The 243,793-nt window shown below is 37.0% G+C and overlaps 2 protein-coding genes and 1 non-coding gene across 3 annotated transcripts; 1 reads left to right on the top strand and 2 right to left on the bottom strand.

Annotated features, from left to right (window-relative positions):
- The first annotated feature begins 4,139 nt into the window (after positions 1-4,139).
- Positions 4,140-167,529, top strand: Tshr (thyroid stimulating hormone receptor). The gene is made up of 11 exons (XM_074066959.1): positions 4,140-4,755; positions 84,745-84,816; positions 90,672-90,730; positions 92,254-92,464; positions 111,070-111,144; positions 118,869-118,943; positions 120,374-120,451; positions 123,495-123,563; positions 130,730-130,807; positions 164,604-164,792; positions 166,125-167,529. Exons 1-11 carry the CDS (start codon positions 4,586-4,588, stop codon positions 167,527-167,529), a joined length of 2,481 nt encoding a protein of 826 aa, XP_073923060.1. The 5' UTR covers positions 4,140-4,585.
- A 34,037-nt stretch (positions 167,530-201,566) lies between these two features.
- Positions 201,567-235,247, bottom strand: Gtf2a1 (general transcription factor IIA subunit 1). The gene is made up of 9 exons (XM_020160128.2): positions 234,816-235,247; positions 230,701-230,802; positions 223,427-223,631; positions 221,416-221,480; positions 217,411-217,486; positions 216,095-216,228; positions 212,094-212,414; positions 208,830-208,919; positions 201,567-205,629 (listed from the first exon to the last, which is right to left on the bottom strand). The coding sequence occupies exons 1-9, from the start codon at positions 234,843-234,845 to the stop codon at positions 205,522-205,524; spliced, it is 1,131 nt and encodes a 376-aa protein (XP_020015717.1). The 5' UTR covers positions 234,846-235,247; the 3' UTR covers positions 201,567-205,521.
- On the bottom strand, positions 222,009-222,152 carry LOC141421818 (small nucleolar RNA SNORA79). Its single transcript, XR_012446508.1, has one exon. It is a non-coding gene; the product is annotated as a small nucleolar RNA SNORA79 (small nucleolar RNA).
- Positions 235,248-243,793: the final 8,546 nt, after the last annotated feature.

The raw sequence follows: 243,793 nt of genomic DNA, 5'->3' as shown, positions 1-243,793 counted from the left end.
AGGAAAAAATATATGGAGAAACAATGGCTGAAATTTTCCAAATTTGATGAAAACCATACACACAGAGATCCAAGTCCCTAAATTCCATATGCACAAAAAATTAAGAAAGTTCATCAAGACAGCATATTTTCAAATTTATTTAACCAGTGTTAAAGAAAGTCTTAAAAGCAGTCTAGATTAAAGCATATTGCAAAGGAATTATAACAGATGATTTGTCTTTGGAAATAATACAAGACAATGGAAAAATGTTTTTAAAGAAAAATTCCATCCATCTATAATTGTTTCCTTTAAAAAGAAAGCAAATTTAACACTTGAAAGTTTAGGCAGGAGATGAGAAATGGAAGTATACATTTTTCATGTCTTTAAAGAAATGTATATGTAAACACATTATAAGCATTATTTTTTAAGACAGAGCCCTAGAAATGGATTTTTTTTTTTTTTTGTGGTATGGGGATTGAACTCAAGGCCTGCACCTTGAGCCACTTCACCAGCTCTTTTTTGTGATTTTTTTTTTCAAGATAGGGTCTATTTGCCCTGAAAGGCTTCAGACTGTGATCCTCCTGATCTCTGCTTCCTGAGTAGCTAGGAAGTAGCAGGAGTGAGCCACCTACACCTGGCAAATTCTTGTTTTTCAAAATGCATGTACATCATTCTTTTTTTAAAAAATTTCTTATTAGCATATATTAATTATACAAAATAATGGGTTTCATTTTGTAGTGTTCATTTAAATCATGCATAAGGTGGTGTAATATCAGCTGAAAGTATACTATGATAACTTCAATATTAAAAAAACCCTAAAGCAACCACTATAATAACCAAACAGTTATAGCTCAGAGTCAGCAGAGATAGAGTGGAATCATAAAAATTCCTAATATAGCAAAAAGCATTTAAAAACTGGAAAGGGGGATCAAAAAAGTGGGAAAAATAGAAAATTAACAGCAAGCTTATGAACTTAAACTTAATATCAATAATAATATCAGATGTAAATGATCTATACCACCCAAATAAAAGGCAGAGCTTGGCAGATTGAAAGCCAGACTCAACTCTATGCTATTTATAACAAACTTATTTCAAATAGAAAGACACAAAGAGGTTAAGCTATAGAAAAAGCAAACCATGACAACACTTAGCAAAAGAAAGCTGAATCAGTTCTAACAATAACAGAAAAAGTAGATCAAGAGCAAAAGTATCACACATTATAATGAATGTCATTTAATAATGATGAAGAGATCAAGAAAACATAATTTGTAATTATTTATATACCTAAAAACAGAACTTCAAAATACAAAAAGCAAAACCTGGTAGAAATGCAATAGGAAAAAAAGATACAGCCCCAATTGCTAAAAAGAAAGAAAATCAGTGCTGAATAGAAATATCAGCAAAAAACCAAAGCTATCTTAAACAACACTATCCATAATTTGACCTAATGATATATGTAAAACACACCACTCAACAAAAGATGAATGCACATTTTTCAAGTACACATTGAAGATTTACCAAACAGACCATATTCTCAGTCAAAAACACAAGTCTCACTAAATTTAAAAGGTTTCAAAAACCAGGTGGTGGTCCATGCCTGTAATCCCAGCACTAGGGAGGCAGAGGCAGGAACATAGAGAGTTTGAGGTCAACCTGAGCTACATAGTGAGAACCTGTCTCAAAATAATTTTTCAAGTCATACAAGCTGAGTTTTCTCTCTAAAGTGGATTTAATTTAGAAATTGATAGCAGAACAACATGGAAAATCTCCAAGTATTTGGAAATGAAATCTCACACTTCTAAATGCCCCATGAATCAAGGAAGAAATCAAAAAGGGAAATTAAAAAGTATTTTAAGCAAAACGAAAATCAAATGATAACATATGAAAACCTGTGAGATGTCTCTAAAGTACTATTTTATGATACTGTGCACCAAAAAGGAAAAAAGGTCTTAAATCAATGACTTCAGCCTTAAGAAACCTCTCCTTAAGAACTTTTTAAAAAACAATTAAGCTCAAAGTAAGCAAGAAAAACAAATAATAAAGATCAGAGCACATAACAATGAAATAGAACATGGAATAAAATAGTGAATGTATGAAACAAAAAATGCTTCAAAAATATTAATGAAATTGCTAAACCTCTAAGTATACTAATCAGAAAATAAAGAATGAAGACACAGATTACCAATGTAAGGTTAGAGAGAGTTGACATTAGGACATAGGCTGCAGATAAAAAGAGAATAAGAGAATATTGTGAATAAATTTACAGCAATAAATTCAACAATTTAGATGAAATGAACAAACTACCAAAGCTACTCAAGAGGAATGAGGCACCATGGATAGCACTATATTTACTTTTTAGAAATTAAATTTGTAACTGAAAACTTTCAACAAGGGGAATTCAAGATCCAGATAGGTTCACTGGTAAGTTCCACCAAATAATTAAGAAAAAAAATCCAAATCTACACAAACTCATATCAAAATTAGAACACATCTCATTCTGTGATGGAAGAATTAATTACTCAGATGTCAATACTAGACCAAGGAATATGGAGAAGAATAACAGACTACCATCCCTTGGGAGCATCTATGCAAAACTTCTAAACAGTTTCAGCAAATTTTATCCAAGAATATATGTCTTTAAAAAATGGTAGACACATCACGATCAAGTGGAGTTTATCCCTGGAATTTGAAGTGAATTTAAGTTTCAAAACTCAGCCATTGTGACTCACCACATTTACAAACTGCCACAGAATCACCGTAAGTAAGATTGAGAGAAGTGTCACCGCCCAGAAAGTTCTGTGAACCTCACTTCTTTGCAGCTACTGATTTGTTTCCTATCCTTACAGTTTCACTTTTTTAGGATGCCATATAAAAGTCATTTGTATAAATAGTCATATGTGAATACATACTCCTTTCTAATTCGACTTCTTTCACTTAGCATTATGCATGTGTATGAAGCCTGGGCACCATAGCTTAAGCCTGTAATCCTAGCTACTGCGAGAGAGAGGGAATCCGGAGGATTTCAGTTGGAGGTCATCCCAAGCAAAAAGTTCATCAGACCCCATCTCAACTAATGACTGGGAGCAGTAGTGCCCGCCTATCATCCCAACTATGTGGGGAAATACAAATAGGAGGACCTGGTCCAGGTCCGGGACAGCTCAGGCATAAAGCAAGACCCTGTTTCAAAAATAAGCGAAGCAAAAAATGGGGTGGGGGTTGGGACGGGGGCTGGTGGTGTGGCTCAAGAGGTATAATGCCTGCCTAGCAATTGAGAGGCCCTGAGTTTAACCCCCAATGCCACCAAAAACAAAAACAAAAAAAGATTTGCGTATGTTGTGTGAAACTGCAGTTAATTCGTTTTTATTGTGGAATAGTATTTCGCATGGTATAGCCGCATCACTTTTGAGTCACTTCCAGTTCCGGATAATTATTAATAAAGGCCCTGTAAATATTTCGGTGCACATATTTGAAGTGTACAGATCAATGAATATTAATAAAGATTTACATCCACTTAACCTCCAGCTTAATCAAGATAGAACACCCCTATGTGTTCCTTCCTGCTTTTTTGTAATCAGAAGCCGCGTTCTGATTTCCATTCTCTTCTACACTTTCATATAAAAGAAATCACGTAGTATATAAGTAGTTGATATTCCTTGTGCCCCAAGAAGAAGAATAAGCAATTAGACTGGTAATTAATCTTTGCTCTAGTGTATGTGAAAGGATGAGTGTTCTTTTTCTTCTTATCTTCGGGCTTGGAGTTAAGTCAAATATCCTTAGGCAGATCAGAATTTCCCCAGTTCTAGGCCAGCCTCAAATGGGAATCTCTTAACTGGACTGAGATTCTTGGGGACCAGGAGCTGCTTGTGCGGTTCTCGGTTCCGAGCGGCAGATGGCCCCAGAGCCCAGCTCCTGAGTCGCCAGGTGGCGCGGGTCGCGTTGGTCCGGGTCCTGCGCTGGCCGCGCGGCGGGCGCGGAGTGGCCCCGCTGGGCGCTCCAGTTCAGCAGCTGCCGCCATCCGCCAGGACTGTGTCACGCTGGCCTCGGCTGCACCCGGGCTGGCCCCGGCTGGGTCCCCGCCTCCGACTGCCAGCACAGGTGTCTTTGGCCCGAAGTCCAAGTTCTGCCCTGGGACAATCCACACCGCGGTGACTTTCTCTGGAGAGAGTGCGTGCCGATGGGTCCCTGGCAGGGAAGGTGCCCACGGGAATATGTGGCTTTTTGGAGTTTAGAGAAAAGAAAAGGAGGAGGACATCGAAAAGGGACATTAGAGAGAACTTATGGAAGGAAGCCGAGGGGGCGGGTTGCAGAACAGGGGACAGCGGGGTTGGGTGTCTGGGAACAGACGGAGCAGGCTGCGAGGCTCAGGCCAAGAGTGAAACAAGCAAGTAGGCTTGTTTGGGCGGAGAGTTGCCCAGGGAAGCGGAGCACTTAAGAGCCTCTTGTTCCCACTCTCCAGCCTTCTCTCCGGTGGTGAGGTCACAGCCCCTCCGAGCCCTCCCTCCTCTCCTTTCCTTGCTCCCCTGTCTCCTTCAATCTTGGGGAATCCGATGTGCAGCGGGCCGGGAATGAGGCACAGGATGAAGTAGCCCCTTGGAACCCCTGGAAAATGAGGCTGGAGTCCCTGCTGCAGCTGGTGCTGCTGCTAGCCCTGCCCAGGAATCTAGGGGGCAAAGGGTGTCTGTCTCCATCCTGCGAGTGCCACCAGGAGGACGACTTCAAAGTCACCTGCAAGGATATCCATCGCGTCCCTAGCCTACCGCCCAGTACACAGACTCTGTGAGTACCCGGGAGAGGAGAGGGGAGGACCCAGAGGCCAAGGCATCCTGAAAGGTAGACGAGGTGCACAGAGTAGTTTGAGAACAGTGCGTGTGTGGGCAGTCTATGATTAAAATGTCATTGCTGACACCCTCGTGATTTGTAACACAGGAAAAGATAACAAAACTTTAATACAAGATGACAATGAGAGTGGTTCTTTCTAAATACACTTCGCCTATTCCCAACCCTGGATGAATCTTGGTTTCATTTCAGATATAAGTAAGATTAAAAGCAATTGAAGAAATAATTTTTTAAAATATTATCTTGGGTAATAAAAGTGCAAAGAAATTCTCTCAGTCTTTCCAGATAAGAAATTATTTTAGCAGTTCTACTGACTCATCAAACAGTTGTAAAAATATTAATCATGGGCCCATTTAAAAATGCACCTTCATTTAATGTGTATGGTTACTTAACTGTGAATTGTGCACCCATAGAATGCATCCAGAACTCTCCTTTGTAATAGAGATGGCAAAGATATAAAGAGATGAAATTTCATAAAGCACATTTTTATCTGCATGTTGAATGTTACCAAATTAGAAACTTGGTATAAAATTACACACACACACAAAATCTCTTTTCCAAACAGAAATTTAAATCAACAATCATTGAAAGGATAGCTGTAGACAAGACCAAAATGGGGGAAAAAAAGAAAAAAGGCTTTCTTGTTTAGTTAAAATGGAACAAAAAGAAAGGCTTGTGAAACAATTGAGGCTGGTTAAGATAAGAAAATGCAGACTATCTAAGAAAATGTAGATAGATTAAAGCAATTATACTTAAAGATTTTCTTAAAAATTTAGCTCACAGGGACACTCCCTAGACAGTGAATATTTCAGCAAAGGTATAGATTTCTGTGCTCCGAGAGACCCTAGTTTCTTAGCTCACCTAGATTAGCTAATGCAACAACCTCTAAGCACTGTTTTCATTCTCCATGCTACCGCCACAGAATAAAATATGTCCCCACCCTCTTCTTCTGGATGAAACCTCTTCATTAGTTCCATATGGCCTCCAGAATAAAATTCTTTCCTACAACCTTCAAGATCCATCAAGACTTGGCTCAGTCTGTCAGCCTCATTGCTTTTAATCTGACTGCCCACTCCCATTGAACAGAACTTCTGGCAAGTCTTTCAAAGTTCCCTGCTCTCCCAAGTGCCCTTGCCCTCCCTCCCCCTACTGTCCCCTGCCTGAAGCATGTTTTCCCCTTTCTTCCTCTAACTAATGCTTATTCCAAGATCCAGATTTTGGGTCAGTTTCTTCAGGAAGCCTTCCGTGGTCCATGACTTCTCAGGTGGATGAGCTGTCCTACTTCCCGATCTTTTGTGTATGAACAGGACGCTACTCTTACACACTATGTGCTTTCCTAAGACTTATTATTTATTTATTTGTGTGTGCCTACCCAAGCAGCTATGAGTGCCTCTAATGCAGGGACCCTGACACTCCACCCTATATAACCCAGCACAAGACCTGGAACTACTTAGATACTCAAGAAAAAAACTTAAATGAATGAATGAAGAAATGTATATGCTGTTCTCAGATTGTCCACTGTGTGGTGAGAAAGAAGCCCAAAGACATCCCTTCTTCAGAAAGTTGTCAGTGGCCAAATTCTAAGGGTCCTTGAAGAGGGATGTGTCTCTGAGAGTGCAAAAGAAATCAGAGTCATCTTGTTTAAAATTTGATGAAATGTTGAGAAAGGAGAATGTGGGGGAAATGGTCAATGGAATAAAAGTCAGGAAACCAGCCTTCTCTTCATGACTCTCTAACTGTGAAATTGGGTGAGATCATTTCTTCAGAAGAACTCAGTTTTTCTTATGGATAAAAGAGGGTTCAACTAGATGCTGTCTGATGTCTGAATGCTAATGAGGATAGTTTGAGAGAAATCACCAAGTCACAGAGTGATTGGATAAATACAGTAGTGAGGAGAATCTGGCCTGCAGAATAATGGGGTCAGATACTATGTTCTGAAGAATGAAATTATTCTGAAATGGGAAAGAGAAACTTGGTTTTTTAAAGAAGTATGGGTAAAATTTATGATGTGCTCATTTAAACAATGACTACACTTTAGAGATGTTCTCTCACAAGCCTTATATTATTTAGAGTGTCCCTTTTTAAAGTTTTTGAACAATGTTCACTGGTTTTTGTGCTCTTGCAGAGTTGTTTACCTTATTTCTGCAACCTTCATGAAGATGCAGTATAATCACTACCTAACTGTTTTACAAATTATTATGGTGCTGAGAATAATTCTTCCTTAACCATATCTTCCACCCATATATTATGGTGCTGAAACACAAGCAGGTACCCTCTTTCTACACTACCTGTACATACAGATGCCTCATGGTCTTATGGATGGGAGGGAGACGGTTATACAATTTGTGACTCTCAAAGAAGAGGTGGTTCTGAATCTTTTTCCGGCCTTGCCCCCCTCCACAGGAGCATGATACACTTCCCTTACAGCAGTGGCTTTAAACAGGTGGGAGCAGAGGGTATCCCTATTCACCAGTGGAACAGTCAACAATCTTTGATATGCAGGAAGTTTTAAAAAATTAGTCTCTTCAATTGAGAGTTACTGATTTAAGGGAACTTTAATGACACAAAATAATAAAATTAATGTTTTAAATTTAAATAGATCATATTACCCCTAACCCAAGCTTAGCGAGATCGACCCATCACTCATTCAGAACAGTTGCCATTTGTTGCCTGTGTATGTAAGAGGACCATCCCTTCTCTAAATGAGGAAGTGGGTGGATTTCAGTAGCCATTCTGTATTTCCTCAAGGAAATGCTGATTTAATTTGCCTTGGCCTTTTGACCTATCTACTTTCAGTTTCATGATGGTAACAATTGCTACCTCTACCCCACCTAACCTCCATTGCTGTGTAGGGTCCTGGGCCTCAATGCAGTAGACGGTTTGTCCACCACACACTGTGTGCCTTCAGAAATGAGTCTGAAGGCGTTGCTGTTGTGGTTTTCAGACACTGGTTTTAGTCATTTGCTTTCTCCATCTGCAGCTCTAATTGGTGGGATATCTCAGTGTTTTCTAAACTAGATAATCATTTACCATCTTTGGGATTTTTGCCCTGTGTTCCATCTTGCTGTCCTTTAGTCAGTATGTTTAAGTAGACTCACTTTTTTTAACAGGAAGAAACTGATTTAGGAAAGCTATAATGCTACTACAAATGGAAAATTAGCATTTTACATTTTTCTATTAATTAGGAGGCAACCAGAAGACTAAATAGAGCAAAAAGAAAAAATGGTGAAATTCTGTGAACAGACTATTGTCTGTGAATGTTCTGAGTCCAAGACTGCATCTCTTTGCTGAAAAGAAGGAGTAATTAGTTTTGAGAGGAATTAAACAGATACTAACCCAACACTGTTGACCTTGATAGGATCAGGGCTGAGAGACAAAGGAAAAGGGAGGCACTTGCCCACTGTGAAACTGAATCTTATGTATCTTCAAATCATACCTGTTCCCCATACTTCACTTCGGTTTTAGTTACGATCAGTGCTTATAACCTAAGTAACAAGTGGTTTCTAAGCTAAGGGGAAGTCCTCTCTTTTAGAACCCACACACTGCCCAAACACAGCCCAATACTTTGTGTCTTATAAAGGTGACTTCATTTCATGCTTCCAAACTTAAGGCTTCATTCTCTTTCATTAAAGTAATAAGTATAAGAACTAGTTCTCTCCTGAGCTGAGAGGGAATAAATACTAGAACTCTTAATGGATGTCTGAAACTCCATATATGCTGTTTTTCTGTACAACATACTTAAGATAAAGTCTTATTTATGAATTAGGCAAGCTAAGAGATTAACTGTAATAACTAGTAACAAAATTATATATTTATAACAATGTATACTATAATACAATGTGTTGTAATATATTAGAACAGTGTATTGTAATAAAAGTTTTGTGACTATGGTCTCTCTTGATAAATTAAAACAAGTAGTAATATTTTTGAACCACAGTTGACTGCTGGTAACTGAAGCCACAGAACGTGAAACTGCAGATAAACAAGGACTACTGTATTATTTTATTTGTGAATATAATTAATTATAGCCATTGCCTTAAGGAGTGTTCTATTCTTTAATAATACTTCAATAAATTATTTAATATATAACTGAACAAAATAAATAGTTTAAATGAATGCAAATATGTTTTTTAAGTATCTAGATGTTTGACGAAACTTTCCCAATACTTAGAAAATTTATCACTTTCTTTATAGTACTGGGGTTTGAACTCAGGGCCTTGCACTTGCTAGGCAGGTACTCTATTGCTTAAGTCACACCCCCAGCCCTTCTAGTGAATCTATTAAATGTAACCTAAAAAGAATAAGAATCAAGTTTTTATATATCCCAGTGCTATTTGCAGGGGCAGGAGAAGAGAAGTTCAAAGCATACTTTTGAAGTGAGACCATCTGGTGCCACAAACTGGGTACCCTAAAGCAACCGAAATTCATTCTGTCATTGTTCAAGGTGTTGTCAGGGTCTGGCTTTTTCTGAAGGCTTTTTCTGTAGGGAAGACTCCTTGGCTCTTCCTAGCTTCTGGTAGCTATCAGCAATCTTTGGTGCTCTTCGGCTTGTAGCTGCATTACTGCAATCACTCGATTTAGAGCCCATTCTAATCCAGTGTGACCTCGATTTAAGTAATTGCATATACAAAGACACTATTTCTAAATAAGGTCACACTCCGTGGTTCCAAGAGATGTAAATATTAGGGGCACCATTTAATTCACTGTAATGAGGAAATTGGTAAGTTATTACAACTAGTTTAAAGGAGAATCCAGAAAAAGGGCATGTTTATAGATCAGGAATATTGTCACCTTCTAATATCCATCATAATTTGCTTATTTTTATGTTTTTTATTTATGCCGTTCTCTATATGCAAAAAGCCCTAATTTTTTATTTGGTTTCATTGTCACTCGTTTTGTTCAGTTATGGATCCCAAGTGCCCAGAAAGAGCTTGGTATTTGATAAGTCATCAGTATTTGTTTAATAGAAGAATGAATGAGTACATGAATGAATGAATGGCTCTGGAGGTATTTTAATGCCATTCTTTTGGGTCCTTCACACCCCTTTTTGATTCTTTGATTTTGTTGCCCTGTTGGAGTAGATAGAATTCTACCCTTAGTTCATATTTTATAGAATTTTTACCCTTATTTCATATTTTTCCTGGTTTTCTGAGGCAGTAATATTTTAGGTAGTAAAATGACATCTCTCACTGCTTGTCTGGCCCTATATGAACATTAACTTTAACCATGTTATAGATACTACTTTGAACAACTATGTTCAAGAAGTTTTTGTTTGTTTGTTTTGCTTTATTTTTGATGGGACTGGGGTTTGAATTCATGCTTGCAAAGCAGGTACTCTACCACTTGAGCCACATCTCCAATCCGTTTTGTTCTGGTTATTTTGCAGATGGGGTTTCTTTATCTGTTTTGCTCTGGCTGGCCTATAACTGTAATCCTTTAGATCTCAACCTCCCAAGTAGATAGGATTACAGGTATCAGCCCCCAGTGCTCAGCTTCCAAAAAATATTAACTTCACCAGTGCTTCCAAACCTTTTAAATGTAGTACCCTTAAGTAAGAGGAAAAGAGAATAGACTCCCAGGATGTCTACAATTCTCAGAAGCAATCAAAGCAACCAGGACATTCTTTTGCTATCTCTGGTTTTATTTATTTATTTATTTTATTCTATTCCATCACATAACTATTGCGTGGCTTCATACATCCCTTCGTGGAGTAGTTCCCTGCACATTCATGGTAATGTAAGTCTATTTGTGTAACCCAGTAACTCAACTCAGAGTTAACTTGAATGCCCAGAATGGCAGGCTCTATAGGAGGCCACTGAAATCCTATTGTGTTTTCTTAAGAACCCAGCCAGCCTCAGCAATCAGACCATCTCCGCTGAGGCCACACCCATTTATTCATGACCTCAGAGGCCTAGTGATATGTCTAATTATTTCTGTCTGTGTGAACAAACCCTGGCTAGCCTGGGGTGTATATCTATTTTCTTATATCACCTCTGATAAAGCAGAAAACTAGTTTGCAATGCTGAAAACATATTGTTAAATAAATTAATCTTGTCTGAATATATTAGTCAATTTATCAAACTAGATTTTTTTCAGTCCAAAGCTGAGAAATTGTTTTCTTAACATAAACTATTTATTATAAAGTTTTCTGGTTGTATAGTTATGTTGGTTACACTATAAAGTTTATTGCTTAGAGGTTCAAGAGCATCCTAGATGTCCATGATCAGCTGCTGGGTTTCACATAATCTGTGATTATGTGAAAATTTGTATGCACATACCAGTGCATTTCTTAGATTTTTTTTTTTTAGAGGTATTCTTGACTCCCTGAAAAAGTTTAAAAATTTTTGCTTTGGTATAATTTGGCATTTTTGTGTGGCTGTAAGTGTACATTTGGAATTCACTATGGCAATCTGTTTTATTACAAACAGCATACAACACATATTTAAAAAATAAATAAAAACTGTCTGACATTTGAATATGATGGTATTCCTTCCCAATGTATTATTTAGATGATTTCTTTCTTCATACTGCACACTTAACCTGTCTCTTGAGACTTTTCACACAACATTTACTAAATGTAGCCTTTAAGTCAATAGTTCAAAAACACATTTCACAAATGTCTTATGTGTCATATCTGACATTATGTCCTTAACACTATTTCTATCTTTACTGAAATAAAACATACTTAATTACTCTTTGCCTTTCATTACTGCTATTAAAAGATAGCAGTAAAAATTTTAAACATGGACAAAACAGTCCCATTTGTTCAAAATTACAGATTGGATTTTAAAGTGTTCCATTTAGATGTCAAACTCAGCTTACTTTGCATCATTTCTGTATGAATTCCTAAGAACGTTTAGGGCATTCCAGAAATTTTCAAAACAAATTTCTTTTTTAGTTACAAAGCAGGCACTTGTAATTTTTAAGACTTCTGTAATATTGTCCCTTTATGTGTGATGACATTTATAAATGCCCTAGTGTTGTCTAGTATGGTTCTTTTGAAATTATTTTGCCATTAGAATATTCCAGAAATTCAAATATTTCATCATCATCTTAAAGTAAATTTCTCACATTGCTTTTACACCTGGAAAGAGCTCACGTGTGCCCCAATTTTTCTTTCAGGAAATATGATCTATCTACTTAAACAATAATTAAGTTTGTGGCTTACATTTTATAGACATTAGCTTAATTTTATCATAATTACTCAACTCCAGAGAGGGGAGTGAAATTGTCTCTTCTTATTGCCAGGTACAGTCACTTTATATTTTGCTATTTCAATCTTTTTATGAGCTGAGAAATTAGAAAGCTAGCTTTGGGGAAAGGATCTGCAGAAAGGATCTAAGGACAGGTATAATGAGGGACCATCTTGTGAGCAAGTCTTTACTGGGCTTCATGACTACAGTGTTTTCATCTCAAAACCCTTTTTAGGCATTTCTGGATTTATGGACATGGTCCAGAGGTTCAAAATGTACAGAAATTCTACCTCTAGATTAATATTCTATTGTAGTTAGTTTTCCTTCCTTTCTTCTTAATTTTGTTCAATAACTATTTATTGACAATTTATCACATGCTAGTACTATTCTAAGAATTAAAAATATAAACCATATGACCTCACTGAACTTATATTCTAGCAGGAGAATAGTCCCCTGACTCCGAGAGAGAGAGAGAGAGAGAGAGAGAGAGAGAGAGAGAGAGAGAGACAGAAAGACAGAGAGAATGAGAATGCTAGAAGTTGCATTTTAAATGCTCAGACACTGTTTGATGTCTACTTCTTAATTTGCAAATGGCCATCTTGTATTCTCACATGGTGGATACCAAAGTTCATTCTTTAGCATCTTTTTTTAAAATTTTATTTGATCATTTTTACATTTACTTACATGTGTATGCATTATTTGCTCCCTGCCTACCCTCCCTCCAGGTAAAACTTGTTTCACCCTCTTGTTCTCTGATTTTGTTGATGAGCAAACATAAAAGATAATAAGAGAAATAATGTTTTTGCTAGTTTGAGATAAAGATAACTATACAAAGAGATTCCTAGCATTGTTTCCATGCACATGTGTATTTCAACCCAAATTGGTTCATTTCTACCAGACCTCTTCACTACTTCCTAGTCCTCTTCCCATAGTGGCCTCTGCCAATTTAAGACTACTACAGTCACTTCTATACAGTGAATCAACCACATTCAAGTTTTAGGTTCTTCTCTTTCCCTGTTTATCCCATGTGTGGTCTCCCCTTCATGTGTGACCCATGTCTAATAATACTGCATTTATTTCAGATCTATAGTCCCCATATGAGGGAGAACATCTGATTTTTGGCTTTCTGAGCCTAAAATCAATTTACCTGGGAATGACAAAATTTCATTCTTCTTTGTGGCAGAGTAAAATACCACTGTGTATAAATACCACATTTTCTTAATCCATTCATCAGTAGTGGGATATCTTGGCTGTTCCCATAATTTGGCTATTGTGAATAGTGCTGCAATAAACATAGGTGTGCAGGTGCCTTTGTAGTAACCTGAGTCACATTCCTTCTGATATATCCCTGGGAGTGGTATTGCTGGATCATATGGCAGATCTAGCTTTAGTTTTTAAAGAAGCCTCCATATTGTTTTCTATAGTGATTGTACTAGCTTACATTCCCACCAGCAGTGTGTGGGGGTTCCATTTTCCCCACATCCTCACCAACATTTGTTGGTGGTGGTGTTCTTGATGGTAGCAATTCTAACAGATGTAAGGTGGAATGTCAGTGTGGTTTTGATTTGCATCGCCTTTATGGCCCAGGATGGTGAGCATTTTTTCATGTGTTTTTTTTTGCCATTTGGACTTCTTCCTTTGAAAAATGTTCTGTTTAGTTCAGTTGCCCACTTCTTTAATAGTTCATTAATTTTTAGGGAGTTTAGTTTTTTGAGCTCTCTGTATATTCTGGTTATCAATCCCTGTCTGATGTATGGCTAGCAAAGTTTGCTCCCATTCTGTGGGTGGTCTTTTCAATTTAGAGACCATTTCTTTTGTTGTACAGAGGCTTTTAAATTTCATGTAGTCCCATTTGTCAATCCTTTCTCTTAGTTGCTGAGCCACTTGAGTTCTTTAGCTTCTTATTATAAAGGCACTAACTCCACCACAAAAATTCCACCCTTATGATTTAATTATCTCCCAAAAACTCTATTTCTTAAAAACATTACGTTGGGGGTTAGGATTATAACATGAATTTTTTGTGGTCGTGGGGGGGTGGGGAATGCAGCTATTCAGTCCATAATGGAAGATCTCACTGAGAAGTTAACATTCAAATAAACACCTGAAAGCCATTAAAAAGTAAGACAGGCTGATATCTGGAGGAAGAAAATTGTGAATAAATGCAAAGGTCCAGAGGCAGGAATGACTCATTATGCAAGAAATGTGCATAGTATATTTTAAGAAGCAACAAGGAAGGAAATGTGGCTGAGGCAGAACAGTAGGGAGTAAAGTCAAAGCAGTTATAGGGAAGAGATCATGTTGCACCTTGTAGATCACACACACACACACACACACACACACACACATAAACACATATGTGTGTATAGTATAGAATAGTATATATACATACTTGCTTTCTGAATGAGATAAGAAGCTCTTAAAGATGAACCTCCCTCCCCCAAATGCAAGATCTGACTTACATTTTATGAGGGTCACCCAGGTTATTATTTTTGTTAATTAGGTAAGAGATGATAATGGCTTGAACCAGCTTAATGGCAGGAAAGGTGATGAGAAATAGTTAAATCCCAGATTTATTTTGAATGTAAACACAATAGGATTGCTTTCTTAAGACTGCTTGGGATCTAAGCAAAAGACAGGAAGAAGTTAGTGATTCCTTAACTTGGGTTCTCTTGAAAGCAGAGCCTGTATGAGCATTCCTTCTTTTTTTTTTTTTTTAAGCAGTGGTACTGGGGTTTGAACTCAGGGCTTCATGCTCACTAGGCAGGGGCTTTACCACTTAAGCCACTCTGCCAGCCCTGAAAATTCTTATTGGAGAGCTTGATTCCAAAGAGCAGAGGGTGGAGAGGGGGGATGGGGAAGTGAAGCAGGGAGGGAGGAATAATCTGCAGCTTCTAGAAACAAATAGTTGCTGGATCCTCTGAGACCACTTGAGAATTGAGGTAATAAGCATCTCAGGATTCTGGCTAGACATAGGATGATGATAGGGAAACACATATCTTCCATAGAACACATGTCCCCTATAGGACAAGGTATTGACTCCACCAATCTTCCAGTTGTCTTGTGCATGAATGCTGAGATAACTCCCCTGGTATTAACAGAAAAGCTGCAGGGTGGAAGCTGAGAGGTGTATGGTGCAGAACTGAGGTACAGTACCATGAGGTGGTAACTGTGTGAAGGTACCAGAATTCACACAGAGCTGGCTCTATTGAATGGCTAGAATGAGAGAGGGGTAAGACTGAGAGGACCTAACATGTTATATGAGGTTTTAAATGTAGTTCAGCTTTACACAACTCCATTCTGCCCAAGTGTTCCACTATATCTGGCTCTCAAACTAAAATGTAGGGCCTCCACTTTTGTAAGAATGAAATGTCCTTACCTCTTTCCTATGAGAGAGGGTCATATCAATCCAATCTGCTACAAAGCTCCCTTTACAGTGCCATTTTTGCAAAGACATAATATGAGAGGATTTGTAAAATGCATTAAGGATTCCTGTGTTGTAGCTGATTCCAAGGCTATAATCAATAGTTACCTGTTTTTGACTCCAGTTCTAGATTTCTCTCATCTTGCCCAGCATTTTGGTTGAGGTATTGCCTGATAGAAGGATCAGACTTGAACTCCAAGGATTCTGAACCCTTATTGTCTTGTTCTTGTCATCTGTAGTTACTATTTGCCCCTATAGCATTACTACTAGGGGGCAGGAAAAGCAAGGGATGCCTCAGTGTAATCTCTATCTTCTAGGCATCCCACTTGCCACTGCTAATGTGTAGCAGCTGCTCTGGCTTCTCATGGTAAAGAGAGTCCAATGTTCCTATCAATAGAGAAACTCTTTTATTTGCCTGTTCATTCATTGGCATGAAAAGCCCAAATGATTAGGTGGCCATTGTAGTATCAGGCCCCTGTATTTTACTTGGCAGAAGTAACCATTCTATCTAAGAACTAGGACCTTTAAGCTGGCAGGAATAGAGTTAAGAAGCTCAAATTCTGAAAGTTAAGTCACTGGGCTGATGATTAGAAGGGTCAATCCTACAATGCCTCTAGGTCCTCAGACCCACGTATTCTGGCTATATGGAATACAGCATACATTAGCTATTAGTTTGGTTTTTATACTTAATAAGGTCAAATCCCCAACCACACAGAGCTTTGTCCACAAACTGGCATTCTAGCTGAGCCATAATGGGTTAGCCCACAGTTCTGTTAGGTAGTATGCTTCTGCATGAGATGGTACATGGGAAGATTATTGGCACTAATATCTGAGATTTATTATGGAATTTAGGGCTTAATATCAGCTCAAACCTGTATCCAATCATTGTCAAGAAGGCTGGGATTTCTTTTTACCAGTTGACAGTTACTTTGTCAGATGGCCACATGCCCTTTTTGGGAGTGATCAGGGGACAATTTACATATTTGATAGATATGCTTGAGGTGTCATTGTAGACACTGCCTCAGGGGAATGCTCCACAACACCTGCCTTTTTTTCTCAGTTGTTTTCAGACAGACTGTCACTCTATATTCCAGGCTGTCCTTGAGTTCCCTATGTAGCCCCACACTGGTTTTGAGCTTGCAAACCTTCTGCCTTGGTCTTCTGAGTACTAGGGTTATAGGCAAGGACCACCATGCCTGGATCAGCCCCCTTTTCAATGAACTCTTGCTTTCTGAAATATTTAAGTTTTTAAAAATATGTATATCTTAAATTGATGAACTATGGTAACTTTTGATGTAGTGCAAGCATAGTACTAGAGTGAAGACTTTGCCAGAACATTAAATTTTAGGTTTAAATTAATGCCTCAAAATCAGAAAAAAAATATAAACTATAATTATGAAAACATTTAGTTCTTCAGTGTTTGCATTCCTAAAAATTGCCATGCTGTTTATTTATTATGAATTAGTAATCCAAGTCACTTTTGTTACATTTTAACAATTTTTAGCTATAACATGAACAAAACATCTTTTTTATTACCTTTAAAAACCTACTACTATTACTTTGTTTTCTTTTGTTCAATTATATTTGTTGTGTCAACTCTGTTCCCCAACCCATACTATATGGGTACCCACAGCAGCCTGCCTCTCATTTAAATGACAAAACTGAGACACAGAAATGTCACTTCTCTTCTTTTATGTAAGACAAGACAGTAAGAGTCAGAATTCCAACACAGATCTACTAATTCTAAATCTAAGATGCTTTCTACTTTTCCATAGCTATTTTCCTAAATATGGTATATTCTCTGTCTATCTGTCTGTCTGTCTCTCTCGCTCCATCTTTCTTCCATTCTCTCCTTCTCTTTCTGCCTGTCTCTTCCCTCCCTTCTCCTCTCCTTCCTCTCAGTTGTAAATTTCACACAACATAGTTATCACTCTGAAATTTACTATTTAATGGCAGTTGTTCCATTCACAATATTATACAACCATCACCTCTATCTAGCTTCAAATATTTTCAGCATCTCAGAAGGTGAACCTATGCCAATTAAATAGGCATTCCCCCATTCCCTACTCCTCTTAGCCCCTGGCAACTACTATCTGTTTTCTGTCTCTATGGTTTTGCTTATTCAAGACATTTTATTAACACGAATCGTACAATATGTGACCTTTTGGGTCTTGCTTCTTTCACTGAGCATAACATTTTCAAGTATCATCTCATTGTAAAAATAGAATGTGAGCGATCAGGCAAGTGGCCTGATGCAAACAGGCCAAACCAAAGCTTTTCAGGCAGTTTCACTTTTAATACATCAATGTAGAGAGCAGCCTTGCTCTGTGTCTGAATATCTTTCACCTTAGATAAAAAACATAAACACTGAAAATGCCCATACTTATTCTATTTTCCCATGAAACCTCTTTCCCATGCCAAAAAGTTTTAAGAGTACCCAAATTGTGAAGGGGAGAGTTTTAAAACAGTTAGCTGAGGAATATCATGCATCTATGTCTTTTGAATCTCTTGGCTATCAGGCAACACATCTAAAAAGAGATAAAGAGTAAACCATTGTCTGTGACTCTTTTATGAGTCAATACTCAAGCAAGGAACTCTGTCATAGGGAAATTTAAGAATAACTCAAATAGTATCGCATTTCTATTGAGTTTTTCACATAATATTTTATTGTGAAATACCTCGTTTTATATATCTATTAAAAATTTAGCTAATATGCCAAGAAAGAAAATTTGTTAAGAATTTTTAAAAGTTTAAATAACAGAGATTATTCATCCCCTTATCTTTATCAGTGCTTTCATCTTGGCTTTTTCTCCCTTAGTCCACTTTAATCTTAGAGGCAGAAGATGTGTGGTCACCTTCTTATCTCCTACAGACTGCCTATATTTACTCGACTCAAAGGACAGACAAACTAGTAAGATCTATGAGATCTACCAAACCATCAGGTGGTTCTAAGGAGCTCAATACTGGTAGCAAGTATGTGAAATACTTGGTAACTCAGAAAGTGCCTTGTTTACCAGTTAACTATTACTACAAATGCAGTGATAAGGTGGAGAAGAGAGTGTGAGATCAAGCCTCAGTTAATCCTGGGAATGGATATCATGTGGATTTGTAGAGGGCAAACTTCCATGCAGAGACCATTCAGCAGCTATGTGGCATTAGGGCTGTATAGCTTTATTAAAAAGAGCAAATGCTTGGCCACTGTGCACAGATACATTTAAAAAGATTTATAAGTGTTCCTTTCCTCTTCCAGAAATAATCACCCCTGGAGACTTTCTGTTAGTAGGATAAAGTGAGTGCAATTCTAATGGGAAGGTCTCTAGTTCCTAAATCTGCAAGAATTTATCTGTTCTATGTCAGAGTTTGGCTAACAAGCATGTTAGCATTTCCAAATTCTCCAGATGCCCGTATTTAACGCTTGGCTAGCCTTCTTATGTAGCATAACCAAATTGCCATTTCACAACCATCCTCAATCCTTGGAATCTAAAACAACAAATCCAGAAGCTCTGAAATGTGGTCCACGAGGCATGAACGAATCCACTAAGGCTTTGGTTCAGTTCTGTGTGATAATAGGAGGTCTGATGCATTTGTGAAGGGTTCCGAACTTTTACTCATAAAAAAAAACTTGGCACTTTAGAGAAAGTATAAATCTCATGACCAAAAAAGGAAAAGAAAATATGATTTGGAGGGGCTATATTTTCTTTGTGTATTGTATCTAATATCTTCATTGTCAATAGCAACAAAATAGAGAGGGAAAATATCTCACATAATTTTCCTACCTCATAGGAAAATTATTCTATGATTATAGGAAAGGACTATTTACATAGAAAGAGTGGTAAGCAGCAATGGAGAACTCTAATAAGACATGAACATAAATTAAATCATGAACATTTTAGCAAGGCACTTAGACATTCTGTACCTTATTTTTTGTATCTGTTAAATGGAAAACAGAATGCCTCTATCCTAATTCTGAGAACTTTTGGAAAGACCAAGCAAGTCATTGTTGAAGCTTTCAGGGAGCATTTCATTATTCATTTAACAGAGTAAGAATATGGAAGATTAATGTATCAAATATTTGGAGGAACACAGATTTATCAAAGAAGGATTTAGAGTAAATTAGACTATGAAAACAAACAAACAAAAAAACCTATATACTTAATTTCAAAGCTTCTACACTCATTCTTTCTTCCCTACTCTTGTATAATGCAAGAGGAGTCTTCTATTTGCATCCATGTTGTTTGTTCTGGTCTCTTTATCCTATTTGAATGTTTTCCTGGTTTCTCCTCACCCGATCTTTTCCACTGTTATCTAAACACATTCAAATGTCTTTCCTCTAAAATTTTTGTCTTCATAATTTTCATATCTGAGTCCACCTGCCACTTTGACTTCCCTTTTCCCCTTTCCCTTTACAGCTAAATGTTCCTAAGTTTTCATGAATTACACTCTTGATATTTTTACTTCTCATTCACCCTTCTGCTCAGTGCAATATTGCTTTTGCCTGCATTATACAATGGAAAAAGCTCTTACCCAAGTCACTGGCAATATTTCTTACAAAACCCAATGGACATTTTTAGATCCTTTCCTCAGTTGGTTGCCTGGTATCTTTTCTCCCTACTGATTGCTTCCCTTGGCTTTCTCCACATTATAACTCCTTGACTTTCTCGTGCTTCAGTGTGGGTCTTCTGATGAGCAGAGTAGACAAGGCCACTGTTGCGCAATGAGAAAGCTACTGAATTGTCTAAGTGTGCTCACTTCAGTCCCTGCAGCTTAATAGCAAGTGCATTCTTGAATGGAACTCTCACTTTCACAACCTCTACAGTTACCTGTAGCATCATGTAGAACTAGTTCTTCATATATACTTGAGACAGAATTCTCAGGATTCCAATGGGTCTCTTCCTTAGGGGAAACTTAGAAAAGTGAAATTAGGGGGATGAGCTCTAGTCCATATCGCCACAGTCTTAAGACCACAATCTTTTTTCCACCATTCGTTCTAAATTCCCTTCTGCTTTCACCTCTGCTGTTTTGAAAACTTATCTAGACATATGGTCAAATCTCTCATTCTTGAGGACTCTGAAGCCATTGTTACCATAGTATTCTTAGACTGAGGTTATTGAACTTGTCCATTTATAGTCAGCTATCATGACATGCCCAAATGAATCATCTGACTTTCACATATATTCCATTCTGTCCTTATTGTCTAACACAGCCCCATCTTAACAAAAAAATTGACTCCTCCTTTAGTATTCTGGTCTCTATATACAAGAAGTCCAGAATGCTCAAGGAATAGTCATGACCTGTAGTTCCCAGAGCCTAGAACTGTAAGAACAGGAAGCACAGAGTCCTCCAGTGAGTCATTGGAATATAATGGTAGGTGATTATTCCTACTTGGACCCCTTGATTCCCAGTCATATAGTCTTCTTAATAGGAAATACAACATCAATAGAGGCTTGTGATTCAGTGTGTAGCCTGCATGATGATACCCTGTCGTGGTGCAGCATTGCTTATAAACTGGCACTTTGGTTGTACCTTTGGTAGGCTATCCTAATGTTCTTTAAAGCTAACTGTTTCTGGATTGTATGGTACTTGATATGACCAGAGGATCCATGGTCCTCATATCACTCTTCTACTTCCTCTGCCTTTCTGAAATCTTCTAGTTTTTTTGTTCTAAGACCCTGACCAGCTGACCAATCCATTTACTCATTGGTCCCCATATATTCTTAACTTGGGCCACTTTTGCCTGAAATCCATTCATTGGGAAGGTTTTCTTTTGGCATTGCCTGTCAAGGCTACTTCTATGGGCAACTGATGCCCATTTTTGGTGGATATACTGAATCAATAACCACATACCAAAATAACTGATATGTTAACCAAGCTCTGATTTTCCTCTTCCTTCAGCTGCTCATGTGGGACATACCTCATCTATCTATAGGTGTGACCCAACAGAGAAGCATGTGTGTCATTTTAGTAGATGACTTGGGGAAGTGTAGATTACCTGCTTTATAGTCCTATTGAGACTTGATTCCCAATGTATCATTTTCCATTTAACAAATTGCTTCTGAGCCTGCCTGACAGTGTGACTTACGGTATCATACAGAAATCAGTTCATGATAAGATGTTTTGGATTCATGGCCATTTGCTTTCCAGGGTCGAGTTTTCAGTCTCAACCAAGACCTAGTAGCCATTGAATGCAGTTTTTATGTACTACAGATGGTGTGGCCTCATTCCAGAATTCTAGAGTATTGCATTTTGATTCTGTCCAAATTATGGTTTGCCATAAACTCTGCATCAAAGCACTGACATGATAGGATCTACCAGTTCATATGCCTCAAGTGATATAGCTGCTTATACCACAGCCTGATGCTGCAGAGTCCTACCTAAGCCCTTCTGTGAGCTGGCAGGCTTCCATGTTAACTGACACATGGGCAGAGCAATCTTTATACAGTATTCCATTGAATGAATAAATCAGTTCGTTTGCCCATTTTCTACTGAGATATAACTCTTAACTAAAAGTCCTGAGTTTAGTCTTCAGCTTTTCTGATTTCCTATTGGACTAGATACAGGACTTCTTATTTACCATTCAGTTGTGTATTAATTGCTCTCAACTTCATCTCGCCATCATCTGTCTATAGTAGCTTCAGTGCAATTTATCAAAATCCAGCTGATCCCTTCACCCTCCTGTGTGTTGCTTTCCTTCAGCTATCTCACCCCCCTCCTTAGCTCACCCCACATGTGCTGTCTTCTAAACTGAGTTCTTGCACAGGACAGGAAAGTTCCCTGTACAGAACATTCTTTCAAGCCATCATTGATGAAAGTTTTAGTGGGCTCACACTTTGTTCCAGAGACTGTCCCACATACTGCCAAGAGTGGGATTCTCATTACCAGCTGACAGGAAGTGGTAATCTGTTTCCCAAATGCCATTTACCTCCCATTTTCTCAGAACACTTCCAGTAGTAACTGTATGGGATGGGTTATTCTAGGAAGTAGATGCTAAGAGTTGGGTGTGTAAGTGGTTCACTGAAGGGTAACATCTGTGAAAGATAGACTAGGAAACAGAATTTGGCAAGGAATACCCCAGCCTGTGCTGCAGGTCTAACAAAGTCTCAGTGGCCAACCCAGTGGGGAACTCTGGAGCAAAGATGGCCTTCCAGAGAAACTCCACACTGAGCATAAGGTTCAGGCTCTAGTGTCCTTGTCCTGCTCAGTCACTGGCTGTGGGCTTCCTGGGAAAAGCAAGGCCTTGGTTAAAACACTGACACAGATCCTGAATGTGCTGCAGATAAAGGCTGGCAGCTAACTGCCTTCTGACAGCTGACCAGAAAGCTGTTTCTTGGAGGAGTAATTGAGTGGCATGTCTCCCATAGATGCTATACTTATTTTTCTTTTTCATGTTCCCTATTTACACCTTGCCAAAGTTTAGATTTGGTTTGTCTTCCAAACATTGATATGCTGAAATCTTGGTCTCCAGTTGTGGTGGTGTTGAGGTAGTGGAACCTTTAGAAGATGGAACCTAGTGGAAGGTACTTAGGTCACTGAGGATCCACTCTTAGGAATGGATTAATGCTTTCTCATGAGAGTGGATAAGGTCTGATAGGAGAAAATTAGTTCCCATTCACATATATAATAAGATTCTAATGAATTAGAATGTGTTAGTCAGCTTTCCATCACTGTGACAAAATACCTGAGACAACCAACTTATAAGGAGAGAAGATTTATTTTGGGTATGGTTTGAGAGGTTTGTTCATGGTTGGTTGACGTCATTACATTGGACCTGTGGCAAGGCAGTAAATCATGTCAGGGGGTTCATGGCAGAGCAAAGCTGATCATCTCATAATAGTTGGGAGGGAGAGAGAGAGAGAGACAACCCAGGGTTGCAATATCTCCTTTAAGGACAAACCCCAAGTGGCCTCACTTCCTTCCATGAGGTACCACCTCCTAAAGGTTTTACTCACCCCCATAGTACCACATGGCTATTAGGGAACATTTCAAATCCAAAACAACAAATTCTAGTTTCAGATGTCTTGGCTGGGTTTCTTTTCTGAGAACTAAATTTATATCATCTAACTGCTCATTTAAATATCTTACAGAATCTTAATTATTTAGCATGTCCAAAAGTAACCTCCTTGCCTTCTTAGCCAAAACTACCTTTCTGTATACTTGTCTCAATGAATTGATCGACCATTTACCCAGATGCTCAAAACAGACAGCATAGAATTATCCTTGATAAGTTTTTTCCCATTCCTCCCTAATGTAAAATCCATTATCAGTCATTGCCAGTCTAAATATCCCTTGATTCCATCTCCATTTCAATTCACTGCCATCCAAGTTCACACTACCATCATTTTTCCCCACTCCACTATAAATGGAGTTTCCTTTGTCCTTGCTAAACACAGCAGTCAGAGTGGTCAGTCTGAAATGTACTACAGATGAGATGCAATTCCCTGGGCAAAATACATTATTGGCTTCCATTGCTTTCAGACTTTTCAAATGGCTTATGAAACCCCCACAATCTGGCCCTAACTCTCTTTTCAGTAACTTCTTTTACCAGTTTCCTTCCAATTTAGTCACTTCTATTATTTCATACACTTTGAACTATTTTTATATTCCAGAATGTGCAATCCACTCCACTGCTCTTATGTGTTTGCATAGCCCGTTCCATTTTACTGGAATGTTCTTTATCACTACTCCTTTTATAGCTAGTTAACTCTTACTCTTCCTTTACTTTTTGAGATTACAAAGCATATAAAAATACAAAACGTAGACATCCAGAGAGTTTTATACTTCCATCAAAATTAACCAGAAGTTAACATTTTGCCTTCTTTGACTCAAATCCTTTATTTATTTATTTTTTAATAAATGAAATGTTACAGAAATTGCTAAAGCTCTACTATCATCCTCTGTTTTCATTCCATCCCACCCAGGGGGCAAGACACAGTTTCAACTTTTGCCTTCTGTTACTGCTTTTAAGAAATCTGCCCACAGTCTGATAGTCATTCTTTTGTCTTTGACTTATATTTATTTTTAAGTCTCTTTGTTGTTGATGCTCAACAGTTTCGTTATTATGTGTATAGGTATTGATGAATTTTCCTGTCTTGCTTTGAACTCATTGAACTATTTTGAACAAGATGTCCTCAACCATTATTTCTTTAATGTTGTCTCTTCTGATTTTCTCTCTTCTTTTCTTCTGTAAGTCCTATTAGATGTATGTTGGATCATTCACTTTTCATTCTTGCCTTTAACTTATCTTTTATATTTTCTACTATGACATCTGTCTGTGCTACATCTTGTCTGATTTTCTTAGCTTTACCTTCCATCTCACGGTTCTTCAGCTAACTATTCTCCTGTTTAAATCATCCAGTGTTACTGCATGCATTTTCACTTCTACTATATTTCAGTTTTTTTTCTTTTTGTGGTTTTGATTGTGCCTTTTATCTTTTGAATTATTTTAAACAAACAGAGTCACTGTGAAAGTATTCTATACTCTATAATTTTTCAGGGTTTCCATTTTCTAATTATCAGGTCAGCTGACTAATGATGAATTGTTACATTCTTATTTTATAACTTTGGATTATAAAGTCATTTTCAGAAGGGCAATATCTGTGTAATCCTGAGCTGAGAGCATGTCTCATCAGGAGTTTTATATTTGTTCATGATTCCAGATCCTCAAGAATATTTTTAATACAGGATATACAAAAGAGCTACACAAACTTTGTTCAATGGGCATAACTGTTTTGACTTAGTGTGTAGTCATTTGACGTTTTTTAAAAAATAGCTTTTATTATATTTTTGAATTAGCATACATTAATAATAGGAGGAGGTTTCATTGGGATAATTCCATACTTGTGTACAGTGTACTTTGAGCAAGTTCACTCCCTCCATTATAGTCTCATTCTTTCCTTTTTTGGAACAGTGCTTGATGGGTTTCATTATGTTGTCTTCATATGTAGTGTGCCTCAATCTTCTTCCCGCCTGAATATCCTTTCCCTCCCCTTCTCTCTCAGTTGGTCCTCTCTCCCTGCAGACTGTCCCCTTTCACATTCATGTCTCATTATTATTATTATTATTAAAATTATCATCACTGTCATTTTAGGTCTGAGTTTCACAAATGAGCAAGAACATGTGATTTGGCTTTTTGAACTTGGCTTATCACACTCAAAGTAAAACATTTTAATTACATTTCATACTTTTAATTGCCGGTACTGTTTATCAGGGATTCTTCCATCAAATGGCTCAGTCCTAGAAATTCTCTCTTGTCCCCTCCTGGCAGTTATTTTAATTGCAGTGGTCATGTTACTGCTTGGTTGCTCTTCAGGTTCTAGTAACCTGTACTCCTGGAAACAAGGGCCTCTTTTAAGTCCTCTGGATGATTTCTGTTATTTGAAATCACCCTTCCGTTTCTATTTACCTATAATACATTTATCCTAAGAACTGGAAGTTCTATTAGAAGTCATCTGCTAAGGGCTTCCAAATTTGTCTCCAGGTTAAGATTTCCAAGAGAATTTATTAGAAATATAAAATTTAAACAATCAATACTAATGGGAAAATGCTAAAGAGTAAGTCATTCTTTACCCTTCCCCATAGGTTTCCCAAAGTCCTTCCCCTAAGGCAACCACTACTAAGTTTCTTGAGGATCCATTCAGACACAAAGTCCATGTTTCCAGTGACTGTGGTGAATCTGGTCCATCAAGCTTGGAGTGCCTCTCATTTGATTCTCCCTCCTCATCATATTTTCTTCCTTCCTTACTTCCTTCCTTTCTTCCTTCCTATCTCCTCCCTCCTATTTCTCTTTATTCTTCTTGATGATTAATTTTCTTCTTGATGATACTGGGATTCAAACTCAGGACTCAAACTCAGGACTTTATCGCTTGATCCATGCCTCCAGGCCTTTTTGCTTTAGTTATTTTTTAAATAGAATCTCAAGTTCATGCCCAGGCCAGCCTGGACTACAGTCCTATTTCACACTCTTGCTGACATAGCTGAGACAACAGGTATGTATCACCATGCCCAGCTTTTTTCCACTGAGATATACCTGTGCTAGCCTAGAACAATGATCCTTCTGATCTCAGCCTCCCAAGTAACTAGGATTAGAGATGCCAGCCACCACACCTGGCTTTTCTTTCTTAAGCTTCTTTCTTCCCTTGACATCCTTTATTATAGTTGCCCAATGTCACTAATGAGCCTGATTCTTTCTTCTTAGTTTATGCTTCTTTCTTTCAACTCATAACTGAGTCTCTTGCTACAACATCTCAACCTAGCAACAGGCCATTTTTTCTACTTGTAAGACATTTCTGCCTGGTTGTCCGGGAGCACCTCAAATTCAACATCCTAAACAAACTCAGCTTCCTACAGAAAAAAAAAGCCTGCTCCTTTATCTCTTTCCTATTATCCTTTCAGTCTCCCAATCACCATCAACTCTTCCTTTGCCCTCTGACCCTTTAATGTTACTGTACCTCTGGAATGTCCCACTTTCATCTCTCCACTCTAGTTTTTACTCATTAAAATTTCCCACATGAGTTTCACTCAATTTGCCCACTCCCCTGCCCACTATTCATAAGCTCCATGGGGGTCCCTTGAAGGTAGCAACTAAATCATTTTTATTTTGATGTTCTAAGCACTTCACTTACTCTCTGATAAATAGTACGAGTTCTACATTTAGGTTCAGTCATTGAATAATGAGCACAAGTTAAAGTTCAGATTTTTTAACAAGGTGATGAAGATCTTTCATTTCTACCTTACCAACCACTTTAATTTAGGTAACTCCATTTACCCCTTGCTTCAACCAAACTGAAATATTCACTACTCTGCTGAGTGTACATTATACTTTTCCTTTTGTGTTGCTTTCTATGTTTTTCTTCCTACTTGAAATGCTCACTGGCCCCATAGTTGTCATTAAATACTATAAATCCTTCAAGTCTCAGCACCAATGTCTCATTCTTCACAAAGGCTTTACCAAATTCCTAAGACTCTGGGATCCCACACCTTTGGATAGAAGTTCTCATAGAACTGTTTAAATTTTACTTCTGTGAGTCTAAATTTATAGAGTTTTGTTGTGGTTATCCAAAACAACTCTGTACCCTACAGGTAAGGGTACTGATGCCCAGAGAGTCCATGCCTTGCTCAAGATCAAATGTCTCCCAGACCTAAAGAATCCAATTTTCTTGAATCCTTTTCCACAGCATATTTCATGTGCTGGTAAATTGATATTTTTAACAAATTGCAGCTCAGATTTCCTGGAAAATGGTATACGAGAGTGAACAGAAAGCAGTAAGGCAGGAAGGGCAATGTATTGGCTGCTACTTCCCAGGATCCCACCAAAGACCCGCAGGCGAGGTGAGTGAATGCATCGCCACAGCCATGTGAGTTAGCCATGCACAAGTTTTATAGGAAAGTCATACCTTGGGTGACTCACAGGTTACCCACTTCTCAAAGGTCCCCACCTATCAAAGTTACACCCCTGTACTTCCAATTCTGTCATCTTTCAGTTCTTCCGTGGCTCCTTAGAAAACAAAAGTCCGTGCCCTGTGGGGAAGTTTCTCATTTGAGTCAGCAATAGAAGAAGCTGTACCTAAGTTATGTCTGATCCCAAGCCTAAGCCTATCACTTAAAATAAGCCATAACCCTGTAGGATTGTTAGTTCTGCCAGAGTTGCTGAAATATGGAAGTGCTGATGTTGGCAACATAAAACTGGTGGCAACTTTTTTAAAGAGATAAGCCTGAAAAGGAGTAAAATGGCAGGGAAGAACCATTTTAGGATATAATACATTATATTCATGGAAATGTCAATGAAACTCTCTATAAAGATATCTTAAACAAACAAAAATGTCTTTTTTTCCCAGAAACAGAGGACAGGATGGTAAATCAGTTCTTGTCTGGGGGTTGGTACCAGTGAGAAGGGGGAGGATATAAGGCAAATATGTAGGAGGGTGAATGTGGTGGAGATATTATGTACTTATATATGAAAATGGAAAAATGAGACCCGTTGAAACTGTTCTAAGAATGGGGGAAGGGAGATAAAGGAGAATGATGGAGGGAGTGAATTTTGCTAAGATATATTGTAAGCCCTTTTGTAAATGTCACAATGTACCCCCAGTAGAACAATAATATAATAAAAAATTTTTAATTAAAAATTTAAAAACCAAAAACATATATAAAGGACTGAAACAGATAATTTTTAAATATTTTATACAAGTAAAAAATGAAATTCATTAATAAAATTGAAATATAGATTGACTTTTTCTCTTAATTATAGTTTTCAAATCTATATGACTTTTAAAAATCATCAAATATCAGTGTTTTCTCATGTCACATTATGATTGTACATTAAAAGACCAATAGATCTCTCTTCTTATTAATTACTCAATATAATGCATCCTTTTAACCTGTGACACTCTATCTTCATATGTAATTCATATCCTTAGGGAAAGTTGTTCACCAGTGCACATGACAAACACTTAAGTGAGGGGGAAATTTTTTTTAAACAAGTATTTTACCTACTTACAAAAAAAAAAAAAAGAGCTTAAGAACTTGAACACACTTTAAGAGTCTCTGAATATTTTTCTTTAGCATAAATCCCATTTCAGATGTTTAATAACCAGGTTTGCTAAGAAAAAGGAAATAAGGAAACAAACTTCATAAAGAAAGGCCAAAGTTTGAAAGCAATTAATAGTGACAGGTCCAAGGATTATGTTTCATTTTATTGTTAACACTATCACTCTTTCCAGATTTTATTGTCAGATGTTGGAAAAGAGAGGGAAAAAGAAAAGTCTGGGAATTAAAGATAAAATTCAACTTGAAGGAGATATTATAAAGCTGAATTAAGAGTAGAGGAAGAGCAATTAAAGGGTAAATTGACTTCCAGAAGACTGTCAAGCTAGTAGATAATAACAAATAACAAACAGGAAACCAGAGGAATTTTTTTTCATAGAGTTCAAACTTTGAAAGGAGCACTGCAGACCAATACCAGATGACATGGGGGCAGAGAATTTGTTCTAAATGAATTCACACAAATAAACCTGGAGAGATTACACCCCTCAATTCACAAATCTGTAAGGGTAATATGTAGAATTTCTGGGCCATCTCAGAAAATGTGCGAGACCAGAAAAATAGGATCACCTTGTTCTAGTTTTCTAAAATAGGTAAATTACTATTTAGAAAGACTGAATCATGTAAGTGTTTTAAGTCTCCAGTTCTTTTCTAAGTTGGGGACTATTTTACTAGCTTCATTTATCCATCAGAATTATTTAAAATTTTTTTTCATTTATTGTTGTGCTGGGTGGGGTACATTGTGCAATTTACAAAGGTTCTTACAATGTATTAATTATATCATATATGAATTTACCCCCTCCACCACTCTTCTTTATCCGCCCCTCCTTTGATTCCTGAAATGGTTTCAACAGATACCATTTTGCATTTACATACATATACACACATTTTTTGCAACATATTCACTTTCCTACCCTCTTTTCCTGCCACCTCATCCCTCCCACTGGTGCCAACCCTCTATTCTGGGCAGGACCTGTTCTGCCTTCCTGTTCTCCAATTTTGTAGAAGAGAAATGATAAAAAGAAAAACATGACATTTTTGCTTGTTTGAGATAAAGGTAGCTACAAATAAGATATGTAAAGTAATTATCAATTCTTAATATACAAATGGTACAGATTTTTTAAATCTCTTCCTTTTCATTGCGCTTACACATACATCCACTAAAGATTTTCACATGCTGCATGATGTGGAAGTTTATGTCCGCTTCTCAATGTTTACGTCCAAATGCACAAGAAAATAGATGATAACTTATTTTTCCATATGATCTTGCAATCCAGAAGACTAATTAGCATTTAATGGGTGCTTAATGAATAGTTTATGAATGAGGCAAGATTAAATAATACTCTCACCAGGCTGTGTTGTAACTCAAAACATGCAAGAAAATATTTAATAAAATAAATATGAACTTCACATTTGATTCTCAACAAATGATGAAGTCCTGCTCCAAAGTTCAGAAGAAAAACATCTGGGAGTTGTAATTAAGTGTAAGAGCTAGGAAATAGATGAGATTTCTAAAAAAAAATGTTAAGTATATTAGTAGTGGCATGGCATCATGACGAGAGATGGGAACCAGCATGAGTAAAATCACATTTTAAAAATTGACAAATTAGAGTAAATTCAACTGGAGGCATGGCTCAAGTAGTAGAGCATCTGCCTAGCAAGTGCAAAGCTCTGAGTTCAAACTCCAGAACCACCACTACCAAAAAAAAGAAAGTATCACTAAAGTAAATTCAGGTCATTCAAGAGGGTAGACAGTAACCTGTCTATATAATAAGAAGAGTTGAAAGAGCCTTGGTAAGAAAAAAAACAAAAGATAGACTTTAATCTCTTCAGATATTTAAAGGTTATCTAATACTACCCTCTGGGCAACACTTAGACCAATAAAAATTGCATGGTCACATGTGAGATGTCCAAAGATCACAGCTGTTCAACAATGGAGGATTCCTCCAGAAGGTGAAAGGATTGTGTCACACAATGTCCGTGGCTTAGACATTTCTTATAGTCCTGTCTGTGCCTAGCATAGCTCTGGGCACACAATTCATTTTCATTAAATATTTTTCACAAATGGATGCCAGGGAAAACAATCATATTTAACAATGAATATAGACTTACCCTGACCAGTGTAATGTTCAGAATTGAGCCAGTCTGCTGCTTTAGTGATCTCCAGATTTAAATCATTGTATACTCCTATCAGTGAAGGTTTGGGACATACACTCCTAAAATAATGTTTATTTATAATTTCCATGCTATCCTACTGTATTAATCAGCACATCATATATGTTTGTAAAACATGCAGCTAATGTAAAGGCAATGGTAGGAGATAAAGAAAAAAGAAATACTAGTGTGTTTTCTTTCTGTATATCAGTGGATCCTCATAGCCACCTTGCTTGGCCAAGCACTAATTTACAACTAAGGAGATTAACATATGTCTCTCTCAAATACCAGGATATTTTGGAACCTTTTTGTCCTGAATGATCTACATATGAATCATAACTTTTCCTTTCCCTAAGTTGACAAAAAAGAGGATTTTATTTTTCCAAAAGAAACTTTAAGTGATTTCCTGGAGTTTTTGTGCCTTTTGCAAGTCTTTTTTTAAACTAATGTAGAAAGTCAGTTTTTTGTTGACAGCATAGTTTTGATCCAACTTTCCTATCTTGCTTCTCAAAAAACAGATGTTGTTCCCTTATAAATGCAAAATATTTTACAAAATCACAATTGTACCATGTTCTGTTGAAAGAATACATTTAAATGAGTGCATCAACAGGAACAAATCAATAATTCTTACACCTTTCTGTCAAACTTCTAATTAAATCCCAAAGTCCCATCACAGCCTTGAGTAATAATGCTCTTTGTTTCTCTAATGTCTTAAATTTGAGTTATTTTTAAATGAACTAATTAGACCATATGATACCACACATCCCATAATTCTTCTTCATGATTAGTTTTTTCTTTATGATCTAGTAACTATGATTTGTTTATTGTAAAACTTTCTAAATCACTTTGCTCTGTTGTAGTTAACTTTTAGCTAACCAGCAGAGGGAGCACCAAGGGACAAACTAGTTTCTTCTCAATGTACTTCCAGTTGCTAAGGGAACAAATCCAGACCTGGTTCTCAGCAAGAGAAGCATTGTCCCAGTCATCAGAAAACCAGGACTTTCATCAATGGCACTACTGGAAATCCAATCTCTTTCCGAAGATTTCTTGGGATTCCTATAGAAGTAGAGGAGGGGAAATCACTTTAGTATGAGTTTCTCTTTGGACTTCCAGTGCCTCCTGTTTTCTCAAATTCTAAGCAAATAGACCCTGGGTATGCCATGTGAAGGTGGGATGAAGAGAAAAAGAAAAAACAAAAATTCTCACCAAATATGTTTCTCCAGAAGAAAGTGCAAGACAACACTGCTTTATGAAGTCTCAAATCATTTAACTTCTGAATCTGTTTATTCTGCTGTTCTACTGCTACCACTATTGCCACCTATTTTGAAACTTCTGTTTTATGTGTTTAATCTCACTTAATCCTCACATCAATCTACCATAAGAGGCAGGTTTTATTGTTCTCATTTCATTGATGAGGAAACTGAAGATTAGAGATGTGGAAGAACTCAATCATGGCCACACAGCTAGAAAGGAAACTTGAATGAAGTCTCTCTGGCTCCAACACACCATGCTCTCACTTATGTTGGGTTCTTGGGTTTGTTTGCTTGTTTTTTTGAGACATAGTCTCAATGTATAGCCCAGGCTGGCCTTGAACTCCTGATCCTCCTGCTTCAGTTTCCTGAGTGTGCTGGAATTATAGATGTGTATCATTACACCTAGCTATCTCCTATGTTGGGAATAATGAAACCAGAGTTTTGGACCCCAGGCCCAACGTCCTGGGTTTACACATGTCGGGTCCAGTTGAAGCAGGTAAAAATTAGAGAAAGTTTGGGACTCTTAGAACATACATATCTTAATATTTTATTTCAGGTTGACCATTCCTCTCTTTCTCTGAGCCTTCTTTTCAATTGCAAATGTGTGTAGGTTATTCACACCCTAGCTCAGGGGCAAATCAAACCACCCTCACCTACAGACCACCCGTGTCCCTCCCCACTCATCAATTATTGGTTGGGAATCTCCAAGTCCTTCCCTTCCCAGAGGTTAGCACAAGTTTTAAAAGCACCTGAAAAAGAGAACGTCTCTCTGCTTCCAGCTTCCACCTCGTCCTGCCATCCCCCCCTTTTGTAATTCCCCTCTCTAACTTTTAATAAACTCCATTACACCCACGTGTCCTGCCATGGCTTCTTCCATGTGGGACACAAAGAATTTGGAAAACTTCTGATCACAGATTACAACACTGCAGTTAACACAGTCACTCACCCGGGTATGCTAAATGAAAAGACATGGTAAGTGCAGAGAAAGGAGGTTTATTACATGGCCCAGGCACGTGTGGGAAGAGGCAGAGTAAGCACTCACTCATCTTTAGCCATCTTCAGGGTACAGACATGAGCTATAGGTTTAAGTAGACAAAAGAACTGGGGGCAGAGGGAGAGAGGTATATGTAGTTAAACAGTCCCAGTCTTGGGTATGGCCTTATTCTTCTGGAGAAGTTGTTATCCAGAGTCATTGTCACCTGACAGGTGATCTGTCCTGAGGAGGCTCTATTGTTAGGGACAGTTTCCATCTCTTGTCATGGAGATGTTATCAGCTCTGTTCTGTCTTTCCTGGAATCCAAGGTGACTGCCAAGAGAATGATGTAGAACAATGACAAATACAAAATGAAGGCAGAGATGCTCCTGCTTTTAGTTAATTGTGGGCCTGAGTAAGGAGTTGGTGCTTTTTCAGCAAAAGCAGTTTAAGCACCTCTTACAACTAGAAGAATATTATCATTTCACAATTATACCTTACAAAGCACTTTATTTTCCCCACCTCAGAATAATTCTATAAAAATTATTATAGTGTAGACAAATATATATACATGTACATTTACATATATATGTATATATATATATATATAGAGAGAGAGAGAGAGAGAGACATAAACAAATAGTAACATCCACCTCTCCAAACTCCTCTTTAACTCCTATTTAAAAAAAAAAAAATTCATTGGGATTGAAGGGGCATTTCATTTGTCCTTCCCTATACCATGATGCCTTGCCACCTACAGGGAAAGACACTCAGCTTTGCCTCTAGCACCTTAATCCTAACATGGTCTTTAAACGCTTGTAGTTTTTGGATATGCAAAATAAATGGAAATAATGATAATAATTGACACCTGTTTAAGATAACTTCCTCACAGAGTTACTTTTAAAAGTTCAGATGAAGTAATATATGGAGTTGTTTATGGGATAATCCCAGGCAGGCCTTTGTCCTGCCTCCCAGAGAGGAATGTTGCCTGAAAAGGCATTAAAAAGTGTTTAAGAGGCAGGAGATTGCCCTTAAAATGTTGAGGAGTCTGCTTGTCTTGACTGTCCTATGAATCGGTGTTCACCTACATGGCAACCCTACACCTACAGCTCACTCACAGGTATGAAACTTGGAAGCAGTGTGCTTGTGCTGTGGAGTGGCAGCTCAAAAATCAGGAGAGTTGTCATGACTGGTGTTTGTCGGCTAACACTGGGTTCACGCCTAACACGTTCATCGCAAACTGAAAATACTGTAATTGGAAAATGTACCTGGTAAACCTAACCTGCACAACATCATAGCTTAGCAACAAAACACGCTGTGGAGTATTGGTTATTGCCCATCCTGACTGCATGTCTGCCCAGGCACTACTACACTGCTGCTGTCCAGCATCATGAGAAAGGATCACACACCACATATCATCAGCATGGGAAAAGATAGAAATTTAAAATTGAAAGTACAGTTTCTACTAAATGTGTGCTGCTTTGGCACCAACATAAAGTTGAAAAACTAAAAGTCCAACCGTCATTAGATTGAGGAATCTCTGTATAGCACTATGAACTGTCCTAAGGTCCATTTGATACAGTTAAGAATAAGAATTAGTTTTTAAAAGAACAAATAGAATCTTTGCATTGATCCAGAATAAAGCACATGGAAATAGTGCTTTCTTTCTGCAACTTGCAAAATAAAAGGTAGACTGCTTCCATCCTTTTAAGAAACAGTCCCCCAAAAAAGTACGTGTGTTGTGGTGTGGGAGATATAAAGAGCATTGGAGGGAACAGACAATATTTCCTTGCTACATTCATTCATTCATTTCAATACTGTTTGAGCACTAACAGTGGTTTAGAGACTGGAAACAGAATGTTAAACAAGACAGTTAGGTTGTTCAGACATTCATGGAATTTGCATTCCAGACAGCCAACTCTGATGAAATAATTATAAGCTTCGTGGATGTTATAATGGAGAAAAACAGACTTCCACTATTATTTTATGTATAGAAGCACACTGTTACTTCTCAAAGTTATTATTATAAAGATCAGGAAGCTACTTCTGCATACTAGAGAGTGCCAAATGAGTTACAACAATGAAAACTTCAATTTCTTAACTAGTAACTATTTATAAAAAGAAACCAGAATGACTAATCTTAGCTCTCTGTCACTCCAAAGCCAGTAAAAAGGAAATGAGAGATACACAACATTATCCTGACTTCACTGACCACTAGATAGCCCAAGAATCAGTGCATGTGATAGAGTAGAAGGGAAGAATCAAAGGGTATGTTTTATAAGGATAATGAATTCTGCTGACTTTTCCTCTTCTGGACGATAATAATTTTTGCTTCTTTTGTAATGATACCCTGTTGGAAAGCCACATGGCTTGGACTGATTTTTGCCTACTACAGACTTTGGTTTCCAAAAGTACATCTCCATGACTAAGGAAATGGGCAGCCTCAGGTTGTTTGGCTCCATCAAAAACACTTAAAATTTGATTGCATAATTACGCAACCAACTGGGGTCTTAGCATCAATTTGAATTTTCTCATTGGCACCCACTTTTGGAGGTATCATATTGCTTGGAGAAGAAAAGGGAGTAGTTATAATTTCATGGACTTATAGAGCTTTAGTATTGGAAGAGGGACTTAGACATCATCTACTTTAACCTCTTCCCCATGTAAGAATTTCCTGTATCCACTGTGTGATATTCATCCTTTGAATACATGAATACATATGGTGAAGAGAGCTTACATTCTCCTTTTTGAAGAATTCTGTTATCCTTTCTTTCACTGAAAAAAATCTACTAACAATGGTCTTAGGTGTGTTCACTAGAGCCCTCACAAATGAAATCAAAAGGAATTTAATTTCTGCTTAATGACTTTTCCTCCTCCCCACTACCAACAAACCCCTATTCAATGCTACACATTCCAATATTTTTCCACTGTTCTATACGCAACATAATTCTCTAAATTGCTAATAGTTTGCATGGTGGAGACTGAGGATGTGAAAAGAGATGAAGATGTTTGTGTCTGTTTCCTAACAGATTTGTTATTTCAATTTGGTAACATCATCAGTTTTGATCAGCCTATCATCTGATTTCTCTATTCATATTGTCAGATGGAGTAGCTTGACAACTTATTCTTGTTAGATTTAGAAAGTGCCCAAAAAATAATCTTGAGTCTAAAATTAATCTATGGGTTTGAAGACGTTGCCATGTTTGTGAGTCACAGAAATATATTATTATTTTGATTTCCATTATGCCAATATTTTAGTAACTTTGGTAAATGAAATATAAAAACAGACAATCCTCAACTTATAGGGTTGTCTTCCAGAAGTCAATTGTTTGGAATATATTTTCCATGAGTTTTAAATATTCAGATCAGCTTACCAAAGACTTTCTAACTCCTAAAATACTGACTTATAGTACCATAATAAAAAAAAATCAGCTGCAAAACAAAATGTTATCTCAGGGTTTTTGTTTTGTTTTGTTTTGTTTCTATTTTTTTCCTTAATATGTACTTTACATACTTCTGGAAATATTCTAGTATTCAGCACCCTATTTAACAATGTTTTCTGAACTAGTATGACCAGGGTCACTGCAAGGAACACCAGGAACAAAAGAAACCTGGGCTCCCTGAGACCTGAGCCTTGCTAGGAATGTGAGAGCCATGACGGATGTTAGAGACCTGGACAGAAGCTGGCCATCAAAGTGTACATTAGTTCCACTCAGACTCAGTCTTTCTTTCTATATCAACTTGACTCATAGTCTTCATATCTGGGCTCTCTCTCCTTTCATCCTCTTCCTGAAGATCACAATGGAGTCTTTCAGTTTTGCTTCACTTATCTCATAAACACTTTCCAAGGGTTTAACAATTTCTAAGTCCCCCACCCCCACCTCCGCCTTGGGTAGTTACATAAGTAAATAATTTAAAAGGGAATCTTGCTAGTCACAAAAGGGAGATGGAGCCCTTTCTGGAGAGATAAAGGATCTCTCCAGAAGCACCCTCTGTCCCACCTTCTCGCTCCCCATTCTCTGTCTCACACCTGTTGCAGGAGGGCTTAGACAGAGACTGAGAGGGCACCAAAGTTTTCAGGAAGCAGGTTTGTTAAGCAGGCAGGCAGTAACTTAGGGGCCTTCCTTACATACCATATTGAGCAGGTTATGGAAATGGGAGGAGATAGCTTGTTCCATGCATAATCACATGTTATTTCATTGGCTGATTTAACCTCTGGGGCGAGGTGACCCTATTCTGGTCTCCAGGTAACATTCCCCAAATCCAGTTTTTCTTTGCTTCACTGTAGCACTTATTATGTCCCTTCCACCTTCATGCCTTCCTGCCACACACCTGGCAGAGAGAGGCAGACTCACCTGTGGGTACTATTGGTGGGTCAAATAAAATACATTGACTTTTCATAGGAACAGCAAGAACAGGCTGGTTCTGGACCTTAATGAAAAGTAAACTCGGCATAGAATACAACCTTTGATAAGAAAGCAGAATGGAGCCCTTCATTTGTGTTGGGAATGAGAAGCGGGGCCTAAGCTTTTTGATTTTGCTTCGCTTCTCTCTCCACAAAGGGTGTTCTCAAGACCAACCTTATCATCCACCCTCCCTCCTTCTCTTTCTGAGAATGGTTTGGCTATTGTTCATAGTTTAAAAGTAGTATGTGCTTTGGGCATGGACAATTTTGAGTCAAGTCACATTTCAGCAGAACTTGACCCAAACTGACAAAGGTTATATATTATCTTGTTTTACTTACACATTTACTACAAAATTATTATTTATTGTTGTGACTGTTTCAAGATCCTGATTGTGTGTAATAAAACATCTATATATTACTGTCCTAAAGTCTGAACATCACTATTTGTATGTGTGGACTTATGGCTATTTATTCTCTATTTTCCTGCATCTTCCTTTTTCCAGCACAGTGGAGATGTTAAGAGCATCAACTCTGATGCCCTGAGGTGGATTCAAATCCTGTCTCTTATTCCAGTTGTCTGTGACCTTGTTCAGTTTACTTAACCTCTCTGTGTCTGTTTCCTCATTTGTAAAATACCACAGGTGTTATAACTTCAAAGCCCCCCAAGGACAGCCTTTGGCATTACAGACATTTTCAAAGTTCCCAATGTTACTGAATTGGACTGCTCTCATAATTCATTCCCCCTGCTTCGATGACGTTCAATTCATCTTTTGCACCAGTCCCTAAGCTGACCATTCTTAGTGATAACTGATGCTCATTTTCATCATTATCAGTCTTTGTTGGACTTTGGTTCACAACCCAAAAGATAGTCATGGGACTCATGTCCATGTCCATTGATCTTCCATAGGTTGTGGCATGAACTTAGATGGGGCAGAAGGCCACAGGAGATATTTGACTACTGGTCTAGATAACAGATGGATAAGATGGAATCACACCATCGTAATGACTCTTTATTGCCAATTAAAAGTCACTGTTTAGTTTTGTGCTTGGTATTTCTGCCACATATGATATGTCTGTGATAAATGTACTCTCAGTTCTCCTACCTTGTCTCCATTCTATTGCTCCCATGATCTTTCTGAGGATCTTTCATCCTTTGTCCTTTTAGAATACTACTCTGGCTCTTTAGAAAATATCATCCAATTTGACATACCAGTTATCAACTGGTTTATCATTAAACTTGAACTCTTCCATGTGCTTTAGACTACATTTCCTATTGTCTCCTGGACATCTCCACTTGGATGACCTGTAGGAATCTCAAATTGAGCATATCCCAAGCAAATTCACTTATATTTTTCCCATTATTCCCCCCTCCAGAAGGATGTACAGCATGTGTACTTGCTCATTCTTAATTTCAGTTTTAATGGCTTTGCTTGTCACCTACTGGCTTGATCTGGAAAACTTAAGTCATCATCCTTCTCTAACTTCTACTTTCAATTAGCCACTAAGTTCTGCCAATTGTTTTTTAGTATGGACACCAGACCCTACCTACTACTTTAGTCAGGGCTTCCATCAGCTATCATGTAGACCTTCACATTTTTGACAGTGATTCATAGTATAAAATATATATTACATCATGCCCCAGGATAGATACATACTTATGTATATGTGGTTGACTTTATTGCATTTTTCTAAAAGATGGTCATGATACCCTAAATTGATACTACTATCTACCAAATGAGTTACCACTTGAAGGATGGAAACACTACGCTAGAATAATGATACTCTCTCCCATATCACTCTAACAGTGCCTCAATACGTGAACATTTCAAGAGTGTATATCAGAACTCCCAAGGGTAAGAGCTGTAATTTGAAAAGAAAATATTCCCCCGAAAGGTCATTCTGAAATCTGCTATATGTTCTACTCAGATTATCAAAAGAATGATGAATATTTATGAAACATCTATTATATATAATGTATATAGCAGTGGCTCAAATAAGCAAGGCTTACTGATTTGGCGTTTACATTTGTAATTACTCAGAGTTATCATAAGTCCATTAACACTTCATGTATTTTTATACCTCCATACCTTTGCACATATTAGGTTCCTTGTTTGTAAGGTCCTCTGTACTCCTTACCACCAAGCAAATTTCTATATTAGCATCTATATAAAAGCCTATTGCTTTACGAAAGATAACTCAGTAGCAGTGGGGCAGTAGTGGTACTGAGCCCAGTTACTCTTCATCTACTCTGTTTCCTGGTTACAGTGGTCCTAGCAACAGACCAAACTATTCCTGCCAACTCATCCCATAAAGCTCTGTCATAAAGGCCTGAGCCTCCATTTTCTCCAATTGCTCTGACTCCTAGGTACTGGAAGTCATGTTCAAGGTTTGTTGAAAAAGAAGAAACACCTATCTGAGCTGGGTAGCAACAGGTTTTACAAGCACATGCCCTTCTGATTAACAAAGTTTCCATCCTGGGGAATTCAAGAGTTTTCTCCTCAATTCTCTCCTGCCATGAGATAGGTACTACAATGATTGTCCTCTTGAGGATGGAGCAGAGCGAGATTAAGTTTGTGTAAGGTGCAATAAGTAGAACAGCCCCATAATTGGAAAATGTCCCTAGATATAAAAATATGCTACTTATCTCTGTTCTTGTATTAAGAATAAGCATCCAACTTGTGGACAACTTGTGATTATCTATCCAATGTTCCTATTTCTCCTTCTTTTTAATGAAGTTGTCTCTTAACTTTTCTAATGCTTGCTCCCAAGCACCAGTCTAAAATATATTTGCCACCTGAAGTATATGTATCCATATATGCATGTCTTAGGTACACATATTACTGTACCTGGTAAATTATAAAACAAACACACAAAAACATAAATTCAGAGAGGATTTCAAAAATTATCAGCAAGAGTTCTAATATTTTCTCTGTACCTCAGAGTATTGCTTACACACTGTACTTTGCAGAACAGTTAGAAAGTATCCTATTAGTAGAAAAAAATTTTTCCTTCAGATACAGAAATATTAATCCACAACCGAGACTGTTCACAGAGTTTTCAAGATGTGACCTTGGCTTGCATATCACATCTCCCAGTACTTCATTAAAGAGAAGCATGTAGTTTTGAGATGGCTATCCCTCACTAGGAAAGCAGACTTCTATCACAGATTATATGACTCCTATGTCTTCAGAACCTCTTGGATGCAGAAGTTGTTGGTTATGGGGTCAGTAAGGAGTGACAGAAGGACTGGTTTAAAAGATGATAGCTCTAAATCATTTGACCACTGCCTCAAATAGTTACAGGCTTCGGACAAAACATTTAATGGTAATAGATTCATTGATTAAATTGCTCTTGCGTGAATTAAAACCACTGAAATCATACTAATCCTGTAAAATAAATAGGGCAGACACTACCATCTTCATCTTACAAATGAGCAGAAGCTTAGAGGGTAAATGCCCATATAGTCAGAGATGCAACTAGGCTTCCCCATGGTACTTTTGGCTCATGTACTACCTTCTTTAACCCGTTTGGATTTTGTTTCTTAAACATAAACTTTCTCCTGGGTGCCAGTGGCTCACACCTGTAATCCTAGCTACGCAGGAAGATCACAGTTTGAAGCCAGCTCAGGCAAATAGTTCTGCAAGGCCCTATCTCAAAAAACCCTGCACAAAACTAGGGCTGGTGGAGTGGCTCAAGATGAAGGCCCTGAGTTCAAGCCCCAACACTGCAACAAATAAACTTTCTGTTTTAGTTTGGTTTTGGATTTAGCAGAAAAATTGGGAAGGTCCAGGTATGGTGGCCCATACTCGTCTGGGACATTTTATTGTATTTTATCATTGTTCTGGACTGAATTTCGTGCACTCCTCAAATTCATATGTTAAAGTCCCAACCCTGATGTGATGATATTTGGAGATGGGTGCTTGAGGAATTAATTAGATTTACATGAGGTCACAGAGTAAGACTGCCCATAATGAGTTTAGTATCCTTTCAAGAAGAAGAGGAAGAGAGGACAGAACCAAACTCTCTCCATCGGTAGCTGTCTACAAGCCATGAAGAGGACACCCAGTGAGAACCAACTATGTGGGCAACTTGATCTTGGACTTTCTAGCTTTTGGAACTATATGAAATAAATGTTTATTGCTTAAATCACCCAGTCTATGGTGTTTTGTTATGGCAGCTTGAGTAAACTAATATAGTCACAATGTGTACCTGAACTCCACCACACTCAAGACAGTCTCAACTGTCTTGTTTTTCAGGATCTTGATAGTTTTGAGGAGTACTGGTCAGTTATTTTGTAAAATGTCCCTCACTTGGGATGTATCTGGTTTTTCTCATTAGGCTGAGGTTATGGTTTTTTGGGACAAAGAACATAGGTAACTACCATTCTCATCACATCATATCAATTTACATATGATCAACATGCTTTATTGCTCTTAATATTACCTTCATTTCCTTGCTGAGTTAAGGTTTATCAAGTTTCTTACTTTCTCCCATAAAGTTATACTCTCTCCCCACTTTCTATTCTGTACTCTTTGGTGAGAAGCTATTATTTGCAGCCCACAGTTCAGGAGTGGAGAATTGTGCAGAACTCACATTTATTATCTGTGAAATAGTAGGTCTGGACTAGTTGATTTCTAAATTGTATCTAGTTCTTCCTTGTAATCAACGAGAAGTACTGGCCTGATTGAAAACGAAGCTGAATTCATAGAACAAAGAGAGAAGAATCGTTTAGTTTCAAACCTGTCGTTTTAAGCTTCTTAGCAATCACTCTTAGAGGGATTATAAAAAACTTATGCGTATAGCAACATTATGGTCCACCTTCTTGCAAACTAGCACTTAAGCCCTGTGTTGAGACTCAATTCTGAAATTTTGAGGGAAGAGATGTGTGTCTATTCTTCACACTGATGACACCGTTGTTGATCATAAATCAGTGCTCATGTGGATTGTTGATTAGTTACACCTGACAAACACAAGACCATTTTGTAAACTAAAAGGTGAGCTTTACTAGAACTTTTACCTTGCACACAAACCCTGTGTAATTTACATTCTTCTTCCAATGTGTGATACATACACTGAGATTCTACTAAGATGTGTACCTAAAATAAGGCAAAACAAATGACTGCTAAATGGAAACTAAGGTCTTTTATCTTAATCATAGGTGAATTATTCATAAAATGTGAAAAATTTCTAGTTGTTTCACATCTAACTTATTTCTCGCATTGGCTTTAAACATACCCTCATTAAGAAATTCTTCAGAGCTCCAATTACTCTGGGAATAAAGAATTTTTTTTTCTTTAAAATAGGCAGGACACTAATTTGTCCTTTAAGGGATTTCCTTTTGTAATTATTGTAAAAGCATATCTGCCCATGACATACAGCAATGTACCCACATAATATGGAATTGTGTTTTACCCACCAACAGTCCCCAATCAGAACACATAATTTTCTTTCTTATAAACCAGCTAGTACCAAACTTAAGCTCAGATGAAACACGACTACTTAGGCAAAATATCTACATTTTTAAAAGCAAAGCGAGTCCTACATTACTTATTCAGAGACAGTGATACTTTATAAATAATAGCTTCCATAGTCTCAGACTTTTCAAACAATGCCAATGTAATCATGCTTTTATGTCCTCGTCATTTGTGAGAAAGGGAGGAAATAACTTTGTCTTCTGTATAAGAAAAAAAAATTGGGAGGTGTACTAGACTTTGAATTCAGGGGCTTGCAGTTGCTAGACAAGTGCTCTACCACTTGAGCCACAGCTCCAGCCTTCAAAACCTTTAAATATCTGTCAATCTGACAAATATTCTTCTTGCACTCATTTTCCTGACTACTTCCAACCCTAAGACTTAACTAATATATCCTACAATGGATTTCCACCAAAAATATAGTAAATTCATATTTAATAGGGAAACTTTAGGAACACCTCTGTAAAGTCAAGATGATGGAATGTTACTACTCAACATTGTATTGGAGTTCCTAATCAATGCAAGAAGATGAGAAAAATCAGAAGTTAATGCTGGAAAGGAAGAAACAAAATTGTTATTTTTATGTATTTTTCTGTAGGGAAAATCAAGAGAGTCCATCAAAGTTGCTGCATGCAAGGTTAGCACACAGTCATCTGTCAGTTTCATATGTATTTTGAACATTTTCACATGCATATTGAGCATTTTTCATATACATTGGTCACTTTGCCTTCTTTTGCTATAAATTATTTATTGCTGTATGTGTTTATTGCTTCATAGGAGTCCTTTATGTATCTTAGGTATTAAGGCTTTTGTTTATAATAGCTATACACCTTTCCCCAGTCCATCACTTATTTTTCTATATTGGGTAGGAAGTTAGATTCTACTCTTTAACATTTTATGCAATCTTTTTTTATATAGAAGACTTAAATTTAGTTATATCCATAAATGTGTTTATTATACATACATAATTTTATTTTGTCTTTCAATTAAATTTAATAATTTTCACAATTGAGGTCTTATATGGCTTCTATTCATTTTTAACTATCTTGTAGTTTGGAGGTTTTTTTAATAAGTTTTTTAAAATTACATTTTCCAAATGATTTTTGCTGGTGCATATGAAATCGACTGGTTCTATCATGTTCTTATTGCTATGGCTACCAGAAAACTTCTCAGCTTTTCTTATTGTTGTTGTTGCTGTGCTGGGGTACACTGTGGCATTTACAAAAGTTCTTACAGTATAACAAATACATCATACTTGAATTCATCCTCTCCACATTCTTCTTTATCCCTCCTCCCCCCATTCCTGGAATAGTTTCAGTAGGTCTTATTTTTCTATTTACATACACATGTACACAGTATTTGCACCATATTCACCTTCCTACACTTTTCCCCACATCCTCCCCCGTCCCACTGATACCAACCCCCAGACAGGACCTGTTCTGCCCCCTTGTTCTTCAGTTTTGTAAAAGCAAAAAAATTACTTTTTGTTTGTTTAAGATAGCTACACAGAAAGTTTCCTTGTGACACACACACACACATATATGTATATATACATATATATGTATGTATGTAAGTATTATAACCTGAATTTCTTGATCGCCTCTATTTTTCTCATTTCTGCCTTAGTCCCCTTCTTATGGTGATTTCAGCATGTTTAAAATTTTTGTATTCATTCTTGTATAGGAAGTATAACAGCCATATTCACTTTAACTTCCTTCTTTTACAAAGAACCAAAAGCCCAAATGAGACCATTCAATTAACTGGGTCTAAGAACTGAAAATGATTGTTTTGGGCTTTTCCTTTCTTCAACTATACAGGTCCAATTTTGCTTTCAAGATTGTAATAGCTTCATACATTAGTTGGTGTTCCTTCCTACCTTCCTTTCTTCCTTCCTTTTCCTCCTTCCTTCTTTCCTCTGTCTCTTTCTCTCTCTCTTTCTTCCTTCCCTTCCTTTTAACTCCCTTCATTTCCTTCTTCTATTTTTTCTAGAATGGTTTACATAAGAAAGAGACTATCAGTTTCTTGAAGGTTGGGTAAATCATAAAACAATAGTGGCCAGTGCCCTTTTAGGGATGAAAGAAAGGAAGGGGGGGAGGGATATTTAATGATTACTTTTCTACTAGATCATTTTTTCTAGACAGAACAACTTTTATTTTTAAATTTTGCAAGGTTAGACTTATTCATTGTATTTTTTTAAAGATGTAACTATGTATTGCACCATATTACTGATCCATTTTGATGGATGTTTGTCTATTTTTAGTTTTTTCAAGAAACCAAGTTTGTAGTACTTTATCAAGTCTTAAAAATTATTGCATAATATATGACTTAAAACAAATAGCAATTGTAGTTTTTGTTCACATATAAAAAGTTTATTTCTATGTTTCAATGACATTAAAAAGTCCACTGGAGCCAGGCACTGGTGACTCATGTCTATTATCTTAGCTACTTCGGAGGCTGAGATCAGTAGGATACTGGTACGAGTTCAGCCCTGGCAAATAGTTTGCAAGACCCTCATCTCCAAAATAACAAGAGCAAAATGGACTGAAGGCATGGATCAAGCAGTAGAGCACCTGTATTACGAGTACAGAGCCCTGAGTTCAAACTCCAGTCCTATAAATAAATAAATAGAAAAAAAGAAAAGTCCCTTGGAGAATGTGCTTTAACATTTTTTCCCCTGTAGACTTTGCTAATGAATCTTAACAGATTTACATGATTGTACAGACATACAAGTGCTTTTTCATATAAACAATGTTTATATGAAATTTATTAGGTAAGAGCCATTGTGATAAACATTGTTCCTGCAAAGAAAAATGTACTTGCTGTAAGAGTTTTCAAGCCCAATAGAAGTTTATGTCCACTCTTTATAGCCTGTTATCCTCTGCTATCCTCATAGTCTTTATGAACCAAGTTCTCCTGACATTGGGTTTTTGGGAGACTGGGTAACTTATAGATCCCACAGCCAGTGAGCATCAGAGCTTGTATTCCATCCTTCAAAGCTCCCTCTTCATACCAGACCACCACACATGTGCCCAAGAAGGGATATTTACTCTGTTCTTTAATAAGGGTCTGAAGAAAAATCATTTTGTGGTCTGGCACCATTTGTATTTACTTGGCTTGATTTCAATAGCATGTACTCTAGTCCTTACTGAAAAGACTTTGATGAGTTAATCTTACGGAATTATTTCTACCCTTAAAGTGACGCATGAGAAAAAATGGGTACTAATCCTTAATTTAGGATTAAAACAGGTATACCTTATTTATAGGGGTCTATAAACATCATCATAATTTGAGAAAGGAAAAATAAGGACTTCTATATCTTGCTGACTCAGTTATTTTAGTTCAAAAGCTAAGCAGAGATCTGTTCTATATCAAGGGTCCCTTGCCTCTTGGGAGAAAGAGCTGTTTCTGATTTGCTTTCAATCTTGAGCAGTGAAAACAATGTAAGGGATAGCTTCCATGGAGCTCTACAGGGTCTGACTTTAAGGAAGTGTTTATTTTCCTAAGGGAAAACAATGATTAGACTCAGGGTCTGATTAGAGAGAGTGACTGAAAATCATAACTTCACAGGTGTCCTGGCTGATTGACATGATGCCAAATAACAATTTGTTGGATGTCAGAATGCAGGATGGTGGGTGTTTGTGTCTAGGGGATATAAAGGAAAATAAATGAGGTAATGTAAGTAAAAAGCTGATAGAGTACCTAAAAAAAATAGTCTTCAGTAGATTCCTTCTCCACTTTCTCCTCCTCTCCATCTTGTCTTTGGCAATCCTCTGAACTTGTCTGTAAAAACCCCAAGGGTTTCATTGAACAGTGCACCATACAGTCAATGCTACTAGGTTTTTCAATATGCTCCAATCACCACAATTTCACTGGATAGGAGCAAAGTGATAACCAAACTGAGATGACTTTGTCCTAAAATTCCCACACCAAGCAGGAGGCATAAAATAAGTTGGAGATCTGTCATAGTTCCTACAGCTATTAGTCATGGTATTTTAGTGGAACACAGTTGCAAAAAGTTATTTCCTAAATGTTTTCCAAAGACTGACTTCTTTACACAGGCAGTTTTGGCCAATGTGATGATAGTAAGAAACTAAAAAGTATCAAAAAGAATAGAATTTATGCCTTATGTTTAATTTTGTTTTGGATTGACTCTTCCTGAAAAATAAATCTGCACCTGATCCTAATTTTTATTTCAGCTCCATTGGACTAGTGATCTGAGAGTTGGGAATAGAGTTCTTCAAATCTGTTTACATGATATGAACACAGAAAGGCTCTGGTTCTGAATGTTGGGATCATGATCAGGGTTTTCTTACAAACTCAAGACCTCTGTAAGTGATGTGTGACTTTTTGAAGCATAGAAATTGGACTTTGCAAGCAACTAAACCGTTTTGTCTGAGAAACTTTGAATAAGCATTGAATTTTGTTACCATGAAATCCAGTGCTGTATCTATAAAGATTCTTTTGAAAAATAGTTTGGAAAACCTAAGGCCACCAAAGAAGTTGGCTAGTTGAAAGGGAAAATGATATCAAATTCAGTTTTTTGGTAAGGGGACCAAAAAAAGAGGACAGAAAGAATTGTTGCCAATTTTACCTAAACATAGCTATAATGTTAGACATGTCTTCAAAATAAAGCATGTGAATGTCACCTCTTGAAAAAATGTAATGAAAACTGAAAAAATTGTGTGTATTTATGTACAACATGGTGTCTTAAAATATGGATACATTGTGGGATGTCTATATTGAGTTAATTAACATATCCCTTATCTCACACACTTATCATGTTTTGTGATGAGAATGCTTAAAATCTATCAGCAATTTTCAAGTATATATGTTATTAACTATAGTCACCAAGAATAATTGATCCCTTGAACTTAACTTCTATTTAACTGAAATTTTGTATCCTTTTGACCAACATTCCCCTTGCCCTCCATGTCTTCCCCAGCCACTAGTAGCCACCATTTCATTTCCTGTTTTATGAGTTCTACTATTTTAGATTTCACATATAAGTGAGATAATGCAGGATTTGTCTGTCGTCACTTGGCTTATTTTATTTAACCTAATGTCCTTCAGGTTCATCCATGTTGACACAAATGACAGAGTTTCATTTTTAAAAGCTGAATAAGATTCCCTTGTATGCCTATAACACAACTACTTTACCCATTCATCTGTTGATAGATACTTGGGTTGTTTCTATGTCTTGCCTATTATGAATATTGCTGCAGTGAACATGGGAGTGAGGGTATCTCTATGAGGTACTGATTTCATTCCTTTTGGGTATATACACAGAAAAGGGATTGATGGGTCATATGGTATTTCTGTATTTAATTTTTTTGAGAAACCTCTGCAGCATTTTCTATAACAGTTCTATCAATTTATATTCCTATCAACAGTGTGTAAACAAGTGTCCTATCACCACTTGTTGTCTCTTGTCTTTTTGCTAACAGCCATACTGGCAATTTTTTACACATCCTTGATCATTAGTGATGTTGAACTTTTTTCACATACTTCTTGACATTTATCTTCTTTAGACAAATGTCTATTCTTGTCCTTTGCCCATTTTTAATAGGATTATTTGTTTTCTTGCTGTTGAGTTTTTGTGTTCCTTATATATTTGGGATAGTAATCCTGTATCAGATAGATGGCTAGCAAATATTTTCTTCCAATTCATATGTTCTTTGTCATTTTGTTGATCATTTCCTTTGTTATGCAGAAGCTTGTTAGTTTAATGTAGTTTCACTTTTTTTTCTTTTAAAAAACCATTGCCACGACCATAAACGTACCCCCTACATTTTTTTCTAGGAGTTTTACAGTTTCAGATCTTAGGCTTAAATTTTTAATCCCTTCTGAGTTGGTTTTTGTGTTTGTTGTAAGATTAAGATGTCTGATATCATTCTTTTGTATATGGATATTCAGTTTTCCTAGTACAACTTATTGAAAAGAGTATTTGTTTATTGAAGAGAAGTTGTAGTATGCTTTATGTAAACATAGTCACAATGTTTAGATATATATTAGAAATACAGCATGAGATTGTCACCTCAAGCTGGTGACACATTTAAATAGCTGAGAGAGTTTGAATAGCAAAGGGTTAAGGAAAAAAACACAGCATAGACTTTACCTGTCAGTGAACATGAAGGGTACTTGGGGTTACAGAGTGATGTTAGATAAGAAGAGAATCAAATTTGGGCAACACCTCACTTTACTCATATGATAAGTTTCAGCCAGCTCTAATGTACTGCTAGCAGTATGTTTGGATGGTGGAAGAAAGGTACTGACTACTAGGATGGTGGCCAAAGGGACCCCTATAGAGTTCCACATAACCCAAGGGCACAGGAGCAGATAGGAAGGAAAGAGATTGCACAAAGAAAAAACCTGACTCACTCTACATTTGAACCTAAAGTCAACCCTGCAGTGTTATTTCTCAAAACAGGGCTACAGGACAACTCGCATCCAAATTCCTGTGGGTACCTTGGGATACTCTAAATCAGTGGAACAGAGTACTGGGAACAGAGCCTGAGTAGATGCATTTTAAACAAATAGCCCAGGCCATAATCAGGTGCTCTTATGTTTGAATCTGCATAAGTGTAAGTCAAAAGTATGAAGGGGGGTGTATATTTAAAAATAACTTACAAACACCATACATAAAGATGGATGCTGTTTAGGTCCACCTGCTCAGGTCAAGATCCCCTCTACAATTGCCTATGGAGTCATTGGGAAAAGCTTGAATGCAGAATTTTTGGAGAATTTCTGTTTAGAAATAAAGGAAGGGAGGAATTATGAAATGCCAGAAAGTGGACAGCATGCCACTTATTGGGACAAATTTGTCCCACGGCTGGGTTTTATGTTTAGGTTTTTAATGTATTCTGAGTAGTTTTTTGTGTTTGGTGTAAAATAAGGATTCAGTATTATGCTTTTGTGAATGTATATCCAGTTTTTCCAGTACTACTTATTGATGACTCTCTGTTCATTGAAGTTGTGGTGTGTTTCATGGCTCTCTGCTCCCCTTCTTGAAAACTGTAGTTTGGCCATATTGAGCTAACTGCTTTTCCCCAAAGGGACCATGTCTTTGGGGTATGTCCTGCATCCATGTCCTTGGACTTGCTTTATCACTGCCAAGGATGCTCTTCTGAGTACCCAAAATTGCATAGTGTATAAATCTTTACAGTACTACTTTACTGAATTTTTACTTGTCTTTCTCATTAGCCTTTGAATTTTTCAGGGTCATTTATTCATTTTATTCTGTTTGTGGTGCTGGCGATTGAACCCCGAGCCTTGCACATGCCAAGCAAGCACTGTAATACAGAGTCACATCCCCCAGCCATTGGGCCATTTGTTTATCTTCTCTACTTAACAGAGCTTAGTTATGACAGCTGATCAACAAAGTTTCCTTAAATTAATAAATGATTTAATGTATTGCTGTCCCAAAATATATTTCTCAATCTGCCTAAATAATTTCACTTCACCTTGCCTAAAATTCCATTTGGTGTAACTTAAAATGTTAGCTTAAAATATGAAATCAGTTGATTATTTAATAGTGTGAATAATTCCCACCTTTAGTATTCCACAGATGGAAGAACAACTATACACAGAGAATAAGGAAGTGACAGGAGAAATTTATACACACAGAATTTTAGTGTTAAATTGGTTCCAGGTGGAGCACACAATGAATGAGCAAAGGCTGTATAAGGACACTGGGCCCCAGGGGATTTGGAGAGAAGGCCACAGATAGATGTGAGAGGTGTTTAGGAATATGGGGGGATATAAATTGCTTCTTTAAAAAATTTGCCTAGAAATGAACCTGCATGAATGAATGTCTCTATGGGTAGCTCCTATGTGACAGGTGCCCTATTGGTAATTGCAGATAGTCCTGTCTAAGATAAATCTGGCATTTGATCTTGTTGAGATTACAGTCTAGTGGGAGGATAAGCCATTTAAAGTTTTGAATGCTAGAAAAAGAAATACCAGTTGCTATTGGAATACACAGCATATGGACTTAAGTCAAAGGTCACATAAAATATCTCTATAGAAGGTAGGAAAGCGAAAAGGCAGGGACACAGCTGCAGTGAAGGGCTTCACAACACTGGGCACACCATTCACCTGTGAGGTGGTGATGTAGGGGAATAGGATACATGGCATATCTTTTTGCAATGGTATATGCAAAAGCCTAGAATACAGGGGAAGTATAGAAAATTCAGTGAAAGAACACCAGTCTGGAGAGCCATGGGAAAAATCAGGATGAGACTGGAAGAAATTTATAAGGAGGACCTCTGAGACCAGGTTAAAAATGTGGACTTCATCCCAACAGAAAGAAAGCCATGCACAGTTTTGAGATTTGTGGTTTGAAAAGAAAACCATCATTTCTACTAGTTTGAAAGTGAAAAATGTTTTGGAGGGTGGCAAGAGTGCATGCAGGGAGGCCACACAGAGGTCTGGCAGAGGAATACAGTAGCCTGGACCGTGGTGATGACAAAGACACACCAGCATGTGAAATAGTCAATGGGCTGATTGCTTGGGTTTAGAGATTAAGAAAAAGAGAAAAGTCAAGTCTGTAGAGTAAGAAACACCAAAAAGAAAAAGAGAGGAAAAAGAAACACATCCTAGGTGTGAGTCCCTGCTTTCCTGCGGCCCCTTTCCCCTCCTTCACAACCTGAGAATGTGTAATGAAGTCTGGTATCTACCCAGAGCAAAACTCTGTGGGAGGCTCCTGGAATCCCAGACCATAGCTTAAAGTGCCCAAGTTTTACTACTGTCCATGCACAGGTTGCTGTTCACAGAGGTTGTTACCAAAGCTGGAGGCCTCAGTGCTGTGGACAGAGCCTCCCAGATACATACAGCATATATTTTACTACAGCACTAACAGGCAGTGAGGTGAATACTCTACTCTAGGGTTCAAAAGCTTTCAACCTTTGTCTTGCTTGAGGAACTCCTCTTCACCCTCTTTGTACTTGAAAGGTACCTGCCTTTTGCCCTTTCACTTAAGGAATATTAGATATAATCCTTTCAAGTATTGTTTAAGGGTTTCATAACAGGTCAATGAATTTGGTTGGGCAAAAGAACTTACATCTTTACTTTCACAGACACCTAAATGAAATTTAGCGCTTCCTTTACTTACAAACGTGCACCACAAACCAATTGTTTTAGCAATATTTGCAAATTTTTTGACAACAGAAATTACAGATATTTTTCTACTCCATTATTGTTGTAGGTATCTCAAAAAGGGTTTAGTATATCACTTCTTAGATATTGTTTTTAATATGTTAATGAAGAAGGCTTCATACTTTCAATGATAAATTCGTCTTAATATTTTGGTTACTGAATTTCCTTTATTATCCTATGTATTTTATTTTATGCATTCAAAAGCAATATTTGAATTGCTCAAGAGTGGTGATGCATATCTGTAATCCCAGCAGTCAAGAGGCTGAGGCAGGAAGACTGACTGTGAGTTCGAGATCGGCCTGGGCTACACAGCAAGACCTTGTCTCAAAACAAAATAAAACAACAAAAGCACTAGCATTGTGCCAGAGATGTCTTCCAAGTTTCTTGGGGCTGTTTACTAAGATAAGGAAAACTGGAGAAAAGGTAGGTTTCGCCCTGGGTTGGATAGGTAGAAATAATATGAGTTTAGAACATTTTGTGATATAATTAAGCTCAGTTCACCTATGAACATAGTAAATTATACTGAGTTACAGTTTTATGTCATTAAACTAAAAGCTAGGGTTTTATGACTAAAACATTCAGCATTAGCAGTGAAAATTCTTAGTATTTAGGGCAGTGTTTATTTTAAAAACCATTTATAAAGGTAAATATTTTTTTCTCTGAATTGGAAATGATTGTCTAATGGAACTATTTTTCTGTTTGTCAACTTTGTGTCAATTTAATGTCTCACGAGTATGGAAATCATTTAAAATACATGGTCATTATGTTTCAAAATAAGTCTGTACAATAATTCAGCTAAGTAATTCAGTAAGTGCACTGATAATTTTAACTGTGCAAGCTCTTTGAAAATCTACTTAGGGTCAAATCAACTTCTTTTATTCTCCAGATGCATGCACAGATACAGTGCTCACACAAGCCTTCCCAATCTTTTTATCAGGTTGAATTATATGGAATTGCCATTATTCCTGGTCAGAAATGGTCAAATACCAACTATTTCATATGGGTCTCATAATTTAATTTAAAATTAAAGTTGAGATCTGATGAAATAAAAATTAAAGATTTTTGAAACTCGTCATGAACACAACTCAAGACCAATTCAGAATAGTCAGATCAATGCATAGCTATTTTACTTTCATTTCACTGGAAGATAAATGTTAAATCTGGGGAAAATATGTGTTTACTTTTACCTTCAATCATTTCAAATTTCCTAGAAAAATTGTAAGATCTGGAAACAACATCAGATACCCACTCAGTGAGTTTAAGTAGGTGGTCAAGTCATTATATGTGTGAATTTATTAATGGTTGTTAAAGGCATGTTCTTTAAGATCAAAGAGCTCTTGCTTTATCTATTTATTTAGCAAATCCTATTTGAGATCTCACCATTAAGCCAGATACTAATAGAAGCCACACTTAAGAGGGTAAAAAAAACTACCTACTAGGATTCTTCTTGTGGGCCTCAGTTTTCTCAGCTATGATGGTAGAGAGAAGATAAACATACACCTCAGAGAGCTGTCATGAAGATTAAATGAAATTAATGTTTGGAAGGTGTGTAGCAAACAGTAAAATTTCAGCATGTAGTAGCTATGAATGTTTCTGTGAACCAACCACTCATTTTAAAGCCAAAATAAGTTGTATCATCCAGACATTCTCACTCTACTTGCCCTTCCCCATCTTTTACTTCTCAGTTTTTATTCTCAAACAGACTTTCCAATATGATAGCAAGGTTGGACCCTGGAAACTCTAGGCTTATGTTGTCCTCAAAGATAATGAGCAGATGGTGCTTTTACACAGAGAGCAGTGGGGGAGGAGAGAAATGGATGGATATGAGAAAGAATGTTTCTATTACTTGAAAACAAACATGAAGGAAAAACAGATGAGGACCATAAATACCAGAATGGGATGTAGTTCAGTGATAGAGTACTTGCATAGCATACACAAGGCCCCAAGTTTGATCTTCAGCACTGCAAAAACAAATAAACAAACAAACATGAAAATAAAAAAAAACATAGCTACTATAGTTGACTTTTGAGAAGTAATGGGGAAAGAAATATGTGCATGTGTTGTGGTGGTGGTGGTAGCAGAGTATGTGTGTGTGTGTGTGTGTGTGTGTGTGTGTGTGTGTGTGTGTGTGTTTGTGCATACTATGACCATGACTTAGATAGAGTTTGAAGCAATGAAACAGAAACCACAAAAATGATCAGTTCTTAAAGAAAAAAACCAAACTACTGACATTCAAAAGAAATAATATTTTCATTCATATTCCTTCATTTGATACAATTTTGCATAATTCCTTATTATTTAATAGGGTGTGATAGACTACATCAGTGTAGGTTGAGTATTCATATTAGGATTCCTTATTTGCAATTATGAGAAACTGAATTCAAATTAACATTTCATAAAGCTAGGACTTGAAGGTAGGTTTGGGCTAATGTAGAGATCACAAGGCCAAACTGGATTTATATATCAGTTAAGAGTAGATAATTGAAACTGCCTGTATTTGCAAAGACAAAGGCAAATGAAAATCTCCCTGGGAAAGATAATTGTAGGCATCAAAAGACTTCAACATGTTTCGTATACAATATTTTGTTATGATAGAAAGTAACCAGAAGAAATGAGAAGAAAATATGGTACAGTAAATTAAGAGAAACAACAGCAACAGAAATGAATATACAGGTCAGACAGTCAGGTAATGAATTATCAGACAACAACTTAAAAATTCTTAGTAGAGATTTTTGTAAACAATTCAAATTTGGTTCTTTGAAAAGTCTAATAAAACTGATAAGCCCCTGTTGAGGTTAAACAATAAAAAAGATCAGAATTGCAAAAATGGTACATTAATACAGACTGCAGATATTTTGTTTTAAAAACTAAAATAGTGCTTAAAATATTTTTAAAACCTTCATTTTCCCATAATTTGAAAATTTAGATAAATGGACAAATTCCTGGAAAAAATACAACTTACCAAAATGGACACAAGAAAAAATAGAAAATACAAATCATTCTGTAATGTTTAAAGTAATTAAAAGCTATAACAAAAGCCATTGTGTTTTCCCCAAAGTTAACCAACTCACTTTTCTCCCTCAAAACTTGTTTTTGTATCTTTGAGATAGCATTCCTTACTTTGGTTATAGAAATCTTTGGGGAAATAAAAAAAGAAACCACAGGTAGCTATTTGCCCTCCATGTTTTTTAACTCAATGTTATAAAATTCCATCGTTTACTTGAGGAGTATGTACATATGTAATATATAAATATATATAATATACTATATTACATTTCTATATTTCAGTTATAGTTCTTTTCTTGTTTTGTTTTGTTTATCGTTGTGCTGGGTGGGGGTAGATTGTGACATTTACAAAAGTTCTCACAATGTACCAAATATATCATACTTGAATCAAACCAGGAGGGAAGATCATATGGTATAACTATGAAGGTAGAAAGAAAGAAAGAAGGGAGACAGAGAAGGAGGAAGAAACAAGAAAACTATTTTGATTTGGATTGTTACAGTTCTGCAGCCACATTCTCTGCAGTGTATTAGTAGCCTTTTGACATGTAGTAGTCATGAATAGTCATGAGTTTTATGAAACATAATATATTTTCAGAGAGACAGTGTAAAAAAGTGGTTAAGATGTGTGTGTGTATGTAGTCTATAGTTCTTGAGCAAGGTCCTTGGACAAATTTCTTAACCTTTCTAATTTTCAATTTTGTAATATCTAAGGTAAAGATCGCCATAATACTTCATAGTGTCATTGTGAAAATTAAATGAGAAAAACATGTTACATTATTAGCATAGAGCCTGAGACATATAAAAGCATTTCATGAAAAGTAGCTCTTATTTATGATTATTATGGAGAGAAAAATAAATAAAAATATTTGTAAATTGATTTCTTTTTTTGGATGGAACTGGGGTTTGAACTCAGGACGCTATGCCTGCAAAGCAGGCACTCTACCATTTGAGTCACACCTCCCAGTATATTTTGTTCTGGTTATTCTGGAGATGTGGTCTTGTAAACTATTTGCCCAGGCTGGCCTCAAACCGTGATCCTCCTGATCTCAGCCTCCCAAGTAGCTAGAATGACAGGTGTGAGTCTGTAACTTAATTTCAGGTTTCATAATGTAATGATGAGGAAGATCTAAAATCATTCTAAGTCCCTCTATTCACATTTATGGTAATAAAAATTTTCTGTACTATGTGGTAGAAATGAGTATGAGTCATTCTTAAATTCGGAAAGTGTTCTTAAATTAGGCTACCTGGTGAACTATGGCTTGTTCAAAAGATTTAACATTTTTCTAAAGAAAAGAGAACAAAATAATAACTTGGCCTTTCTTATTAAAATGTACTTAGGGACTCCACGTCCTTGCCAGTTGTCTGTTACAACGTTTATTGAGACTGCTCAGCATTGCCTGGAATTTTCAAATCTTGGCTCTATAAAACTAATTCACTAGAAATACCTCCAAATAATTTCATATTGTATAATTACTTATCATTGCACTTTGGGCTACAATATAGAGCACATGTGCTGGGAATTACATTGGGTTCCGTGAGAGTCCTGCTCAAAGGCTGTGTTGTATGAAAAGTGCAGCCCCTAGATGTTTAAGGAGTGGTGTTGACTGGTCTTAGAAACTTAGTACCTATGAGTACTGGAACACATTTATTGGAGCAGAGGGAGTTGAGGGTGGCTGAAAGAAACAACTTTGGTAAAAGCAAGGTCGCTGACATTCCAGTGTGAACCCTCAAGAGCCCTTGAGGGAAAAAAAAAAAAAGAAAGAAAGAAAGAAATCGCCTTCACAGGGAGCTTTCAATTGCCAGCTCTCTGACGCCTGAACAGACCAGACCCTGTTCGATTTTTTTCCTTATTTCATGGCTGAAAGACCACAGAAAACTGATCCTTCACCTAATTTCAAGAAAAAAAATTGTATTGTTTTTGGTTAAGTCCATTAATTTACCTCAAGGATTGAAATCAAGGGTATCACATTAAAATATATTTTCTGTTGAAAATCTGAAATTTTTTTGCTTTGGATTTTATTGAAAGTAAATTCTGCTTGAATTATGAGTTGAAATAGTTTGGCAATTTTTTCTTTGTCTTTCTCAATGAATTAAGACAATTAAGCCCCATTTAAAAATCATACAAAGAGATAAATGTTAATTAAATTCACTTTACTGATGATTTTCCATTTTCTGGAAACAGATTTTCTAAGTCCAATTAGATCACTCAAAGAGGAACTTTAAAAGAGTGTTTAAATGATTCTGAATGGAAATTAGAAATACCTAGAGAGAGATGTGTTTAGACATTCATTCACTTACACTATTTTATTCTAAATGGAAAAGTATGTGGTATCATTTTTATTATTTTTTGGGAGGATTATCAGGAGGAAATGTGCATGTGATTTTATTGGGTTTTTTTGTTGTTGTTGTTTTAATCAAGAAGATAATCAGTAGACAGTATGTTCCAGATGTAGTTCACAGAGCAAATAAGTGCATTTTTGCTCATGGCATTTTTCCCACCATAACATTGGAGTTTTTCAGGGGTGCACACCATGTTTTACTGCCTTTTTCATAAAAAAATTGTAGCATCATATACCTTTAGACCTTTCTGTGAAACTGAAGTTTGTTGGGAATGGGGAAGCTCTAAATGGTTGCCTTGATGAATAAAACAATCAGAAAATCTCTCAGGCTTCCTTCTACAGATTTGAGGATCTTGGTTCTGCATAAGCCTGGATCTTACAAGTCTGTCCACACTCTCTCACCTGTGAGATGCAAAGCCACCTGCAGAGTGTGGGTCCCCTTTGCCATAAAGCAAACTCTATCATCAAATACAAATACAGTTTGTGATCCTAGTCACAACACACACAAGAGACCTAGTGGGAATAGGCTCTCACTAGGCTTTCTTTACATATTGATAAAGAAGCTTACTGAAAAATATTTTTAATTCAATAATAATTTAAGTTGTGATGAAAATATCAAGGATACTTTCTAGAAATTTCTAATTTATTATTTTAGGAAAATTAGTAGGCTTCAACTTGAAGAACTAAATCTATTTTAAGGGCAATTCATCCCACCTTGTTCTTAATTTATTTACACTTTGCTACTATTGAACACTATTAGGATATCCTATTTCAGACTTTAAAAGTAGGTAATTTTTTTTTGAAATTGTGATTGCCTCATTCTTTCCCATTTTTTCATTTGTCTTTCAAATATTTCAGGCAACTTCCTAAAATAATCTTTTGATATTCTATTGGAAAAATGACTCTTAAAAATGACTCTTCTAGAACTATAGAGCTTACCCATTCTTAGAAATAATATTGATCCAGCATTGTTTCACCTATCCACACTTGAAAGTGGTTAAGAACATTTCTTTCATTACAAATCAAAATACATGGTTTTGTAGAAAATTAAAAGTACAGGTTGCAAAAAGAAAGTTTTGAATGCCTTTAATTAATCTCTGAGAACTTCCACTGACATTTTGTTGTACACTTTGAAAGTTTTCTTGTGTAAGTCACAGGTTTATATCAAGCAGTTCTGTAAGGTATGTAGTTTTTTGTCTTTGAACATTTCAGTTATCCTTTTTTTCCCACCCCTCTTGCCCCAATCCCTGCTATCAGGAATAAGCCTCAGTTTGTTATGCTTGTGTTCACAGTTAGAGAGCATGGAAAATATTTTACAGGTCACACAAAGAATAGGGAAACTGTCTGCAAATTGCAGCCAACTAAATAACTGTTATTTGGCTAACTATTACTAAATGCTTTCAAATGTTTAATTTAGCATGCATAAAAGATCCACACAAAAAATCAGAAAAACTCTACACATGTCTGAATATTGAATATGTTTTAAATACTTTTCAGGTTAATGAAAGAAAACAGTAACAACTATAGTCTCTTCCTTTTTTTCCAAGTGAGTAGTCAGAAAGAAAGTGGGTAAATGCAATATCTTCTGTTATAATTTGTTTTTCTCTTCATCACCATTACTTCAGTGAAAAATATAAATCCAAACCAATGCTACATTTTCTGAATAGTTAAGTAGGCTCAAAACCTAAAGGGTAATTTCATGAATACAAAGTATCTACCTAAATACTATTGGATATATAGCAGATATTTGTGTTATCTTTTACCACATAAAAATTTACTCTGAAATGTAGAGGTTTAAAACAACAACCATTTTATTATATTTAGTGATGCCATATGTCGAGAGTGGAGTAGCTCATGCATCATCAGATTCATTCAGCGGTGTTCATAAGGCAAATGGGCTTGGCTGGAAAGCCCTAGCTGGCTTTGTTCACACATCTACTGTCTTGGTAAGATTGTTTGAATGTTGGTCTCAGGGGCACTCTGACTGAAGCACTTCCATTGGTCTCCCTGCATTGTATTCTTGGGGTAGCTGCACTAACTGGGCAGAACAGAGCCCTCACCAAAGGTGCTCCAAGGGACTTAGGCAGAAGCAGCAAGGCTTCCTCTAATTTAAACTTAAAATCTCAGAATGTCACTTCTGCCACATTTTTGGTCAACCAAGATCAACCCAGATTTAGGAAGAGGGAAATTTGTGTCCATATGTTTTTTGTCACAATGGACCTCAGTAAATTTTTTTTCTCACTTTAATGACAGTTTTCACATTATTTCTCTAAGCAATAGGAATAAAAAGGGGCAAGAAAATATCCATAACAAAAAGAAGAAGCTAATAGCAACAGACAGAGATGATGGAATTAAAAAAGCAATGGCATTAAAGCATTAGTCATCTAAACATCAGGGGAAAAAACATGACCATAGTTAGGAGAGAATTGGAAGCTATCAAAAAAAGACTCATAGGAAAAGTCTAAAGTTCATAATATGATATAGAAAATGAAAAATAAATTATATAAGATGAAGAGCATTATACACTACGGAAGGAAGAAATCAGAAGTTAGAAACCTAGGAATATAAACTATCTAAAATTAAGTGCAGAAAGGAAAAAGGGTAGGAAAAAAATTGAGTGTATCAGTGACTTGTGTGACAACATCAAATGATCTAACATGCACACAATTGGAGCTCCAAAAAAAGATGAGAAATAAAAAGAACAGAACAAAACTTTAGAGCAATAATGACCAAAAACTTCCTAAATTTGAAAGTTCTAAGCCCACAAATCCAAAAAGTTCTCCATTAAACACACACACAAAAAAATGTAAGGAAACCTGTATTGGGACACATCATAATCAAATTGCTGTAAATTGATAATGAAAATATCTTAAAAGTAGCCAGAGAAAAGTCATATACATTACCTGCAAAGAAGTGAATATGAGAATGAAGACAGACATGTTGTCAGAAACTACAAAGCCTGGATGGCAACAGAATGACATCTTGCCCCACTACTAATGAATGGATCAAGAAAATGTGGTATTTATACACAATGGAATTTTACTCAGCCATGAAGAAGAATGACATATTATCATTCACAAGTAAATGGATGGAACTGGAGAACATCATTCTAAGCAAGGTTAGCCAGGCTCAGAAGACCAAAAATCATATGTTCTCCCTCATATGAGGTCTTTAGATCTAGTGCAAATACAGCAATGTTGTAGGACTTGGGCTACATGACAAGGGGAGAACATATACAGGAGGTATTGCGTTAAATAGAAAACCAAAAACATGAAAGCGTTTGATGTCCCCACTCTAGAGGAACCTTAAATGGACAGAGGTCAACATGAGAAGGGTATCAGGAACCAGTGTAAAGATCAGTTACAGATGAATCAACCTGGGTCATAACACATTTGTACATGAAAGCAATGCTAGGAATCTCTCTGTGTAGCTGTCCTTATCTCAACTAGCAAAAACACTATGTCTTTCTTATTATTGCTTATTTCTACTCTTCAATGGAACTGGAGAAAAGCACAGAACAGGTTCTGCCTGGAAATGAGGGGGGAGGTGGAGAGAGGGGCAGGGGACAGGGGGGAGAAATGACCCAAACAATGTATGCACATGTGAATAAATGAATAATTAAAAGAAAAATAAAGTGTTGAAAGAAAATAAACCTGCCTATCTATAATGTTATATACTCAATAAAAATATCTTTCCATATTGAAAACTAAAGAAACTTTTCAATAAGTAACAATTGAGGAAAGTCATTACCAGCAAACCTGCAGTAAAGAAAATAAAAGGAGGGCACCCTCTCTTGGGACCCCTCCCAGCTCTGGAAGCTCTACTGTTTGCTACTTTTCTATCTCAATAAACTCTCCCACTTTACTCAGGAAAGGAAGGAAGGAAGGAAGGAAGGAAGGAAGGGAGGGAGGAAGGAAGGAAGGAAAGAAAGAAGGAAAAAAGGAAAGAGAGGGAAGAATTGAAGGAAGTTCTTCAAGCAGAAAGAAAATAGAAATTTTGACTTACACAAATGAATGAAGAGGTAGCAGCAGAAAAGGTAGGTCACATACCTGTCATTCCAGCATTCACTTGGGAAGCAGAGGCAGGAGGAACATAAGTTTGAAGCCAGTAGTAAAACCCTGCCTCAAAAAACCAAAGAGGTGATTCCAAGATGGCAGCTAAAGGGAGGAAGCAGAAAGCATGCTTCCTAAAGTAAAATCTTGGAGAGACGCTGGAGATATACCTTACAGGAAAAACCACCGAGAAGAGGCAAAACTTTGACTCCTCCACACCTCCAGCCTGTGCAGAACATCTCCACTTCACGTTAAATGGAGAAACCAGGAGGGCCCCTGCACCACCACCAGATGGAAGCACCCAGACAGCTTGGGAAGATGCAGACCACAAGGTGAGCTAAGTGGTATGCGGTACTCCCACAGACAACCCTGGGCCAGATCAGCATAGCCCCCTGGACAGACTGACCCCCACTAAGAAAAAAAAGAAAGAAAAAACCTGAACAATAAGCAAGAACAACAAAAAAGACACGTAGCAAAGAGGGCAGGGCATCTTGAGTGCTGAAGAGCAGGAGAGGGGAAATCCCTCACACAACAAGCCGGCTGGAGAAGGCAGGAGCAGTGGCACACAACCAGCAACCAGGAGCAGGAAAGCATGTAAAAGTGGCGGTGGGAGGAAAACTCCACAGGAGAGGGGGGAAGACCCACTTCCCAGGTGAACTGTAAATAAACACACTGGCCTGAGAAAGCTGGTGCAGTGTCAACTCCCCCAGTATGCTTGGAAAAGGGAAAGCTTGTAGCAGTGGCTCACGCCCAGGAGAACTCTAAGTAAACAAAGCCTGAGGGGCTAGGTGAGTGTTAAGCTCACTCCTGAGATCTGCATAAATAAAGCCTCCAGCAACAGCAGGCTGACAGCAGCAGGCAGGTGAGCCACAGCCACAGATACCATTCACAGAACTGTCTACATACTCTTTTTTTTCTCTCTTCTTTGATGAGACAACAACTGAACTACACCTTCATGCTGAAAAACTTACTGAAACTGTATTGCATTTGAACTTGGGACACTTTGTGGTTTTTTTTTTTGTTTTGTTTTGTGTTTTTTTTTTTTTTTTTTTAGTTTTTTTCACCTTTGATGAGACAATGACATAACTACTTCTGAGACACCATCTCCAGGACTGGAGGCTGTGGGACTAACACCAAAATTATAAAGACTGAAAGTTTATTGCATTTGAACTTGTATTTTTTTTCATTTATTTATTTTTTATTTATTTTTTCAATCATCTCTCTGTCTCTCTAATGCCTGTTCAGCTTACTGTTGATTATTACACTATCTCCCCTGTTTATATCTTTGAAACTTTTTTGTTTGTTTGTTTTGTTTTTTATTTATTTGTTTTTCCCTTTTTCTTTAACTTCTTTGTTTTCCATACCCTCTCACCCTTCCATTCTAAATATCACTATTGTTATTATTACAAGCTAGAAAATACTTAATTGCACACAGTACAGGGACAATAACAGCACCAAGGGCAATGATGGGAAGACAGAAAAAACAGGGAAACCAGTTTCCCCACAGCAAAAAATTAGTACAGGAACCAGAGGGAAATGAAGAAAACAGATACTCAGATCCAGACTCCAACAAAATGAAGATAAACTATGCCAAAGAACCCAATGAAACCCACAAGAACAATCTAAAAGAAGACATACTACAGGTAATCAATGAGAATTTTATAGGGATGATACTGGATATGGTCAACCAAAATGTACAGGAGACACTCAAGAAATTCCAAGACAACAAAAATAGAGAATTTGAAAAAGCACAAGAAGAAATAAAAGAAAGCATAGAAGCACTGTATAAACACCAAAGTGAAACAAAGAACAAGATTAATAAAGAGATAAATGAACTCAGGACAAAAATAGACAACATTAAAAAGGAAGAAATTCAGGATATGGAAAACCTCAGAAAAAAAAAATGAAACAGAATTGCAAAACAAAACAGAAGGCCAATCCAGCAGAATAGAACAAGCAGAAGACAGAATCTTAGAACTCAAAGATGAAATGGTAATTGAAGAAAAAAACCAAAGAACTATTAGTTAAACAACTCAAGATCTGTGAAAAGAAAATGCAAGAACTTACTGACTCCATCAAAAGACCAAACATGAGAATCATGGGCATCAAAGAAGGAGAAGAGGTGCAAGCAAAGGAAATGCACAATATATTCAACAAAATAATAACAGAAAATTTCCCAAATCTAGAGAAATCTATTCCCATACAGATGCAAGAGGCCTTCAGAACACCAAACACACCAGAACAAAATAGAACTACCCCATGGCATATAATCATTAAAACAACAAGTACAGAAACTAGAGGAAGAATATTGAAGGCTGTAAGAGAGAAAAAACAACATACAAAGGTAAACCCATCAAAATCTCAGCAGACTTCTCAACAGAAACATTAAAAGCAAGAAAAGCGGGGGGTGAGATCTTCTGGGCACTGAATGAAAATAACTTCAGCCCAGGATACTCTACCCAGCAAATCTATCATTCAAAATAGATGGAGAAATAAAAGTCTTCCATGATAAGCAGAAACTAAAACAATATGTGACCACAAATCCACCACTACAAAAGATTCTTCAAGGGATTCTGCACACAGAAAGTGAAACCCAATATAACCATGAAAGGGCAGGCATCACCAAACTACAGGAAAAGAAAAAGCAAGAAAGTAGAGCGTTACCTCAACTTAGGTACACACAATCAAACCTTCAAACAACTAAGACAACTAAATGACAGGAATCACCACATATCTATCAGTACTAACACTTAATGTTAATAGACTTAATTCCCCTATCAAAAGGCACTGTTTGCTTACAGGAGACCCATCTCACTGACAGAAATAAGAATAGACTTAGGATGAAACTCTGGAAGATGTACCAAGCCAATGGCCCCCGAAAACAGGCAGGAGTAGCAATACTTATCTCTAACAAAGTAGACTTCAAACCTACATTGATCGAACAAGATAAAGGACACTCCATACTAATAAAAGGGGAAATAGACCAAAAGGAAATAACAATTATCAACCTATATGCACCCAATGTCAACACACCCAATTTCATCAAACATACCCTGAAGACCAGAAACCATATATTAGCCCCAACACAGTGGTCGTTGGAGACTTTAACATGCCATTATCATCAATAGATAGGTCATCCAAACAACAACTCAATAAAGGAATCTTAGATCTAAAATATACCATACATCAAATGAACCTAGTTGATGTCTAGAGAACATTCCATCCAACTTCTACACAATATACATTCTTCTCAGCAGTCCACAGAACCTTCTCCAAAATAGATCATATCCTAGGGCACAAAGCAAGCCTCAGCAAATATAAGAAAATGGAAATTATACCATGCATTCTATCTGATCACAATGCAATAAAACTAAAACTCAACAACAAAAGTAAAGACAAAAAAACATGCAAACAGCTGGAAACTGAATAACTCATTACTTAATAAACAATGGGTCATTGATGAAAGACTGAAAGATCTCAAATGACCTAATGATACATCTCAAACTCCTAGAAAAACAAGAACAAGCAAATCCCAAAACAAGTAGGAGAGAAATAATAAAAATAAGAGCTGAAATCAATGAAATAGAAACCAAAAAAACCAACAAAGAATTAATGAAACAAAAAGGTGGTTCTTTGAAAAAATAAACAAAACTGATAGACCCCTGGCAAAACTGACTAAAATGAGGAGAGGAAAAAACCCAAATTAGTAGAATCAGGAATGCAAAAGGAGAGATAACAACAAACACCATCGAAGTCCAGGAAATCAACAGCGACTACTTTGAGAACCTATATTCAAATAAATTCAAAAATCTTAAAGAAATGGACAGATTTCTAGATACATTTGATCATCCAAACCTGAATCAAGAGGATATTAATCACCTGAATAGATCTATAACACAAAATGAAATTGAAGCAGCAATCAAGAGTCTCCCCAAAAAGAAAAGTCCAGGACCTGATGGATTCTCTGCTGAATTTTATCAGACCTTTAAAGAAACTGACACCAACCCTTCTTAAACTGTTCCACAAAATAGAAAGGGAAGGAAAACTGCCTAACACATTTTATGAAGCCAGTATTACACTTCTCCCAAAACCAGGCAAAGACACCTCCAAAAAGGAGAACTATAGGTCAATCTCCTTAATGAACATTTATGCAAAAATCCTCAACAAAATAATGACAAACTGAATTCAACAACACATGAAAAAGATTATTCACCACAACCAAGTAACCTTTATCCCAGGAATGCAGGCGTGGTTCAACATATGAAAATCAATAAATGTAATAAACCACATTAACAGAAGCAAAGACAAAAAACACATGATCATCTCAACAGATGCAGAAAAAGCCTTTGATAAGATCCAACATCATTTCATGATAAAAGCGCTAAGAAAACTAGGAATATAAGGAAAGTACCTCAACATTATAAAAGCTATATATGACAAACCTACAGCCAGCATTATACTTAACAGAGAAAAACTGAAACCATTCTCTCTAAAATCAGGAACTAGACAAGGATGCCCACTATCTCCACTCCTATTCAACATAGTACTGGAATTCCTAGCCAGGCAATTAGGCAAGAAGAAGAAATAAAAGGAATACAATTAGGTAAAGAAACTGCCAAAATATCCCTATTTGCAGATGACATGATCCTATACCTTAAAGACCCAAAAAACTCTACTCGGAAGCTCCTAGACACCATCAATAGCTACAGCAAGGTAGCAGGATATAAAATCAACATAGAAAAATCATTAGCATTTCTATACACTAATAATGAATAAACTAAGAAAGAATATATGAAAACAATTCCATTTACAATAGCCTCAAAACAAAATCAAATACCTAGGTGTAAACCTAACAAAAGATGTGAATGACCGCTACAAGGAAAACTATAAACTTCTGAAGAAAGAGATTGAGGAAGACTATAGAAAGTGCAGAGATCTCCCATGCTCATGGATTGGTAGAATCAACATAGTAAAAATGTCGATACTCCAAAAGTAATCTACATGTTTAATGCAATTCCCATCAAAATTCCAATGACATTCATTAAAGAGATTGAAAAATCTACCATTACATTTATATGGAAACACAAGAGGCCACGAATAGCCAAGGCAATACTCAGTCAAAAGAACAATGCTGGAGGTATCACGATACCTGACTTTAAACTACATTACAAAGCAGTAACAATAAAAACAGCATTGTACTGGCACAAAAACAGACATGAAGACCAGTGGAACAGAGTAGAGGACCCAGATATGAAGCCACACAACTATAACCAACTTGTCTTTGACAAAGGCGCTAAAAATATATGATGGAGAAAAGACAGCTTCTTCAACAAAAACTGCTGGGAAAACTGGTTAGCAGTCTGCAAAAAACTGAACTTTCTCAATGGAACCCCAGCATCACAGCAACTAAGAGATAGCATAGATAAATGGGACTTCATAAAACTAAAAACTTCTGCTCAACAAAAGAAATGGTCTCTAAACTGGAGAGAACACCCACAGAGTCGGAGAAAATATTTGCCAGCTACACATCAGACATATATAGGGAACTTAAAAACCTAAATTCTCCCAAAATTAATGAACCAATAAAAAAATGGGCAAGTGAACTAAACAGAACTTTCTCAAAAGAAGAAATTCAAATGGCCAAAAAACACATGAGAAAATGCTCACCATCTCTAGCAATAAAGGAAATGCAAATTAAAAGCACACTAAGATTCCAGCTCACCCCTCTTAGAATAGCCATCATTAACAACACCACTAACAACAAGTTTTGTAAGGATGCGGGGAAAAAGAAACTCTCTTACACTGCTGGTGGGAATGTAAACTAGTACAACCACTCTGGAAAAAAATTTGGAGGCTACTCGAAAAGCTAAACATTGATCTACCATATGGTCCAGCAATACCACTCTTGGAGATATACCCAAAAGACTGTGACACAGGTATTCCAGAGGCACCTGAACATTCATGTTTATTGCAGCACTATTCACAATAGCCAAGTTATGGAAACAGTCAAGATGCCCCACTACTGACGAATGGACTAAGAAAATGTGGTATTTATACACAATGGAATTTTATGCAGCCATGAAGAAGAACGAAATGTTATCATTTGCTGGTAAATCGATGGAATTGGAGAACATCATTCTGAGTGAGGTTAGCCTGGCCCAAAAGACCAAAAATCATATGTTCTCCCTCATATGCGGACATTAGATCAAGGGCAAACACAACAAGGGGATTGGACATTGATCACATGATAAAAGCGAGAGCACACAAGGGAGGGGTGAGGATAGGTAAGACACCTAAAAAAGTAGATAGCATTTGTTGCCCTCAATGCAGAGAAACTAAAGCAGATACTTGAAAGCAACTGAGGCCAATATGAGAAGGGGACCAGGAACTAGAGGAAAGTTTAGATCAAGAAGAATTAACCTAGAAGATAACACACATACACAGGAAATCAATGCGAGTCAACTCCCTGTATAGCTATCCTTATCTCAACTAGCAAAAACCCTTGTTCCTTCCTATTATTGCTTATATTCTCTTCAACAAAATTAAAGACAAGGGTAAAATAGTTTCTGCCAGGTAGCAAGGGGATGGGGGGTTTAGGGAGGGGGTGGGGGAAGGAGGGTGAAATGACCCAAACATTGTATGCACATATGAATAATAATAAAAAAAAAACAAAGAAAGAAATAGTGGGGAGGATGAATGTGGCTTGAAATCAATGTGTAAAAGCTGAAATACAAGTGAAGAAAGGAAAACTAATTCATGGAGAAGTGTTTATACTTGAAATGCAAATTAAGAATGGGAAGAACTTGCTTCTTGGTCATTTTCAAATTCTTCTCCCAAACGACAACAGTAACCAACAACACACACACACACACACACACACACATACACACACACTCTCTCTCTCTCTCTCTCTTTCTCTCTCTTTCTCTCTCTCTCTCTCTCTCTCTCTCTCTCTCTCTCTCTCTCTCTCCTCCATTCATTTGCCTCTGGTTCCCATATTTCTGAATAGAATATATATACAACAAATACATGCTTGCTCTCTCTTGGCTGTCTTGCTCATCATCCCAATGGGTTTGAAAGCTCCCTGAGCCAAAAAGGTCTTGTCTCCCTGATTATAACTTGCTGGCAATACTCTTAGGTTTTAATGAGAGATGGTGAACCTCTGAACTACCAAAAGAAATGTGAGAAGCATGGGAAAAACCATGACCCTTTGCCTGAGCCCACACTGCCATCTGTAATGAAAGCTCCTTTCAAAACACTGCACAGATGATGTGTTCATCCAGCTGCTTTTATCTACAAGAAAATGGAATACCAGTTATGTTTATGGACATTATCTTAGATAAGATCCAAGGCATTATAACTGATAACATTCATTCAGGACTTTGCAATACAAAATTCACTTTCATATCTACTTTGTCTTCTTCTCATGGAATCTAAGTGAGGAGCATAGATAATATTATAATATTTTTTCTGGTGAGGTTCAGAAAACCTTAATCCTGAATTCATCACCCTATTTCCTTCACTACTACTTTTAGATCCTTCAGACCCTGCCATAAATAGAAGTCTGATCTCACCTGAAATCAATTCCTCAGAGAAGACTCATATATGCTCATTAGTCTTGAACTCTTGCTCACAGCACTAACACAATGATAGCAATGGAAATTTCAACTAATTAACATATACTTTCTTTGTGGATGGAATATTTTAAATCTTCCCAATTCTGATTTGTATTTCATTGTTAACAATAGTCACCATGCTCTGTAATAGACTGCCAGAACTTTTTCTTCCTGTCTAACTGAAACTCTATATCCTTTAACCAACATTTTCCCTTTCCCCATTCCCCCCAAAGTATCAAAACTTAACTACCATTTTACTCTCTATCTCTATGAGTTTGACTATTTTAGATTCCATAGATAAGTGAGGTCATGAAGTTTTTGGTTTTGCCTGGCTTATTTCACTTATTATAGTATCCTTTAAATCTATCTATGTTGTTGCAAATGACAAATTTTCCTTTTGTGTGTGTGTATCTATCTTATTCCATTGGGTAATGTATCTGTTTGGGGGCCAGAACCATGCTGTTTTGATTAATGTAGCTTTATAATAGATTTTGAAGTCAGGTAGTGTGATGCTTTCAGCTTTGTTCTTTTGCTCAATATTGCTTGTTTATTGGGGATCTTTTGACGTTCCATATGAATTTATTTTTTCTGTTTCTATGATGTATGACATTGGAAATTTGAGAGAGATTGCATTGAATCTGAAGGTTACTTTAGGCAGTATGGACATTTTAGCCATATTCTTCCATTCCATGAGTACAGGGTATCTTTCCATTTCTTTGTATCATCTTTAATTTCTTTCATCAATTTTTTATAGTTTTCAGTAAACTGGAAACTGTTCTACATATCTTTTACTTCTTTGGTTAAATTTACTCTTAAGGTTTTTTTTTTATAGCTATTGAAAATGGTACTGTTTTTTTAATTTCTTTTTCAGATAGTTCATAGTTAAAGAGCAAAATGAGTATATGAAATGTATAATTTCATTACCTACAACTTTTACTGAATTCGTTTGTTGGTTTTAACAAGTTTGTGGTGGAGTCTTTAGTTTTTTACCTTTATATAAGATGATTTCATCAGCAAAAAGATATTTTTAACTTCTTTCTTTCTAATTGGATATTTTTTCTTTTTCTTGCCCAATTGCTCTGGCTAGGACTTCTATGTAAAAGTGGTAAGAGTAGTCATCCTTGCATCCCATTCCTAGTGATTTATCCAATAGCAATGATATATATTGCTATTGCCCATAAAAAGATTTGTGTGTAGATAGCAATAGCAGCTTTTTTCATAATAGCCTCAAACTGGAAGCATCTATCAACTGGAGAATTAATAAACAAACTATATGAAGTTTTGGGTTTCCTACCTTTCCCTATTCCTCCTGTATGTGTTCATCCCTTAGCATGTGACTCATGTCTAATAATATTACTGCATTTGTTTTAGGTCTAAAGTCTGCATATTAGGGAGAACGTAAGACTTTTGGCCTTCTGAGCCTGGCTACTTCATAAGATCATGCTCTCCAGTTTCATCCATTTACTTGCAACTGACAAGATTTCATTCTTCTTCATGGCTGAGTAAAATTCCATTGTGTATAAATACCACATTTTCTTAATCCATTCATCAGTAGTGGAGCATCTTGGCTGTTTCCATAACTTGACTATTGTGAATAGTGCTGCAATAAACATGGGTGTGCAGGTGTCTATGGAGTAATTCAAAGGAATCACATTCCTTTGAGTATAGCCTGAGGAATGGGATTTCTGGATCACATGGCAGATCTATGTTTAGTTTTTTAAGAAGCCTCCATATTGTTTCCAGAATGGTTGTACTAGCTTCCATTCCTACCAGCAGTGTATGAGGGTTCCCTTTTCCCCTGCATCCTCGCCAACATTTGCTGCTGGTGGTGTTTTTGATGGTAGCTATTCTAACAGAGGTGAGGTAGAATCTTAGTGTGGTTTTGATTTGCATTTCATTTATGGCCAGAGATGGTAAGCATTTTTTCATGTGTTTTCTGGCCATTTGATTTCTTCTTTTGAAAGAGTTCTGTTTAGTTCATTTGCCCATTTCTTTATTGGTTCATTGATTTTGGGGGGGTTTAGTTTTTTAAGCTCCCTGTATATTCTGATTATTAGTCCTTTCTCTGATGTATAACTAGCAAATATTTTCTCCCACTCTGTGGGATCTTTGTACATTGATATTGTATCCTGCCATGTTGCTGAAGCTTTTTATGGTGTCTAGGAGTGTTTGGGTAGAGTTTTTTAGGTCTTTGAGGTATAGGATCATGTTGTCTGCAAATAGGGATATTTTGACATTTTCTTTACCTATTTGTATTCCTTTTATTTCTTCTTCTTGCCTTATTGCTCTGGCTAGGAATTCCAGGACTATGTTGAATAGGAGTGGAGAGAGTGGGCACCCTTGCCTCATTCCTAATTTTAGGGGAAATGGTTTCAGTTTTTCTCCATTAAGTATAATGTTGGCTATAGGTTTGTCATATCTAGCCTTTATCATGTTGAGGTACATTTCTTCTATTCCTAGTTTTCTTAGAGCTTTTATCATGAAGTGGTGCTGAATCTTATCAAAGGCTTTTTCTGCATCTATTGAGATGATCGAGTGGTTTTTCTCTTTACTTCTATTAATGTGCTGTATTACATTTATAGATTTGCATATGTTGAAACCCCCTGCCCCCGCATCCCTGGGATGAAGCCGACTTGGTTGTGGTGAATGATCTTTCTGATAATGCTGTTGGATTCAGTTTGTTCATTTCTTCAAGATTTTCAAATTTATTGGAATGTAGGTTCTCAAAGTAGTCTCTGACAATGCCCTGGATTTCCTTGCTGTTTGTTGTTATCTCTCCTTTTGCATTTCTGATTATACTGATTTGGGTTTTTTTTCTCATCATTTTAGTCAGATTTGCCAGGTGCTCTGTCAATCTTGCTTATTTTTTCAAAGAACCAGCTTTTTGTTTCATTGATTCTTTGTATGGTTTTTTGTTTCTATTTCAATGATTTCAACACTTATTTTTATTATTTCTCTCCTTCTGCTTGTTTTGGGTTTTGCTTGTTCTTGTTTTTCTAGGAGTTTGAGATGTAGCTTTAGGTCACTGATTTGATATCTTTCTGTCCTTTTAATATATGCACTCATGGCTATAAACTTTCTTTTAGGACTGCCTTTGCTGTGTCCCATAGGTTCTGGTAGGTCATGTTTTCATTTTCCTTAGCTTCCAGGAACCTTTTAACTTCCTCTTTTATTTCACCAATGACTCACTGATCATTGAGAAATGTGTTGTTCAGGTTCCAATTGTTTGCATATTTTCTGCTGTTGTTTTTGCTGTTGATTTCTAGTTTTAATGCACTGTGATCAGATAGAATGCAGGGGATTATTGTTATTTTCTTATATTTGCTGAGGCTTGTTTTGTGCCCTAAGGTATGATCAATTTTGGAGGAAGTTCCATGGGCTGCTGAGAAGAATGTATATTGTGTGGATGTTGGATGAAATATTCTGTAGACATCAGCTAGGTCCATTTGCTCTATTGTATATTTTAGATCTTGGATTTCTTTATCGATTTTTTTGTTTGGATGACCTATCTATTGATGATAATGGGGTGTTAAAGTCTCCCACAACCACTGTGTTGGCATTAATATATGCTTTTAGGTCTTTCAGGGTATGTTTGATGAAATTGGGTGCGTTGACATTGGGTGCCTACAGGTTAATGATTATTTCCTTTTGGTCTATTTCCCCTCTTATTAGTATGGAATGTCCTTCTTTATCTCATTTGATCAATGTAGGTTTGAAGTCTACTTTGTCCGAGATAAGTATTGCTACTTCTGCCTGGTTTTGGGGGCCATTGGCTTGGTAAATCTTCTTCTAGCCTTTCACCCAAAGCCAGTGTTTGTTTCTATCAATGAGCTGGGTCTTGTATAAACAATAGATTGTTGGGATCTTCTTTTTTAATCCAGTTTGCCAAATGGTGTCTTTTGATGGGAGAGTTGAGCCCATTGACTTTCAGTGTTAATAGTGATAGGTATGTGGCAATTACAGTCATTGAGTTGTTTTTATTGTTTAAGAGTTTGATTGTGTGCAGCTGAATCAATATTAATCTCTGATTCCATGTCTTTTCTTCTCCTGTGGTTTTATACTGCCTGTACTCTTGTGGTTTTGTTTGCTTTCATTTTCTGTGTGCAGAATTCCTTGGAGAATCTCTTGTAGTGGTGGTTTGGTGGTCATATATGGTTTCAGTTTCTGCTTATTGTTGAAGACTTTTATTTTGAATGATAGTTTTGCTGGGTAGAGTATCCTAGGGCTGAAGTTATTTTCATTCAGTGCCTGGAATACCTCACTCCATGCCCTTCTTGCTTTTAAGGTTTCCCTTGAGAAATCTACTGTGATTTTGATGGGTTTACCTTTATGTGTTACTTGTTTTTTCTCCTCTACAGTTTTCAATATTCTTTGTTCTCTGCACTTGTTGTTTTAATGATGATATGTTGTGGGGTAGTTCTATTTTGGTCAGGTGTGTTTGGTGTCCTGGAGGCTTACTGTACCTGAATGGGCATAGTTTTCTCTAGATTTGGGAAATTTTCTGTTATTATTTTGTTGAATATATTACAAGTTCCTTTTGCTTGCACCTCTTCTCCTTCTTCGATGCCCATGATTCTCAGGTTTAGTCTTTTGATGGAGTAGGTGAGTTCTTGCATATTCCTTTCACAGGACTTTATTTGTCTAATAGTTCTTCAGTTTTTCCTTTAATGACCATTTCATTTTCAGGTTCCGAGATTCTGTCTTCTGTTTGTTCTAGTCTGCTGAAATGGCCTTCCATTTTGTTTTGTATTTCTGTTTCATTCTTTTTTCTGAGGTTTTCCATATCATGGGTCACTTTCTCCTTAATATTGTCAATTTTCAACCTTAATTCATTTATCTCTCTATTTATAGTGTTCTCTGTTTCACTTATGAGTTCATTTATTTGTTTCTATGTCTTCTCATATTCCTTATTTTTGTTGTCTTGAAATTTTTTGAGTGCATCTTGCACATTTTGGTTAACCATATGTAGTATCATCTCCATGAAATTCTCAGTGATTACTTGCAGGATTTCTTCTTTGACTATGTTTTTGTGGACATTGTTGGGTTCCTTGGTGTCATTTATCTTTGTTTTGTTGGAGTCTGGAACTGGGTATCCATTTTCTTCATTTCCCTCTGAATCCTACATTAAATTATTTTTGGAGGGAGAATGGTTTCCATCCCTTTTTCTTCTTCCCATCACTCCACTCAGTACTGTGCAACTATGTTCTTGATAGGCTAGTTTGTGGTATAAGTTACATGTTTTCTTTCCCTTGATTTAATTTTTGTTTTTGGCTGTCTTGGGTTTTTAGCTAGGTTGGTGTACTATTTTTGTTCCTGGTCTGGGTGTAATTTAGTAATAACTAACTCACAGGTTTAATACCCAACCAGTAGTTTATATGTTATATAGAAGAACCCTTGTTGGTAATATCTATAAGCAGTGGGAGTTGGTGGGTTAACATTTGTAAGGCTAGCTATAGAAATTTGGGGAGTTGGATAAGGTGGCTCTAACAGGAGATGTAGGAAGTGGGATGTGTGAGTGGGGGAAGCAGTGTGGTGGCTGCTGGTTTTTGTGGTCCTTGTGTATTTTGGGGTGTATTTCTGTTGTAGTAGAGCATGCTTGTGTCAGGGATTGCAGGGTGTTGGGGTTGTGTAAAGTTGCTATCGTAGGTTGGTCAGCAGGTGATGAGTGTGTAGGAGGGAGAGGTAATCTGGTGACAGGTTAGTGGAGAATGGGAGGGGAAGGTGAGGGCTGGGGGAAGAGAGTGGATGAGAAGGTGCACAAAAAGTTGTTGGGGAGGTGAGCAATGGATTTTAGCACAGGTGAAGGAGGGAGAGTGAAGGGGATGAGAGTAGGGATGAGAAGATGATGATGGTAAAATTGATAGTATGGAAAGAAAAAAATAAAAAAAGAAGATAATAGGAATAAAACTAAAAATAGAAAACCCACCATAACAAAACAACCAAACAAGCAAAACAAAGAAATCAGTGGGAAACAAACAAACAAGCAAAAAACCAAAATCAAACAAACAAAGAAACAAACAAAAAAAAACATTAGGTTCAGAAAAAATAGAATTTCAGTCTTAGTTTAAGTTCTGGATTTACTCTTCCAGCATCCAGTCCTGGTATTGGTGTATAAGCAGAAACTCTTATATGGTCTCGCCAGGTGGTTGGCTTGTGAATAGTGTTTTGTTCTTCTGTCTACCAGTTAAATTGAAATTGTGTGGTGAGGTAGCTTTGCCAGATCATGCAGGGTGGTCAGAAATACTGATTTCCTCAGCTGATGGCTGTGTTACGCTTCAGCTGCAGCTGCTTGATTAGCTCCTTCCCCAGTAGGTGTGGCAGTTTTAGTTTGAATGGTGCCTCAGTTCAGGAGATCAGCTCTGTAGTTGTCCTGCTTTGGAGGGGATTTCTGCACTGGGGGTTTATTTCCTTGCCCCACCCCCTTTCTCTGGGGCAGGGTCAGTGTTCTGTCAGCCCTCCCTACTGTCAATGTGTTATGACTGTTCGGTGTTTGTTTTTCAGTCTTGTGGAGCAGTTTGACTTTGGGTGCTGCTCACTGGCACAGGAGATGATCTGTGATCCACTACCTGCCCTGCTTTGGGGAGTGGCTTATCACTCACCCAGTCTTAGCATTCTTGCCTTTCCAGTGTTTGTTTACTGATAGTTTGCACTGAGATTGGCTCCTTGCCTCTCCTGCTTTCTCTGGTGCACTTTCAGCATTCCCATCCCCTCTGCTGTTGTGCTATAGTTCCCTGTTTGTTCAGTTTTTTTTTGGGGGGGGTCAGTCTGCCCAGGGGCTGTGTTGGTTTATTCTGGGGTGGGAGGGGGTTGGGGGGACGAGGGGGTTGGGGGGATTCCACATGATGCATGATGCTCACCCGTATGGTCTGTCATGTCTTGGAGGCAGGTTTGGAGCCAGTGGTTGCAGCTGTAGTGGTGGTGACAGCCTTCAAATTTTCTCAGTGTAACACGTTGGGGAAGCTTTCCATGAGCTAAGGGTTCAGGGTGTCATAGATTTGATTCTGGTTGGTGTTTTATTTCCACCAAGTGTTGCTTCAGCATCTCAGGAAGGTTTTGGAGTCACAGAACTCATGCTATCTGCTTCCATACCCTAGTCACCATCTTGGATCCTCCTGTTTGAGTTTCTAAGGCTCAGATCACACACATACAAAAAAAAAGTTAAACCCCAAATGGAAACTCTATCTATTGCAACATGGTAACTCATATGTGCACTTCAATTATGAGTGTTATGTATTTTAGTTTCATTGTTATGGCTTGCATTGTAAACATCACTTGATATTTTTGTATTATTGCCAATAATTTAGCAGCAGCAACATGAAAAGTCTACTCTCCTACCAAAAACAGAAAGCACAACAGAGTACAGATTAAAAATTCTTTCTTATTTAAAAGTAGTCTATATGCAAATAGTTCCAAGTGTTTGAGTGCATGGTCCTTCTGGGTGTGCATTCCTGATTTTAAATTCTGTGCATACTGCATTCTCTTACAACTTGCCACAGAGTCTGAAATTACACGATATTAAAACAAATTCACCAATAAAAATTTCTTCTCATAAATTAATACCATCAGACAAATCATAAATGTCACATTAAAATTATATTAATATTGTATAATTTATAAAACATGAATGCACAATGTACAAAAATATCTCAATATTTTATCAATTTCCCCTTTTTCTACCACCAATACTTTCTATGCCCACATAATTCAGTAAAAATACACTTGGCACATCACAATAAAATATTGGTTGATTGATCAGCATAGGTATTAATTTAAAAAACACAAAAAAGGAGGCTCTTGGGATGCAGATGACTTTGACTCTAAACAAATCAAGTCAATATAGAGTCACAGAGTAGTCTCAGTCTGTTTGCCAGAAGATGAAAATATGACACACAAATAAAACTTAGATATTTCTGAACCACATAAGGCTTAGCCATGGTAAAGACCAACCAGTCTTCTCAAACTCAGTCATGCTCATTCATTCATATTCTACATTCTTTATCAAGTAGAGGCTGTTGAGGGATACATGCAGTTTGGTTAGTGTCAATCACTGACATGTGCACATAGACACACAAACTATGTATTTAAGGTTCTAGGAACTTTTGTGGGACCACAGAACATGCCATCCTCAAATATGTTTCTTTGGCTTAGTTTGAGATGGCTATTTAGAGAAACTACACACACAGGATCAGCACTGAAGGCCTGAACTTCTGTAAAAGAAATTTACATCTATGTACATTAGTGGCATAAAGCAGATGCAAGTAGATGCTTGTTCCAGAGAACCCCCTTAGCTGTGCAGGAAATCATATGAAGAAAGACTAGAGATCACACCTGGTCCAGGTAGAGATTATTACCTGCTATCAGGTATTCCCTGGTCTTCTAGTTGAGATTTCATCTACATAACAAGACAACTTTTTCTCACTTCCCCTTAGCCTTCCATAAACTCTGGCCATCTCCCTGCTGGAGTTCCAGAACTATGTAGCCCTCTTTTGAGTCTTCTACCTATGGCTCCTGTGTTTCTGTATGTTACTAAATCTCTATGCTTCTTCTCCCCTGTTAATCTTCCTACTGCCCATTTATTTCATAGACTGAAATCATTGAAACTTTAGAGAAAAGAAATATGTTGGTGCTTCCCTACTCTGTGTAAAACAAAAGATGTTGAAATGTTTGTTTTATTTGCATGTTGATGAAATTTCAGTGAGATGAGCCTGTTATTATGCAAGATTACTGTGAAAATTTTGACTACACAGACTGTTCTTGTTGGGGCAGAGAAAAATGTCTGCTCTCTTTACTAGCAGTAACTTTTCCTCCCTTATTGCTATTGCAGATATAAAAAGACTGTACTTAAAACTGAATCCTGGTCTGCAAAATTTGCAAGTTAATCAGTGATGCAAAGGCATGCATTTCTATTTCAGGATTGTTATCTTCTAGGTGTAGACATTGGAGAAATACAAATCTTACCTCAGTGTTGGTCAATCTAAACTCAGAAGCTGTAGTAGGCACTTAAAACTGCTCTTGCTGAAAAGCACTGATGCCTCTCTTGTGCCCAAAGGTAACTAAAAACTCGGATAAAATGTGGTATCCCTGCCTAAAGGTTCCATCTATCTCCTTTGTCTTAAAAGGAGGGTCAGAATCCTCCTTAACTGCTAATGTTGACATGTTAATCACTTGAAGAGTTTATTTAAAAACTAGTGACACCTACCTCGCCTATCTCATCCCCCTTCAAGACTGAAGGCACAGAAATAAGAGTAACTGAGTGATCTTACTGTCAGCTTTTACAGTGCTCTGTCCAGATGCGCCCCCCTCACACACACACACAAAAAAAGGTGACCAAAAGTCTCCAGTCATTGTCCTCAACCTGCAAGATATTATTTGGGGTCTTAAGAATTATAATTTAGGAGAAGGAGGTTCAGCTGTCTCTGTATCAGTGTTCCTAGGAAGGCAGGGAAAGTAGGAACTTAAAAGGGTTATTGAATGCTGAGGAGGAACAGACCAATAGAAAATAAATAAGCTGAACATAGTAGCTCATACCTGTAATATCAGCTATGTGGGATGCATAGGTAGGAGGATTGTGGTCCAAAGTCAGCCTGGGCAAAAAAGCACGAGACTCTATCTGAAAAAATAAAGTAAAAAGATCTGGAGATATAGCTCAAGTCATATACTGCTTGCCTAGCAAGCACAAGGCACTGAGTTCAATTCTCAGTAGTGCCAAAAAAAAAAAAAAGAAGAAAAGAAAAGAAAAATAAACATATTGGAAATATTCATAAAACAATACTCCCAGTTGACATCTAGATTTCAGCCTCAATAGAGATCCTAAAACAAGACTTCATTCAGCTAAACAGCATCTAATTTTTCATCCTCAGAAATAATGTTTTTTAATGTCTCATAACCTCTTTATATGCATCTTGAGCCTCTGAGGACAACATAATAGTAGTTCTAGTTATTGAAACTACAAATGCCCATGACAAAAGGGTGGAGGAGACCAATGTTTACACTTCAGGCAACAGCTAGACTGGTGCATCAGTCCTTCTCTCTAGATGGCCTCTTGATTTTGTGAAAAGCTTTTATAATATTGTTTTCATCATAATATTGATTTTCACATCAACAAGGCTCAAAAGAGACATTTCACTCTAAATCCTATCCTCAATGATTATTCTTGGTTAAATAAATCATAGAAAATGAATTTAAAAGCATCAGCAACTTATATTTATTCTCATGTATGATTTCTTTATCTTAAGGCCAACTTGTTTGACTTATGAAATGCACATAATCCACCCAAGATATGAAACTATAACTGTGAAGTTTTTCCCAATGAGTTACATGTGATGCTAACATTCAAACATTAATAATAAATAATTGTAGCATTAACATGAGGTAAGTTTTTTAATTTCTATTTCAGAGAGAATAATCATTATCTTTTTATTTTGAATCATCAAGGGAAATTAAAAGCAAAGTTTCTTAAACACCTTGCATACCTCCATCAAAAACAAATTCTATTTTGATGTTAATTCTTTGGCTAATAGTAAAATATCTTAAACCTTTTCCAATATGTACTTTGATCAATATGTATATAAAGTACTCTGATAATATTCATCCTCCTTATCATTCTCTCCTTTTGCCCACCCTTTCCAACTGATTCCCACCACAAACATTTTACACTAGTGTCATTAACTTATTTGAGGTCTAGGTTCCACATATGAGAAAGAACATGCAATATTTATCTGTCTCATCAAGGCTTATTTGGCTTAACATGATGATCACAAACTCCATCTAGTCCAGTTTCTAGGGAGGTTCTTTATTTCTGCTTCAATGTCATTGCTTGTTGTAGAAATTTTAGTTGGATTATATCTTCTTGGTTCAATTGTGGTAGTACATGTGCATCTAATAATTTATCACTTTCTTTCAGTGTATTAGAATATAGATTTTCTAAATATTCACTCATGATACTCTGATTTCATTGGAATTTGTTGGAATAGTCCCTTTGTCATCTCTAATTTGTTAATTTGTGTTTCTTCCTTCAAATTTGTTTTTTTTAGTTTCCATTTTGTTAATTCTGCCCCAAACTTCATTATTTCTTTCTGGTTCACTGCTTTGGGGCTTGGCTTGTTCTTGTTTTTTAAGAGCTTGAGGTGCATCATTAATTAGGTTATTTATTTGAAAGCTCTCTAATTTTTTAATGTAGTTACTCATAGCTCTAAACTTTCCTATTAGTACTAATGTTCTGATAAGGTATTTTTTCATTTTCACTTCATTCTAGGAATTTTTAAAAAGTTCCTCCTTTATTCCTTTGATGACCCACTGATCATTGAAAAGTGAATTATTTGGTCTTCATATATTTGGATATTTTCTGTGATTTCTTATGGTACTGACTTCTAGTTTTATCCCATCATGATAAAAGACAGGAAGTTATTTTGATTTCATTGTACTTCTTAAGTCTTGCATTACATCCTAAAGTATGGTCTGTAGTGAATAATGTTCCTCAGGCTGCTGAGAAGAATATGTTTTCTATAGCTATTGGCTAGCATATTCTGTAGATGTCTAATAAGTCCAATTGTTCAAAAGTTTCATTTAATTCTGAAGTCTCCTCATTAATTGTATTCCTGACATTTTAACTATAATATGCCCTGGAGAGGTTCTTTTGTGGTATTTTCTGTTTGGAGTCCTAACAGCTTCCTGGACCTGAATGACCATCTATTTCTTAAGATTTGGGAAGTTTTCTGCTATTATTTATTGAATATGCTTTCTATGTCTTAGCTTACACTTCCTTCTCCTTCTTCTATGCCCATGATTCGTAAGTTTGGTCTTTTAATGGTGTCCCAGAGGTCTGCATGTTCTGTTCATACTTTCTTATTTTTTTTTAATCTTCATCTAAATGTTCTAATACATCAACCTTGTCTTCAAGTCCTGATATTTCAATTTGATCAGTCTATTGATGAGGCTTTCTACTGGGTTTTTTAAAATTTGACTTCTTGAGCTTCTCACTCCAGAATTTCAATTTGATTTTTTTAAAAGATTTGTATATGTTTTGTTGAATTCCTCTTTCATATCTTGCATTGTTTTCCTTATTTTACTTACCTCTTTATTTTTATTCTCTTAGAATTCATTCAGCTGTCCTCCCTAACTTTGTTGATTATTCTCATAATTATTCTTTTGAGTTTTTTTTTTATTCCTATGTGCATACAATGTTTGGGTCATTTTTCCCCCCTTCCCCCACCACTTCCCTAACCCCCCTCCCCCTCCCTTCCCCCCATCCCCTCACTACCCAGCAGGAACTATTTTGCCCTTATCTCTAATTTTGTTGAAGAGAGAGTATAAGCAATAATAGGAAGGACCAAAGGTTTTTGCTAGTTGAGATAAGGATCGCTATACAGGGAGTTGACTCGCATTGATTTCCTGTGCATGTGTGTTACCTTCTAGGTTAATTCTTCTTGATCTAACCTTTTCTCTAGTCCCTGGTCCCCTTCTCCTATTGGCCTCAGTTGCTTTAAAGTATCTGCTTTAGTTTCTCTGTCTTTTGAGTTCTTTGTCTGGGACTTTTTCCCTTCACTATCATTAGTGTCCATTAGGGGTGGAGTTGTTGACTTTTGGAGGAGTCGTGTTGTCTTGTTTTTTCATATTTGTTGTTTCTGTATTGGGATTTGCATATCTAAGGCCAACCTATGGTTTCGAAGGTTTGGTTTTTTGTTTTGTTTTTGGTGCTTTTATTTTTGTTGCTTTGTTTGTTTTGTTTTTGTGGTACTGGAGTTTGAACTCAGGACCTCACACTTGCTAGACATCCATGTCTCCTGATCCTTTTTTTACTTTAATTATTTTTCAGATAAGGTTTTATACTTTTTGCCCTGGCCATCCTTGGACCATGATCCTCCTATCAGACCTGTGCCACCATGCCCAGCTTATTCTTTGAGATAGGGTCTCACTAACTTTTTCCTAGGCTGGCCTAAAATGTGGTCTTCCTGCTTCTACCTCCTAAATAGCTGGGATTACAAGCATGAGACATTATGTCCAGATTGTTGAAAGTTTCAATCACCTGTATTCTTTCAGTTGAAATGTTCTCAATATTTAGGCAGGATGGTGCAATGGCAGGGTTGAGGTGATATTTCTTATCACTGGACTGGGCATATGGTTCAAAAGCCAAGCACTTGCCTATATTCTCAGGGGTCTGGGCCTGATCCTAGCACTGCTCAGATTGAAGAAAGTTAGCTGAAAGTCACTTGTTTGCTTCTGGGCTGTTTCTCTTCCTTGAGTACTGGAAGCCTCCTCTAGCTGCAAGGAGTTTTATAACCTGTGGTTCCCATTTGCTTCATAAGCCTCCAGTTTGTGTCTCAGGGTCAGCAAGCATCCAAGCCAAGCCTAGAAGTATCCCCTGAAAGATCTGGAGAGTTAGGGACTACAAACAGAACTGAGTTCTGCATTAGTAAGGTGAGAAATGAGGGATTGAGTAGCTCTGCCTGCTGGTGTCAGTTCTTTTAGATCCTACCCAGGAGTTCACTTCCCTACTGTGAAAATTACATGATTCAGGGGGCCTAGACTCAGGGTTTTTGACTGGGAAGCCAACACACATAGCCATGAGGCAGGTCTTACAGATCAAATGCTATACCAGCCATGGACTTGATGTTCCCTTTCCATAGTGACCTTCAGGCATTAGCACTCCCTCCTTGCCTAAGAAAGTGGGGCCTCCACCAACCATGCCCTTCACTGCCCTAGTTCCCTCCTGCTTATGTAAGACCATTATAGATTCTCTCCTTCTCCATGACCTTCTGTCATGACTGTCTCCCACCCAACCCCTGTGGCTGGATGTCCCAAGTGTCTCTGAACTATAAATGCTCAAGTCCTCAGAGTAGCTCATTTTCAATAGGCCCTCTTTCAAGATGGCAGCTTGCTATAGCTCTCTGAGAAGGGGATCACCAAAATGTCTTCCTTCACCAAAGCTAGCCTTACACACTGAAGCAGTGATTGTTTTACCAAATTCCACACTGGGTTTAAGGCTTCTGGTAAGTATGGGCTTATCTTGCACTGGAATTACCAGTCCACTGCCAGGGCCATTTGACTTACCTTCAGAATATAGTCTCTTTATTGTTACCTGACTCTTAATTCATGGAGTCAAAATGGAAAACACTTTTAATCTATCAGATTGCTTGGATCAATAAGCTTTTAATCAACCCAGTTTAGGGAATATGAGCAACAAACATTTGTAGGAAGACAGGTGATTTATGGGACCTGAATTTCTTAAACAATATTGGCCTTCATGATGAAAAAACAGGGTTTGTGAAGAGCTAAAAATCTATCCATTGTCATTCATGGCACACTTTCATACACATAGGTCCTTTTATAAACTAATTTAATCTGCTGATGTTTTGAATAGACAAGTTACATTTCAAGCAATGTCAAAGTGAGTAGTCCAAGGAAAGCATAGATCAAAGAAACAGATTGTTGAGAAATAACCTTGAAGCCTAGAAAGGAAAATACACAATGTTAGTCTATTATCTATAAATAAGGTAGTAAGGGGTTGATGTGTGATTATACCAGTGTTTAAATGAAAAATATAAAAACTAAAAAAAGATAATTATTGTAGTGAATCATTGCCTTTTTGCAAAGTGAGTCAGGATACTAGGCACACCTTTATCCATACAGGATTCTATTTGAAATCCTACATATAGTTCTTTATATAGTCACTATATAAGGAAGGGAACTTAAAAAATGGAACACCTATGTGAAGAGGCATACTGGAATGCTTGAAGATACTTCCTTATATATAAGGAAGCATTCTTGGCTTTCTGAAGACCATCCAAAAAAATCAATCTTGAGGCAAATCTACACTTTCAAGTTACACATCCCACAAAGATGTCTTAAGGTTCTGAGGAAGAATTAGTAAAGTCAGTTATTTCCAAACTTCAGTAACTAAATGCTAACATTAAGGTAATGGTTGAAGAGACCTTGGTTTGGGAAAAATAATGTTAACTATATCGCTATCTTTAATAAAAATAAACATGTTAAATTCCTCTTAAAATGTACTTAATATATGTACTGGTGGCATTTTAACTCATTTGTACGGACAAATGTGTGATATGAATTCAATATCTTGATATACTTATGAATATATTATGTTCCCCTCAGTTAAGAAATGGAATGTGATGTTGGACAAGAATACTAGCTTATAGCTAAACCAAAGATGAAGTTTGAAGATATATTTTGGAGAAAAAAAATCATATATTTGTTTTTCACTGAGTATTATTTTTGTTGATTATGAATGGTGTAATATAGTTTGTAAGGATTGCCATGCTTCTAATATGTCTTTATAATTACAGTGAGTTATTAGAAAAGACCAATTGTGGAAACTAATTGTGTAACTTATTTTCATAGGAAGCTCATAGAGACTCATCTGAAAACCATTCCCAGTCATGCATTTTCAAATCTGCCCAATATTTCCAGAATGTAAGTCACTTTTTAATATAAGGGGAAGTTTTCAGCCATGATATGTTGCTTTCTAAGTGTGTTTTGTCAAAAAAAATGCTTATCATTGTACTTGCATAAGTCAACAGCACCTATATTTTTAATGTATTTGAAAATTTTATGAACATAATGTCTATCTTATTTTGCTACACCTCCACTTCCTAATTCCTAGTTGATTTTTTTAAACCTAAAGCAAATTTAAATTCATTTGGTCTTGACAAGTTCATCATCCTTGATATATTTTAATATATCTTGAGATATGGCAAAACCTTAGCTGGAAATCTCTCCCATGAAAAAATTTATATGTCTATCTCTAATCCACCCATCCTAGTTACCAACTAATTCACTTTTCACCACTAATATAAATGTTTACATTTGGCAAAAATGTATCCAATGGTTTCAGACTCCTCTTGCTTCAAAAAAAAAAGAGAGAATTAAAAATTAAAAATAACGCTAAGTCTTAAAAACTGAATTTCTATATGTTCAGAGCAAGGAAAAAACTTCTATTTTGGGTTAACAAATAGTATACCTGTATATGAAACAAATCAATACTTTATTTCATTTAATTGATTCTGACAGGCAATCTAGGTAATTCAGACACACCAGATAATATCACAGGATCAACCTGTACATTTACTGGCTAAACTTATTCATTTAATGACCATCTATTGAGTGTTCATTGTACCTTTTCAGTAAGTACTCAACCAGAGGCAATTCTGACATTTGATGTTTTGGGTTGTAAAAACTGGAGAGAGTGGCTGTACTAGTATCTAGCGGGTAGAGGTAAAGGATCTGGCCAAATATCCTATGGTGCACAGGACAGTTCCCACAATAAAGAATTACCTAGTACAAGCCAGGCACAGTGGCTCACACCTGCTATCATAGCTATTTTGAGAACATGAGATCAGGAGGATGATGGTTTGATGCTAGCCTGGGTAAAGAAGTTTGTAAGACTCCATCTCAAGAGAAAAAGTTGGATGTTGTGGCACATACCTGTGATCCTAGCTATGTGGGAAGCTTAAATAGGAGGATTGTGGCCCAAGCTGATCTGGGTATAAACATGAGACTATTTGAGAAAATATCTAAAGCAAAAAGGGCTGCAGACATTGCTCAAATGATAGGGTGCCTACCTAGCAAGCAGAAGATCTGTTTTCAATCCCAGTACCACCAAAAAAAAAAAAAACTATCTAGTATAAAATGCCAACAATGCTGAGGCTGACAGACTATCCTAACTAAACAGTTTTTGATGTTACTAGCCAGCCCTTCCTTTTTAAAATTCTTGCTTTTTTTGGTTTCCTCAATATACCTCTTGCTCTTCTCAGCATCTCACCCTGACTCCTCCTCCTCAGTCTCCTTTTCTCACTTCCCATTTTGCTTTATTTTTGCCAGTTCTTTAAACATCAGTTCTTTCCTTGTGTTTTGTGTCATAATACATCCATACTCTACTTTCCTTGAGTCAATACTTCAATTCCTTTGGCTTCACTGTTGTCTGATACAGCATATACCTAAACAAATATTTATTAGTCCTGATTCTGCCCCCCTTGCCTGCATTTAAAACTGACCTCCAAATATTGCCACTTTGATGCCCCACAAGCACTTCAATTTCAGCATACCCAAAATAAATGCCCATCTTCCTCCCAAACTGTCCCTTCTCTACTTCTTTCAATAGCGCCACCATTTAGCATCTGTGAACTATAAACCTTCAATTTCCCTTTACTTGTTCATTTTCATACACCTTCCTTAAACAACTGTCTACTGTTGTCTCTACCTGAATGTCCCAATAGTTTGGCTATTACTTCATTCACTCATTCAACAAGTATTTATTGAGTCCAACTTTGTTCCTGGATCTTTGGAAGATGTTCTAAATATAACAGTGGACCATAGTTATAAATCCTCCAGTTTCATTGCTAAGAGACTGATGGATGCCATGATGGGGTCACTTATTGCACACTGTCAGAACTCAAACACAGGTATATTACCTGAATGGGAGTGGAGGAGAGTTGGGGAAGATTTTCTGGAAGAAAGGAGACATGCCTACATGGTCTATGTTACCTAGCAAAAAGTAGGGGTGAAACTTACCTCCAAACAGAAGGTGAAACTCTTGATTTTTCTGAAGAATAGAAATAGTTTGTTGGGGCTGGAGGTTAGGCTAGGATGGAGGCTTATACTATAGAAAATAAATGGATAGAAAATTGGAAAGAATTTAAAAATAAAACTAGAGGTAGGCAAAAGCAGGGTCTTTTGAATCCTATGCAGGAGTTTTAAATCTTCCCAATGGATCAAGTCACTAAATGGTTTTAAGCAGACAAGTGAAATGATCAGATTTTGACTTTAGAAACATTCCATTGGCTGTGCTGTAGAGAAGAGTGGAGTGGATCAGGGCTGCAGAAAGAAGCTTGTGAAGCTTCCTTTGCCCCTGTGCCTGGGAGAGAGGGATGTCAAATCAAATAATGATGAGTGAATGGGATAAAGAAAAAGGAGAGATTTGAAAAATAAATATGGGAGAATTTACAAACTTTAAAGTTTATTGATTTACAGGTAGAAGGAGATAGAGAAAAATTGCATCCAAATTTCTCATTAGGGCATCTGTGTGGTTGAGCACATTCATAGGGGAGAAATTGTGTGTGTGTGTGTGTGTGTGTGTGTGTGTTTTGCTATGGAGGAGCAAGGGGTAACCTAGGAATTCAGTTTGGGGCATATAGAATATGAAGTATAGGTATATTCAGTACACATGACATAGACATAATTTTTCATTAATTAAACAAATATTTACTCAGCCTCTATTATGTGCCAACTACTGTTCTAAAGCTAGGTACATATCAAGGAACAAATGGAAAATGATTCATGCTCCCATGGAGGGTATATATTCAAATGGGATGAAATAAACAGTAAGACAAAAACATAGTAAAAAAGTAAATAACTAATGTAAGAAGGAATAATATACTTGGGAAAAAGAAAAATTAGAGTAAGAGCACTGGAATTTGGGGGTATGTGGGGGCACTTGGGAGAGATGAGGGAGAAGACTGAGATTTGAAAGTAATAAGCAGGTGTAACTTTGACTAAGGGAAGGTATTAGTAGAAAGGGAGAAGCTAAAGAGTGAAGAAACATTAATCTTTAACTCGTGTTTCTTGGGGAAGCAGGAAGTAATGAGATCTAAATAGAAGGACTAACTTTCTATATGAAGATAGTCACCTTTTGCATTATCATAAGAAAGTTATAATAATACAGCAAACGCAGGTATATTGATAGATTTATTGTTGAAACCATCTCACGGTTTCAATCTTTTCTAGAAATTATTGAAAGGTAATTTACTAAAATTGGGGGTGGAGCTGGCAGAATTAGAAATATCCCTATACAGCTTGAAATAAAAGTGTGGGTAAAAAAAAGGAGGGTAAAGAAAAAAAAAAAAAAAAGGAGGGTAGAATGAGATTTATAGGACATCCAGGGAGACTTGAAGGCCCCATCGAGTCTTCCAGGAAGACTGCACTTGATTTTTCAGTCTGGGTTAGGTGTACTCTGTACTATTAAGAGCATTTAATACTTTCTATGTTACTCCCATTTGCTAATCAGCATCTACCACTATTGTGAGTTCCCTGAAGCTAAAGGACTAAGTCTGTTTTATCAATGTCCAAAAAGATGTTTGACATGCCGTAAATGTTCAATAGGTATTTGTTAAATGCAAACAAATGCATACACACGAATAATAAAGATATAGTGTATCTCAGGGGTGGTGGGAAGAGATTATCAGTATGACTCTAGGTTTGTCTCATAGATTGTAAATTTCCACCTGTTATTCTAGCATAATTATTAATAGCACATAAATATCCCAGTTTGCATGATATAGTCATGGTAGTAATTACAAAAAATGTACACACTAAGAAGAAATTTGAAGAAGAGGTGGGATCTCATTTTTTTAATAAAAATGGAAAGAAGTAAGCAGAGAAGCACTATTTTAGTCCCACTGAATAAATAATTCCTACATGTTGCCTCTACAACCAAGCTAGAATAGAAAGGAGATGTCCTCAGTTTAGAGAACTAGAATTTCAGTCCAATGATGTGGACTGAATGACTATCCTTCTGAAACCTTGAGAAAGTCTTATACTTCTTTATTTAGAAGTAAGAGATAATAATTTCTTTTTGTGATGCTAGGAATCAAGCCTAGGGCCTCGTAGTGCTTGCACGTACTCTACCATTGAGCTGTATCCTCAGTCCTATTTTTTTTTTTTTGAAGACTGTGGTACTGGAGTTTGAACTCAGGGCCTCATGCTCATTTGGCAGGCTCTCTACCACTTGAGCCACTCTACCAGCCTAGGAGTAGGGATATGATGCCAGTTTTAGGAAGCAAGTTGGCAGTCTTCAAAATGAATCTCACTCTTTTGGATGGCTCATTTTCATCCATGATGAGTCCTCTGCAATCTGTAAACAGTAAGTTGATCTTTTTTAAAATGTTCCATTCTTTCTTCTATAGTAGAAATATGATAGTTGGGTCAAAGTAATTTATGTAATGTTGCTAGTCACAAGGGGTTAGTAACAACTGTCCTGATAAATCAAAGGATAGTTGTTTAGAGAATAGGTAATTCCAAAATAAAAAAAGTCCAGGACGATTAGAATACTCACAATAACCATGATTTAAAAAAAAAAGATCAGAATGGATCAATTAGGGCTTTTTAAATTAACATTGTGTCAATTAAAATATTTTACTGGCAGATTCAGTTCAAGGTGGTTCTCAAACCTACCCGCACATTATAATCACCTAGGAAGCTTTTGAAAAATTAAAGTGCTTGATCCATTCCTTGTAAGTTCTGAATTAATTATCTTAAGCTGGGGCTTGAACATCTGTGTCTTTAAAAAGCCCTTAGAAGTTTAATTGTATGTCCAGGGCTGAGAATCTCTACTATGGCTAGGGCTAGATACCATCTGTGAATCATTAATTTTCTCAAATGTTATAGAAATGCCTCTCAATAGAAAATGGTCATTGAATTGTGTGCATTAGTCATTTCATTACAAGATGGAATTTGAGGAAACTATTTGAAACACTATTGTTCATGTATTTAAGAGTTTCTCTTTTATCCTCTCTTACTACTTAAAACTTTTGAATTATCTTTTCTTACAAAGTTCAAGACAAATTATAAATTTTCAGCCTTATTTAAAGTGAAGAAGAGAGGTCTTGAGAGAATATGTAGTCATCAAATTCTCCACTAGAGAATTGTGATTTTTTCTTCATTCTCTTTGAAAGCACCATGCTGTTATATACTCAATTAAAAATTCTTATTCATTCTGATGCTTTGTTCTGATGTTTTTATTTTTACTACTTTGAGGTATGCATCTACTCATTCATTCATTTGTGCATTCACTTAACACATTCATCAAGAGTCTACTGTATATCAAGAATTACAAAAGGCACTCAAGATTCAAGAGTCAAAACCAGACACAATCTTCCATTTCAGAGAACTTACAGTGGAATGAGATAATATAAATATCATCCAACCAATTGGAAAGTGGCACTGTGATAATTAGTGAAAGGAGAATTTCCTGCTGCAAGGAAAAATCACCATGGGAATTTTAACCTCATCAGGAAGTTGAGAGAAAGCTTCTGAAGGAAGTGACCATTGAAAGCTTAGATGAACAGGACATAAGGAGTTGGGAAAGGTTAGGTATCATGGGATCTGAAAAAAAAAGTAGTAATTAATTTTAGCATAGTTAGGAAGGATGCCTGTGGGTTGTGCATGTTGCATGATTTGGGAAGCCCCTGACAAAGAAGTTATATCAAAAATAATCTGTTTGGAGTTCACAACCCTTAACATCCTACTTTGTCTTATCTTTTTGTGACATTCAGCTACTTATCTATAGACGCAACTCTGCAGCAGCTGGAATCACATTCCTTCTACAATTTGAGTAAAATGACTCACATGTAAGTACAAGGAAAAGTGTGGCACAGACCCAAACCACAGCCATCCTTGATGGATAATTTCAGGACTCTAGATGGCAGTGAGAGCTGTTTTTAGGTCATTGGTCAAAACTTCTGTATATGATTAAGTTCTTAACTTGTTCTCACTCTCAGTTTATGTTAACATGTCCTAATTACTTATCACTCCCATGGCTGGGAAGTTGAAGACAACATTCGAAGTCCTGTTTTTCAATTGCTATTCATTTTATTACTACTGTGTCAGAAGATTTTATTGGTGTGGATGCTGGTGAGTTATTAAGTATATCCTGAGACTACTTGATTCCAGAGCCGGTGCAAGATTCTGAAAAACTGATATCTTTCCCTTAATTAGGAAAGAGAATTATTGTTTAGTAAAATTAGACTGGAAGGGAGCTACTTGGTCCTAGGGTTTCAAGGCTTCGTGTCTCCTAGGCAGTTGCTCTACCACTTGAGCCACAGACCAAGCTCTTTTTGTGTTTAGTTATTTTCTAGATAAGGTCTTACATTTTTGCCTGGGTCCATCAGACTGGGATCCTCCTACAAATGCCTCCTATATAGCTGGACTAACAGGTATGTACCACCCTGCCCAGCTTTTTGATTGAGAATGGGAGTTTTGCTAACTTTTTGCCCAGGCTGGCCTTGAACTATAGTCCTTCCAATCTTCTCCTCCCAGGTAGCCTGGATTACAGGCTTGTACCACCATGCCTGGTTCAATTTCTTTAAAATGTCTCATGGGTTTGTTATTGAGACACACACAGGTAACATAACTGTATGCTTTATTGTTTGTGAATGAACTGAGTTACAATTGTTGAAGACAGTTACTATTTAGATTTAACTAAACGATAATAGTGTTACCAATCAGTTGAAGGAGGTTCTTTTTGCTCTATCCAGATAAGAATCAATGGTTCCATTGCTGGCAGTTCCTTTAGTGCCAAGTTCTAGGGGCTGAACTGGTATACAAAGAGGCTTACAGCTCCAGACTCTGAAAGCTAAAGATCTGTTGCTCCAGGATTTAGAAGCCAGAAACATATTGCTCTTGGCACTCAGGTTGAAAGCCTATTGCTCCAGGCTTTAACCACCAGTGACCCTGGCACATGGCTACTATAAACATTGGATTCCAGTCATAGTGGGCTACAGGAGCAGACAGAAGTAAGCAGCAAGAGATAGAACATTCTGGTGTTATAGCTCTCCTACAAGTTTTGGGTGCTGGGACCCTCATCTCTACAACTGCAAGTGTTACAGCTTTCAGACCTAGGGTTTGGGAATTCCCAGCCCTTGACAGTAATAAGTATTACACCAATTTGGCCTAGGGTATTGTGATCCTCAGCCCTTTATAGCAGTGAGTATTATAACTAGGGTGTCTGAGACCTTGGCCCTTAAGACTTGGCAACTCTTTAGAACTCCTCCAGTGACCAGGGCCCTCAGTTTCTCATCTTTAGCTTTTTCTGCTCTTGTGTCTGTCACCTCTGTTCTCTGCCACTGCTGCTCTCAGAACCCATAAGCTCTCACATTGCTACTGCCACTGTTGCGGCTGCCATTGCCAGAGTGGCAGCTGCTGCTGCTTCCACTGACAGTGCCACCTCTGCTATTGCTGCCACTTCTGTTGATGCCACAACTTTGCACCACTATAAATCCCCACTACTTCTGCAGTGCTCTCTTCATGTTACTAGCTCAGCCTGCGTTACTAATAATAAAGATCAAAAGTAGGCCAAGAAAAGACCACCCAAGAGAAGCCCCTTTTCAGGCCTAATGTTGCAACACCAGAAGTCAGCACAGGAGGTTATCTCTTGGCTGACTCACAAAGTGAGCCTATAAGCCTGCTTATATAGCCAGAAAGGGGTGTGGTAAGAGTGTCCTTGAAGGATTGTGTTTACACCAGTCACATGTCTTTTGCTGGGCCACCAGAAAAAGTGCTCTCCCTTTGGCCTGGGTGGAAATGGCTGCATCTAGAGTTCAGTGAGGCTTGTGATGGCAAAAAATCCAGCACAAGCTGTTTGAAACAGAGGTGGCTGGGACACTGTCTTTAGGAATCAGACTTGTGCTTTGTCAACAAGTAGCTGTGATTGCCATGTGACTTCCTCAAGGCATCTGTGGAGTTTTCAAAGAAGCCTGTGCTGGCAATTAACCTGAGATCAGCTTTGCCGATGTACTATCACTGAAGGCAGACAGGAAATTATGGAAATTCCTAAAAGCTGTCAATTAGAGAATTACATTGCCCTGGCCTCCAACATATTAGCTTACTTAAAGGAAAAAGGAGGGGCAAGATGATAGATTAGAAGTGTCTACTATTTTGACTCTATGAATGAGGAAAATCAAGTAATTCAAGAGATACTATATTCTGAAGAGATGAAGAGCTTTGGGAATCATGAAAGAGATGGAAGGACAGAAAAGCATGGAGAAACTAAAGCAACAGAGAAAAGCAGCAAACAGTTCCAAGCCCTATCCCTGACTCCCTGGGAGAGGTAGGGAAAATGAAGACATAATCAGAAAGTAAGCCAGATGGCTCTGGTAACAGACTGGGAATCTAGCTGCAAGATAAGCCCATACCTCCTACAAGTTTAAACCCAGTGTAGGGATTTGGTGAGTAAGTGACTGCTCCAGCATGAAGGCTAGCCTCCATGAAGAAAGTCCTTCACTCCTTTTACTTCAGAGGGCTATAGCAAGACATCATCTTGAGAGAGAGCCTATTGTTTGTCACTGAGCTACTGTTGGGGCTTGAACGCAAGAAACAGTTATGGCTCAGAGTCTTGGAACACTCTGACAAAGTGTTTGGATGGGAGATCACCACAAGAGGGGAGTAAAGAGAAGGAGAGGGTATGGCATGATTCCACAAAGAAGTAAAAGTAGTGGGGAGTTGTGGCAGTGAAGGGTGTGGTGGTCAGAGGTCTTTCCCTCCATGGCAAGGATAAGAGTCCCATTACCTGAGAGCTACAGAGGAAACAAAGCACTGAGCCTGTGGCTGGTGTAGTATTTGGCCTCCAAATCCTGCCTCATGACTATGTGTGTTGGCTGTTAGATGGGTCAGAGGGCTCTTAGCCCACACCCACCAAATCATGTGACTTTAATAGATTCTTTCTTTTCCCTGCTTGGAAGAGTCTGAAAGCTCTAAGCACACCACCAGGAACTGACTACTGGTGTGTGTGTTAATAGTCTGAGGGCCCTATGGCCCTGATCTCAAACGTCCTAAATTGTAAGCATTCCTTGGCCTCCTCCCTCACAGAGGGAGGTGAAATGCTAGAAGGGGCCTAAAACACTAAGACTGCTCTCTGGGAACAACATCCCAGAATATGCTTGTTTCTAGACAGGACTGAAGGTCCCAAGTTCAGACCTTCTGAAGCATGAGACTTTCACAGCCACCTTCTCCCCACAAGGAAGTGAACTGCTGGATGGAGTCTATAAGCATTAAGACCAGCATTCAAAGTAACTAGATCCCTTAGTTCTCCCACAGTCAGTGCATAACTCAGTACTCTGTTTGCTTACACCAGTTTGATGCATTCAGGGGCACACTGAGACATGGATGCTTACTACCCCTGGGGACACAAACTAGGGGGCTTAGGGAGCAAACAAGAAACTGCCCAGGTGGATCCAAGATGGCGACTAGGGCACAGAAGCAGACTGCATGAGCTCTGAGACTCCAAAACATAGCTGAAACACTGGAGCCACACTTGGCAGAAATAAAGAAGCAAGGAGAATCAAAACTTCGACATCCAGAACCCCTAGCCTGTGGAAAGCTTCTCCATGCCACATTACACTGAGAAAACAGGATGGCTGCCACACCACCAGATGCTGGCTCCAAACCTGCTTGGGAGACATTCTGCAGACCAATAGGTAAGCACCAAGCATCATGCAGTTTTCCCCCAGGCACCTCTAGGATAAACTAGCATAGCCCCCTGCCCTCCCTGCAAAAGAAAAACAAAACTGAACAATAAACAAGGACCTGAAAACTAACACACAGCAGAGGGACAGAGTTGCTGAAAGTGCACTGGAAAAGGGGAGAGAAGCAAGGAGCTGAGCTCCAGAAGAGCTTTCAGTAAACAAAGGCTGGAAAGGCAGAAGGGCCAACAGTGGGTGGGTGATAAGCTGCTGCCTGAAATAGGGCAGGTAGCAGTCCACAAAGCTCATCTCCTGAGCCAGTGAGCAACATCCAAAGTCAATTGACACTGCAAAATTGAATAATAATCAGCAAACCATCACAACATGCTGACAGCAGGGGGCTGACTGATGGATCACTGAGCTTACCCCAGAGAAAGGGGCAAGGCAAAGAAACAAGCCCCCAGCAACCAAGCACAGTGAAAACCCAACTCCAAAGCAGGACAGCTGGTGGGCTACAGAGCTGATTCCAGAACCTGAGGACAACATACAAACTTAAACGGCCACACACCACTGAGGGAGGAGCCAACCAAGCAGCTGCCTCTGAAAGACAGAAGAAAGAAAAAAAAAAACCCAAACACTACCCAACCACCTGGTGAAACTACGACAGAGTTTCTGCTTAAATACCAACATCAGGATTGAATGCTGGAGGAGTAACACCAGAACTCAAACTAAGACTGAAATTCTATTGTTCCTGAACCTGGAATTTTTTGTTTGTTTATTTGTTTGTTCTGTTTCTTGTTTGTTCATCTTTCCATGTTGATTTCTTTGGGGTTTTTTGCTGTTGTTGTAGTTAGTTTTACTATTGTGAATTAGCAAATACTAAATTACACCCCAGACCAGGGACAGAAATAACACACACAGACTTAGCTACAAACCCAATACAGCCACAAAACAAAATTAAACCAAGGGAAAGAAAACAGGTGACTGAAATCACCAACTATCCTGTCAAGAACATAGTGGCACAGTACCAAGTGGAGCAATGGGAAGATGAAAAAGGAATAGAAACCTTTCTTCCCCCAAAAATAATTTAATACAGGATTCATAGGGAAATGAAGAAAATGGATACTCAGTTCTGGACTCCCAAGAAAACAAAGATAAACAATGCCAAGGAACCCAACGATGGCCACAAGAACAACCTCAAAGAAGAAATCCTGCAAGTAATCACTGAGGATTTCATGGAGATGATACTACACATGGTTAACCAAAAAGTACAAGAGGCATTCAAGAAATTTCAAGACACCAAAAATAAAGAATATGAGAAGACACAGAAACAAATAAATGAACTCATAGGAGCCCTAAATAAACACCAAAGTGAAACAAAGAATACTATAAAAAGATAAGTGAAAAAGATTAAAATATTAAAGAGGAAGAGATCCATGATATGGAAAACCTCAGAAAAAAGAATGAAACAGAAATACAAAACACAATGGAAGGCCACTCCAGCAGACTAGAACAAGCAGAAGACAGAATCTCAGAACTTGAAGATAAAATGGAAATTACAGGAAAAAATGAAGAGCTATTAGTCAAACAACTCAAGACTTGTGAAAGGAATATGCAAGAACTCACCAACTCCATCAAAAGTCCAAACCTGAGAATCATGGGCATTAAGAAGGAGAAGAGATGGAAGCAAAAGGGATTCATAATATGTTCAACAAAATAATATCACAAAATTTCCCAAACCTAGAGAAAGCTATGCCCATTCAGGTACAGGAAACCTCCAAGATACCAAACAGACTTGAACAAAATAGAACTCCCCCATGACACATTATCATCAAAACAACAAGCACAGAGAATAGAGAAAGAATATTGAAGGTTGTAAGAGAGAAAAAATAAATAATATACAAAGGTAAACCCATCAAAATCACAGCAGATTTCTCAACAGAAACATTAAAAGCAAGAAGAGTATGGAGTGAGGTATTGCAGGCACTAAATGAAAACAATTTCAACCCTAGGATATCCTACCCAGCAAAACCATCATTCAAAAAAGATGGAACAATAAGAGTCATCCACAATAAACAGAAACTAAAACAATATACAAGCACCAAGCCACCACTACAAGACTCTTCAAAGAATTCTGCACACAGAAAATGAAAGCAACCAAAACCACATGAGGACAGGGAACACCAAACCACAGGAGAAGAAAAGACAAGGAATCAGAGATTAACATTAATTCAACTGCACACAATCAAACCCTTAAACAACAAAAACAACTCAATGACAAGAATCACCACATACCTATCAATATTAACACTGAATGTCAATGGACTCAACTCTCCCATCAAAAGACACCATTTGGCAAACTGTATTAAAAAGGAAGATCCAACAATCTGTTGTTTACAGGAGACCCACCTCATTGATAGAAACAAACACTGGCTTAGGGTGAAAGGCTGGAAGAAAATTTACCAAGACAATCGTCCCTGAAACCAGGCAGAAGTAGCAATACTTACCTTGGCCAAAGTAGATTTCAAACTTGCATTGATCAAATGAGATAAATAAGGACACTCCATACTAATAAAAGGGAAAATACACTGAAAGGAAATAACAATTATTAACCTATATGACCCAACATCAGCATACCCAATTTCATCAAACATACTTTAAAGAACTTAAAATCATACATAGACTTCAACACAGTGGTAGTGGGAGACTTTAATACCCCCCTATCATCAATTGATACATTATCAAAACAAAAAATCATCAAAGAGATTCTAGAACTAAATCACACCATAGATCAAATGGACCTAGCTGTTGTCTACAGACTATTTCACCCAACTTCTGCAAAATATACATTCTTCTCAGCAGCCCATGGAACTTTCTCCAAAATTGATCATATCTTAGGGCACAAAGCAAGCCTCAGTAAATATAAGAAAATAGAAAAAATCCCATGCATTCTATCTGATCACAATGCATTAAAACTAGAACTCAACAACAAAAACAACAGTAGAAAACATGCAAACATTTGGAAGCTGAACAACACATTGCTCAATGATCAGTGGGTCATATAAAGCTCCCTATACCCAGGAGAGGCTTTCAGTACATAAGGAAGGGAAGCTTCTAGAGTGAAAGTATCACAGAAGTGACAACTGACCCCTTTACAAGAGATTCCAGCTAGTCTACTTCAATCTGAAAAGTACTAAGGATCAGGCCTGGTGCCCTAAACATGTGGGTGAATGCTTGGCTACTGAGCCATACCTCCAGTCCAGTGGTGAGAAAAAGCACTTCTCCCTGGCTACTACACTGTCCTGCCTAAGCACTGAGAATATTTCAACTGAAAGGCAGGTGATTAAAGCATCCAAACAATAACATGGCCTCAGATATGCAAATCCCAATGCAAAAACAAAGGAGTATGGTAAAACAAGGCAACATGACTCCTCCAAAATGCAACAATGGCACAGTAACAAATGCTAGTGACAGGGAACTGGATGAATCTCAAAGAATTTTTTTAAAAGATTATCAGAATAACTAGTGAAATTAAAGAGGACATGAATAAATGTCTCAATGAATTATAATAAAACTCAAAGATCTAAATGAAATAAAGAAGTTATTATAGGAATGAAAGAAATTTAATAAAGACATAGAAATTCCTAAAAAAATCAAATTGAAATTCTGAAAATGAAAAACTCAATATGACAAATTAAAAACAAAAACTCAGTTGAAAATATCTACATTAGACTGGATGAAATTGAAGACAGATTATGAAGGCTTGAAGACAAAATAGGTGTATTAGAACATAATGATAAAGGTATAGTAAAAAACTACAGAAGTAAAAACAGAACATGCAAAACCTCTGGGATTGTATAAAAAAATTAAACCTATGAATCATTGGGCATAGAAAACATATTCAATAAAACAATAGCAGAAAACTTCCCAAATCTTGAGAAACAGATGGTCATCCAGGTACAGGTCTATTAGGACTCCAAATAAACAAGACCAGAAAAGAACCTCCCCACATTATATTATACTTAAAATATTAGGATGTGGAACAATGAAAACTGAAAGAAAGAAACACCATGTCACCTAAAAGGCAAACTCACCAGAATAACAGCAGATTTCTCAATAGAAACTTTAAAATCAAGAAGGGCATGAAATGATGTATTTCAAATTCTCAAAGAAAATAACTGCCAACCTAAGTTTAGAATACTGTATCCAGCAAAAGTATCCTTCATAATTGAAGGAGAGATAAAAACTTTCCATGATAAAGAAAGCTAAAACAATTCATCACCATTAAACCAGCACTAGAGAGGATACTTAAAAGAATCTTACACACAGAAGAGGAAGATAAATGCAACCATGATAATATGGAAAAGAATAAATCTCACTGAATGAATAAGTAAACAAGGAGTGAGGAATAATCAACACTACAAAACTAATCAAATGTCAGGAATTACTATAGACCTTTCAATAATAACTCTTAATGTTAATGTGTCTCAATTTATAAAGACATAGACTACCAGATTGGGTTAAAAAAAACCAGACCCAATTATTTCTTGCCTACAAGAGATGTACCTCATGGGCAAAGACAAACATAGGCTTATATGAAAGGATGGAAAAAAATTTCCAAGCAAATGGAGCCCAAAAGCAAGAATGAGTAGCTTTACTGATAACTGACAAAGCAGATGTCAAACCAAAACTAGTCAGAAGGAACAAAGAAGGTCAATTCATATTGCCAAAGGGAAAAATCCAGCAAGAGGAGATGACATATTTATAGACATCTATACACAGAATGTTAGCACATAATTTCATAAAACAAACACTACTGGACATAAAAGCACAAACAAATCCCAACATAATAATAGTTTGTGACTTGAATTTCCCACTATCACCAATAGACACATCCAGACAAAAAATCAACAAGGGAACTCCAGGATTAAATGGCTCTTTAGATCAAAAGGACTTAACAAACATCTATAAAATATCCCACCTAACAGCTGCGGAGTACACACTCTTCTCAGTAGTCATGGAACATTCTCCAAAACAGATCTCTTAGGACATAAAGCAAGTCTTTAAAAAAATACAAGAAAATTGAAACAACCTTCTGTATTTTATCAGACCACAATGGAACAAAACTAGAAATCAGTAACAAGAGAAACTACAGAAAATATCCAAAGACATGGAGACTGAATAATTCACTTTTGAATGATCGGTGGATCACTGAAGAATCAAGGGGGGAAATAAAATATTCCTAAAATCAAATGAAATTGCAAACACAATTTACCAGAACATTTGGGACACAGCAAAGGCAGTGCTAAGAAGAAAGTTTATAGTATGAGTGTCTTCATTAAAAAATCAGAGATATCGCAAGTACAAACCATTCCATAAAAAAGAAGAGGAAGAAAGGACACCAAACTCGTTCTATAAAGCCACTATTACCCCGATACCTAGACAGGATAAGAATGCTACAAAACAAGAAAAATTACAAATTAATTTTCTTGATGAACATAGATGCAAACAATCTCAATAAAATACTTGAAAACCAAACTCAACAACACATTCAAAAGAGTATACACCATGATCAAGTTGGTCTCGTTCCAGGGATGCAAGAATGATTCAACAGATGCAATTAATTAAAAGTAATTCAGTGCATAAACAGAATCCAGGAAAAATATCACATGATCCTCTCAATAGATACAGCAAAAGTCTTTGACAAAATTAAACATCCCTTCATGATAAAAGTCCTGAAGACACCAGGAATAGGAACAATGTACCTCAACATAATAAAGACTACATATAATTTAAAAAAATTAACTTCATGCTGCTCACAAGAGATGCATTTTAAATGTAATATACAATGACTGAAGTGAAGGATAAGTGGTAGAGTGCCTGTCCTCACATGTGTAATGCCCTTGGTTTGATCCTAAGCAATGCAAAAACAAAGTGAAAAGGTAAAAATATACAGTATACAAACAGTTACCTGGAGAAAATTGATGTAAATATAGCAAAATGTATATAAAGCATGAAACTACACTGTATATAAAAGGGGTACTTCATAATGATACAAATGGTTCCTATGCCAAAAAATTCTAAATTTAATGTTTATAAGACCATATCTTCCTATACCATTTCTTGCTATATACTCAAAGATACCACAGTCAGCATACAACAGAGATATCAGTACATGTTTAACATGGCACTATTCATAATATTCAACTTATAGAATCAGCCTAGGTGCCCATCAAAAGATGAATAGATATAGAAAATGCAGTATGTATACAAAATGGAGTATTACAGAGCTGTAAAGAACAAAATCCTGTCATTTACAAGAAAATGCATAGAACTGGAAATCATAATGATGAGCATAATAAGCCAGATTCAGAAAGAAAAGTGTCACATACTTTCATCCATGGAAGCTAAAAAAGTAATAATAAAAGATGAAATTAAAATAGAAGCGGAACTATTAGAGAAGTGAGAAGTGGAAGGGGGAAGGCAGTGGAGTGTGAAGGAATGTAACAGGAAGGATGAATAGGATAAAAGTATACTATTATGCATGTCTGAAAATATCACATTGAAACCCATTATTCTGTATAAATAATATGCCCTAATAAAAAAGCAGAAAAGTAATCAAAAGTTAAAAAAAAAAAGAGCATAGCTTCAAACCAGATAAAGCAGAGACTGGCAGAACTAAAAAGAAAAATAAATGAATCCACAATTATAGTTGGAGCTTATTTTAATATAGTTTATCAATATCTGATTGAACATGTATACCAAAGTAAAAAATTATATTGAAAAAATTAAGTAGATTTGAACAACATAATATACTAATTTGACCTTGGTTTATAAAAATATTACATCCAACAATTCCAAGTCCTTTTGAAGGACAAATATAATGTTTGCTAAAATTGAACATATGTGGGGGTCACAAAAGCAAGTCTGAAATGCTTACAGAAAACTGAAATTAAGCATGTTTTCTAATGGATAAATAACCTGACTTCTAAATAATCAACACTGAATAGCCATCAGTCAAGAAAGAAATCACAATAGGCTTAGAAAAAATTTAGCTAAGTGATAATAAAAATGACAAGTCAGAGCCTGTGGCATATGATTCAAGTCATGCCTAGAAGACAATGTAAATACTTAAAAACACATATAAGAAAAACTAAGTCATTTATGTGTTTTTTGCAAGAAATTTACATAAAAACAGTACACTGAAAGCAAAGAAAATAGGGCTCTTGAGCTACAGATGCTGTTCTTAAGCCACCACATTCAGAGCCCACTTCTCTCCATTTCCTTGGGGAGTCTACTTTTCTACTTTCACTTACTCACTCTCACTCTCGATAAAACTCTGCTGTTGCTTTGCAAAAAAACAAAACAAAACAAAAAGAAAGAAGGATAATGCTGAAGTCCAAGAAGAGACAAGAGACTCTAGCACAGTAAAGACAGTCAATAAAACTCAAAAATCAAATCTTCTGACTCCAAATGTAGTTTTCATTCATCAAGCCTTTCTCTGCCTCTCTCATCAAAAATATTACAAGCTACTAATTTGTATTGAAAAACTCTGTTGTTCTTAAAAGAAATTGTCTTGTTTTCATCATGTTTTTTCTCATGAAGATTTCAGTTCTCTATAAGTATTGATTCCCCCTGAGAAAACATGTTAAATTCCCAGAGCAAAAGAAACTTAAATACAATAATTAAAGAGTATAAGTTTACAAATTAATATGTTAGAGATACTGACTTTATATACTTAAGGTATAGAGAACTTAGTATCTTAGAATATAAAATGATGAATTTTGCATTCTTCAAGTTTCCTATTATCTGACATTATTATGTGCAGATAGATTGATTGGTCAGCATAAAAGATAAGTGAAGATTTTTTTGGATATAGGCCACCCAAATGTTTAATGCATTTATTTTGTAATTATTAAGCAGTGACTAGAAACAAAGCACTGTGCTATTTCCATGAGAGAAAAAGTACTGAAAAGTCACTTTCTCTCAAGGAATTGATAATGATTTTGTAGCAATAAGGTGCGAAGTCAAATATCAATACAAAATCATTTGTTTAATCTATAGACCACATAGTGCTGTCAACCAAACTTTCCTGAATTTCCTGAATATAAAAATATACTTTGAGATTGGGGATGTGACTCAGGGGAAGAGCACTTGCCTAACATAAACAAGGCCCTAGGCTTGATCCTCAGCATGGTAAAAATAAAGAAATAAGTTAAAATAAAATCATACTGAAAGTTTAAAAATATTCTTACTTATTTAAAACAAAAAGTGGGTGTGGTAGCATACACCTATAATCTTAGCATTCAGGAGGTGGGGGTAGGGGGATTATGAGTTTGAGGTCAGCCTGGGCTACATAGTGTAAAGAAAAGAAGAAAGAAATAAAGAAAAAATTGGGAGAAAAAGATTGAAGCAAGCCTGGACAAAAAGTTCACAAGACCCTATCTCAATCAATGTCTGAGTATGGTGGCATGCACCTGTCATTCCCACTACGCAAGAAACATAAACGGGAGATTTGTGGTCCAGGCCTGCCTGGGCATTAACACAAGATTCTATTTGAAAATCAACTAAAGCAAAAAGGTCTGGGGGTGTGGTTCAAGTGGTAGAGCCCCTGCCTAGCAAGTACAAGGCCATGAGTTCAAACCCTACCACCACCAAAAAAAAAGAAAGAAAGAAAAGAAAGTCTTCATCATGCTGAATTTTCTCCAAGGGTAGATACTAAACTAAGAATGCAGATTTCAAATGTCATTGCATTTTGCCAGCATTTATTTGAAAGCCTTGATAAGGAGAATATCTGCAATAAAAGAACAAAATGTCATGCTGTTTCATAAGTGTCTTTTCTTCCTTACCCTCAGCTGCCCTCCCTTTAACTATATATTTTTTCTTTTTGCTTATGTGGCTTGGTACATAGAAGACTGAAATAGGGAAGCAAAGAAACTTGTAATTCACCATCCCCATTATTAATCACCTGTGCCAATGCCTGTTCACATTCAGTTATTCTGTCATATGGAGTTGGTAGGCCATAAGTGTTAAAATTGTTTGGTTTTTTTCTTTTATTTATATGTGCATATAATGTTTGAGTCACTTAATTGTTTGTTATTGACCGAGGGCTAGTACTCAAAAATAAAAAGCTGCCCATTCATTCAGTCAATGCAGTATGCACTGTGTTTCAACACAGTATACACTGTGTTTTAACACAGTATGCAATGTGTTGAACCTGTGACCCTTGCACCTTATAAAGGTAGAGGAAGGATTCTATTCTTATCTAAACTCAACCCCTAGGTCTCTGTGTTACCACATCCTGGTTGTTCTACTATGCTGGTCCTTCTCACTATACTTTGCTGGCTTCTTCTTCTTCCTCACTTCTAGTTATTGGTGTTACAAATGGTCAAATACTGTGTTCGCTTCTGTTTTCACTCTGTATTCTCTCTGTGTGTGATTTTGTCCAGCAGCAGTTCTTAAATTGATATATCTAGATCAGTTTTGTCTTAGTGTTGGGCCACACACAGATTGGTCTACTTGACATCTCCTCTTGTATGTCTCACATAGACTATTTATTTATTGATTATTCATTCATTCATTCATTGGCAATCCTGGGTATCATATATCTCACATCTTAAATATCCCAAAGTGAAATCTTGGTGGTACTCCTGAAATCTACTATTCCTTTAGAGTCTACTAAGCCAGAAGGTGGCACTCCTACTCATCTTGATATAAATCCCAGATATTGGAAAGGTCTCCCTGTGCCTTCTTTCCTTATCATATACTTCTACAATCTATGGACAGCTGGCTTTGTTCAAATTTGGAAATTTTTGTCCAATATTTCAAAAGAGTGTTTTAGAAGTGGCACCATGTTAGTTCTAGGTGCATTCTTTAAGAGAAATGGCACCTTTCACTTCAGACTTTTGGAGCTCTGAATTACTACGTAAGAATAGCAATTAAGATGGTCGAGAGACTGTGTGGAGAGATCCTGAAATCACGTGGAGACAGAAAATAGCCCAGCTGAACCTAACCTGCTAGCAATCTGCATTAGTCTGGTACAGAAGCCACTTTCTTGGACAGTCCAGGTTAGTCTATACCCCAGTTGAATACTACTTAGTGATCCTAGTGGATGCTATATGGAGCAAAAGAGTCACTCACTTTAGCACTTCCTGAAATCTTCATCCACAAAAATATTGAGCTATTTTAGCCATTTATTTGGGGTAATTTATTACATAACAATAAATATCTAGAAAAGATGGTATAAATATATCAGATAACAATGGGTAAAGGGCATTGGAGCTTGTAAGAGGAAACCAAAGGAATAGTAGACTTCTTTGTAAGTTATTTAGGGTCTAAGATGACACAAAGCAATCCTCCTAGGATTTGGGATGTACTTCAGCTGGATGCAGCTTGGACCCTAACATGTGCATTTGATAAAGATTTGTACCTGTAAAATGCTCAAAAACTGGAAACTTCCATTTTCTATTTCATTTCCTCTGAAATGAAGCCCATACAATATAGGTTACTGTTTATTATTACTTCTATTAATAATAGCTACCAACTTCTGGATGCCATTTATGGGTCAGTGTTCTGCTAAAAATGCTTCACATACTGTTCTGCTTACTCTAAGCCTCATTTTTCTCTATGTCACCTAAAGATGGTAATGCACACCTTACAAGGCTCTAGCTCAACTATGCTCAGCTAAGAAATTTCAGTTAGTATTTGAATCCAAGAGTGCCTGCCTCTGAAACCCATGCAATATCATAATATCTTTCTAATTTCATGTTGGAATAATTAAACAAAATGCCACTTCAAAAGGATGTTTTTACTTTTGTGTGGGTTTTTTTTTAAATCATAGGTAAATGAAAATTGTACAACCAAGTGAGCAAAGTATGTGATTCATGGTGGAGAGTGTGATGAGACTTAATTTCACTGACTCACTAAAGTGAATCAAGTGGACTCACTGGAAATTTCATGATCATCAGTCTTAGCACAAATATTAAATAATCCTGAAAGTAAATGCCAGGTAATTTATGTTCTCCTTCAAAGGGAAAATCTACTGATAAATTTAAGTTTTCTTCGATCTGCTTCAAAAATCGGAGTGCTTACAAATTCTCCTTCAATTAATATCTATTACTTTAATCTCTGTTATTTTTTGAATTCCTCAATAAATTAAAAGATGCATTAAATCATGATTGCCCCCTTTTTGTATAGAATTTCCCCTAGCTATATAATAGAATGTAGTGGTAAATGATTCATTGATAAATACCAAAGTATAATAATTAAGACTTCCCTCTTGAAAAACCTTCATAATATAAGAAATAATTTAATCTGTGAATTTATAGACTACTATGAAAGTAAAAGATAGTTTAAACATCAGGATTTCAGAAGCTAAGGATGTAATATATACTAAGAGTTTCAACAGGCTTACTTTTGACCTAGTAATTCCACTTTAAATTTTCTCTAAGAAACTAAACAGTGAGAAAAAGTTAACAGAAAAAAGCATGTTTTAGGCTGGGGTGTAACTTAGTGACAGAGTGCTTGCCTAGTATATGTGAGACCCTGGGTTTGATCCCCAGCACAGAAAAAGAAAGAAAAGAAAGAAAAAGAAGGAAGGGAGGGAGGAAAGGAAAGAAGGAAGGAAGGAAGGAGGGAAGGAGGGAAGGAAGGAAGGAAGGAAAAGTTTTTTCCATGTACCTGTTGGCCATTTGTATATCTTTTGAGAAATGTCTACTGCCCATTTGCTTAATCAGATTACATGCTTTTTTTTCTTTTGCCTTTGAGTTGTTTGTATTCTTACACATTCTAGATATTGACACCTTGTCATGTATAGTTTGTGAATACTTTACCACTCTGTAGGTTTTCTCTTCATTCTGGCAGTGATTTCCTTTGCTGTGCAGATGCTTTTAATATATGCAATCCAATTTGTCTATTTTTACTTTTGTTTTGGGGGCCTTGGGGGGTCTTATCCAAAAAATATTTGTCCATTACAAGTCCTAAAGCAGTTCCCTTTTGTTTTCTTTTAGTTGTTTCATAGTTTTAGGTCTTACATTTAAGTCTTTGATTCATTTTGAGTTGATTTTTTTTATGATGAGACATTCTTCTTGATGTGAATATTCAAGTTTCCAGCAATGTTTATTGAAGAGACTGTCATTTCCCCAGTGTGTGTTCTTAGCATCTTTGTGTAGCTCAGTTCACTGTGGATTCATAAGTTTACTTCTAGGCTCTCTATTACGCTCCATTGATCTATGTGTCTACTTTTATTCCAAAACCATGCTGTTTGGATTACTATAGCTTGGTAGTAATGCCTCCTGTTTTGTTCTTTTGCATGAAATGTCACTTAACAAAACAAGATTTACTTACCCAGAAGGAAAAATCTGTTTTTATGAATCATGAAATTGTGGGAGATTTCATTTTTTTTAATGTGAATTTGTTTAAAAGTTTTTATAATGAATATGTTACATTTATAGTCAAATGAAATAAAATTTTTAAAAATTAAAAATTCCTCCAATATACATTAAACTTGAAATTAATAACTGATATTAAAATACATTGCTGATTTATTATGTGATAGAACCTTATTGTAAAATGTTATTTTAAAATATCCTTAATTACTAGTCCCACTTTTCACCTTTATACCATGCAGCATTAACAGAATTTAAAATAACAAAATTATGACTTTGACCATATATGCACATCTTTTTTGTAAAGAAGTTAATTACCGAATACTTCCTCATCCCTCCCAGACTACAAAGCAAAGCTGCATATAACAGATGTTCAATAACTGTTCCTTTCTACTCACCAGGCCAAGAAGATCTAGTCAAAGTTACCTGCTTCCCATATTTTTGAACTATAAGCACCTAAAATCAGACTATAAAAAATTAAAAATAAAATTGAAGCAGGAATTGAAGCTGGTGACTCTGCTCATGGTTCTTACTGAGATTTAACAAATGTTTCTCAGAAGAAAAAAACCAAGAACCTAAACACATGATTACGTGAACCTAATGTACACTAAATCACTGATCTACAAATTTGTGATCACACTGCACACTGGACTACAATGTTACACTTTCGCCTAAATGTCCATTTTATTTGAAATTTGATGGAGAAATAAGCAATAATTTTTTATTTAAGTATCTTTTTGTTCCGGTGGATGATCTCCTTAAAACACCATTCAAAAAAAAGACTGGATTTGAAGCTAGAAGCCCTAGGTTAAGGTCCATTTTTGCCTCTAATTTTGTACCAGACAAATTTAATCTTTCTAATCTAATCTAATCTTTCTAATCTAAGCCACCTAATCTTTCTAAATGGGTCTCCATTGTTTACCTACAAAATGAGGATATCTTTACCTGTTCCACATAAGGCAGTTCTTTCAGTATCTCATTGGTAGAACCATCCAGTTCATAAGAAACACACTCAGTCTCTCTTTACCTTTTAATTCAGGGCTGAACTTTTCTAGTCAATAAGCTTTAAAGTCTTCAAATCTTTCCCCAGCTCAGGTAAATAGCCCAATTCCATAGAAAAGCATACTTCAGCAGCCTTCTAGCACTGCATATTGTAAAGATGTTTTAAAACATGGAATATATTGTTTTGCTTTTAAAGTTTGGGAATTTTTTTGCATGCCTTTTATTATACTTTTTCCTTCTTTAGGGCAAAATAAAATAAAAATTAAAAATTAAAAATTCCTTGCTCTGAACCCATGTACCAGAAATGACCACTATGAACAGTGTGCTCAATATTTGAAGAATTTTATCCATGCTTATTGTATTAGTTTGGGCAGGTGAATTACTGTGAGAAATGGACAAAAATAAAAGCACATTACAGCTCTAAGGCAAGTGAGGTTTATTTCTTGCTAATGGAACAGTACTGGATGGTGAGCAGGAGGCCAAGGCAGAACTCTGTGCAGTCACTCAGGCACCAGGCTGCTGGAGGCACTGCCTTTTGCTCAATTCCAAATTCACAGTGAAGTGCATTTCCATTCCACCCTGTTGAGCTGCACATATACAATGTCTCAGCTTTCTTAAAGCATAACTAATTTCCTGCATACTTGTGTCATAATTGCTTAACTCAAAATTGTCTTGATTCAAATTCACCTTCCCAGGTGTACTTGGAGCTCATTCAAATTTGGACTCTAGTTAGAGGTTCTGTGGTACTTTCTTTCTGTCTTTGAAAGGCTTATGCTAGCTGAATTTGCTTTTTATGTCATCTCTCTCTAACAACTCCTGACAATCTATGAGCTCTCCACTCCTATGCTTCAGGGGAGATTTTTGAAAAATCACTTATGATCATTGTTGAGCTCACTGTCTTCTTTCCTCAGAAAGCAGCTTCTTTTTCCCTGCTTGTGGTATCTCTTGTTCATCTTTCTTTTTTGCCTCTTACACACACCTCCCACCCCCCAAAATCCTTCTTCTCTTTTGTGTTTTCCCCCTCACTACTAAGAAGGCAGAAGATCAGGAGGATGAAGGTTCCAGGCCTTCCCAAGCAAAAAGATACTGAGATCCCCATCTCAATGAAAAAACTTGGAAGTTCCTAAAAAATAAAGTTATTTGCCTAGGCAAGAGTCCCCTGGGTTAGTGTAGTTTAATGAATAAAACAGACCAGGAAGGTTATGTTTCTAACATAACCTAACATAACACTAAGCTATGTGTGCAGGAAGGAAGATGAGTTGATAAATGGTTTCTATTCTCACAGCTAATTTCACCTTCTCTTTTCTAAGGTCTGTTTCATAGGCAATGTCCTTACTTGAAATATCTAACCTAGCAAGGTTTTAAAAATTATTTTATGGAAACATTTCAACACCTTCAACCCCAAGTCCTTGATGTCTAGCTTTCATGGTACTTGTGAGAAAAGCAATAATAAAACCATTGTTTGTAGGGAGCTTTCAACTGTAGGAAGGCTATATATCACATCCCTTGTGCATTATTTAGTCCTCACAAGAGCCTCTTGAGGGAACAGGTATTGTTATTGTCCCTATTACACAGAGCAGGTAAACTAGGGATGAGGAAGCTATGACTCAAGAGACCAAGGATCTTCTCCAAAATCATGTAGCCAAAAGTGGCAAAGTCAAAATTCTATTTCAGCTTCATCTGACTCTTTAGCAGTGAAAAAAGGAGCAAGCTTCTAATATGTGCTACAACATGGATGAATTCCACAGACATTAAAGTAAATGAAAGAAAAAAACCAGAAAGCCCACCTATTATATGATCACATTTATAGAAATGTCCAGCTAAAGTAAACTTATAGAGATGGAAAATAAGGGCTGGGGGTATGAGTCACTAGTACAGTGCTTTCCTAGAATGCACAAGGCCCTGGGTCTGAACCCCAGCACTGAAAAAGAAAAGGATAGCAAGAAAAGAAAAGAAAAGAAATTAAAATAAATAATTAAAGAAATAAATAATTAAGAAAATAAATTAAAATAAATAATTAAAATAAATTAGTGATTTCCAGGCATGAGAGAGAATAGGAATTAACTGCAAATAGACATATAGTTGCTTTTGTCATTGAAAAAAAATGTTCTAAAACTGGATTGTGATGATGCTTGCACAATTGGGTAAATCTGCTAAAAATTATTAGGCTGTACAATACATGAACTTTGTGGAATGTAAGTTCTTCTTCAATAAAATGGTTTTTAAAATTACAGAGGTCAGATTCTAAGCTTTCTGATTGGTTCCATCAGACTGGACCCAAGTCCCCATAGGAATCAAGTCTCAGGAGACTTCTCTGAGGAAAAAGGCTTCAGGTCTTACTAGGTTCTTTATATACTTTTCCTATAAGGAGTCCCTTTAAGTTCTTTTAGCCAATCTACATATGTTAACCATGTTAACTTTATCAGTGACAGCCATTTCTAACAGCTGCTTATCTCCCTAATGCTAATTATGCATTCTTAAGCATAATAAGATATAAACCTAAGGATGTAAGTTTCAGGCACATAGGATATCACAACATATATGCTGAAGAGTCTTAAATTATTGACATTGCAATGTAAACTCAAGGGAACTATTAAGACTTCACTATCCTCTCTACATCTGAAACAGCAATTGACAGACCTCACTGCTGTTTTTAGCAATGCTGTCAGCCATTATATGATTCTCTCAACCTCCCACTCCAGTGTTCATTATCTTGGCCAGACTGCTGGCTTTTGTTGATAATAAAGATAATTGTCCCCAACTGCTCTTCAAGTAATTGGAGAGCATGTTTTTCTTTTCTATCTAAATCTAAAAGGGGCAAAAACAACCAAACAACCTCTGAAACTACAAGTGAGACAAAGGCAGTCCATACCTTCAAATGGACTGAGACCAAGTCAGTGAAGAGAGACAGCCATTGTGTCCCTATGAGGAGCCAGGACTGGTCTGTTGTTGACAGCACTGAGTTCTGGCAGCAACAGTCCCTGCAACACCACATAAATGCATATTCTTCTGATAAACATTTGTTAAACCTGATTTATGTTGTGTTATCTTTGGCAAAAACAGATATGGATATATTATGATGGTTGTGCTCCTCATAATTTTCACAGAGAAATCCGGAATACCAGAAGCTTAATTTACATAAACCCTGATGCCCTAGAAGAACTCCCCCTCCTTAAGTTCCTGTAAGTATTAACTTCTTCTCATCCCACTTTCTGTTTTTTGAGAATTTCAATGCTATTGTCTTTCAGGAAACTCCCTATGATGATGTCATCCAGGGTCATTTTTAAAATGTCAAATCACTTCTGTGACTTCCTTCCCACCCCCTCCCATTGGGTAAGGTATCAGGTGAAATGATTCACATATTAAAAACTTACCCAAAAGTCAGCACAAAGTGTGAGAGACCTGCTCCAAGAAACATAACACCATTTTGTATATACAGCCTTTGTATATACAGGACAAAACAAAATCCTGAGAGCATAACTGGACAGCAATGAAGATTTATGGGACAATTCTTTTATGGAGTTTGAGTGCCAAATCAATCAATAATCAGGTAATTAGAGGAGACATCAAAAGAATTTGGTTTTTGAAAAGTAAAGAGGTCAGGATTCAAGTCTCTTTAATTTGGCATTTCTAGCCTTTTACTATCTGGCCTGCATGTGACTCTTTAACATTTTTATTTCTTCCTACTCTTTTATGTGAACCTTAATTGCACTTCAACTAGTTGGTTTACTGTTTTTCAAATACACTTCATGGAATATTGCTTCTCTCCTTTGTTATATGGAATGTACCACTGGCTCATTTTGATGTCTCTGGCTCCTGTTGCCTCCTCAAATCCTGTGCTTTCCATTCTAGAAGGAGACAAGTCTGAACTGCTTTGGAAGGTACATCAAGGAACTGAAGATTTCTTTGTACTAGACCTTCTCTAAAGATCTACTGGGTAGTGTTTAAGTCTTACCTCCTTGCCATGCCAAGCCTCTCAAAAAGTTTTCTGTTTCCACTAGCCACATTCTAGTAACTGATAGAACAATAATGTCACCATTTATAAATCAGCAGCAGCCATTTTACCCTCAGACCTCACTTGAGAAATTTCCAAGGACAGCCCACCCTTAAAGAGAAAATCCCGCTCTCTAAGACAGCCCCACCCCGACCAGAGACTATTACACATGCGCTAACTTCCTTAACCTCCCCCTTCTATAAAAGCCACGCCTGGCTCAGAATCACTGTTGTGCCATCTTTTCCCCGGCCAGTCTGGTAGTTTGGGCCTGCCATTAAGCTTTGCTCTATGGATGTGAGACTTTTCTCATGATCTTTCTTTGTGAGTGGCGTTTTTTCTAATATTTGGTGCTGTGACTCAGATCGGGGAGCACTCCCGGCCTCCCCCACCCCTCACTCCCAGCACTGACCTTGCTCTCTCGGCCTCCCCTACCCCATCCCCCCCCCCTCAACTTCCATTCCCTCCCTCTGGGATCTGAGCTGCTTTACCAGGACCCCCGATCCTAGAAAGCACTGCTCCCTCTTTAGCTCACAGGGAATTTCTTCCGCCCCAGCGCACCTCTAATTGCCATCCACCACCAGCCAATCTTCCCTCAAGGTCCTCTCTCTTGGTGAGTCCTCCTCACATGGAGAGCTGTGATCTCTTTCTCATTTCCTTGAAATCCTAGCACTAGGTCTCAGCTTGCTCCTGTTCCTGGGAACCGTGTTCCCCACTAGGGACTGTGGACCCCCGTGGTGAAGACACTCCCTCTGGGTGCTCCACATCTCTCTCTTTCTCTCCTGAGGACCTGATATTTCAGGGATGCCCATCATATCTCTCCTCAGGTCAGGCCTCACCATGGGAGTTGGACCATCCAAAATTCCTTCAGACTCCCCATTGGGATGTCTCCTGGCCAATCTTGGGCCCCTCCGCCTAATGCCTGATCTTAAGCCACAAAAGCTCATTTTTCTCTGTAATCAGGCCTGGCCCCAATACCCATTAGACAATGCCTCCAAATGGCCACATAATGGCACTTTCAATCCCAATATTTTAAGGGATTTATAGAATTTCTGTAAGTGTGCTGGTAAATGGAAGGATTTCCCTATATCCAATCCTTTCCCTATCTCCACACCAAACCCTCCCCCTGTACTTCCTGTTCCCCTGCGCAGATCCTATTGCCTCTAAACCAGCTTCTAAACAAGGCAAATCCTCTCTCAAACCTCCTCCTTCCCCATGTAAGCAGACTTTTTGCGCTGCTCAGGCTGCCTGTCTTTTCCTATCTCCTAAAGGACTTTTCTGTCATGGTGCCATGCCAGCCACTCCTTGCCAACTCTGGCCTCACAGCAATTCTGGCTCTGGGGAGCTCATGCTCCCTCCCTTTGGGCTGAAACCAAGCCTGGGGTTTATTCAGTGACTGGAGAATGGAGGTTTCATATTGCTGAAAGTGTTCCAGTACCAGTCAATGGGAGTGACCTAGAGACACAGGTGATGGGCTAGTCCTTCAGGTATATGTCATGCCTCCAGGCTCTGCCTTCCCCTCCCTTACCTAAGATGTCAGGACACCTTTTCTGCTCCCTCCATGGTCTCACCATGTGTCCTTTGTCTCTGTCTGCCTTCCCCTCCCTGGGCTTACTGGGACCCTGCATCCCATGAAAACCCTGTAGCATGGCACCTTATGACTTAAGTTATTCCAACTAGTTTGCCAGGCCTCTCAGTCTAAAGTAACTTTAAATCAGCTGCTTTACAAAAAGCATTTACAAAAAACTGCGGCTGCCATGCTTTCGCCCTAACTCCGCCCCCACAAAGAGAGGAGGGAAAGCAAACAGGCACGCTTGTGCACAGGGATGCTGGCTCCTGAACACAACAAAAATGCCTGCCATAGCTAAGATAATCCATACAGAGGACCCAGCACATCCTGGGCCACCAGCCACACATGGCGATGGCTGTGGCCCGCCGCCACTTCCCCTAGAATAAACGCGCACAGAGTACCTGGGAGGGGGGAGGGGTGATGGGCCTCAGGATCAGGCCTAGGCAGTCAGGTCACTTCTCCCAGGTGTGTGTGGAGGGAGTGGCGCCTTGCACAAGCCCTGCTCCTAACCCCACCTCACACCTCGGGGGGCCAGACCCAGCCCTTGTAAGCCAATTGTTAACTCAAGGTTATAGTCCCAGAAATAACACATTACTGTGGTCTCTAAACTTCTCATTTAAAATTTTCTATACTTTCGGCCTCAACATAATTTTTTCCCTGCAAATATTAACACTAGTTGTCCCATATAGTACTATTATTGGCCCAAAATGCCCTCTAAATGCCCTTCTCTAACTTTACAGATTTATTCCTTTATTAAAAAGGTAGCCTTTATTAAAGAGGCTGCCTGATGTTGACTAAAAGACAGGATCCTAACGTTTTGTTCTTTCTAGATGGGATCTGCACCTTCCAGTCTTCTGGTTTGTAGATGTTAAAAGCTTTGTATTAAGGCCTGGCCTCAATAAGTCTTGGGTGACCAAGAGAAGTGGCCTTCATAGGGTTCCTTAAATTACAATACCAAACTCCAATTAGACCTTTTCTATAAAAGTAAAAAAAGTAAACCGAAGTCCCCTATACAAATTTCTACCTTCTAAGCCACCCCAATACTCAGAACCTCCTTATGGGTGATTCTCCCTTCAATAGGTAATGTAGAAAGAGGGCAAATCTATGTCTCTTTCCAGCTATCAGATCTAAGGGAAATTAAAAAACATCTAAACAGCTGTACTAATGCCCAAATACATTCAAGCCTTTATCTCTGTGATCCAAACCTTTCAATTAACATAAAAGGATATTATGCTTCTACTAGACCAGACTCTTTCCTCATTAGAAAAGCAATGGGTTCTGGCCCAGGCTGCTCAGGTTGAAAATGATTACCATTTACAATAAGCCCCAATACTAGTGACACCTGGAAATAAGGGAATAAATGCACTTACCTACAGGGGCACAAATAGTCTCCTTGACAGATCCACACCAAAAGGGGATAATGATATTGCTCAAGCAGTAGAGTGCTGCTTTGCAGGCATAAAGTCCTGTGTTCAATCCCAGTACAGCCAAAGGAAAAAAAATTATATATATAATATATATATGTATATATATATATATATTTGGAGATAAAAACATAGCTCAGTGAGAGAGTGTCTGCCCAGCATGTGCAAAGTCCTGGGTTCAATTCCCCAACATTACTAAATCAAAAAAAAAATGATAAAGAAGATAAATGGTGTTAATGTCACTTCAGCCATCTCATAGTGGAAAAAAAGTAATTTAACCTAGACCAGATCCCTCATTCTTCAAGTGAGGAAACTGAGACCCAGAACAGTTTAGAGACCTGCTCTCCAGAGTGTCAGGTGTCAATGTAAAATAACAACTTTGCTTTACAACAATGCCCTAAAAAAAATCCCCTTACCTTTCTACAACATCCTAAAGAGGCTATCAGAAAACATACCATGATGAACCCAGAGTCACAGGTGAGAGAGAGTCTCCTCAAAGATAAATTTCTGATACTCAGCCCCAAATATTTGTAAAAAACTCAGTTTGTGGCTTAAGGAGAAAAGTCACTGAATCAGCTAATACAACTAGCCAAATCTGTGTATTATAACCGGGACATTACTAACAGAGAGAAAGACAAGAGACATGACCTCATTGCTGCCCCCACCCAACTGGGGCCTACATCTCAAGTTTGCTACCATGGTGGACAGGAGGGACATTTCTGCAGAGAATGCTCAAAGGGGACAGACCAGGAGACAGCCCCACCCCCAACCAGGACCCTGCCCTCTCTGCAAAGGTAACCACTGGAGGTCTAAGTGCCCCCACCTCCAGATGGAAGGCGAGGTGCCACCTCCTATGGATTGATGGGTCCTGGCCCCCTGTCCACACTCCACTTCATGGCATCAATGTTGAGGAGCCTCATGGTAGCCATTATGACAAAAAAACAAAACATCATTTTCTGGCTAGACAGTGGAGCTCATTTCTCTATTTTACCTTTCTCTCCAGGTCCCCAGTCCAGTGACAAAAGTTATCATTTGGAGCATATCTGGCTAGCCCCTAGAGCACTATTTTACCTGGCCTCTGGTCTGCTCTTTGGGAAACCTCCTCTTCTGTCACTCTTTCCTCATAGTACCTAAAACTCCAATGTCCCTGCTGGGACAGGATTTACTTTCTCAACTAAAAACTCAAATTCTCCTCCCCCCAGGCAGCTATTTCTACTGCCCCCTCCTTCAGGAATAGATTCCACAGTGTGGACTGATGAGATGAGTATAGGGCAAGCCAAGGTGGCCCTCCTTATTCAAATAAAACTCAAAAATCCCTCACAATTTCCACACCCAAAACAATATCCCCTCAAGCCCCTTTGAGGAATGATAAGGCCTTATGCCTATCATAAATTCCTTAAAACACCAAAGGCTACTAATTAGTTGCCCCAGCCCATATAATAAATTCAAAATTCTTATAAAAGTTAATTTTAAAATACAAGTTACAAAGTAAACAACTAAAAAGGATATAGATAGGTAATAAATGTATTTTTTGAGAAGTTAAAGGAAAAAAGAATGTTTTTAGATAAAAAAGGATTTTATAAAGAAGGGTTTGTCCTAAAGATTGTTTCAAACAGGAGGGATAAAGACAAGCCATCAAAGGGCTTAATATGTTATATAAAGGTCTGAGTAAGTTTTAAAAGTGTATAATAAAAAATTTTGATGTGTAATAAAATTAGAATTGAATATAATCTAAGAGTTGCTTAAAAGATTTTTAGGGTCATGTCAAACTAAAATCAAATTTTCTATGTCTATAAAATAACAAGGTTATCTTAATATTGTTCTGCTCTGAGTAACATCTACAAAAAACCATTACAGAGAAAGATTTTATCAAAGAAATTATTTGTGTTTTCTGCTGATCTTGTCAAGCTTTAAGTATACTAAATCAGAGTTCATTTATATATTTGCTTATGTGTCTTAAATAACCACCTTATAACAATGTTTTGTCTATACTTTATCTAAATATGGTACAAAGATTTACAAAGTTATATACAAAATGAGCTAAAACTCTCTTTTATCCAAAAGTGTTACATTTAACCTAAATCCTGATAGCCCCTGCCTCCCACAGGTCACCTACCTAGGTGTGGCCTTAAAGGGACAGACTCACTCCCTGAGTCATGAGTGCATCAACCCAATCCTCCATTTCCCTCCCCCCATACCATAAGACAGCTTAGAGCTTTCTTAGGAGTTACAGGATTTTACAAAATTTAGATCCCTAGGTATGCAGTCCCTTAGCAGACACCTTTTTTATGCTCCTCCTAATATTCCTATTTAGGTATTAAATAATGTATGGCCACCCATTTCTCTTAAAAAACTTGCCTCCAACAGACTCTGCTCCTCTGGCTGACTATCTGCCTTACCTTAACCTTCTCAGGGAACTTCTCAGAAAACATACAGACCAGATCCTGCCGCACCCTATAACAATTTCTGTTAAACCAGGGGATCTTGTTTTGTAAAGGATCTTCTACCCTCTCCATTGGGACTTCAATGGACCAGCCCTCATCTAGTCATTCTCATGACACCCACTACTATCAAGCTCAATGGGATCCCCCAGTGGCGACACCTCTCAAGGAACAGTTAGAAAAACAGAAAAGGGAATTGGAGGACTCTTGGAGTTGTCTAGGGAACAACATTTCACAGTGGTTCTCCTGGCCAATGCCCATCCTAGTGCCTATGTTTCTTGCTCTCCTATTCTTAAGCTTCCTCCCTTGTATCATACTGCATGTCTGTTATTGATAATCAACAGTTCAACCAGGTGTACCTCCAGGGATACCAACCCACCAGGACGCCACAGGAGTCTGAGGATCGTGCCCCATACAGCGCCCCCTGTCAGCAGGAAGCAGCTAAGAGACTGACGCTTCACTCCAATTCCCAATCCTCAGCCCCTACCCTCATCAGTACTAAAGAAAAAATGGGGGAATGATAGAACAATAATGCCACCATTTATAAATCAGCAGCCATTTTATCCTCAGACCTCACTTGAGAAACTTCCAAGGACAGCCCCACCCTTAAAGAGAAAATCCCGCTCTCTAAGACAGCCCCACCCCTACCAGAGACTATTACACATGCGCTAACTTCCTTAACCTCCCCCTTGATAAAAGCCACGTGTGGCCCAGATTTGCTGCTGTGCCATCTTTTCCCCGGCCAGCCTAGCAGTTTGGGCCTGCCATTAAACTTTGCTATATGGACGTGAGATTTTCTCGTGAGCTTTCTTTGTGAGTGGCATTTTTCCTAACAGTAACTACAACAAATGTTAACTAAATCTGGGTGGCACCAGGTGCTCGAGAGTTTTTGTGTTCATGCTGTTTTATGCACATCTTTTAATCCTGACATTTTTTGCCTAAATGACACAAACTTTGGAAGAGGGAATGACATCATATTTGAATTTTTCCTTCCTTTTCTGAACATGTTTTAAAATAGTTCTGCTACAATGATAGTCCCAGGTCACTGGTATAAGAAAGTCATTGTTAGCAAAATAGAGTACAATAACATGTAGAGTCTGAAAAAGGAAAGCTTCCTTGGAATTGGTAATCGTGTGTTCCTCCTCCAACACCCCCTCCTGCATGCATGTGCACGCACACGTGCATGCAAACATGCACGCACACATAGAAAGAAACCAGAATTCCTATTTCTAAGACTCCAACTGAGTTCAAACAATCCCCAAAATATTATAAGCAGAGTAAATGTATTGACGTTGGTGGACTGGATTAAATTACTGTGCCTTCAGAGAAAAGCATCTTATCCCAGAGCTGGAAATTGCCCATAATCACTGAGATACTAAGTAGAGAAATTAGAATTTAACTCCAGAATGACTTCTACTTCTTATGTATTAATTTTCTTTCCTAAAACTTTTCCTTTTTCTTCTTTTTTCATGCAACTTAGTGGCATTTTCAACACTGGACTTAGAATATTCCCTGATCTGACCAAAGTGTATTCCACTGATGTATTCTTTATACTGTAAGTATGCACAACATGCAGTGTTTGACACTATTTTGTTACTGACAAGAACTAGGGTATAGCCATGGGGATTGGCCAAAAACAAGTAAAACAATTGTTCTATGGAGGAAACAGTGATCAGTGTGACAACCCTGATGAAGAAAGTGAAGCAGGACTGAAAAATGGCCATTGAATTTAGTAAGGTGGGCCACTGGTGATTCTAACAAGAATAGTTCCAGTGGATTGGTGGGGGTGGGGATATAGGGTTGGGAGGGGCTGAACAGAGAATTGGAGGGGAAGAATTAGAAAACCAACTCTTATGAGAAGTTTTACTATTAAAAGGGAGCAGAAAATGTCTCAATAGTTGGAGGATATCGGGAGAACAGGTTTGGTTTGTTCTTTTCGTTTAGGGTCTCACAAATACTAAAAAGTGCTTCTATAATGAGCCTCATCCCCAACCCTGTTCTTATTTTAATCATTTTTTTCAGTACTGGGAATTGAACACAGGACCTTGCATTTATTAGGCATGCACTTGATCTATGCCCCCAGCCCCCTTGCTTTATTTTAAATGAAAGAAATTATAGAATATTTGCTGATGGGAATGATTGAATATAGGAAAAAATTAATGAGGATGATAGCTTATTTTCCATATTTTAAATAGCTTTTTAAACACTTTCCCATGCATCACATTTGCTACACTGAACACCTTATAGGCATAAAAGCAAGTTATTATTTTCTATTCAATGAACCAGAAAAATGAGAAGTGGAAAATCTAAGTGATTTTGTCTGAGCACAGTCCAATAGGGCAGTCAAGAGTCATTCTCAAACTACTTCCTGTGGCTTTTGATTAGTGGCCTTGTATTGTTTTCCAAAGACTGTGACACAAATCAATTGTCTTGCCTAATTGTACAGAAGAAAGACATATGAAGAGAGAATTGCACAGGTTGAGTTTATACTACAGAGTCAGCAAAATATGGAGCAATAAGCCCCAAACTCTTCAGTTCCTTCTAGAAAAAAAGCACAGTCTTGCTTCTTTGCTACAGAGAAGTTCAGTTAAAAACATAAGCAATATTCCAGGAGCAAGTCTGGTTCTCTGAGAGCATCCACCTGACAGTCTCACAAATAGAGGACATTTGAATACTGCTTGTGAAATGAAATCCATTGACTTTCCTATTCACAGAGAAAACACTAGTAGCTATGGTTGAAGTGTTTCAGATTCAGAAGTCTCTGAGAACCATCTGCTTCCCTTGAAATGAGGGATACCCACACCTAAACCTTGCTCGCTTCCTGCACACTGGGGACTCTGAATGCACATCTATCTAAGACAGCTCTCACCACCTCATGTGACCACCATTGTTACCAAAGGATAAATTAAAGTGCATTTGTACATCAAGAGCCCATTTCCAGAAAGAAAGCATTTGTGTGTGTGTTTTTGTCTTTCTCTCTTGCAGTGAAATCACAGACAACCCTTACATGACCTCAGTCCCTGTAAATGCATTTCAGGGACTGTGCAATGAAACCTTGACACTGTAAGTATTGCCGGTTTCATTCCTGCCAACAAGCAAATTTTGTTTTGGGTCATTGTCATATTTTTACAGACTAAGAACCCCTATGCCTTATAGTATGTACTCTGTAGTCTGCAGAGTTTCATGTAATTAAGTAAGAATATTGCCTTGTGGTGTGGTACTCTGTAGACCACAAACAGGTGGAGGTAACAAGACAGGCATATCCCCTTATTGCAATGGTTGGTGGATTTTTTCTGGGAAGGACCAGTTATGCTTTAAAGATCATACAGCAACTGCTCTTCTCTGCTTTTGTGAAAAAAAAGCAGCCACAAACACATACAAAAACTATTGGGCATATCTGTGGCCCTCTATATTTTGTTTACAGAAACATGTAGTCAATGAGATGTGGCCTGCAGGCCTTGTGGCATAATACTCTGTATTTAAGTATTCCCATGATAAAGAGGAAGAACCTGTGAAGAAAATTTAGGGAACTTTCACAAGGTCACTGAGTTAGAGAGTGGTGTCATTAGGGCTTTTCATACTCCCGTCATGCTGTCACTCAACAATCATAAATGATCACTAGGATGCTGTAAGTGGGTGTTAAACAGAGAACATAATGCTGCTTTGGATGGGTCCTTCTCTTTAGATATTTGAAAGAAAATGCTTTATCAGGGATAGTCACAAAATGTTCTAATAGAGAAGATCTAACAGAAATATAAAAGATAAGTTAATTCTCCAAGATGGTCACAAAGGAAAGTGGTGGCCACCTCTGTAGACCCCTTCTCTCTACTTTCAGTACCAGTACTCATGATCAGGCCTGGTGGGGTTTTTGCCTGGATTGTTGTGCATGCTCCCTGTCTCTGATCACACAACAATCTGGAGTTCCTGATCAGATGCAAACCTGACTCAGTTACTCCACAGCAAAAGGTCTCCACACAACTTTTCCAAAGGCTCTTTTTCAAGTCACTCAGAGTCTACCAGTTTGGGCCCTATGAACTATTGCAACTATTGGGAGTCTACCAACAGCTGAAGAGATTCAGCAATTTCTTCTCCTCACAACAAAGGAGAATTCTCATGAAAACACTGGAGATTTCTTCTCAGCCACCATTCCCTTTGACAGCGTTAAGAAGACCTGGGCTCTTAGCCAGCTCAGCTCCGAACTTCAAGGCCACATGCCTCCTGTGAAAAGGATTTCATTGTGCCATTTAACTCTCCTCATAAGAAAATCCCCACATTCTCAACTTCTTTACAGAGCATTACCTTCCCTGTAGGAAACCTCTTCTCTAAGGACCTCATATTCCAAGCAGATCTTCTAATGAAAGCTGCTCAGTAGGCATCTTAGAAATATCCAAGTGAAGGGACTTCATATTCCAGAGCCTAGAAGTGGGAATGGCATGGATTGACCATTATCTTTTCAGTTGATTATTTCTATATTCTTTCAAAAGTCCTTTGTTTGAAGCTCATGCTCAAACAAACAAAAGAGAAAAAGTTTAAACCTGAAAGGATAGGTGTTTAACAGCAGAGTCTGTGCCTATATTCCTGGTAGGGCAGTTTCAATCACAGTTTGCAGTCCTTTTTCTTTCTTTGCTATTTTATTTTTTCAATGCCTACTTGTCCATGAAGTTTTATTTCATCTCTAAAATGAAACTCAAACAAAGAACATTTTTAGTGTCCAGGAAGTTCAATAAACTTTAGGGTAATAAAAGAGCATAATTTTTACATCTTTGTAAAAGAGCTGCAGTTCAGAAAAAATAAACTTATCCATTAGCACTTTCTCAGACTTTGTGCCTGGGTCGCTGGAAAATACATTGCAATCTTCATCCAGGATACTTAGTAGCTACAATTAAACTCATTAGTTAATTATTTTAAAAAAACACATAAGCAACAACAATAAAGCCATGAGATTATTTCTCAGTTCTTTACAGTTATGTAGAATAAATTCAAGTTTTAGGACACTTCATTTAACAGGATCATCTCTTAAGTGTCCTTCATTATATTAGATATATAGTGATTTGATTTTCTCAGCAACCTTCTAGTTATGCATTATTATATTTTTACAGATAAATGAACAGTAGAAGAGGGGATGTGAAATTCTCAGGATTATCTAGCTATTAAGTGGAATTCTCCCACACACTCCTTAACGAGTTACCAGAGTTCACATCTGGCAGATTACAGTTGTCTTCAAAGTTTCTCTACAGTTGTCATTAGGAGTTCCCAGAACTGTACCTAATTGTGGTCATGGCTGTCTTCTCTTCATGCCAACAGCCACAAGTAAACCTTTTCTATTCCCATATAACCCAGAGTTCCCAGGCCAGTGGTCCTTCCTCTGCAGAAGGGATGTGTGCTTTAGGTGGTTAGAAAGAATTGTATTTGAGATCAAGGATCCTGATTTCCAACATTTCTATACCAATGTGTTTTTGGCAAGTCACCTCTATGTCTCAATAACGTCACTAGAAAAGAGGTGGTAGCATTTCAGACTGGCCCCCAGGAGTCGATGAATTAATTAATGGCAGAAACATAGCAACAAGTTACAACATTAAAACTTTCACAAAAAATATTGCTCTGTTTTCTTAGACTCGCTATGAAATTCAATTTAATTCAACCACAACTGTTAAACAGTCAATCTGTAATAGACTGTGAGAAAATAAGATTTATTTAAATGTGAAATAACATTTTAGATAGAAAATCTGTGCATTCAGATGAATGTCTTTAAAAATGTTCATTTTAAGAAACTGCAGCTACATGTCCACTATTGACATTGGGTTATCTATTACTCTGAAACTCCATTTTCTTGGAGTATGTGCACAATAAAAAAAAATCAGTTGGAAAATCTTTGTTCTTCAAAGTAAATCTACTTCTGAGAAAAGGTTTACTTTCTAGCACCTAAATCTGAAGAATGGGTGTTGAAACTGAGAAATATTTCCTGATGTCCTAAGCAAGTTTTCTTTAGGGTAAATTGGTAGACCTAGGAAACTTTATACTGAAGAGATGAAGTCCAACCATTCAAAACGGTGTCAGCACCACCTCTCACAGGCCATTGATTTTTTTTTCTCTCTATTGATTGTAGGAAACTGTACAACAATGGCTTTACTTCAATCCAAGGACATGCCTTCAATGGGACTAAGCTGGATGCTGTGTAAGTCAAGGGTAGCATAGAAACTGCTACCTTTCCCCACCCTCACCCCCATCCCCACCTGTAAAAGGACCATCCAGTGGGTCAGAATTCTACTGAGAGATACAAACCACCTGGGGATCCTGTTAAAATACAAATTTCAATTCAATAGATTTGATGGCTTTCCTAGTTTCAGTCTCAATATAGATACTTTACCTCTGATTACCAAAATGTGAGGGAATTTTTCTCCACCAACAGCCAAACTTTTTGCAACAGACACCAAACTACATGTTCTAACACTATGTACTGGAAGATGCACAGATCCCACAGGTCAAGGGCGCAGACTCATAGGTTAACCCCACTTCACATGCCAATTCTAAGCCCCAAGTTATAACTTGTGGTTCTGATCATTATAATTTAGGGTTTCTGACCCTCTGTTTCATTCAATTAATTTTCTAGAGCAACTCACATAACTCAGGGAAACATTTCACTTACATTAAAATATATCAAAAGGAAATTCAGATGGAGGGAAATATGAATGTGAAACAGGGCATGGAGTTTTCATACACTATCTGGGAGCACCACTCTCATGAACCTCCATGTGTTCAGCTATCTGGAAGCTCATCTGAACCCTGTCCTTCTGGGTTTTTGTGGTGAATTCATTACATAGGCATGACTGATTACTTCATTAACCATGGGTGATCAAATCAACCCTCAAACCCTTTCCCATCTTGGGAGGTTGGGAGTGGAGTTGAAAATCTCTATTCTATAATGATGCCATGGTCTTTCTGGCAACCAGCCCCCATCCTGAAGTCATCTAGGAACTGCCTGTCACCAGTCATCTGGTGAACTCAAAAGATACTCTTACCTCTCAGGAAAATATAAGGATTTTAGGACCTGTGAGCCAGGAAACAAGAATAAAAGTCAAATGCATATTTCATAGTATCACACTACTAAAGAATCTTTTGATATGCTATTTTGTTGGTAGGCTGGCAAATTTAACAAAGTTTGTTCTAGAGGCAACCTGTAGAGATTCTAACTAGGAAGATTTCAGATTATCTGATTGTCTTTTGAAATTAAACCTATGAAGAAAGTACACACAGAGACTACCTTCTTACCAGCTTTCTTTACATCTCCTATCATGGGCTCTGGGGAGGGGGGGTTTGCCATAGGCTGACAATGGATTTTAATTTCTTGGTGCTTCATTCAGTCAGTTCTAGTCACTGTAGCTATCCTTTGAAACAGAAAAGAAATCAGTGCACCATTTTCAACATACTTTCTTGATATTTTTATGTTAAACATTAAAGTTAGTTGGAAGAGTATCACAAATGTGGAAAATATTTCTTAGTTAGGAATAATTTGTTTCTTGATTTTTAAAAGTCTAGATTAGGGGTCAGCAACCCTTTTCTGGAAATGACCCAGATAGCAAATATTTGGGGATTTGTGGGACATAGGGTCTCAGTTGTACCTACTCAACTCTGCCATTGTAGTATGAAAATGGTAATAGGCAAGAAATATATTAGCAAATGGTTATGGCAATGTTTCAATAAAACCTTACTTACAAAAACAGGTGAAAGACACAATTCGATGGGAGAATCAGACCTCTGGTCTGGATGAGATCGTCAGTAAAGATGGCTGTTTTATGGAGAAATATGTGTCTATTTCTCCCAATTCCTGGTAAAGGTTAAAGGGCAACCATGGGATCAAGATAAGAAGTATCTGGATAAAAATATTTCAGTATGAGAAAGTTCAGATCCAATCATAACAGAAACAAAGATTTTTTTCCAATCAGTATTGTGAATCCAACTGGAAACTGTTCCTGTTACAAAACGATGTTCCATCTATTCATCATCCTACCCGAGGTTTCTGATTTCCAGTTGATGGAAATTTGTTTTCTTAGATTTAAGTGTATCAATGAAAGGTATCATGTGAATCCAATGTTGATGGTCATTGTAAGGCACCCCGCAGGTGGAGAAAAAACAAGGTCTGAGCTATAGATAAAGGAAAAAGAGATCAAGTTTCTAGAGTAATAAGGAAATAGTATTCACTTTATGTTTTTAACATAGGGCTGTTGTGTTTGGTCTCAAAGTTTATTGGATTTCAAATGAAGGCAAACACAACCTTCTAATATCCTCAGAGGGTTTAAGGATTGTAAATAGCATGTTAGCAATTTGCTGATTTCTCTAGAATTTGTGTTCGGATACTCTAGGTTCTAGTTTAAGTAATTTGTCATCCAAGGAGCAATCATCTGCCTCATGCCAGTCTGCTGAAATTAGCAGGTTTGACCTCAACTACACCCTTTTTTATTGTAACTGAATAATAATATCATAGCCAAGTTGAATAAATTCCACACTGAGTACAAGCACTGATGCTTCAACAGCAGTTGAGTAATTAGAAGTTTGTGAAAATTGTGGCAGATGTGTGAAAGCACATCATCCTGATTGCACATGGAAGCCAAGCACATTGTCATCACTCAGATGTGAAATTAATAATAATGCAAACATCCTTGCTCAACGGACATTGAACTGCACTCAGTCACAAGTCTTATGTTCACTCTTTACAACCTCTTTTCTAGTCTCTCCCCAGACATTCTGCTTGGAGGTATCCTGCTTCTCACACAACGTCTGACTCTCTGCATGGAATTTTCTATTGTCAAACTCTAGTAACTAGCTACTATCTAATAGTAAACATTTGATCAGGCAAAAAAAATATCTTTTTGATGTGTTAAGAACTTACCAAAACACTAATCATTATGAACAGAGAAGTCAACACAATTAATGTGCTAATTAGCATCACACATTAGCTGATTAGAATTAAAACACCACAGTGTGGAGCACTGGGAAAAGATGACGATAGAGAAGATTATAGGATTAAGCAGGCTATTATTTCTCATAGGATAAGTATTTGAACAGCTTGTCGGATATGTTCCAAGGTTGGCTTTTCCCTCTGCTTATGAGCACTTTCTCACCTGTTACTGTTTATAAGCAAGTGTCCTGAGTTCTGCAACAAACAGGATTTCCAAAGAGCAACCCAGTCTGTCTTTTGACTAATGTCAGAGCAAAGCAGAGGATTCCCCTCTGCTTTTCTGAACAATGAGAGCCATGGAAAAGAAACACACTTTCCCAGTAAAGTGTTCCCATGTGAGTCTCACAACATAACTAGGTGCCAACTCAAGTTTTCTTTAAAGGGATCATGGAGATATGAGTTGAAATTCCATCTTGGAGCTGAAATATAACCTTAAACTCCTCAGAGAGCAAAGATTAGCTGCAACAGCAAATTTTCTACTCCTTTCTTTGACATAAATCTCTTCTTTCTAAACATTACAGAGAGGGTGCCTCTATCTTTGAGAGAAAGATATGAAACTGGGCTTTCAGTTATTCATCCAGTAAGTCTTTACTGAATGCTGTATGTCAAGGGTGAGTCCAATAGGGAGTGCACACACTTACACACACACACACACACACACACACACACACACACACACACACTATAAATACCATATACATTATACACATAATACTGAGTGTCAATCGAATCTTTTCTCCCAACTCATTCTTGACTACATTGTTCTGCCATAACTATAAGATACATAATTTTAAATCAGGTCAGGATCTCTTAACCCCCTGTATAGAAAATTCTGACATCTCTTTTATAGAATAAACTTATTTTCAACAGGTTCTCAAGGAGGAATAACCCTCCCCCCAAAACAATGAAGAGCCATTAAACACACAGATATATCAGCATCTATCTTACTTTTAAGGGAAATATAAGTTCTATTCTCATAAACCCTTCCTTGTGTTTACATTTAGAAATCCTGACTTTCAAGAAATCTGTCCTTTCAGTTCTTACTATAAGTTTTCTACACTCTTTCAAGTTCCTTTATGTTCATCTTCTATAAAATAATCATTGCCTGAAGTACATTGCCATATAGCCTACCAAGATCCACGATTGATTTACCCAAACTGGTTTATAGAATGTGGACTCCAGAGGAATCAGGATAGGTCATGATCAGGGATCCAGTTTGACCAGGCTGACACTCCTAGAAAAGTTTATGTGATAAGTGGATTTGATATGAGTACTTTCTTCCTGGTTACTCAGGCTTCTCTATCTATATTTCCTCTCATCTTCAGATAGGAAATAGGAAGAATCTAAATCCAAAGTTAAAAGCTAAACGTGGCAGTCCTCAAAACTTCAAATATCACTAAGGAGGTGGATGCAGAAACATCATGTGTTTGAGGCCAGCCTGGGCTACATAGAGAGTTCCAGGCCAGCCTAGGATATCTAGAGAGACCCTGTCCAAGACAAACAAAACAAAAAACATCCACAAAATAAAACCAGCAAACAAAAAATTGCAAAAGACAGAGTGATGGTTTCATTTTTAAGCACCTAATTATCTCTAAGAGGTTGAGTACACAAACAATATATTGGTTTTAGAGAACACAGTCTCCTTCCTGCAAGACCAGTTCATTTGTGTTTCATGTTGGCTCCATGTACCTCCTGTATATCCTTTTCCCTTACTGGACTCTGGCTGGCTTTCCCAGTTTGAAATCTTCTGTAGCATTTCTGGTAAACTGCAGTGCTTATCAACCAGTCTCCTTATCCTCAGGGGTGTATTAAATATCAGATGAAAACACTACAGAATTAGACAAGCAATAATTTAATTTTATGACAATTTCTAATGATTAAAGCAAGCCGATTTTCACTCACAGCAGTTGAAGATGAAGAGGAAGAATTGAGATGAGCTCAGCAGCACTTCCTTGATTTTCAACAGTCTGGGAATAGGGTGTGATCTGCAAGCTGCATTGTCCAAAGAATACAAAAGGAGTCACAAACCAGTACAGTTCTTATGCCAAGCTTAATTGTCAAAATCATGCTGTTCAAGATTGTCTCTCCAATTGTTGTTTTCTCCAAGGTGGCTCTCACCTACACCAGCTTTGACTAACCAAAGATCTTCATGGACACAATGGGTTGAAGAAACCAAACTATAATCAAGTGGGGACCATGAGTGGTGACTTTCATGCAGCAATCCATTGGAAAAGCATAGATTGGTTGCTTTAAGCATCTTAGTTAGGTCTTTGAACATATATGAGATTAATTAATTCTCTCCATGTCAGAGAGAATTAATCTCTGTGGACTGAAACCTCCAAAACTGTGAGCCAAATAAACTTTTCTCTTTTTAAGTTGATTATGTCAGATATTTTATTATAGTAATGGAAAGCTAACTAACACACATTGACAGCTGAATGCCCAGCTACTTCCTGAAGAAGCCATTATTTGGGGCATACCTTTTGTAAACCAGCTGCCTTGAAGGACAATCATTGCCATCAAGAAGGTCAATTGGCCAAATGCCACCACACTATGCTGTCTTCTTTTCTTTCATTCTCCATTATTTTTTCTTTAAAACAATCATGTGTGATGTGGAAACTCTCTGGTGACAAGTGTAGTGAATATTTATTAAATTAACGAGTAATATAGTTTATCAGCAAAAAAAAAAAAAATCATGTGTGTCAGTATCAGAGCTTGTCCATCTCACTATCTTGAAGGAAAGATCTATTTATTTGCTCATCGACAATTCCCATCCAACAGTTATGCAGCCCCTGGACTTGGCACTGGGTGCACAGCAATGAATAAGACAGAGAGCTTTCATTCTAGTTAGAAAGACATAATATATAAGCAAACAAATAAATAAGCAAGTAATTACAAATTTTGATAATGCCATGAAGGGAAATAAAGAGTATAAGGAAGCAAACTGGAAATTGCTAATTTAGATTAAGTAGTTTTCCATTCTCTGTTTTTTAAAAATTGAAAGACCCAAAAATGTAGAACAATTTGTAAGAGCTCATTGTACGGAGTCCTAGTACTTACTTGTCATTTGGTTTATCCCCATCTTGCCCAGAACAGGCTGACTGATAAAAACTTTTCTACATTGGTAGTTGATACTCTTCTTACCCACACTGCTCCAGTAAAGACACACCTGGATTCAATTAACAAGAGGAAGTTTCTCCATGAGGGCTCTGGAGAAAGAACCCTGCCTGAAAGTCCTCATGTTTCACTACCATTGTCAACCATCATTCTTAAGAATTTTCCATCCTGAAGAGCAAACCCCATTGGTACACTAATGGAAGTATTATTTGTAAGCAGACCTCCTAAGGGTCTCTGCTGTATTCATTTTGCATCAACCTGGGGCCACTCACTAGAGCTTAAATTGGCTAGGCTATGCTGTGAATTATTTTAAATGTGCAAATTGGGATAATTTATAATGAAGGTACATATGTGCTTTATCACTTTTTATAATTTTGAACTCTAAAAAAGCTATGGGGGAAAAGGGGCCAGTTTCAAAATCCTTGGAAGCTTTTGTTCATTTGGAGGAAATTTTGTTTTAAAACCACTTTGTGACTTAAATTGCTTCAAAAATATTATACTCTCAAATGCCCAATCAGTTTTCAAAATAAAAAGATCAACATGCTTATCAAATCCCTTCCATACAAGGTATATACTGTAATCTTATCTGCTTAAACACCCCCCCAACCTCCACCAAAAATAGTGTTGTCAGATAAAATAAGTGCCATTCAATTAAATTTGAATTTTCAACAAATAGCAGATAACTTTTCCTTATAAGAATGTTTCAAAAATTGTGCAAGGAATATTTATATTGGAAATCATTCAATGTCTACCTAAAATTCAAATTAAACTGGCATCCTGTGTATTTATTTGCTACATCTGGCAACCTCTCTCAATTTCTGACAGTCCCTATCACATTCACCTCCCCTGCCACCACCATCCCATTCCTGATTTAAGCCCTGCCTTCAAGAATAAGTGGGAATACCAGTATTAAGAAACAAAATTTAAATCAGTTGGTATTGAAGAGGATTAAAAGCACAATTGCACTGGCCAGGAAATGGGAAATTTGTGCAACTTTAATGAAATTTATATTTGTAAACTTAGAACATAAATATACTCATTTTTAAAGACTATTGCCATAATTAATGTATAAAAACCTTGCACAATTAGGACATAGAATGTTTTGAGTGCTTAAACTAGAAGAAAAACTGTCTTCTACATTCTCAAAACCCACTTAATAACTAGGGAAGCCATGATCACATTTTGTTATCATCTTTGTACTAATTTTCTGTGATTGCTTAAACTCACTTAATTTATCTTCCCTTTTTTCTCTGTCACTCTCTGTCCAGTTACTTAAACAAGAATAAATACCTGACAGTTATTGACAAAGATGCATTTGGAGGAGTATACAGTGGACCAACCTTGCTGTGAGTAAAACAAAAGTCTATTTTAGCTTATTTGGAATTTTTATTTGTTTGGTTTACTTTTTTGGAATAGAAGGAAACATGGAGAAGAGAAGCTGATGTTCAAGGGTGGAGAAGGCTGTTGTCTTAGAGAAAGGCTTCTGCTAATATATTCTGCCTGGTTCTATAGGCTACCTCTTGGGAAAATGTCCTTGTTCTTTGAGACTTAGAAGGCCCCAAGCCCCAACATGTCATCCTATAAAGGTTCTATTCATGGAGCAACTGCTGTTTGCAGAATTCAAACACATGAAGTCTGCAAATAGGTGGAAGGCATTCTAGTCTTTGTAGAAAAATTGTACATGAGTATGTACTGTACATGTCTGGCATGAAGAAGAAAGAATATAAATGATAGTTTGACTCATATCTAGAAGAACTTAAAATCTCTAGGAAACAATGAGATAGAAACATTTTTAAAATAGCTGAGAAATGTACCTATTTTCCTCTGGTTTTTACCTCCACATGCAATCAGTGATTAAGTTCTCTCAATTCTGTTTCCCTCAAGCCATCCCCTTGATTTTAGCCTAGTTCATAATCTCATCATTGAAGCATCTAGTCTAGTCCTTGCCAAAGTGAAACCTGGTACCCAAAAGATGATGAAGACAATCCATTTGGAACAAGCAGAAACTATTCATATTTAAGTTATTAAAAATATGAACAAATTAGTTATTAATGTGTATGCCAGTGACCGCTGACCCTCAGCGTCAGGTAGGAGATGGATGCATTGTGAGAGTAGAGTGGTTGGTCTGCAGTTCTGAGGACTAGACACTTTTTCACCATTAATAATGCTATTTTACTTTTAGCTTAAATGTACCCAGTTAAGTAGGTTAGAAACTGCTGTACCATGAGAGAACAAAGCAAAGTACTTAAATGCATCCTGCATTTTTCTTTTTACAAAAAGCCCAAAGCAGGTGGGGAAGAAATGTGTTAACCTTTTCCATTCCAGTGTTTTTTTTTAACCTGGCAGATATCTTTATTTGCATCTTCAAGATAAAAATGATATTTAGCCAACAAATGAGGAATGTTTCTTCTATTTTTTTTTTATAAAAGTACTTTTACTTTGGAGAGAGCCTTTAGAAATAAGTATTTGAAACATTCGTCATGTGATTTTTCCTGATGAAAGTGGTAAACACCATGAAAATTCTTTTCTTAAAAAACTTAAACAAAATTTAACTTTTTAAATCTTTCAAATTAATTTTGTGTGAGCTTAAATTGTGTGCCCTCGATTCAAATGTTAAAGCTCTAACTTCTGTACCTAAGAATGTGACTGTATTTGGTCTTTAAAGATTTAGTTAAATTAAAATAAGGTTATTGAGTTGAACCTAATTCAATCTGACTGGTGTCCTTATAAGAAGAAGAGATTAGGAGATACACAGAGACACTAGGGATGCCAGAGGAAAACACGTGAGGACTCAGTAATCCAAGGAGAAAGGCCTCGGGAGACATTGAACTTGCAGCATCCAGAACTGTAAGAGAACACATTTCTGTTGCTTGGGCCACTTGATCTGTGGTAGTTTGTTATGGTAGGTCTAGCAAAGTAATGCAGAGTTTCAGTGAGATTAAAAAACCATATGGATAAAATTTGAAAATAAGACAGATTAGTTTGCAAAAACAACTGATTAACATCAGAGAATATGAATTTCCATTAAAAACATGTATTTAATTACTGGATTAGATTGAAAAACAAGAATCTTAATTTAATGAGTGTAGCCAAGGTTCCCTTATTCATTTGAAAGTATTTACCTTTGTGTGGCAACTTTTTCAACTGAGACAACCATTTACACCAAAACCAAAATAAACTAAACCAAAAGCAGACATCATGTAGTCATATCATAAGTAGTTTAAAAGTAATATTCAAGACTAATTAAGCACATTTGGTAACAATGCATCCACTTTAACAAAAAGAATTTTAGATATTACTTTCTCTTCATCATAACCCTTTAAAATGTATTTTGCATTTTAGAATGTACATAATATAACTTCATAGCACTTCATGCACAGAGCTCATGAATATTCATATATCAGAGTGCATTCTCAAATTGTTTTTACTTATAAATAAATATGTGAGATTGAAAGAATTTGAATATCAATGATGTAGACCAGAACCACTCAAAGTGTGAGTCCCCCATTAGGTTAATGGCTGCTTAAGAATGTAATCAAAGCACAGCTTCCTCCACGGAGATGGTCTTGCCCTGAGAATGAAGTCACCCAAATTGAACAGTGTGCTTAGTGAAGAAGTTGGCTTACAACCCAGCACAAATTTGTTGCTTTGTAAAGGACTAGTATGAAACCATTGGCCTCTGGGCAACACATTTTGAGTAGCAGTAGCATAGATGACACAAGTCTCCAAATCCACTCTCGCCACTGTCCTCAAATGTCCATAGTTTCAAATACAAGTAAGATCTTAAAACCCCAATGCTGGTCTCCCATTTCCCTCAGGATAAGGCATTGGTGTGGCATGTGAGACCCTGATATGATCTTCAGCTTTGTCTCTCACACCACCTTACACCTCTGACCAATGATCCATCCATAGTGAGCCTCTTTGTTTCCCTAATGTTCAAACTTACTAATACAACTATGGTAAACTCTTATTTTCTTATTACCTGGAAAAGCCTTCTACATTCTTATCTAGATGATAAGCACCCACTGATACCTTGATATTGAAGTGAACTTTTCTTCTCTGAAGTCATTCTTGGCCTTCCTTCTCCTTAGGGGAAAACTTCTTCTGTACACCATACACCATGTGTGAATCTTCTTTACCTATATCTTTAGGCTATCCTAGAGGGTAAGGGTTATATCTGTCTTATATCTATAGTTTTAGTTCATATTATTATGCTTGAGACATAGTAAAAGCTTAATGAATATTTGTGGATTAGTAAAGTGCACAATAAATAATCAAATCATACTTCAGCAATCACTAGAGTATTTAAGTAGTAATCACATCTTAAAGATATTTAACATGTTGTCCTTAAGAAAACATATCTATTTCTATTTCTTTGGAAGTGGTAAATTAAACTAGTCATTGGTTTGCAGTACTTGAAATGTATATATATATATATATTTATGGCAACATTTTCTCCAACCAAAGTAAAAATAGCTATGTTCTTGGTGCCACTTCAGCTTGTAGAAAGTGAACTAGATAAGAAGTTATATGTGAAATTAACTCCTGATTTCATCACTTACCATTTGTAAGACCAGTGACATATTCAAGCAGGCAGTTATGTATGTGGGTATGAAAGTCACAAACTATTTCAGGGATAAAGATCTATCCAAGACTCTGTGTAAGTCGTAGTGGGAGAATGGATATGGAGGAAATTTCAAAGAATGGAAAGAATTAAGACTTCTAAGGGCTGGTAGAGTGGCTCAAGTGTTAAGAGTGCCTGCCTAGCATGTGTGAGGCCCTGAGTTCAAACCCCAGTGCTACAAAAAGAAAAACAAAAACAAAAACTGAAACTAACAAAAAAAAACTTCTGATAACCCTTCTTATCAAAGTAATTTTCCTTAATTCATTGTTAATATTAAGTTGGTAATACTTTTAGGGGAAAAAAAAAGATAATACAAAGAGAGTGAGAAAAGTGGCCATGTAAATGAGTGACAGATGTCTTCAGAGATAAAGAAAGAACTGCTTGCTAAGTATTTACATGGGTAAAACCAATAAAAAGAAAACTAATTCAAATCACACAATCTCAGATTCCATCAATTAAATCTTAAGTATTTTACATGTGTGTAGGCAAGAGTGAAGTTGGAAGTCTTTAAAAACTTTACCTGTTCCCCCAGATTTCCTCATCCTGAATAGTCAAGTAGCTATTTCTTTGCCACCACAGAAGAAGACTAAAGTTTGTTTTCAGCAAAAATGTCATCATGAAGATTTAAGGAGAATAGGCACAATTGATGACAGAAATGAGGCACTGTTCTGAAAACAGGATGATATGAAAGTTTGTATTCAATATATAAGCTCAACAAGTCTTTCTATCCACTCAGCTGGTAAAATACTGGCATCAGAATGCATACACTCCAGTGAGGGGATTCAAATTCTGAGGAAGCTGATAGTCCCAAAGGAAAAGAAAAAGAAAAAAACACAAAAATGATCATTGCTAGTTTCTCACAGTTGCTACAATAAAGTTCATCAGTCAATATGCTAGTCAATGATCCAAAGCTATGACAAATACCTGAGAAAATCAACTTAAGGGAGGAAAGACTTATTTGTGTCCATGGTTTTAAAGGTTTCAGTCCATGGTTGGCTGGCTCCATTGTTTCTGGTTCCGTAGTAAGGCAGAACATCATGGCAGAAGGGCAGGGTGCTGCAAATCTGCTCACCTCATGATGGCCAGGAAGAAGAGAGGAAGGGTCTGGGAACAAGATACCCTTCAAAGGCATAATACCAGTAACTTACTTCCCCCAACTAGGCCCCATGCTCCAATGGTTCGTTTCAGCTGCAAATTCATCAATGGATTTACCTATTGATAAAGATTAGAGCCCTCATGATCCATTTGCTTCTAAACACTACTGTAGGACCAAGCCTTCAACACATGGACCTTTCATATACAAACTTTTATATCCAAACTATAACAGCTAATAAACTTATATATACAGAACTTCCCATAAACCTCCCTTGCAAACAAGAATAGACACTTGAGGATCACCAGACCTTTTAGGAAAGCCATTGACAGGAAAGGCATCAACATATCACAATTTTCCATTCACAGACCATTCTTAGTTTAAATTTATTTCTCAGGTTCTGCTGTTGTTAATTGCTATTGTAAATGGGATTGTTTTCTTTAATTCTTTTTATGATAGTTCATTGTTAGTTTATAGAAACATAGCTGATTTTTGTATGTTTATTTTGTATCTTGAACATTAGTGAATTCATTTACAAGTTCTAACAGTATTTTTGGTGGGATTTTTAAGGTTTTCCATGTATAAGAACATGACATCTGCAGAGACAGTTTTTCTTCTTCCTTTCTTATCTATATGCCTTTTTATTTCTTTTGTTTGCCCAATTCTAATAAGAAATTCCAGTACTCTGTTAAATAGAAGTAGTGACATGGAAACAGAGACTAGAACAGAGAAAAAAACAGAAACAATGCAAGAAACAGAAGAAAATTTCAACCAATATTGTAGCAAATGTTTCAAATGAATCAAATAATTTCCTATATAGCAATATCCAGAAAACAAAAACTTTTACCAATCAAAAATACTATAGCCAAAGCAAACAAAATCAGCAGAAAAAATTAGAGATAAAGTGGATACCCGCTCCCTGAGAGAGACAAAGATAAAAGAACTGAAAATTAGAAAGATAGTGATCTAAAACACAAAAAGACTTAGGAAAACAAAATGAAACCAAAAAAGAAAACAATATGAGAATATTTCCCATAAATGAAAGAAATTAGTTTTCAGAATAATAAGACTCACAAAGAACCCACATGACCGATAAAAAGAAATATGAAGGTACATCATAAGATATGAAATCACTGGGATCAAAACAATAACCTAAAAGATTCTAGAGAGAAAAACATGTTAACTATAGGAGCTGGGGATCAGAATGCCATTAGTCTTCTCAACAGAGCAACATTAAAAGAAGCCAAGAAAGCATACCCTTCAAGTGTGAGGGAAAGTGATTTCCAAACTACTGATCAAGTGTAATGAGAAAATAAAGATACTTAAGACATTCAGAGTCTCACAAACTTTATTTTCTATTTACTTCTTCCTGGGTGTAAACCAGGAAAGAGAATTGAGGAATTCAAAAACGATGACCAACACAGAAAACAATTGGAAATCCCTTGATGAGTGCAAAGGAGGTAGTAGTTGTCTACATCAGAGCTAAAAGCCCAAAGATTCCAAGAAAGAGGATTGATCAATTCTCTGACGGCACTGCGAGAAACTTGTCTGAGAGGTTCTTTATAGAACTTTGGAGCGTGTGGGAAGACTTAGCAAGAGATTCAGTCAAACCAACAGGTGTAAATAATAATAATAATAATAAAAAGCGAAAAGGAGCCAGGTATGTGATGTACACTATAGTATCATCACTCAGGGGCCTAAGGCAGGAGCATCATAAATTCAAAGCCAACAAGCAGATAGACAGATTGACATCTCAGGAAGAGACAAAACAGTTACACTAGAAAGACAGTGGAATCACAATATGCAGATTTGTAACTACCAAAATCCTTAATATGGATGTGACCAAATAAGCCCTAAAACTATTTCAGAGAGTAGACAGGAGAGGTGGAAAAGAGAGTTAAACCCTCATCTTCCACAGTATGGAGGCAGTAGGTGATTCAGGATGCAAGGAAATATCATCCCAGTAATAATAGAAATAAAACTGAGGAGAATGAACACTCAAGCAAAAGCTTTAATGGAGGTTTTTTTCTCAAGAAAAGGGTGAGCGTAGAAAAAAGGGCTGTGGGAAAGCACTGATAGATCATGCTGATAAATCCCTAATCAGAAGAAGGAACAGGGCTCTTTATCTAGAGTAGTCCAAGGTCTGATAATTTTCTACTGATCACTAATTTCTAATTTTCCACTAACACTAATTTATTTTTAAAGAACTCCCTTCCTCATGTTTTAAGATTTTTTTCCCATGTAAAATATTGATCAGTGACTGGTTCATTTTTGGAGACATCATGGTGTCACCCTGTACCTGGTAAGTTTTGTCCCTCTGCTAAGATCAGAAAGACAGGAAGGGGATAAGCATAAGAGATGGGCACTGTCCACACTCTGCCAACAAGGGGAGGGAAGAAGCATATTTTGCAGAATTGCAATAAAGGCTAAAAATCTATCCATCTCTTATTCCCATGAAGGTCCCTGTCTACTTCAAAACAAAAAAAAAAAAAAAGAGAAATATTTACAATTTTGGAATGGAATACCAGAAGTTGAAAGTAGTGGCTTCTAAGGCATCAGAAACAGGACTACAGAGAGGGGGCTAGACCTGGGTACTGTTGTTTGTGTTATCAAATTCCAGTATAATTTAAAGAAATATTTTAAATTCCAGTATATTTTAATAGGTCCATGTATTGTGTTAATAAAAATTAAATTTTAAAAGAAAACCATAATGCGTAGGAAGTTGATGGAGTTTGTCCGTATTTGAAAGGCCAGAGGAAGCCTCATTCTTCAAATGTGTTTGTTAACTAATCAGGCATGGTCTGCAACATCTCTTTAGTTCTTGTCTTGAACTTTAGTCAAAATCTTTATTACCTCATTTCTTACAAATCTCCTTCCCATAACTAGATCCCGGAGGGAATGGACTATGTGTTATAGTTTTGTAATCCCTCCACCTCAAAAGAAGACAACTGAAACCCAATAAATATTTGACACATTCTAATTGAATATCAAACAGTGCTGATTTGGTTGTCACTTAGTGTAAAAACCAAACTTGGGAAATCTGAATTTCCATCTAAAGGAAAGAGAATTGGATATCATACATATTTCTGCCTCACAAAGTTTTTTCAGAAAAGAACATAGTCATCTCTAGTAGTCAGCAAAAATAATGAAACTTACCCATTTAGGTTACCACCTTTTTTCAAGGTCATTTCTCCAAAAAGAATCTAATACATAACAGGTACAACATCTAGAATGAGATCTATTCAATCTTTGCTATATTTTAAACAGGCTTTTTAATTTAGCTTGGGAATTTAACAATAGTTTTTATTTACTGATTTTTAATCAATATATGTAACCTCATTTTCCATTTTTATAATTTCTATTTTTGATTGTCTTGTTTTCATTTTATTTTGAAAGAGAAGCTCTTGGTGCTTATAATGCCAAAGGAAAGAACACACTGAAACACAATGCTTTCCATAATAACCAGTGTTCTCTAAATTCCAAGTTATGTAACTCAATTTAATAGCATTTAGCATACTGATGAAAATTACTATAACATAGTAGTCCTAATTACTATTATAAGAACCTCTTAAGAAGGAATCTTTGTGATAATAGCCTTGAGTTTATATTACATGTATCAACAAAATAAACATTTGCTGCTGTTAGCTTATCAAATTAATCATTTGAAAATCCAAAGTTCACGGCACTGCCACCTTTCTTGGTTTAGATGAAATAAGTCTTTTTTTTTTCCCTATTCTTCATGATCATCAGAAGATTATACTATTAGATGGCTGAAATTTTGTGGCAAAGTTATTTCTAACATGCCTGAAGTCCACAAGTGTGGTGGGTACATAATTTTCTAGATGGATGCTGGGCAGAATTATTTTTTATTGAGGTATAATTTATATACAATAACAAATAGTTTTTGTAGTTTTTGGTTTTGTTTGTGGTACCAGGGATAAACTCAGGGCCTCATTCTTGCTAAGCAAGTGCTCTACTACTTGAGCCATGCCCTCAATATTTTGCTTTTGCTGTTTTTAGTTTGTTTTTCAGATAGGGTCTCTAGCTGTCTTTGCCCAGGCTGACCTTGGACTACAATCCTATCTCTGCCTCCCCAGTAGCTGGGACTACACGTGTGCACCACCACAGCTGGATTGGTTTTTGTTGCTTTGTTTTGTTTTGTTGAGACACAGTCTCAATAACTTTTGCCCAGGCTGGTCTTGATCCTCAGTCCTCCTATCTCCACCTCCCAAGTAGCTGGTGCAAGAGACATGGATCACCACTGTCTTTGCCAATAAACATTTTTTAAATGTACAATTTGATCATCTTGCCCAAGTCAAGCCTTAGGACACTTTTATTACCCAGAAACTTCCCTCATGCCTCACCCTCCTATGAGAAAACACATTTTTTTTGTTCTTACTATTTTTTTTTATTCATATGTGCATACAAGGCTTGGGTCATTTCTCCCCACTGCCCCCACCCCCTCCCTTATCCCCCACCCCCTCAATATCCAGCAGAAACTATTTTGCCCTTATTTCTAATTTTGTTGTAGAGAGAGTATAAGCCATAATAGGAAGGAACAAGGGTTTTTGCTGGTTGAGATAAGGATAGCTATACAGGGCATTGACTCACATTAATTTCCTGTGCATGTGAGAAAACACATATCTTTTGATTTTTCTAGTATAAAAACCTAGGAGTACTATTGCCAAGTGTATGTTTAACTTCAGAGGAAACACTGCCAAACTATTATCCAGCAAAGGAGAGTTTCATACTACTGTGTGTGTGTGTGTGTGTGTGGTGCTAGAGATCAAACCCAGGGCTTGTACTTTATAAGAAAGTGCTCTGTCAATGAGCTATATTCCCAGCCCTTGTGGGGTTTTTGACATGTCTCACTACTTAGCTTATGCTGGCCTTCAACTCAATATGTAGCCTGCGCTGGCCTTGAACTCATGATCCTTCTGCCTCTATTTCCTGAGTGCTGGGATTATAGGCATGAACACCTAACTTGGGTCAAATGATTGCGTTTGAAAGATGTGTTGAAATCATATTGTAGGGAACTGAACTGATGAGGACAGATGGCTCACTGCAGGGTTGCCATGGAAATGTCAGTTAACAGTTGTGTAACCCTTTACATGGTGTGGACCTCCTCAACTCACCCTTGTGCCTTCTTTCCTATGCCTATGTGCAACCTCAGCCCTGACTGTATTAGTCTTGGGCACCTTGACTGGGACTGCTCTTCTGTACCTCTTGGCTACTTGCTAGGGATTGGAACGCCATCAGGGTAGAAGGGAATACATCTCTGAGGACCAAAACAGCCCGGAGCTCCTTATCTTCCTTTCTATGTAGCTGAGAGGAACCTTTGGAGCAGCTCTCTTGTAACCCCAAATGGGAACCACTTGGGGTTCCAAGCCAGAGTATGATCAGCCTATAGGCTGCTCTCTTCACTGACTATGAAATGAGTTGCAAGCCCAAGACAAATAGATCTCTTTAGTGCCTGGTTTGACAGCCAAGTTGTTGGGAAGCAACTGAAGTATGTAATCTATCTTAAATCACATCCCCTCCCCGCCATCTCCAGAGGATCAGCAAAGGAATTTCAAGGAAGATCGCAAAAAAATTTGAAGAGAAAAATTGGGCAATTATCTTTCCTGAATTGTGTGCATGCTGACTTCTTGACAAGAACTGGGATTGGTAGGCTTTGGTCCTAGGAATCTTCAGAACAGATGAGTTATGTTGACAACTCAGGATAAATGGTTCCCCCGATCCTAATTCATTATTCAGTAGCATGTCTTTCCACCATAGCTACTGATATGAGGAAAAAGGATTGATACTTTAAATGGCAGCAATCTATAATGTCAGTTGCTTTTTATAATTATTGAGAAATCATTTGATGGAGGTGAGCAGGCATTAGTAGAAAAAATCCTCAGTGTCATACAAACCTTTGTATTTCTTCAATAAGACAAAAGTAAGACCACTATCATCTTCAAAAAAATTTTTTTTAACTTTAAGTAAAGTAAAAGTTCACCAAAACACTGGAAACCCCTTCCTAAGACAGTGTTCCCATATGGTCATGTATTTTACATCTGGGAATTCAGTCAGAATAACTTTTTTCATATCTATACCAGACCAAAAAGTTACTTGCACAACTGTTATTCTCTAATAGAATAATTCACAAATTCATAACCTATTTCACATAACATGGTTTTCCTAAAGTCAATTGTCAAGAAGGGCTTTTATCCTGGATCAAAAACAATAAAACATAAAGAATTTTTGCTAGTGAGTCCTAAGAAAACAGTATTGGCAAAATGTTCTGAACTATGTAAATTCTTAATTAGTTTAATAACCACTCATCACTTGTTAACCAGGAGCTCTCAACAGTAATGAATTTGAAGAACAAAGAGCAAGAAGAAGCACAATTATTTCTTTACCATTTTTGCTTTGCATCTTTAGTGTAAACAAATCTACCTCTTAGTAAGTGCCTACTAGACTCTGTGCTAAACATTTTTGCATAAACTTTATTTTATCCTTTTAACTCCAAAGGATTGTGACCTCTCTAACCACTCCTCGCAAGAAATATTTCTCAATTACTTTTATAATGAAAAATGAGAATTGAGACCACCTGAGACACTATAGTAAAGGGAAAAAGTGTGCTATACTCTGTGCCCAGTGTTACCCATGATGTTATAACTAGAAGATGCTGGCAGCTGGCTAACTGATGGGAGGGGTAAATCAATCTGGGAGTAAATTTTTCAACAAATAACCCAGAAACATACACACAAAAAGTAGGCATTAGTGGGTATAATTAGGCACACAACTCTTCCTTAAAACATATAGATGAGGAGAGATTCAAAGATGGCGGCTAGAGGTAGGAAGCAGAAAGCGACCCTCCTATAGTGAAATCTTGGAGAGATGCTGGAGACACACTTTGCAGGCATAATCACTGAGAAAAGGCATAACTTTGACCAATCCACATCTCCAGCCAGTGCAGAGAATCTCCACTTCACGTTAAACGGAGAAACGAGGAGGGCCCCTGGGGCCGCCAGTGGCCGGCGCCCATACGGCGTGGGAAGACGCGGACCAGGTGAGCTTCATGGTACCACAGTAGCCCCACAGACAAGCCTGGGCCAGAGCAGCATAGCCCCCTGGACAGACTGACCTCCACCTGGGAAAAAAAGAGAAACTGAGTACTAAGCAATAAGAACAGTTAAGACACGCTGGAAAGAGGGTGGGGCGCCCTGAGCGCTGAAGATTGGGGGAAGGGAACCCTTCCCAGGACTGTAAATAAACAAGCCAGGCGGGCCGGAGAGCCTCTGGCGGGAGCGGGTCGCACGCCCAGCAACCAGGAGCGGGGAAGCTAGGATGTGAGGGCGACATGGCTGCGACATCTGTCACCCCATTGATCGCCAGGGTTGATTCGGCTGATCTGGCTGGCTAGGCGGGTGTCCCCTTCCTCCCTCACCACTCCATGTTCGTCCCTCCCGAAGCTGCGCGCTCGGTCGAAGAGGACGACCATCCCCGATAGAGGAGGACCGTTCTTCAGTCAAGGGTATACGAGTAGCTGCGCTCCACTGCTAGAACCTCCAAACAAGCTCTCAAGGAGCGGGGAAGCTTGTGAGAGGAGGGAAGACCCACTTCCCACATGAACTGTAAACAAACATGGCGGCCGGCAGGAGCAGCAACACCGCCCAGTAAGCAGGAGCAGGAAAGCTGCTGAAAGTGGCAGTGGGAGGAAAACTTCAGAGGAGAGGGGGAAGACCCACCTCCCACATGAACTGTAAATAAACACGCAGGCCTGACAACGCGGGGCAGTGTCACCTTTCCCAGCGCTTGGAAAGGGGAAAGCCTGTAGCAGAGGCTCCCGCACAGGAGAACTCTGAGCAAACAAAGCCTGTGGGACCAGGTGAGTGCTAGCTCACCCCAGAGATCTGCATAAATAACGCAGCCAGCTACAGGCTGAGAGCAGCAGGCAGGCAAGCCACAGTTGCAGATACCACTCTCAGAACTGTCTCCAGACGCTTTTTTTTCTTTTTCTCCCTACCTTTGATGAGAGAACAACTGAATTACACCTGCAAGCCAAAAAACTTACTGAAACTGTATTGCATTTGAACTGGGGACACTTGGTGGGGCTTTGTGTGTATGTGTGTGTGTGTGTGTGTGTGTGTGTGTGTGTGTGTGGTTGTGTAGTTTTGTTCTACTTTATGCATACCCTTTGATGAGACAACTACAGAACAACATCTGAGGCACCAACTCCAGGACTGGAGATTGAGATGGACACCCAAATTATTAAGACTGAAACTGCATTGCATATAAACTTGGAAGTTTTTTGTTTTTTTTTTTTTAATTTTCTATTTTCCATTTTATTTTAATTCATTTTTATATATAGATATTACTTTCATTTACTTATTTTTTTTTATCTTTGATTTTCAATCCTCTCTGTCTCTCTAATGTCTGTTCAGCTTACTGTCGATTAGTACACTAACACTCCCTGTTTATACCTTTGAAACTCTCTTGTCTGATACCTTGTTCTGTTTTCTCCCTCTTGTCTGTATATTTGTTTTCCCCTTTTCTTTAACTTCTTCCTTTCCATCTCAGCTCACTCTTCCATTCTCAATATTACCATTGTTATTATTACAAGCTAGAAAATACTTAATTACACACAGTACAGGGACAGTAACAACACCAAGGACAATGATGGGAAGACAGAAAAAACAGGGAAACCAGTTTCCCCACAGCAAAAAATTAGTACAGGAACCAGAGGGGAATGAAGAGAACAGAAACTCAGATCCAGACTCCAACAAAATGAAGATAAACTATGCCAAAGGACCCAGTGAAGCCCACAAGAATAATTTAAAAGAAGATATACTACAAGTACTCAATGAGAATTTTATAGAGATGATACTGGATAGGGTCAACCAAAATGTACAGGAGACACTCAAGAAATTCCAAGACAACAAAAATAGAGAATTTGAAAAAGCAAAAGAAGAAATAAAGGAAACCATAGAAGCACTATATAAACACCAAAGTGAAAGAGAGAACACAATGAATAAATGGATAAATGAACTCAGGACAAAAATAGACAACAATAAAGAAGAAAACTGCCAGGATATGGAAAATCTCAGAAAAAAGAATGAAACAGAACTGCAAAACAAAACGGAAGGCCAATCCAGCAGAATAGAACAAACAGAAGACAGAATCTCAGAACTTGAAGATGAAATGGTAATTAAAGGAAAAACCGAAGAACTATTAATTAAACAACTCAAGACCTGTGAAAAGAAAATGCAAGAACTCACTGACTCCATCAAAAGACCAAACTTGAGAATCATGGGCATCGAAGAAGGAGAAGAGGTGCAAGCGAAGGGAATGTGTAATATATTCAACAAAATAATAACGGAAAATTTCCCAAATCTAGAGAAAGATATTCCCATACAGATGCAAGAGGCCTCCAGGACACCAAACAGACCAGATCAAAATAGAACTACTCCACGACATATCATCATTAAAACAACAAGTTCAGAAACTAAGGAAAGAATATTGAAGGCTGTAAGAGAGAAAAAACAAGTAACATACAAAGGTAAACCCATCAAAATCACAGCAGACTTCTCAACAGAAACATTAAAAGCAAGAAGAGCGTGGGGTGAGATCTTCCGGGCACTGAATGAAAATAACTTCAACCCCAGGATACTCTACCCAGCAAAGCTATCATTCAAAATAGATGGAGCAATAAAAGTCTTCCATGATAAGCAGAAACTAAAACAATATGTGACCACAAAGCCACCATTACAAAAGATTCTGCAAGGGATCCTGCACACAGAAAGTGACACCCAACTTAACCATGAAAAGGCAGGCAGCACCAAACCACAGGATAAGAAAAAGCAAGACAGTAGAGAGTAACATCAAGTTAGGTACACACAATCAAACCTTCAAATAACTAAGACAACTAAATGGCAGGAATCACCACATACCTATCAGTACTAACGCTTAGCTTAATGTTAACGGACTTAATTCACCCATCAAAAGACATCGTTTGACAAAATGGATTAAAAAAGAAGATCCAACAATTTGTTGCCTACAGGAGACTCATCTCACCAACAGAAATAAGCATATGCTTAGGATGAAAGGCTGGAAGAAGATTTACCAAGCCAATGGCCCCCGAAAACAAGCAGGAGTAGCAATACTTATCTCTGACAAAGTAGACTTCAAACTACTACATTGATCAAACGAGATAAAGAAGGACATTCCATACTAATAAAAGGGGAAATAGACCAAAAGGAAATAATAATCATCAATCTGTATGCACCCAATGTCAACGCACCCAATTTCATCAAACATACCCTGAAAGACCTAAAAGCATATATAAACACCAACACAGTGGTTGTGGGAGACTTTAACACTCCATTATCATCAATAGATAGGTCATCCAAACAAAAACTCAATAAAGAAATCCAAGATCTAAAATATGCAATAGATCAAGTGGACCTAGTAGATGTCTACAGAACATTTCATCCAACTTCTACACAATATACATTCTTCTCAGCAGCCCATGGAACCTTCTCCAAAATAGATCATATCCTAGGGCACAAAGCAAGCCTCAGCAAATATAAGAAAATAGAAATAATACCGTGCATACTATCTGACCACAATGCAGTAAAAGTAGAACTCAACAACAAAAGTAAAGACAAAAAACATGCAAACAGCTGGAAACTAAATAACTCATTACTTAATGAAGAGTGGATCATCGATGAAATAAAAGAGGAAATTAAAAAGTTCCTGGAAGTCAATGAAAATGAAAACACAACCTACCAGAACCTATGGGACACAGCTAAGGCAGTCTTGAAAGGAAAGTTTATAGCCATGAGTGCATATATTAAAAAGATTGAAAGATCCCAAATCAATGACCTAATGATACATCTCAAACTCCTAGAAAAACAAGAACAAGCAAATCCCAAAACAAATAGAAGGAGAGAAATAATAAAAATAAGAGCTGAAATCAACGAAATAGAAACCAAAAAAAACATACAAAGAATTAATGAAACAAAAAGTTGGTTCTTTGAAAAAATAAACAAGATCGATAGACCCCTGGCAAACCTGACTAAAATGAGGAGAGAAAAAACCCAAATTAGTAGAATCAGGAATGCAAAAGGGGAGATAACAACAAACACCATGGAAGTCCAGGAAATCATCAGAGACTACTTTGAGAACCTATATTCAAATAAATTTGAAAATCTTAAAGAAATGGACAGATTTCTAGATAAATATGATCATCCAAAACTGAACCAAGAGGAAATTAATCACCTGAATAGACCTATAACACAAAATGAAATTGAAGCAGCAATCAAGAGTCTCCCCAAAAAGAAAAGTAGAGGACCTGATGGATTCTCTGCTGAATTCTATCAGACCTTTAAAGAAGAACTGATACCAACCCTCCTTAAACTGTTCCATGAAATAGAAAGGGAAGGAAAACTGCCAAACACATTTTATGAAGCCAGTATTACACTTATCCCAAAACCAGGCAAAGACACCTCCAAAAAGGAGAACTATAGGCCAATCTCCTTAATGAACATTGATGCAAAAATTCTCAACAAAATAATGGCAAACCGAATTCAACAACACATCAAAAAGATTATTCACCATGACCAAGTAGGCTTCATCCCAGGGATGCAGGGGTGGTTCAACATATGAAAATCAATAAACGCAATAAACCACATTAACAGAAGCAAAGACAAAAACCACTTGATCATCTCAATAGATGCAGAAAAAGCCTCTGATAAGATCCAACATCATTTCATGATAAAAGCTCTAAGAAAACTAGGAATAGAAGGAAAGTTCCTCAACATTATAAAAGCTATATATGACAAACCTACAGCCAGCATTATACTTAACAGAGAAAAACTGAAACCATTCCCTCTAAAATCAGGAACCAGACAAGGATGCCCACTATCTCCACTCCTATTCAACATAGTACTGGAATTCCTAGCCAGAACAATTAGGCAAGAAGAAGGAATAAAAGGAATACAAATAGGTAAAGAAACTGTCAAAATATCCCTATTTGCAGACGACATGATCCTATACCTTAAAGACCCAAAAAACTCTACTCAGAAGCTTCTAGACATCATCAATAGCTATAGCAAGGTAGCAGGATATAAAATCAACATAGAAAAATCATTAGCATTTCTATACACTAATAATGAACAAACTGAAAAAGAATATATGAAAACAATTCCATTTACAATAGCCTCAAACAAAATCAAATTCCTAGGTGTAAACCTAACAAAAGATGTGAAAGACCTCTACAAGGAAAACTATACACTTCTGAAGAAAGAGATTGAGGAAGACTATAGAAAGTGGAGAGATCTCCCATGCTCATGGATTGGTAGAATCAACATAGTAAAAATGTCTATACTCCCAAAAGTAATCTACATGTTTAATGCAATTCCCCTCAAAATTCCAATGACATTCATTAAAGAGATTGAAAAATCTACTGTGAAATTTATATGGAAACACAAGAGGCCACGAATAGCCAAGGCAATACTCAGTCAAAAGAACAATGCAGGAGGTATCACAATACCTGACTTCAAACTATATTACAAAGCAATAACAATAAAAACAGCATGGTACTGGCACAAAAACAGACATGAAGACCAGTGGAACAGAATAGAAGATCCAGATATGAAGCCACACAACTATGAGCAACTTATCTTTGACAAAGGAGCTAAAAATATACGATGGAGAAATAGCAGCCTCTTCAACAAAAACTGCTGGGAAAACTGGTTAGCAGTCTGCAAAAAACTGAAACTAGATCCATGTATATCACCCTATACCAAGATTAACTCAAAATGGATCAAGGATCTTAATATCAGACCCCAAACTCTTAAGTTGATACAAGAAAGAGTAGGAAATACTCTGGAGTTAGTAGGTATAGGTAAGAACTTTCTCAATGAAACCCCAGCAGCACAGCAACTAAGAGATAGCATAGATAAATGGGACCTCATAAAACTAAAAAGCTTCTGTTCATCAGAAGAAATGGTCTCTAAACTGAAGAGAACACCCACAGAGTGGGAGAAAATATTTGCCAACTATACATCAGACAAAGGACTGATAACCAGAATATACAGGGAACTTAAAAAACTAAATTCTCCCAAAACTAATGAACCAATAAAGAAATGGGCATGTGAACTAAACAGAACTTTCTCAAAAGAAGAAATTCAAATGGCCAAATAACACATGAAAAAATGCTCACCATCTCTAGCAATAAAGGAAATGCAAATTAAAACCACGCTAAGATTCCACCTCACCCCTGTTAGAATAGCCATCATCAGCAACACCACCAACAACAGGTGTTGGCGAGGATGCGGGGAAAAAGGAACCCTCTTACACTGTTGGTGGGAATGTAGACTAGTACAACCACTCTGGAAAAAAATTTGGAGGCTACTTAAAAAGCTGGACATCGATCTACCATTTGATCCAGCAATACCACTCTTGGGGATATACCCAAAAGACTGTTACTCCAGAGGCACCTGCACATCCATGTTTATTGCGGCACTATTCACAATAGCCAAGTTATGGAAACAGCCAAGATATCCCACCACTGACGAATGGATTAAGAAAATGTGATATCTATACACAATGGAATTTTATGCAGCCATGAAGAAGAACGAAATGTTATCATTCGCTGGTAAATGGATGGAATTGGAGAACATCATTCTGAGTGAGGTTAGCCTGGCTCAAAAGACCAAAAATCGTATGTTCTCCCTCATATGTGGACATTAGATCAAGGGCAAACACAACAAGGGGATTGGACTATGAGCACATGATAAAAGCGAGAGCACACAAGGGAGGGGTGAAGATAGGTAAGACACCTACAAAACTAGCTAGCATTTGTTGCCCTTAACGCAGAGAAACTAAAGCAGATACCTTAAAGCAACTGAGGCCAATAGGAAAAGGGAAACAGGTACTAGAGAAAAGGTTAGATCAAAAAGAATTAACCTAGAAGGTAACACCCACGCACAGGAAATCAATGTGAGTCAATGCCCTGTATAGCTATCCTTATCTCAACCAGCAAAACCCCTTGTTCCTTCCTATTATTGCTTATACTCTCTCTACAACAAAATTAGAAATAAGGGCAAAATAGTTTCTGCTGGGTATTGAGGTGGGGGAGAGGGAGGGGGCGGAGTGGATGGTAAGGGAGGGGGTGGGGGCAGTGGAGAGAAATGAACCAAGCCTTGTATGCACATATGAATAATAAAAGAAAAATGAAAAAAAAATATGAGAGTATGAACAATGGAAAAAAATATATATATAGATGAGTACTAAATTCTTTAATTGTTCTGAAAGTTTTGCTTTTAGAACAATGAAATGAAATAGTTACTTATGAGTTTCATACTGTTACTCCATCTCTGACAAGTCACAAAAATCCATTTTATTAATTATGTTCTGCCTCTAAGTCTACAAGACAAAAGCACCTTAAAGGAAAATGGATTTGTTAATTTCTCATGGATAGTTTTGAGCCTGATGCTTTGACACTATGGTGATGGTCATTTTGTGTACGTGTACAGGAGGTAGGAGGTTAGGGACAAGGTTGAAGAGATGGTTGTGTCTGTGTCTCAGCACCTGACTATTGACACCATTTTCTTTTGCCACTGAATTGCAGTATGTGGGCCCTTTTTTCCCTTTCAGGATCCATTATGTTGGGATAGGAAATTTGAAGGTCATGGAAGCCATAGGCATTAAAGAGACATAATTGTGTAAAAGGGAAGAAAAAGAGGATAATAGGGATTATTTGAGTTATAGGAAAATTTTATTCGAACACATAGACTTTGAGAAAAGATTCATAATTTATGATTACCTGAATCTTCAGATAACCATTTTCTTGTAAATAAGTTATTTTTGAGTGTTGCTATGTACTAGCTTCTCTACAGATATTTTAATCACCTTGAGCCCTTTTAACTATACAAGCAGTAAGTGTAATTACTCCATGTAAAGAGTGAGGAAACTTCAGTGCAGAGACATGGAGCAAGTTCTCTGAGGTCACCTTGCCATAAGAGCAGAGCTAGGATACAAACCCAGCACTAATTCAGAAATGCAATCTCTCGGTAACAGGTCATTCCAGGCATGTTCCCACCTTAGGGGGGTGCACTAACTGTTTCCTTTAACTGGAAAGTTCTTTCCCAAGATATCCACACGCTGGCTTTTATCTCCTTCAAGTCTTTGCTTAAGTGTAAGCTGTTCATTGAAGTCTTCTCTGAATGCCCTATTTAAATCACTAAGCTGCCCACCAGTCTTCATCCCCCTCCCTGCTTTGTTTGTCTCCATGTTCATCATCTGATGATCTAAACACTTACCTACTTGTTTGCTCTGTCTCGCTCCATTAGTATGTAAATACAATGTGAAAGGGGATTTTCATCAATTTTTTTCATTGTTATGACCCCCATGACTTGAACTCTGCCTTACCCACTGAAAAAATTCATAAAGTGTTTGGTGAATGAGGAATAATTTCAAGCCAAATGGCTCAGTATTAAAATTACAATCAGCATACCTCTTTCCTTATGGGTTCTCTTTAAAATGAGCAAATATAATAGATTAGTAGCACACATGAACAATTGCAAATTCATGTTGTAGTGTCTTTGTACTTTGTACTTTGTACTTTTCTTAATGTAAGAAAAGTAAAGAAATTTACTTGCGGGTACCAATAGCTTTGGGAGATCTTAAAGTATAATATCTAATTTTAAAATGTGCTATTTATTGACCCGTATGTAGAAGCATAAACAGCTTATATAAAATGGAGTAGGGGCAGATGTCCTTCCTCCTCAACATTGCTTTTGGTACCTTATCCCTCCCTCCACCACTTAACTGTCCTCAATTATGCCTCACAAGCCATCAGGCGTCAGCATCCCAGACATCTTTTTTGTTATTACCTTATGAAGTCCAAGGCTATTTTGTCTCATTTCCTTTTTTCACAGTAAAATTTTTCCAACAGACAAATTATATATATTTGAGGTGACAATGTGTTTTGATATTCATACACATTATATTCACATACATTGCTTTGATATTCTGTTGTATACATACACATTGTCACACACATAGTTACTTTTTCTTTGTGAAACATTTAAGATCTATTCTCTTAACAACTTTAAGTTATAATACATTATTTGATACAATACCTTATTATTACATACAGTTACCACATTGTACAATAGATCTTCAGAACTTATTCATCTTGTAACTGAAAGTTTGTTTCCTTTGACCGCCCTCCCTTTCTCTCATTCCCCTGTCCCTGGAAACCACCTTTCTGTGCTCTTTTTCTCTAAGTTTAACTTCTTTAGGTCTCACATTATAAGTGAAATCATGCAGTATTTGTGTTTCTATATCTAATTAGTTTCACCTATCGTAATGCTTTCTCGGTTCATCCATGTTGTCACAAGTGACAGGATTTCCTTCTTTTTATAGAGCTTAGATAATATCCCATTTCACATATTATGAGTATGTATCTCATATTTTCTTTATTCATTCATTCAACAATTAACATTAATTGTTTCCGTATCTTGACTGTTGTGTATAATGCTGCAATAAATGTAAGAATATAGAAATCTCGAGAAGTTCCACTTTCTTTGAGAAGTAAAGGTTGGCTGAGTCACATGGTAGTTGTTTAAGGTGCTTTCACACAGTTTTCTATAATGGCCTTATCAATTTACAACCAATTTATAATCCTACCAGGAGTATACAAGGGTTCTCTTTCTGTCTTTGTCTCATTTTGAGGCAGGCTAAAGTTAGGGAAAGTTTGGGACTCATAGAAAATTATTGCATTTCAATTGACCATGCTCTGGCTCAGGGACCACCTCACCTGGCCTGGGAACCACCCATGCCCCTCTACACTCACTGTTGGATGGGAATCACCTGGCTCCTCCCTTCCCATAGATTAGTGTAAGTTTTAAAAGCACTTGGAGAAGAAAAGCATGCTCTTCCTGCCTCCAGATTCCACTTTGATCCCACTATGCTCCCTTTTGTATTTCCCTTCCCTAACTTTTAATAAACTCCATTTACATGTACATGTCCTGCCATGGATTCTTCCTCATGGGACACAAAGAATTTGGAAGTCTTCTTGATCACAGACCACCCTGCTGCCAGCAATTTCCTGGAAGTTTCAACTCATTGTCACTGCCTTTTCCAACACTACTCCTTTCCTAATTTTTGGTGATTTCAATATTCACATGGATTACCTCTCCTATACATTAACCTCTGACCTCTCCAATACATTTGCCCTCCAGACTTCCCTTTCATAGTTGTGTCCTAGAACTGTCATTTCTGTTGACTATAATTCCTCCATGATCTTATTCTCAAACATTCTACTCTCTTTCCATCCTCTCTTTCAAATACATTAACTCTTTAAATCCTTTGGTCCCACCAGGATCTATAATCCATTACTAACATTTCATTTTCTCTTCTCTGTCATAGCCACACTCTTTCTTATGCAGCTCAAATTCCATGTTCTATCATTATGAACAATGAATTATACACACAGTCAATTACCTGATCCCTCTTTCTCATCACCTTAACTGATAAAGTTCAGCTCTGATTTAATCCAAGTGCCCAACTGCTCTGGGCTTAGACTTTTGTTGCTGAGCATGGCAAGTAGTTTCACTTCAAATCATTCACCTCAAGTGGGCCCTAAATACTGCGCAGCATTCACATCCAACCTCCCTCCTGACATTATCATACTCTTCCCCTTTTAACTCACTAGTCCTTTTTCCTCAGTGTAAGGTCTAGTTTATCATCTTGATTTCTTTTTCATTGAGAATAAAATCAATCAGAAGAGAAATCCTTATGCTCCCAAACAGTATATCTTCCCATCTTCCTACTTCTGTTTTTATATCCTCTTTTCTTCTCCTGCATTTTATGTCATTTTATATGGTTATCCCCCTTCACCAAAGTCCTGGATCCCATCCAAGCTCACAACTCAGAGGCACTGCTTTAATAATCTTCTCTCCCTTCTGTCCTATATCATCTGCATTTTCCTCTCTATGGGGCTTTTCTCCATCAGCATTTGAATATGCTGTTGTTTCTCACATCTCAAGTTAATGCTTTTGAAGCCTATAGTTTAAAGTACATGTAAAAGACCTGTAAATCAAATATATCTAGGTATATTTGGATCCTGTCTTGAATGAGGCAACTACCTTGTCTCTCTTGGAACACTGATTGAATATTTTATGACTTGAAAGTCATACTATTATTTTAGTTATTTTATTTTTAGAAGATATTGTATCTCTTAGGAATACATATTCAAATATTTACAGTCTTAGAATATGCCTTCAACTCCATATCTTCTTCCACCTACTGCCTTATTTATCTGTGTCCCTTTGCAGCAAGGCACCTCAAAAGAGTTGGCTACATGGTCACTAATTTTTCTCCCTCAATTTCCGTTAAGGGAAATTGAAACAGTTCTTTCCAAGTTCACCAGTGACTTCCATGACTGCCAAACCAAATGGCCAATTATTAGTTCTTACCTCACAGGAATATGACCTGGTTGATGACTTTACCTTTCTTTGAAATACATTCTTTTTCTGCTCCCAAGACATAATTCCTCCTAGTTTTTCCTCATACTTCTTATTATTTCTTTCGGTCTCCTTTTCTAGTTAATTCTTCTTCCTCCTGATCTCTTGATGTCAGTGTGCCCCAGGACTCCATCTTTGCTCTTCCTTACATCTATTTCTTCATTCACATCCTTGGTGATCTCATCCAACCATAGGCTGATACCCAAAAAGAAATCTCCAGTCCACATAACTTTGCCAAATTCCAGACTTATAATATACCATCTGCTTGACATTATCATCTAGATATCTAAAAGACATCTCCAATTAGACATGTCCCTTGATCGTGTCCTCCAAAGCTATATCACCTATACCCTCCTTTTCTCGGAAAATGACAACTCCATTTTTCCAGTTGTGATCTAAAATCTTTTTTTTTTATTTTTTTTTCCTTTTTCTTTTATTATTCATATGTGCATACAAGGCTTGGTTCATTTCTCCCCCCTGTCCCCACCCCCTCCCTTACCACCCACTCCGCCCCCTTGATCTAAAATCTTGGAGTTATTCTTGATGCTTGTCTTTCTCTCATTCCCTTTTATCTATCTAATCCATCACAAAATCTGATTGTCCCTACCTTTTAAATATCTATAAACACCAACCATACTTAGCATCTCCACTGTTACCACCATTGTCCAAGGCATCATCCTCTCTATTGTTGGTCTCCCTCTTTCCACCCCTTTGGTCTACTTTCAGAACAGCAGTTGAGTGATCCTGTAAAAAATAATGTAGATTATACCATTTTTTGAAGGTGCTTGATCTCACTTCAATGATGATGATGTCCTTTTGATGGCTAATGGGGCCGTATATGATCTAGCTCCCTATTTCCTCTCAGACTTCTACATTTCTTCCTGGTTCCCTGTCTCAGTTCTAGCCATGCTGGCTTATTCATTTAATCAAGCATACTAGGCACACCCCTACCTCGGGGTCTTTACACTGAAGCTTACAATACCTGGGATGCTATTGCCCCAGATATCAATATGACTCTCTCCCCGACCTCTTTCAGACACTCATTCAACTATCTCCTCAATGAGACTTTTCCTGATATCTTCCCTCATCTGCAATTGTGACCCCATTTCTGGGCCCTTTTTATGTTTTTTCTGTATTCCTTTACCCACACAGTACTTATTATTATCCTCTAACATACAATATATTTTACTTCCTTTTTCATAATTGTCCCTCTTTCTCCACTAGACTGTAAGCACAAGAAGAACAGGAATGTCTGCCCAGTTAGTCTATTGCTTATAGTCCTAACACTTAGACACAGACACTAATCAATAAATATCTGGTAAACAAATTCATATCATGTTTTTAAATTCTTTTAAATACTTTAAAAGGAAAATTCAATGTCTTGAACTTAATACTTTTAGGCCTTTATTTTTAATTCACCATTAATAAGTTAACTAAATTGTGTTTAAGCAATAAATTAATCTTTTGCTCTTAGATGCATGTTATCTGTCTGTTCACAAATGCAACTGTAGGTTTATAACTGAACAGCTTCTATATTGACTAGCAATTGCTTTTGGAAACTTGCAAGCCAACTAGTGCTTATTTGATTTACAATTGAATTTTTCAAAAGTTAATCTTAAATTATAATGACAAACTATCTTTAAAAAAGAAAATTATTTTAATATTTGGTAATGCTGGAGTATATAATTGTTTCAAAGGAGAGATTTGTTCTTCCTATGATATATCAATTGGCTCCTTTTTCCCCCGGCATCATTAAATTTTGGTGATATTCCTGCTCTGTATATAACATGATATATAATACTCCTTCCAAATTCACATCCTGATGGTTCCCATGACCCAGACAGTTAGACTTCTTCTTTGTGCCAGGCTCAGCTTAGTGACATCCTGATTTGTGAGTAAATACTTGCTAAAGACAAATTCTCATGGAGTTCAGTGCCCAAGGCTTGGTGATCTCTTCAAGGAAAGTGCCAGAGTCAGCAAGAGAGAAGAAGGCCCTCCAGCTAGTAGGTTTCCATCCATAATGTCCCTATTCACAAATGGATTCAGATCTTTTAGGTTCTAATAGCAACTTTCCATAGTCTCACTCTGAAAAAAATTATCTCTATGTTGAAGGTCTTATTTTTAAAAAGAAGTTACATTATTAGAAAATCCTGGATTCAAAGTAGTCAAATAAATATTTGGATAAATAGGAAAAGATACAGTATCAGATAACTTAAAATGACCTCTGCACTGTTGAATTTGAAGATTTCTTCCAACTGAGACATTTTCTCCATCAACTGCAGTGCTGGGAGACTATTTAGAGTTTGGCTCAGCCCTCGACTAGTATTTGTTCTAAGCTCTTGCACAGTTCTACATGCTAAATAGAGTAATGTTCAAAAGTTAAATGAACTTCAATGTTTATTTCCTTTTCCCCTTCAGATCCTCTTTAAAAGATGAGAATTTTTTAATATCCACAAATGTCTTAAAGGCAAAGAGGACAGATAAGGGCATGTACATGTTGGAAGAGCTATAGAATCCTTAAAGTAACAAGGCAGAGAAGGAAGAGAAACACAGAATTCACAGAGGACATGTGTTTGAAGCATCTATCTTGCTCTGCATAGAATCCTCGACGGATGGGATTTAGAGGTGATGTGTGTGACCTATGGTCAATGTGCAATGTGGGGCTAATAATAAAATTCCCTAAAGTTGAAGAGTACTGAAGAAAAGTGGTATATTTTATAAAATTTTGCAACTCAAAATGTTATAGCCAGGTAAAACATTGATTAAACACAAGAATAGAACATTCAAAAAACACAGAAAATCTCTCTCATATGACCTAAGAAGTTATTTGCAAATGCATTCCATTGAAATGAGGAAGATTAAGAGAGGCACAGGGAGAGAATAGAGTGAGACACTGGAGAATGAATCAAGAAGGTATGCTCTTCTAAGAAGCCTGAATGTCATTCAGTTGACCTTGAAGAACCTTGGGTTTCAAGCTTGCAAGCAATGTGAGGGGATCACATTTTGGGAGGAATATTCCATTCTGTAAAGGTGGGATTGCAAGGAGATTTTTAGGAGACATTATGAAGTTTGCCAAAACTGTGATAAAACTGTAATTCAGACCTAACCTAAATTAGTAGCAATGAGAACCATGAGACTGTAGACATATAAGCAACTGATATCTGAAAGGGGCAAGCACAATTTTATTTTACTGTAAATATTTATAACAAAAATGTAGGGGAAGGTCAAAAGAGACAGCACAAGAACACTGAAGCTTTGAGCCCTGGAAAATGGTGAATAAAAAGGCAGGAAATTTTTTTTATATACCAGTAGGCCTCAAGGGAAAGATTCATTCCAGTTGGGTTTTTTAGTGGTGAGGCAGCAGTGATACATTGGAAAGTATCCTTTTTGGTAACAATGAAAGTGTGTTTACATCTATGGATCTCTGCAAGAGAGGATATATTAAAAGAAAGGAAAAAAAAGACAGTAATTCCCTCTACTCATCCCTGTAAGTATGAAGTAATACAATGCAGCAACCAGCATCACCACATGAGTATTTAGGAGAATGATGCTTAATTGATACATACAGCTACATCAAGGGAACTTACACCCCCAAGATGAGGTTGGTGAGGATGTCAAGGACTAGATGTGTACACATTATAAACAGTGGATGTTATTCATGGTACTTTGGGAAGTCACTGCAAGGTTTGAACTAGAAAGCTTATGTTGGAGATGTAAATTCAGTGACATTAGTGTCTGCAAGGGATTGATTAGAGGACGCCGTGAAGGTATCAAAGTTCTGGAATGCTCAAGTCCCTTGAATTGAATGCCAAAGTATATAGAAATAAAATGCCAAAGTATTTGCATATAACCTATGCATAGCCTCTTGTACACTTTAAATCAACTCTAAATTACTTAAAATAACTGATGCAATGTAAATGTTATGTAAATAGTTGTACTTTTTTGCATAATGGGTTCCTTGTGATATTGCCATACATGCATACAATGTATTTTAATCATTTTCACCCCCTCTATTACTCTTTTTTGTTCCCTCCTCCTTTTTTTATAATTTTTAATGTTTTCATTTTCATGCATTCAATATAATGTACTTCGATCATATTTAATTCCCCCATCAACTTCTCCTTTTATCTTCCTCCCTCCCTCTGGTTACCTCCCTAAACAGTCCCTTTTTTACATTCTTGTCCTTATTTTTGTTTTGTTTTGATTTTTTTAGGTCTTGATTCTGCACATGAGAGAAAATATGTGATATTCGTCCTTATGAGTCTGGCTTATTTCATTTAACATAATGATCTCCAGCTCATCCAATTTCCTGCAAATGACATAATTTCATTCTTTTCTTATGACTGAATAATATTCTATCTTGTATATATGACGAGATGTGCAGGCATCACTACAGGGTGCAGACTTACCCTACTTCAGTTATATGCTCAGGAGTAGCATAGCAGGGTCATAGGGACGTTCTATTTTTGGTTTCTTTGAGGGACCTCCACACTGATCTCCAGAGTGGCTATGCCAATTTCCATTCCCACTAACAGTGTTTTAAGGTTCCTTTTCCCACAACCAGAATTTGTTGTGTGTTTTCTTGACGATAGCCCTTCTGGTTAGGATGAGATAGATTCTCAGTGTTGTTTTGATATGTGTTTCCTTTTTGTCTAAGGATATTGAACATTTCTTCACGTATTTATTGGACATCTGTACTTCTTTTGCAAACTGTCCATTCAGTTCTTTTTGCCCATTTATTAACTGGGTTATTTGTTGTTTTGGTGTTTAATTCTGAGTTCCTTATAAATTCTGGATATTAATCTCTTGTTCACTGACTAGCTGACAAAGATTTTTTCCCATTCTGTAAACTATCTTCTTCAATCTGGTAATTATTTCTTTTGATGTTTAGAAGCTTTTTAATATGATGCAATACTATTTGTCAATCCTTCCTCTTATTTCCTGAGCTATTGGAGTCCTATTCAGAGAGCTGTTGCCTATGCCTATGTTTTCCCATAGTTGTTTCATAGTTTCAGGTCTTACATTAAGGTGAGAGATAGGACATCCAGTTTTTGTAACACCATTTATTGAAGAGGTTGCCTTTCCTCCAATGCACATTTTTGGCATTTCTGTCAAAGATCAGATAGCTGTAGATGTATGGGCTTTTTTCTGTCTCTTTTCTTCTATTCTATTGATCTACATATCTGTTTTTATGTCAATACTATGCTGATTTTGTGACTATGACAGTAGTATAATTTAAAATCAGCCATGGTGACATCTCCAGCATTGTTATTTATTCAGGATTGCCTTGACTTTATGCTTCCATATGAATTTTGGGATTGATTTTTCTATTCCTGTGAAGAATGTCATTGGCATTTTGATGGAGATTTCATTGAATCTTTTCAACATTATAACTATTTTCATAATATTAACTATATTGATCCATGAACATAGGAGGTTTGTCCATCTTCTAGTGTCTCCTTCAATTTCTTTCATCAGTGTTTTCTACTTTACATTGTAGAGTTCTTTCACTTTCTTAGTTAGGTTTGTTACTAGGTGTGTGTGTGTGTGTGTGTATGTGTGTGCATGTGGTATACATGTGTTCATAATGAATGGGATTTGTTCTCCTGATTTCTTTGCTAGTATGTTTGTTATTGGTGCGTAGAAAAGCTACTGACTTCCATATGATATTTCATTCAGCTATTTATTTGTATGCTCAGGAGTTCATTCAGGTATTTATTCATATCCTCTTTAATTTATTGATCATTCTTATTATCATACTTTTGAATTCTTTGAGATTTCATCTACCTCACTGTCATTTGTGTCTTTTATTGTGGAATTATTGACATTTGGAGGAGTCATATCACCTTATTTTTTATGTTTCTTGTTTTTCTGCATTGGAATTTGCACATCTGAGGTCAAGTCTCTGGTTGGAGATTGTTTTTTATCTTTGTTTGTTTGTTTTTGTGGTACAGGAGTTTGAACTCAAGACCTTGTGCTTGCTAGGCAAGTTCTCTCCCACTTGAGCCATACCTCCAGCCCTTTGATTTAGTTATTTTTCAGATGGAGTCTGAAAAATAACTTTTTGCCTGGATTGTCCTGGGACCATGATCCTCCTACTTACATCTCCCACAGAACTGGGATTGCAGACGTGAACCACCACAAGCAGCTTATTTGTTGAGATAGGGTCTCATTAACTTTTTATCCCGTCTGGTCCCAAACCACAATCCTATCTCCACCCAAGTAGCAGGGATTATTTGCAGTTAGAGGTTGTAATCACCTGTGGTCTTACAGTTGTGTTCTCAATGTTTGGGCAGTACTGAGTAGTGACAAAGGTAGATTTCCACTTTCTTGCCACTGGACTGTTCAACAATAATGAAATCCCCAACTGAAAACCAAGTCAGATTTAAATGAAGTAAAAACCAACTGGAAATATCATGTACACCCCTGTTAAGGTTATATACAAAAGGGACTAGGGTTCTTATAGGGCATGCTGGAAGTTTAAAAAATTATTGAAGGTGTAGGAATTAAATATTAAGTAGCAAAAAAGTAGGGTGGTGATGGATGAAGTGTATGGGATGAAGGCATAAGAAATAATAGTATATGAGAATACAGTATAGTTGTTACAAAAAAAGCAATAGAGTCAGGGAATGAAGAAGGATAGAAAAATAATAACAAAAAAGGAAGTAAAATAAAAATAGAAAAAAACAGAATGAAAGTCAGTACTTATTCCTCATTGAGGAGGAAAGAGTGTGCCAGTGGGTCCCCCAGTGCAGCAGGTGTTCTCCTCCTCTCCCTGGCCCTCAGCATCGTGTGTGTGGCTGTCCACTGGACTCTGATTGCCATGGCTCCTCTCTGGTGCAGCGTGGTTATGATAGTCGGTAGTCCTCTAAGCTCTGGGCCAAGAACAGTGGCTAATGGGGAGCAGGGCAGGTCCTGTGAAGTAGGAGCAATTCCACTGGGCTGAACTGCTCCAGGGCTGGGCCAACATGGTCCACTGCCGCAGTTCTGAGGGGTGGGCAGCTCCAGGAGTGTGTGATAGCAGCTGAGTAGCAAGGGGTGGAGCAGCCTCCATGTGTAGCTAGTGGGTCAGTGTGTGTTCTGCTAAGTATGCCCACTCCTATTGCCAGCCCTGGACTCAAGCTCTGTCCTGCATGAAGGACTCAGCTGACTAACTCAAACCTATCTGTAGCGCACTGGGCTGGTGCTCCATTTGCAAAGTGCTGTACATGGCTAGCTCTCACTACACAAATACGCAGGGCAGTGGGTCTAGGGACAAAGTGGATTAGGGCACATTCTGTGGAGTCATTCCATTCCTGTGGCTTGGCTTGTCCCAGTGCTTTGCCCTGGGTGGGAGACTTAGGCACCAGTTAGTTGTGACTTGTCCACGGGGAAGTTTGCCATCTTTTATTTAGCCTGCTGAGCTGGTGCTCCATTGCAAAGTGGTGCACACAGCTAGCTCTTACTACACAAATATGTGGAGTGGTGAGTCTGGGATAAAGCAGAGCATGCCTTTCAGAGTTTGCCTATTGCCATGGCTAGTGCTGAACTCAGGAGGTGAGTTCTCTTGGGACTTCACCCAAGGGACATTTTCCTTTTGTTTCTTTTACAGATCTGAAGTTTGATATTTCTTAATTTCCCCTGGTCTCTATCTGTACTTTTACTGGTGCCTTCCCCTATCTTTCTAAATTGCCTGCCTTTACTTGTAGTCGCATATCTGAGGTTTTATTTTAGGTTCATGAAGACACAGGACTGTACTATCTCTAATCTGTCATCATGTCTCCTCCAGTTATACTTTTTGTTTAGGAAATAATAACAAGGAAAAACATCTGTAAATATTCAGTACCGATGTAATTTTTCTTTTTTAATATTTTCTTTTTTATCTTTTTTCACTTTAATTTTACTTGACTATTTTTAATTTATTTTCATTATCATATTGTTGTACTGAGGGTACATTGTGACATTTATAAAAGTTCTTACAATATATCATAGTTGAATTCACCCCTCCATCATTCTCCTTTATCCCCCCATTCTAAGAATAATTTTAACAAGTCTCATTTTTCCATTTATGTACATGAGTACACAATATTTCCACCATTTTCACCCTCTTACATCCTTTCCTTATATCCAACCCTCAGACAGGAACTGTTTTACCTTCCTGTTCTCCATTTTTGAAAAAAATTTTTTTCCTTTTTGTTTTTTTAAGATAGCTCTCTAAAGGAAGATTCATTGTGACATTTCCAAGTATATATATACATATATATGTATATATATATACATACATATATATGTATGTATATATAATATATATATATTTATATAATAACCTGAATTGGTTCATCCCCTCTTTTTCTCTTTTCTACCTTAGTCCCCTTATGGGACTGTATTCATTGTCGTATAGGAAGTACATCAACCATATTCACCTTCTTAACTTCCTTCTTCTACACTCCCTGTCCCATTAGTAACCTCCCATTACTGTGACCTGTTTTTCATAATATTGCTTGTATTTGTATTGGGTCTATATTCTACATATGAGAGAAAACATATGACCTTTGGCTTTCTGAACCTGACTTACTTCAATACTTTCAAAGTGTGGTTTTGTTAATTCATAGATTCAGAACCCTCACGTACAGAGGGCTAAATGCACATGGATTTGAGATTCCTTTGGAGTTAAAATCCACAAAACCACAGGTCTTTTGTTAGATTAAACATCGAAGGGGCATTAGTGGTGATGAAGCCCAACAGGTTAGAGTTACTCCAAGGTGACTAGTTTGAGCAACTACGTGGATTGGAGTGCCAATTACAATGATAGGGGAAATGTAGAAGGAGCAGGTTGTGATAGGAGTAGAGGGTCATAAGCTAAGTTTTAGATGGATCTGATAAGCTGGAGATACCTGTAAGGCACCTGGGAGGAGAGGTCAAATAAGGAGTTGTACAGACAAATTAAAGGACGGGGCTGGAGCTGTTTTTGAGGGATCCTTTGCTTTTGGCTTGAGTTCAGATAAACTCCAAGATTGGAACAAAGTGGGAATGAACATTTATTAAGCACTTAATAAAGACCAGCCACTCATTATGTTATGGATATTTATATATTTTCTCTATGTTTGCCCATGCACCCTTTCAAATCAGCCTGCTGGGACCCAAATGGAAGCCACATGGGATGTGCTCATTCAGACACTGAGACAAACCACAGACTCAATTCCTCCTTCCCAGATTCCTGATGAGTCCCTGAGGGATTACTGCACTTGGATCTATGCACAAAACCTCCAGAGACATGAAGATAAGGACCAAAGCTCCAAGGACACTGAAGCTGAGAAACCTAAACCTAAATTATAGTTATGGTTCTATCTTTGGCTTGCTAAGTCTCCTTGGACACACACACCTTGGTTCTTTTGTAAATTTTAGTATCTCTTTCCTGCTCAAAAAATGCTGTAGAAAGTGAGATAAGTCTGAATCACTTGCAGAGCATCATAAAGGGTATCCTCTGTACCAGAAAATCCCAAGCCACAGAAAGCAGTCATATCAACAGTCCCAGTTGACCTAAGTGTTTGAGTCCTCTCAGTCCTGGCACAAACACACTGTGAAGGAGCCTGCAGATAACCTCAGCCCACAATCACTGAGTCACCTTAGCTTTCCAGTCTTCCTAGCTGAGTCCCAGACATCACAGAGCCCTTAGAAAATCCATCCTGCTCAAATTTATCCTGTTCAAATTCTTGATCTACAAAAGCTATGTTCGTAATAAGAAGATCATTGTCTATACACTTAGTTTTAGAATGTTTTGCAATGCAGCAACTGAATGACTGCTCAAATATTTCCTCAAGGAATATCTATTAAAATGCAAGCACATTCCACAGAAGGATAAACTCTTTCAAATGAACACACACAATCAATGTATCTAGCAGATCACAAAGCAGGGGAAACGAGCTAAGAGATACTTTTTCTTTCACTGACTGAAAGCACATGGGGTAAACAGACACATAATTTGTTTCCAGAGAACTGGAGGCAGAAAGATGGTTTCACCTGAGAGGCACCCAAACAACAGATGCAAAGTCCACTTCATTTACATCACAACTGTACTGAAGACTGGCTCTAAAATCCCTCAACTCTCTCAGGAGATGCAAAGTTGTTTACACCAATTTCCCAAACATGTTAAAAACCACCTGAACATCATATAGTAACAAGTATCAAAGATTATTCTTACCACTAGGCAGAATTCAAGTATTTATATTTGAAAAATACTAAACTCTAGAATTTAAAGTCAAATACCAAACACAATAGAAAATGTGTTTCCCCAGGAAGGTCACAGTTTTGTGACAAGAATAGGGTTAATACACAAACTTAGTGTTTGTTTAAAAAAAAAAAAAGTTGAGGGGAGTTGTTCCTGGTCATGCATTCATGATATAACTAATTAAGACTTTCAAATTCTGCATCATTAGGAGAATACTTTCAAAACATTGGTTTTGATCCCTATCCACTAGTGAAAAATTTATAGGTCCCCAAACCCTGGTTCCCACAGAGACTGAAACAATTTCAGTACCACTGAGCCTGTTCAATTTTATTTTGCTTGGCTCCTTGAAATCACTTAACAGTTGTATGGTATCATTTTGCAGAGTAAAATTAACATACATCTGTGATTCCAAGAGTTTTCAGATGGAGTAAAATGTCTGTGGAAATTGTATTTGTGTTGATGAAATACTGAAATTCCAGCAAAAAAAAAAAAATAGTAGATCCTTATAAGATACTGACTTAGAAACCTAACATCCCCCTTGACTGTATGTAAAGAACTCAGATTACATATTCAGCAGCAGGAAGTAGCATAGCCATTCCCTTGTAATCTCAGGTCTGTTGGGCTTTCTGGCTAAGGACTAGAAGGCCCTGACTTCTCACTGCCTCTCTGTGTTTGTCTGTTTTCTGCATCTCAGGGATGTGTCTCATACCAGTGTTACTGCCCTGCCATCCAAAGGCCTGGAGCACCTGAAGGAACTGATAGCAAGAAACACTTGGACTCTTACGAAACTTCCACTTTCCTTGAGTTTCCTTCACCTCACACGGGCTGACCTTTCTTATCCAAGCCACTGCTGTGCTTTTAAGAATCAGAAGAAAATCAGAGGGTAAGTGGAAGGGGCCTGGAATAAACAACCAAAGCCCATGGTGGAAGTTGAATTTCTGGGTTTGGGGAAGAATCTCTGTGGCTTGAAAACCAGGAGGAAAATAATTGGAACCATCTATAAGAACAGGAAATCCATGGTACAAAATGACTGTGGACACAAAGTGATTGCAGATAAGAAATAAGACCAATGCTGCTGGACAGCAATAGGCAAGGGGAGGTAATAAGATGGCATAGAAGATCATGTAGAAACTTGTAGAGGTCACAAGGATATGATTTCTGGCCTCCACATGGATCACATTCCACAACCATGAGGATAAGCTTACAAAAACAGCACATGCAATTAGACTGCCTGATAAGTTTGGGCCTTGCAAATGTCTTAGCCCAATGGATACATGTGTATGGGCTTAGGGAAAAGCTCAATGTATGCTCCAGCCCTGCTAGTTCCTAACTGTGTTATCCAGCCTAGTTACTTAACTGCTCTGAGCCTTCAGGAATGGAGATCATAATGCAATCACCTACAGAGGTTTTGAAAAGATGAAATGAAAGACTAAATAGATAATTTCTAGAATGGAATGGCTGGAATCTTTTCTCTCCATGCTTTCTGACTCTTGTTTTCACTTACACTTTCACTCTGCTTATTTCCCTCTTTATGTCTTATACCTGCCAGTCTGTTCTAACCCACCTTCATTTATCTCCTAGTTTAGTCTCTCACAGCTTCTATACAAGTATCAGCTGGTTGACTTTCTATACTCATTTTCAGTCAGAAAAAATTCAGGATATATGTATATATATGGCACTCACAATGCTTCAAGTGGTATGTAAGAGCTTAGTAAAGATACTCATTGATTCCTTTGAAAACCCTGTAAAATGCAGATGCTCTCATTATCCAGCTTTACAAATGAATAAACCAAGTTTCACAGATATGTCCAAGGTGCAACATAACTGTAGAGCCAGGTTCTAACCTAGGTGGACTAGCTCAAGAATCCATAGTTTTATTTTTTATCACTTATCACTGCTATTCAGTTTTGCCTGTGTATGTGTGGTAATAAGGTTTGAACTCAGAGCTTCATATTTGCTAGTCAGGTTTTCTACTACTTGAGCTACACTTCCACTCCTATCCCTCTTATTCTTGAAGTGGTTATAGGTAATTCAATGTCACTAGGTCACAGTGAGAGAGGGGTGGCAATAGGAAATGAGATAGGAGAGGCAGATCCAACCAAATCATACAGAATTGCGTACATCATAATAATAAGTACTTTGCATATTTTTCGAAGTGTGTGAGGACCATTAGTGTATTTTAAGCAAGGGATGACTCATTTCTACTGTCTTGCAGAATCCTTGAGTCCTTGATGTGTAATGACAGCAGTATCCGAAGCATACGTCAGAGAAAATCTGTGAATGCCCTGAGTGTCCCTGTCTATCAAGAATATGAAGATCCAGGTGATAACAGTGTTGGGTACAAGCAAAACTCCAAGTTCCAGAATACCCAGAGCAACTCTCATTATTATGTCTTCTTTGAAGAACAAGAGGATGAGATCATTGGTTTTGGCCAGGAGCTCAAAAACCCCCAAGAAGAGACTCTACAGGCCTTTGACAGCCACTATGACTACACTGTGTGTGGTGACAATGAAGACATGGTGTGTACCCCTAAGTCAGATGAGTTCAACCCCTGTGAAGACATCATGGGCTACAAGTTCCTGAGAATTGTGGTGTGGTTTGTTAGTTTGCTAGCACTCCTGGGTAATGTCTTTGTCCTGTTAATTCTCCTGACTAGCCACTATAAACTGACGGTCCCACGCTTTCTTATGTGCAACCTGGCCTTTGCAGATTTCTGTATGGGGATATACCTGCTCCTTATTGCCTCCGTGGACCTCTATACTCACTCTGAGTACTACAACCATGCCATAGATTGGCAGACAGGCCCTGGGTGCAACACAGCTGGCTTTTTCACTGTCTTTGCCAGTGAATTGTCAGTGTACACATTGACAGTCATCACCCTAGAGCGATGGTATGCCATCACCTTTGCTATGCGCCTAGACCGGAAGATCCGCCTTAGGCACGCATATACTGTCATGCTTGGGGGGTGGGTTTGCTGCTTCCTTCTTGCTCTGCTTCCTTTAGTGGGAATAAGTAGCTATGCCAAGGTCAGCATCTGTCTGCCTATGGACACTGAGACTCCTCTTGCTTTAGCATATATTGTCCTTGTTCTGTTGCTCAATGTCATTGCCTTCATCATCGTCTGTTTCTGCTATGTGAAGATTTATATCACAGTCCGAAATCCCCAATACAACCCTCGGGACAAAGACACCAAAATTGCCAAGAGGATGGCAGTGTTGATCTTCACCGACTTCATGTGCATGGCCCCAATCTCATTCTATGCCCTGTCAGCACTTATGAACAAGCCTCTCATCACAGTTACCAACTCCAAGATCTTGCTGGTTCTCTTCTATCCACTCAACTCCTGTGCCAATCCATTCCTCTATGCTATTTTCACCAAAGCCTTCCAAAGGGATGTGTTCATCTTGCTCAGCAGGTTTGGCATCTGTAAACACCAGGCTCAGGCATTCCAGGGCCAGAGAGTTCGTCCAAAGAACAGCACTGGTATTCAACTCCAAAAGGCTAGCGGGGACATGAGGCAGAGTCTTCCCAACATGCAAGATGTCTATGAACTACTTGAAAACCCTCACCTAACTCCAAATAATCAAGGCCAAATCTCAGAAGAGCAAACAGCTTTGTAAGTTGGCCCTGCACTGTTCCCCTAATGATAGGGGGACTTTCAAAACAGCTCGTTTCTTGAAAATGCATTCCAGTTCCGTGACACATGAACACACAGCTGACATAACCCTTGTGCCATTGATGTTTCATGGAGTCAGGGTTCATCTCTGACTGGCTTTAAACTATTCATTATCTCCAAGAAGGAATTGAAGCTATGAGCAGATCTGAATCCCATGTAATGTCAACATACTCTCTGTTTGACCTGCTTGATGCCAAGTCTACAGATCTTGTGTGACATGTTCAACAAATGTCAATGGAACCAAGTCAACATTGATCTTCTCACTTTTATATATCATTTTATACTAAAGATTCAGCAGTTGGCCAATGCTATTAATTAGTTAATGACCACAGGTTAAAATTGGCCTTATATTGGTTGAGCTCAATTTCATGTTACCTGACACAACCAAAGAGGGTTTTAGTTCTTTAAAATTGAAAAGCCAAACACAGCTAGATGTCATGCAATAGCTATTATAAGACGTAAAGGAGAGGAAAGGTTTAGTGCTGAGTTGGGTTTTTTTTTGGACTCTGAAACTATCTGTCATCTCTTCATACAATCTACCTGATGCAACCCACCTGTTATGTGTTGCCTGGAAAAACTGGTATGTGGCCTAGCAAACCAAGAATTTATTTTCTTGGTTACGCTCATAACAAAGAAGATGTGAACTTTAGAAAGTACTTCTAGGTAGCAACAAATGGGGGTTAAGAGCAGAGCACATATAATCACCTTTTGAGTAATATAGCAGCCTGGACACCAGTTAACTGTAGGACTTTGGGCAAATCACGGGCCTCAGAAGTCTGAAGAAATAAAGGAGCTCCAGGGCCTCTTCCATTTTTTAAAACTCTGTAGACCTCATTCCCTCAAAAGGTATTTCCAAGACAAAGAGAAAGAATACTAACAGAGTCTATTTTTCCTATCTTCTAGGACTTCTCTTTCTTTTTTGAAGCTAAACATATGACCTAGGGAATTTTTTCATTTTATTTTTGTTCATAATATCTGAGCTAAAAATTTCATTGAGTGTCTGTATTGGGTTGTATCCAAATCATTCATGTAATTACAAGTGAAAGAACAGATTGATATATTTATATAATCAAATAAAAGATGCCTTTGCAGTTTGTTTATTTAAATTTACTATTTCATTATGCAGATCCACTTCAAAACACTTGTCTTCAGGGATTGGTTTCTTTACATAGCTATTTGTAACTATGTACCATGCTAAAGCTGTCCAGAGAGGTATCTTCTCATCTGATACTGCCAGTTCTTTCTAATCCAACCATGGTGATCACTGTACATAAACCCTTGTTCCCCATCAGAACTTCCTTGCTTAAAAAAGTCAGGAGCTTTTTTGTAGGTGAACTCCTATGCTGGATATCATGATAGCCCTTTAATTTCTTGCTAGTAAAGAGTCCCCAAGCAAAGGTGGCATTTGCTTCTCAGTGTTCATGAAAGACAGCATGAAATAAAAGTCTTTTGTTATTTTAAGTTTGTGTTGTAGGGATAATGGGCTTTCAGAAAGGGTCCCCACCTTACTCACCTAGAAACCCTATACAACCATAACCATTTCTGATTATCATGGACACTTATATATCTTAATGAAATATTATAAACTCCTAAAAATATGACTTCCCAGAAGTTCACCTGTAACTAATGAATTAAACATTTTGCACTTGTGTTTCTCTGTGACACCCTGAAATATCACCTCTTAACAGATAATGTGTTTTATCTTGATTAGCTCAACTAATGCTTTGGTATCTTAGAAAAGTGACTTCAACAGAATTGTTATTAAAATTCACATTCAAATATGAAATAAATGTTCTTCCTATGAAATGATTGTGCTGAGTCCTATAATATTAATTTTTGTAATTTGTGAGTTTCTTTTAGGGTAAACATTACATGTGTTAAAACTAAATGGGAAAAAAACTTGGCACATTTGCTAAGGAGTCTATATTGCTAAATTATTTGCTATCAATTAATAACTCCTGGTAGAATGAGTTATGATTCATCAATAGGTAGTGAAGGCTAAGAGAAAAAAAATAATAAAACAAAATACAGAATGCAAATTACTAGCATTGATTCTAGGAATTTCAATAGTGTTCTAATGAAGAGAATAAATCTACAAGTCGTGCTCAGAGTTCACTTTAACTGATATTTTTCAATTATCTGAATATACCCAAATTAGTGAGAATAACCACCCCTGGGCTAGTTCATAGGATCAGATGTGGTGGTACATGTCTGTAATTCCAGCATTCCCTGGGGCTGAGGTTGGGAGAATTGCAAGTTTCAGGCCAGCCTGGGTTACATACCAAGACTCTGTCTCAAAAAGAAAGAGAGAGGAATTCCAAGATGGCGGCTAGAGGTAGGAAGCAGAAAGCGACCCTCCTATAGTGAAATCTTGGAGAGACGCTGGAGACACACTTTGCAGGCATAATCACCAAGAAAAGGCATAACTTTGACTCCTCCACATCTCCAGCCGGCGCAGACAATCTCCACTTCACATTAAACGGAGAACCGAGGATGGCCCCCGGGGCCGCCAGTGGCCGGCGCCCATACGGCTTGGGAAGACGCGGACCAGGTGAGCTTTGCGGTACCACGGTTCCCCCACAGACAAGCCTGGGCCAGAGCAGCATAGCCCCCTGGACAGACTGACCTCCACCCAGGAAAAAAAGAGAAACTGAGTACTAAGCAATAAGAACAGTTAAGACACGCTGGAAAGAGGGTGGGGCGCCCTGAGCGCTGAAGATTGGGGGAAGGGAAGCCTTCCTGGGACTCTAAATAAATAAGCCGGGCGGGCCGGAGAGGCTCTGGTGGGAGCCGGGCGTGCGCACAGCAACCAGGAGCGGGGACGCTTGTGAGAGGAGGGAAGACCCACTTCCCACGTGAACTGTAAATAAACACGCAGGCCTGACAATACGGGGCAGTGTCACCTTTCCCAGTGCTTGGAAAGGGGAAAGCCTGTAGCAGAGGCCCCCGCACAGGAGAACTCTGAGCAAACAAAGCCTGTGGGACCAGGTGAGTGCTAGCTCACCCCAGAGATCTGCATAAATAACGCCGCCAGCTACAGGCTGAGAGCAGCAGGCAGGCAAGCCACAGTTGCAGATACCACTCTCAGAACTGCCTCCAGACGCTTTTTTTTCTTTTTCTCCCTACCTTTGATGAGAGAACAACCGAATTACACCTGCAAGCCGAAAAACTTACTGAAACTGTATTGCATTTGAACTGGGGACACTTGGTGGGACTTTTTTTTTTTCTTCTGTGTGTGTGAGTGCAGTTTTGTTCTACTTTATGCATCCCCTTTGATGAGACAACTACAGAACAACATCTGAGGCACCAACTCCAGGACTGGAGATTGAGACGGACATCCAAATTATTAAGACTGAAATTGCATTGCATATAAACTTGGAAGTTTTTTGGTTTTTTTTTTTTAATTTTCTATTTTCCATTTTATTTTAATTCATTTTTATATATAGATATTACTTTCATATACTTATTTTTTATTTTTTTATCTTTGATTTTCAATCCTCTCTCTGTCTCTCTATTGTCTTTTCAGCTTACGGTCGATTAGTACACTAACACTACCTGTTTATACCTTTGAAACTCTCTTGTCTGATACCTTGTTCTGCTTTCTCCCTCTTGTCTGTATATTTGTTTTCCCCTTTTCTTTAACTTCTTGCTTTCCATCTCAGCTCACTCTTCCATTCTCAATATTACCATTGTTATTATTACAAGCTAGAAAATACTTAATTACACACAGTACAGGGACAGTAACAACACCAAGGACAATGACAGGAAGACAGAAAAAACAGGGAAACCAGTTTCCCCACAGCAAAAAATTAGTACAGGAACCAGAGGGGAATGAAGAGAACAGAAACTCAGATCCAGACTCCAACAAAATGAAGATAAACTATGCCAAAGGACCCAATGAAGCCTACAAGAATAATTTAAAAGAAGATATACTACAAGTACTCAATGAGAATTTTACAGAGATGATATACTGGATAGGGTCAACCAAAATGTACAGGAGACACTCAAGAAATTCCAAGACAATAAAAATAGAGAATTTGAAAAAGCAAAAGAAGAAATAAAGGAAACCATAGAAGCACTGTATAAACACCAAAGTGAAAGAGAGAACACAATGAATAAATGGATAAATGAACTCAGGACAAAAATAGACAACAATAAAGAAGAAAACAGCCAGGAAATGGAAAACCTCAGAAAAAAGAACGAAACAGAACTGCAAAACAAAACGGAAGGCCAATCCAGCAGAATAGAACAAACAGAAGACAGAATCTCAGAACTTGAAGATGAAATGGTAATTAAAGGAAAAACCAGAGCTCGAATTCCAAGATGGCGGCTAGAGGTAGGAAGCAGAAAGCGACCCTCCTATAGTGAAATCTTGGAGAGATGCTGGAGACACACTTTACAGGCATAATCACCGAGAAAAGGCATAACTTTGACTCCTCCACATCTCCAGCCGGCGCGGACAATCTCCACTTCACGTTAAACGGAGAACCGAGGAGGCCCCCGGGCCGCCAGTGGCCAGCGCCCATACGGCTTGGGAAGACGCGGACCAGGTGAGCTTCGCGGTACCGCGGTTCCCCCACAGACAAGCCTGGGCCAGAGCAGCATAGCCCCCTGGACAGACCGACCTCCACCTGGGAAAAAAAGAGAAACTGAGTACTAAGCAATAAGAACAGTTAAGACACGCTGGAAAGAGGGTGGGGTGCCCTGAGCGCTGAAGATTGGGGGAAGGGAAGCCTTCCCGGGACTGTAAATAAATGAGCCGGGCAGGCCGGAGAGGCTCTGGCGGGAGCGGGGCGCACCAGCAACCAGGAGCGGGGACGCTTGTGAGAGGAGGGAAGACCCACTTCCCACGTGAACTGTAAATAAACACGCAGGCCTGACAACGCGGGGCAGTGTCACCTTTCCCAGTGCTTGGAAAGGGAAAAGCCTGTAGCAGAGGCCCCCCTCCCACGCACAGGAGAACTCTGAGCAAACAAAGCCTGTGGGACCAGGTGAGTGCTAGCTCACCCCAGAGATCTGCATAAATAACGCCGCCAGCTACAGGCTGAGAGCAGCAGGCAGGCAAGCCACAGTTGCAGATACCACTCTCAGAACTGCCTCCAGACGCTTTTTTTTCTTTTTCTCCCTACCTTTGATGAGAGAACAACCGAATTACACCTGCAAGCCGAAAAACTTACTGAAACTGTATTGCATTTGAACTGGGGACACTTGGTGGGGCTTTTTTTTTTTTTCTTCTGTGTGTGTGTGAGTGTAGTTTTGTTCTACTTTATGCATCCCCTTTGATGAGACAACTACAGAACAACATCTGAGGCACCAACTCCAGGACTGGAGATTGAGACGGACATCCAAATTATTAAGACTGAAATTGCATTGCATATAAACTTGGAAGTTTTTTGGTTTTTTGGTTTTTTTTGTTTTTTTTAATTTTCTATTTTCCATTTTATTTTAATTCATTTTTATAAATAGACATTACTTTCATATACTTATTTTTTATTTTTTTTATCTTTGATTTTCAATCCTCTCTCTGTCACTCTATTGTCTGTTCAGCTTACTGTCGATTAGTACACTAACACTCCCTGTTTATACCTTTGAAACTCTCTTGTCTGATACCTTGTTCTGCTTTCTCCCTCTTGTCTGTATATTTGTTTTCTCCTTTTCTTTAACTTCTTGCTTTCCATCTCAGCTCACTCTTCCATTCTCAATATTACCATTGTTATTATTACAAGCTAGAAAATACTTAATTACACACAGTACAGGGACAGTAACAACACCAAGGACAATGACAGGAAGACAGAAAAAACAAGGAAACCAGTTTCCCCACAGCAAAAAATTAGTACAGGAACCAGAGGGGAATGAAGAGAACAGAAACTCAGAGCCAGACTCCAACAAAATGAAGATAAACTATGCCAAAGGACCCAATGAAGCCTACAAGAATAATTTAAAAGAAGACATACTACAAGTACTCAATGAGAATTTTATAGAGATGATACTGGATAGGGTCAACCAAAATGTACAGGAGACACTCAAGAAATTCCAAGACAATAAAAATAGAGAATTTGAAAAAGCAAAAGAAGAAATAAAGGAAACCATAGAAGCACTGTATAAACACCAAAGTGAAAGAGAGAACACAATGAATAAATGGATAAATGAACTCAGGACAAAAATAGACAACAATAAAGAAGAAAACAGCCAGGAAATGGAAAACCTCAGAAAAAAGAACGAAACAGAACTGCAAAACAAAATGGAAGGCCAATCCAGCAGAATAGAACAAACAGAAGACAGAATCTCAGAACTTGAAGATGAAATGGTAATTAAAGGAAAAACTGAAGAACTACTAATTAAACAACTCAAGACCTGTGAAAAGAAAATGCAAGAACTCACTGACTCCATCAAAAGACCAAACTTGAGAATCATGGGCATCGAAGAAGGAGAAGAGGTGCAAGCGAAGGGAATGCGTAATATATTCAACAAAATAATAACGGAAAATTTCCCAAATCTAGAGAAAGATATTCCCATACAGATGCAAGAGGCCTCCAGGACACCAAACAGACCAGATCAAAGTAGAACTACTCCACGACATATCATCATTAAAACAACAAGTTCAGAAACTAAGGAAAGAATATTGAAGGCTGTAAGAGAGAAAAAACAAGTAACATACAAAGGTAAACCCATCAAAATCACAGCAGACTTCTCAACAGAAACATTAAAAGCAAGAAGAGCGTGGGGTGAGATCTTCCGGGCACTGAATGAAAATAACTTCAACCCCAGGATACTATACCCAGCAAAGCTATCATTCAAAATAGATGGAGCAATAAAAGTCTTCCATGATGAGCAGAAACTAAAACAATATGTGACCACAAAGCCACCATTACAAAAGATTCTGCAAGGGATCCTGCACACAGAAAGTGACACCCAACTTAACCATGAAAAGGCAGGCAGCACCAAACCACAGGATAAGAAAAAGCAAGACAGTAGAGAGTAACCTCAAGTTAGGTACACACAATCAAACCTTCAAACAACTAAGACAACTAAATGGCAGGAATCACCACATACCTATCAGTACTAACACTTAATGTTAATGGACTTAATTCACCCATCAAAAGACACCGTTTGACAAAATGGATTAAAAAAGAAGATCCAACAATTTGTTGCTTACAGGAGACTCATCTCACCGACAGAAATAAGCATATGCTTAGGATGAAAGGCTGGAAGATTTACCAAGCCAATGGCCCCCGAAAACAAGCAGGAGTAGCAATACTTATCTCTGACAAAGTAGACTTCAAACCTACATTGATCAAACGAGATAAAGAAGGACATTCCATACTAATAAAAGGGGAAATAGACCAAAAGGAAATAATAATCATCAATCTGTACGTACCCAACGTCAACACACCCAATTTCATCAAACATACCCTGAAAGACCTAAAAGCATATATAAACGCCAACACAGTGGTTGTGGGAGACTTTAACACTCCATTATCATCAATAGATAGGTCATCCAAACAAAAACTCAATAAAGAAATCCAAGATCTAAAATATGCAATAGATCAAGTGGACCTAGTAGATGTCTACAGAACATTTCATCCAACCTCTACACAATATACATTCTTCTCAGCAGCCCATGGAACCTTCTCCAAAATAGATCATATCCTAGGGCACAAAGCAAGCCTCAGCAAATACAAGAAAATAGAAATAATACCATGCATACTATCTGACCACAATGCAGTAAAAGTAGAACTCAACAACAAAAGTAAAGACAAAAAACGTGCAAACAGCTGGAAACTAAATAACTCATTACTTAATGAAGAATGGATCATTGATGCAATAAAAGAGGAAATTAAAAAGTTCCTGGAAGTCAATGAAAATGAAAACACAACCTACTGGAACCTATGGGACACAGCTAAGGCAGTCTTGAGAGGAAAGTTTATAGCCATGAGTGCATATATTAAAAAGATTGAAAGATCCCAAATCAATGACCTAATGATACATCTCAAACTCCTAGAAAAACAAGAACAAGCAAATCCCAAAACAAATAGAAGGAGAGAAATAATAAAAATAAGAGCTGAAATCAATGAAATAGAAACCAAAAAAACCATACAAAGAATTAATGAAACAAAAAGTTGGTTCTTTGAAAAAATAAACAAGATCGATAGACCCCTGGCAAACCTGACTAAAATGAGGAGAGAAAAAACCCAAATTAGTAGAATTAGGAATGCAAAAGGGGAGATAACAACAAACACCATGGAAGTCCAGGAAATCATCAGAGACTACTTTGAGAACCTATATTCAAATAAATTTGAAAATCTTAAAGAAATGGACAGATTTCTAGATACATAGGATCATCCAAAACTGAACCAAGAGGAAATTAATCACCTGAATAGACCTATAACACAAAATGAAATTGAAGCAGCAATCAAGAGTCTCCCCAAAAAGAAAAGTAGAGGACCTGATGGATTCTCTGCTGAATTCTATCAGACCTTTAAAGAAGAACTGATACCAACCCTCCTTAAACTGTTCCATGAAATAGAAAGGGAAGGAAAACTGCCAAACACATTTTATGAAGCCAGTATTACACTTATCCCAAAACCAGGCAAAGACACCTCCAAAAAGGAGAACTATAGGCCAATCTCCTTAATGAACATTGATGCAAAAATCCTCAACAAAATAATGGCAAATCAAATTCAGCAACACATCAAAAAGATTATTCACCATGACCAAGTAGGCTTCATCCCAGGGATGCAGGGGTGGTTCAACATACGAAAATCAATAAACGTAATAAACCACATTAACAGAAGCAAAGACAAAAACCACTTGATCATCTCAATAGATGCAGAAAAAGCCTTTGATAAGATCCAACATCATTTCATGATAAAAGCTCTAAGAAAACTAGGAATAGAAGGAAAGTTCCTCAACATTATAAAAGCTATATATGACAAACCTACAGTCAGCATTATACTTAACGGAGAAAAATTAAAACCATTCCCTCTAAAATCAGGAACCAGACAAGGATGCCCACTATCTCCACTGCTATTCAACATAGTACTGGAATTCCTAGCCAGAGTAATTAGGCAAGAAGAAGGAAAAAAAGGAATACAAATAGGTAAAGAAACTGTCAAAATATCCCTATTTGCAGACTACATGATCCTATACCTTAAAGACCCAAAAAACTCTACTCAGAAGCTTCTAGACATCATCAATAGCTGTAGCAAGGTAGCAGGATATAAAATCAACATAGAAAAATCATTAGCATTTCTATACACTAACAATGAGCAAACAGAAAAAGAATGTATGTAAACAATTCCATTTAGAATAGCCTCAAAAAAAATCAAATACCTAGGTGTAAACCTAACAAAAGATGTGAAAGATCTCTACAAGGAAAACTATACACTTCTGAAGAAAGAGACTGAGGAAGACTATAGAAAGTGGAGAGATCTCCCATGCTCATGGATTGGTAGAATCAACATAGTAAAAATGTCGATACTCCCAAAAGTAATCTACATGTTTAATGCAATTCCCATCAAAATTCCAATGACATTCATTAAAGAGATTGAAAAATCTACTGTGAAATTTATATGGAAACACAAGAGGCCACAAATAGCCAAGGCAATACTCAGTCAAAGAACAATGCAGGAGGTATCACAATACCTGACTTCAAACTATATTACAAAGCAATAACAATAAAAACAGCATGGTACTGGCACAAAAACAGACATGAAGACCAGTGGAACAGAATAGAGGATCCAGATATGAAGCCACACAACTATGAGCAAGTTATCTTTGACAAAGGAGCTAAAAATATACGATGGAGAAATAGCAGCCTCTTCAACAAAAACTGCTGGGAAAACTGGTTAGCAGTCTGCAAAAAACTGAAACTAGATCCATGTATATCACCCTATACCAAGATTAACTCAAAATGGATCAAGGATCTTAATATCAGACCCCAAACTCTTAAGTTGATACAAGAAAGAGTAGGAAATACTCTGGAGTTAGTAGGTATAGGTAAGAACTTTCTCAATGAAACCCCAGCAGCACAGCAACTAAGAGATAGCATAGATAAATGGGACCTCATAAAACTAAAAAGCTTCTGTTCATCAAAAGAAATGGTCTCTAAACTGAAGAGAACACCAACAGAGTGGGGGAAAATATTTGCCAATTATACATCAGACAAAGGACTGATAACCAGAATATACAGGGAACTTAAAAAACTAAATTCTCCCAAAACTAATGAACCAATAAAGAAATGGGCATGTGAACTAAACAGAACTTTCTCAAAAGAAGAAATTCAAATGGCCAGAAAACACATGAAAAAATGCTCACCATCTCTAGCAATAAAGGAAATGCAAATTAAAACCACACTAAGATTCCACCTCACCCCTGTTAGAATAGCCATCATCAGCAACACCACCAACAACAGGTGTTGGCGAGGATGTGGGGAAAAAGGAACCCTCTTACACTGTTGGTGGGAATGTAGACTAGTACAACCACTCTGGAAAAAAATTTGGAGGCTACTTAAAAAGCTGGACATCGATCTACCATTTGATCCAGCAATACCACTCTTGGGGATATACCCAAAAGACTGTTACTCCAGAGGCACCTGCACATCCATGTTTATTGCGGCACTATTCACAATAGCCAAGTTATGGAAACAGCCAAGATGCCCCAGCACTGACGAATGGATTAAGAAAATGTGGTATCTATACACAATGGAATTTTATACAGCCATGAAAAAGAACGAAATGTTATCATTCGCTGGTAAATGGATGGAATTGGAGAACATCATTCTGAGTGAGGTTAGCCTGGCCCAAAAGACCAAAAATCGTATGTTCTCCCTCATGTGCGGATATTAGATCAAGGGCAAACACAACAAGGAGATTGGACTTTGAGCACAAGATAAAAGCGAGAGCACACAAAGGAGGGGTGAGGATAAGTAAGACACCTAAAAAATTAGCTAGCATTTGTTGCACTTAACGCAGAGAAACTAAAGCAGATACCTTAAAATCAACTGAAGCCAATAGGAAAAGGGGACCAGGAACTAAAGAAAAGGTTAGATCCAAAAGAATTAACCTAGAAGGTAACACCCACGCACAGGAAATCAATGAGTCAATGCCCTGTATAGCTATCCTTATCTCAACCAGCAAAACCCCTTGTTCCTGCCTATTATTGCTTATACTCTCTCTACAACAAAATTAGAAATAAGGGCAAAATAGTTTCTGCTGGGTATTGAGGGGGTGGGGGGAGAAGGAGGGGGTGGAGTGGGTGGTAAGGGAGAGGGCGGGAGCAGGGGGAGAAATGACCCAAGCATTGTGTGCACATATGAGTAATAAAACAATAAAAAAAAGTTATTGGCTCTTGCTTTATGAGTAATCTACTATGTAACAGAAATAATCAGTTAGAAGAGATGCATATATGATGGTGCAGTACTATCACAGTGGCAATAAGGTAAAAGTGAGGGTAAGAAGAAGATACCATAATCACAAGAATTAAAAACAAACTACCAGGTACCAATGGCTCATGCCTATAATCCTAGCTATTTGGAAGGCTGAGATCGGGAGAATAGTGGTTTGAGGCCAGCCAGGGCTCATGAGACCCCATCACCAAAATAACCAGAGCAAAATGAATTGGAGGTGTGGCTCAAGTGGTAGAGTGCCTGTTTTGGAAGCATGAAGCCCTAAATTCAAACCCGTCTCACCAAACAAACAAACAAACAAAAAAAAAACCCTAGCAGTTTGAAAACAAATATTCCTACCTGTTTGAAATCTTTGGGGAAAAATGGTATCATAACACAGAGTGGTTCTCATACCTTCTGAATACCTAAAGAGATAAGAAACACTTGTTGATATCAATGTATTGTTTTTCAAACCATAAAAGTTCCAGGTCAAAGTGGTGGACAGAGTCCCTACATCTGCTAACCTTTCTTTTCCAATTTCCACTAAAATGAAATGAAGAGGTATAAACTGAGATCAAGACAAAACTGCATGGTGAGCAAGAGGAATGGAACCACCAGAAGAGCAAAGACTGATGGCTTTCTAACAGATGGAAAACCTATGTGTGATAGAGTGAAGGAGGCTGCCATCTGGAACACACTCACTGCACCTGGGAAGGGCATGGTCTTCCCTCGCAGAGTCCCAAAAAGACCCCCAAGACTGAAGGTCACAGGACGGAGAGGATAATGAGTAATTAATGGCAAGTGTGTGTCCTTCCCATTGGCTCTCACTCCAGGTAGAATAACAGACACATTCAGTGTTTGCTCCAGATTGAACTAACAATCTTAAAGTGAATAACCTATGTGGACAGGAACCCAGTCCCACCACCTACTAGCAACATAAACTGAAGCCTGGTCCTTAAAACACAGGAGTCACCATCAGTGCTCCTCCTGCCCCTAGTCAGGGAGAGGTATCTGGGGAAAAAACCCACACCATCTGCCAACATCAAACATCCTCATCCTCCATTTGAAACTACAAATGGGCCACAAGAAAATGAACTTCACATTAATAGGAAAAAAAAAGGTCAAACTGAACATTTTCCCAAAGAAAATTGATAATCACAAACAGAATATATGTTTTTAAATTACAATAAATAACAGAGAAATTTCAGGAAAAAAAATTGGACCCCCCCCCAACAACAGCAAACTACTATTTAAAAAAATAGTAATCAAAAGTTAAAAGGTTTTTGGCAAATCAAAAATAAGATGGCTAAAGTAAGAGCTGTCATAGAAGGAGTGGAAGTTAAAGTAGAGGAAATTTCCTAGAATATTGAACAAATAAAGAAAGATGCAAAATATGAGATAAAAATTGAAAGACACATAAGATCAGTTCCCAAGACAAACATCTGTACAATATGAGGTCTACAGAAAGTGTGAACATAATAATTGTTAGGTCTCTGGCATTCTTGGGGTGGGCAGAAGGTCCCGAGGCTAACACCAAAACCAGACACCCTGATTTATGACCACTTGCCAAACTTCCCTGCTTATTCCCCTGCTTGTTTTCCTGCTTGCAAAATCTCAGGAACTTCCAGTTTCTCAACTAGCCAGGCATGTCAACCCGTTCCATCAGGTGATCACAGATAATCGGAGACCAGAAACTTTCTCCCTCTCTCATGGCTTGCCCCCTCCTATAAAGCCCACTGCCCATTCCAGCCAAGCTGCTGCACGCTGATCCTGAGAGAGACAGCCCAGCAGTCTGTAATTTCAATAAATCTTTCTTTTGCACATACATGGAGTGGTCTTTACTCAGCACATACTTAGTTCATATTTTACATTTACACAAGAGTTATTTTTCATGTATTTTCCATATGTTCTTTCTGGAGAAAATTACTTGAATTGATCTTTCATTTTCTAAATCGTATACAATTTTTGTTATATAAGACTCACTTATATTAACCAATATAATATAAATATTACAGACTTTGAGAAGTGAAAATAAGATGAAGTAACAGTATGGGGGAAGAGGAGGAAGAGGAGAAGTACAGGGCATTGCAAAGGAGCTAACTTCCTGTGTTTCACAATGAGGACAGAAGGTAGACTCTCAACAGTTCATAGAATAAGAAGTAGAAGTTTGTTTTCAAGCTAAAACAACTGTAGAACTAAAAATAATGCTGGCAAAAGAAATTTAAAACTAAGAGAGGAGACAATGTTAAATCAACTAATTTCCTAATTTTCCTTATGTGCAGCCAGAAGTTTTAGTCTCTAAATATCTATGGTTCAAATAACAGGTCCAAAAGCATATAACAGAAGTACAATAGCTAAAATTAGAGATTGGCTAAAAGTGGTTTTCTCTGGAGATTATACCCTTTGACCAGTAACTCCCCACTCCATCCAGCCTCTAGTAACATCATTCTACTGTACTTCTACAAATTCAACATTTCTTAGATTCCATCTATAATTGAGATCATGTAGTACTTGCTTTTCTGTGTCTAGTTTAATTTACTTATTACAATGTCCTCTAGATTCATCCATGTTTTCTCAAATGACAGAATTTCATTCTTCTTTAATGCTTAATAGCATTCCATTTTGTAAGGACAAAAGATAACAAGCACTTTTGCTAGGAATATAAGTTAGTACTGCCATTATGGAAAACAGCATGGAGGTCCCTCAAAAACATTGAAACTACAACCACCCTACGATTCAGCAATCCATTTACTGGGAAAAAAAATTGAAGTCAACATATTAAAGGGATATCTGCACTCTCATGCTCCTTGTAGTAATTATTTATGATAATAGGATTTAAACATAGAATTCTAGTCATTCATAAATTTACTTGCTAAAACAGCATTACCTATTTACCTATTAGACAGGAAGGCTTTTGAAAAAAAATCTAGTCTAACTTTTTCCTTTCTGTGACTATTTTCTCTTTCACCCCAGGTACTGCAATTTAAGGATCAACCCCCAGCTGAGTTACAAAAAGTCCCAAAGAGCTTCCCTTCTCCAGGAGGCTTTTCAAGTTTCTCAGCAAGAGGTAAAAGTTGGAGAAAAACAAGACTATTGTCACCCTGTTTCTTTATGTCAAATCCCAAGTCTAAATTTTATTATATTCCATCTCAGTTCCTCTGACATCATGTGGAAAATGTTTCTGGAATGATTATGGATAAACTTAGAAACTGTCAAACCAGATATTGATAAGTGATTTCTAGATCTGTAGAAAGATTGGATTCCTAGGATTTGTCAGTAACTGGTGGAACCATTTCACTCTATTTGCTGTCAGATATTTTTCTGACTTCTCAAAGAAATCCTGAAGCACTCTGACAGGAAAGGAACTAGAGGAAGTATTAATAGCTTCAACAAATGTTGGAGAAATGAGATACCCTGAGCAATTGATGCCAATGGTCCAGATGAAAGAGGAGATGACTGACATCATGCCTGTTTTCACCATCCATAGGCCAACTCTGGTGAAAAGGGAAAAGTGAGCACACACCTTTGGCACTTGCAAGTCTTCCCAGACATCCAAGTTGCTACTTGGTTTCATTTTAATTAGTACAGTTGAGCCACTAGTGTAAGCAATACTTGGAGGAAATTAAAGCATTTTCTTCTGTTTCCTTAATTATTTGTCCATCCAGCCAATAGGGCAAAATAGAAGTTCTCTCCAAACCCACTCACCCTGCCACCACACTCTGTGTTATATCTGGAAGATGCTAAACTACACCAACCATTCTATACTATGCTAGCCCCAATATCCCCTTATCCAACCTATTCCATTCTCTCCTTGCCCAAGTCCCTTTTTGTGGTTACACTGGGATTCTATACCCACCATACAATCATCAAAAAGGAAAAAGAAGTCAATACTAGATACCGCATCTAGGATACACTGAAAACCTTTTCAAGAATCATCATTGTAGATAGATAATAGAAACAGGAAGAAGGTACAGAGTATAGTAGTAGGAAAGGAAGGTTGAATGGTGCAGGATTACACATCGTGAGGGAGAAACCTATGCTGGTACTCTTTTTCACTTGTTCCATTTAAATAAAAATGGAATGCAGGGACTAGTAATTTCATACTTATATGATGACTGCCCTTAGAGCAATTGCTTAGTATTGTCCACCATTTCCAGGGAAAGATTGCTTAATCTTCTGGTTAACAACCACCACAACAAAATTAATACTTGGAATAAATGTCCAGAAACATCTAATCTACTTATTTTCTTTAAAATCTTATTGAACAGTTCTCAAACGTGTATGAGGCAATCCTCAGCTCTGTTTTATAACAAATAGTATACTAACAGATGTCCTATTTAAAATGATCATTAAAATACCAAGTTCAATTTGTTCATTTATTAAAAGTCTCTGTACAGGGAAGATATCAACAAGCTGGAAAATCAGTAGATTGTGTAATGTTGGTCTTAATTCAACAGAGATTTTTGCAAACTGGTTTTGAAAAACTTGCTAAGAACCTGATAACTGTTTCTAAGATGTTGGTTTTTCTATTACGAAGTCCTATGAGAACTGTTAACAAAATGTTGGATTTCAAAAGTTGAATGACTTAACAAACACTGATTTGGTTCCAAGTAGCCTGGTTTCCTTTGAATAAACTACAAAAGAAAAGGAGTCTGAAGTGGGGGGATTGGTATTATTCCTACATATAGAAATTTTTTCCAGGGAAGAATCATCATTGACCTTGTTGATAAAATTACTGGTAAATAAAGCTAGTAATAATAGCTCTAGGGCCAGTGGAATGATATTGAATGTTTCTATTATTTCCTTTAATAAGAAGAAAATCAAGTCATTATCAGCTCAGCTTCTTTAATAGAAATTGGGTCAAACAATTTATCATGAAAAATATTCTTCTAAATTCTGAATCTTCTAAATTCTTGTGGCTCTCAAGACTGTCAAATAAATATCAACAACCTATCATAGCTAGTTATTCTAACTTGATTGAGGTATTTTTATGCTGTTTGCGTGTATTATACATTTTGTATAGTACCCATACATTATGGGTACTAGATAATTAGTACCCATTATCTAGTTATTGGAGTATAGCTTTACCTTACTGACTTACTATAAATAATAATTACCATACTGTGAATTTTTCTTCACTCTTGACATACCCAATCAACATACAAACGTGGTTATTTTTCCCATCTTAAAAAAAATTCTCTCCTTAATTCAATTCCTCCTTCATCATTTCTTTGACTCCTTTGTCACAAAACTGGAAAAAAAAGAGTTGCCTTTAGTCACTTGCAAATTGCTTCTCTCCCATTTTCTGTGAATCCCATAGCTTCAGAAAACCAATCTTGTTAACATTATTCATGAATCCATGTTGTTAAATCCAATGGGAACTTTCAGTACTCTTTTTAATTGACCTTATCAGCAGTACTTGATACAATTGTCTACTCCCTCCTCATTGATACCCTTCCTTCCTTTTGCTTCCAGGACACCACAATGTCCTGGCTTTCCAGTGACCTCACTGACTGCTCCTATTCAACGACTGCGGCTGCTTTCTTCTCTTTGCTTCAATCTTTTGTAATACCCTATGGTTCAATACTTGGTTCTTTGATCTTTTATTCAATACTTACTCCCTAAGTGATTTCATGCAACCATCAGGCTTTGAATACTATCTATATGCGATGATGCTTATAAGAGTATCTCCAGACAAGATCTCTCTTGCATACTCCAGACTTGCATCTCCATCTCCAGACAAGATCTCTCTTGCATACTCCAGACTTGCATCTCCATCTTCAGACAAGATCTCTCTTGCATACTCCAGACTTGCATCTCCATCTCCAGACAAGATCTCTCTTGCATACTCCAGACTTGTATATCTATCTCCAGACAAGATCTCTCTTGCATACTCCAGACTTGCATATCCATCTGCCTTCTCAACAACTCCACTTTGCCACCTGAAACTCAACATGGCAAAAACTCCTAATCTTTTACCCTCAAACTTGCTTCCTTTCAGCCTTTGTCATCTCAGTGGATGGCAATATATTTTTCAAGGTGCTCAGACTAAAATCTTGAAGTCTTCCTTGATTCTTCTTTCTCTTGAATCCAATATTCAAACTACAAACAAATCTTTATGTCTTAACCTTCAAAATTTATTTAGAATATGACCACTTCTTGCACACTCACTACTATTATCCTGGTCTAGCTTGCCAACATCTCTAATTATTAATAGTCTAGTGTTCTTCTCTTGTATTCCCTGTAATCTAGTCAAGGAGTGACAAACTAGTCTCCAGCAGCCAAATTTGGCCCACTGCCCCTGTTTTCATATATCCTAAGAGCTATGAATAGCTTTATATTTTAAATGGTGGAAAAGAATAATATTTTGAGATATATAAACTTTCAGTATCCATAAATAATGCTTCAGTGCCACACTCATTTTCTTTTTGTGTGTGGCAACTCTTGTGCTATAACAATACAGTTGAAGAGTTGCAACAGAAACCTTACAGCCCACAGAGCTTGACATGTTTACTCTCTGCCCTTTACAAAACAACTTACCAACCTCTGGTGCATTCTCAACAGATCAGCTAGAGTGGTCTCTTAGCACTTAAGTTAGACTTTCCCTAACTTCCCCTGCACAAAGTCTCTAAGTGACTCTCCAGTTCTCTCAAAGCAAAAAACCAAGGTCCTTAAACAAGGCTTGTATCATGTGGCCTAGTTGCCTCTTTGCTTATATCTCCTACAAATCTCCTACTTGTTTAATTTCACTGTTCTGTCTTCCTGCAGTTTCTTGATCTCAATAACATACTCCTCAACCAGGACCTTGGCATCAACTCATCACTGTCTGGAATGCTACCCTTCCAACCCCCTTGTTGAAAAGATTATTCCTTCACCTCCATCAAATGAATGGCATCTGCTCTGTGAGGCTAACCTTAAACCACCCTAACTTAAAATTGCAAGTTGTTCCATGCTATAGTCCCAGTTCCTTATCCTGTCTTACTTTTTTTTCCTACTACACTCATCATCTCCTAACATCCTATACAGCTTACTTCATGTATTATGTTATAATAAACAGAGCATAAGCCCCACAAGGGAAGACATTTTTGTTGGTTTTATTCACTAGTGAATCCAAGAGACTAAAACAATCCCAGACACATAGCAAGTACTCAATAAATATTTGCTTCATTTGAATTGCATGTCCAATATATTACTCATGTTTTACCAAGTGTTTAATTGATGTTGGTCCCTTAAAAACGCATTCACCCAAATATAACAGCATGACTTTGGCACAGCATAACCATTTGGCTATTTTCTGCTTTATGAATTAGTTAGATATACTTTGTGGTTAAAAATTAGAGATAGTCTTATGTAAATTTTTAAAGACTGTGAGAAAATATTTCACCACACACCATTTCCTCTGCAAGAAGCCATTATTGAGTCATCAATCTTATAGTCAGTAAGCATTTGGGGGTCAGTTTTTTTCCACTTTTTGGGGGAGGTGAAACTGGGGCTTGAACTCTGGGCTTCACACTTGCAAAGCAGGTACTCTACTACCTGAACCACACCTCCAGGTCATTTTTACTCTGATTATTTTGGAGGTGGGGTTTTGAGAACTATTTGCTCAGGCTGGCCTCGAACCTCTATCCTCCCAATTTCAGCCTCAAGTTGTAGAGCATCTGTCTCTTGAGCACAAAGCCCTGAGTTGAAACCCCAGCTCCAAAAAGAGGGCTTAAGTAGTAGAGTGCCTGTCTGGCAAATGTGAGACCCTGAGTTCAAACCCCAGTACTACCAAAAAGAGAGCTATGCTAAAGAGAAGCTATAAAGTGCTTCCTCAGAACTAAAGAAAGAAAAAAGCAAACAAGAAAGAGTCAATAGAGAATTTAATTTCTATTTTGAGGGGCACCTTGACTCACCACAAATATGTGTAAATATCTAAGTTCTCACCTGTGCCGCATGTGAGTATAGTTGTTGGAAAGCCCAAAAAGACCCATCGAACTCAAAACCTGGGAAGAAATGAACTTTTTTCCAAATATGGGGGAATTCTAACATAATCTAAAACTAAAGCTCCTCTGTTTCTTGCCAGATACAAGTGACCATTCTGCAAAGAATTTTTTTTTTAAAAGAAAACCTAAACAAAACACATTTGCGTCACTAGGTGCTTATTACAGACACTTACTCAGCAAGTCTGACAGGTCATCGAATGAGGTCAAGAACTTGCCAAACTGAAGGATCATTGTCAACCAATGGAACAAAAAGAGGAGGAGAAGGAGGCAAGGAAGTTAAAGAGTGCTGAGCTGAGGTGAGGCACAGCCTTCTGTGTAGAACTGCTTGAAAATCTGTCTTTCTCCTCTTCTCTCTTGCCAGAGAATTAGGCGTCTCTCTGGATATTCACAGTTGACTGCTGTCACACAAAGAACTCTCACCTGGACAGTGCTCTCTCCCACTACAGGCTTTGCAGTGAAACACAGGAAGGTACCTCTCACAGCTGTCCCTAAGTGTAACTGACAAGTCTCCTGACTCCCTCACCTTTGATGTCATTCTCTCAGCCAGCACAAGGTGGCACTGACTGATGGCTCTGCTGCTGATTTACAGACCAGGGAGTACAAACCACTGCTGGAGAACATGTGAGTCTGAAATGGTTCTGCTTCTTATCTAGGTCATGAGTCAAACACACCCCAGGTTAGTGTGTCTCCTACAGTCCCAGAAAACACCAAATTAAAGAAATTTTCCTCATTCTATAAGACTCTTTAGCACCTTCCTGCTTTGATTAAAAATTCACCAAGATTACTGTCCTATTTGATAACAAAGAATTGAGAAATGGTAGGTGGCTCCAGGTCCTCCCAACCCCCAACCTCCCAAACATATACCATTACAAAGTACTCAGGTGTTTTGAAAGAAAGCTGCTTTTCTCAAAAATGACAGGGCTTTTGAATCTAAACAAGATGTCAAGTCTCCCTGTGAACAGTCAAGAGGTGGGAATGAATCTAAGAATGGCATAAGATAGAACTGATTCTTGCAGCCTGGCAACTTATATTTTCCATGTTGAGCATTAGACTTCACAGGACTGCCTCTCTCTGAATTTCTTGCAAAAATCAAACTGTTCCAGGGTGAAGACAGAGCCAATGATTTATCTATCCCCTTTCTATGTAACCTCTACCTGTATCCTGAAATCTTGCCCAAATCTTAAGTCAAAAGCAACATTATTCTGGAAGTGCTATCATCAGCTATGAGGGAGGGTAGACTTGAAGAGTCACCCTACTTCACTTTGCTGGATAGCTTTCTACTTCTATGAAAGTTCACAGTGTCAGAGTTCAAAGTTCATACTAAGGAAAGCTTAGTACTGTCTAGCATCAAAGTACATTCTGTGAGCTACATGTAAGAGAATCAATCATTAAGCCTCTACCAAAGAATGTTATGTTTTAATAGATGGAATTGAAAATAATGCATTTGTAAGTAAAAGGTGAATAAAATTTATTTTTTAAATGTTGAAAAGCTCCAATTAAACTAATGCAACATTTATACTATTATTCATATAAATTGAAGAGCGAGCTACATGTTAAAAATATTGAGTTGTTTAAATATAAATAAATGAAATAGTGTTTAAGCAGAAGGGGTCATGCTGATGGATATCAGGAAGTAACAGAATGTAATTGACTTGGAAACATCATAATAATAAATTATAAACGTGACCACTGCATAATTTAATCATCCCTGTTACTTTTTAAAGACTTGCAAAACAAAGTCAAGATTAGTTCTTTTATAGCAAAGGCCAGAGTCTATACTCACTCAACCTATCTTCCCCACATCCTAGGTACACACTACATATATGCTCCCTGGTTTCACCCCACTCAGTGATGAGATTTGACCAGTGAAACAGGGACCAGGGCAAGGATTGCCAGTTCCAGGCCCTTAAACCCTATCAAACAATCACATAATGCCTTTGTGCTTTCTGTCTTTCTTTTTTGTTGGTATTAAATTTTGAATTCAGGACCTTGCACTTGCTAGGCAGGTGCTCTACCATTTGAGCCAGGCGCCCAGCTTTTTTGTCTTGCTTATTTTTCAAATAGGGTCTTGCAGAGTTTCTTTTAGGGGGGGTAGTCTATTTTTTCCCCCCAGGCTGGTCTTGGATAGCCATCCTCCTCCAGCTTCTTGTATAACTGGGATGACAGGTATGAACCACCACCACCATGACTTGCCGACTGAGTTGGGGTCTCTAACTTTTTGTGTGGGCTGCCCTCGAATTGCAGTCTTCCAGGTCTCTCTGCCTTTTCAGTAGCTGGGATTACAGCCATGAATCACCATGCCTGGCTACCCTTGTTCTTTCTATTTGCAAATGATCCCTGGAAAAGGGAAAGAGTGTCTGTAGACGCTAGATGGCAGAAACCTGTGTCCCTGAATCACCACATGGAGCAGAACTCTTCATACCAACCTGCAGAACATGCAGAAGAAACAAACCTTTATTGAGTTAAGCCACTGATCTCTTGAAGTTCCAGGAACAATACTGAAGTTCACTTTGCTGGATTAATTCATGTTTTTATACTCTACTCTCTTTTTACTTCAGAAATTGAGTGACCATGGACACCACATACTTGCTTTTTTCCCTATAGTTAGAAATATTTCAATGCTTTGTCAGTATTACTTGGTTATACACATTCTTCCACATCAAAACAGCAGACAAATAGAACAATTGTGCCATCATCTTGTACAAAGTCCTTCAGAAAATCATGCTAACCCATGATGGTGAATTTCAAATAAAATATTCTCTAAAAATGGCATAAAACCTAAATAACAAGCAGTGGGAAGAAACTCCTTCTTTAATAATTATCTCACACTGGCCATTCATGAGAAAGCAAAACTTTTCATCACAACATACACACTATTATCAATAAATACCTACAAATATAGAGGACATCCTTATGATTTTCCATCCCTTAGCACAGTCAAGTTGACGCATAAATTAACTGTCACAGTCTATTAATTCTATTTGTTTTGTTTTAATTATACAGTAAATTGCTGTGTAAGAGAAAGAACCTTCATAAAACTTTTTCTCAAAAGGAATAATTTGGGGCCGGGTTTGGTGGTTAATACCTGTAATCTTAGTTTACTTGGCAGGTAGAGATCAGGAGGATGGTGGTTCCAAGCCATCCCTGGCAAAAATGTCAGCAATACTCCACATCAACAAATAAACCAGGCATGGTGGTATGTATGTGTAATTACAACTACATGGTAAGAGGCAGAGGTAGGAAGATTGCAGTCCAAGGCCAGCACTGGGCAAAAACGTAAGAAGCTATCTCAGTAATAACCAAAGCAAAAAAGGACTGAGAAAATGGCAGAGTGCTTGCCTGGCAAGTGCAAGGCCCTGAGTTCAAAACCCAGTACTGCAAAAATATCAAAACAAAAGTATGTATTTTCCAGGTAGAATCAACTTACACTATGGGTAATCATAGTGGCCTTAACAAAAAATATTTTGACACTATTTTGTTAACTTTTAATTTTTATTATTTATTTATACAAAAGAAAGGTTTACTGGCTTATCACCTCTGAAGAGAAAATAAAACTGAAATAAAAGCTGAAAATGTCCTCAATTATATAAACAACCTTCATGTCTGTAATTCATAGAGTAATTGAATTTTGCTATACATTATATTTGTTCATTTTCTGTCAAAATTTCCCATACTAATTTTTCCTATAGTTAAACTATAGGACTTTTCTCCATAGCTTCTTTCATTCTGCTTTAAATTTCAATAATGTTTTTCTTAAAAGTCATTTTTTCTTAGTTCTTTTAGCCTGGTCCTTATAAGTAATAAATGGTTTCAGTTTTTAATTTAAAAATACCTTCATTTCATCTTCACTGAAATAATGCTGTAGCTAGGTATAGGTGTGTAGGTTGAATTACTTCCCCTTGGCACTCTGGGTGTATTGAGTTTGGCCACTGTTTTGTTTTGGGTGAGAATGTGCTTTAGTGGGTAATTAGTCTATAAAGTCAGACTGGGTCCAAAGCTTGGTGATGCCATTGAGTCGCTTTATGACTTTGGACAAAATCTGCAATCTTTCTGTGACTTAGTTTTCTTATCTGTAAAATGGGGAGAAGTATAAAGCATAAAACATTGGATTATTTAATGATTTATACATAAGCTGGTGTCTGGGACATAAAAAGCTTTTGGTATCATTTTTATTTATCTTGTTCAGGAGGAGAAATCTTGAATCTGTGACTTGCACAGTTTCTAGAAAAATCTTGGTCAATCTCTCTCCAAACATTGCCTTTCTTTCATACTTTCCTATAAGAACTCCTAAAAAAATGCATACTAGTCCTCCTCATTACAACTCTTATGCCTACAAATCTCTCCTGTTTTTAATGTCTTTACTGCCATGTGCTGTGTTCTAGGTAATTTCCTTAAAACTATTCTCAGCTCACTAATTTTCTTTTTAGCTACAAATATTCTGCCACTTACCCATTATGTTCTTTTTGGTAATTTAATGACATAGATTTTCAGGTCTGTATTAGTCAAGGTTCTCCAGAGAAATAGAACACATACACATACAAATAAAAGGAAGGTTAGAAGAAGACTTGATTTACACAATTATGGAGGCTTAGCAGTACAGTTCCACAACATGCCTCGGGAGAGCAGGAAGTTCGGTGGTTCAACTGAGTGAGTCCATAGGCGTGAGAATCAGGAGCTTGCATGTTCGAGGGCAGGAAGATGGATGCTTCAGAAGAAGAGAGAATTCACCTTTCAGTTCTCCATAATTGTGGCCCATGAGCAACTCCTTAGCCAGGTGTGACTTTTTCTATTAAGAGTTCCATTTACCATACTGGGTGGCATAATTATGAAGAAATTTTACTTTTCATGTGCTACACACTCTGTATATTTCTGGAGTTGTTTTTTTAATTACTCCGTTTGGCTTTAAGAATCCACACTTCATTTAAATCTAGATTGTGTACCTAGGCTTGGAACTTTGAGTTCTCTTGAGAGGCTTTTGGCCTGTCCAGAGCCCAGGGCAGATGTGTGCTTCCCTGGAAAGCAGTGCAGAGTAGAGGCTCAAAACACCAACTGCAAAGACTTCCTGGGCTTCAATTTTCATTTGACTTTGTAATGGTAATGACCCTCAGGCATAGCACCAAAAAAAAAACCAAACACTCTGCAACTCAGTTACCCTGTCTAGAGTTCTTCTAAAGTAGAGAATAGAAAATTTACATACCAGTACAGGAAAACAGCAATAATAGCTAACACTTAACAGCATATAATATGTGTTCTGGCACGGTTCTAAATGCTGTGGTTGTGGTGACTCATTTAATCCTTACAAAAATCTTACAAGGTAGGCATTCTTATTATAGATAAGGAAACCGAGTCACAGTTCCTTACTTCACCTTTTTACAATGTGCCGAGTGGATTTCCTTTCCTTTCTTTTACACTCAGTTCTGTGTGTATATATCTATATAACTATCCATATATATATAAAGTATATAGTCACATATTATATTATAATATTTATTATAATATATAAATTTATATTGTATATTACAATATATTATGACATACTACATGTAATATATATTATTACATTGTAATGCATTTTAATACATTAATATCTAAATTAAATGTATTAAAATATATTTATACCTCTTACTATATATTATCTATAATATATGACATATAAAATATATTATACATATAAAACATATAGATATTCTATATTATAAATATATTCATGCAAATCCTTAGGTAATTTTAGAAATATTTGTATAAATACTTATAAATGTATAAGTATTATATTTATATATTATAACATTAATATATAAATTAAATGTATATAAAATATATTTATATATCTTACTATATATTATCTATATGACATATAAAATATATGATACATATAAACCATGCAAATATTCCATATTATAAATATGTTTATGCAAATCCCTAGGTAATTTTAGAAATATTTATATAAATACTCATAAATAATTATATTCATATTGTATGACTATAATATATTTAACAATATAAATATTCAAATAGTTATAGTATTTAAATATTATAAAAATAATATTGCATATTATATTTAATATAACCTGATGTAAATGCAATTATGTTATATAATTTTAATATGAATATATGATATGATTATAAATATATTTTATATGAATTTAATTTATGTAATAATGTATTGATTTATATATATAAATGTGTATATATTTTTTCCTGTATGGGAAAAGGCCTGGGAGAATGGTTGGGACAATAGGTGAAAAATGACAATTCACAGATCTGCAGTCTGCTGTGTTGCCAAAATTTGCAATTAATTTTGAACACACTTTTCATTCAAAACCATTGCTGGCAAAGGCTCATTTTGCAACACCACAAGTTCTTTCTGCCCTATGGCATTTGAAAGCATGTTTTCATTTTTCTAAAAGTTCAGTCAACCTGTGACCATTCCCAAACACATTTTCTGAGCTGAAAGTTCTTACGATGTGTAGGACATAAGAGAAGCAGAAGATAGTGGGCAGACCACACAGAGTCACATCTGAAACCCTATTTCTTCTCCCAAATCCTCTTACTTAATGCTTAAAGAAAAACAATATTAGGTTCACTAGAATCACTATCTGTTACAGAAGTAAATATGCTACAATATATCCATCCAAATACTTTGCTTAAATTTCCTTTAAAAATGGTCAAACTAGAGGTTTCTTTCTGCTTTTCATTTTTTGTGGTACTGAGATTTGAACTCAGGGCCTCGCACTTGCTAGGCAGGTGCTCTACTTCTTGAGCCACTCCACCAGCCCTTTTTTTGTGTGTTGGGTATTTTCAAGATAGGGTCTCACAAACTATTTGTCCAGGACTGGCTTCCAATTATAATCCTCCTGATCTCCGCCTCCTGAATTGCTAGAATTATAGGCGTGAGCCACCGGCACCTGGCTAGAGGTTTCTTTCTGGTAGAACCATCCTTTATTGTCTATTTTGTGTAGGAAGAAAAAAAAATTGGAAAGAAAAAATGTTAATAAAACTTAATCATCTAGCATTTAAACTGGTGAAATTTAAATACTGCTTATAGAACCTGCTATGATTTTCTTTTTTTTTTCTTTTATTCATATGTACATACAATGTTTGGGTCATTTCTCTCCCCTTACCCCCACCCCCTCCCTTACCTCCCCCCACCCGGCCCCTTTCCTCTTGCTATGATTTTCTAAACCATTACTCTGAGAGCTACAAACCTTCAGTGAAGAGGACATGTCATGAAATGAGTTCATGGTTCCCCCGCATTTTCCCATCCCAAGCTCCTGGTGACAAAAGTTCACAGCAGCAGACATGGGAGGTAGATTTGGGGTAAGAGTAGACTCTCTTTAAAAAGGCCCCTCACACTGAGAGCAACTGACCAGATCAGGACTCAAACCTGGAATCTGCTATTTCCTCTGTGTGTCATTATACAGGTCACTCAACCCTAATGGACCTCAGGGCCCTTATTTGTAAAATGGACAACCTGTGTCAGCCAGTCATATGAATATACCAATTTCCCAGCCTTGTAGATCACCATTTCTTTAAGCCTCCATCCAAGTAGGGGTATACAGCATGCTGGTTCCCACTCCAAATAACTCTGGGGATCCCCAGGAGCTCATGCTTCTCCCGGTGACCTGCTCAGGTTTCCTTGATCCATGGAACTGTCAATCCCTCTGGCTTCCTACAGTTCTATCCTCCATTCATCCTCACTAGTCAATATATGAAGCAACTCATGTTTCCTTTGATTCTTCCAAATTGCCACAATGACAAGCCTTTCGAATGAATCAAACCATTTTTTGGAAGCTTAAGAGTAAAAGGGACTTGTGGTGACGGGTGTAAGTTTACCTCCATCACAGAATCAGCCTCCTCTGCTTTAAATGTGAACTGTAGATATTTTGTTCTGAAGAATCCCTCAACTGTTCTTGATCACAGAAAATTCTCCATGGCTGTTTTTCTCTTCAAGGATCTCTACATTCCCAGTGTGACGCAGAACCAGCCATCTTCACTTCTTGTCCTTCTTTTCCAATCAGCCTTCAAGTTCTCACACTCTCTTGTCATTTTTTATAGTGTTTTTTTTCTCTTCACCCCTTATCCTGAGCTTTCTGAAACCTACATTTTAACCTGCAAAACTTAAAAATCAGCTTTAAATATAAAAGCTTCTTTCCTATTCCCAACCCCAAAGTGTGATATCAGTCATTGTAGGATCACATCCTTGCTCTTCAATGCGGTTAAGAAGGAAACAGTGCCTTCTTGTGATATCTCCCTTGGAGAACCAGACAGTCCATTTTTTGTTTTACATGGCAAGGTATTTCCTTCCCACTGCAGGAAACAACACCTGCTCTTTAGAGGAAGTGAGACTGACACATGTGGACAAAAATATGCTGACTGCCATGCCGAATGTCAGTGCAGGGTAGGGACGTTGTGGAGGGGCATTGTGGCTGCTTCGGTTTTGACTGGTACTATTCCCATCCCCACCTTTTGAAAACAGTGATTATCTTAAAAGTGGAAATAAATCATATCATCTCCTGCTCTTAACTCGCCAATAGATTCTCATTGCACTTAGAAGATTAACCAATGTCTTTGTGACCAGGGTCAACAAGGTTTACTTTCTAGCTCTTTCTTACTTCTCCAACTATGTCTTCTATCACTCTTTATTTGCCACATTCCCGCCGTACTGGCTTCCCTTCAATTCTCTCATTCAAGAAATACGTATTGATACCTGGGATGGAAGGACAGTTCCACACAAGCCAATCAATGACATACCACATCAACAGAATCAAGGACAAAGACCCTGTGATCATCTCAACAGATGCAGAAAAATCATTGGACAAAATTCAACATCTTTTCATGGTAAAAGCTTAATAAATTAGCATAGGAGAAATGTACATCAACACAACAAAAGCCATGTATGAAAAGCCCACAGCTAGCATCATATTTCAGGGTCAAAAGGTCACGTGAAGATGAGGAAGAGATTGGAGTTATAAAGCTACAGCCAAGGAACTCCTGGGCCACTGGAAGAAACAAGGAAGGATTTTCTCCCTAGAACCTTTGGAGAAAACAAGGCCCTACTGACACCTTGACTTTGAACTTGAGGCTTCCAGAATTCCAGAACTGTGAGAGAGTAAATTTCTGTTGTTTAAAAATACCAAGTTCATGTGGCAATCATAGGAAACTACCATACTACCCCAAATCATGCATACTCTGTGTTTATGCTTGTGCTTGGTGCTTTGCATTCAGTTTCTCCCTTTTCCATGGCAAAACATCCTTAAAAGAGAGGTATTACAGTCCTCAATAAACAAATAACCCTTGCCTGTGGAACCTGAATTCAAATATTCACATTCAAGCTGATCCAATTCTAAAACTCATGCTTTTTCTACCATTCATATATTATTTCTGTATTTAACAAAATGTCTGCTTTCAAAACATCAAATGCATTTCATTTTTAATACTCTCCCTCCCTTATGAGACATAATTATTTTCTATAATAATCATGAAATAAAGTGAATGTATTTTGTGTATGAACTAAAATTTGCATCTCACAGTTTGCACGGTTTCACTGTTTCATAAGTAAGCACAAATAAAAACTCCTAGTTGTCACATGGGATGTAATCAAAGTACTAAATTCTGATTTTCCTTCCTAATCTACTGTTTAATCACAGATGTATACTGCCACACAGGTTGGAAGCTTGAACTGAGCCCTACATGATGAGAATTCTGAACCCACAGGAATTTACTCTAGAGACAAACACATGTAGCTGTGCCCCTTGAGCTGGGGTCGGACTGTGTAACTAGGAATTGTCCAAATTAACTTACACACTGAACATGTTTTGTAAAAGGTATGTTTGCTTTTCTTTTACAGTAGTAAAACAAATCATAAAATTTAATATCTTAACCAATTTTAAGTGTACTATTCAGGAGTGTTAAGTATATTCACAGGGTTGCAAACTGTATCTCCAGAGCTTTTTCATCTTACAAAGTGAAATCTATACAAATTAAACAATCTCTCTCTTTCTCCCCTTTCCCCAGCCCCTGGTAACCACTGCTCTACTGTCTAAGAATTTCACTATTGTAGATACCTCATTCAAGTGGAATCAGACACTATTTGTCTTTTGTGATTTGGCTTATTTCACTTATGTGAAAAGTAAAAAAAAAATATGTGAATCTCACAAATAGATTATTAAAACTCAACATTAATGTATTTAATGCCACTGATCTGTACAAATAAAAATGGTTAAGATGACCAATTTTGTGGTTTTTTTATCATAGTAAAAAAAACCCTTAACAGTGTGGCAATTAGACCAAGAAAACAAATGATTATTTCCTGTGAGGGGGAGTGTTTTATTACTGATATGGCTTAGGCCTGGTGGCACTTGATAATAAAAGTCAGACTAAATTAATCAGCATTACTATTGTACTTATATTCTCTGTCAATACTTCTTCCCCTTATTTCCTGCTCCTGGGACAGACTACTCCTCACCCTGGACACACCAGTGCTATAAAACATACCAAAGAAGGCAGGATCTACTTGGAGGCAGTTCAGGTAACATAAGCTACTGGGCTCACATATTTAAATTTAAAAATAACGTGGGATACTCAGCAATTATCTGTTAGGGCTGCTATCACAATACTGTATGAGCCAAGTAATTTATAAAAAGTAAGCAGTTCTCACAGTTCTGGGGGCTGGGAAGTCCAAGATCAAAGTCCTGGTATATTCAGTATCCGGTGAAAGATGATGGTTCTTTGCTGTAACCTTACATGGAAGGTGCTAGCTAGTTCTCTGAGATCTCTTTTACCCAGAGGATAAAATCTAATCCCTTCATAAAGAGGGAGTTTCCATAACCAAGCCACCCACCAAAGGGCCCACCTTCCAAATACTATTACTTTGAGGGTTAGAATCTATGAATTTGAAGGTGGGGGGGAAGACACAAACTTTCAGACCATAATAATACGCAAACATTTGCCTCTGGGTTTCTATTTACCTGCTGTGCACTGCTACAAAAGCCTTGGAAACCAGGGTCACTTCAATTCTATCAGGAAGCTAGCCTCATTGGGAATAAACTGTTGCCGTCAGACTCCTCAGAAGAGAAGTGACTTGAGTTGAGTGTAGATAACTCCCCTTCAGGCAAAAAAAGTATTTTTTTCCCTAAAAACATACTCTTTGCCAGTAACTCATTTTACTATAAGGAGACTGGAAAACCCATAACTGACCTCAAAATCCAACTGATTCAAAGTCAGCAGGAACAACTCTCCAGAATGACTTTCACATTGTACCCCCAGCATGCTAGCTCCCTGTTTTTCCATAGTGGTGTGTACAGACAGTGAAGAGCGCAGCAGAATTCCTGGAATGCCTCTGGACAGAAACCAAGACTGGGCTGCTATAAGGCCATAGCCTAGCTAAGGTGGAACCATTTGTTGCTGCAAACTGTCCCTGAAGAGTACAGACTATGTCATCTCAACTATGCTACTGATGAAGCATATTGACTTTTTCCATCAGCCTGCCCAAGCATTGTCTTGCCATGAGATGTTAGGCAAATTACTTAGCCTCCATGAAGGTCATTCAACTCATCTATAAAATGAAGACAAAAATAACCACCCTCAGGGCCATTGTGTGAATTAAAATAGCAAAGTATTTATAACTCGAGGAAATACTCATTTCTAGTCTCTGCTCCCTTCCTTTCAGCAAAACCAGTTTTTCCAAACATGTCTTTCTGGTTCACTAAAAGCTGTGTCTATAAAATCTTTTAGTGATCTTCTTTTTCCATTAATGCCCTCTCTATTTGAAATTAAGATTTTTACACAAGGTTCCTTAGTTTGGAAGGTGGAAATTCTATAGGGAGGCTCCGGAATATATGGAGTATATCAAAAAGAGAACTTTGAAGAATATGAAAGTAACATCAGGTACACAACACACACACACACACACACACACACACACTCAGAGAACATATGGATTGTGTCATCTCCAAATAGGGTATGATGTCCTGACACATGCTCAAACCAAGAAAAGAGGGGCTGATGGTAGCAGACTTGTACCAGAACAGGTTCAAGGAAACACCACTGACTTTGGAACCTCTGCATTCCTCCATCTCCTATAAATGGGTCTTCAGTGGCCTTGTCTAGGTAAGACCCAGCTTAGCCTCCTTACTTCAGCTGTGCTAAGGATGAGGAACCTTGAACTGACTTATAATCCACCTTAAACAGAAACTCCATCAAGACTATGGGGCTTCAATCTGAGTCTTCTGTCATGGTATACATAGCAGGTACTCAAATATTTGTGGAATAAATGACATAATTATATATAATGGGCATAGTTATAACTGAAACTCCCTTATATTCAAGAATAATTAATCGCTAACCACAAATGTAAGTGAAACATACTATATTGTTATTTTGCTTACCTGTATTCTACATAGAATAATGAGTGTCTAATGAGAGGGCTAATGGCTTTCATGGTGAGGGAAAGAAGGTAATTCTTAAGACATAGCTTATTGTTTCCTGAGTTTTGCTGAAAAACCAACCTTGTTTAGCCCAATCTACTAGCAGATGTGAAAGTGTATGTGTACTAAACAGACATGTAGCCTTGCAGTTGAGTCATGCAAGGGACACTACTTGTGTGATTAATAAAGCTTTCACACCAACTTAATGCTAATGGTATCTCACTCTCAGATGACTTTTCTGGGCGGCAAACAACACAAATAGACACTTTTAAATAGAAAAGGAATTGGTTGGGTGATTTGCAGAATCAAAGGGAAGGGCCTAGCTCAGGCAGCAATCAGCAAGGGGAAGTAAAGCCATGACTCGGCAAGTCTGCTAAGACTGCCACTGGCCTCCTTGCCCCAGACCTAACATATGTACATAGGACCTTTTGATTGACCCTCCATCGTTGCTTCAGGCTTTCAAGATTCAGTCTCACATGCAAGCATTGGACTGACCTCCAAAAATTGTGTCCATTTCTGGGTGCAGAGGCAGATGACTCCTCACTGGCAATTCTACTTCTTCAGAGAAATAGATTGCCCTTTCCTGACATCAAGCAAAATAAGATGTGCTGACACTGAGAAGCCAAAATAAGTGTCCCTCATGCACCTGTTGAAAGTAAAGTAAAACAAACAAACAAACAAAAAACCAAACCCTTTACTTTCTTCATCTCTTTAAATTAACCTGGGTGGACTTCTTGGTTTTCCTGGCTCTACCTGCTCTGCCCAGTACTGCCGCCTTAACCATGGCATCCTTAGTATGGGAAGTTCCAGATCTCCACGGTCTATTTTCAAAATGGAGAAAATATTATGAGAATCAGAGTATGGTATTCATAGCTTGATGCTGGAAACTTTTTATCCTTTAATGAACTGTGCGTGATCCACTGATATTTGGGAAAATAATTTTTTAAATAGTACAGTTCTACCATAGTTTCAGCTTTGAGAAAATTCTATTTTAGACATACATCAGATGTGTTTTGGTTTAAAAAGGCATAATGCCTTCATGTTTCATTATTCCTCTCCTGTATTCATCACTCACTTTCCTTCCCTGACAATGACTGCTGCAGACAGAGGCATTGCTTTATCAACTTGTCCTGACAGGTTTGTCTATAATCAAATCTTTCACTGCCTCTTAATTAGTCACATTTCTCTTTTGCTATTTTGGTCATTAAATTTTTTTTTCAGTTTTGCTAGTCATCTTAAATTATGCAAATATCTACTTTAATTCTCAAAATCTTGTCATGTCACAGATGGGAGAAACTGAGATAAAAATTAAGATCATAGCTGGGCACCAGTGGCTCATGCCTACAATACTAGCTACTGAGGAGGCAGAGATCAGGAGGATCATGGTTCAAAGCCAGTCTGGGCAAATAGTTCATGAGACCTTATCTTGAAAAATCCTTTCACAAAAAGGGCTGATGGAGTGGCTCAAGGTGAGTTCAAACGCCAGTACTGCAAAAAAACAAAAAACAAACAAACAAAAAAATATAGGAGCTTGAAGTGGAAAATACAAGATTTGCTGGCAATAAATAAAATTTATTATGATTGTTAAAATTTGCATGTTTTCTAGATAGTCTGTAACAGGATAAAAATTGCAAAAAGGCAAGCTTTCTTAATGACTCATTTGAATTAATTATAAAATTAAAATACTAATTATTTAATACCTTCTAAAATAACACAAAATATATTCAGTATGTAATACAAACCTCAAAAATCCAATTCTCTTAATAAGCAATTATTTACAAATGCTGAAGAGAAAAAGATTTAGCTAGACAAGGAAATAAGAAAACAATAATGTTCTTGAATAATTTTATAAGTAATCTATACTTTGTAGTAGAAATACTCAATTTAATACAATGTTAAGTTATATTAATTTTAATATACAGTTGGTGTGAATTTAGACCAATCTAAATTCCTGCGAGGCTGGAAAATACAACTTTTGGAAGGCTATTAAGAATTTGTACCACAGTTTTGTAATTCAGACTGACATCCTAACCTATGTATCTTAAAGGTACAGAGGTTAGTGATACCCTTTATTTTTGTTAAATTTGCCTCTTTAACAGGGTAAAGTGTTTTCCTTTCTAAACTGTGTAAGTTTATTCAGTTATCTATATACAATGTCATAGACTAGTAAGCAAAGCAAGCCACATTACTTTTTTAAATAACATCTTTAATTAAAGATTTTGCAAAGGTAAAATATTAAACTTAAAATAGGTCTTAGTACATCAAAATACTAAGTTCTCTAGTTGTATTCCAAGATGGTCTTTAAAACATAATATCCCATATATCACAGAAAAGCAAACTTGATCTGCAATTGTACAGAATGAATTTTACAAACATAATAAATATATTTACGCCCTTACACATAACAGTATGTACAACAGCAGTTGACAACAGTAGCTCAGAACAGTAAAAAGGATTAGCTCCTCCCCACAAGTTGTAGCCCTGATGCATACTGGACGGACTGAATGAAACGTAACTGAAAGAGTAGTGACTCAGTATAGTTCTTCTCTTAAAAGAGAAGTTTTTGTTCCTCCAAATAAAATAGTAAGTTTGATGTGTTCTTCCTTAAACTACTCAAAATGACAAAAGATAGACTAAGGCAAAAGGGAAAAATATAAACTTCAGAATAATTTCTGTATCACAAGTAATTAAAATGCAAACCCATGAGGAAACATATAAACTAACTATTTTTAACCAACAAATTCAAAGTCTGTTAATAGGTGATTGAGACAGGTAGGCAGGGAGATGAAAATGTACAAAGACAGATCAATAAAATATTACATTGCACAAAAGCTCAAAAAAGTTCAAGATGAAATAATCTGAAAATATAGGAATTTTCTCAAGTGGAAGAAATGCTAAATTATAAAGGGAACTCCCAAGAGGAAATTATATGTTTTCCTACACAAGGCTTATTTATCCTCTAATAATGGTGACATTATTGCTATGAGATAATTAAAAAAAATTACTCTTAGAGGGAGAGAACTCTTTTCATTCCTCCATAAAAGCCAGAAAAAAAAGCTTGATTTTCAACATAGCAAAAGAAAGTCTTTATACAAAAGCTATTATATTCTTATGTTATTTCCTAAATCCAGATCTATTTGCTTGTCAGAACATTTTAATCATTATACACACTGTTCAAATCTTGATGTAATCATAACATCAGTGGCTCTGATTTTTTTAAAAAGGCAACAGCATAAATGTGAAATTATGATACTTAACAGAAAGGTGAATATTTCAAAACACATAAAAGTCCAGTATTAAGATCCCCTCTTATCATGTTTTACTAATTGCACATTAAAGAGTTGGGTTAGCCACATTTCGCGCCCTTCAGAAATTACACGTGCTCTCAGGCATTCAAGTGATCTGATAATAAAATGATCACCAAGCAAGAATTTGTATACTGAAAGGCACACATTTCCACTTTAGGAATTTTGCTTAAATTTTCCTTAGCACTATGGATTAATTTTTAATAAGAAAGGTGCCATTAGTATTTGTGCACTGTCTGAAACCACTGCTTATTTTCATAGTATAAGTAGGAGCTATTTCACCACATTGGATAAACATGTTACTTTCATTTAAAAAATTTTGAAAGTGGGAATCCCTTGCCTTTTCAAAGGAATGACATTTTAATGGAACCTAATGAAATGATTTTCTAAATATAATGTTAAAAGCATGATTAAGAATTTAAAGTAAGTGACATTCATACAGCAAAAGCCACTATAATAAAAATAAAACATGCTATTTGATTTAAAAAGAATACAATATAGTAGTATATTAAGAGCACAATTTGGTATGTAGTAATGTTTGGACCAGCTTTTAGAATTTTCACAGATAAAAGAAAAGCATTTGCCAAGTATGCTTTAATTCATATGTAATACACAGGTGCAAATACAAATGGTTATTTCTTGCTTCCTAATAACCCTAGTGAGTCACTCTGAAAGCAGGGTTGTTCATGTTTGAAAATAGAGCTATAAAAAACAGGCCAGTATACAATGCTACTATGCATATGAATGTTTGTCTACAAAGAGGGCCCAAGACATGAACTGAACGTCATACAGTAATCCAAATTTCAGTAGCATAAGAACTACTAAATAGCCAGAGTTTCACTGCAGCATTGCTAAACTTTTATAGGTAGCACAGGTCATTGACTTCTTCATTGAGTAAATATAAACTTACCAGTACTATACTGAAGGACAACTGAACAAAAGGACCTTTGTATTTTTACTCCCTCCCCACTTCCCAGTCTTATTTAATAAACAACAAAGCTGTGTGTGCTTTGAGAGTAGTGGAGTAAACAAACTTTCCTTCAAAAAGCTAAATTAATCAAAATAAAAATTGTATTTACCAGTTATGGCAGCTAAGTAAAACCTAACTATTAGCATGCTAGACACCACCATTTATACCAAATTTAAGAACGTAAGTTAAAAAGATCACGTTGGTAAGAGGGGTGGGAAGTAGGCAAAAAAAAAAAAAAAAAAAAAAGATTAACCGTTTGAGAAATTTCAAAATTTGTTAAAAAAATAAGAAAACACTATATAACAGCTCACAGTTTTCTCCTTTGTAATACATTTTAAAGTGTTTATCTGTTACTTCTAGAAACATATAAAGGCAAATAAAAGACAAAAATGGAAGACAACAAAAGTCAATATACAAGAAACTTAAGCACATGCGAGTTTTGTTAAGAAAACATGGAAAGTCATATTAGTTAGTAGAACACAAAGGTGAAGGCAAGTGTTCCTGAAGTTCTCCCAGGCAGCTGACTCACACTGAACACAGCAGTGCCATATTGTTCTTTAGAGCCCCTTAGAGAAATTGGAGCTATGTATTCTTAAATATACATATTAAACTTCTATTTTTAATATACAAGTCAAATTTCTATGCTTTTATTCCAATGTGCAAACTGGAGCCCAAGTCTATATTATCAATGGCCTGGAAGGGCCACCCAATGAAAGAGAGGTAAGCATGTATTTAGTGGCCCCACCTCCCTCTACCCCCACCCCAATTTTCCCCTCAAATTACAAAGTTGCTTTAAAAAAATTTGTTCAATTAAAATAATAGCTTTTTAATTCTTTACTAGTAAACACAAGAAACTTTTATTATTACTAAATAGTTTAATAAAAATCCAGATCCTCACCACCTGCCCTTATGTGTCACTCAGTGTACAGAATGTCATCTGAATGCTCAAAGACTATATGCATATATAAGCACACACTTCAGCCCAACAAGAAAATCTTTATCTACTCATGTATATTTAATTTTAGCTAGATGGTACCTTTGTGAAATAAAAAATGTATTCCTGAGGAGCCAATCTGGGGCTTCTTTTACAAAGTGTGGGACCGAACACAGTTCTTTGTAAGGAAATTGAAGTTGTCATTTTAATTCCACTCAACTCAGATAAGACCCAAGTCTTCAAATTACATTTAACAAGTATGAAAACCTAATTAAATATCCATTTCTGGGTCAAATTTTGTCTCCAAACTGTGATCACTTATTTTCCTTAAATCTTAGATGTTTCATAAACCAGGGAAGAGAGAGGTATACCTTACTGAGGGAGAATAATAACAAGTAAAAATATTTAAGACCTATTATGAGTTTTAAATTGTCTTCTTATACAAGTGAATTAAAATTCAACACCATAATTCTTGCCCTTTTGTAAAAAGCTCAAACGCAATTTTTACCAAATATAACCACATACAATAAGCAGTTTCAGTTCAATCTATCAAAAGGGAAGCGTCTTCAGTTCATTCCAACAAGTAACTTCTGATTTGAGCCCAAGTTGGAGGAAGGTATACAGACAAAGCTTTACATGCTAATTACCAGTGGCAGGTTCCTGTATTTAAAATTGACAATTATGGTTTTCCTACACAAAACCCTTCCCTCCCACCCCAAAACCCCAGGTGCTACAGTTCCATGGCTTGCCAGTTAGGAGTAGTGTCTATGTTGTCAAGGTCTATCTTTGTTCCAGTAGCTTTGCTTCTACTGCACTTTTCTGACATGCAGAAGTGAAGTTTTGGTTGGTATATGTCCCAAGTTTCAAAATGTTCACTTTAATTTTTTTTTAAGTTTCTTTGTTTTATTTATAAAAGAAAAGAAACAACTCTTCACCACTCTGCATCTCCAATGGCTTTGGAAAATATATAATCTCTTCCATTAAGATTCATAATGCCATCCTTGAGATGAAATTTCCATTTATTTTTACTTCTGTGTATCTAAATGAACAAAAACAAAATAAAAATGTAAGAGATACAGTAAGAAGACAAAAATCAACAAAAAACCCTTTCACAAAACTGTCTTTTATAATATGGTGCTTGCTATCTGATTTCTTAATAAAGTTTAAATACTTACTAGGTGTTCTCTCTAAGTATGTATAATTAGTCTTATTTTACAGGTCTTGGTACTTTTGTGTTCACTAAAGTAATTTACAATTTTTTATAAGCAATACAATTATACTCTGATTTCTTTTACTAAAATAAACTTCTAGTGTTCTCAAGACCTAACATGAAACTTTTCATGTAATGATGCAGAAATGCTCACCAGGTACAGGTATTTTCTGAGATCCCAATTCTAAAATCCCACGGCCTAATTTTGTAGTGCAAACATTCTCTATGAAATATTCTTGGCATATGGTTATTCAGTATCTGCTTGAATATGATTAGAAGCTGAGGGCAAAGAAATCCATATTAAGTCACTCCGTTCTGGGCTAGCTCTTTTTTAGGTCTTTCGTACTATACCCCTTGCTGAAATCTGGTTCCTCTAACTTCAATTTATTGATCCTAGCTCAGTCTTTTGAGATTTTACCAAAACCTAAACAGCCCTTCATGTTATTTGGAAAACTCTTATGCTCTTCCTATAGGTTCAATCTTTTTTTTGTTTGTTTGTTTATTAAAACACAACAGAGCACAATAAAGTTAAAAACAGAAAGCAGAGCAGAGACTCTTACATTAAGTGGTCCCTTATAACTCTGATCTAAACAAACTACGTGGATATTAAATCTAACATCTTTAGGGAGATGACTGGAATGTCTAACAGATAGACCCAACAATATATGCTAAACTAGAATGTTTCTTCTCTGGAATGTCATCTTCTTATTATGACTATTCTATTTAAAATCAAAACTTGGCCCTTCTTTCCCGCCTCTGTATTTTTCCATAACAAATACTGCCTTCTTATGTTTTAGCATTTGTCTACCTCCACTAGCATAAGCTTCCCAATAAGGAATTTTTTTGTTTTGTTCACTAGTGTTAGCTCAAGCTCCTAAGTCATCCTATAAGCAATCATTAAGTATGTTAAATACAAAACCTCTTATCTCCCCCTTTTCTTTGATCCCCTGTAAACTATTAATTAGCCTAAAAAATGAGTATACAAATTTATTATGAGCTAAGTGTCACCTAAAAGTCACTAAGATTATATACAGAAAAACAAATGGTAAGTGGCCAGGAAACAGGAATTTCACAGACATTTGTCAGGAAGCTGACTGCATTTTGTTGAGCAGTAACTTGTAGAAACCAAATGCAGAGAAGTTTTATGGGTCAAATAATCATTCATATACTCAAAACTGAAGTCATATTGGGTAATGGTAAGTGGTAAACATTTTTATTTGAATAAAAGTACAAAGTGCAATTTGAAAAGCAATTTATTTTACTGGCTTACTAAATTCTTCATGAAGTAATGTCCTAAACACCGAGAGAAAAGCCTCTTAAACTTCCTAATGAAAATGTACTAAAGTAAAATTACCTATAAACAAAGCTGAAGCGTCTACACCTTACACATCATTCTCACCAAGAGCTCTAACAGCCCTTATCTACCCACACTTGAGAACTCTGCCACAATATTAGTGTTAACAGTCTGACTTCACTGACAATATACACCTCATTATTCTTTCTATGATCACCTAAAATTGATTTGTTGACATTCTAAATGTTAGGTTTTAAAACTAATCTCCTAAAATTCAAGCAGGCTCAAACCACATTCAACCTCATTTAACAACTATAAAATACTATAAAATACACTACCATTCACTGTTGGCTTTTAAATAAATAAATAAATAAATAAATCCCACTGCTTCAATCTTTCTAATTCTTATAATTAGACCTTTAAAAACTTTAAAAAGCCCATTATTTAAAGCTATTTAAAATTTATTAAGACTTTAAAGTAATATACCTAGAAGCAAAATTTAGAAAATGTTTATTTAAAATACTTTATGTGCAGTTTATCAAAGGAGCATACATTTTCTTTCAATAGGAAAATACTTGGAAAGTATTCTTCTGTCAGGCTTTCTTGCCTAATGAATCTTATACTGTATTATCAATGAAATTATGTATTGAATAATTTGGTTGCAAGCAGTTCCCTTGAGACTTCCTCACAATAAAGGTTTATTGGTATCTGCTGCTATAACTTCATACTCTTGTTCTACATGTATATAAAAAGAAATTACATTTGCTGTAATGTTCTTGGTACAGGGTATTGAGAACACTCTCTGGAAGTTATAATGCATAAAAGTAGATGCTATGAAACTTTCAATAATCTTGCCGACTTTATTCTGTAAACATCACTGGACTGTATATAACTGGTTTTACCTTTTTATTAGAAATAAGGTCCTTTGCCTTAGTATTTTCCCTATAGATTTGTTTGCAATAAGCATAGTTACTTGTCACATTCATTCTATAAAAGCAACACAAATTTAAGATTTTCTTTATCTGTAAAGGAAACTTCATGCAGAGCACAAATCTTGCTTGTTTATGACTGTTCAGAAATGTCTAGTACTATTAGGTATTCAATAAATATTTATTGAATGAATAAAATGAATGATTGCAAACAAAATCCAATTGCTTCTGGTAGTTTTCAGCATTTGGTAAAGACAGCTACTAAAATAAAAAAATGCAATGTAATATGTGAGTATTTCACAAATTTAATAACTATGGTAAAAAAGCAAATTTTATTCCAATTTCAATATCCTGATTACAAAAAAATCTCAATAATGCCAATAACTATAACAAAATACTTGGAAACAGCACCCTGCTTAATTAAGAATTAAGAACAAAAAAATCAGAAACCAATTCCCATAGAACTTGGTTCAAAAATTGCTAATATTACCAAAATACAGCAAAGCTAAATAACTTTTAAACTTATTGTTGTTGAAGGACAATCTCAAAGTGACTTTGTTTAGAAGTTGAGACAGTCTGAATAGAAAGATGATCATACTGCTCTCCATTTCATTCATTACTTATTTTTCAATTGTAAAACTAAGAAATTAGTTCTACTTATTTTACGATCAGTATTGTCACAATGTTCATTAAAAAATGAAAGGGGCATAAATCAGCTGTCCATGTCTCAATGAGTCCAAAAGGATGGTTTAAAGAAGAAATTAAAACAAAAATAATTGCCAGCAAACTGAAGGTGAAATTCTTACCTTATCATACTGGCAAACGACAACATTTTCTGTGTCAAAGAGTTCCTGTCCTTCCTCATCACTCACATCATCTTCACTATTGAGGGGTTCCTACAAATAAAAGGAGAATTTATAAGTATATCCCACATAGGACGATAAAAAGGCCCATCTAACATTCAATAAGAAGAAATATAATGATCTTGATGTTCTTCAAGTACCAAATGCATATTTATATACGCTATGAATGTAGGGTTTTTTTGGTTTTTTAGTAGTACTGAGAATTGAAAAGGCCTCTCACTTGCTAGACAGGCCTTTTCCCACTTGAGTCACTCCCTGCCAGTCTGAATGTAGACTTATTAATGAGTTAAAGTTTGTCAATGTTACTGCTTTTCAGCAAGAAATTAAATATAATTAAAATAGTTAAGCTTTTCAGTTTCAAAGGATCTACACATCACACAGATCATATTCTCTACAAACAAAACCAAGTAAAAAATAGAAATAAAACAGAAAAAAAAGAAACACACTAGAGAACTAAAGCTAAAAGCTGATTCTTTGAAAACAGGATGAAAACAGACCTCTGCTAAGACTAAAAAAAGAGTAAGATGGCACAATAATACAAGGAATGAGGAAAAAACAGGCAATGACTATGAATTATTCTGGCATTAAAGAACTGTAATTGTGATTAATTTTATGCTTGTCAATTTGAAAATTCCTAGAAAAACACAATTTATCAGAAGTGTCTTATAAAGAAACCTTACCAAAAGAATAAAAAAAGAAAACCCCAAAATACTTGATCAAATAAGGACTATTAGTAAGGTACTATTATACTATTAACCTGAAAACCTGGTAAGAAGAGTATGACAACAGAAAATAACAGAATTACGTATGAATAGATCAAAGTCCTGAACACAGTAAACAGAGCAATTTGTTAAAGGTAGTATGTAAGGGCTGCAGGCATGCTTGAGTGTGAGAGGACCTGCCTAGGAAGCACAAGGCCTGGAGTTCAAATTCCAGCACTGCCAAAAACAAAACAACAACTAAATGAAACAGGGTAACATTAACGATCAAGGTGTTATCCCAGGAATGCAAGATTGGTTTGCAAATAGAAGACAAATTAATGAAATTCACAGTAAATAACAGACTAACAATAAGAAACTGTATGACTATCTAATAGCTGCAGAAAAGTGTTTAATAAAATACAACATTCATTAACAGTTTAAAAAACAAAGAAAAAAATCTTAGCTCATTATGAACAGTAGGGAACTTCCTTAATCTGATAATATCCACAAAATACCAACAAATATTATACTTAATAGTTAACCATAAAAAAAAACCTACTGTTAAGTTTAAGAACAAGGTAAGGGTACCAATTCACCATTTCTAATCAACATTGTTTGGAGGGCTTAGCCAGTAAGCAAGAAAAACTGCCATGTTTCCCCTATGATGTGACCATCTATGTAGAAAACACAAAAATATCTACAGAGACATTATTAAACTTAACAGAAAACATTTTTAGAAAGGTGGCTGGCTTAATAATGAATATTAAAAGCACTATAAATTTCAACACTGCCAGCAAAAAAGAGGAAAAGTAATAAAAATGTCACTTACGGAGGCATACAAAGAAGGACTAGAGATATGGTTTAACAGAAGAGCTCCTGCCTAGCAGGTTATGAGGCCCCAGCTTTAATCTCTGGCACTGCCCAAAAATAAAAACAATTTTGGGAATAAAAATGGACAAAAAGGACTGGGGGTGTGGCTGAAATGGTTGAGCACCTGCCTAGTACATGCAAGGCCTTGAGTTCAAACCCTAGTAACGCCCCCACCAAAAAAAGACAGGAGACCTGCATGAGCATCTTCCATGTGATAAAATCCAAGTAACAACACATGAGAAGAGGTTGAAACTCATTAATATTCAAGGAAATGAAAACTAAAACCAAAATGAAGCACCATTTTCTACCTACCAGACCAGCAAAAGTTAAGTAGCCTGATGGTATCAGGAATTGGTGAAGATGTATACAACAATTATGTACTAAATGACTGTGATATAATCAGCAAGACAATTTGGCATTTTATTTTAAAGCTGAAGATGTACATGCCTTGATATTTATCATGTCAATGTTTGACATAACGAATATTTTAAGTTGTCTGAAGCAGTAAACAACTAGAACCTATACTAATGTCTCAGATCAGGAAAGGGATAAATAAATTATGGTATAGTCAACAGGAAAAATAATTATAGCTATATGTAATAGCTTGGACAAACCTCAAAAATACCATTAAAAAAAAAAACACAAGATACAGAAAAATACATGAAGAATTATTTTGTTTATGTTATAAAGTGACAAGCAAAACTAAACAATATATTCTTTAGGAACAGTAACACTTTGCTAAAATATAAAGGAAAATTAAATACAAAATTCATAGGCATCAATACTCTGACTAAAGAAGGAAGAGAATGGGATTGGAAAGGGTACCTAGGGAACATTAAAAAAAAAAAAAAAATTTAAATAGTTGTTAGACACCAGGGTAGACAACACTAAGAACAGATAAAGTTATGAAGGAGCAACTGGTATAAAATATGAACCAAAGACTAAAGGAGAGTTTGAATAAATCTCACATTTAGTGTCCTCTTCTCACCAAATGTTGCCATGTCTTTTTAATTACTACAGCAAAAGATTAGCCATAGCTATGTTTTATCAATTTCTTTTTTTTTTCTTTTATTCCTATGTGCATACAATGTTTGGGTCCCTACTTCCCCTTGTCCCCTCCCTTTCCTCAACCCCTTCCCTCTACCTCCCTACCAGGCAGAAACTATTTTGCCCTTATCTCTTATTTTGTTGAACAGAGAGTATAAGCAATAATAGGAAGGACCAAGGGTTTTTGCTAGTTGAGATAAGGATAGCTATATAGGGAGTTGACTCGCATTGCTTTCCTGTACATGTGTGTTACATTCTAAATTAATTCTTCTTGAACTAACCTTTTCTCTAATTCCTGGTCCCCTTCTCCTATTGGCCTCTGTCGCTTTAAAGCATCTGCATTAGTTTCTCTGCATTGAGGGCAATAAATTATCAATTTCTTATGTATAAACTATACTATGAATAGGAGTTAGAATTACTTGCAGTGTCTCCAATACCCTTATTAATACAACTTAATTAGAACAGACATGTTGTATAGCATCTAATAGCCTCTGAAAAACTAGAAAATAATTTGTGTGTTTGCTACACTAAATAGAAACTGGAAATTACTGAGTAGTTTTTCTTTTCAAGTCTTTTACTAGAAACTTACTTCTTCCACCTGCCCATCTTCAGCTCCATCTTTCTCTTTATCTTCCTCTTCATCATCATCATAGTCTTCTTCTTCATCTTCATCTTCTTCAGATGATGTATCCACAGTTCCATCAACTTGTAACACCAGTGGAGCTTGAGGTTGAGCAGGCTGAGCCTGTGGTTGCTGCTGGCCAGTTGCAGTTATCTGTGCTTGTGCTGGTGTGGGGGCTGCTACTGTTGTAGGTATAACTTGAGTCTTATTTCCTGTAAATAAGATTTGCTGAGGCTGGATGATGACACCTGTCTGTGGTGAAATTCCTCCAGGAAGAGGGGCTAGGACCTAAGACAAAAGAAAAACACAGATTACAAATTAGTTAGAAGGATTAAGTATGATAGATAGGAACTGACCCAAATGTTAAAGACTCACCAGATATGGTCCTTAGCTCATTCATAGTTACTACCAAGTACAAAAAAGCAATGCTTACCTAGTATGCTAATCCACTAAACTTCCATTTTACCACTGAAGTTTCTGAAAGCTAATTTCTTCATTTAGTAGAGTATTTACTTTGTATATGCCATACACTAAGAGTTATGCAAATTATTTATTTGCTTGAGACGTAGAAAGGCTTAGTAACTTGCAAGGTTGTAGTAACCAAGAAGCAAAATCTGAACCTAGACTTCTGGTCCAGAGCCCATGCTTGTACTATTATGCTGCACTGCCTCCACATGAAAAACACTGGACTGAGAATCTGAAGACCTGGATCTAGTTTTGTCTAAGACTTGCAGAAGCAAGTCATTTAACCTCTTTTGGGTTTCATCATTTCACTATCAGGATCAACTGTTCTCCACACTGGTTACACATAAGAACAAATAGCTTAAAAAAGTACTGGTACCTAGACTCCACCCCTAACATTCTGATTTAATTGATGTGATTTTAAATGAAACTTTACTAGTTTCCTTTAAAACTCCTCAGATGATTCTTTCAATGCAATGATTACTGAGAACCAGCAGGCATGATTACTTCCAAAGTTCTTTCTCGGTTCTGTACTCTAACATTCAAAAGTTAACCACAACCTGAAAAGAGTATGCTAACAAATATCAACTACATGTATTTAAGCATATTCACAATTGTAGTTAATACATTAAAAAGCACTGAATGCCTGTTACTTGCCACTTGGCTCCGATTAATGGTACAGTAGGAAAATAAAGCGATAGTAACTCAAAAAAGATACAGGATATAATAAAAATAGAGGTTGATCATCTCTAATCTGAGTAGGTTTTGGATTTCAGAGTTTTTCAGATTTTCAGTCTAGGAAGTTTAATTGATGATAATCTATGTAATTTATTCCCAAATTTGACACCCTCCTTGCCCCAAATATTTCAAGTAAGAGAAACAGTCTGTGGTATTGTGAAAGCATAGAATAGGGCCAAGTTTAGCTTGGGAGATAAGGTGTGGGTTAGGGAACCTTTCTGCTAGGAAATACTTGAGTTTCTGTCTGTGCTTTAAGGAGATTACCAGGCTTTTCTGTATGATTTATCTGGAGGAAGCAGAGAAATTGCTGGATACAAGGCCAATGGTAGCATTCAAAATAAAAAAAATGTCAAGTGAAACCCAGAAGAGATAGCAGCATATGACTTTGGAAAGCTGTAATTAGGTTAGACTAATAATCTTGTTCTACCATCACACTATTATCTGTTTATGTGACTGTCTCAAAAAAAAATCAAAAAGCATGTTAAGGAGCTTGGGAAGTCATTAAATGATTTTAAGAATTTTTAAAAGATGACCATAAATCAGTTAAGTTAGGAGAGCATAAGATTAGAAGCAGGCAAAAAAGATAAAGCATTTTTTGCAACAAATTATGATACCATGAACTCAAGAAATGGTAAGATTAAACTCCCCCCCAACTCTCTCTCTCTCTCTCTCTCTATATATATATATATATATATATTTTTTTTTTTTTTTTTCCAAATCTATGAAGGACTGAAAATATGGGAAAACGTCAGTCAAAAAAAATAAATTAATTAAGAAGAAATGGATACCTAGGTAACTGGGAGTAAAGAGAAATGCAGAATCCCACATAACCTATTAGGAAAATACATAAGCATCAAGAATGAAAGTTATGTCTGCCTGTTGATTCCTAAAGTCCCAGCCCCTTTGTGACTAAAGGCCAAGCAACCAGCCTAGAAGGCTGAATGGAGAATGCTCTTGATGGAAAAGACATTCAGGAGGATGAAGGATGAGCAGAGGCAATAATAGTTTGGTTTTAAACATGCTGAATGCCTGGAATAGACTAGGAATAAAGGGAATACCTCACCATAATTTATTATATGTTATAATATAGTCTTTAGGTTATATATGGCAAACCCGTAACTATCATTGTACTAAATGGGGAAAAACTAAAAGCATTTCATCTAAAATGAGCAACAAGTCCATGGTGTCCACACTCTCCACTCTTATTAGTGTTTGAATTCTTAGCCAGAGTAATAAGGCAAGAGAGAGAGATAAAAGGGATACAAATAGGAACCAAAGAAGTCGAAATTATGCCTACTTATAGATGATATGATTTTACACATGAAAAGACTCTGAAGATATCACTGCTAGATTTAGTAAACATATTCAGCAAAGTAGCAAGATATCAAACATAATATACCAATAACAAACATGCCTCAAAATAAATTTACAATAACCTCTAAAAAAAAATACCTAGGAATAAATTTAAGGAGGTAAAAGACCTCTACAATGAACACTATCTAAAGAAATTAAAGAAGACATCAGAAGACGGAAAGATATGTTCATGTATCAGCAGAATTAATACTGTGAAAATGGCTATATGAACTGAAAGAAGTTGACAGATTCACTACAATCCCCATCAAAATCCCAATGACATCCTTCACAGAAATAGAAAAGGGCAATCCTAAATTTCAGATGGAAACATAAAAGGCCCTGATCAGCCAAAGCAATCTTAAGCAAAAAGAACAGCTTGAGGCATCATAACAACTGACTTCAAATTATGCTACAGAGCCACAGTAACAAAAACAGCATGGTTATGGCACAAAAATCGATATGCTGATGAATGGAATAGAATAGAGGATCCAGATATAAGCCCATGCAGTTAGACACCTGATTCTTGACAAAGGAACCCTAAAAAACACATGTTGGAAACACCAGTCTCTTACAAATGGTACTGGGAAAATTGGATATCCACATATAAAGTACGGAAACTGTATCCCTATCAATCACCCTATACAAAAAAAAAAAAAAATTCTTTTTTAATGAATCAAAGACCTTAATATAAGACCTGAAACTTTGAAGAGGACTCCAGTAGTGCAAGAAATAGCAAGAACTTACAAATGAGACTGTATCTAATTAAGAAACTTCTGCACATCAAAGGAAACAATTATGAGAGTAAACAGACAGCATACAGAATAGGACAAAAACCTTTGCTAGTTATTCATCTGACAAGGGATTAATATCCTGAATATATAAAGAGCTCCAAAAAATTAAACATCAAAAGAAAAAATAATACAATTAAATAGGCAGATGAACTGAACAGTTTTCAAAAAAAGTACAAATGTCCAATAACATAAGAAGTGTTCAACATTCTTAGTCATCAAGGAAATGCAAATCAAGTAACACTGAGATCCCATTTCACCGCAGTCACAATGGCTATCGTGAAGATAACAAGCAACAAATGCTGGCTAAGATGAAGGAGAAAAGGATCCATACAGATATACATTATATATGCATACACAAATGTAAACTTCACAATGCAACTCCTTGCTTTGTACATTTAATATATACTAACAAAAATCATTTTATTACACAATTAAACATGCTGAATGCAAATTAAGCTGTGAGGTACACAGCAGGAATTTAAAGTAACAGTTTTGGGTACTGAAGATGACACTAAAATTTGCAAATATAAACCATAAGAAAAGAGAGAGCAACCACCCCCAAGGAATCTATACAGAAGAAGGTTAAAAAAAAAAACCCTAGGGACGTAACTAAAATTCCTTTACCTGTTGTATAACAGGAGCTTGTACTCCACCAGGCTGCATTTGTGGTATAACCTGCTGTTGTAGAACCACTGACTGTTGAGGCTGAAAGATATACTGGGCACCATTGGCTGCTCTGACCACCTGAAGAAGTTGGCCTAAGGCAAAGAAAGATGCATTCCACATTACTTTTTAGCAGATATCATCATCCAATTAGTAAATTAATACTGAATGTCAAACCACTGAAGAACCTAGAAATTTATCAAGTTGTAAGTCTAACAATCTTATTAAGGGCTCTCTTCTATACATAATGAACTATAATCACTACCTCTCCTAACTTCCCTCCATATTCAAATACATTGCTTAAATATTTAAATGATTTCTTTTCTGTATTTACTGTCCTTATTTCAGCTATTTTCTAGTAAGGTTTTAATAACCTTATTTAGACTTGATTAAAAGCCTGAACTACCTTTGCTCACATGTTAGCAGTCAATAAAGAGCAATAAATAAGATCAAACATTTTAGGGGATATTATCTTTAAAGATTTAAAGAAACAAAGTATAATAGTTCACTTACTTCTTAAATCAAAACACCTCAGTGTTTTCCTTCAAAATTGCAAAGAACAGTAACTAATCAGCATTGAATACCTCATAACACTAATTGTATGACTGGCTTATACACAAAAAACCAATATCCCATAACAGATAGCTTTAGATGACCCACCAGAATTTTAAATTAAATTAAAATGATTAAAAATACACAACGAGTTAACTTGTTCTTCACAAATGTAGAAACTAACAAAGAATAAAATGAAGACTACAGAAAGAATACTTACAAATCTTTGTAGTTAAGTTTTTGAAACACTAATATGACTAAAAAACCATGTATGAAAATTACATAGGTATTTATGTCTAGTAATATACTATAAATTTGATCTTAAGGTACACTACAGGATTTAACTTGATATCACAAATTAGATCATGTGACACAAGTGTAAACTCACTTGATAGGATAAATGAGTTCAGTATAAAATTCCGTAAACAAACATTCCTATATAATCATACTGTCTATGCACCCTGAATGTCTACATAATCATACTTCTTCAATAGGGTTCTTAGTCACAGATCGAAAGCACAAGAGAAGTTTTCATCTTCTGTACTGCAACCTCAACAATGACTGTAAGTGGCTATAGCCCTCAAAGTTATTTTAGTAACCTAAACCAAATGGCCAGAAAAACACTAATACTGTCTCTCTTAAAATGAAGACAAAACATATCATAAATATTAGATCATATAATTTTATGAACAATATTTAAATATAGATCCCTTAATGCTAATTACCTGAATTTGTTAGTATCTGTTGAACAGGAGTCACACCTGCAGGAAGTGCTAAGGTAGCAGCTGTAGCAGCAGCACTCTGAAGAAATAAAAACAAAGGAGAAAATCAAAACCATTAACAGGATCTCAGTTTAACATGTTTCAATGGTACATGAAAATTCTTAATAGTATATATGAAAATGAAGTTCTAACAGTAAAATTAAATCCTATTTTTAAAAATGGTACAAGAAAGACCATCTAGTCTAAATAACCTACTAAATTATTTCAAGCAATTAAACAGAATATAATTGTTTGGACTTTTTCCCAGACTCTAAGGAAATCTCAAAGGTAGTTTTTTTTCCCTCCCTTTCCAATGTTCTTTAAGTCTTTATATTCTCACTCTAACCTATGCATTTTTAGAAATATCCATATATACGTTATACAAAATAATAACCATTCCATTATTGCTTCCTTTCCCACTCTTCGCTTCCTTACATCCAACTGTTTTCAATTAATACACTTGAGGCAAAAGTGTAACTACCTTCATGTCCTGATTTTAAAAATTTCTACTAGAATCAACGGGTCTCCATACAAAACACTACTGAAGACTTCCTTTGGAGTATTACCAAAAAGGAAAAAGGAACATATTGGTATTATTTTCTAGATAAAATATGTACAAGCTGAGCATCCCTTTTCAAAACTGCTTGAAACTAAAAATGTTTTAGATTTTTGGGGGATTTGAGAATACCAGCATATACAAAAGAAATCTTGCCTCAGTCTAAACAGAAAAATCACTTATGTTTCATACTGCAGGTAATTTTAAACATTTTTAGGGAGGCTGAGGGTTTATTATTATTATTTCCTTTTTTGCAAGGGAGGGGAAGGCGTGGCTTGAAACAAGGTCTAACTATGTAGCCCAGGCTGGCTTCGCACTCACCCTCCTTCTACCTCTGCCTCCTGAGTACTGGGATTATGGAAATGTATTACCATGCCCAGTTGTGAACCTGAGTTTTGACTACAACCCATCATGGAATGTAGATCACAGAATGTTCCATTTGTGGAGTCATGTGAATGCTCAAAAAGTTTCAGATTTTTGAATTAGTGATGCTCAAGCTATATTAATAACAGATACAAAAAAGTCTTAGGTTCTTAAGTAATTAACTTTAATTTCTATATTTTAAAGTGCAGTTATGTAATGCTGAAATTATGAAGATATATGGAATTATATTCTGAATTTCTTTACATTCAAAAATAAATTCGATTTACTCCTTTCCAGGGACTTCTTTTCTCCTCTTGCTTCTCCAAAAGAATTATACCATTCTTTTTCTTTTTTCTGTGCTGTATTTTTATGTATCTTGCTATAACTATGTTTAGGTAGGTTTTTTCCCTTTCACCCTTCAATCTTCCTTAAAGTACTGAACCTTCATACATTTAATTTAGCCTATATATTTTTAGAAATACCTGCATTTGAGTAATCTTAGAGAAATAAATACATAAATGCTTTAGAGATGCTAATGCCAGAGAAGTAAGTAAAACTTGAAAACTATACTATACTGGTCAATAACACAACTACTATCTAGTTTGGGCTCTATATACAGTTTTCTGAGGAAAAAAGGTTTGGTATTAACACTTGTATTAAAACCTAAGTATTTTCTGTATCTTGAGTCTAAAATTCCCAGAATTGATCCAGAATCCAACCATAAGCCAACAAGTTCATCCATCTTTAAGTTGTATATCCAACAACCCAATTAAAATAAATCTTGTCTATATGAGCAAATAAAACGTAACCTAAGTTTAAGGAATATATCCAACCAGTTACCATTAAGAAGTAGTTAGAAATATTAAGCACCTATAATTCATCTGTTATAAGAAAACAGATCTTCATCTATCAGTAAACTAGCACAATTACTTCTATACAGCATACACAAGACAATAACCACCTGTACACTTTCTACATATTCAAGTTGACCAATAAATATTTGTTGAGTAATGTACCACAACAAATCACCATTCATTTAATGACTATTGAAAATTTCTTCTTGTATTTTATGAAATAGCTCAAACATGAATGCATTAGACCACCAATAACTTCATAAAGAGAACCTGAAAATTGGTTTACTATACGTTTCCTGAAGTAACCATTTGTCTAATATTATATTCTCGCTATTCTTCATTTTAATGAAATTACCCAACTTTCCAGTTTCAGTGTGTTCATTTATAAGACACACAAAGCCAGGAGAACAATCAGAACTAGAGTGGGGAAATACTAATGTATTTTATTGGTTGAAGTTTCTGTTTAAGTACATGTGTTCTTTAGTATCAAAAGACCTAACCAGTAAGAAAAAAAGGACCACTGATTTTACCCCAGTGTCTTTAAACAAAATATTAATTAATTTAAAATTCTCTCCTATAACATTTAAGACCCTTCAAAATTAGAAGAGCCTATTCTAGCTGATTCTGCGAAAGTTTGTTTCTTTAAACTTAAAATGGAAAATTTGTGAATAATAAAGATTCTTGTGAGGAGCTGAGTATTGTGAATTTCATGCAAAACTAATAACCTGAACTGAAAGTACAAATAGAGATCCCTTATATTTGTGAATTAAAAAAATCCAATTTCTTATGTTCTCATTTACTACTGAGTTTTTTTCTGTATAAATCTACTCTAAGCTTTTTTTATAACAATAATAGACAATAAAATTGTTTTTATCTCCTCCAAAAAAATTTTCCAATTTTTACTATCCCCCAAGGTATGTATTTATGAAGATGGTAAATGTATAAGAGAAAGCCATTTGTCTGTTTGGCTTATAAATCACAAGTGAGCTCTGGTGGTTCACTAACACTCACAAATCAAAATGATTTTTTAAAAATATGCCTTTTGTTTTAAAGAAACACATTTCGATGCTAGCACTTCTTACAGAGCTAAGAGATTATTTTACAAATAATGGCTTTTACATTTAAATAAAAATTCTGGCACAATTTAAGAATGAAAATGTCAGAGCTGAGACACCACCCTAGGATTTAAGTCTACATATTTTTAAAAATAAAATTTTTTAAAGCTATTTGTGAGAAACTACTAAGCAACCTCTCTAAGCAGATTGAGTTTTAATGTTTTCTCTGTAAGACTTAAAAGATACAGGCAAAGGGCTGGGGTAGTAGCTCAAGTAGCAGCGCTTGCTTAGCAAGTGTGAGGCCCTGAGTTCAACCCCAATATGCAAGAAAAAAAAAAAAAAGATTTCTAAGAATCTGAAGAGGTTCTTTCAATTTTAAACTTATACACTATATTACATCTGACATGAGTATCTACCCTAAGAATAATTTGAAAGCTTGAGGACTTGTAAGGTCAGTGATTATGCTTCAGAAATACCAAATTCAAATGTAAATCAACGGGGGTGGGGTGTGTGTGTGTGTGTGTGTGTGTGTGTGTGTGTGTGTGTGTGTGACGAGGGTTTAAACTCAGGGCTCTGTGCTCACAAAGCAGGTGCTCTACCACTTGAGCCACACCTCCCGTCAATTTTTGCTCAGGGTATTTGCCCACACTCTCCTCAAACCATGATCCTTCCCATTTCAGTCTCCCAAATATCAATTTACAGATTATAATAAAACTTAAGACTACATTATGGAGTCAGAGCAAAGAGTTTTGAATGTTATCTTGAACACTCCAAATAGTTCCATTTTCATTTTTAAAATGTTTACATCTCTTAGCATTCCTGATCTCTTACAATTAACAGATCTGAAATAGAACTGTATGTGGCATAACAACTGGGGATGAAGTAGTTCCCACAAAGCATCATCCTTTTCGTATTTTTTAAAAAAGAAAACTGCATGATTTTATGATCTCAATATCTAACTACTAGCTAAAACTTAAATTTGTTGCAAAATGCAATAGTCAGCAAACTAAAAAAAAAAGACAAAAAAAACCCCCCAAAACCAGCTTTTTTTACTCAAGTCTTCAATTGTCTTCAAGTTGTTAATATACAACATACTTACACATAATAACAATTGGATTAGAATAAAGAAAGCCAGTCTTACCATGCTTGATGCATTCATATGTTGTATCAGCTTAGAATCAGGAACAATAACTTGTGGTGTTGTACCTACAGGAAAACAAACACACACACACACACACACATTGAAACAAGGCATCATGAGGCTATTTCATAGTTACAAGAATGTTATATAATGCTGAATGCTTTTTTCATATTTTCTGCATTCAAATACTCTCAACCATTTGATGTCTCAGAGGTTTTAAATTTGTATGGAAAACAAGAGCTGTTATATACCCACCCTATACTGGAAAACAGTAAAAATATATTTAAATGACAATACTTAAGAATTAAGCAATTCACTTAAGTGAATTTAGGAACACAAATTGATGAGATACCTAACAACTACACATACACATTTCTCTACATTCTTAAATAAGCTGGAATTCTTCAAACTTAATTTAATCTTGCCTTACTAACTCAGAATTAACTGTTTTATCGATATAAAAGTAAACTCAAAAAGTTAAACAACTAATTTTTTATTTATCTGTAGTCCTTTTCCCCCAACCACTGTTGTGTTTCTTTCATCAACTGTTTAAAAAATACAATTCAAAAATACTGGCAATGTTACTTAAAAAGAATTGTCTGATTCCGCAAATTTCAGAGAATACACAGATAATCCCATTATCCTAATATTCTCTGAGTGAAGAAAATCAAATTTTAATTTATGATGACTTAAAATCCTAGTGCCAGGACTAAAGGCAATAGGAGGAACAGTCATCAAAGAGGAAAAAGATACAATGATTTCATAAAAGGTACAGATTTAAAATCAGGTATTAAGCTGGTGGAGTGGCTCAAGTGGTAAGAGCACCTGCCTAGAAAGTGTGAGGCACTGAGTTCAAATCCCAGTACAGCCAAAAATCAGATATTGAAAGTCTTATTTAGTCATAAATAGTAACTCAAATATTCCGTTTCTACCAAGTATCACTATTAGTTTTTTGTCTTTTTTGCTTGAATGAGACAAATGGGCACCTAAATTATTACTTTAAAATGAACTTTTTTATCTTTACATTCCTCTCCAGTACCAATCAAGCTCACTGAATTAGAACACTCAGGAAATTTTTTAACTGAACAGATGCTTGTCATGAGAAAAAAACACTTGCTACATGTAATGGATTAAGATTCTCAGCCTTTCCAAGGGCCCAGATTTTTCTCATCTGTAAAATGGAGCTAAGAGCTATTTCACAAATCCCTACAAGCTGGTAATGAAATCAGAGCTATAAAATGACTTCCATATTGCAAAGTACTGTGCATAATCTATAAATATGCTTTTTCTTATTTTTAAGCCAAGTAATATAAATTAAACTATGTTATAAATCCACTCTTTTCTTAAAAGACATCTACTTTGTCAATTTAGATTTACATAAACAACTTTGGGATTGAGTTTTCAGACTGCCTAAGCAAAATTACAAAATTCCTTCAACATCTTACTGAATAAGAAGGAAAACCAAACATGTCCTTGAAGAAACATGTTTCATAAGGAGAGTGGGCAATTATTTTATACATAAAATAATGAAGCCCTTAGTAAATACATCTCTATAGAGCTAACCTACTGCAGGAAATTCACCAGCGTAATAGCCTTCTCAAAAGAAAATAACACAACTTCCTTAAATAGAATCTAAGGTTTTCATTTAGGGAATTATCTGTCATTGCTATACAAATAGGTTTCACATTTTTTAATAAATTCACACACTTATATATATTTGTATGAATACACACACAAGCTCAGCCTGTAGAGGGGGAAAAGAAAAAATAGCAACACAGTTTTATAGTTTTTTAAGATTTACCAAGTACCTCTTAAAAAGAACATTCAAGAAACTCACAGTACTTTTTTTTTTTTTATAGCAATATTGGGATTTGAACACAGGACTTCACCAAGCTTGCCAGGCAGGCACTCTACTGCTTGAGCTGTATCTCCAGTTCATTTTCTTCTTTGGAAACTTCAAAAGACAAATTTAATTAAAAAGCCACAGTAGGAAAAACAAATCCTATCTCACCTTGCTGTGATGCTGGAATAAGGACCTGCTGGGTCTGTGCTTGCTGAGGTACAGTCTGCTGAGGTTGAGCTTGCTGATGGTGGTGATGGTGGTGATGCTGCTGCTGCTGGGGTTGATGCTGCTGTTGAACTTGCAATAAAAGTTGCTGCTCTTCTGAATGAAATCCATCTACAGCCCTAGACTGCATTAGTTTATTCTCCCATAACTAAAGCAAAGAACATTAAGGATCTCTTAGTGAAAATCAGAAAATAACTGAGATCTGAGCAAAATATTTATCAGCTGTTTATAAATGTCTTCCACTTTAAAAACTGATCTAGCCACAAAAAATAAACCAATCTTTAATTTCTACCCAAGTATAAATAATGAGAAAAAAATCTCTAACGAACCAAACCCCATCTTTGTCACTTTGTAGAGTACTGAAAAATATTTTCTTCCTTTCTTTTTAATATCTCCAACAAACTTTCTACAGTAATTCCTTAATTGCAGATATTATTTAGCAAAGAGTTTCACCTAAGAAACTTTTTTTGGTAATCAAAGATTATCTTTTTTTAATCATCGAAACCATTTCTAAACTAGAGCCTTGACCCTTTAAGAAATTACCCCCCAAAAAGCTGCAAATGAAACAATTTGGTCATTTTGCACACAAGGATCTATGAATATTTTGTTTTTCTCCTTCAGGATCTGCTCTTGGGGAGGACACTGCCTCACTCACCTGAGAGCTCTAACAAATCCTTTAGTATGTTATGCTCCCCTTGCCATATTTAAAGACATTTTTTTTTATTATCTCCTTCCCTATTCTAGACATTCTAGATTTATAGCTACATGCTAGCAACAATCTCTAGCACCTTTTACAGTTTACCGAAAAAAAAGTAACCTAACAGTCAACTTTGCAGTGAAACCATCTCCCTAGCAAGCCCCATATTTATAAATACCTAACATCTATACTAGAGATAATAACAATATGTGCCCCTGGTTGTTGAGAACTAAATAATATATCCATGTAAAACACATACCAGAGTGTTTTCAATTAATACCACCAATGGCAATAACAAAGATTAACAAAAGCTGTTATTATTATTGCTAGTGGTGGTGTTAACTGCAAAACAGAGCATTATATCTAAAAAGTCAGGAAACCAGTCAATCCTAGGTTAGTCATTAATGAAGCCAAGTAATTTATCTTTCTTAGGCATTGTCCTTATCTAAAAAGAGGGAACCTGAATCAGATTATTTCTAAACTTACCTATGGCTAATAAATCCCAAATTAAAAATAGCTATTTTCTTCTTGTGGCAACAAAGTACTACTTTCTAAGAGTCCGAACTGTGTCCAGTTCATCTTGGTAAAGATCTTGGCACATCTTTGCATGGCAAATAAAACACATTATGATTAAGGTACTATTTATAGTTAGGTTCTCGAATACTCTATCACCCCTCTGAGCTTCCTGCATCAAGACAAGTACTGTACAAGTAATTATAGATTGTCTCCTATATGCCACACATTATTATAGGCATTAAGAAGAGACAGTGAACAAACTTAACAAAAATCCTTGTCCTCCAACCAGTGGAAACTTGTCTTTCCAATCTGATCTCTATAAATCAGCAATCCTTAAAATGTGGTTCCAAAGCTAACAACATCAGTATCACCCAAGAATTTGTTAAAATACTAATTCTTAGGTCCTGTCTTAGACCCACCCTATTAGATACTCTGGAGGAGAAGCCAACAAGCTATTCTAGCAAAGTGTCCAGGTTATTCTGATGCTTGCTAAAGTGAGAATAGTAAAGTCTAAACCAATGCTTTTCAAACTAAGGACTGCAACCCATTACTGGGGTCATAAAAAGTCAACTTAGATGTTTTTATAAGTGAAATCAAACTGAAAAGAAAATGCAGAGTAAGAAATGTTTTGCAGATTTTGTTTCAATTATACACATGTACACATACACAAGTGTATATTTAATCAAAATGTTAAACACTATTATTTCTTGAGGGTCTTCTTTAAGAAGTTTGTATTTTTTCCTCTATTTTGAATTTTCTAAAGTTTATAAATTTATCTTCAACTTAAAAACTGGACCAGAAACAAGTTTTAATCTATAGATATATATCCTACAATCTGAAATAGAGAAAATATCCCATATACTTGGGAGATATGTTCTAAGACTCACAAAGGATGTTAAAAACCATACTGAACTCAAACATTTCTTCCTATACATACATACCTATGATAAAAAAGTTTAATTTATAAATTTTGCACAGTAAGACATTAGAAAAACAAAATAGAAAAGTTATAATATACATTGTAACAAAAGTTGCTGAATGTGGTCTTTCAAAATGTTATTGTACTATACTACCTCTTATTCTTGTTATGATATAATACAATGCCTACATAATGAAATAAACAGAGGTGAATAACATAGGCCTATGACATAGCAGGTACGACATAAGGGTTACTTGAATATAAACACTGTCATACTGTGACAGGTAATCTGATAATTGAGATGGTTACCAAGTGATTAATGGGTAAGTGGCATATATAGTGAGGATAAGCTGGAGAAAGATGACTCACATCCCAGACACTGTGGAGCTGGCTGGCAAGAGATTTCATCACTCAGAAAGGCACATAATTTAAAACTTACTATTGTTTATTTCTGGAATTTTCCACTTAATGTTTTTGACTGTAGCTGACTGGGTAAGTGAAACCTTGAAAAGTGAAACTGTGGTTAAGTGAGGACTACTAAATTTACAAAACCAGATTCCTGAGTCCCATTCTACACTCTCATTAAGTCAGACTCTGGAGCAGAAGCCCTAAAACCTGCATTTTAACTAGTTTCTCAGATGATCCTTTTCACTTTAAAGGCCAAACTCTTTAGTGTAGCATATGTTACCATATGCCAACTGCTACAATTTGCACTCTATTTTCTAACAGTACTCAACCGCTTGCAGTTCCCAGAATAGAGTATACATAACTTAAGACTGTTCCTTATGATCAGCAGTCTTCCCTTACAATTCCTAAAACAAGGCAAATGTCAAAATCATATACCTTCAAAGTAGTCACTTACTGCGTGTGCTTTTTAGAGAAGTTTCTATTTTTACACTTATTACACTAAGTATGAATTCCTTCAGGGTAGACTGTCTTACTCAGAATCTAACACAAAACTAAGAATTTAACAGTCATTTAATATTAAATTCAAAGAAAAAGTGGAAAAAACAAAATACTGTTTACTAGAATAGTATTTCTCTGTAAGAATGCTATTGACATTTTAGGCAAGGCAATTCTCACAAACATGGCCCCACACATTTCCAAAGCTTTGTTGGGATAGTTTACTGAGAATCAGTATTTAGCAGGCACCATTATACTGTTCTAGGTAATGAAGGAAATATAAAAATAGTAGTATACAAGTACCAACTATTAAGTTTACAACATGAAGTTTACAGTTTCTCTGCAATTTCATTTTTATGTAATTTTAATTTTACCAAAACATGCAATGTTTCAAATATCAGTTGTCAAAATAAACAATGTAACAGTTTGGGCAATAGTAATCATACTATTAATACTGAAGATAACCAGGCATACTGAACTGTTATCTATTTATTTTGCTTGGAAAATAGGATTGAACGACCCTTTTTTCTCCTCACTTTTACAGTACTCAACTCTTCCCTAACAAGTAGGAATTATTTCTCGCAGTCCTACATCAGCAATCTTTGCCTAGGTTTCTAAAATTCACATGAAAATTCGTCCTCTATTCCCAAAATGAATGAGATCTGCACTTACATACATGTTAACTAGACATTTTAATAGCTAAAATGTACTGAGTTATATGTACTTTCTAAGGAGTTAGCATGTGGACTCAGTTTTTACAAAAATTATATAATAGATACTACTATCTCCTTTTGTGCAGTAAAAGAACCTGATGGCAAGAATTAAGGCAATTTATTGACGATCACACCAAATGGCAGGCAGAACTAGAACATAATCTAGAGGGTCTAAACTCCAGTGTCTCAGTTTTGTTCCTCACTTGTCTCACCATAATTCCCAGCTCTAATCCAAGTTCCTACTCTCTCAACAATACTGTTCTCAGAGCACTTAAATGTCTCTAAGATCTGTCTCACCAACCCAACATCCAGACATAACTCTTATACCTTCCCTCTTACCAGTTTAGTGTCGTGTATGTCACAGGAGATCAAAGGCTTAGATTCACATCCCTTCCGCTTACTAGCTAAATGTCCTTATCAAAGTATGTCTGAGTTTACCTTCTAGTTTATAAAATGTGAACATACTGTTCCCTGGCAGTATGTCACACTAGAAATTCTAAAAAATTCTTCTATTTTCTTCACAAAACTTCTGGCTTCTGAGTAAGATACATGACTTAATTCCATTTCAGAGCTCCAAAGAAATGTTAGGACACCCAACTTTCTCAAGAGCACATGAAGTGGAAAGTAGATTATTCAATATATGGTCCAGGAATTTATACATAGTATATCACATATCTACAGAGTACATTTAGAATAGTGGTTCTTATCTTGGGGGATATTTTGCTCCCTCCCCCTTTCTTAAGCAGATCTGGCAATGTCTGGAGACATTTCTGATCACAAGGAAAGGGTACTACTGGCATCTAGTGGGCAGAAGTCAGTTACACTACTAAGATTCTACAATGAACAGCATAGCCCCTGCAACCATTAACCAATATAAAATGTCAATAATGCCAAGGTTGAGAAACCTGAACAAAAGGCAGATAAACTGAATTTTTAGATTTGTTTTCAACTGAGGAAACTTTACTCATTTTATTTTAAAAAAGGGACCATATTTTATATGTCACATGGTACTTGCTTTTTGGATATGGGTAGGTATGATGATCCTAGAAATTAGGACGATTTTATCATTCACTTTGAAGAGAATTTCTGAGTGTCATTCTCATGCAAGTCACTTACCAATCCAAAACATACTACATTTAAGTATGAATTTACTGACAGACCTGTACTTAATGTCTTCTCTGTCTCCCACAGTTCATACATTAAAGTAGGCCCAGAGCAGTTCATGAAGTAACCTCAGTAATTGGGCTAAATATTTTACCATCACTTCTTCTACAGTATCTAGTGAACTCAAATTACATGCATTCTTTCAATGTATCTTAATTCACAATCTAATTCACCACTCGGTTCTTTACAGCCTTATGCAAACTTTTGATAAAAGTTTGTGAAATGGCCAAAAAACAGGTGGGTGGGTGGGGGAGATGGGCTATTAAGTGACAGTTTTTTATAGATTATAAAATATAAAATTAATGTTAGTTTTATTAGTAAGAATGTCTAAATCTGCACAGTCCAATATGGTGGTCATAAGTCACATGTGGTAATTTAAGTTTAAATTAACTAAAACTAATGTCAATTCTTCAGTTCCCCTGATCACATTTCAAGTGCTCAGTAGCCATATGTGGCTAATAACTACCATAATGGAGAACATAGGTATAGAACATGGCTACCACTGCAGACAGTTGGATTAGGAAGTACTGAGTGTCCAACTGTTAAATCTAGGACACATTCTAGAGATTCTAATGAGAACCTGAAGAAATTTAGTGCAAAGAATTAAAGTAAACTTATTTTAGTGTAACAGTTTTATTTTTAACTCCTATTACAACCCAGGATCAGAGTATGCCCCATTTAAATACAACAAAAATATTTTGTTCAGTTAAGATTCTGGAGCCACTTTTGTTCTTAACCCATTCAGCAAAATATTTACTGAGTGTCAACTGCATATGCCAGGTATTGTGGTAGAAGCTGGCCACTCAAAGTTAAACTAACCATTAAACAAAATATTACTATATGACCTATACGACATCAATGTATACTTAAAAAGTCAAATGTAATAAAAATGCAAGTGGAGATACCTGATTTTTCAAAGATAACTAATTTTCTTGGATAGAATTTCATGTATCTATCAGGACCAGTAGAAACAATCAATTCTCCAGATTTTCATTGTGCAAAACAAGAAAGACAAAAAAATAACCTACACTGACCACTACTTTGACCTACAGCAAATTACTTTAAAAAGTGTTTAGGATTGATTTTCTACACCTACAGATGTTAAATCTTCTACATGATGTCGCAAAACTACAAGCACCGTGTGAGTGCAAAAAATTATAAAGCGCTCCCTCCACTACACTAAATAATCAAATAAGTTTATTCTCTTATTATTAATATCCCTGAGACACTTCATGCTGCTTGAGCAGTTTATATTGCTCTTCTAACTTATGCCTCATAGTACGCAACCTTACGCTTAAATTTTTTAGACACTTATTCTCTACAAATAACCCTTGTGCTTCTCTCAGGGTATTCCCCCATCTCACTAAAGCTTACACTTTTTTCTTTCCTCACACAGATTCACCTGTGAACTTGTTTTTGGTCATAATGGAGTTTGAACTCAGGGCTTCACACTTTCTAGGCAGGTGTTCTACCGCTTGAGACACACCTCCAGTCCTGCAGATTTTTATTGAATGGCGTAGTGGTCCACAGATGCTTAAACACACTAAGACAAATACATTTCTTCACCACAATAAAGGAGAGACTTCTTTCATTTAAAATAATGAGATGCTGGATTCCAGCTTCCACATCTTTGCAGAATGGATAAATAAGATCACAAATTTCTTTAGCATTTTATTAATTGTGACTGTTAACTCATAAATAGCTCTGAAGGAGCTCAATATACAATTTCTAAGCCAGTACTACTAACCTTTTGATCTCAGGACCCTTTATTTATTTTCAAAAGAAGACCTAGAAGAGCGTTTGTGCTTGTGAATTATAGCAACAGAAATAACAAGAAGGATCTGAAAAAATATTTACTAATTTATTTAGAAATAAGAACATTGCCCAGAGGTGTGGCTCAAGTGCTAGAGCACCTGTCTACCAAGCACGAAGCCGTGAAATCAAACTCCAATACCACAAAAAAAATAAAATAAAATAAAAAAGGGTATGACTTAAGAACCTAAAATTCTTTTATCAAGTACCCAATTGATCCCTACAACTTAACAAATTTTAGAATATGGGTACTTAAGACCATTAAGAAAGATTTTTAAAAGTTTACAGGCTTGTCAAGTAAAAACTGGAGACTATTAGTTATCCAGTAATAATAGATACTGCTAAACAGGTACACATTTTGCTAAATATTTTCTAAAGCTACTACATTAAAAAAAGTCAAACATTCATCTTACAAACAATTGTAAATTCATTATTGGCTAATGAGAATGTTTGGGGGTAGAAAGTATTTTAAAAAGGAGAAAGACAAACTCACAGTTTTTAGCTCCATCAGGACTTGTTCATCCACTCCATCATCCAGAAAGATGTCTCTCACATCATTAATAACATCTTCAATCACAGATCTATATAATTTAGGCTTTAAAGGAAAATAAAACTCTTGATATTGTTTTCAACTGGTTAAAATGTATAATAGGCTTTCAGAAATTCAAACAAATTAAAAACACAACAATTTGCCAACTCTCTAAAACTTTTAAGACTTGAGGGCTGGGGATGTGGTTCAAGTTGTAGAGTACCTGCCTGCAACCATGAGGCTCTGAATTCAAACCCCACTACTTTCCCCCCAAAATACAAAAAGTTGTAAAAATTTAAAGATACAGCCATCCTAATAAAAATCATTTGCCTTTGTTAAACTGTATTTGATGACTACATATTTCAGTATTAAGCATACAAGGTTTATAAAATTTCCAGTTACGAATTCCTATGTTGTAGTCAAAATACCTAGTTTTGTTTAATAATAGCTTTCTAACTATATATATCCAGTTCCTATTATTTCATGCTTAGTTTAATCCCTGTTGTAGCTCATAACCTTGCCATAGGTATTAAGAGTTTGGAGAACCTTATGTCCCACAGTCAACTGCCTGGTAATAGTAAATATTCAAGCATAAAAATCATTTCACTTCTCTTTTTTGTGACCTAAGTTATAGTCTAAGCTATATCATTAAACTGTTCATATACACACACTTACAGGTTTCAAGATCCCAGAGGGATAATGATCCCTTTCCAATGACCTCTCTATTCCTGCCCAAGTGATGCTAAGGGACTGAACACCTTTGTATGGTCATTTTATTAATTAATTATTACTATTGGTATTGGAGATATGGTAGAGGAGTGAAGGAGCTGGCTTCTAAATGGTCCAGAATAAAATGTGTATAACAATAGATATGAAAGCACTTTAAATTTGGTTTTTGTTTTTTTTAAACCAAAAGGAGGGAATTAGAACAATTAGCTTAACCCACATACTTTTTTTAACCTGTTAAAACAAAAGGAAGTTTGCAGGTCAGATGAAAACTAGGGCTGACTCCTTATAAGTTTTATTCAGTATCCCAGAGTTAGTGTTTACAAACTTTTTTTTTAATGCTTTGTCATTTTTAAACCTGTCTTAAAGTTAGTTACTAACTAGCCAATAAAACCAAGGGTTTGTTTTCATAAGCAAACCTCAAACAGAAATAAATGCTTCATTAACATCTATCAGCATACTGTTACCACAAGGAAACCTCTAAGAAAAATACCAGTTTGTCAGAAGTTACCTCAACCACCAAAAACTATTCATTCCTTTTCATTACAACCAGAACAACTCAAATATCTAGGTTGTCATCCTTACTGTTCCACTCACTCATCTTTTTTTATCAACCTAATCTTCTTCTGTGAACGTTATTAACCTGTAAAATGTACATCTCTGCATTTTCTCATGTTAACATTCTGATTTTGTATATTCTCTCCTTAAGTGACTATAGGGATACCATCTTTCCCACAACTTACTGAATTACAAAAGTACATATATGAAGTGTTTTCTACCAATAATGACTCCTCAAGGCATTGTATGTAGGCAATGTAACTTTAAATTGGTAGGATGAATCTCAAACTAAAGACATTATTTCTCCAGCAAACTAGACGTTTTATTTTGTAACGGTACTGGGGTCTGAACTCAGGGCCCCATGTTTGCTAGGCAGGTTCTCTGCCACTTGAATCACTCTGCCAGCCCTTTTTTGGTTGGGTATTTTTCCAGATAGGGTCTCACAAACTATTTGCCCAAGCTGGCTTCAAACTCCAATTCTCCTCATCTCTGCCTCCTGAGTAGGTATGATATCAGGCATGAAGCACAGTAACCCTATAGACATTGTTTTGACATTTCTGAAATCAGTTACAGAGAACCTTTTGCTTAAGATTCATTTACAGGTACATATCTGCTTTCTTCTGGTACTCCCAACTTAATAATCATGCTTTAAGATTTTGCTTTTGTGTCTTAATGAACCCACAACTTGACCACTTAACTAATTCATAAGCACTATGGTTGAAGGAAGAAGTGAAATGTGTAGACTTCAAAGTATGTTCATAAAGATAATTTAGCAGAATGTTCAGTTTGAAAAGCCTTCACACTATTTTTAAAAGTATGTGGGAATATGAGGGAAAAATTGAAATAAGCAATTTCTAAATTATTATTTTATTTCTAAACTTCAAATGAGCCAAAGTTTTTTATCTTTTATTAAATACCAATTATATTGGTTTGTCCTGACCTGAAAAAAACCCCAAATATTCCAAACATTAAAACTGGTAAGTTAGAGGGCATGAGCGGCATTATCAGTGGTGAACTGGAAGGTTCTTTTCAAGTGTCAGGTGTCTGGCGCAATGTTGGAAAATTAATTTTATACTCGATAACATGCTAAATCTTCGATGCTGTAAAAATACTACCTATTTAGAATTTAAATTTCTTAATTTCTAATTTCCTAATTACTATTAAGTCTCCTTCACTCTCATTACTCACAGTTCCCCTACACGCAAATCTACCGTGGACATAAGATCCTCCGTGGAAGCTTTAATCAATTATCGGTTTGGTAAGCTTTCTATCTAAGTTATGTTACAGGGAGACACAATGAAATATTAGGAGCTGTATTTCTATCCTATTTCCTGAATACCTGATGAGCAAAATACTACCAAACCCAAGTCTTCTGCGGCTAACATTTAATATACAATAAGCATTAAAAAAAAAAATCCCAATAGTAATACAGACACCATCCAATCCAAAAAAAAAAATGCTCAGAACATCTGATCTAAAATCTTAAGAAATTAAAAAAGTAAAATATAAAGTGCGGCAACCCATGCATATTTCCTCTAACGAAGGAAAATCCTTGCTGCTGCTGCTTCAGCAAAACAAAAACTTGGGGTGCTGAAGCCGAACCCCCGCGTGAGCTCCCGCGCGGCGCAGCGATCCGCACGCGCCCGCCTCTCGCTCGGGAGCACGCACCTCCCAGCCCCGCGCTCGGCAGCTCTCACTATTTAAAGCCGGATCTGGTGTTTAAATGGAGAGGCGGTGACGTAGGCCTGAAAAGCACCTTCCCATCCTGGCAGAGTCTATATTAGAGAGCGGCAATGGCTCTATATAAACAGGGCAGCCAAAGGGAGGAGGACCACAAGGCTCAGGGGCTGAAATGCAGGCTAGGCGGCCGCAGCCATGATGGATCGACCCGAGTCGTCAACGGTACGGGGGTCGGGCGGCCGCGGGCTTGTCTGCAGCATTTGGGACCGGGCGAAAACGTGTTTTTATTGTCACAATAAAAATAACTGAGTCGGGTGGGCGAGTGATCGCATTGCGTTGGGGACTGAAAAGGTTATTGATGTGACTGCTTTTTGCAAACCTACGTGATCTCAAGTAACCAAAAAGGGACCAGCAGGAAGAAGTAGGCAAATTTCAAGGCGAAAGCGGGGACACTTTTGACCACAGTAGGCTTTTTGTTTGTTTGTTTTGGTGCTTTTGCTAGTCGGAGATACGATTGGGGGGGGTATGGCTTCCCCTTCGCCATTTTACCCCTTCGGAAGGAACCGAGATAAGTGCTTTTCAACCTTCGTCCTTTTTGTAAAAAGCATAAAATGGCCCCAGTGAGAGATTTCCAAAGCACAACCGCCAGAGACAGTCCCCAAAGTGAACCCCAAGTTAGCCACTGCCTTTCGGGGAATTCGCCCAACTCCCCGGGCACGGCTTTTGTTCCACGGCCGCTCTGGAGCCTCGGCGAGCGCCCGCAGACGAGCCCCCAACGGGGCGGCGGCGGCGACCTTCCTCCCGCCCGGCCTCGCTCCCGCGGCGAGGGCCGGGGCCGCGCGCCCGCCCGGGCCCAACCGCCTGCGCGGCCCGGCCCGCCCCGCGCCGGCCCCGGTCCCGCCGCTCCCCCGCCCTCCCGCCGCCGCGAGCCCTCGGCGCCCCCCCCCCACCGCCCGGCCGTCTGTCCGTCCGTCCACCCGAGGCGGGAAGCGGCGGCAGTCGCGCCGGCGGGGAAGTCGAGGCCCCCGGAGCCGCCGCCGTCCCCGCCCCCGCCCGGTTCGGCCGTTGCTGCCGCCTGAAAGAAGCCCCCGCCGGCCACCGAACCACGTCCTTACCACGGTGTTTGTATTTGCCGAGTTCGCCATTTCCACACACAACACAAACAAGAGGGTGGCAACCCCGAGAAAACAAGATTAAAAACAAAACGAAAAAAAAAAAAAAAAAAGACCTGGAGGGTGACCCAGGTCACTGCAAGATTGGGGCAAAAATTTTAAACAAAATAGATCCGGAAGGTACACAGGGGAGAAGCGGTGAGAATGGGAGGGGGGGGGGCACTCCTTCTGGAGCTTAAAAAAAAAAAAACACCTCAAGAATCTCCTCTTAAAAGAAAAAAAAAGTCACAACCCTTCAAGGGTCCCCGGGGGTGGGGGGGAGGGGGCGTTGCCCGCTCCCCACTAGGCGCCAAGGAGGGAAACCACCACCGGCCACCGGCCGCCGCTCCCCGCGCCGCCGCTGCCGCCACCGGCTGCAGCCCCAGCCGTCCGGTCCGCCTGCTTCTCCCCTTTATATAGCGAGCCAACAAGCTGCGCGTACCGCCGCCGCCGCTGCCGCCGAGAGACAGGGCGGAGGGGAGGGAGGGGCGGAAAGGGCGGGGGCAGCGGTGGGCGGGGCTGAGCGCGAGACACCGCGAGAGCCGCGTGCGCAGGCGCGCCGGGGCGGAGGCCGCCGCGAGCCGCGTCGTCACACGCAGCGGAGAGTACTGGGCGGATGGAGCTCCAGGACTAGAGTAAGGAAGGCGGCCCAGCGCCTCCCTCGCTAAGTCTCGCGTGATCACGTGGTTGGCACCCAGGCGGAAATCTCCCGCAGCTCTTTGGAAAGAGGGACTTGTAATGCACTGCTGGAAGAGGCGCGAGTTCTGCTGACACGGGAGCCCAAAGCTAACTTGGACCGCCTCCTGTCAGACGGCTCCGCGCCGTCCCGTGCTGCAGGAAGCTATGCAGTGCAGAAGGCGGTGGCGTCTGCCTCGCTGAGAATGGCCGCGGAGGAGAGCAGGTCACGTGGTGCGACTTCCGGCCCCTGGCGCGCGCGAGTCCGGACGGATTTTTAAATGCGGAGTCATCTTTTGATTCGTGAGCTGAGCTTGGACCTCCTGAAGAAGGTGGATCTTTAGCTGGCAGAGTTGTGTAAGGGCTTTTAAAGAGGAAGAAGGCGGGTTTGGACCCACTGCTTCCACATTCCAGAATTAGTAACCCCTAAAGCTGGTCGACCAGTGTGTGTACACTGAATCAGGCTACAAAGTCTGGGTTTAAGTCCCCCAGCGGTTCAGCCTCTCTTATCCCAGAGCCATTTTACCGTGGTGGAAATGCCAAAAAACACAACCAAATACAATCACTGGATTATGGACAGTACAATAACTTTCCTTTTTTAAACTATGTGTATAATATTGCTAAAGTACTATAGCTACATGGCCAACTAGCCACATCTGAAATACCCTCAACCCACCAACTCACATGGCTTTTCCCTGCAAGACAGCAGGCAGTTTGTCCATACCTTAGAGAGCAATTTAGTAGGAGTTTGACCTGCTCCACTCAAGCATTAAGTCCTGTCTTTGTATGAACATTTCATTCAGAACAGAGAATGTACAGAGGAAGAAATCACAGAACCTAATCTTCCTGTTCTTACTCAAGAGGCAAAGCAAAACAAATGTCATAGTTCTATGCCGGTGAAACCAGACTTGAGGAATATCAGAGGCATCCTACCAGAGCGGAAAAGATGCAGCCTGCCAAGACCTCAAGAAAGGGATTAAAGAACGCAAAGTCCATTAGTACTCAGAAAATGGGAGGTGGTAAATAGGGTCTTGCATGAGTATAAGGAATATTTGAGATTTTTACACCAACTCCATTCTCTTTACACTTAGTTGCTTAGCAGTTCCCTGCATAGCTGCCAGCTCTGAAGCACTGAAAGAAGAAAATAACAGGAAATCACTGTTTTGGGGTGTATGAAATTATGATTCCATCATTTGTAATGTATTTAATGTCCAGGTGACAACCAGTCCGAAAAATTATACTAAACAGTACCCTTCCTGGTAAGTCTCACTGCATGTTATTTTAAGAAGACTTCTTGTTTCCTTATATACATACTACCAACTCTTTTCACAAGGAATTCCTCACCGTTTTCTTCCCTGCCACGTGGGTTTCTTCACTGGTCAGGTGGTTTGCCGTCAATTAAGGTTAAGACTACTGCACACGCACATAAGAGAGTCTGCGATTTGCTTTCAACAGAATTAACTTAGGGGATTGATGCAGTGTATGCTCTGTTAGGTCTGACTTGTGAAATAATGTAATGTTACTGGATAACAAGAGGCCTCCTTAAGATCTTCAGACAGCCTGGAGGCTCTAAGTTTGCCCGTTTCTTTATACTTTCTAGACCGAAACAGCGCCTAGCACTTAATATTTACCTGGTACTCTTCCCTTCTCCTGCACCATGTGCCTGACTTCTAAGTAACTGACATGGATTCCGTTTCAATTTCTTGGTTTTCCAATCCTTCATTTAGCCATAATATACCTTTAGTCACAATATATGTGTGCCAGCCAGGTTAGTTTCAGAAAGATTATTTTCTGATGTATCAAAATTGTGGACTTCAATGTTTGGAGGCTATGCCCTTTACAAAACTGAAAATTTGTGAGCAGGAAACTCCCATGCAAGGCTAGATTTAGCATCATAGTTAGGCTATTTTTATCTGATCTTTTGATTCTTTGTGCTCTAAAGCATGAATAACTTTTCTAATTTTAACAGCTCTTTGTATGAAACTTTGAACTGATTTCCAACTTATGAACTCATTTTAAACAGGCATGCATAAATAGGTGGATACATAATAGTGCTGCAATGAGTATATTTTCTAATTTCAAAATGTTTTATATAGGATAACACACACACACACACACACACACATTTCCTAAATACTGAATACCTGCAAAACAGGAGAAGAAAAGAAAAATATCAGTGCATACATTTTGATGTATCATAAACAAAATGACACTAAACCTTGGTGTCCAAGCATTTAAATGTTTTACTGTCAAATTGCTATTTTAGCAACAGTGCTAAGAAAGAAAAACTTTAAAAAGACTGACCATGGAAACTGGCTTAACCTAAAAGCTCACAACATCCCTTTAGCCTCTATTTTCTTAAATAATAAAAAAAAAAAAAAGAGGGACGGTGGCATGACTCAAGTGGTAGAGTGCCTGCCTAGCAAGTGTAAGACCCTGAGTTCAAACCCCAGTATCACCAAAAAAAGAAGGAAAGAAAACGAAAAATAGCTAATTTTTATGCATCACACACCTTTTATATGCTCGGCAGTTTGGGGAACATTAGGAAGATAGGAAAATGAAAATTGTCCCACTTTCCTTTTGACTTATTAATCATAATTAAAATCCCTATTGTAAAATATAGCACATAATTGTAGCATTCACTTAAGTTATTAAAAGCACCGATGGAGCCAAGCAGGGTTGTGTACATTTATAATACCAGCACTCAGGTGGCTGTGACAGGAGGATTGCAAGTTCAAGGGCAGCCTGGGCTATATGGAAAGACCCTGTCTTTAACATTAAATAAATAAATAAATAGCACTTATGCGTCTTGGTCTTACTGGAACAATTATACTATATTCAGATTTTGGACTTTTTTTAGGCTTTTACAGAACCCTGCAGATTTCCAAAAGCACTATGTTTTTGTATGGTAGATAAACATAAATTATTTCTTTGGTTCCTTTGCTATGGTTTGCATTTGGTTTGTACCCCCACAGCTTCATGTGTTGGAGGCTTAGTTTTCAGTGGGCTGATGTTAGAAGATGTTAGAATCTTGAAGGGGTGGGTTCTAGCATAATGTAATTTGGTCATTGGGGATGCTGTCCTCAGAAAGGATCGACATTGCCTGTGCTAGCAGAGGGAGTTGGTTCTTGTGAGAGTGAATTACTATAAAAGAGTAAGACTGGCCTTTCTGCAGTTTCTGGTTTTGTGTTGCCGTGTGATCTCCCCTACTGGCATGCATTCCTGTCATAATGCCATCTGCCACAGGCCCTCAGCAGAGGAAGAACAAATAATACAGCCAAGCCAAACCTTGGACTTTCAGCCTCAAAAAAAAAGAGGCTATAACCTTTTTCCATACACATTATCCAGCTTCAAGTATTTTGTTATAGTAACAGAAAATGGACAGATATTTTTGAAATCTTTTTTAGTGTTTTCTTCTTCATTTCTGTTCATAGTTTGAAATTGCTATTTAATATATAAAAACAGTACTTGACTTGCTGTTTTATATTCCATCAAATTTTGTGTGACAAAATATAAGCCAATTTGTGGTGACTTAGCAAAAAGAAACTTAACATGGAGTTTTGGTTGAATCAGGTTACACACTGCTGTAACTGTGTGACTTTCAGTTGTAAGTAATCTTTTCTGTGCCAATAAAATAGAATACTATACACTACCCTGTGATTAATGGAAAATCAAAGGTACTAGAAAGTGCTTTGACAAGTGTTTGGTGGATGTTTTTATTATATGTATTACATATATATCAATATTACATGTATTTATATAACATTTACACTGATATCAAAGTAAAGAAAGGATCTTTTTAACTTACTTTATAGAACACTACCATTATATTTTAATGATGATGCCAATAGTCAGTGATTAATTTATCCACAAGAAGTTTGACCAAATCCTGATATGTGTTAAGCACGTAACATGATTTTTGCATGTAAATGTAATAATTATTTACTGTTGTGATATGTGACTCCTTAAGCTGAATGCTGATTTTTTTGACTGGTATTTATCAAGTTGTATAGTCACACATGCACCAGCGAGTTATGTCTAGAAAAAATTACTTATGAAGCCTGGAGTGGTGGTGATGCCTATAGTCCCAGCTCTCTGGAGGCTGAGGGAGGATCATGAGTTTGAGGTCAGCCAGGGCTACAGTGAGACCCTGTCTCAAAAGAGAACAAAACGACTCAAAAAATAATGAATGTTTAAATAGAGAGGAGACTTAAAAAAAAAAAAAAGAAAAGATGAGGAGCTTATGTTATGCTCCATGACAAACTAGCAATAGTATTACTTTATGTGGTAGTATTTGGTTTTTTAAAAACTTTAATCACATGATTTATCTTTTTTAGAGCCTCTGACAATGTTACTTTTTGGATACAAAGTGGGTCCCTCCCCCAAAAGGCTCATTTGTTGCAGTCTTGGCCTCAGCTGGTAACACTATTGGGAGATGATTGGTTTATGAGGGTGCTAATTTCATCAATGGGTTGCTCCATTAAGGAGTCTATAGATGAATGGGATACCGGAAGCTGGAGCCTCGCCGAAAAAAATAGGTCACTGGGCATAGGCCTGTGAAGGCTTATTATGTCCCAGCCCCTTCCTCTCTCTCTCTCCTTTTTGGCAGACAAAGATGATCAACCTCTTTTGCCGTATGTTTCTACCACTATGATATTCTGCTCTATTTCAGACCCACAGTGACTGAGCCAGCTGACCTTGGACTGAAACTTCTGAAACCATGAGCCAAAATAAATCTTTAAGTTGTTTTTCTTAAGTATTTTGTCACAGTGTTGGAAAAGACTTAACGAACAGAAACAACCCAATGAGATAAGTAATATTATCCCCAGTATTATGGATAGGAAACTGAGACTCAGATTAAGCAATAACTTCCCCCAAGGTCATATTACTATTTACTTGTGAAATTAGAGGTGCAAGTTTAAGACTCTTTCTACTTATCTTAGAAATAAGGAACTGTCAGTCCAGAAGAATGGAAGGTTTGAATCCAATTATGTTTTCAAATATGTATTAAATATATAAGCTGTTAAACTTCATTTGGGAGAAGAGAAACTATATAGACACAATTGAGACTTGAACCTGAGACTTCCCCCCAATTAAATATAATTAAATATAAGTGCTCTCATCACCAAAAAGCATTTGCTAAATCATTTGAATGACTGATTTCTCTGTTTCTACATCAGTTGAAAACCATCAATTTCCTGTTTCAAATAGCATTTAGGTAAGTGTTGAATTTGACAAAAATAATTTCTAGTGAGATTCTCTATAGTGAAACACTGCTATTTAACCTTATATTTTAAATCCATAAAACAAGAAAATGAAGGATGGCTATTTTTAGGGGCAGAAAATTGAGAAAGAGAATTCTTTGTATTTTACTTTATGGGCTAGTAGTATACCCTCTATTGTGTAGACAGAAAAGTAAATTAAAACGTATCCATGCCAGTGTTGCACAATGATTAGAAAAGACAATGTATTTTTGGACAGGATAGTGGTATTGCAAGTTCCTAAGGTGCGCGATCTCCAGTCATATAGATTCACATGCTGTCCTCACTCTATGAGCAAGTTATTTCACCTCATCTGTAAAATGGCCTTAACTAATGTTACTTTTGAGAGTTGCAGCAGAATTAAGAGGTAATCCATAGAAAGCCCTTAGTACTGTAATTGGTACAAAGTAACTTGTCAGTAAATGTTAGAGGCAACATTAAAGGATGGGTCCTGTTTTGTCTTTGTGTAGATCTTGTTGAGTGGTGGGATGGAACAAGCATTAGGAAATTAGAACAGAGTTTACCAGTTAAGCAAACATATCATCTTATGAATGTGTGGGGTTTTTATCTCTAAAATTAGAATCAAAGAAGAAAGCAATTCCAAGTTTGAGATAAAACATATACTACATTTTAGTTCATTTTTTTACCAGCTTTTTAAAAGCTAAATCACTTGAGTAATTGGTTTCTCTGTTTCTTTATTGGTTGAAAATCATCCCTGTTTTCCTGGAATGACTCAGATGGTTTAAAACTAGGTTTTTTTATATAAACCTTTAGGTGAGATACGTAATTGCTCATTTCTCAAATGTAAAATATATTATTATTCCTCAATAACTCTTAAATTTAAATGATAGATTTTTAACCTTCAAATATATTGCAGTATGTGAGCTAAAAGACAATCAGTAGTGCTGTTTGGCCACAGGATGGCAAAATTTGCCTGAGCCCAGAAAAAACACATAGCTAAAAAACCACAATACCTAGAGATGTTTCATTTCTTCTTAATGTATTTTGAAGTCTCTTTAGTGAAATTTATCACTAACAATGATTTTGTTTTCAAAGCATAGAATTCACCTATTTCCTTTTGAATTCTCTTTAGTTTTTGTAAATGACAGTCGAATTCAGATCCCTTCTTTCAAACTCTTTTTCCTTCGCTTACTTTCCTTCTCCCTTCCTCTCCCCTTTTCTCTTCTCTTTCTTGCTTCCTTTTATTTTTTTTCCTTAATGCAATAGTTACAGAACGAGAAATACAGCCTCTTTATAGTGATCATCACGTATTTCCATACTTCTGCTATTGACTTAAAAAATGAAATCAGAATTTCTGTCTGAATTTTTTTTCTGATTTGGTGGTGCTGGGAATAGACCACATAGCCTCACACATGCTTGCAAGTGCTCTACCAACCCTTCTATCTGACTTGAAAACTGATTGAATAATGATCAAATATAGACCATTCTCAAAATTTCAATGTGCTCTTAGCCTTCATGGTTAGACCATTTAATTTTATCTTTTTTTTCTTTATTGTTTTGATGGGTGGGCCTACATTGTGGCATTTACACAGGTTATTACAATGTATCATATATCATGCATGAATTCACCCCCCCTCAACACTTCTCTTTCATCCCTCCCTCCCTCTCATCCCCCATTCCTGGAGTAGTTTCAACAGGTATCATTTTTGCATTTACTTATATGTGTACACATTTTATTGCACCGTATTCACCCTCCTACCCCCTTGCCCCAACACCTTCCCACTCCCACTTGTGCCAGCCCTTCCCCCTGGGCAGGGCTTGTTCTGCCTCCTGTTTTCTGATTTTGTAGGAGAAAAAAGAGAAAAGATAAAATGAAAAACATGACATTTTATCTTAAGATAAAAGTAGCTACACAGGGAGTTTCCCTGTGATATTTCCATGTGTGTATTTATTATAATCCCACTTGGTTTATCTCCTCTAATTTTCTTCTTTCTACCTTAGTCCCTTTCTTATGGTAGTTTCAGTCAGTTTGAGATTTCTATATTCATTCTTGAGTAGTGGGTATATCAATCCTATTGAAGTTCTTAGTTTCCCTACACCTTTCGTGGGTGACCTCCCTTAGTGTGACCAGTGTTTCATAATATTGCTACATTTGTGTTAGGTTTGTATTCCACAATTGAAAGAGAATATGTGAATTTTGGCCTTCTGAGCCTGGCTCGCTTCACTCAAGACGATGTTCTCTAGTTCCATCCTTTTACCTGCAAATGACAAAATTTCATTCTTTTTTGCAGATGAGTAAAATTCTGTTGTATATAAATACCACATTTTCTTAATCTATTCATTAGAAGTGGGGCATCTTGGCTGTTTCCATAGCTTAGCTATTGTGAATAGTGCTGCAGTTGACATGGGTGTATGGGTGCTTTTGTTGTAAGCTCACAGTCCTTTGGGTATATCCCTAAGAGTGATATTGCTGGATCGTATGGCATAGACCATTTAATTTTATCTTTAATTAATCTTAGCACTTAAAAAAGTGTTTTATCAAGGGTAGAAAAACAAAACAGGAAAAGTTAAACTAGTGAAAACCATGAAATAAAAAATAAAGTGTAAGTTGAAATTCCAATATTACTGTTTCCCTGTCATCCAATGATCCCCCCCATCACATCTGGTTTTCCTGTGCTTGCAAAATATCTCTAGATATACATAGGCAGATAAATGCAAGTGTACTTTGTTTTTCACAAAAAATGGAATCATCTTAAACTTTATATGCAACTTGCTGTTTTTCATGTAGCAGGATATAGACCTCTTTCTAGGTCACTAAATTTCAAACTGTCTTAGGTATTTTTAATTGCTCCTTGGAATTTCATAGTCTGATATTTAATAATTTAACTATTTCCCTGTAGTTGCCAAGTAAGGCTGTTTCCTTTTTTGCTATTATAAGTATCGTTATATAATTTCCTTATGCATTATATTTGTTATTATACTTGTAGGATGGATTCCTAGAAATGGGGTTGATAGGTCTTTGGATTCTCTTATGTTACATACTGA

This window comes from Castor canadensis, chromosome 3, assembly GCF_047511655.1.
Source record: "Castor canadensis chromosome 3, mCasCan1.hap1v2, whole genome shotgun sequence".
Taxonomy (NCBI): Eukaryota; Metazoa; Chordata; class Mammalia; order Rodentia; family Castoridae; genus Castor; species Castor canadensis.
Note: the sequence above shows the minus strand (reverse complement) of the source record. Positions and strands in the feature narration are given on the sequence as shown.

Coding starts and splice junctions, on each gene's coding strand:
- Tshr (XM_074066959.1), top strand. CDS start 4,586: ATGAGGCTGGAGTCCCTGCTGCAGCTGGTGCTGCTGCTAGCCCTGCCC. Junction 118,944..120,373: donor ACTGATGTATTCTTTATACT/GTAAGTATGCAC, acceptor TCTCTCTTGCAG/TGAAATCACAGACAACCCTT. Junction 120,452..123,494: donor TGCAATGAAACCTTGACACT/GTAAGTATTGCC, acceptor TATTGATTGTAG/GAAACTGTACAACAATGGCT.
- Gtf2a1 (XM_020160128.2), bottom strand. CDS start 234,845: ATGGCGAACTCGGCAAATACAAACACCGTG. Junction 230,803..234,815: donor CGGCAAATACAAACACCGTG/GTAAGGACGTGG, acceptor TTTCCTTTAAAG/CCTAAATTATATAGATCTGT. Junction 216,229..217,410: donor ACAGATACTAACAAATTCAG/GTAATTAGCATT, acceptor TCTTTGCCTTAG/GCCAACTTCTTCAGGTGGTC.